The sequence below is a fragment of the Drosophila subobscura genome, chromosome U, assembly GCF_008121235.1.
Source record: "Drosophila subobscura isolate 14011-0131.10 chromosome U, UCBerk_Dsub_1.0, whole genome shotgun sequence".
Lineage (NCBI taxonomy): Eukaryota > Metazoa > Arthropoda > Insecta > Diptera > Drosophilidae > Drosophila > Drosophila subobscura.
Window position 1 is genome coordinate 22,858,146 of NC_048534.1, and position 245,511 is coordinate 23,103,656.

At 45.2% G+C, this 245,511-nt stretch overlaps 37 protein-coding genes and 1 non-coding gene across 49 annotated transcripts; 18 read left to right on the forward strand and 20 right to left on the reverse strand.

Annotated features, from left to right (window-relative positions):
• Positions 1-445: 445 nt before the first annotated feature.
• On the forward strand, positions 446-7,855 carry LOC117901209 (dedicator of cytokinesis protein 6). 4 transcript variants are annotated; one of them, XM_034811864.1, is made up of 14 exons: positions 446-592; positions 684-768; positions 847-1,016; positions 1,072-3,554; positions 3,613-4,199; positions 4,254-5,447; positions 5,508-6,239; positions 6,297-6,428; positions 6,487-6,667; positions 6,729-6,907; positions 6,962-7,332; positions 7,396-7,434; positions 7,507-7,524; positions 7,611-7,855. In XM_034811864.1, exons 1-14 carry the CDS (start codon positions 552-554, stop codon positions 7,624-7,626), a joined length of 6,228 nt encoding a protein of 2,075 aa, XP_034667755.1. In that variant the 5' UTR covers positions 446-551; the 3' UTR covers positions 7,627-7,855. The 4 variants fall into 4 exon arrangements, 3 of the variants coding, with proteins under 3 accessions (XP_034667755.1, XP_034667759.1, XP_034667760.1); XR_004649310.1 differs by having other exon boundaries at positions 7,396-7,524; XM_034811868.1 differs by having other exon boundaries at positions 7,507-7,855.
• A 615-nt stretch (positions 7,856-8,470) lies between these two features.
• LOC117901215 (cysteine-rich with EGF-like domain protein 2-A) lies at positions 8,471-10,190 on the forward strand. 2 transcript variants are annotated; one of them, XM_034811883.1, is made up of 3 exons: positions 8,471-8,968; positions 9,028-9,456; positions 9,968-10,190. In XM_034811883.1, the coding sequence occupies exons 1-3, from the start codon at positions 8,521-8,523 to the stop codon at positions 10,021-10,023; spliced, it is 933 nt and encodes a 310-aa protein (XP_034667774.1). In that variant the 5' UTR covers positions 8,471-8,520; the 3' UTR covers positions 10,024-10,190. The 2 variants fall into 2 exon arrangements, with proteins under 2 accessions (XP_034667774.1, XP_034667773.1); XM_034811882.1 differs by lacking the exon at positions 9,968-10,190 and adding an exon at positions 9,556-9,926 and having other exon boundaries at positions 8,472-8,968.
• Positions 10,191-10,198: 8 nt separating this feature from the next.
• On the reverse strand, positions 10,199-12,866 carry LOC117901212 (sodium/hydrogen exchanger 8). Its single transcript, XM_034811875.1, has 5 exons — positions 12,094-12,866; positions 11,634-12,037; positions 11,510-11,574; positions 11,116-11,447; positions 10,199-11,058 (listed from the first exon to the last, which is right to left on the reverse strand). Exons 1-5 carry the CDS (start codon positions 12,768-12,770, stop codon positions 10,566-10,568), a joined length of 1,971 nt encoding a protein of 656 aa, XP_034667766.1. The 5' UTR covers positions 12,771-12,866; the 3' UTR covers positions 10,199-10,565.
• A 1,008-nt stretch (positions 12,867-13,874) lies between these two features.
• Positions 13,875-20,944, forward strand: LOC117901213 (S-adenosylmethionine synthase). Of its 4 annotated transcripts, none has more exons than XM_034811879.1 (7): positions 13,875-13,890; positions 14,668-14,824; positions 16,850-16,927; positions 17,296-17,418; positions 18,581-18,693; positions 19,456-20,135; positions 20,200-20,944. In XM_034811879.1, the coding sequence occupies exons 2-7, from the start codon at positions 14,704-14,706 to the stop codon at positions 20,303-20,305; spliced, it is 1,221 nt and encodes a 406-aa protein (XP_034667770.1). In that variant the 5' UTR covers positions 13,875-13,890; positions 14,668-14,703; the 3' UTR covers positions 20,306-20,944. The 4 variants fall into 4 exon arrangements, with proteins under 4 accessions (XP_034667770.1, XP_034667769.1, XP_034667771.1 ...); XM_034811878.1 differs by lacking the exon at positions 13,875-13,890 and adding an exon at positions 13,974-14,122; XM_034811880.1 differs by lacking the exons at positions 13,875-13,890; positions 18,581-18,693 and adding exons at positions 13,983-14,242; positions 17,546-17,658.
• Positions 20,723-26,214, reverse strand: LOC117901210 (ATP-binding cassette sub-family G member 1). 4 transcript variants are annotated; one of them, XM_034811871.1, is made up of 10 exons: positions 26,047-26,214; positions 23,892-24,139; positions 23,503-23,626; positions 23,362-23,449; positions 23,205-23,306; positions 23,002-23,147; positions 22,431-22,944; positions 22,203-22,371; positions 21,888-22,144; positions 20,723-21,832 (listed from the first exon to the last, which is right to left on the reverse strand). In XM_034811871.1, the coding sequence occupies exons 2-10, from the start codon at positions 24,100-24,102 to the stop codon at positions 21,404-21,406; spliced, it is 2,040 nt and encodes a 679-aa protein (XP_034667762.1). In that variant the 5' UTR covers positions 24,103-24,139; positions 26,047-26,214; the 3' UTR covers positions 20,723-21,403. The 4 variants fall into 4 exon arrangements, with proteins under 4 accessions (XP_034667762.1, XP_034667761.1, XP_034667763.1 ...); XM_034811870.1 differs by lacking the exon at positions 26,047-26,214 and adding an exon at positions 24,446-24,887 and having other exon boundaries at positions 23,892-24,113; XM_034811872.1 differs by lacking the exon at positions 26,047-26,214 and adding an exon at positions 24,430-24,887.
• A 1,063-nt stretch (positions 26,215-27,277) lies between these two features.
• Positions 27,278-34,308, reverse strand: LOC117901211 (ATP-binding cassette sub-family G member 4). The gene is made up of 7 exons (XM_034811874.1): positions 34,125-34,308; positions 30,959-31,076; positions 29,726-29,915; positions 28,556-29,389; positions 28,327-28,495; positions 28,171-28,271; positions 27,278-28,107 (listed from the first exon to the last, which is right to left on the reverse strand). The coding sequence occupies exons 1-7, from the start codon at positions 34,306-34,308 to the stop codon at positions 27,607-27,609; spliced, it is 2,097 nt and encodes a 698-aa protein (XP_034667765.1). The 3' UTR covers positions 27,278-27,606.
• Positions 34,309-37,999: 3,691 nt separating this feature from the next.
• LOC117901214 (glutamine synthetase 1, mitochondrial) lies at positions 38,000-39,697 on the forward strand. The gene is made up of 2 exons (XM_034811881.1): positions 38,000-38,187; positions 38,406-39,697. Exon 2 carries the CDS (start codon positions 38,413-38,415, stop codon positions 39,613-39,615), a length of 1,203 nt encoding a protein of 400 aa, XP_034667772.1. The 5' UTR covers positions 38,000-38,187; positions 38,406-38,412; the 3' UTR covers positions 39,616-39,697.
• A 4,170-nt stretch (positions 39,698-43,867) lies between these two features.
• LOC117900694 lies at positions 43,868-44,567 on the reverse strand. The gene is made up of 2 exons (XM_034811146.1): positions 44,451-44,567; positions 43,868-44,390 (listed from the first exon to the last, which is right to left on the reverse strand). Exons 1-2 carry the CDS (start codon positions 44,529-44,531, stop codon positions 43,890-43,892), a joined length of 582 nt encoding a protein of 193 aa, XP_034667037.1. The 5' UTR covers positions 44,532-44,567; the 3' UTR covers positions 43,868-43,889.
• A 428-nt stretch (positions 44,568-44,995) lies between these two features.
• On the reverse strand, positions 44,996-46,392 carry LOC117901664. Its single transcript, XM_034812504.1, has 3 exons — positions 45,556-46,392; positions 45,288-45,501; positions 44,996-45,224 (listed from the first exon to the last, which is right to left on the reverse strand). Exons 1-3 carry the CDS (start codon positions 46,370-46,372, stop codon positions 45,017-45,019), a joined length of 1,239 nt encoding a protein of 412 aa, XP_034668395.1. The 5' UTR covers positions 46,373-46,392; the 3' UTR covers positions 44,996-45,016.
• A 79-nt stretch (positions 46,393-46,471) lies between these two features.
• On the reverse strand, positions 46,472-47,940 carry LOC117901663. The gene is made up of 3 exons (XM_034812502.1): positions 47,092-47,940; positions 46,823-47,036; positions 46,472-46,766 (listed from the first exon to the last, which is right to left on the reverse strand). The coding sequence occupies exons 1-3, from the start codon at positions 47,909-47,911 to the stop codon at positions 46,556-46,558; spliced, it is 1,245 nt and encodes a 414-aa protein (XP_034668393.1). The 5' UTR covers positions 47,912-47,940; the 3' UTR covers positions 46,472-46,555.
• A 986-nt stretch (positions 47,941-48,926) lies between these two features.
• Positions 48,927-51,506, forward strand: LOC117902371 (protein Spindly). The gene is made up of 6 exons (XM_034813687.1): positions 48,927-49,507; positions 49,569-49,734; positions 49,792-50,007; positions 50,064-50,205; positions 50,340-50,438; positions 50,493-51,506. The coding sequence occupies exons 1-6, from the start codon at positions 48,998-49,000 to the stop codon at positions 51,460-51,462; spliced, it is 2,103 nt and encodes a 700-aa protein (XP_034669578.1). The 5' UTR covers positions 48,927-48,997; the 3' UTR covers positions 51,463-51,506.
• Positions 51,494-53,557, reverse strand: LOC117902373. Its single transcript, XM_034813690.1, has one exon. It carries the CDS (start codon positions 53,472-53,474, stop codon positions 51,537-51,539), a length of 1,938 nt encoding a protein of 645 aa, XP_034669581.1. The 5' UTR covers positions 53,475-53,557; the 3' UTR covers positions 51,494-51,536.
• Positions 53,558-54,436: 879 nt separating this feature from the next.
• LOC117902374 (coiled-coil domain-containing protein 47) lies at positions 54,437-61,430 on the reverse strand. 2 transcript variants are annotated; one of them, XM_034813691.1, is made up of 3 exons: positions 60,437-61,422; positions 60,022-60,369; positions 59,591-59,968 (listed from the first exon to the last, which is right to left on the reverse strand). In XM_034813691.1, the coding sequence occupies exons 1-3, from the start codon at positions 61,283-61,285 to the stop codon at positions 59,729-59,731; spliced, it is 1,437 nt and encodes a 478-aa protein (XP_034669582.1). In that variant the 5' UTR covers positions 61,286-61,422; the 3' UTR covers positions 59,591-59,728. The 2 variants fall into 2 exon arrangements, with proteins under 2 accessions (XP_034669583.1, XP_034669582.1); XM_034813692.1 differs by lacking the exons at positions 59,591-59,968; positions 60,022-60,369 and adding an exon at positions 54,437-55,677 and having other exon boundaries at positions 61,025-61,430.
• On the forward strand, positions 57,400-59,503 carry LOC117902372. The gene is made up of 2 exons (XM_034813688.1): positions 57,400-58,499; positions 58,550-59,503. The coding sequence occupies exons 1-2, from the start codon at positions 57,400-57,402 to the stop codon at positions 59,412-59,414; spliced, it is 1,965 nt and encodes a 654-aa protein (XP_034669579.1). The 3' UTR covers positions 59,415-59,503.
• A 356-nt stretch (positions 61,431-61,786) lies between the features above and the next one.
• On the forward strand, positions 61,787-66,020 carry LOC117902370 (leucine--tRNA ligase, cytoplasmic). Its single transcript, XM_034813686.1, has 6 exons — positions 61,787-61,941; positions 62,113-62,945; positions 63,007-63,575; positions 63,636-64,094; positions 64,167-65,410; positions 65,477-66,020. Exons 1-6 carry the CDS (start codon positions 61,939-61,941, stop codon positions 65,912-65,914), a joined length of 3,546 nt encoding a protein of 1,181 aa, XP_034669577.1. The 5' UTR covers positions 61,787-61,938; the 3' UTR covers positions 65,915-66,020.
• Positions 66,021-66,130: 110 nt separating this feature from the next.
• Positions 66,131-67,318, forward strand: LOC117902375 (trypsin-1). The gene is made up of 2 exons (XM_034813693.1): positions 66,131-66,659; positions 66,720-67,318. Exons 1-2 carry the CDS (start codon positions 66,391-66,393, stop codon positions 67,279-67,281), a joined length of 831 nt encoding a protein of 276 aa, XP_034669584.1. The 5' UTR covers positions 66,131-66,390; the 3' UTR covers positions 67,282-67,318.
• A 2,620-nt stretch (positions 67,319-69,938) lies between these two features.
• On the forward strand, positions 69,939-82,389 carry LOC117902710 (protein timeless). The gene is made up of 15 exons (XM_034814273.1): positions 69,939-70,065; positions 70,364-70,590; positions 73,157-73,389; positions 73,452-75,021; positions 75,086-75,227; positions 75,293-75,798; positions 76,278-76,476; positions 76,547-76,674; positions 76,732-76,885; positions 76,950-77,102; positions 77,164-77,515; positions 77,778-78,060; positions 78,125-78,226; positions 80,868-81,293; positions 81,788-82,389. The coding sequence occupies exons 3-15, from the start codon at positions 73,293-73,295 to the stop codon at positions 81,876-81,878; spliced, it is 4,203 nt and encodes a 1,400-aa protein (XP_034670164.1). The 5' UTR covers positions 69,939-70,065; positions 70,364-70,590; positions 73,157-73,292; the 3' UTR covers positions 81,879-82,389.
• An 11,965-nt stretch (positions 82,390-94,354) lies between these two features.
• On the forward strand, positions 94,355-95,573 carry LOC117902711. The gene has a single exon (XM_034814274.1). It carries the CDS (start codon positions 94,355-94,357, stop codon positions 95,366-95,368), a length of 1,014 nt encoding a protein of 337 aa, XP_034670165.1. The 3' UTR covers positions 95,369-95,573.
• Positions 95,574-96,892: 1,319 nt separating this feature from the next.
• Positions 96,893-97,618, reverse strand: LOC117902713 (eukaryotic translation initiation factor 4E-binding protein 3). The gene is made up of 2 exons (XM_034814275.1): positions 97,465-97,618; positions 96,893-97,224 (listed from the first exon to the last, which is right to left on the reverse strand). The coding sequence occupies exons 1-2, from the start codon at positions 97,616-97,618 to the stop codon at positions 97,016-97,018; spliced, it is 363 nt and encodes a 120-aa protein (XP_034670166.1). The 3' UTR covers positions 96,893-97,015.
• A 4,026-nt stretch (positions 97,619-101,644) lies between these two features.
• On the reverse strand, positions 101,645-104,012 carry LOC117902524 (N-acetylgalactosaminyltransferase 4). The gene is made up of 4 exons (XM_034813951.1): positions 103,296-104,012; positions 102,894-103,236; positions 102,401-102,829; positions 101,645-102,345 (listed from the first exon to the last, which is right to left on the reverse strand). Exons 1-4 carry the CDS (start codon positions 103,793-103,795, stop codon positions 101,671-101,673), a joined length of 1,947 nt encoding a protein of 648 aa, XP_034669842.1. The 5' UTR covers positions 103,796-104,012; the 3' UTR covers positions 101,645-101,670.
• A 167-nt stretch (positions 104,013-104,179) lies between these two features.
• LOC117902533 (N-acetylgalactosaminyltransferase 4-like) lies at positions 104,180-106,285 on the reverse strand. The gene is made up of 4 exons (XM_034813960.1): positions 105,858-106,285; positions 105,455-105,797; positions 104,982-105,395; positions 104,180-104,924 (listed from the first exon to the last, which is right to left on the reverse strand). Exons 1-4 carry the CDS (start codon positions 106,268-106,270, stop codon positions 104,226-104,228), a joined length of 1,869 nt encoding a protein of 622 aa, XP_034669851.1. The 5' UTR covers positions 106,271-106,285; the 3' UTR covers positions 104,180-104,225.
• A 499-nt stretch (positions 106,286-106,784) lies between these two features.
• On the forward strand, positions 106,785-109,268 carry LOC117902523 (ATP-dependent DNA helicase PIF1). Its single transcript, XM_034813950.1, has 2 exons — positions 106,785-107,820; positions 107,885-109,268. Exons 1-2 carry the CDS (start codon positions 106,864-106,866, stop codon positions 108,914-108,916), a joined length of 1,989 nt encoding a protein of 662 aa, XP_034669841.1. The 5' UTR covers positions 106,785-106,863; the 3' UTR covers positions 108,917-109,268.
• Positions 109,269-109,276: 8 nt separating this feature from the next.
• On the reverse strand, positions 109,277-110,320 carry LOC117902525 (NADH dehydrogenase [ubiquinone] 1 beta subcomplex subunit 10). Its single transcript, XM_034813952.1, has 4 exons — positions 110,223-110,320; positions 110,042-110,142; positions 109,570-109,845; positions 109,277-109,508 (listed from the first exon to the last, which is right to left on the reverse strand). Exons 2-4 carry the CDS (start codon positions 110,121-110,123, stop codon positions 109,381-109,383), a joined length of 486 nt encoding a protein of 161 aa, XP_034669843.1. The 5' UTR covers positions 110,124-110,142; positions 110,223-110,320; the 3' UTR covers positions 109,277-109,380.
• A 1,017-nt stretch (positions 110,321-111,337) lies between these two features.
• Positions 111,338-201,574, forward strand: LOC117902522 (putative uncharacterized protein DDB_G0271606). The gene is given in 4 exon segments (XM_034813949.1): positions 111,338-113,192; positions 197,323-198,161; positions 198,163-198,611; positions 198,676-201,574. Coding segments are annotated over 4 exon segments (3,897 nt in total). The 5' UTR covers positions 111,338-112,121; the 3' UTR covers positions 200,214-201,574.
• On the reverse strand, positions 153,566-153,942 carry LOC117902532 (PI-actitoxin-Afv2a-like). Its single transcript, XM_034813959.1, has 2 exons — positions 153,826-153,942; positions 153,566-153,770 (listed from the first exon to the last, which is right to left on the reverse strand). The coding sequence occupies exons 1-2, from the start codon at positions 153,890-153,892 to the stop codon at positions 153,589-153,591; spliced, it is 249 nt and encodes an 82-aa protein (XP_034669850.1). The 5' UTR covers positions 153,893-153,942; the 3' UTR covers positions 153,566-153,588.
• LOC117902531 (chymotrypsin inhibitor SCI-I-like) lies at positions 154,163-154,571 on the reverse strand. Its single transcript, XM_034813958.1, has 2 exons — positions 154,455-154,571; positions 154,163-154,386 (listed from the first exon to the last, which is right to left on the reverse strand). Exons 1-2 carry the CDS (start codon positions 154,519-154,521, stop codon positions 154,199-154,201), a joined length of 255 nt encoding a protein of 84 aa, XP_034669849.1. The 5' UTR covers positions 154,522-154,571; the 3' UTR covers positions 154,163-154,198.
• Positions 154,857-155,297, reverse strand: LOC117902529 (PI-actitoxin-Aeq3a-like). The gene is made up of 2 exons (XM_034813955.1): positions 155,194-155,297; positions 154,857-155,125 (listed from the first exon to the last, which is right to left on the reverse strand). The coding sequence occupies exons 1-2, from the start codon at positions 155,258-155,260 to the stop codon at positions 154,929-154,931; spliced, it is 264 nt and encodes an 87-aa protein (XP_034669846.1). The 5' UTR covers positions 155,261-155,297; the 3' UTR covers positions 154,857-154,928.
• On the reverse strand, positions 155,431-155,863 carry LOC117902530 (male accessory gland serine protease inhibitor-like). The gene is made up of 2 exons (XM_034813956.1): positions 155,741-155,863; positions 155,431-155,674 (listed from the first exon to the last, which is right to left on the reverse strand). The coding sequence occupies exons 1-2, from the start codon at positions 155,805-155,807 to the stop codon at positions 155,484-155,486; spliced, it is 258 nt and encodes an 85-aa protein (XP_034669847.1). The 5' UTR covers positions 155,808-155,863; the 3' UTR covers positions 155,431-155,483.
• Positions 156,528-157,027, reverse strand: LOC117902526. The gene is made up of 2 exons (XM_034813953.1): positions 156,898-157,027; positions 156,528-156,840 (listed from the first exon to the last, which is right to left on the reverse strand). Exons 1-2 carry the CDS (start codon positions 157,019-157,021, stop codon positions 156,599-156,601), a joined length of 366 nt encoding a protein of 121 aa, XP_034669844.1. The 5' UTR covers positions 157,022-157,027; the 3' UTR covers positions 156,528-156,598.
• Positions 157,083-157,522, reverse strand: LOC117902528 (male accessory gland serine protease inhibitor-like). Its single transcript, XM_034813954.1, has 2 exons — positions 157,385-157,522; positions 157,083-157,328 (listed from the first exon to the last, which is right to left on the reverse strand). Exons 1-2 carry the CDS (start codon positions 157,449-157,451, stop codon positions 157,117-157,119), a joined length of 279 nt encoding a protein of 92 aa, XP_034669845.1. The 5' UTR covers positions 157,452-157,522; the 3' UTR covers positions 157,083-157,116.
• Positions 201,575-203,912: 2,338 nt separating the features above from the next.
• On the forward strand, positions 203,913-207,853 carry LOC117901479 (BTB/POZ domain-containing protein 9). Its single transcript, XM_034812248.1, has 6 exons — positions 203,913-204,455; positions 204,589-204,751; positions 204,810-204,972; positions 206,621-206,754; positions 206,812-207,482; positions 207,540-207,853. The coding sequence occupies exons 1-6, from the start codon at positions 204,328-204,330 to the stop codon at positions 207,814-207,816; spliced, it is 1,536 nt and encodes a 511-aa protein (XP_034668139.1). The 5' UTR covers positions 203,913-204,327; the 3' UTR covers positions 207,817-207,853.
• On the reverse strand, positions 205,126-205,635 carry LOC117901481 (mitochondrial import inner membrane translocase subunit Tim13). Its single transcript, XM_034812250.1, has 2 exons — positions 205,401-205,635; positions 205,126-205,330 (listed from the first exon to the last, which is right to left on the reverse strand). Exons 1-2 carry the CDS (start codon positions 205,554-205,556, stop codon positions 205,232-205,234), a joined length of 255 nt encoding a protein of 84 aa, XP_034668141.1. The 5' UTR covers positions 205,557-205,635; the 3' UTR covers positions 205,126-205,231.
• On the forward strand, positions 206,010-206,534 carry LOC117901480 (probable small nuclear ribonucleoprotein E). Its single transcript, XM_034812249.1, has one exon. The coding sequence runs from the start codon at positions 206,108-206,110 to the stop codon at positions 206,390-206,392; it is 285 nt and encodes a 94-aa protein (XP_034668140.1). The 5' UTR covers positions 206,010-206,107; the 3' UTR covers positions 206,393-206,534.
• Positions 207,854-211,243: 3,390 nt separating the features above from the next.
• LOC117901612 (protein spaetzle 3) lies at positions 211,244-216,240 on the forward strand. Its single transcript, XM_034812431.1, has 5 exons — positions 211,244-212,425; positions 214,090-214,223; positions 214,697-214,821; positions 215,246-215,746; positions 215,812-216,240. The coding sequence occupies exons 1-5, from the start codon at positions 211,492-211,494 to the stop codon at positions 215,966-215,968; spliced, it is 1,851 nt and encodes a 616-aa protein (XP_034668322.1). The 5' UTR covers positions 211,244-211,491; the 3' UTR covers positions 215,969-216,240.
• A 293-nt stretch (positions 216,241-216,533) lies between these two features.
• Trnag-gcc lies at positions 216,534-216,604 on the reverse strand. The gene has a single exon. It is a non-coding gene; the product is annotated as a tRNA-Gly (tRNA).
• A 1,365-nt stretch (positions 216,605-217,969) lies between these two features.
• LOC117901913 (topoisomerase I damage affected protein 11) lies at positions 217,970-223,820 on the forward strand. Its single transcript, XM_034812878.1, has 3 exons — positions 217,970-218,121; positions 218,975-219,249; positions 222,678-223,820. The coding sequence occupies exons 2-3, from the start codon at positions 219,034-219,036 to the stop codon at positions 222,933-222,935; spliced, it is 474 nt and encodes a 157-aa protein (XP_034668769.1). The 5' UTR covers positions 217,970-218,121; positions 218,975-219,033; the 3' UTR covers positions 222,936-223,820.
• A 3,812-nt stretch (positions 223,821-227,632) lies between these two features.
• Positions 227,633-230,274, forward strand: LOC117900525 (proline-rich extensin-like protein EPR1). The gene is made up of 3 exons (XM_034810923.1): positions 227,633-227,792; positions 228,012-228,232; positions 229,601-230,274. Exons 1-3 carry the CDS (start codon positions 227,775-227,777, stop codon positions 229,953-229,955), a joined length of 594 nt encoding a protein of 197 aa, XP_034666814.1. The 5' UTR covers positions 227,633-227,774; the 3' UTR covers positions 229,956-230,274.
• A 3,721-nt stretch (positions 230,275-233,995) lies between these two features.
• LOC117901491 (kinesin-like protein GA13060) lies at positions 233,996-242,402 on the forward strand. The gene is made up of 7 exons (XM_034812259.1): positions 233,996-234,216; positions 235,968-236,418; positions 237,357-237,663; positions 238,200-238,415; positions 239,510-240,109; positions 240,223-241,315; positions 241,424-242,402. Exons 2-7 carry the CDS (start codon positions 236,083-236,085, stop codon positions 242,283-242,285), a joined length of 3,414 nt encoding a protein of 1,137 aa, XP_034668150.1. The 5' UTR covers positions 233,996-234,216; positions 235,968-236,082; the 3' UTR covers positions 242,286-242,402.
• The last annotated feature ends 3,109 nt before the right edge of the window (positions 242,403-245,511 follow it).

The following is a 245,511-nucleotide window of genomic DNA, read 5'->3' on the forward strand; positions in this document are numbered from 1 at the left end:
AGCCAGGACCTTGTAAGTGTCGTCTATACTTTAGGCAAACACTTTCTTTTTCGGACCAACGTACAGAGGCATACATTGAACCAACTAATGTAATCATAGGTGCTTAAATCTAGAGTCTAGACAGTCCGATTAGATTGGTCTTGAACTGAGCCTGCAGTGCACAATTCCATCCCCTATTTTTTTGGTTGACTACTTTTGTTTAATCCTTTTTTTGCAATCAATCAAATAAAGATTAGACATAAAAATTAGACAATCTTGTGGAGAATGGAATGATGATTCGAGTAAAATTACAGTTTTAAAGCTGAGATTACTAACTAGCTTGTAATTTTAAACAGAAGATCAAAGTCGAGGAAAAAGATGTTGCACTTACGGTATATTTAAAGTATATTTTGAAAATGAAAGGTATATTTCGGTATATTTCCCAGGGTCTGTCGGTCCCACTAGTTCCGCGGTCACTCTGGTCTACGCTGAATTCATTGAAAAAATATAAATAATTGCATTAAGTGAAATAATTAGGCCGGTGTTTAACAATTAACACTTAACCAAACAAAATGTCAACCGCGCAGCGGTCGTTTGTGCAAAAAGTATCAAAGTAAGTGAGAAGTCCGTAGGCTCAAGCAACAAAACAAACAAAGGAACGCCCAATAATAGCAATTACACCCATTTTTCATGCTCTACTCCAGACAGCCTGCTGCAGATGTTCGTAAAAATGTATGCAACTACCACCTGCAATCCAAGTCAGCAGACACAGCGCTCTGCTCATCGGCAGTAAGTTGTATTTTATATATTACCGAAATACTGTTCTGCTTGTTTATTTACTTTATGATGTTGTGTTTTTGGCACCAGCTATCTCCCACAGATCCGCTTGACTATGAGGAATTCCTCGCACAACATATGAACATCATCAACCGGGATCCACTGAAGCACATCTTGGATTTTCCGCAAGGCGATGTAACTGTTAAAATCATTCCTCGAAAGATTCGAACGGTTGATCACATTACGCCAAACGAGAACTTGTACGTAGTGTGTGTAAATTATAACAAAAAGTACTTACACTTATTTTTATTACAGAATTGATTTGCCGCAGCATGTGCAGGAGTGTGTGAACTGCTATACCCGTCCCTGGAAGGTGGTGGAGTATGCCCAAAGGCACTACTCAAGCTCGTGTTACATTCGTCGCATTGATCGCGGCACCATAAGTCCCTCGGCATACCAGCAAGAGTTCGAGATAGACAAAGACTTTGCATCGTTCGATGAGACATTCGCATACAAAAGCGAAAGCTGCACACCCAGCTCCAGGCAATCGATAGCCAGTCTCGCTTCAGTTAGTTCATGCACGGACACTCTGACGCCGCGTGGCTCGTGGGCAAGTTTCGACTTGCGCCGTTCTGTTAACGATCCTCTAATACCGAACTTGCTGAATAATGTACCGCCTGAACAAATCGATCAAACCAATGATGTACGTCGCCAGCAAGATCGACAAGTTGCTCTCTTTTCACTGTACCCGGAATCCGATGCAGAGGAGAGCATTGAACGCAGACTGTTTGCTGAGATCCCAATGGAACATATGGGACACCGCATACAGGTCAAATGTCTGCAGCTTCGACTCGAGCTTGAGGTGGAACCAATTTTTGCTTCTATGGCCATATATGATGCCAAGGAACGTCAAAAACTATCAGAGAACTTTTACTTTGATATGAACTCAGACGGCCTCAAGCGAATGCTGTCGAGCCATGTCCAATGCGCGGACATAAGTACCCAAAGCCACTCGGCAATATTTGAAATTTCTTACCCGAGTAATGATTTGTTTTTGGTCATTCGTCTGGAGAAGGTGCTGCAGGGGGACATAAACAATTCCGTCGAACCTTACTTGAAGGAAGACAAGGATAAGTACCGTGAAAAGGTCAAATCAAATGCTGCAGACTATTGTGAGCGCTTGGGCAAGTACCGAATGCCATTTGCTTGGACCGGCATCTATTTGACAAACGTCTTCAATGGTGATAATTTTGAGCACAAGGATGTTAGCGGTGGAGATCGTGATTCGGCTGGAAGCGGCTCCGCAGGTGGCGGCTTAGGCACGGCCCCTAGCTCCAACAGCTTAGATCGAAAGTCATCCACGAGTAGCTTTGATCAGCTAAGACGCAAAGCAAATGACATGAGCGGAACACTGACCAGGCGTGGTTCTCTCGAGCGAAAGGAGAAGCGACGTTCATGGTCGCCAGATGATTTTGCCAATGTGGTTGAAAACTTTCGGCCCATTACGATAACTGTTCCGAGCTTCTTTAAGCAGGAGGCAGATAAAATGAAAGATGAAGATTTATATAAAATATTACCGGAGCTTAAACGACCGAGTTCAGGTATGAAAAAATACAAATGTATTCCAGGCTCGATTAAGCTGGAAATATCTCCATGCATTGAGGATCCCAAGAACGCACTAACTCCTGAATTGGCTAAAATTAATCCACAAGTTGGAGAAAATCTTCGACCGATCAAAGAAATTCTAGAGTTTCCGCAATCGGCCATATACAATCCGCACTATAGCTATCGAAACTTACTTTTCGTGTCGCCAAAGGAGCTCAATTTCTCATCGCGCGCTGGCTCGGCGCGTAATATTGCCGTTCGTGTTCAACTAATGGCCGGTGAGACCTCCAAGGATGCAGTTAATGCTATTTTCGGCAAATCATCTTGTCCAAAATTTTCATCAGAAGCATTTACGGCAGTCAACTATCATAATAAATGTCCGTCATTCTATGATGAGATTAAGATTGCTTTGCCAGCATCTATAAAGCAGAATCACCATCTACTATTTACCATTTACCACGTGTCGTGCCAAAAGAAGCCACAGGATCTACAGCCCTCTGTGGAAACGCCCATTGGATACACTTGGCTGCCCCTATTGGAGGATGGAAAACTGAAAGTTGGTGAATTTAATCTTCCCGTAATGGTGGAGACGCCACCAGAAAACTATTCTTTTATCCCACCAAATGTGCACCTGCCAGGAATCAAGTGGCTTGACAATCACCGAGCTGTCTTTGCCATCTACGTGGAGGCAGTGACTGCCATTCATACTTTGGATGCCTATCTGGACCGCTTCTTCTTGTTGTGTGAATATTTGGACACTCGCAATATACCTTCCCATATCGGCGAGGGGAATATGGAGGCTGAGTTGAAGAAGTGTTTGTTGGACATCGAGCATGCAAACCGTGAGCCATTAGTCAGGCACTTGCCCCTCGTGCTGGACAAGCTAATTGAATTGTTAGTCACCACGCACAAACTTGGTGGACAGATTATGTCCCTGGGCTCTACAGTATTCGAAGTTCTTTGCTTGGTGTCGTCACTTTTGTCAATATTAAGCGACGATTTAATAGTTGATCAATACGGACGTCAAAGTTTATTCTCAACTTATGTGCAATTTCAATGCAAAATACCGCATCCATTTCTGAGCAAGAAGCGGCTCACCTGCAGCCGCAGCAATACCGAAGACTTGCAATTGAGCGATTCATACAGTTTATATGACAATGTTTCAACTACTGGTCGGAGCTTGGATCGCAAAGGTTAGTATGAATAGTGAATTCATTTCCTTTCAATTCCATAAACTTAATTTTTTTACAGATCTTGCCATTGAAATGCTCAACTCCATTGTTGGTCGCGATGTTCAAGTACGTTTGCTGCACGAAGAACTGGCCCTTCACTGGGTTGTGGCCAGCGGCAAAGCAGCAGAACTAGCCATGGCAAATTCGTGGTTTTTATTCGAGCTTATTGTCAAGTCAATGATTGAGCATTTGCATAATTCAAACACTCTAAATGCGCCACGTAAAAACCGATTTCCACATCAATACAATGATGATCTGTCGACGCTGGTGCATTTAGTTACCACAAAAGTGGTTGGATATCACAGTAATGAACCGAAATTGGCGCAATCTTTGAATGCCAGCCTCAGCTTTTTCATATTTGATGTATTAAGCATCATGGACCGCGGCTTTGTTTTTGGACTGATTAAAACGTATACCAAAGTGCTCATTTCCAAGAACGCGTCTATACCAGACTTAATGAATTATAAAATAGATTTTCTGCGCATTGTGTGCAGCCATGAGCACTTTGTGGCACTGAATCTACCATTTGGCACTGCATATACGATCATTTCAGCACCGTGCAGCCCGACACCAAGTACGACTTCGAGCAACAGTCAAACATCATGTGTAAGTGGACATTCAAATGAGTAAATTGCAATTCTGAGACCTTTTACCTTTTAGGGTTCGCTTGAACGCGCACTGCAAGCTGATCTCAGCCAGGAGTTCCTGCAACAGCACTTTCTGGTCGGACTTGTTTTAAGTGATTTGGCCACAGTAATGGAGGTACCGAATCCCCAATTACATGGAAAGGCCATACGTTGCATTCGCAACCTAATGACTTCACATGATTTGGATACAAGATATTGCGAAACGGAAGCACGCGCCCGAGTTGCCTCTTTGTACATTCCCCTATTATCCATTGTGATGGACAGCATTCCACAATTCCATCAGCATGGCATTGACCATGACCGATTGCAGCAGATTGGACAGCTTGAAGATTATCAAGGACCACAGCAAACTATAGCAGCAGCGACTATCAGTCCAGAAGTGGCATTCGCAATATCGGGAAGTCGCCCCTACTACATGAGTGAACAAGTGAAAAACAAGTCGCCGTTAAGCTCTGAGAACACGCGCCACTTGTTGGTCTGCTTTCTATGGGTACTTAAGAACTTAGAGCGCAACATTTTGTACCGCTGGCTGCTGGGTTTGACCCCTCACAGGGTACATCAAATGCTTCAAGTTGTAAACGTTTGCCTTAAAACTTTCGAGTATACGGGACAGAAGCACATGCCGACTCTAAAGCGAACCAATACACAAAGTTTTAGAAAGACTGCATCCACGGACGTCAAGGATAAACTGGAGGAATGCATAAGAGGCACGAATTCGGCACGCTACGATCTAATCAATCGTCGTAAAGATCGCAATTCGACCGAGAAATTCCGCTGGCGTAAGGATCAGATGCCCTACCGTTCACCCTACACCGATGGTGTGGGCAAAAATGAGCACGATCTGGAGCTGAGCCACTTTATCGAAGGATCATTGGCGACTGAAATTGCGCTTGTTCTACTTGACACTCTAGAAATCATAGTGCACGTAGCTGCCAATCTCCACAATAATTTACTCGGTAGCCTGCTTAAAGTGCTGCTGCATGCACTCTCCCGGAATCAGTCAACGCTGGCGCTACAAAATTTGTTTGCCTCTCAGCGTGCGCTAATTTTTAAATTTCCCAACTTATTGTTCGATGAGGAAACCGACATCTGTGCTGATTTGTGTTTGATATTGCTGAAGCATTGTGGATCGCTCTTACCCGGCATACGCTCACAGGCCGCAGCCTCATTATATTTACTAATGAGACAAAACTTTGAAATTGGAAATGTACGTTTTATTTTTATTATTTTAAACACTTTTTTACAGCTTTAAATTGTATCATTTTAGAACTTTGCACGCGTGAAGATGCAGGTGACAATGTCGCTGAGCTCATTGGTTGGCACCAGCACAGTCTTTAGCGAGCAATCTCTTCGTCGTGCTCTGAAAACGGTATTGGTTTATGCCGAATCTGACTCCGATCTACAGGATACATCGTTCCCAGAGCAGGTGCAAGATTTGCTCTTCAATCTACACATGATACTCTCAGATACAGTGAAAATGAAGGAATATCAGGAAGATCCAGAGATGTTGCTGGATCTCATGAATCGCATTGCAAAAGGATACCAAAACAATCCAGACCTACGCTTAACCTGGCTAGAAAACATGGCCAAAAAGCATCGTGAACGTGCTAATCATACGGAGGCAGCCATGTGCTATGTCCACGCCGCTGCCTTGGTCTCCGAATATCTCAGCATGTTGGAGTCCCAAACTCATTTACCTGTAGGCGCAGTCAGCTTTCAGCGCATTTCCCCAAACACGCTTATGGAATCGGCCGTATCGGATGACGTGCTTAGCCCTGGCGAGGATGGGATCTGCCTTGGAAATCATTTTACTGAGACGGGACTAAAGGCACTACTCGAAGAGGCATCCAGCTCATTCCAAGTTGCTGGCATGTATGAGGCAATGAACGAAGTGTACAAGATTTTGATACCCATCTGTGAAGCCAACAGAGACTTTCTTAAGCTGGGTAAAGTTCATGGAAAATTACAGGAAGCATTTAATCGCATCGCCCAGCTACAAGTAAGCCAAAAGTTCATAAATCAATGCAAGAAATTTTAAATTATATCTTTTAAACAGGGAAAGCGAGTTTTTGGTACATATTTTCGTGTTGGTTTTTATGGAACTAAATTTGGAGATTTGGATCAACAAGAATTTATTTACAAGGAGCCAACATTGACCAAGTTGCCAGAGATATTCAGCCGACTTCAGGTATGCCAATTGCAATAATTTTAATGTACTTACCTCTATGTTCTGTTATGATTTTTAGAACTTTTATACGGAACGATTTGGCCCCGACTCTGTACATATCATAAAAGACTCAAATTCAGTGGACATCAACTCATTAGATTCGGAAAAGGCGTACATTCAGATCACATATGTGGAACCTTATTTTGAAACATATGAAATGCGTCATCGTGAAACCTACTTTGAGAGGAACTTTAATATAAGTACGTTGTTCCTTTCTATTATTTATATTTATCACAACTAACACCTTTTGCTACAATTTAGAACGTTTTATATATGCGACACCATTTACCAAAAACGGTAAGGCTCATGGAGAGCTTCATGAACAATGCAAGCGAAAGACAATTTTGACAACGGCCAACCACTTTCCTTATGTGAAGACACGCATTATGGTAATTAGTCGACAGCAAATAGTCTTGGACCCAATTGAAGTTGCAATTGAGGTAAGCAAACGTCTCACTGCGATCCGAGCACCTTTTAATCACGAAATGTTTTAGGATATTCAAAAAAAGACGGTGGAATTGGCGGCTGCTACAAATCAGGAGCCAGCTGATCCGAAAATATTGCAAATGGTCTTGCAAGGATGCATTGGAACGACCGTTAACCAGGGACCCATGGAAATGGCCAGCGTTTTTCTATCAAATTTATCAAATGGCACAACCATACCGACCAAACATCAAAACAAATTACGATTATGTTTTCGCGAGTTCTCAAAGCGTTGTGCTGACGCTTTGAAAAAGAATCGAAACCTAATACTTTCAGACCAAAAGGATTACCAACGTGAATTAGAACGTAACAATGAACGTTTTATAGAGCGCTTGACACCTCTAATAACTCTTACAGCAAGCCAAAATCTCGGCGTTATTAAGTATGTTTTTCTTTTCCTAACCTTTCAAATGAAATGTTTATTATATATTTTATTCCTTTTTAGGGCCAACGCATACCACAACAAAAGCACTCCATTGAAATGGTAATTGTTGCTATTCAATGGCGTCAAATATCCTCATACAAATCTCCTATAATTCTGCATTTTCATGTCTAGCGTTTCGGATTATTTTAAGTAAGTTGGTAATTATAATTTATTTCATATACCATATGCTATTTACCACCAAAAATGTATTTATTTATTATATAACTTATCACCAGTTCATTTACATCTTAAACCTACCCAAAACTAAGCTGACCAATTTAAGATATTGTATGCCCTGATCCTCATTGATGTAATACACAGTTTGAATGGAAACGCTAAGTACAATTTTCCACGTCATTTTCACCCATTCCCACACATTTATTTTTGTACAAGCGTACAATATACACATATTCCAAAGTAATTTTTAACAGGACAATTAAGTAAATCATAATAAAACTCCATTTGAGGGGACTTTTGCATACATAAATCAATCTTCCTGTGTTCGTTTTGATGGGTGATACCTGAAATAAAGTATTTGTGTCATATTTTAGCACACTTAAGGATTCAATAGGTAAGTCGACGTATTACAAGACTGAAAATTGCACTGCTGAAAATTGTTCGCTAGAAAAACTAGGGATGATTTTCGTATGACACCGATAAGATATTTTTTCAAGCACAAACGGTTTGCTAGCAGCTGAACGGCGGGCAGTATTCAGATCGAAAAAAAAGTCTGAAGAGCCAGATGACTCGCTCTGTCTATGAGGCTAAGCGATAAGCCCCGCCATGGAACAACTATTTTTGCGCTCATGAAACATATTGGTATTATATAGTATTTTTTTTTTTTGATATTTAATCGCTACAGCGAAATTGGTTGGTCGCAGAGATGAGTCCGCATTGACCAGATACTTCAGTTTTGTGTTGAATATTATAAAAAAGTTACTGAAAATTTTGAACTAAAAAAAAGAGTTGTTTGCCGAACGAACACTAGAAATGTAATTTTTGTATAGTATTTGTGCTAGTCTTAGTTCAATATGACCAGGTGGGATGTTGAACATCGATATTATTGTGGAATCGTATATCGATATATTAATTGATACACGTAAACGAATCACCGGCCTGGGAGATTAACGAAAGAACCACGAAGACATGCTGTTTAAGGCTAATTCTTTATCCGTAATTGCATTTGTGGCATTGGCGGTGGCCTCCACATCAGCCGATAAGGCCACACCTCCTCCCTGTAGGGCCTGTAGCCTGCTTGTAACATCTTTCAAAGTTGGCCTGGAACGCACCAAGCGCGGACATGGTGGTGGAGATACTGCTTGGGAGGAGGAAAAACTACGTTCCTATAAAAACAGCGAAGTTCGACTCGTGGAGATCCAGGAGCGGCTTTGCTCGGAGGCAGAAGTGGCAAATAAAGACCATTGCCACAACCTTGCCAACGAGCACGAGGCGTTGATTGAAGACTGGTTCACACACAAGCAAGCCGAGAGTCCGGACCTGCAATCCTGGCTGTGCGTTGAACAGTTGAGCGTGTGCTGTCCGCCCAACACCTATGGACCAAACTGTCTGCCCTGCAGCGATTGCAGTGGCAACGGTATGTACACAAAACTGCATTATCGATGAATATTTATTGTGAAAACATAACTGTTGCAGGCAAGTGCAAAGGAGCCGGAACGCGAAAGGGCAACGGTAAATGTTTATGCGACGCTGGCTATGCGGGATCGAATTGCAAAGAGTGTGCCCGTCAGTATTATGAATCATTCCGGGACGAAAACAAGCTCCTGTGCACACAGTGCCATACTGCGTGTGGCGATGGCGGTTGCACAGGGGCTGGTCCGAAGAGCTGCCGCAAATGCAAGGATGGCTGGAGCATGGATTCGGAAACAGGATGCGTGGATATCAATGAATGCCTGGAACAGCAGCGCCCGAACGCATGCCGTGCCCAGCAGTTCTGTGTGAACAACGAAGGATCTTTTACCTGCCTCGAATGTGATCGGTCCTGTAATGGTTGTGATGGCGATGGCCCAGACATGTGCAAGCAGTGTGCGGATGGCTTTGTGCTCAAAGATGGCAAATGTCACGGTAAGTGAATGTCTGGGAACACTGTTTCCATCTATTGAGCTCTATCCGTCTAAAACAACCACTTTGCACTACATTTCTTGCGCACCTGTATTTCCAAAGACCAATCCGCGGAGGAGCGCGACTCGTATGTGAACTTCACGCGATTACTCACCTACTTCGGCATGTGTGTGGCCACTTGTGTTATCTTTCAAAGCTCCACACATATAGGCTGGGGCTGTGTCGTTGGTGCGGCTGTTGCCGTATACATTGCCGCCTCCGAGTACTGGCTTAACTCCCCACAAGCCGGCATTAATCCCGAAATCGACACAAAGCAATTAGAGGAGCTGATTATGAAGTCATTATAAGCCGAACTGAGCCATCATTAAGCATTAAGCTACAAATTGGGCCATAGTGTGTTTATTCTATGAATAAGTCGCGGCAGGCCAATTCGCGTGAAAGATCAGCAGTATTCCTGATTAAACAAAATGTTCGTAAATGTCCTAAAAGATTTTTCATATTGTTTTGTTTGCAGTCATCAGCGACTCGGAAACGCTGCTCAGTGAGGAGCCAACGCACAATGAGCTGTAGATGCCACTGTAGTGCATGCACATGCACACAATTCTTAGTCAATTTTAGTTTTAATAGGCAGTAGTAATATTATAAGCAACACTGAAAGTTTAACTAAATTTACATGATTTTTGCCAAAGTGAATTGAGAAATATTTTCTGTTTGTTCCACTCAAAGAAAGTTTTTTCTTGTTCAATATTCGTATCACAATTACATATTTATTATATATTTGGTTTCAAACATTTACAAAATCACAAATACATCTATAATAATAAACTTTGAAGTATCAATGATTAGTTTTGGACTCAATGCACTTCAAAATGGCTGTTTTGAAATGTTTCCCCCAGAGAGAAATGTTGGCATGGAATAAATCTGTTTGGATTTATATCCAACAAACATAATACAAGGTTGCAAAATATTCTACAAGTTAATGTACACCGCCACCAGCCACAATAATACATTTAATCTAAATGAACTAAAAAAAACATAAATACGATCGATCCTTCACTTTTGGCCACAAAGTTGTTTTAACACAGCCCCAGAGTTCCGTTTATCATTTATTTCTACGACCGTGTGAGATGGCTCTGACTTGTGCTAGCTGCTAATCCAAGCTCCTCATCGGACTCGTCTGAGTCTAGGGGACTGACACGAATCGCCTGATACCACTTGTTGGTCAAGTCCGCCATCTGAGACTTGCACTCGTGCAGCTCTTGGCTGTTGAATCGACGCGTGAAGAACGGAATGAAGTACTTGCGATCGAGGCGGCCAAAGCGATTACGCGCCTGGGTGAAGGAGACATCCTCCTCTTCGGTAAGTTCGGACAAATGCTCTGAATCGATGGCCTGTCCCCACTCCCTTGTCTTCGACAGAGAGATCGACTTTGAGCGTTTGCGGCTGTTGCTGCTGCGGCGCGCTCCTGGTCCTGCTCCCTCTCCCTCCACGGATGAGTTGCGTACAGTTCCACGTGGTCTTCGTTTCTTTCCAGGCTTAAGATACTTCAGCAACGGCATGGTAGAACCACCCAAAACCAAGGTTGTAAACAGCACGATAATCAACCTACGGATGGAGTATTATAGAACGTTTTGTTTGTACTTCAAACGAGTCTGCGCTTACGTGGTTGTAATAATTACGTGGCGCTTCTCTTCACTGTCAAGGTTCAAGTGCAAAGATAGCGCATAGGAAATGGCTCCACGTAAGCCAGAAAACCACATAATAAACTGCATCTTGTTGTTGATTTTGTGCTCGCGGAATTTGTTAACCAGAAATGCCAGAGGAAATATGTTGCAGGCGCGTCCAATAAGACACAGCACGATCGCCCATATAACAAAAGACAACTCCACCTGGTGCTTGAATGAAAAGATCGCTAGTCCCAGATAGGCGAACACACAAGTTTCGGCTATAAAGGCCAGTGTTCTCATTGTCTGCTGCATTGTGATTTGAGTGACCTGAGATTGGAGTAAGTTTGTGTTTAGGAAGAAAGAGTAATTATAAATAAATGCACACTTGCCGTGGACAAGTTGAAATGTGTGTAGTGAGACATGACGATTCCACAAAACAAGATGGCCATGATTCCTGTAACGCAAGAACAATTAATTAGTTATTAGGAATTGCATTATATTATTATTATTTACCGCTCAAGTGAATTCCCTCGGCTAGAACGTAGGGTGCGTAGGTAAACATCAGCATCATGGCAAACTCAAGTGACGGATGCTTCCGCAAGTCAATGTGCTTCAGCAAGAGTGCAGAAATCAATGCAAAGATGACTCCGATGCCTGCCGAAGCAAAGAACATGGCACAGAACGTCTTAAGGGCACTGAAGATTGCCTCTCCCGTGCTGGCCTCTGCATTTGCATTGGCAGATTGGGTGATGGATGCGGTTAACACAATCGATATAGCGTCGTTTAGAATGCTCTCGCCGAACACCAACATGTTAAGTATTGGATCAACATCCAAGGCATGGAAAATGGCAACAGTTGCGACAGGATCAACAGCGGAGATGAGCGATCCAAAGGCGAACGACTCTGAAAAGCTAAGCCTGCGGGAGAGCGAATGAAGTTAGCTAAAGTTGAGAAAACAAAGAAATCTACTTACCGAAATGCCACCTCTGCAAGACCAAGCAAGTATATTCCGGCTCCGATGACCAATGCGGATATGGTGGTGCCAAAAATGGCAAAGACTAGAATTGAGCCAATGTTCTGAAAGAAGTTTCCCTTGTGCAAGTTGTAGCCAGACTCAAATATAATAGGCGGCAGGAGGACAAGGAAGAAGCCCATTGGGGAAAAGACCTCCTCGCGCTTCCAGCTGCCAGTTTGGCCAGACATAACGTTCAACGACAGTCCAATAAAGGCACCCAGGAATACCACCACGATACTCTCGGGTAAATATTGGAATCCAGTCTGCAGCATTAAGTGTATAAGTAGGATGCCCAGCATAATTACGCATATTACGAAGAACAACGACAGGGACGAGTTATGCTCCTGCTCAACGGCATGTAAATCAATAAGCGGAGGCTCCGTGACTAGAGTAGAGCTGTTTCCCTTCCTTGTGGTGCTCCCATTGATGGGCGAAACAGTCGAGACTGTGACGTTGATCAATGGATTGCTGGGTGAGGAATTTACATGACTGACGTTACTACTTTCGGGTGTAGCAGAATTGTTAAGAATTGTATTTGTCGGTGATTCCTGCCCGCTGTTGTCCAATGCTGCCGTTTGCAGTGCGAGACAAATGACAGCTGCATTCAAAAACAGCGACCAGCGGATATCCTTCATGTTGACCGATGCTGTAATAAGCGGATCGAACGCATTTAACTAATATTACACAATTTCAACAATTTGTTTCCCTTTCATTACAGAAAAAACACGACAGTAACAGTATCAGCTGTTTATCAGCCAAATATCGCAGCGTTGCCATATTATATCTGTAACAACCAGATACGCGCTAGCTCCCGCCGAGTAAATATTTGAACGGAAATTGTGCTTGTAATAGAGTTTAATTGATTAAAAACGAAACGAAACGAACTATACAAAAACAAGATTATTAATCATCAGTTCGCATGGCGTCGTTTCGACTTTTGTCAAGTCACGTTGGCGATGGGGTCGCACGGGTCAGCACTGATAACTTTTGTGCAGAGATCTAGCTCGAAATTGACAATTTCAATGTTAGAAGACTCTACGGTGGGACAACCGTGTAACTAGGTCCGATTTTCGAGCTTAACAATACAGTGCCCATTCGCATATTTTAACTATGTGCTGAAGTATATAACAGACATCTGTGTATATTGTTTTGAGCCACACGCGATCAGACCTGGGGGGTCAAAATCATTTGAAAGATAATGCAGCTTGTTTTTTTCGGCTATTCTCAGTCGGAATTTAAAATCTTTACTATATTTGTTATGCAGAAAGCTGATTACCGAGCGCCTTGATCTTGGCAGACCTTGTTTGTCGTTATCATGACGTGACCATATTGCAAAGAAATAATGTACAGATGGCTGGAAAACCCTAAAACCTTATATATTTAATTGATTAGGGTCGTGATCTGTCATCGACCGACGGATCTGTCATCAGGTTATATCATATCACTCAATTAAGGGATTGTGTTGCAATTTATAAAATTGTCGTTCACAAGAATGTGCCGATTCTAAGCTAAACTTAAAATTGTTGCTCAAGTAAGCAGCTTTTATTCGAATAGTACCGCATAGATTTGGTTTTGATAAGCTCTCATTTCGTGCCGACTCATCTTTCCGAGTTGGGGCGGCAAAAAATTTATAAATTAACATTCGGTTTCACTGACCGGCCACAGTCGAAATCTGTTCGAGCAGTAGACAAGTCGTGAGTTGAGTTCTTCGAACTTTGAAATTGTCGAGCCGCCCAATACAATATTCAAATTAAAGTAAGTACAGAGCACCCAGATCCGAGGAGTATATTTTCCAACAGTGTGGCAGCACCCACAAACAGCTGTTTTTATCAGCGCAAAGGAAAAAAACGTGGAGATGTTAAAATTAACTCCAGAACGCTAGGAAAGTTTCGCGAGACCCCAACAACCTACAAAGAGCGCCACCGTAAACCCCAAAATATATTCTCTGCCAGTCCGCTCCCGCTCTTGACAAATTCTCGCGAACGAGGTATAAGTTTTGAAACTCACAAAAAGCGTGCGCTCTTTTTCTACAGAACCGTCGCATAGATTGGACGTGTGTTGGCTGCGCTGCTGATTAGGTTGCTGTCGCTGAAACATTAGAGAATCAGTGTGTATAATTTTATTGAATTAATAGCAATAGGAACTAGTGTACAGTATACAGTATACAAAACACAAAGCCTCTCGAATAGTTAACCGTCTGAAACGTGCGTGCCGCCGGTGTGTGCTAGAATCCGTCGTTGCTGTGCTGTGCTGTTGTGAAATGCAGAAACACCAGGCGTTCGCCGCATGAAAGGAAAAAGTAAAATACGCTTTGTGATTATATAAAAATATACATACACTTTACGAAAAGCGTGCAAAACCGGAAAATGTCTAAAGCTAAAAAACAGCACAGCACAGCGACGGCGGCAGCGGCGGCAAACTACTCGTACATGTGCAAAATATTTGTGAAATTTTGTGAGAGTGTGGAAAATCAATTTGTTCATGAATATTCTCCCCACTAATGCCAACTGTTTGCATCGTTTTTTTACACAGCTTCATCCAGAACGAACCAAGAGAACTCCAACCAAAATGCCGCAAAAGACAAACGGACACAGCGCCAATGGTTGCAATGGCAATGGAAACTCCTATGACATGGAAGATGGACAAACATTCCTATTTACTTCCGAATCTGTTGGCGAGGGACACCCAGGTAAGTGCGGTGTTTCCGTCCCTTAAAATCTATGGCCCAGCCTTCTGCAATTGCATCCCAGGTATCTCCTATTGCATCATAGTGCGACCGTGCATCTGCGTACATATGTATGTATGCATGCACATGTACATTCATATATGTTCGTATGTATGCAAATCGAAATACATACATACGCACGCTCTCGCACTTGGCGTCTGCGTCAGTTTTGCGGTGTTTCTGTTGTCTGTGTTCTGCTCCTAACCTAACCGAAATTATTTCTCCTGGCTAGTCAGGCAGCTTCTTTGTTGACTGTGGCTGCTGCTGATATCTTTTGTATTGCAATGTTGCTTGGAATCTAACAAAATGGCGGCACACCCCAGGGGCACGCACCTTTGCTCGAGCGACTATCCCTCTCGTCGAACCTTATTGTTACTACAATTTACGCTTCTGTTGTAGTCAGCTGCGGAATGAGATTTTGACTGTGTGTCGAGAAACGTGCTTGTTTACTCAGCAGTGGTCAGCGAAGCGGTCTAAATACATACAGATCTACATATCCATGTGCATGTGCCGGTGCTGCGGTGTAGACTTCGTTAGATTTGCAATTTGGAGATGCAATTGATGCATCGAAATACATCACCAGCTGGCGCCCGTGGACCCTGACAGAACGGAATGTCTGCCCTCAAACAGCTGGTCACTCTCTAGCCCCCACACAGCTGCGACCCAACTTTCTGTTTGTGGGGCCGACGCAATTTATAGACTGGTTCTTTATCGTTCTCTACTCTCCCGCTCTCACACGTTCGTGGATTTTGCGTCATGCGCACCATGTGCTTCTGCGGCTACACGTACATGTATGTATGTATGTATGCATGTACTCTGCCTGCGTTGCGTATATGCGTATATATGTACATAAATATATACATTTGTACATAAGTACCTGTTCTGCAGAAGACGATCAAAACATTGACCAAAATGAAGGAAATCCACGTTGGTTTTCTTTGCGGCGGCTTCTATGGCAACGAGTTACTCAGCTTTTTAAGCGTTTCTTGCTTGCGAATGGCAACCACGTGTTTTGCTCTCGAATGTGTGTTCGCCCCATGTCCAACACCGCCTTGCTATTTGTTTATATCAGTAGGTCCAGTTGTGTGTGTGTGAGATACAGCTACATACGTACTAATATTATTTGCTGATAAGAGAGAGCGACCTTTTATACTACGCATTGATTGCTTCTACCATTTTATAATGCTAATTAAGGCGACTCCAGAAGACAGCCCTTGATGACAGGATTGATGTTTGATAAGAGAGGGGGGAGTGTACCCCGAAAGAGAGGACCTGGAAAGTTACAATTCATTTCACCTGTCTCCCCATGATGAATGAGTGACGTTAAAGGTTCTCCAAATATAATGAACTAGAACAGTCCCTATGTAAATAACATGAGTCGCAGTTAAATTCTTGGAATGTATTTACATATGCCCATAAGTTTAGCGTGTTCCCAAGTATTAGTTTTCTTGGAACGATCATTTTCCCAGCTGTAATCGAGACGATGCGCCATTCAAGTGACTCAACAGTTTTCGAGACGAAGTGTGGAAACTGTTGCTGACACAAGTTTGGAGTTCAATAACGCTGTTTCCAATGAAAGTTGCCGAAAAGTTCTCATTCCGCCAACGTGTTGCGTCTCATTTTGATGGCAACGCGACTGGTGTCACTTGTGGTGGCGTTATACGATCCCCAGGATCTCATGTGGGCATGCGTCTTTTTTATTATTTGTGCTTTAATCTTTTGTTTGTACAGCGGCATCGCAGCGTTGGGCTTATGTTCTGAGTTATGGACATAAAGTGGCATTGAATTTCACTGTCAATCGCAGACTGAAGAAATTCAAATAAACTGCATGGCCCAGCAATTTTAGCTGTCGCGCCTGGGCGGCGACACATGTAGACGAAAAGCACATAACTGGCAAATATTTGGCACACACTTATCCACCCAACCTCTCCCTCCCAGTATCCAAAAATGTTCATATAATTTTCATCGCTTTCTTACCTTTTTTTGCAGACAAAATGTGCGATCAAATCAGCGATGCCATCCTGGATGCACACCTCAAGCAGGACCCCAACGCCAAAGTAGCATGTGGTAAATTACAACTCAAAAAGCAAGCATCAAGCAACAACAGTGATGGTCACAAAAGCCGAAACTCTAAGCTCAATGGGGAGCTCTAAAGCGGGAACCTCTTAAGAGTGATAGCAGCCAGTCAAAATGCGCCGATAAGGCTTTTTATTTTGTCTGTAGCGTCTGTCCATCAGTAAATAAACTCCTCTATAAAGTAAACATTAGCTCAACAATCGACGCGTGTGTAATGATAGCCGGCCTATTGCGGCACCAAAGACAATAAACAAATGTGTCCCATCCAGAGTGAAGCTTTAGGGAACCTACTGGAGTTGCTTGACTTGTTGCCGCTGGTCTTGTTTTAAAACAAAAATTAATCTTTTTTTTATTTACAGAAACTGTTGCAAAAACTGGCATGATTCTGCTCTGCGGCGAGATCACATCGAAGGCGGTTGTTGACTACCAGAAGGTGGTACGTGAGACGGTCCAGCATATTGGCTACGATGACTCCTCCAAGGGTAAGTTTGACCAGGTCTATCGTAACATATAGACACTATTTGTGGGCGGGATTTCAGGAACTTACCATTACATCCATGTGAAAGCCAGTAGTTAACTTAAATCAAAAATCAAATCAAAATTAAAAAGGTTTCGATTGGAAGACTCTAAATCTGCTTGTCGCCATTGAACAACAGTCCCCAGACATTGCCAACGGTGTGCACATCAACCGCGAAGAAGACGACGTCGGTGCTGGTGATCAGGTACAGCAAAAGATTATCCGTTCTCCTACTACCGCCTAGCACCTAAGTGATGTGCGGAAAGTGTGTGCGTTTGTTCGTTACGTTTACATTTTGTTCAATGTTTCTCTTAAATCGTATTTTTCTCCCATTTACTTTTGCTCGCTCGCAGGCCAACCAGAGATTCATTTCATTCAAAAAAGAGACCAATCAGCCAGATAAAATCGTTTTGCCATATAACATCTATTTTAATGTCACCAAAGTACAACCCAAGGGCCAGGAAGTTAGCTCATTTCAGTTTGGATCAACGATCCTTAACACTCCCAATAAATATACCCATATAAAAATTAAAATTGAAGACAGAGAATGTTACACGTTGAAATTCACAATTGGAAGCCTCGAGCAAAACAAAACCATTTATTGGGCGCATAATCATTGCATAAACTCATCTTGAACGACACTTTTGGGTATTCTAACCACATAAATCGGGCATTCTACCAAACCCATTCATAAGAATACCTCATATAGACCTTCCACGAAGCGTACCCATATGCCAACACAAAGTATGCATTGCATGGGGCTTAATATTAAGGAACTTCCCTGCAGTTGTCTTCATCACAACTGACCTTAGGTTTGGCTTCCTTGACACAGGTGCAACGACTAGAAATTAAATTTCAGTCATGCTCATATCGAAGATTGAAGATCCAGCAACTAATTATAAACATTTTTTTACATATAAACTAGAATAAAAGGGTGAATTAAACTCATTTATTATACATTATTTACAGACATTTTCCCTCTGTGTGTGTGCAATATTGCTGCGCTATTTTCTTTTATTCTTTCTCTCTCGTTTCATGTGTACAAAAAACACGATACAAACAAACCAAAAATCATGTATCTTTTACGATATTATCCAATTTGCAAACTGATTATTCAAAACTCAAAGGTTTCGATTTTAAAACGTGCAACGTGCTTTTGGCATTGGACCAACAATCTCCCGAAATTGCTGCTGGCGTGCATGTCAATCGCCCCGAGGAAGAAATCGGTGCCGGAGATCAGGTGTGGATTAGAAAACATTAAACCGTAAAGTAATTGGCATACTCGGCAGGCCGAGGATCGTATGCCCTTTCCCAAGAGTTGCGCCTGAAGGATGTTTTCTTGTCATTTTTGGTTGCGGGTCCAGCATATCTGTTTACTCCTTGGTTTTGGCTGTTTTGGCGATTTGATAACTCTGTTGGAAAGGGTTTTACCGCCACTAATACAATTTGATGTTGCACATATTCCTTTATAATTGTTTCCTATACATTTTCGTAACTAATTGAGCTTGTCGAGACTCCTCTGTATTGCGATTACTTTTGAAATCATTTGTAGTATTTTTCAGTTGCAAATTCTGCTGCTAAATCGCAACGCAGCCGGCCCATCCCAGAACATGCACTTCATCGCCTCGCTTGTTATTTGAAGCCAACAAAATTTGATCAGAAATTGATCTTATGTATATTATTCGATATATTATTAGTCTTTCTTTTCTTTCAAATAACAAATGCGCAAAATCAAGGCACACACCACTGCATAATTTACACACAAACATACATGCTGCACATACGCTCTCTTAATTTTATTTTACTATTACTTTTGCTACTCCCACCATCTAATCCTTGTCGCTTGAATCATCCTCCCCTCCTACTAATCCTAAGCATAAATGTATTTTACTTATTCTACTCACAAACGGGTAAGGTTCTTTGTGTTTGGTTTGTGTTGCTTTCGTTTTGTTCGTCTTATCATAAAGTGCAATACTTAAGCGTTCTTTCCAACTATTTGCAGGGCATCATGTTTGGATATGCCACCGATGAGACCGAGGAATGCATGCCACTCACCGTCGTGCTGGCCCACAAGCTGAACGAAAAGATTGCAGAGCTGCGCCGCTCGGACGTGTTCTGGTGGGCTCGCCCCGACTCCAAGACTCAAGTAACCTGCGAGTATCTGTTCAACCAAGGCTCGGCAGTGCCCAAGCGTGTGCACACCATTGTTGTGTCCATGCAGCACTCGGAGAAGATTTCGCTGGAAACTCTGCGCTCGGAGGTCATGGAGAAAGTTGTGAAAGTTGTCATTCCCGCCAAATACTTTGATGCCAACACCATTGTCCACATCAATCCGTGCGGACTGTTCGTCATTGGTGGTCCCATGGGTGACGCTGGTTTGACGGGACGCAAAATCATTGTGGATACCTATGGCGGCTGGGGTGCACATGGCGGTGGTGCCTTCTCCGGCAAAGATTTCACGAAGGTCGACAGATCTGCGGCCTACGCAGCACGCTGGGTGGCAAAATCCTTGGTCAAGGCTGGCCTCTGCAAGCGTTGCCTGGTGCAGGTCTCGTACGCCATTGGTTTGGCCGAGCCGCTGTCCATCACCGTGTTTGACTACGGCACTTCCCATAAAACACAAAAGGAACTGCTGGAAATTATCAAGCGCAACTTCGACCTTAGGCCCGGCAAGATCGTGAAGTAAGTGAAACATTGGACAAGTCTTTATAGGATTGAATTTAACCTTCTTTTTGTTGTGTTGCAGGGACTTGAACCTGCGTCAGCCGATTTACCAGCGCACCAGCACATATGGACACTTTGGACGCGACGGCTTCTCGTGGGAGGAGGCAAAGCATTTGGAGATCAATTGACTAGATGCCGACGAATCGCTGCCGCCGTCACCGTGTGCTAAAAGGTTGAAGCCATCAACAGAGACAGCAACAGCAACGTAATTTTTAGTTTTTGTTTGGAAAATGAGTTCCGAAGCGAGCGACCTCTCGCTTGGGATTCAGTTTCCAACTGCATCTGCGCTCTACACTATTTAATTTAAACCATTTCGATGTGTGCAGTCCTCACACACAGCTAAGTTGTAGTTGTCATACTATCCGCATATAATTACTTAATAGAGAGCTCCCCTAAAATGATGATGAGCTTAGTATAGAACTTCACGCTCAGATCTGTTATCGCAAAAAAGAAAATAGCCACCCAGCCCGACCCTCCTGGCCTCTTTGAAATTGTATAAAATCTTGGATATGATTTGCCTAGAGATTACACAAACATTTCTCATGTTTCAATTGTAAATCTATTTTTGTATCTTTTATTATTGTGTCGTATGTGTTGTCGATTGTGCATGGTATAAGTTTTACCCCAACAAAAGTTTTTAAACAACAAATTGTAAACAAATTCCTACACACACACACCTTGTCCCTGTATTTCTGTAGCCAACTATAATATAATGTATTTTCCTTTACAAAAATATATTAAAGATCCAAACGAATGACCCAAATGCACACAAGTATGTATGGGTGTTTTAATTGTAACAGTACTTATAATAGGAATCACCGCAATAAATAAAAACAGATAAAACAATATTCGAAAAATGCGCCAAAAGACTCTCCCTACACAAAAGTTTATATTTTATGTCTGTGTGTGTATGTACAATACGTGGAAACTTTCACAAAATACAATGATAATTGCAATAAACTTATGCGACAATCTATTTCTCTTGCTTCCAGTTCCCAGTGGGCCTTTTGTTGGTAGAAGTTAAGGTAAGTTTCATTTAAAATATTTATTTTATTTTTACACTTATTGGGATTTATTCTGTATATCACTCAGCAGCTCGGCCGTACAATTATCTATAATTATATTAAAATTCGTCACAGCACGGCGCAACAACTAACGTATGGCATTTTCACATTAAACTTTGTTTTTGGGTTACCAGCACCAACCTTTTCCTTGGTCATTCAGACTTAGTAATTGTATGATGTAAAATTAAAGTATTTAGTCAACAGCTGCAGGACGTAGGCGAACATTTGATTGGACGTTGACTTCTTCAGTCGCTGCCGTATCATGACATACGCCGCGATGGTAAAGAGCAAATAAAAGCCAATCAAGCAGAAGACGGACCACAGATAGTGCATGTTCTCGAAGCCCAAAAAGATCAACAAGAACTCGGATTTTTTGAACATGCAAAACATTTCGGTGTCTTCGCAGATTGTGTCGCCCCGGCCGTAGTCGTAGAGCGCTGCCACCAGCCCCTCCATGCCGTGACGCAAATAGCTGAGAGACATCAGGAATCGCATGATGGGCGATATGTATGTATCTTTGCCATAGCCAATGCCATGTATAGATAGCAAGATCAGCGGCACTGCCAACACCGGGCCCATGAACATGCCATTCTAAAGAGGTTGAAAGTTGATTGAGGCTTTTGGAAGAGAAAATAATCAAACTTACCACCAGGCTTAGGCGACTGGAAATCAGCAAGCCAAAACTATCCGAAGTTAGGGCCGTCAGAAAGGCTATCGTGAAGAGCATAATGAAGCGGAACCACTCCAGCGGCTGGCTGGACATTAAGTACACAATCGATAAATAAATAACAGCCAGTACGAACATCGATGGCAGCTTGGCAGAAATCATAGCAGCATAGTAGGAGCTCAGGCGGTACCACTGGTTGAAGTATTCCCGCTTCAATAGATTGATTTCCGAGGGAACTGTTGACAAGAAAGTGTGTTTAAGGAGCTAAGAAAACAGAAAGAAAAGCTGACTTACAGTAGAGCAGCACCGGCATCATGGGCAGGTACAAGTAAGCTATGACAATGGTGAACATAAAGCCAAAGTTGAACAGCGCCTTGGATGCCAGGCGGCCCACTCCCACATAAAGGCCTCCCACGATAAGTGCCAGCACTATGTTCATGTAGAACTTGAGCTTGATGTATGACTGGGAAGATTTAAGGGAGATTTCGAGTTGTGTTGATTCATACTTAATCCATTACTCACTTTATCCCGCCACATTTGTAGCAACATGCGGCACAGCAGCAGCTTGTACTGCATCCACCAGCTAGATTTTGCCTGCAACAGCTTTGGATTAATTTCCTCATCGAAGTGCTCCATTTCGTAGAAGGACGATGCGCCGGATGTTGTGTCGGTTTTTGTGGGTGTCACTTTGCCATCGTCCCCTGGCGGAGTCCAACGCGTGACCTTGCCATTGGCAATGGCCTCCACCATTGGCTTTTGGTACGCATCGCCATACTCGTGACAGGCCACCTCAATGATGAAGTCCGCTGGGTTGTATGTGAGCGGACAGCTCAGCCCCAAGTGTTGCATGTAGGGCACAATGTTGCTGCCACTGCCCTGATAAACGCACTGACCTTCGGCCAGCACGTAGACCGTGTCAATCATCTCAAAGATCTTGGCGGATGGGGTGTGGATGGAGCAGATAACAGTGCGCCCGCCAGCCGCCAACATCTTCAAGAGCGACATGCACTGAGAGCTAGACAGATCGTCCAGACCGCTGTCGGGTATACATTTAGTTAGTAAATATTTACAGATTTATTCGCAATTCACTTACGTAGTGGGCTCATCCAGGAAGAGCACAGGTGGATTATTGACCAGCTCTAGGGCCACGCACAGACGCTTTCGTTCACCTCCCGACAGCCTTAGGGCCTTTGTGTTTTCTGATCTTTTCAGGCGCAGCATGCCCAAAATTTCATCGATCTATATAGAAGTTGAACAAATTAAACCTCAAATATAAATGCGTTTGTGGCTGCCTACCACTTCCAGCTTTTGTTTTAAGTTCAGATCCAATCCCAACTTTAAATGTGCAGCCAGGAGCATCATTTCGAGCACAGTAAATTGCGGATCAAGAACATCTGTCTGAAAATTATGCGAAATGCAATCAACCTGCGATGAGTAAAGTTATTATATGTACCTGCATTATATATCTGGACATTTTCCGAAAGACTCGCATATCCCTTGGATTATTGTTGACTAAAATCTCACCCACATTGCTGACAGAACTGCAGAAGATTTTATAGTTTGAGGTGCAGCTTCAGCTTGTACAACATCTTACCCAAATCCCGCTAGCAGATTCAACAGCGTCGTCTTGCCCGCTCCCGAGGGTCCCATAATCGCCGTCAGTTCATGGGAGCGAAATTCCCCATTCACTTCGCGCAAAATCTTTTTCGTATTTTGGGCTGCAAAAAGGGTTTGAAAGGGGAACTTTTATTAACTAAATAGTTAAATAATTGTGGTTAAATGGCACATGCGAGTATGGAATTTACGTCGATAATTGTTTGCTTAATATGTGCATTTAAAGCAGTACAAAAATTATCGGTTAGTAAGACGGGACATGCATTGCAATTACTGGGAAATGCTGCCCAATTATCATTCTTAATAAACCAATATTAAGCACGATACGTTGATTAGCATTTATTTAGCTGTAATGTGAGAGTCACTTACCATTGCACTTGTCCGGAACTTCACAATTTAGTCCCGCAAATTGTAAATTAACTGCTGGCCACGCGGGCAAATACTTGAATCCGGTAACCGACTGAAAGTCCTCCGAGTGTTCGGCTAGCTCAAGGCTGATGGCATTGATGTCGCTGCTGTACTGCAGCGAACTATTCTGGGAGTTTGTGCTGCCTTTGAGGCTGCTGCTGGTGGTTTGCATCTTGATTTTGCCTTAATTAAGGTTTAATTCATTGCCCCTGAAATTAACGATGGGAATTAACACTTTGCTGTAGGCTTTTCATGTGTTTTACAAGATCTAACACTGATGATAACCTCTCGTTACTCTACGGCGCTTTGCGTTTCGTTTCGTTTTGGAATTTCTTTGTACAATAGAATCAATTAAAGTTCAGCATTAAGTAAATATATATTTAAACCAGTTTGTCGAAAGTATTCACTGCCTCGCTCGTTGTCTTTTGTTCTCTTTCTTTTTATTCTAATTAGCGATGCGGGCACTTGAAACCCACAAATGAGTATTAGCATTTATTACAATTACGCTTCGATACGCTTTGAAACGACCACAAAACGCGCTGCTTTCGTTCTGGAAACTAATTTCGCACTGAGTAAAGAACTTTTTTCAACGCATTTCATTTCCCCGCCGGCCGGAGTGGGATCGCGCGAGTGCTGCTGCTGCTGCTGCTGTGCCAGAGCGCTGCTCGAAAAATAAACTCAGATTTTCAATTGATTGAAAGCAGTACGGGAACGACGCGACCGACTAGTGGCCGCAGCATGAATTCTGACCGATTGACTGACTGCCTGACTGGCTGACTGTATGCCGATCGCATCTGGGCAGTTGGGTGTGTGTTTGTGGGGGAGAGCGAGTGTCACGGGTTGCTGGTGAGTAATCTCAGTAGAGACAAGCAAACAAAACTTGTCCAGAATTTTGCAACTACCACGAATCGGTGTCTCAGCTGCAGCAGCAGCAGATAAGCGGAGCGGCAACTTCCAGTTCAAGTTGCTGTTGCAGTTGCAACTGCACAACAGTTGCTTTCGGGAGTACAAATGTGCACGAGTGTAGAGAGCGTTATCAGCTTATGTATACATATACATACATATTATGTACATATGTATGTATGGCAGGGCAATGGCGGAAGCTTACATTCAACTGATATTTAAGGGCTACAGCTGATAGCAATGTTGTGTACTACTTTTTCGTTGTTTATCTTTGCTTGGCTCTCTCATTGAATGCATATGCTCTATGTAATATCTGGAGAGTTCTCTGAACTGCTGAAACTGGGCTTTGTTCGTGGAAAGTCTTTAGCGGCTGTGTGTGGAATACAAAATAGGAGCAAGTGCGTGACCAATGGCCTCCACCTTCAAGCTTTTTGTATACATTTGAGGGATGCCAAGCACCTCCACACACTCTTTATAAATATATCCAACAGTTTGGTGCAAATTGCCACTGAAAGGGTATGCAGTGGGCGACTTTTCGTTGCTTGTTTTCTTTTTTTTGTGTGTGAGTAATGGTAATGGCGCATGCAAATGCATTGAAGCGGCGAATGTTGAACTTTGCTTTGGCTGTGCGATATATGATTAAAAATCCCACATTGTCCACATTGTCCACTCACGTACAATACATGTACATATCTCTATGAAGCATCGATCAATTTCACCATTCTAATATAATTATTATGTACACTCATTATCCCCACACATTTATTAGGGTATTCTGTCCAATATCTATCTCCCAGCGTTATCGCTGACTCCAACCGGATACGTTGTGCCTGAGCTAATCCCGACTGCAATCAGTTTGACTTCTCGGTGGGTTTCAGACGTTATCAGGATTATGTGATCTAACCAAAGCGATTCCCTGCGTTGACCCAGCAATCGATTAAACAGTGCCTGCTGATTGTATGTGCCCCAGCCAGAAGCGGAACACATTTTCGTTCCTACAAAAAAAGAAATCCGAAGACACATTCTCGCAGCCATTCGACTGTCAGGTTCAACGAACGCGCTTAGATATTGCTGCTGCTGCTGCGGGGTACCGCGTTTTATTATTATTTTGTCTTTACAGCTGCGTAAATGCAGCACTCACTGTCGCCACAATCGTAGAGGGAACGGGGAGGGAGAGTAGCGGGAGGGGGTCATAGAGCTGCATTGCACTTACTCCACTTTCCTTTTTGTAGTTGCTAGCTTTCCACTCTCTTTCGCCTGCCGAGGCAGCTGTGTCTGGGTGGCATGGATGGTGGGAGACTCAGCGACTGAGCGTCGGAAACAACGAAACCGGCAGCAGCAGCAGCAGCAGTCGACTTGTTGCACCAGCGACCGAAAATGTACTGAAAGCAAATGAAGGAAGAACAACAACAGCGTGGCAGCCCCCAAAGAAATTGCTCAGCCCCCCGCAGTCTACGGCAGACAAAGAAATGTGAAGAGAGAACACTTCTAGGCAAAGAACGAGAGCTTTTTGCTCATCCTCAGCGGCAGCAGCTGTATCTCTTGACAAAACTTGTTGAGCAGCCTCGCCGCTGGTTTTCGTTACAGCAGGATACACGTAGTTTATTTATAGTCCAGCGTACACAATGATCTCTGCAATAAACAGAGATAGGAACGGAAGGGAGAGTGGGAGCTACGCGCTGCTACGAAGTGCAGAACTTGGATGCGAAATATCTGCATGAAATTTGAAAATCATTCTCTGTAGCTTTTGCAAAATGCTGGTAATTATTATGAAAGCCTCACACTGAGGCCGCTGCCATTGCAAAACAATTTCTAACTTTGCCAATTCATTGCAATGACAGACTCATCAGGAGCAATTGGTTTTCTTCACCTTCTGTGCCCTTTTGTACATATTTTCATTTCAACTCTTTGGCCCCCGCAGTTAGGTTATAAAGAAATAACGGACTTTCCAATTGGTTTGTCGCAATATTGGCCAACTATAAAAATTGCGATATACTTTTGGGCTGGCTCCATGAAATATTCAGTCCACATGTAGAAGGTTTTCGTAACTGAGATTTTTATACCGATCGAAAGTGGGATCCTCACGCTCTAGGAAGAGTCTGATCTGATGTTTTTTCTATGATCGCAGAATCAGAGGAGAGTTGTGTCCCGTACCATAGCTTTCTGTAGTCATTTTCTGGGTTATTTTTTGTACAACATTTCTTTATTTCCTCCACGAATGAATTATAAATATATAAATGTGATTACAAAATATGTATGTGTGTGTTTTGCACTTAAATACCATCATGAATTGATCAGAAACCTGCATTACAAGTTGGTATAAATAAATCTTGCATATACATTTATTTATTTGTATTTTTTATATGTGTATATAAAATATGTTTATTCACAGACAACAATAATTTCCTCTTTGCTTGTACACATTTCAAAATTTCACATGAAAATATATTTAAATATTGTATTAAATTTGGCAAAAATAGATTGATTTAATGTTTTATTTACTTATTTTCGTATATTTTCTTAGTACTTAATTGTGGTTTGTTCAACGTTCTTTAGTTTGATCAAATGTTATCATCGTTTTCTATTTCTGGGCGTGGAATAAAGCGGCTATCACTTAGACACTGAATTTCTCAACTAAAAACTAGGCAAAAAATAAAATGTACAGCATTAAAAATTAAGAACCCAGAACGCTTTGTTGATAACTAAAAAGGTAGGTACATAGGTACATAGAAAGCTTTTAGAACCGAAAACAATAATTAACTTTATAACAAATTTAGCGCACGGTCTTCAGCTTCCAGCGCAAGAAGAGGTACGCTGATACACGCAGAACCACAAAGATCACAACAAGGGCCACAATATCCAGGGTAAAGTTGGCATTCACCATGTCCAGCTCCTCCAGCGTCGTTATGGGCGACTTGAAATGGCAATAGGTCTGGAAGCAGCGCAGCTTCTCGCGCTCATAGCCATAAGTGGCCAGCGCAGTGCCCTCGAAGCCATAGCGGATGTACGACAGATATGTGATCCAGCGTAGGTACACCGGTATAGCGTCGAATGAGACGAAGAAGCCGGAGAACAACAGGAATGGCACGGACATGACCGGGGCAAGGAAGACTCCATTCTGGACATTCATGGCAGCACCAACCACGAGACCAACAGACTGCGCGACAAACGAGATGAGCAGGCAGGCCGACAGGAACATCGAGAAACGGAACAGCTCCCAAGGCTGCGAGGTGAAGTAATAAACGATGGACACGTAGATGACACAGAAGATTGCCTGGCAAGAAAAGAGAAAATAAATATTAATTGAGGTTCATGGAAACTGCTTAGAAAAACTCACTTGAAATGGTAGATCAGCCACTGATATAGCCAGGTAGTAGGATTTCAACGAGTACCAGCGATTAAAGTTCTCCTTTAACAGCACGGGCATCTCCAGTGGGACTGAGAAAGTTTGATCCATAAATCAAATGTTTGTGCTTGTTGTTAGCTAACTTACATGATAGAATCGTAATGGTCATTGAGGTGTACATGAGGAACAGCATGTTGAAGAACAAGAAACCCAAATTGCTGAGCACCTTGGCTCCATCGTTGCCAATGTCGTAGTAGAGCGCACCAATGAGAAAGCCAACCAACAGATGAGCAAACAAACGCAGATACATAAGTGTCTAAAATATAATTATTCAATTAGTTATTGATTGCATTTAAAAATCCATTCCAAAACCTACCCAATCGCGATAGCTGAAGAGGAGTGTCCGCTTGAGCACCACCCAGAACTGATGGAACTGCGATGTGGGATAACGCTCTGGCGATGTTATCTCCTCGGAGAGCAAGGCCGTTGTGCAGTTGTCCGTCTTCTCCACATCGATCATGGCATCGCCCTTCTCATTGGTACTGACCACGGCGGTGCTGGAGTTCGTGTTCTTCACAATATCGTTTACCATGCCGTTGAGCAAGCCATTGTTCAGGGTCAGATTATCCTCGTACTTGCTGCCGCTGACATTCGAGGCATCGTTCTTGTCCAGAATGGCCTTCAGGTTCTGTACCTTCACCAGATCATTGCGGGCCTTCAGTCCGGCGTAGTCTGCTGAGGAGCGGATGTCCCTCTTGCCATTGTCGATTGCCTCCACCAGCTTGCGCGTGTGATCGCCGTGCTCTCCGCAAGAAACCTCAATGACATAGCTGGCCGGATTGTGGTAGCTGGGGCACTCCAGGTTCAGGGTGGAGAGGAAGGGCACCAGCTGCCTGGTGCTGCCCTGGTAGACGCACTGTCCATCGGCCAGAGTGTACAACTGATCGAACATCTCGAAGAGACGGGCGGAGGGCTGATGGATGGTGCATATAACTGTGCGTCCGCCTGCGGCCAGCATTTTCAGCAGATGAATGCACTGGAAACAGGTCGAGCTGTCCAGCCCGGAGGTGGGTTCATCGAAGAACATGATGGGCGGATTGCTGACCAGCTCCAAGGCAATGGACAGACGCTTCTTCTGACCGCCTGACAGATTGCGAGTCATCGTATTGCGGTGCTCACTCAAGCTCAGAGTCAGCAAAATGTCATCGATCTGTAGGAGAAGACATCAAACTGATTATTTCTTGTGTTCCCTTTTCAGTAAGTTTTTGTTTTCGTCTGGCCGCGCGATGACTTGCAAGAACTTTTGTCAATAGCCAAAATAGACTTCCATAATTTTAACTCCCCGCATTGTGATATAATATGCCAAAAAAAACTGGTTCTATTAAGCTATAAATATGAGCCGAGAATAAGTCTGGAGCTTTGATTTATCTTTAACATTCGCCTAATTGACTCTGACTGTCTTTTGTTCATACTTATTGTATGTACACATGTTTGTAAACATGTTTGTATGCATGTGTCTGGCTGTCTGGTACTTCGTTCCACTTACCATTGAGTTCTTCTCAGGCTTTGTGAATTTTTTGCTGAGCTTTAAATTCGTTGCCACCGTCATCGCTTCCTGTACAGTTAGATTTCCGTGCAGCTGATTATCCTGCATGATGTAGGCAGATAACTTGCGGAAAGCACTCAGATTGCGCTCAGCGCCATTCATGGTGACGCTTCCTTCGATGCTCGACGTTCTAGAAGGTAACAAATTAAAGCACTATTAGTGGATGCCATAGATTTTGGTTTTGCAAATGCAACAAGTAGTCGAGTCATCGTAATATATAAGCGTAAGTTTTCAGCTAATAAAATTTACATATTCTTTACATATTCATGCCATTTTTGGCAAACTTTGTGGCAACAGTTGCTCCCCAGTGGTTATCATTAAAATTAGAACACAGCTAATTGCAGATAATCAGGCACCCATTTTAACTTGTGCATGGCTTCGGCTGTGTACACATAAGAGTACAAGTATACACGTACATATGTATGTACACATGTATGTATGTATGTACATATAGTATGTACATATAGTATGTGCACGCGATTGGAGAACTGTTGCGCAAAGAGTTTTGGGTACAAAGTTCAGCAAACTAGTAGCGTATTCCCACACAAGCATTTCAACTAATAAAACACAAACAAAGCAAGGCGCTGATTACACTCTGATACTCGTGTTTGTATGTACACATGTATGTACACATGTACATATGTATGTACACATAGCATGACAAAAATCGGCTTCCTGCGCTTCAGTCAACTTCTCATTCTCATATCGATTCATGGCAAGCAGCCGCCTAGCTCCTAGTAACAAAAGTAACAACAACTAAGCAAGTTAATTTAAAATGTTTATGATTATTATGCCGCACAGCAAAACTTCAAAGTTTTCAATAAACGAATAAAGATAATAAACTTTGGTAAGGGAAGTCGGATGAGTGCATAAATTATATAATTTCAAAAGAGAACCCATTCATGTGCTCGTGCAGAGTGTCGCGAAAAAGGTCGGCGGTTCAAGTTCTCTGCGCTTATCAAGTCGCAGCTATTGCCTATATGTTGCTGATAATAGAGGGCTGGCTGGCTAATAAATAAATACACACGGCGCAACAGGCAGCGTATGCCGTGTACATATGTATTCTGGTATTATTCCACAGGGTCAGAAACGTGTGTCTATGCATCTGTGTGCATACGTAAATAATCCTCCAGAAGCTACTTGTTGTGCATGCAAATAATCATCAAAACTTACTTGTAGCCGGACAAAATATTGAGCAGCGTACTCTTGCCAGCGCCGGATGGTCCCATGATGGCTGTGAGCTCTCCCGACCGCAGGCGCCCACTGACGCCCTTCAGAATGGTTTTGGCATCTGTAATGAACAAGACATGAAATGAGTTTTGTTGACGTAATTGAAAACAAGTGGCAGCCACTTAAATACACCAAAACTATCAAATAAAGTCATTGCATTGGTCATCGAACGATCAAGTGTGAAGTGAAGTCAATAGGTAAAAACGAAATACGAAAAGTTTGACAATCAAATAGCATTACCCGGTCATTGGCCCCTGCGAGCGACGAGCTTTCCGTTGCGTTTCATCGCATCTCATCTCCACCTTCATCCTCATCTACTTCTGAGCGAATGCAGACGATAGAGGAGCTGCGTCGGAAGCTTTGCAAGCGTGGGGAGCCAACGGTTCTGTTGAGTCTTTTAGCAATTACAGACTTACATATCGCAACTCAAATTTCGGTTGCTTTCAATACCATTTTCTTGGGTTTTACTATGGAAGCGTTCGCCCACAGAAGCACGTAATTATTTACTCGTAAAATATATTTTCTTATTCGTTTAAAATAAAAACAGCTTAGATGCTCAGATACGGAAGTGCCTTATATACACCATAAACCACATAAATAATTCAAAACCCACAAATACCATCTGTGCTTGGTGGAAATTTATGCTAATAAACCAGTTTGCTCTGCACGTTTGCACGCGTTTTGTATTCGCAATTGCCGGCTGGCTGCGAATCTTCGCCAAAGATGGATATGTCCGAGCATTTGTTTGGCACTCGGCTGATGATCTGTTGTCATTGATGCGATCGTGGCAGAATGCTAACGCGTTGATTTTTCATTCATAGTAACAACACACTTTTATTAAAGCTCTTTTATTAAATGGCCATTACAAAAAGCATCCAGTTTAGGCGTGTCATAACGCATGCTACTTGGTTAGTAGCCATTTGCCGTGACCTATAGTTTCAGCAAAAACTTGTCTGTAGTTTGTAATGGTTTCGATTTAGTTACTCGTTGTTTCGACAGCTTACTTCATTGCAAAATACAGCGCAATGTTAGCTGGCACTGAACCTCAACTGACAGACGAAAGACTGCGACTAGCAAGCCACTAACTACGCAACCGCCCCAAAAACTGGGAATGGGTTGGAATGGGGCTGTGCCTCGACTGAAAAGCGCTACGCTTGACAAACGTTAAATCAGAGTTGTTGAATTTTATTCCACAGGTACTCGTAGTCTGGGCGTAGCCACTAAATTCGCCCCAAAATGTGTACGCAAAGGAAATCCTCAAGGGCTTTTCAGTCGGTTTTGAAAGGGAATCTTAGTTTTAGATGTTTATTTTAATTGGATTCCAGCAAGTGCACTTGAAACTCAAATCTGGAATCTGGCCTTTTGAGAACCATAGCAGATATCTTCATAATTGTTTACTTAAAAATGGCCAAAACCCAAATGCCAAGAGTGGTTAAGCGTTAATTGCTTCATCGCCAAATTACTTTGTATACGTTTTTAGACCAAAAATCTTAGCACGTCTCTGAATGAGTGGCGTGCCATCTGCATCTTTTGCCTTTGCATGTGCAAATATTTAGAGGTACAATTAGAGGTACATAGGAGTATGTACACACATATGTACTATGTGGGTATACATATATTCTGACTGACTCAATTGAGTCGTATTGGCGACCTTTGTATCTGCGCCACTGTTGGCTGTCATTCGCATCCGACTTAACAATTTGCGGCTGTGCAAAGTTCAGCTGCCTGGCGCTTTCAATTACCTTTGTACTTAGTTGAAGTGGATGCGCCACTGAGTCGGATCGACCTTAAGCTAAGCCTTAAACATGCAGTGGCAGTCACTTCAAATTGTATGGCATGGAAGGGATATGTACACTGGATCGTTGAAGTCGTTGTCCTTGCATCGTTTTAACTGCAAGCGGTACAGAAGTGAATGTCTGGGCATATCTGCCCCCATAGCCGGGAGCTGAGCATTGTATTGATTTACGAGTTGCTGAGAATAAAGCAGCTGGGCCCATATGCATACCCAATTATTGGATATATCGCTGGCCCATCATTACTAATTCAAAATGGCCATTTGGGAAGAAAACAAAAATGTATTCTGGACAGGTACACTCACTGGGGCTCACACCCACAGTTATGACAGCACAGGTGTGGTATATGTACATTAATGTATGTAAATATGTACAGATATCATTGATTGCACTTGCTTTGAAGACTTATTTATGTTCTCTGAAGGGAGTTTGGCCCCCAAGCCCTCATTCATATCTATTCGCCTATGAATAAACCTTAATCGCTGTGCTAACACACCAAGCACTTACTCGTGCTGACGTCTCTAAAACAAATAAACAGAGAACAGGTACTGGGTATAGAATTGTTTTTGCTCATTAACAGCCGACTATCAGCCCCAGCGCCAGATCCAAATCCCCCACTCTGCTCCACCCATGCTTAGCAACGGATACATACGAAAATACATACTCGTGGAGAGCAGTACATGGAGTACATGGTTCGCATTCTTGAAGCGGACATCGGGCATCGGAATCAACTTGTTGACTGTCCCAATAGGCAAAAGCGCTTGCGTGGGCAGTAACTGCTATCGTCTCTTTTGGATTTCATGTGTATCTACATACTATGCATGTGTGTCGGACAATGGCTGTGAACTTTGGCCACTAGTCACTAGCGAAACTAGTGTAATTAGGAAACCTACAAGATTGCAGCTTACTCAGCGCTCAGAGTTCTTTGGTCGGGGTGGCAACGCCACAGACAGCCGCTGATATGACGCTGCGAGAACAAAGAAACCAGAAACCAGCACGAAGCCGAAGCGCAGCTAAAGCAAACAAGTAAAACTAGCTAAAGTTGGCGTGTAGTGCGTAATAGCAACAAATACGCTACGAAGATGGAACTGACAGGCGAGAGAATATACATACATACATATGTATGTATATATGTATACATACAAAACGCACAAAGAAAGCGAAAACGATGAGGAAAGAGAATGAGCAGGCGCGTCCAGTTCATGCTCACGTTCTCTGCTCACCTCTGTGTTCGTGTGGGGTGAAGGTGTGTAAACCTATGCATATGTAAATATGTATGCATTTTCAAAAGGTTTAGGTGTTCATGCGGTACTTACTGCTGCGGTTTCCTTCCTTGACACGGTATGTCAGGTTGTGGAACGCCAAGTCCACTGCCGGTCGCTTGGGCAAATGCTGCAGGGTCTTCGGCTGGGCGGGCATTATCTGGGCTTTCAGCTGGGCTGCTCCTCCAGGTCCCAGCCTGTTGTCGTTCAATAAATTTGCATTATCGCTCTTAGTCATCTTGTCAATCAATCAATCAGATATGGGGTTGGAAAAACAAAGTGCAACCACTAAATACAGTATTCTGTATTCCGTGTATGTATTCGTATTTAGAAACTTTAACACTGCGAAACGATTCGTTCACTGCCCTGGCAGCAATAATATTGCACTGGGTACTTTTTTTGTTTTTGTTTGCCCCTTCTGCCCTTTGCGTTCCCGTTCCCGATTAAACCACCACCGTGTGGCCTGCTCTGAGAAAATATTTCCACCCGTCTGTCTGTATGGAACGGCACTCCCGTTACTCGGATTTGACTAAACTTTATTCGCTCGCGGGTTGATCGTGAATGAACGGGCCCCAGCTGTGGCAGTGGAACGAAGCCAGAAATTAATGCCACTGCCGCCAGAGCAGAGAGCATATACTTGATGCGCACACAAAGAGCAGCTGAGGTAGCTTTTGCTGTGCGTTTGAGCGTGATGGCACCAGTGCCTCCCCAGTTCTTGTTCATATTCTAGCGAGCGACACAATGAGTGTGTGTCTGTGTGTGTGTGAGTGGGGAGCGTGTTGTGGCTCAGAGCGGCGCTCCCCAGAAGAATTCCTGAGTATAATGTTCAGTTCTCTGGGAAATTCAGGGGTTATTCGTTTGGATTTCAGCGATACCTATTACGGAAATATGTACATATTTCCCTTTCATGAAAACATGCCATGAGCATTTTTATGCTTATCGGCCAGACCTTGTATTGATAGTTTCTTACAAACGTTTTTGCGCGTGGTAGAAGGCATTTATTATTATTAATCATATCAGTTCGATAATATATTGACCGTTTCCGAATGCAATGAATTTGTTCTTGTATGAAAATAAGTTTTTCTGATAATAAAAGTGGGTGTATCATATTTTCAATTACAAGATCATGGCTCTGGGAAATCTATGACTCATGAACTGATTCATTGACGTATGGACGGGCTTGAAAAGCTTGCCCAGTATCTTGCTGATAGCAGGTTTCATTTGGTAGATAATGCGCCTTGTACTTTGAAACCTTATATGATGTAGCGGAAAACACAATTATGGGTTTCCAGTTTTATAGCTAAATACCTGGTACATATCTATCGCCTGTCGATAAGGGAATACTTGTTTGAACAAACGGCTACACAATGTACATACAATATCAATACGTAAGTGGTCAGCTTTAACTCATTGGCTGCGATGAGATAGGGTAGGGTCTGCCGATCCTATAACTTGATGTGATTATTATAATGTACAGATGTACATATGTACATATTTACATACTAATAGGTATTTGATCTTTTTTCTTGCCATTTCTTCAAACGGTTTACAATTTTCTGTTTAAAGTATTATGTGCATATGGACATCGTTTCAGTTGTATGAGAATAGGCCTTGAATGGAGAATTATTTGGTTAAACTAGTAAGCTTACAAGCTTTAGCATAGGCTGCACTCAGAAATTGCAAAATTTAGCAACAGAGAAACCGGTTTGGTGGATTTAGTCGACTTCAAAGCCAAAACATGTAGTGGTTGTATAAATATGAGGAATTTTCCAAGCCAAAATATACTTGGAGTTTTCCTTCGGTAGTTGTTTTCGCGCAAAGAAAGTTTACTTGGAATGGGTGCAGGCGTTTCCAGTTATGCAAAGCTCAGGTATTTCCACAGACGTAAAAATCCAATGACTCTCCGTGGAAATAACTAAGACGCGTTGAGGTATTCGAATCACGGAGATGTCAACGATTTTGCAGGGATTAAAAACCGGCTTTGCTTCTGGCCCTTGTTATTGCTAGGCGGGGAAAAGTTCGGGGTACAAACAAGTGATTTAATTTCACAAAAATGTACTGAAGTCATTCGAACTAGTAGATTTAAAACTCCACTCTGCTGTGTACATATACTTACAGGTTATTGTTCTCCAAAAACTGTTTCCAACTGTTGATGTTCATAGTAAAGTTGTTTCAACCCTTGGAGAAGCCACAAAAAAACTGACACAGGTCAAGCAACAAGTGGCCTTCGCAAGCTTTGGCCAAGAGAGCCAAGTTGTAATTATAATCTTAATGGGGCAGTCGGAAAACACAACTAACTACTAAAATTTGCTTTGATGTTGATACAACCGCAATTCAATCAGCGTCCGAGACTTTCCTTGTGGCTTGCGAAAGAAAACTAAAGCCGGCCATCCATTGAAAACGATGCTTACAACTGGAAAAGCGTAGTAGGAGTGACGTGACTGAAAATGATGCAGGCAAACTGGCAGGCCAACATACAGAGCTACATAAAAGTACGAATTTATATACATACATTTGTACATATGTACATATTCACAGCGCATGGTTGGTGGAAATCCGTACTCGCGTACATTTCGATATTGAGCTTGTGGTTCAGTTAACAGAAATGTACATTCGTATGTACACAAGCCTATAAGTATGTATTGCATGTTTTTCTTTTAGTTTGCAGTGGCGGAAACTACTTGAAAGCTTGTTTTCCCGCCAGTTGCCTTATTTTGGAGCAGGACATGCCGATTGTTGCGTTGGAGCAGCTTATAGGCCGCTGAGTACTGTGTTCGAGTGTACTTAACAGAAAGTGGTATTCAATCCCTTATCTTTAACGCCTTGGGATGACTCTATACATTTGAGATTTTGAGCATTAAGCACCCAGTGCTAGGCCTAAAAGCATGCAACAGGCTCTGGTGGAACCGATATATGTACAGGTTTCATCGTACATAAAAACCACAACACAGAATCGCCTTAACAGTTGCTAGATTAAGTAATTTGAATCACTTTTTACTGTAGCTACATACCTATCAGAGAAACAAAAATTAAAACTCTTTTCATAGAAAAACGTTCCTCATGGCAACATGCATCAGCCACCCTGTATGTTAACAGCTGATCCAACAGCCAACAAATAATATACTGTTTATGTATGTGAAATATGTGCGTACGTGTGTACATACAGATGTGTGCTGAACTTTGTACCTGAAATGTCCAACAAGACAAAGAGAGAGAGAGAGCGCATGCACATATGCGTAGGCCATGGCGAGAGAGTCTAAAGTGAGAGCAAATATTGTTTACATCGCTTGTGTACAGTGGATTCAATAAAAATACACCCTGTAGAACACACAGAGAGTGCAGTTGCAATTTCTTATCTCCTTGATTATTGTGTTTGCCGTTAATAGAGTTTAGAATTTTTGTTATTTATTCAATATATTTATGCATGTATATTTACACAAAGTTACATATTCATATGGTAAAATGTGCCCAGAATTCGTAAAAATGTAAACGCATGGGTGTAAAGAAAACACATCAAACGTACAAAAATATTTACATACATATGTACAAATGTATACATATGTATGCACATGTAAATATGTGCATCAATGCACCAAAGTAACGGTAGATTTAGTCTAATCTCGTAGCCTTGAAATATTCTGGCACTCTCTCTGCGCTCTCAGAGAAGCGCTCCCAGTGGGAAATTGTTTGTGTATTCGGTGCTCTTCGAACGCCTATCTGCGCCGCTGCTCGATTTCGAGTGTGTGTATGCTGCTCGTTGTCTGTTTTGGACCCACTTTTGTTATGGCTTGCTTGGGGCTGTCTGTAGGAGACCTCGTCCGCCGCCGCTGTCGGTGTCGCTGTCGCTGTCGCTGCCGCAGTCAGCGCCAACTGCAAACGCGATAAAGAAAAACCGAGACAGACCGAGACCGAAAAGTGAATGTTGTCGCACAAAACACAAGCCTTCCAAACCTCGAATTGGTTGGGTGTCCTCAACAGCAGCAGTTCCCCGCAGCAACCTGAACAAACCACAGCGCAAGTCCCGCAATTCACAAAAGCCTGCCCTGCCCTGCACCACCAGACAGAACTTAGTAAAATAAAATATATAACCTTAAAGTGGACAAAAAACCAGTGAAAAGTAAGTCCCACTCCCTCACAGCCGTTAGTTATTGCAAGGAAAATAAAGTGCGCGAACGAAAAGTAATTACATAAAAATAAGCTGCAAAAAAAAAAGCAAGACCAGCCGCAAGACCATTGAGACCCTCAATCTCTGTCTCTCTCTCACTCTCTCTCTGCCATCTCGATATTAAGTGCGATACAGAAATTAACGTATAATTTTCTCCAAATTTCTTCAAGGCTCAACATGGCATTCCGCGTGGCCGGACTCTTCCTGAAAAAAGAGCTTGTTGCTCCTGCAACACAGCAGCTCCGACTATTCCGCACATCCAACACAGCGAGGGCCACGTTCCTGGTGAATTCCCCAAACACGGCCCTGGACAAGAGCATCCTGCAGAGATATCGCAATCTGGAGACGCCAGCCAATCGGGTGCAGGCCACGTACCTCTGGATTGACGGCACTGGCGAGAACATTCGCCTGAAGGATCGCGTTCTCGACAAAGTGCCAAGCTCCGTGGAGGACTTGCCCGACTGGCAGTACGATGGCAGCTCCACCTACCAGGCGCATGGCGAGAACTCGGACACCACTCTCAAGCCGCGTGCCATCTACCGAGATCCCTTCAAGCCGGGCAAGAACGACGTCATCGTGCTGTGCGACACCTACAATGCCGATGGCAAGCCGACACCGTCCAACAAGCGTGCAGCCTTCCAGGCTGCCGTTGACAAGATTGGGGACCAGGAGCCCTGGTTTGGCATTGAACAGGAGTACACGCTGCTCGATGTGGATGGTCGTCCCTTCGGCTGGCCCGACAACGGCTTCCCAGCACCGCAGGGACCCTACTACTGCGGCGTTGGTGCCGACCGCGTGTACGCCCGCGATCTCGTGGAAGCCCACACCGTGGCCTGCCTGTACGCAGGCATTGACTTTGCCGGCACCAACGCTGAGGTGATGCCCGCCCAGTGGGAGTATCAGGTAGGTCCCAGCAACGGCCTGAAGGCCAGCGATGATCTCTGGGTCTCGCGCTACATCCTGCAGCGCATTGCCGAGGAGTACGGCATCGTCGTCACCTTCGACCCCAAGCCCATGGAGGGCCAGTGGAATGGAGCCGGCGCCCACACGAACTTCTCCACCAAGGCGATGCGCGCTGATGGGGGAATCAAGGCAATCGAGGCGGCCATCGAGAAGCTGAGCAAGCAGCACGAGCGCCACATCAAGGCGTACGACCCCAAGGAGGGCAAGGACAACGAACGGCGCCTGGTCGGCCGTCTGGAGACCTCCAGCATCGACCAGTTCTCGTGGGGCGTGGCCAACCGGGCTGTCAGTGTGCGGGTGCCACGAGGCGTTGCGACAGCTGGCAAGGGTTACTTCGAGGATCGCCGCCCCAGCTCCAACTGCGACCCGTACGCCGTGTGTGGCGCCCTGGTGCGCACTTGCCTGCTCAACGAGTAGAGCGGCGGGGGAGAGAGTGTGTAGGCTGCTGCTGGTGGGCGTAACATTTTTATTGTACATAGCATACATATAATTGAACTTTGGAGCAGACCGGGCAACCGGCCCGGCCCGGCCCGGCCCAGCCCGTGGCTGATAATTTGGCTAATTTCCGATTTTTGAGTGGAGCAAATATAATTTTGCTTGTGTGAAAAAGACAAAATGCAGAGAGCGAGAGCGAGAGCGAAAGCGTGTGGTTAGCATTTAAGAAATGAAGAAACGAAAAGTGAACTACTGAAGAAAACCCCAAAATTTAGAAAATATTTTGCCATTAATACTTTTACAAATTATGTATACTTTTATTATTGCTTTAAAATAATTAATAAATTACTTTTACAATTACTTTTATGCAAACAACAATTGGGTTTGAGCAGCTCCATGATGTTCTGTTCAGTATTACTTTACTTTTCGTGAGTTTTGTGCAATCTTTTGAGTTCTTGTTTTGTTGATTTGCCTGCCAGAAAATGCCAAATTGAAGGATCGAAGTAATGAGTATCAAAAATTAGATTTGCATATCGTTACATACCTAATTATGTACATACATAAATATGCATAATTTATACATAAACTAATATTGTTTGTAGCATTTGTTGTTGAGTAGAACTTGTTGAACACAATTTTAGAGCAAATATTATTATCCTCACTCTATGCTAGAATTTACAACATTCTATATGTATTTTGAGTGTCTTTGGTAGACGCATTTTGAGAGTCGTGTATTCCAATGCATTTCGAATAAACATTTCAAGTAAAAAGCACAAAGTTGTAAACAAAAACAAAACCCATTACTGAATGTCTGATTTATTTTGCTTCTATTTTGGCGAGCTTTCAAAAAGCGACACGCTGTAATTGTTGTGAAAAGCTGAATTTGAATATACATATAAAACGGGCTGGCTTGGTATAAGTAGTACAAGGGGAACGAACCTAAAGCCTTGTACATTTGTTCGTACATATACATATGTACATATTTAAATGGAAAGTTTTCCACGAACAGGCTGACACTGAGAGTTCTGAAGATCGAGTGCCTGTGCCTTCGTTTCGATATGAAATTATTAATACGAACAAGTAGTGCTTATACATACATATGTACATATGTGTGTACATTTATGTATGTATTCAGTGTATGGGCGTTGCATTTACTTTGCTGATAATGTGAACATGGAGTGCATTCAGCTGATGACAGGCCACAATCAAATATAGAATGACCCTCCTCGAGGGGTGGCCTTAATCGCTGCTAAAGGGTGCTTGTGCCTAACAACAAATGCGCTGCCCCACCTTGGAGCTGCCTGCACTTGTGGCCGGCCCTTGCATCACCTGTATAGCAGCCGGCGCAGCGTTCTGTATTTGTTCACATGTTGCCTTGCGTGTGGGGCGTTTGGGAGATGTAATAGTAACGGGGCCGGGCCCCAAGCTTGCGGAAGATAATGCAGTTTGTTCATCATAATATTGAATACACAAAACACACACAATCGGTTTGCCAGAGCCAGAACTGCAGCTAAGTTGACAGAGCAGATAACCCGTGCAGCTTTTTCGCCGTATACTCTATGAGGCCGCACACATTCCTTTGGCCAAACACTCAACCTTTAATACCCGTTTGCTACTGCAGCATACATACATGTCTGTGTTTGTGTTTTTATTTTAAAATGCCATAAACAATCGTAATCAAGACTGCGGCTTGTTATGAGCGAAGAACTTGAGAGTTCCGCACCGAAATCCACAGCCAGATCATTAATGAAGTTCATCTATATTCATGGAACAAGTTTCATAGTTGTTCGCATCTTACAATGCAGGTCTGTGGATAATCCAGTTATGCTCCGCCGCCTAACAAAATTCCTTTTCCTATGCCCATTTGCATAATATGAAATGATAAGCTGAAAAGTGTTTTTGCTGCCCGAACAATATACAAAGGAACAGAAATGTTTTTCCAATGGGAACACAATCTTATCGTTGGATTTTCTGTGATAACAACTAGAGGCACATGTGTATGTACATCTCTTTATTTATACATTTTCAAAGGCAGATTGCATTTCGAACGATCTGCAGGCAAACTCTAGTGCAAATGTTTTAATTTTAAGCCCACTTATGAATGAGATTATTTGGGCAAAACTCATTGGCTGTGGGCGGTTCATTAAACATTTAAACATTAGTATCAGCATTAAGTTAATTTGTGTGGCGTTTAAAGTCCAAACCAGCTGATAAGATTCTCCTTCCGCCTGCAGAAGTCTGACCCCAGCGCTTGTTCTTACTATCTGTTTCTGGCGTGGCATTTAACTCGGTCAATTGATGGCACTGGCTATCAGCGGGCAACGCGTTATCAAATGCTCATAAATCATGCTGAACATAAAAACATCCAACATTGGCAAGAAAATTCTGAACTCTGAAATTTAATTGATGTAATCGCTGTTCTCTATGCAGCAAAGAAAACTTGTTATCTTATATGCATACATATATGTATGTATGTACACACACACGCACAAGCATATGCACATGTTTGAATAAATAAATATAAATATCAACAAATTTTTGGCGCACGGCCACGGTGCGTGATGTGTTACTGCTCCTGTACAGTGGAGGCCAGAAAAATGTGGGTTTTCAACCGATTCATTTCATTGTACATACATTTATGTACACATGTGTTTTTGCAAAAAAGCGTAGCCGAAACTGGGTCAAGAAACTTATACAGCGGCCCTTCCTTGTGGCGAGAGCAGAATGATGCGTAACAAAATACGAGCTTCTGATAACACCAGATTTACAGCTACAATGTGTAGAGGTGGAGGTAAACAAACACAATAATAAAAGCAGCAAAAAAGGCAAAGCAAAATCAAAAGCAAAACACCCAAAACCTGTTTATTGAGGTGTTCAGGTGTACGGCGATCGTTGCTGGGGGCGCTGGCTGTATTGGGTTTATTGTTTCAATTGCTTTTGTACCAACTGCTCGTTGAGATTACCGTTTATGGCACTACTAATAGCCCCTCATAATTGATTACTCGATCAAAAAAAAATATATATATATGGCAGGTCTACAGTTCGACAGTTTGATTATGAAATCGCAGTGGCACTTGTCACTCGAACATGTCATGGCGTATCCTGTGACTGATGTCCAAAAATACAATTATCGCACAGGAGGAGCTGTGTCATTTTTTGAGGGAATTGTTTGCTGCTCCGAGGCGAGTCTTTGTCCTTATCTTTGTGTCGATATTGCGGGTCTTGCGCCAGGCAGATAGCCAGCCGTCTGATTAGTTTCTTTGTACATATTCCTGTACATATATATTTTTGTATCTTTTTATATGGCCTATTTATCTAATTTCACACTGCTCACGCCATTCGTAATATTTTGGTCGTGATGTGGGTCTATATTTAATCTGTGGAACTCTACAGTAGAACCTGGAATGGCCAGCAAAACGGAAATTTTCAACGTTTTTCTTATACATATTTTCCACGGCACAATGCCCCATCTGTCGTAGGAAATATTAAAGCAAAAAAAAAACCGAGAAAAGCGTTCTTGCCTGATTTATTTATTGCATTCGTGCTCTCTGTCAGCGTAGCACACGCGAGTGGAAATCTTTGCGTCATCAGCACCACGCACGCGTCCACCAAGTGATCTTTTCCTTCAGCTGATTGGCGCATTGAACGAAACAAAGTTCAGCAAGGCAATCGCCAAAAAGCAGAGGCGATGACGGGCGCAGACATCACACGGGGCATTGCGCTTTAATTTAATTTCGAATTATGTATTTTGATTAGGCATTTAATTAATTATGAATTCATTTTTTGGGCTGTTGGACAACTCTTCTATGCTGCTTTTAATATTTTGTGTTGCTTGTTTTTTGTTTCACACCAGCTGATAATGAACTTGGGTTAAGTGCACAATCTTTTTACTGCAGAGATGCTGACAGAAAGTTGACTGAACTGAACCTTATTTCTTTGTTTCCCTTCGCCCACGTACAGTTCATTCACTCACCACTGCACCTCTCCCCACTCTAGCCCTCTGGCACAGATTTTTGTGGCATCGGTAGCCCATCCCTTTGTTGCTCTAGTTTGCTTATTGGGCATCCCAAATTTACTTGGAAGACTTACAAGAGCACTGGCAGTAGTTGTCTCTCCATACGCTTTCTGATAATTAGCTTGGAATCAGTAAAGGACTTGTGTGTGGAATTTCCCATCATTGATTAATTTCTGGCTGCACTTCACAAGTTCCTCAAGTGTTAATCGATAGAACTTAGCTGAGTTCTGATTTATTTCGTTCATTCGTTAGCACCGCAAGACCTTTTTATAACCTTGCCCGTCATAAAATAAGTAGACAACGGTCTCATGCGGCCACGAGGGAGTTCCTCGTATAATCCTCCCTTTACCATGAAGGAATGCTTTGGCTGATAGAGCAAGCTGAGGAGCGGATTCTTGGGATTGACGCGCATGTTGTTCATGGCGTAGGTGCCCTTGGTGAGCGGGCAGCTCATGGTGTAGTTACTCTGCTTGAGCACGCTGTCCTTGGCGGGCTTGAAGAGCGGCACCGAGTTGAAAACATTTTGCAAGTCGCACAACCTGGTGGATGCGTTGTAGATGGTGCGGGACTTCTCCTTGCCGGCGCGCTGAACGATTAGGATACGGGAGACAGGCGAGGCGATCTCTTCATTGATGGTGGTAATGGAGCTAATTCCAGTTTGGTTTGAAAATGTCATATTCACTACAAAGCGGGGACGATCGTCTGTCCAGTTGGAGTAGGTTAAAATCACATAATAACAGCTCTAGGGAACGCATTCTTTTGTGTTTAGGGTTCTGCAGTTAAAAGAAAGACATTTACTCACCTCCTTGCACTCAATTTCCAGGCGCATAGTCAGCATCATCCAAGCGACGATGGACACAAGAGTGCTCCAAGCAAAGCGCATGTTGAAACACACTGACTCCAGTATCCCAAATATGAGGAAAATCGAATGCTAAAATTAAACAATTAGCATTAGCTGATCCACCCATCAAATATACATTATAATCAGTATCAGTATAATCAATTTAGTCAATTAGAAATTGTAATTACAGTGCATCGTTGATGGAATTGAACCGAAAACTGTTTGCACTCAGTGTAAACTTCAGCAACGCAATCGGTTAACCGTTCTCTCTCAATTGCAAAAGAAACAGCAGAGAACCAACGGTGTGCATGCGTGGTAGGAAGAGGCGGAGATGCCGATAATATACATACATATGTAAACAGGCATACAAATGTACTTGCTTGCATGCATGTGCATGCATTCGTCGACCGGCTTGTGTCGTTTACCGTTAATCTCTTCTTCACTCGTTGTGAAATCTTTCTGGCAAGCCGTTGCAGCATAAAGTGAAAATAAATACATATGTAGAATTATTGTTTTCTAATAATTGATTAGTACAATATGTCAAACTGCTGTGCTATGCTTAGTATCTGCTTCAGTTTATGGCATATGCGCTCCGAGCCCGTGTTCTTCAGCACTTCGGCCAGCTGACGCTGTTCTGTTTGCTGTGCGGTCACATTGTCGGCCAGAATGAATCTCGTCATGAATATAGCATGCGGCACCTGAATGTAGGCAACATGCTTCACCTCAGCCCGAAACCTGGAGCAACCAAAACACAAATAAAAAACGCAATCTCTTGCTGGTTCTATTCGCTTATCTTACGCTGTGTAGCTGTATCCTGATATCTGTGCCCCCACTCGCGCCAGACAGCTTATGAATGTCTTGTAGTAGACCTCCAACATGTGTTCGAAGTGTAGCTCCAAGATAGGAATATCAACGCTTGATAACAGAAACGAGATTATGTCATGCACAACGGAATCATATTGTGCTGTTTGAAAGTCGATTATTTTCATGTGAGTGGGCTGGCCAGAGGGGTCTGCAACAAAAAACATTATTAGAAAGAGAGAATGAGAGGGAGCCCATAACTGACCGTAACGGAACATTAGATTGTTGATCCAGAAGTCCGAGTGAATTATGCTAGTAAATGGCCCATCTGGCATGCTTGCGGGAGCTGCCAGAAAGTCAAAGAACTCGTCGGACAATTGCTTAACGCGTGAAACCAACTCTTCGTTATTGTTAGTCGCTTTGCGTACGTCTTCTAGTGTCTCCGCTTTCATAACAGCCTTCGATTCTGGCGCAGCCGCATGCCAATCGAACTTCTCGAAGAAAGGTTTCACCTGCTCCTGGAATACATGAGGCTTCAGCAGTCGCAGTGCCAGAGGTAGCGCATGAAACTGGGCCATGTACGTGAGCGCCATCAATGTGTGTGGTAGATCGTAGGGCTGCAGCCGCTGGCCTGGAACGTACTGACTTCCCCTCAGATTTTCCAGCACCAATATGGCATCATGATCCACCAGCTGGCAGCTCGGATCAAGCGTTGTCCGTGAGCCGTAGTACTGCGCGAATCCATCAAAATGTTCAGCCTGTGGAATGCCCGCCTCTGCCTGCAGTGTGGCCAGGGCAGGCGCCAGGATTTTATACACAGCATTTTCAGTGAGACAAGTCCTTTCCGGCTGAATAAACTGCCAGTATTTGGGATCTGTTGGTGGTACTTTAGCCACCAAATTCACTTCATAAAGCTCTCCTCCATTTGGGCGTTGAACCTGTGCGCGAATTGATAGCAGAACGCTGCCATAATTGTCGCCCGGCTGCGTCAAGCTGTTTGTTTGATAGCTGCGCAGTCTTCCACCCCCAAGGTGTGGCTCGATAACCTGATGAAGATCACAAATATCTGGCAAACTGTCCATGCTGCCTCAGCACTTAATTGGTACTCTCCACAAGAGTGGAGCGAACTTATTTCTAAAGCAGCTTTGCTTTGCCTCTTACTGATTAGCTTTCTGATAAGAGAACGTTGGGCGTAGGGTGTCGTTTATTTGATATGACTGCTATTTCATTGTGACTGTCTTTAAAAGCAGTCTATTTGTTATGACTTAGTAGAATATATTAAACTTTTTGCCCAATCTCAAGATCTCGCCAAACTTGGCTAAAATATCCTTAGCTCCAGTGTTCTTGGTCAGCACCGTGAGGTCTAAGTCTTTGTAGTCTGTTGGCAGCGTGCTGCTGTCGGCCAAGATAACTTTTATCATAAATATGGCATGGGGCAGTTGTAAATGTGCTTGTTTTTGCACTTCATCGAGGAATCTGCGAGTGGGAGAATGACAATAAATATTTGTAGTTTCTCTAGGAAATTAACTTACGTCTCATAGCTATAGCTACTAACATCCACATCGACTTTACGCAAGGCTTTAATAAAAGCATTGTAGTAGACTCTCAGCAGTTGGTAGTAGTTCTCCTCCAAAACTTTGGTCTCCACACTGGAGAATAGCAAAAATATTATATCGTGCACCAAGGATCCATACTGAGCAATTTGAAAGTCGACAATTTTCAGCTTGATCGGAACGCCATCATCGTCTGAAAGGGATTTGGGGGTTAAAAAATCTTTTCACAACATTTATTCGCTTCTTACCGTATTTCACCATTAAATTGTTAATCCACAAATCTCCGTGCACGAGCGTGGTGTAAGGTCCATCCTCCACATCCTTGCCAGCCTGAAACTCATCGAATTTGTCCAGCAACTCCTTGACGCGCTGCACATCAGTTTCATCTCCATTCGTCGCAGTCTTGATGTCTGCTAGGAGCTCATTGTTCATCACTTCCTTTTCTTTGGGCGATATATTGAGGTTCATGTCGAACTTTTTGAAGTAGGGCCGCACAAACTCTTCGTATTTCTGCGGACTCTTTAGCCTCAAGGCAATTGGCAGCGCGTGATACTGCGCCAAGTAGTGGAGAATGAGCACAGTGTGCGCCAGATCGTAGGGCTTGTAGCGGTTCCCAGGCCTATAGCCGTTTACTGTTACATTTTCCTGCACAAGTACGGCATCCCTGTCCACCTTGGTGGCGCTGTCGTTCAGCGAGATGCGGGATCCATAGTAGCGGGGAAAGCCATCGAAGAGTTTGGCGGGCAAGATGCCAGCTGTAAGTTGGAGCTGATTCAATTCGGTTGCCAAATACTTATAGACAGCATTCTCTGTGATGCAGGTTCTCTCTGGCTGAAAGATTTGCCAATAAATATCATTGGTGAGTGGTGGCAGCTTCGCTATCAGCGACAACTCCCGAACTTTCGAATCTTTATCCTTGATTTGTGCCTCAATGGCCAGCATGACGCTGCCATAGTTGTCCCCTGGCTTTGTTAGGTAACGACTGGAATACGATTCCAAAGTAGTTCCCTCTGGCAGGTGTGGCTGGATCACTTTGTGTAGATCCGTAATTTTTGGAACTTCCTCCATGTTGGAACCGCTCTCAGTCAGTGACAATTGAAAAGTGGGCCTGCCCGAGCGAAGTCTCGACTCTTTACACAGTTGCCTATAGTATTATTTAGCTCTTGTTGCATGTGTGGTAGTCAAATTATTTGTTAACTAGCCGAGCGTCGGTCGGCGCTGTGCGAAAAAAAATTGGCTCAAGTGGCGCAGATAACATTGAGTGATACCTGGGGTGCGCGGGGTATGCGTGACAGAGCGAAAAAGATTGCATTAAATATCACTAAGTCTGTGGCAGTCCCTTGGGGAACTTTGTCGCATCTCTACTGGGTATTTCATAGTCAGTGAGCTATTTTTTCTGTTACTGTTCCCCCTGTCTGAATGGAACGACGCTTCGCTCATATTACCCTGCCACAGAGGTGCTGATGGTAGATGAATTGTGTAAGTTAGTACTACAAGAGCTACTCAATCAAAAGCGGCAAACGATGGCATCAACAGCAATCAGTAACATCAGCATGTGGATGACTAATTAAAATGTCTTTCTTATCACAGATGCTTATATGCATTGTGTTCAATATCTACATACGGATGATAATTCATTCAGCGAGGGATGCTCAGTTTCTATCGATAAATGAATCCACGCCACAGTTTTCTGCTATTATTTGTTTGCATTTTAAACAAATAAAACTGTGGGAATTATTTTTTGAATTAATGCTGCTACATGGCAACTACATAAGAGATGTAGATTGTCTACCGGCGAACATGAGCAAATCTTATGCTAGGGTCACACCGAAAATTCACTGTCACTGTTTTATAAAAATATTTACCAATGAAATAAACCAACAAATTTAAAGTTAACAAGGTAATATTTTGTATGTAAAGGATTGCTGTAGAGAATGTTTTCAAATAAATTATTATTTTCCTATTAAAATAGTAAGCATTTTCCAGTTATACTTGCGGTATATTTTTAACATGAAAGTGTATATTTCGGTATATTTTCGAGGGGTCTGTCGGTATATTTCATCGATAATGTCCGCGGTTACATTTTACTTTCGTCCCACCGCTAGCATCATTTTGAAATAAAATATTTTAAACGCAAAATTAAATGCCGAAACTATGAGCAATTTCTTGGATTTGCACGCTTTAAGCGTAGACGATATTGTCGAGGAGTACAAGATCCTGCACGAGCGTAATCAGAAGCTAAAGAACCAAACCGAAAGCGATGCCCAGCGCATATACGAACTGAAACGAAATCTGGACACGGCCCTAGCGGCGGAGGCCTACCTGACCCAAGAACTCGAACAATTGGGCACGCCGGCGGAAGTACGACCCGGTGTGGAGGTGCAGGAGCTGGAGGAGCTGCGCGGGCGCTTCAGGAGCCTGCAGGTGGAGCACGACACGCTCCAGCAGGACTATGACACCAAAGCGGAGGAGGCGCGGGGCTTGCAAAACCAATTGGCGGCTGCGGAGCGTGGGCTGGCAGCCAACTTGACATCCAAAGATGCACATGAAGAGTGCCACCAGCGCATACATGCCGTGGAGAGTGAGAACTCTGAGCTGCTGCATAAGCTGGCGGAGCATGAGGAGTTCAGCGTGAAACACATCCTGGAAGTGGCTGAAAAGGAGGTGGGTTTTAGATTTGTATCCCTCATTGGAGACTGTAATAATTGCTTTGTTTTCCGCTTAGAAAACCATCGAATGTCTGCAGGATCAGGTGAGCTGCCTGGAGCAGAATTTGCTGTGCAAACGCAACGAGCTGGAGGAGAAGGAGCAGCAGCTGTATGCCGCCCAGGAGGAGCTGGTGGATGCCAATGCCAAGATATTTCAGCTTACAAGTGCACCCCAAACGAATGGTAGCTATAAGGAGAAGCTTAGCTTGTGGTTTCAGCTTCGATTTGTGTGTTTTGCAGAGCCCAAGGGCAACTCGCTGTTTGCGGAGGTGGACGATCAGCGGCAGGTGATGAAGCAGCTGCTGGCTGCCCAGAAAAAGAGCTATCTGGACATGAAGAAGACCTACACGGAGAGCGAGTTCGAGATACGCCGCCTGAAGCGCGAGAATGTGGCCATGCACAGAGAGCTGCAGGCATGCAGCACCATTTTCTGCAGTGCGGACAAAACCTACCAGAGTGAGCGGCAGTACAGCCCTTGGGGAACCCTTTTGCCATGATTTACTCCTCCGCAGACAAACTCAACGAACGCATTGGCCAGCTGATGAGGCAGAACGAGAGCCTGGAGCAGCAGCTGAATGTCTCCCAGAAGCGACTGCGCGAGATTGCCAGCGAGAAGAACGTCACCTGGCTGGACTCCATGCTGGATTTCTGCAAGTATGAGTTGCCCAATCGCATCGACAGTGTGCTGGCATCGCTAAGCAAACACTTGCTAAGCCTCTTGCTCTGAGGCTGGCTCCCCTCTAGTTAGGTAATTATCCTCACCATCCCTCACCCATTCATCCATTTAGACGCGAAACGGACGAGCAGAAGGCGCAACTGCATCGAATGCGCATCCAAAAGGCCGCCCTGGACCAGCAGATGCGTTCCATGCAGCAGGAAATGGCGCGGTGAGTGAGATTTTGGCTCTTGTTTGCGATTTATGCTTGAATTTCTGCTTCCAGTTGGCGCTTTGAATCGCTGAAGTCTCGCTGCGTGCTGATTGATCGCGAGAATCTGCTGACGGAGCACAAGATTGCCTTCAAGCTGGTGCAGGCCATGGAGTTCAACATCGAGGAGGCTGAGCTGCAGGCCGCACGGCCACGCATTTTCAGTGTGGCAGCCACAGAGAGACTCACGGAGGTTGAAGCTGAGGAAACTGTGCCCCTGGCCACACCCATTGTAATCAAGCAAGAAGTGAAAGGGGAATCCCCTGCAGAAGAGGCACCCAAGCCCCTCAAGAAGGGCACGCCAGTGAAGACGCGCGCGGGTGGCATAAAAATCAAATGCGAAGAGAGCTCAGTGGCCGCAGCCAAGCCCCAGATGAAGGGCACACCCATCCAGACACGCATCAAAGTGGAATGCGAGGCCAGCGAGGAAGCGGATGAGGAGGAGGAGGAAGACCCAGACAATGACCAATCGATTGACAATGCAGTGAAACCAGTGATGAAGGGCACACCCGTTAAGCCACGCTTGGGCGTCATCAAAGTAAAGTCCAACGAAACGTTGATGGCCAAACAAGCGCCCGAAGCAGGAGCAGCCAAGTCCAAGGCTCGCCAGGGAACGCCACTGAAGCAAAAGGAACTCAAGGACGAGGACTATGACAGCGATGTGGAGGAGAGCAGCCCCGCCAAGCCACTGCGCAAGGGAACACCCGTGAGGGAGCCTGCCATGCAGGACACAACCAACCGGAATGTGCGCTCCATTCTGAGCAGGAAGCGTGAAATATTCGCCGAGGACAGCCACAAGACGGTGCAGTTCAGCGGCAGCTCACCTGTGGTACACAACCTGAGTCCCGTGGAGCAGCCACAGGCCGAGGAGGCCAAGGAGAATGAAACGCCAGCGACAGCAGCTGTTAAGGACATTAAGCCAACGATTAAGGGACCGAACATCATCAGACGCATTGTCATCGGCTCCAGGCAGCCAAGGAAGTGAAATTTGAATAAGAAAACTTTAATTAAAACTTAGAACAAGCAGCAGCAGGCAGCACGGGGAGCTAACAATTATTTCTAACTATTTTCTCCAGCTGTGGCCCCTTCCTCCCCGAACGACAGGTGGTCGTAGATGGGCGCTGTGGGCGCCGGCATCTCCTTTGTCTCTGCCTGCTCAGGCAGCTCCTTGATCTCGGAGTAAACCTGATACGGCAGCTCCGTGGGCAGTGACTCGTACGTCACGTGCTGCGTGCGCGAGCAGGAGGAATCCCTGTGGCCCGCGCAGTTGCAGCTCACCGGCGTCTCGTAGCCATCCTCCAGCGCAGGCTCCAAGTCCAGGTTGCCATTTGCTATGGGATAGCGCACAATGTCCACATGATCCACGAAGCGTGGCTGGCTGGAGGATTTACCATTCCCAAAGCACGACACGCCCGACACGTAGTAGGACAAGTGGAAGAGTCGCTCGCAGTGCAGATAGAGGTAGAGCAGCAGGAAGAGCAGCGCGATGCCCAGCGGCAGCATGAAGACAATGATGAGAGCGCCCGAACGCTGACTGCGATGCAGCTCCACGGGATTGCCGTAGAGCACCGTGAAGCTGGAGACATTCGTATTGGGATGCAGCACCGGCACGAAGGAGCTGTTGCCGGCCACATGCATAATCCTGCCCAGCGGGCGAGCCGGTTTGGTGGGTGCCGCCTGCGGACTGCAGCTCAAACCATTCACATTGATGTGGGAAATGTATTTGGAGTACTGCAGGAGCCGAAACGCTTGAGGTTGGGAGTGCGAGAAGTTGAGCAGCCACTGGCAGCTCCACGGATTGCCATCGATGGACATTCTCGGCTGCATGGACTGCTGCTGCTGCTGCTGCTCCACATCCTTCAGGCTCAGCAACTGATTCGAACGCAGATCGAGATGTTGCAGGGATTTCGGTGCAATTTGCAGCAGCTGCAGCAGGGACAGCGTTTGCAGACGATTCTGCTGCAAGCGTAGCTCCTGGAGTTGCGGCAATCCTGCGAACCAGCTGCTGTTTAGCTTCACCAATTGATTCCGACTGAGATCCAGCGTTAAGAGCGAACTTTCAGCTAGTTCCAGCGTGCTCAAGGCATTGCCACTGAGGTTTAAATGGAGCAAACTTTGATTTCCTTTGTGTGCAAGCGCAAATCCCTGCAGTTGGCAATCGACAAAGGAGACATTCAGCAGTTGGGTTGTGCCATTTGCCAGCAGCAGACTTCCCTTTTCTATTTTTGTACCCTCCACACTGAGTTCCGTGAGATTCTCAGGGATTGAATCAAAGAACTCCGCTGCAATCAGCTTCAGTTGCCTGAGGTCAAGTTTTCTTAGCATCCCCAGCTGCGCTAGGACTTCAGCATCCTTCAGCACCAATTGCTGCTCCTGCCTGATGCTCAGCTCTTGCAGTTCCTCACAGCCCAGCAGCGGTTCCATGTACCTCAGGGAGTTGCTCTCCACCCGCAGACACCTCAAATGCGGCAGCTGCTCAAAGCTATTCCCACTGAGCGTGCCCAGCTCATTGTTCGTAAGGGACACGGCTGTCATCTTGTTGAGAATGGGACCTCCGCAGCCCAACGTCAGGGTGGAGTCACCTACAAATCGCTCGATCTGCATGCTCTGCAGCTGGGGACAATTGTCCAGATACTCCAGGCCATAGCTGGCCACGCCGAGTGGCGGCGTGTGCCTGCCATCCAGCAGCACATGACTCTTGCCGGCCACACGCTGGGCACCAAGGTCGAAGGCTGTCAGTGCCTCCAGCGTGCTGTTTCTGGAGCAATCGATGTCCAGCGGCAGGCCAAAGTCTTGGGCGCTGCGATCCCATGCCGGCGTCATGTAGAGCGTGGCGCGTATGACGCAAGTGAATGTCGCTGCGTAGGCGGAAGACAACTCATCGTCAGCTGTTGCTGCTGTCGCCCTCACGTGTGACAAGAACAGCAGCAGACACTGGCAAAGGCAGAGCATGACGCAGTGCGTCATTGTGTGTGGGGAACGCCTGGGGCTGCCCATCCGGAGTTCGTACGCGACGCGTGCGAAAATTCAACTGAGAGCCGAGGAGCGACCCTCACATTGGAAAAGCCAACCAGCAGCACACCTTTGCGGCTGCCAGCCCCCCTCCAGCCGCTCTCTAAGAGTTTTCCTTACAAATTTATCTCTCAGAGATGTTTTCGTGTTATATTTTTAGCCAAGACTCCTCGCTCTCTGGCTCGGAACGCTGCTCTTTCGGCTGTCATCGCCTGGTCCATCCTCTGCCTAATCTCTCGCCAACACTTTTCGCACAGCAAGTGGCTGTGGAAATTTTGTTTATATGTAAAACGGCCAGCAGCTGCGAGAAATTTCCATGGAAATGGAATTATTGTTTTGTTTTTTTTAATTTTGGTTCAATTTGATTGGCACTTGTTGATCAAGGCATGAGATCACACAGCTCAGGTGCATCATTAGAGGCTACGGGATTCATTTTTGCGTTTCGATCTAAGAATTTATTTCCTCTCTTATATTGTAAAAGAAGATTTTCCTTTATAAACACACTATTTTGAGTTGAATGAGCTCTTATCTCGTTCATCTGTCTCGACAAGTTTGATAGTTTGACATTTTCGGGTGCCTAAAAAAGCTTAGCAAGCCTTCGAAATTCAAAATATAGCTAACTGCGCGCGCTGTTGCTGATCAGGGAAATTCTCTCCTGGGTGTAAACGTTCAGGGAAATACTCTCCAGTGTTTAAGCGGTCAGGGAAATTCGCTCCTGTGTGTAAACGGCCAGGGAAATTATCTCCTTTAAGACGCTCTCCCGTACTCGATATATTTAACGCTCTCCCTACTCACTGCTGCGTTTTACATATGAGCACAGAAATAAGCGCCTTTATTTAAAATAATTTCTTTCCTTTCTTCTTGGTCCTTAAAACATTACTTTCCTTTATAATCACACACTATTTCTTGTTTTTTTTTATAGGAAACTTATTATTTATAAATTTTAATCAAAGAATCCATTAACAGACACTAACCGGACACGTGTAAGACCCAAACAATTTGATTATATGCATCGCAGCCCTCTGTCTCCATCTCCATTTCTTCTACCTAGAGGGTGTGAGGCATATCTTCAAGTTGTTTAGGCCTTGGCCTTCATTAGCATCATGCGTGGATTACTGCGTCCGGCGCTGGATCCCTGGGAACTTGGATTGGCCCGGCCAATGCCCGATGACTCGTTGGGCCGGACCGAGCCAATGCCAGAACTGGCGGGACCACCTCCAATTCCTACCCCACCGCCACTGCCGCTTATGCCGCTGCCGCTGCCACCTGATGTCATGGAGTAGATGTGTCGCCGCAGCACGCGAATGTGCTTCTGGGAGACCTCAAAGTTGTGCACCAACGTGTGCAGCTGGGCCTGCAGCTCGGCAATGAGACTGTCGCGCTCTTGGATCAAGCTCGAGGTGGAATTCTGGCTGCGGCTGAGCTTCAGCTCGAGGTCGAAGATGCGCTTCTGCAGCTCGCGGCGCTGCTTTTCGCTCTGCTCTCGGTGGCGGCACATCTGCCGCTTGCTGGCCGACTGCAGCGACTCCAGCTGCTGCTTGACGCTGCTCAGCTCCTCGGACAGGCGTCGCTTCTCGGTCTTGAGGGCGGCATTGTAGTTCTTGAAGATCTTCAGGTCACGCTCGGCAGCCTTCAGGCGGTTGATGGTCACCAGCTTGCGGCGCCCCAGCTCGTCGATCTTCAGCTTCAGCTGATTGGCCTCCTGGTGCAGCAGTCGGAGCTTGTCCACCAGCTTGCAGTTCTCCCGCATGGCCTTCTCGTACTTGCTGTGCTCCTCCCGCATCAGCTGCGGCAGGTGCGAGATGTGCTTCAGCTTCACATCGATCTTCGAGCGGAGCGAGTCGATGTCGTGGTAGATGCTCGACTCCAGCTGCTTGTTGTTGACGTGCAGCTTGTCGATCTCGTGCTTCTGCGTCTTCATGATCTCCTGCGCCTTCACACACCTCGAATGGTAGTCGGACAGTCGATCCTTCTGCTGTCGAATGATGCTGCGATATTGTCCCTGCTCGGTCTTCAGGCTGTTGATGGTCGTGTAGAGCTCACGCGTGGAGCTGCCTTCACGCTCCCTGGGATGTGCCCGCTCCTGCTTGTACTGGTGATGATCCTGCGAGGTGTTCATCACGTCCTTGAGCACCTTGTAGACATCCTTGATCGAGGCCGGCTGGTTCTCTTGATCCTCCATGTCGTCCTCGTCCTCGTCCATTATTGAACGCTGTCGACGCCTGGCCTGCCGACTTGCCAGCGTCTCCACAATGTGGCTGCTGTAGTCGTCGCTCACCTGATCGGACAGGCTCATCTTCTTCGACGGGGAGTGCTTCTCCCTGGGGTACAGCTTCGGCTTCTTCTGGTGCAGATCCTCGTAGGAGTTGGGCGCCTCCAGGACAGTCATGAAGCTGCTGCTGCTGCGAAAGATCTTGCTGCTGCTCTGCTCCAGGGACGCATTGGAGGCGATGCTGGTCGAGGATTTGTAGCTGTAGACATCAGCAACGCCGTCCAGCTCCTCCTCCTCCTCCTCCTGGTCGGAGCTGCTGCCACGCGTGGCCACAAACTGGTCGTGCTGCTGCTGCAGTCCGCTCAGCTGGTAGTTGATCTTCATGTACTTCTCCTCCAGATCCTTGGTCGTCTCGTTGTACTCCTGCAGCTCCTGCTTGTACTTGCACAGCTCCTCCTTCAGCTTCGCCCCAATCTCGTCCGAGTTTTGTGGCTTCTGCAGACGTGCATCCCGTGCACGTTCTCCAGGGCGATAGGAGGCGGATCTCTTCTGCCCCAGCTTGGGTATGCGATGCCTGCCCTCACACTCGTACTCTTGCTCATCGTCGAGCTTCGCATCGGTCTCATCCACCTCGTTGAGGGCCAGTTCCACGTCTCCTTGCCCGTCGCCATGATGCTCGTTATCCTTCCGCGGCAGCTCCTCTCTCTTAGCCAGCTCCAAGTCGTTGCCAGTCGCCTCCATTGTTTGTTTATCTGCTCCAAGGCTGCCTCTTCAGACTCAGTCAAAGTGGTGGCTTTTGTGGGTTACTAAAATTTAGCGTTTGATCTGATCTAATCCAATTGAATTCGCACTTGTGAAATTTTAACGCTGTTTTGAGCCAACAGAAAATTTTTACAACAATATTATCACATTCGTTTACTAAAATTAATGAATTAATGAAGTTATTCTCCAGACGATTCGAAAACTACTGACTTTCAAGGAGATTTTTTCAGGCCAGGCCTACTGGGATTTGTTGCTACGAAAAAATTAAGTGAAATTTAAAGAAATTTCCATTTTAGTTTTTGCTGATTTTAATATTTTTGATGCAATTTTTCATCAAAATGCTAGTGTTCAGATGAGCAGCGCTGGCGGGCTGGCAGCACTGTTAACAGCCCAGGTAACAGTCTGTTTCCGCCGTTTACCAACAGCCTGTAGCTACCAGACTACTGTGCTGTTAATGCACCCGTTTACAGTGCTGTTAGTGCAGCCGTCTACAGTGCCGTTAGCGCTCTCTGACAGCCCCCTGAGTGGGCTTTAGTCCATTTGGGAATCATTTTTAAATTAATTAAACGAGCCGCTAGATATCCAGGCCCTAGGCTGATGCATCTGGGCTTTGATTTGAGAAGTCTGAAGTGCTGCCCAAGGGGTAACAAATTTTAGTTTTTCTCCACTCACTCCCTCGTTTCGGTTTATAAATTTTTTCCGAATCACAGCAGGCCATATTCTATATGCTATCATATTCCCATTCAGATTATACGGCTAGTGCCTCAGTTTATTTTATACGTTTAGGAATAGCACAACAGCTCAGCTGATCAAATTTTTTAGTTAATTTTTTCAAATTTTTAGTGGGCACAAAAAGGGGAAAAGAAAATAAAAGTTCAGAAAACGTATACAAAAATTGTTGAAAATTCTACGAATTTGGAATAGAGTAGCATAGGGATGGCGGATACAGAGAACACCGAAGATGGTGGGGAGTACGAGGAGGAGCAAAAGTTCATGGAGGAGCACATGATGGAGGAGGGCATCGAGGATGATCTGTTCTCGCGCCTGGGCGAGTCCTCCGACGATCCGGAGCAGAAGCGCATGTACATGGAGTATCTGGCACTGATCAAGGAGATCGACTGCCAGAACAAGATCATCCAGGACATCAAGGGCAATGTGATGGACATGTGCTCCAAGCCCTGCCAGACCCGCAACGACATGCGCGAGATCAAGCGCCTGCGCGTGTGCATGGAGCAGGAGAACATCAAACTCCACACCATGATGCGGCGTGCCATCGAGCTGCAGAACTTTGGCTCGCATCGGCACTACCAGGAGGTGAACCTGACCACCACCGTGGACGAGGATCAGCTCTCGCCCTACATGTGCAACATGGGCACATGCAACGGGCTGCGGGATAGCTCGGCGGAACCCTGCAGCGATGAGGCCAGCTCTTGTGCCAGTCATGGCGGTGGCGGTGGAGCGATGGATGAGCGACTGATCTGTGCCCTGCAGAAGGCCATGCAGAAGATGAAGGGCGCCTGTCCGGAGGATAGGCGCATGATGCAGGAGATTGCCGCTGCCATAATGGCCTGCAAGAGCAAGCCGCCCGTCTGCAGTCCCGGACCCTGTGGCGCGAAGTCTCCCTGCCCGGAGAGCAGCAGCAGCGTGTGCCCCGCTGCACCGCCCTGTCGTTCGGCCAAGCGCTCGCATGGCCATGCCCCATGTCCGCAGAACTCCTCCGCGCCCTCACACACAGAGTCCATGGACAGGCTGAAGCATCGCATTGTGAAAATGCAGTGTGCGGTGAAGAAGTTGCTGCACGAAGTGAGCCAGCGCGAGGGGCAGGAGCCGTGCGATGATCAGAGCGAGGATGAGGAGCCTTGCGCCCGCCCATGCCCGGCACGTCCGCCCTGCCCGGAGGAACCCGATCCACTGGTCATCTGCGGCGGCAAGCTCAACACCAAGGCGGACAAGTACGAAAAAATGAAGGAGAACTACACGCGGCTGCTGACCGAGTTCCAGCGCAAGGATTGCCAGATGAAGGAGATGCAGAAAAGGTAAGGGAAATGTTTGCTCTTCTCTTAATCCAACTCCAACTCCTACCCAGAATGAAGGGCATTTGTGGCAGCGGCCCATCGAAAGGCGGCGATGGAGAGGCCGATGCTGCCGAGTTGAATCTGCTGCGTGCACGCGTCAATGAGCTGAAGGAGGAGCAGCAGGAGTTCAAGTGCATCATGAAGGAGCAGTCGCAGCAGCTGGAGGACTACCGCAACAAGTACCTGCTGGCCCAGCAGAAGGTCGAGGAGCAGTGCGTGTCGCTGGAGAAGCTGAACATGAACAACAAGCGCATCGAGCAGCAGATCAACACGGAGGTGAAGGAGATCCGTGCCAAGTTCCAGGAGAAGCTCAACGAGCTGCTCCACTTCCCCAAGCTGCTGGAGAACGAGCAGCTGAAGCTGGCCCAGATCTGCAAGGAGAAGGACGAGCTGCAGGGCAAGCTGGTGGTCGTCTGCAAGGAGCTCAAGTCCTGCAAGGCCCAAATGAGCTCCCCCACCTCGGTGGACGTGCGCCCACAACTAGCCCAGTGCCAGCTGGAGCTCACGCAGGCCCGCAACGAACTGGAGGAGCTGCTGCGCCAGCGAGATCTCTTCTGCGAACAGCTGAAGGCCACCCAGGACGACCTCGACACACTGCGCACTGAGTCCGCCAAGATCATAGCCGGCACCAAAGAGCGCGCCGAACTGATTAAATCCCAGCAGCAGGAGCACATCAATCGCCTCGAGAAGGAGCTGGCCCAGTGCCGTGCCACCGCCTCACTGTCCGTCAACGATCGCGAGGCCGTCATACGCGAGATGCAGGGTCAGCTCAACACGCTCTCCTACAGCTTCGATGCCGCCCAGAAGCAAATCAAGACGCTGCGCAACCACATTGCCTATGTATCCAATGAGAATTGTTTCCCAGTCAAGTGCTAGGTGGGCCCAAGCAGAGAGCTGTGATTCATGATTCCAAATTGTTCTGTTAAAACATAAATTCTAGAGCAAGTCTTTCCATATAAAATGCAGATAAATGGGCTAAGACTTGCAGCTCTATGGGGAGACGGGCCTTAGATTTAGCTTATCTTATCTGCTGGATATCCAATTTAGATTCGTTTTTATGGCGCTCCCTCGGGAAACAAATATATTGCTTTATTCTCTGTAGCACTTTGAGGAACAACTACTAAATGGTCAATGTTTCTATGTACTTTAAGGAGGAGGCGCTACTGTAATGGCGAGTAGAAAAAAACAATCTACAATGACTTGACGGCCAGTCGCTTCATTTTGGGTGCATTCTTTTTGGCCTGACGCTTCTGCTCCTTGGCCTCCCAGCGGCGCTGCTTCTCCGGGTCTTCATCGGCCAGAATGCGCTCCTTCTCCTGCTTGCGCTTGTCCTCGCGACGCTGAGCAGCGGCCTCGGCACGTGCAGCGTGTGTGCTCTTCAAGAACTCCTCCTCAACGCGCTGACGGTTCTTGTCAGACTTGGACTTGCCCTGCAAACAGATTTATAGTACCAAACACTCAATCGTATTTGTGGATGGATTACCTCCTTGGACATGCGATAAGTCTTCAAACGTTCCATTAGGTAAAAGATCAACAATAACAAGGGCTTAATGGTTTCCATTTCGGCATGCTTGGGCAGATTGAAGCCGGCCAGGAGCACCGGCTTTGTCTCCAGCTGCTTCAGTGTGTTGCCCTCCTCCTGCTGGATGGGGCCACTGAACTGATCCGAAATGTGCAGGTAATCGATATAGCTTTGGTATTTCTTAAGTGCGGTAATAATGCGTGTCTCCAGTATGGCAGATGTTGCCTCTGGCACCTCCGAGAGCACTGCGAAGCCATTGGGCACATTGTAGCGATCCTCCGGCTTCCCGACTAGACTACAGAATTTGCTCTGCAAAATGGCCAGCAAAATGGTTTTAGAATCGAATTTAAATTGGGCATTAATAAAGGTTCCTTACCAAATCTGTATATTCCTTAAAGACCTTGGTGATGGTCTTCTTAGTGCCGACTGCAAATACAAATGAATCCATTAGGCCACGCGTCAGTTCGATTTTGATATGGACCTGATCCAGCTGGGGGCGCATCAGTCCCGCCACAAGGGACACCAAGTCCTGGCGCTTGATCATCTTTAGCTCGACGAGCATGCCTTCGCAGCATGTGCGTCCCGAGCACCAGAGCGTGTACAGGCTCTCGCTCTCCTTGATCAGACCGGGATTCTCATTCTCAGCCTTGCCATCGTCCCCCACCAAGGCAAAGTTCTCATCCAACAGAGCTTTGTGCGTGCTGAACCAGAGCTGGGCCAGTCGTGCGTTTTTCGCCTTTCCCGCAAAGAAGTTGGCAAAGTACGCCAGCAGACCGGCGACCATCAGCATCTCCATCCAATAGGAGTCCCAGTGGGTGCGGAAGTGCAGCGGGATGTTGGGTATATTCAGTTTGGGCTCGGCCTGCTCGTCGATTGGCGGGTCCTTGGCATCGCCGCCGTCATAGCCCTCGAACTCCTCCTCGTCCTGGAAGTGCTCGAACTCGTCGTCCTCCTCCACAAGGCCATCATCATCATCGTCGTCGACGACTTGCGGCTGCTTGCGTGGCGGCACTTGTTCCTCCCTGGAGCCACTGTCCCCGCCAGCACCTTCACCTGCCGAATTGGACTCTGCATTCTTGGCCGCTGGCTCCGTGTAATAGTTGGAACCAACGAACTCATCATCGAATTCGGCAAAATCATTGTCATTATCGCCTTCCTCAAAGTCCGACTGCGCCTGGCACGCACAGATGAGCGCCAGCAGCAAAAAGGCAAATACTGGTCGCATTCTTAACGAATACTCTTCACTAATGTTACGTTTTGTGTCCTTAACTAAGTTACAATTTCTCTAAATGTGCTATATTTTCACCCTAATTACGAAAAAAAGAATCTAGGTTAAATTTGGGTTAGGGCTGCACAACTATCGATGGTACTTTTTTCGATAATCGATGTATCGGTTGAGAGAAAGCAGTGTTCGAAGACTAGAATATTAATTAAGTGCACTTAAGAAGTAAATCGAAACTAATCTTGGAAGGAGAAACCGCCAACCACAAAATCACAGACAAAGTATATTTTTCATATAAAAATATATTCACACCACATATAATTTGTTTAACAAATTAATCCATACGATATATGTACCCATCTCTATGATTTGCACAAGGTGTGTGATAATCATTTCATAGTGAAGTGTAAATAAAGGTAGTGGAATACAATTAGTAATAAATTGCAGAAATATCATGTGTAAAACATACTTTATACATACATTATGTTGTGCCAGCCCTGCGCCACCTTTTCAGGCTTTTCCATAGCATGGCCATTCCGTCTATCGACCTATCGATTTTCTTTTTGTAAACACGTTGCACTGGCAATATTTGCGTAAAGTGCGTAAATCTGTATAAAACAATTGTTGTAAACAATTGCGACGTGCACTAATCTGAAATGGTGAGTAATACCTGCTGGCGGGGAATACGCACAGACCCTTGTTATCTTTATGTGCTGGACTCCAGCAAACTGCCACGAAAGCATGCCGGCTGATGCAATATTTCCCGGAATTCTTCTTCATTCCATATGCTCGTACATGTTCAAAAATGCAAATTTCCGTTAATGCACCAGGCGAATATCGAACGGAAAGGCACCTTCAAGGTGGAATACCTGCAGAAGATCGAGCGCGAAGTGCAGGAACGCTGGGAAAAGGAGCGCGTCCATGAGACTGATGCACCAGCGACGCCAAAGAAGCAACAGTCGGAGAAATTCTTCGTGACGTTTCCCTTTCCCTATATGAATGGAAGGCTGCACTTGGGGCATACATTCAGTCTGTCCAAGGCGGAGTTTGCCGTTCGCTATCATCGCCTGAAGGGACGTCGTGTCCTGTGGCCCTTTGGTTTCCATTGCACTGGAATGCCGATCAAGGCCTGTGCCGACAAATTGACGCGTGAAGTGGAACTATATGGCTATCCACCCCAATTTCCAGAGGCGGTGGAGGAGACGCCCGTTGAGGAGACCCAGTCGGAGATACCCAAGGACAAGTCGAAGGGCAAGAAGAGCAAGGCTGTGGCCAAGACGGGTGGTGCCAAGTTCCAGTGGCAGATCATGCAGAGTTTCGGTCTCAAGGATGAGGAAATCAAAGAGTTCTCCGACCCACAGCATTGGCTGAACTACTTCCCCCCGCTGGCGATTCAGGACCTGAAGAGCATTGGCGCCCACATCGATTGGCGGCGCAACTTCATCACAACGGATGCCAATCCCTTCTTTGATTCGTTCGTCCGATGGCAGTTCAATCATCTGAAGGAGCGCGGCAAGATTATGTACGGAAAGCGCTACACCATCTACTCGCCCAAGGATGGACAGCCGTGCATGGACCACGACCGTTCCTCTGGCGAAGGTGTGGGCCCGCAGGAGTACACTCTGATCAAAATGAAGGTGCTGCAGGCACCCAAAGTGTTGAGGTTTGAAATAGTTTTCAATCTTCCCGCTTCCATTGTGATTTAATTGGAGTTTCTTTTGTAGCGCCATCAAGCAACCCATTTACATGGTGGCCGCCACACTGCGACCGGAGACGATGTATGGCCAGACCAACTGCTGGCTGCATCCGGACATAAAGTACATTGCGTGGCAGACCTCGCGGAATGAAGTGTGGATCAGCACTCATCGCGCAGCGCGCAACATGACCTATCAGGGATTCACCGCCGAGGAGGGCAATATTGTGGTGCTGGCTGAGATCACGGGCCAAGAGCTGCTGGGTACTCCCCTTTCGGCACCCTTGACGACTCATAAGATCATCTACACGCTGCCCATGCTGAGCATCAAAGCGGACAAGGGCACGGGCGTGGTGACCTCTGTGCCCTCCGACTCGCCCGACGATTACGCTGCCCTGTTGGATCTGCAGAAGAAGGAGGCGTTCCGCCAGAAGTACGGACTCAAGGATGAAATGGTTCTGCCCTACGCACCCTTCCCCATCATTGAGGTGCCCACACTCGGAAATCTCAGTGCCGTTCATGCCTACGATACGCTCAAGATTCAGTCGCAGAACGACAAGGAGAAGCTGGCCGAAGCCAAGGAAATGTGTTACCTGAAGAGTGAGTGGAGGCGCTCTCCTCTTTAGAGATGCATTTTTGAAATTTGTGTCATCTTTTTAGGCTTCTATGATGGCATCATGTTGGTTGGGGAGTTTGCCGGGTGCAAAGTTCAGGATGTCAAGAAGAATCTACAAAAGAAAATGGTGGATGCCAACGAGGCAGAAGTGTATTATGAGCCCGAGAAGACCATCATGTCACGCTCGGCCGATGAGTGTGTTGTTGCGCTGTGCAATCAGTGGTACATCAACTACGGCGAACCCGTTTGGAAGGCGCAGACAGTCAAGATACTGCAGGATATGGAGACCTTCCACGAGGAGGCACGCAACAATTTCGAGGCGTGCCTAAACTGGCTGCACGAGTACGCCTGTTCGCGCACATACGGCCTGGGCACCAAGCTACCATGGGATGAGCAGTGGCTAATTGAGTCACTGTCGGACTCAACCATTCACATGGCATACTATACAGTGGTGCATCTGATACAGGGTGGCAGCCTGCGTGGCGAGAGGCCCGGTCCCTTTGGTATGTCCTGGCACTGGGTTGTCCAATTTTCATGGAATTCCCTTTGTAAAACTAATTTATTTTTGTTTTTAGGCATAAAACCTGCTGACATGACTTCTGAGATCTGGGACTACATCTTCTTCAAGGAGACACCGCCACCAAAGAAGTCAAACATTAAGCTGGAACATTTGGCTGTGCTGCGGCGCGAGTTCGAGTATTGGTATCCCATGGATCTGCGTGTTTCCGGCAAGGATCTCATCAATAACCATCTGACCTTCACTCTGTACAATCATGCGGCTATTTGGCCAAAAGATGACACCAAGTGGCCCAAGGGCATGCGTGTGAATGGCCATCTGCTGCTCAACTCGGCCAAGATGTCCAAGTCGGATGGCAATTTTCTGACCCTGACCGATGCCGTGGACAAGTTCTCGGCCGATGGCATGCGTCTGTGTCTGGCCGATGCTGGCGACAGCATTGAGGATGCTAACTTTGTGGAGAGCACAGCGGATGCGGGCATCCTGCGCTTGTACACGTTCATCGAGTGGGTCAAGGATATGTTGGAAACAAAGAGCACCCTGAGAACGGGCGCCGCCAGGACGTTCAATGATCAGGTATTCCTCAGTGAGCTGAACCTTAAGACGCAGCAGACGGACGACAACTACCGCAAGATGCTGTTCAAGGAGGCCCTGCGAAGCGGTTTCTATGAGTTGCAGCTGGCCCGCGACAAGTACCGCGAGCTGTGCGGCACTCAGGGCATGCACGTGGAGTTGGTGCTGGAGTTCATACGTCGTCAGGCTCTTCTGGTGGCTCCCATCTGCCCGCATATGGCGGAACACGTTTGGGGACTGTTGGGCAACAAGGAGTCGATTGTCCACGCTCTCTGGCCCGAGGTGGGGGCCATCAATGAGCTCGACATTATGTGCTCCGAGTACCTCATGGAGGCGGCTCACGCCTTCCGTCTTAACCTGAAGAATCTGCTGCAGCTGAAGGCCAAGGGCGGCAAGGAGAAGACGCTGGATCCGCAGACAGCGAAGCCCAATCGGGCGCTCATTTGGGTGGCCAAAACCTATCCGCCCTGGCAGTGCTGCGTCCTGGACACCATGCGGGAGCTGTTCAATAAGTTCAATGCCTCCTTGCCCGACAACAAGGTGATTGCTGCAACACTCCAGAAAAAGGCGGAACTCAAGAAGTTCATGAAGCGAGTGATGCCGTTCGCCCAAATGATACGCGAGAAGGTGGAATCGGGCAAGGGAGTGGCGGCCATGGCTGTCAACCTGGAGTTCGATGAGCGACAAGTGCTGATCAGCAATCTGGAGTACCTCAAGAACACCCTGGATGTAAGATTTTGTCCTACAATTTAATTGAATTCTCACAATAACTTTTATGCTTTGAAATTTTCTTAGCTGGATGCTCTGGAAGTCAAGTACACCGATGATCCCTCGGCACCAGAGAAAACGCGCGAGGAAGTGCGCCCTGGTTCGCCATTCATCAGCTTCAGTGTGGCCCCCAATGTCAGCGTTGAGCTGGTGAATCCCACTGAGCGTTCATCGCTCTTCCAAGTCAACACCATCATCAGTGAGGGCGACACAGTGCAGTCACTGCGTGAGAAGATCTCCAAGATTATTGGGCTGAAAACGGATCTGTCTAATCTGAAAATCTGGCACTTCAATGACACCCAGCTGGGTCCACGCAAGATACCCAACTTTGAGGATTACAAGACAGGCAAAACGTTGCTTAAAGAGGGAAACTTCATCCTTGATGTGGCAGCCAGGCGCGTGAGCGTGGAGCAAGCTGGCAAGCTAACCGAAGTGGGTCGCAATCTGATCTATGTGGTGGAGTAGATGGTTGAGGTTATATTGAACTAATTTATTCACAAAGGAAACTTTTTGAAGCTTGTAAAACAAGTTGATGGCTATTAAAGAACTAACTTAATACCTTAACGCCAAATGCATTTGACCCAATTAGACGGGCCGCTTGACTCTTACGATTACGAGCTGCCGCCAAGGCCAAGAAATTTTTATTTTTAGAGAGCACATCCCATAAGCCAACCCCCCAAAGAACGTTGCATTCTGTGACTTACGTTGGGGTATGATGGTTTTGTGGCAATGTGGAACATCTACGGTTATAAAAGGGCATTAAAACCTTCGAACCCTCCCTTTGCTGACCTTCTCTTGTGGCTGTTTTTGTGGGTCATTCGGCAGATAAGCGCCTCAGCGGTGTCTTAGCGGCACAGTAGGAGGCTATCGTTAAGGCAAGAGCATATATAAGGCCTCAAAAGCCAAACGAATCCAAAGCAAAGTTTGACTTTGGTGCCAACATGTTGAGTCTTCGTGTGTTTCTGTTGCTGCAGTGCAGCCTTTTGGTGTTTGCTGGCGTTTGCCTTATACCCCAACCGATTATGCGACAGCGTTCCCTAAAGGATACACTCCTGAAGACACAACCCCGCTTGGATGGACGCATTGTGGGTGGACATCGCATCAATATCACTGATGCGCCACATCAGGTATCGCTGCAGACTTCTAGTCACATTTGTGGTGGATCCCTGATATCCGAGGAGTGGATATTGACCGCTGCACATTGCACATAGTGAGTATGGATGGCACCTTCCTCTCTGCCAGGGTTTAACTCGGTTTATTTCTGATACAGTGGCAAGACTGCGGATCGTCTGAAGATTCGCTTGGGCACCTCGGAGTTCGCTCGCAGTGGAGAGCTACTCCGTGTCAAGCAAATCGTGCAGCATGCCAAATTCAACTTCTCGAATGTGGACTATGACTTCTCGCTGCTGCAGCTGCAGCATCCCATTAAATTCGATGAGACCAAGAAGGCCATCAAACTACCGGAGCCGGAGACGGAGCAGCAGCTTATGGACGGGGAGACCTGTTTTGTGAGTGGCTGGGGAAACACCCAGAACCTACTGGAGTCGCGCGAGTGGCTGCGACAGGTGGAGGTGCCGTTGGTCAACCAGGAGGTGTGCAGCGAGAAGTACAAGCAGTATGGTGGCGTCACCGAGCGTATGATTTGTGCCGGTTTCATGGCGGGTGGCAAGGATGCTTGCCAGGGCGACTCCGGCGGCCCGATGGTTAGTGAATCGGGTGTTCTAGTGGGCATTGTCAGCTGGGGCTATGGTTGTGCCAAGCCCGACTATCCAGGCGTTTACTCGCGCGTGGCAGTTGCCCGCGACTGGGTGAAGGAGCACAGCGGCGTCTAGCATACAAAAGTTCTTCAATAAAGCGCATTCGATTTAATAGGGGGGCGTTTCCATCGAGAGGTTTCCTTGCACACGTTGCCAGCACACAATGTACTTGCCAGACATGCGATTGTCTTTCTCCCCTCCTCATCTGCACATTTCGCGGGGGGCGGCAGTCTCTTCACCGGCACATGGGACGCCGTTTGCTACGGCGCATGTCAGCGCCTTCCCTGCTCCCTGTGCTTCGTCTTCCCAGTATTGCCGCACTCATGTGGTACATGAAATTCCATTGCGATCCATGCCGCTCGGGAGTTGCACAATTTTGAAATTTACCCCAAAACGGGGAGACAACAATAAAGGTATCTGGTATTCTCTGGCTTTAATTACTGGCAAAAAAGAACAATATTAAGAGAATACAGAAAAAAACAGCAAAGTTCTCTGCTCACCTTTTGGCGCACAATCTTCAGGTGACGATTCTGTGTTTGCGTCGGATGAGGAAACGCGAACGCAAGGACTACGCAGGCTCGCGACGATATCGAACGAACCTACGCAAACTGTTTGCATGACTCGGTGACTTTCCTAGCCCAAAAAGTGTATATGATGCAATTTGATTCTCTCGCGGAAACACACAAAAAAATCCCATTGTAGGGATGCTTAGTTTTTCGCTCATTCCAAGCTGTTCCTCTGTCCACTGCCATACTCTCCTTATGGTCTGCTATATTGTATATACATAGATATTTATATGAGTACGCCCTTGATGGAGACACACGGGGGCAAGGCACGTAACTTGCTTATGTACTTGAACCCAAGTGGAAAGTTTCTACTCTGTTCTGAGCTTCAAGAGGTTCTAATTTCTGTACATAAAAATTATATTTTACTCTTATTTTATTTTTAAACTGAAGATCATAATATCTAGATATATACATATTAGGGATTTTGAAAGAACTGTTTTGCTATTTAACACACTATTAATATCAATGATCTGCACTTGACATTTGACTCCCTTGCGATCTTGTTCAGCACAAGACTTGATATTCTCCAATGGAATGTTTTTCTGCTGCCAAGTCAGAACTGAATGCTCCAACTTCTTCATTCAAGCTTTCATTCTCGCTCAAGCATTTTCGGTTACCATAAAATGGATCTACCGGAGCTACTCACAACAGCACACTCACACACAGATATTCATTCACATGATTGAATAACATCATTCGGACCAAGTCGCTGTCAAGTGCCTGTTTGTTGTTTCCAACGTGTGCAGTATGTAAGTAGAAATTTGAGAGCCCCAAGGTGGGCTACATAGCGACAAGCAGAAGTGCGCCGCCCCATTCCCATTCCATTGATCCCCACAGTTCATTTGCAGCCGCGTTTTGGTGACGGCGCGTCGCATTCTGGGGGGCTCTCGCGCCGTACAGCGTAGTCCAAGGTATTGAACCCATTCTGTTGCGGTGCGTAGACCTCCTCCTCCCTCCCACCTCGTCTTTGTGTTCTAGAACCAACTGTTGATTTCCTGCCAGAGGATTAGGCAACAGAAGGCAGCCGTCGGCAATCAGCATTCAGCAACGTCATCTACATACATTCAGGCAAAACCGAAAGCCGAACACCCTTGTCACACATCAGTGCGACAAATGAAGAGGCAACGAAGCCTATGGGAAGAGTGAAGCGAATCGTGTCTAATCGCCTCCCGTTGCGTTCACAGCTAAGGGTAAAACGTTTAAAGCTATGAAAAAGCAATGACTTTACACTGAGAGAAACTTTGCAGGAATTCTGAGAGCTTTAAAGAACTTTCAATGCAAGTTTAGGTATGATTTGTTTTACATGGAATAAGTGTTTATGGCATCTTGAGTTAATATAAAATGTTTAAAATGTTATTTAAATTTGCATTTCTAGAGTATTTCTTAAATTCAGTGCACTCCAATAATATAAAATAGACACTATGATTAGAAATTACCTTAATATTTTGAAGAAATTTAATAGATGACGAAAGTTAATGATTAAAAACATGATGGACAGAATTTTATAATAAAGTAATTAATTTTATGCTGGAATCTTGAGATTATAACCAAGATAGTAACTAATATAATGGTATAAGTGAATTTGAGGATATTCTTGCTTCATTTTCATAACTTTTAAAATCTTTTACACCCCACTTTCGGATAGATTGCACTTTATTTGATCCAATTATATCATATTTTTGCCAGTGCATGCGAATTATCTTGCTGGCATAGCTGTTGCTGCCTTGTTATTCATGGTTATCGAACACTCTCATCCAGTAGGCAAACAAACGTGCCGCACGTTGCCGCTACACGTGAGTGGGGGCACTGTCTCCGTGAGTCAGAACGAGAGGGAGAAATCAGAACTTTGCGCCGCTCTCCCGCACACAGAGCAGCACTGGCACAGCGCCACACAATTGCGGCACACGGCACCCGAACGAGACACGACACACGACCCAGGAACGGGGGGGGCCGGCCCGGCGACAACTTGTGGCTCTGGATTGAGGCTTCGGCTTTGGCGTCTCATGCGGTTGCAATGTGAGTGAAGAATATTGCTTGTTTGTGTGGGTGTATCAGCCGTGTTCGGGGGTTATTGGGGCTGCTCAACGAGTGCTGCGACGCTGCGGCTGCGGCTGCGGCTGCAGTCTGACTACCATATGCGACACGCAGAATATAAGTAGCATTTCACTCTCAGAGTTCCATCAAAGCGGTTCGATTCGCGCAACAGCAAACATACTCCCTGAAATATAATACAAAATATTCATAATATTACACAAAGTATTTATCCATTATATTTGATCGGCTTACCCTGATAGTAAGTTTCATATTATTATAAATTAGGCAGCAAAAAGTAAAATCATTTCAAAGGCATTCGCTAAATGCAGAGCCAAAGTATTTACATTTTGTAAAAGTGTGTGAATATATTCGTGTTTTGACTATGTGAATGAACAGTAGCAACAATCGAGAAATGTGTAATTAAATTTGTGTTATACGTGATAGACTTTGACTCTTATTAGTGAGAACTGGCGTTAGACACAAGCCATGCAGTTGTGAAACAATAATCAACTCTATAAATCTAATCGATATATCCATTATTTACAAACTATTTTCAGAGCTACACAACACAGCAGAATTTTCACAATATTAATTGTGATTTTTGCTTCAATTTAAATATACAAAAAATATATATTTGAACAATTACAAACAGCGAAACCTTTAAAGTGCATGGAAACGCTCAACAAAATCTACCAGACATATTTCGAAGAATTTTAATCACACACAAACCACGGTAGAAAACTAGACATATTACCCAGACGGAACCAGAAGAGAATACAATCCGGTAAGAGACAAAAAACCTCCTAGAGAATACTAAAACCAGTGCCATGGGGGTATTCACGACCTATCACAGTCGGCACTCACGTATCCCACAAAAGCACAAAAAAGCTGAGACATAAAAGCTTTCATTTAGCGCTAGATTTAAAAGAGAATTAAATTTATGTTTTGCTGTAAAATATAATAATGTTAAGGGGAGTTTAAAAGCGTAGATATTTGTGACATTCTTTCCAAGAATTGGGAAAAATCGCCAAACTCTCAGCAAAACTCCCAGCTCGAGTACCCAATATCTTATGTAAGTCATTGAACTGACTGCAATTGACAGAATTGGAGGCTTGGCCTTCAGTTGATTGGCTGTCAAAAGCAGTTCCACAAACATTCAGCGAATTGGGGGGAAATTGCCTTGGCTGTCGCTCTCTTTTGCTTGCCCCACTGACCCACAGTAACTGGCTAGGAGCTCCTCCAACCATTGGTTTTTAAGCAGCTTCCCTGTCTCAGGCTCATTTGATTTGCCAAATAGTTATTTATTTATTTATCCATCCATCTGTGAATTCCGTTTAGAACGCCAGAGCGCCAGGTAGGTCTTGAGTGGAATAGCTTGAATGAAATTTGTATTCCTTTTGTAACTTTTTCTCAGTCAGAAGTTCCAGTCATGAAGCCAATGCGCATATCATTTGTAGTTTCTTTTTTTTCTGTCTTGTTCATGGCTTCGCTGCGAGTTTTATGTAAGTTTCATTCTATGATTTCATAACCAATCGACGGAAATGGTATTGGGGTTGCATGGAATTCTCTCTCTCTCGATGGAGATTGGTGGTTATGGATTGAGTTGTGTAAAATTATGCTAAATTTGAGAATATATTTGCAAAGAGATATGTATGTAAATCTATACGAAACTCCTATTAAAGTGTAGGAGAGTTGAGTACATTTTACTGAAACAAGATAACTTTTTCTGATTAAATCTAATTTATATCTTGGAAATATCTTTAATTGGAAACATTTCTTTTATCACTTAAATCATTCTCTTAATCTTCATTAAACCATACGTTTATCCTTTTAAATACTTGTTAATTTATATTCCATACCTTCTACACCTCATATTAAAAATCTGTTCCCTTTAAATTGACTTAATCAATTGGAAATTTTCCTCTCCATTCATCAATGCATTTTTAAGTGCGTGCCACTTAACGTGCCACCTACCGACTGCCATTCAGCAGCTTTCTACCTATTAGCCGGGGAAATCGACCGAACCATCAGAACAAAAGCGAAACAAAACCAATTCAAAGTCAGTTAAGAAGAATCCACAATAATGGGGGGGCAGCCACAGGCGCTGGTAACATTTTCCTGCTGCCAATTCAAGCGCTAAAAATATCTCAATGGGGGGTCTCGACAGCGCCTCAAATGTTTCCGTCTCCTGTTGCAGATTCTCCTACTGCCACACAGCCACTCGACCTGTCAATGTTGCCACGGTAGCGTCCGTCCCTACCTTCCCTCGAGCGGAAAATTGTTTACACAATCAATTTTAATGTCTGTGTGAGTCACATGCGGCTACATGCCTCTACTCTCGTAGCTTTTTCCTTGGTTATGTGTGCATCTGCCTCAGCCACCGACTTACACTTCGACTTTGACTGGGTGAAGGCTTCAGGCTTCGGGAATTCTACAACTTGGGGAAAGTGTTGTTTCTGGGAATTTCCTTTGTTCGATATGCCTCCAGATGTGGCTCTCGGCTACCCTGCCACGATGGGTGGTAAATGGGCAGCACGCACCTGGGCACGTGTATGGGATTCACAGTTCGATTCATTTGACAAACCTGCAACGAGTGGTTATTGCCACTGCTGCACATTGCATGTCGTGAGCATTCGATGGTCACATGCAGTCGACTCTTAAAGAACTTTTTGGCTTTTGCCTTTGGTTTTGGTTTCAGTCCCTTGACCTTTTCACGCAAGCTTTTTATTCGTGGGAATTTCTTGTATAAGGCTTTATGAATGGTTTATGTTTTGATATGTTTGGATTTTAATTAGTTTCATGATTTATATTAGAAAACAATTTCGTTTTAGATTTTAATAATTATATTTCCACTATCCTGCCTCGACTTGATTTCACAACGAGAAAAGAATAGAATAAGAATGACGGTAAACGGCACAAGCCGCAGCCGCGTCGACGTATGCACATGCATGTATGTAAGCATGTACATACCTATGTACATACATATGTACATATGTATGTATTTGTGTATTATCGGCATCTCCTCCTCTTCTCATGGTTCTCTACTGTGCTTTTTGCATGGAATTGCGAGAGAAAGGTAACCGATTGCAACGCTGATGTTTACACTGAGCACAAACAGTTTTCGGTTTAATGCCAACAATTTATGACTTCAATAACATTTCACAGATTAAATTCTAAAAAAATTGCAGAACGATTTTCACTTTAATTTCAACATTAAAAGATTGATCAAAAAAACCAACACACATAGAATTAATTAAATAAAATGAAACCATCGTTAAACATTCACAGTTTAAGACTTTAATCAAACATTTCATAGTTCTTATGATCAATTTTGTTCTCTTTATTTGCAGTTACACAAACTCCCTTGTGAGTTATTTGGACTAACTTTCATGCTCAAAGCTGACAATGAGCACAGGAATCATTCAAGATCAGCTCAAGATTAAACACGACTACAATTTTATATAAATAAAATAAAGAAGAAAGGTTATGGATTGGTTACTCGCAACACCGCAGTTGCACAGCGCCTTCGCTTCGCTGGGGTCCCTGGAGGGTGACACCTACGTGGTCAGCCCGAATGCATTGTGTAAGTAAGCGAAGGGAAAATGGCATCGAACGATTTCTTTAAGATGGATATCCCCTCTTTAGCCATTCTAGAGGAGATTAACTACAAGCTCACGTATGAGGATCAAACGCTGCGCACCTTTCGTCGTGCAATTTGCTTTGGCCAGAATGTGCGTTCCGATTTGATTCCACTGCTGGAAAATGCCAAGGACGATGCGGTGCTGGAGTCTGTCATTCGCATACTGGTGAATCTCACTGTGCCCGTGGAGTGCCTGTTCTCGGTTGATGTGATGTATCGCACGGATGTGGGTCGTCACACCATCTTTGAGCTGAACAAGCTGCTGTATACCAGCAAGGAGGCATTCACCGAAGCCAGGAGCACCAAGAGCGTCGTGGAGTACATGAAGCACATTCTCGAGTCCGATGCCAAGCTGTCGCCGCAGAAGTGCGATCAGATCAACAATTGCCTGCTGCTGCTGCGTAACATTCTCCACATACCGGAGACGCACGGCATCTGTGTGATGCCCATGATGCAGTCGAACAATCCGCATGGCATCACCATGCAAAATACCATTCTCTGGAATCTCTTCATCCAGAGCATCGACAAGCTGCTCATCTACCTGATGACCTGTCCGCAGCGCTCCTTCTGGGGCGTCACCATGGTGCAGCTGATCGCTTTGATCTACAAGGATCAGCATGTCAGCACACTCCAGAAGCTGCTCAATCTGTGGTTCGAGGCCTCGCTGTCAGAGAGCTCCGAGGACAATGAGAGCAACACCACACCCCCGAAACAGGGCAGCGGTGAGTCGAGTCCCATGCTGACTTCGGATCCCACTGGATCGGATTCATCGGACAATGGTAGCCAGGGCAATGGTATGAGCATCAGCATGAGCCTCAGCATGAGCATGAGCGTTAGCATGAGCAGCCTGTGTGGCAAGAAGGAGACGCCGGAGGAGCGGCAGCAGGCCTTAAGGGATGGCACCGAAGCGACGCTTCAGGCGGTTAGCCGCAAGGGTCAGGAGTATCAGGATGCCATCGAGGCCAAGGAGCGCATGGGTTCTGCCATGGATGATGCGGAGGACTATGAGGAATCAGACTTCATCCACAGGCAGGAGGAGCAGGATGAGGAGGAGGACGAGGAGTGTGACAACGAGGTAGCGGCCGTTGCCTCGGAACCCTTAAATCTTATAACACAACCAGCTGACAATGTCAACGACACTACCACAACAACAACGACCCTATCGACCAGTATCATGCCATTCCGGGCACCCCTGCCCGTCGGCAGTCGTCCCTCCTACTCACATGCCCCGCCCCAGCACCAGAGCTATGCCGCCTATGTGGCAGCCATCAAGCTAAGCCAAAAGTCCCCACATGCCGGCAAGCTGCAGCTGACGAAGGGCAAATGTTGTCCCCAGAAGCGAGAGTGCCCCTCCTCGCAGTCGGAGGTCTCCGACTGTGGCTATGCCACGCAGGTGGAGAACCAAGAATCAGTGTCCACCTCCAGCAATGATGATGACATGCCGCAGGGCAAGCCACTGCATCAGAAGCCGCCATGCAACACAAAGCCCAGGAATAAACAGCGTCACATTCTCACTCCCCTCGACAAGAAGGAGCTGCGACGCAAGAAGCTAGTGAAGCGCAGCAAGAGTAATCTGTGAGTATTCATCGATGATTCACTTTCAGAATTAATAATCTAATTTTCACTCTACCTTTTGCAGCATCAACATGAAGGGACTTGTGCAGCATATACCCACTGAAGATGATATTGCCAATCTACTCAAAGAGTTCACTGTGGACTTTCTCCTCAAGGGCTACAATTATTTGGTGGAGGAGCTGCACGCGCAATTGCTCTCCAATACGGTAAGAGCGAAACCCCAAAGCCATACTTAACCATACCAAATAATCATTTGATATTGTCCCATTAGCTACCCATTGATACGTCGCACTTTTTCTGGCTGGTCACGTACTTTCTGAAGATTGCTGCCCAACTGGAGCTGGACATGGAGCACATTGACACCATACTCACCTACGATGTGCTCAGCTACCTCACCTACGAGGGTGTCATGCAGTGCGAGCAATTGGAGCAGAGTGCCAGGCAACGGGACAGTGATCTGAAGCCCCATCTGCGGCGCATGCATCTGCTGGTGACAGCCATAAGAGAGTTCCTGCAGGCCATCGAGACGTACAATAAGGTTACGCATCTCTCGGACGATGATCGCGATCATCTGCGACAGCTGCAAATCCAAATATCGGACATGACCGATTTGCATTGTCTGTTTGTGCTACTGCTGCGCCGCTTCAATCCCACCATTCACTCGAAACAGTATCTGCAGGATCTGATTGTGACTAATCACATACTGCTACTCATTCTGGACGAGAGACCAATGCTGGATGGAAAGAAGACTGAAAATCTAACACAGCACATTGCACAGTAAGTTTCAGAGAGATTCACTTTATTTTTTCTCCCCCTGCAACGCTTAAAGAGGAATCGGAAAAAAATGAGCGCAGAGAGGAGAGAAGAACAGTTGCAGCGACAGCTAAACGGAGAGAGCGCGCTTCTGCACCGAAAGTTTTGTGAGCGAGAGCGAAAGAACAGTTATTTACGTTTAGGCGAAAGCGAAAGAGTGATGGGCAGCAAACGGGACTACAAGAGAGCGGCCAAATGTGAGGACGTACTTACGAAAAGAAACAAAACAAAACAAAACAAACAAACGACTGACCGACGCACAACTGAACTTGAATCTATTTTAATTGTAAACAAATAATAGGCATGCACTCGCGGATTAGGATAGGTGAAAGTATTAAAATAGTTAGGGAGTAATTGGGAGAAACGAAAATACGGAGCGCAAAACAACACCACAAAAGAGAACGAACGTATGAAATAAAAAGTTCTTCAATCTCTCTTTACAGATTTGCCACTCTGGAGGTAATGCATTACTATGGCATCCTTTTGGAGGATTTTAGCAACAATGGAGAGTTTGTCAACGATTGCATCTTCACCATGATGCATCATGTGGGTGGTGATCTGGGACAGATTGGTGTCTTATTTCAACCCATCATTTTGAAGACATATTCACGCATTTGGGAGACAGAATACAGTCTATGTGATGTAAGTTTTTAAATGAACATTTTAGCCCTTGGAAAGCCTTACTTACATATCAATTAATTCTACTCCATAGGACTGGTCTGATCTTATCGAGTATGTCATACACAAGTTCATGAATACACCACCCAAAACACCGATGACCATACCCACAACATCGCTGACAGAGATGACCAAGGAGCATAATCTGGAGCATACAATATGGTAAGAGTTTGAGTGACACTTTCTACTTGGATCTCTTTTTAAACATTGCTCTTTTAGCTCTTGGAATGCCGATGAGATGGATACGCTGTATTGGTATTATGTACAGAGCAAGAGCACCAATGATTTGGTTGGAAAAATCGTTCGACTCTTTAGCAACAATGGCAATAAAGTGAAATCTCGCATTTCAATCATTCAGCAGCTGCTGCAACAGGTAAGCAAGTCCACAACAACAATCAAAAGAGCTTTAACTATAAGTATATTTAATCTTCTTAAAGGATATCATTACCCTGCTGGAGTACGATGATCTTATGAGGTATGAGGATGCTGAATATCAGAGAACCTTACTGACAACACCCACATCGGTGACCACCGAATCGGGCATAGAGATGAAGGACGGCGGCTTTGGCAGGCCAGCAGATGATATACAGGTACTTTAACGATTTACCCCGCAAAGAGTCGTTTCTAATGCAAATCTTTCTCTTTCTTTAGATTCTTCTCGATCTAATCATTAAAGACAAAAAGAGCCAGCACTTGCAATGGGTGCAGAAGGTGCTCTTAGAGTGCTGCTACATCAAGTTGAACATCAAGTCGGGCAGAAAGATGCCACACATTATGGAGCCGGTGGCCTATCATTACATCATCAAGCAAAAGTCCATACCTGTGGTGCAGTGGAACAACGAGCAGTCGGCCACGATGCTGTATCAGCCATTTGTGCTGCTGCTGCACAAGCTTGGCATTCAGCTGCCAGTGGATGCGGGCTCGATCTTTGCCAGGATACCAGACTACTGGTCACCGGAGAAGATGTACGAGCTGGCCAAGAAGCTGGGAGCCGTGAATAAACGTGAGTTTCAGTCCCACAGAAACCCACATCCCCACCACCCCCCGCCAAGGGCTCCTACTTCTTACTCACAATGTTGTTGGGGTGATGTACATGTAAATATTTTGTTCATTTTTCAAAATTGTTGGTCATGAGACCGCCACCCCTCCTCCAGAGTCCGTACCCCCACCTACCTGCCTCACTCTCTCATTGTGTCTCTGTGGTTTGTGTGTGTATCTCGATATGCTCTGTGCCTCTCTCCTTTCTCTCCATCTCGATCTTATAGACGCCCTCAAGTTCGATGCCACCGAAATGGAAGCAGCCGCCGCGGCCAGTGCAGCGGCCAGTGCTGCCTCGATGCAACGCTGCCATCATAATACGGGCCCCCGCAATTCCCTCAGCTCGCAGAGCAGCCTGGAGGTGGATCTGGCCGATACTGACGGGGAACTATCCCTCATACCCGAAGTGGACACTGCCGTGGAGAAGGCCCATGCCATGGACTCAAGCTCCAGCTCGAACAATGACTTCTTTGCGGTGCCCAGGGTCAAGTCAGCAAACTCAATGCTTAGGTAAGAATATAGACCCTTAACTTGTACCTTCAATATATTTATTTATACTTTTTCTCCCTCCCAGATATACACCCGATCCCACGCCTCCCGTGCCCAATTGGCTGCAGTTGGTTATGCGCAGCAAGCGGAATCCACGCTCGGGTCCACTGCTGGAGATCAGTGATTGGTGAGTGAACCCCACCTAGACAATGCTGGAAAATCTTCAGATTTATGGTACACACGGCAGCTGCTCTGTGGCTCTCCGCAAACATATTGTTTCTTGTCTCTCTTTGGGCCAGAGCTTATGGCAAATTTATGAACTTTAAGCCACGTTTGGGGGTATGTCGTCTGGTCTCCTAAATCCGACTCGTACATTTACTTTCGTGTGTTGACAGTTGTTGTCGCCAGTTGCGCACTAAATGTCAGCTCCGTTTTGGCCATTGTCTGGCTCTTAGAACACCCCCCCCCTGTGCTGTCCTCTAACTAGATAAATGTATGTACATACATATACATATGTACATATGTATGTATGTATATACCTCATCCGCTTTGGTGGACCCCACACGATCACCCGCTGCTCCTGCCTTGGCTGCCGCTCATGTTGAACAGCATTTTGCATTTGGTTTTATGACTTTCCATGTATTGCATTTTGTTGTTACACAAAAACTTTTAGATTGCCGATATGTGTAGAGCCGGACATACCGATTACAGTTATAAAGATGAAAGGAATATTGGGGAACGGCAGGAAGTTGGAAGCATTTGAGCAGCACTTGAAGAGAGTTCGAAACATTTCTTTACTTAAAGCAAGAGAAATGCCAGCAAAAATGGGATATAGTTAGAATGTTTCAAAGCACCTTTAAGAACATTATTTCAAGCAGCAAATAAGAACTTTTCATCATAGACATTCCTCTCTCTATATTCTTAGCCATGGGTATTCCAAGACTCTCGACTTTCAACCCCACTCAAAGTAGTCCGTGCAAGAATCATTTACACCTTGGACAAGTTTTTGTGGTGTGTTTGGGGGAGCAGGCACCAAAGCATAGTCGACGAACAGCTATCCAAAAATCAATGATATCCATGAGATACATGGGCCTGACCCCTGTCAGCGCACCCAACAGCAGCCGCAACAGGCGCAACACGAAATGAAGTCATCGCGATTAGCACGCGCAACCTGCAGAGAGCCAGACTGGGCTGTAGCTGTTCGTATCTGATAGCTACCACATACAGAGAGTCGGTTGTAGCTCACACCCTACATGCATAAATTGTCTGCATGATAATCTAGAGAGCTGCTGGTGCCGCTGCTGCTGCAGCTGCTGCGCGAGTGTAAATCAATCAATTCATTAAGCTTGTAGGGCACATTAACTTTAATAATCTGAGCGAATAATCAAGCGCAAAATTGGCCATTGTTGGTGCACTAATTAGAAATCTGAGCTCCCCCATTAATCACCCCACACCGAGAACATCGAGCCGACAAAAAACAATCTGCTTAAATTGACATTTAGCTGAGGGTTACACACTCTCATTGGTGACGTTTGCATCCTTAGAAGAGCCAACAGCCGGTTTCGGTTCTACGACCCCATGAGAATTTCGAATTACGAACAATCTGAACCAGTTTAAGGCTAAAATGTACTTTTTTTTCGTCTCTGCGTTCTGCGTTCTGGGAAATATTTGTGGCTGTTATTTTATTTATTGTGTGATAGTGCAGCAGCAGCCTCAAACGTGTTTCTACTGCACTTTTGCAACTGCTTTTTATATGGAAAGTAAAAGTCAAATGTTATGCGATGCCCCAACTACGGTCAGAGGCCTCCACAGGGAGCCCCGCAATGGCAGGCAGGCAGTGCGTGAGTTCCTTAGTTGAAATGTGAAAATGGGGCAAAACAAGTTCTTTTTTATTAGCTTGGAGACATAGATATAAAAAGCCACTTAACTGGAAAGCTGACTCAATAGTTTGGTTAGATCATTGGGGCAGCAGTTCGATAGATTTCCTGGTTCTCTCTGCCTGTAATCCATAGACAAATTAACACTCAAGTGGGCACAAGGCAACTCCGCCACACTTTATCTGTTTCTCGCTGTTACCTTGGGGCCGTGGGCGTTGACAAAAGTCAATTTTCTAAAGTAATTTACTTGAACGCCAGGCGAAAATTGAATTTGACATTTTTCTCATTTTTTTGTTGCTATTTTTTGTTGCTATTTCGTTTGTTCAACCCACAAGGAAGCAAAGTCAAAGCTGCAGCGTCGGGCTTGCACTTTTGCAGTGGCCCGTGGGCTGTGTGTTGGCAAACACCAAACACCAGCAGTAGCATGGGGCAGAAGACTACTTTGTGAGGCATGTTTCGCTTTGGTTTTCCCAGCTGGAGTTCTCGACCTTCTTTTGGGTCTTTTGGCCACCGATTTTGGGTTTGGCTGCGAGACTGGCGAATATTGCTAACATTTTGCATTTGTTGCTGTTGCTCTTGGAGCTACAAAGTAATAAGTGCAACATGGACACCTATTGCTCCCCTGGCAGAGTGGAGTGGAGTGGAGTAAAGTGTTGTGTGCTGTATGCTGTGTGGAGTGGCACTGCAGCTCCATCAATCAGTCTCATAAATCAGTTTAATTATTAAATAAACAAGTTACCAAAACAAAACAAAAAACTTCAACACCAATAGAGCCGAGCGCTTAGTCACGGGCACTGCCACTTGAAGTTGAAAGTGTGAGAATTTATGGGCTAGAGCAGCAAAAGGGTTAATTGAGCAGCGAACTGTGATGACTGGCAAGGGGGAAAACATATTTCATATATTCTTAATTCCCCACTAACCCTCCTTTCGTTTTCCTCCATCCATTTGCAGCATTTCCAGTGCAGCAACCATAACCGGCGACGATGAGAGCATGGGCAGCAGATCCCTGTGTCCCACCATGTATCAGACGGGACAGATGATGGCCATGACACCCATGCCCACCATGAATATACCCATGAGTCCAATGAAGCCCATGAAGACCACGATGCCCCGCCTGCACAGCATCATGGGACCGCATAATGAGAACAGCAGCAGCTCCGGCTGCGGCGGCACTGTCTACTCCCAGGCGATGGGCGCACTGATGACCACCACCGCGGTGGGTGGCGCCATCATGCGGGGCGATGTGGAGGAGGATGCGGCCATAAAGTCATCGTTCGAGAAGCTGGAGGTCACGGGCACACACTTTGCACGGGCCAGCCACTTGGAGGAGGAGTATAGCGCCATGGTGGCGGCTGTCTACAAGAACGAGATCATCAAGTGAGTTCCACAGCGAAGGCGAACCGAAAACAGAATCCACCCAATCAGCAAGCGGTTGAAGTAGAGCCAGAAAGCCAGAGAGAGGCCGGGCCACGGGAGTTTATCGATCAGAGCTAATTGACAATTGGACAGATTGCGCAACAACAACAAAAAAAAAAGTGCCAGGCCCGGGCCATTGACAGAATGTCCGACTGTCGGACTGTCAAATGTCTGGGATGCCAGACACACATATCTGAACAGTGTCTCACATAAATTTATGGCAACCAATTATTCAATTTCAGCCATTTGCAACCAAAATTGGGAGGCAACTCCAAAAAAAGAATTATCTAAGCTCTTGATTTGATTTGATTTTGGTTTTGTTTTCTCAAGATTTTTCTTTTCTTATTTTTGGATGCAAATTCTGCTTAGATTTTGGGCTTGGGGTTTTTGTTGTTGCTTTTGTTTGGGGTCTTGTGTTTAGATTGTTACTCATGATGTTCTCATGATTATTGCAGCGACAATGTTTCGGTGGCTTCCGATCTGACGCGAATGTATGTGAGCGATGAGGATGAGAAACACGAGTTCCGAGTGCCACGCTGTCATTGAGAATCGGGAGAGCGCGCGGCGATAAACGAACGCAAAACGGAGAGAGAGAGTGAAGAGAGAGAGAGAGAGAAAGAGAATTGAGTGTGAGGCCAACAAAGCTGGACAAATAACTGTACCTTGAACAATCGAGTCAATCATAAAACGAAAAAACAAACACGTACTCACACACAGAAAGATATTTACAGACCAAAACACACAAAACATATGGGAACACAAACAATACCTGAACAATCAGATATGTAAAGAATAATGATAATACCTGAAGTCATGATGGTGGTGTGGCCCCCCAAGAAGATTATTTTCTTAGCATAAATTATATTTAATTTAGATTTTAAGCTTAGTACTTAGTTCCGTATTGTAGTTCGTAATCGTACACCTATCACATGGGCAGTTCCTGGTTGAATAGTGCAAATATACACACACACACACACACACACAGAGAGAATTATATTTACAACAAAAAGTGTAGAAAAGTGCACCACATACCTATACCTAGATACCTATAAATAAATAAATATTACCATAAGTTATGCTTAGAGATGTTGTTCTCCACTAATAAAGCTCTTTTATGTAGCAAAAGCAACAAATCTGTGTCTCGGGCGCTTATTTGGAATCGAAATCCAAGCAAATCCCAAGCCAAATGTGAATAATGTGCAGCAAATTGGCGGAGCCAAAAGATAAACGAGCTGTGGCCAGCGCGGCGAATTAAGGTCATTGGCTGACTTTGCGCTAAGGATTGTCTGATTGTGTGGAGGTTGGGCTCCGAGGAGACTCCACGCACGGTAGCTGCCAGCCAGAACAGACACAAAAATATTATAAATACAAAATCTACTGCACAGTGCCAGTCGCCAGTCACATATTCGGTACATAAATGGCGAAACATGGCTAAAACAATTACCAAAATGTGCCCGGCCACAACAATCGGCGTAGGCATAAGGCCCAAGCATAAGCATACTCGTAGTCATAGTCGCAGTCCAACAAGAAATAATAATAATAATTGTGGCCAATTGCTGCTTAGTTGGCCAGTTAATTGCAACATGGCTCAGACGACAGTCACAGCCTCAGCCTCAGCCCCAGCCCCAGCACCAGCTCCAGCCCCGTTCTCCTAGACTCCACACTCGATGGCCACCACGATCACTGACTGCAGTTCTTAACTCAATCGTTTGCTTTTAGAGCGGTTTTTTATAATTTTGGAAGGTACAAATATGTACAGAAGTGATTCACAGCCGAATCGGAATCAGTTCGCATATCAAAGTCATATTTGGGCTGCTTTTTGGGTTCCGTTTTACTTTGTTTATTTCCTCATTGGAGATTTCTAAGCAAGAGTTTCAAGCTCTTTATGAATTATAAACACATACAAAATCCATCAATATATGTTTTATAATCAACATAAAGTTCCATTTAAAGTTTTTGCTTCAAAGAAGTTTCCTAGAGCTCTAAAGCCTCTAGTTCCATATTCTTCGTTCCGCTTTTGTTCTGATTTCAAAGGTTCCTGCCATCGCCCAGCCCTGGTCTCTGTTGTGTCTTCCAAGACCGAGAACTGCCGTTGACTGCATTCTCCCCATTGTTTTTGGTATCTGGCCAAGCTCGATGCAGCTCGCCGCAGCCTCAGAGCAATTACCAAGACAAGCAGCTAATTTTATTTGCTGTAAACGTGCGCCTCCGTCTTCAGATCTATTATTGGTGTTGCTTTGCTTCTCGTTGCTGCTCTGTGTGGGAATTGTTCGATGACTTTTGGGAGTTTGCGTGTCTGTGGCGCATTATGCACCTTTGACAGGCCGCCGACGTCGCCACTCGTCAATTGACTTGTCACAGCCAGAAGTCCAAAGTGACAAAACACATTACTCTGAAGAAAAAAAAACCCCAGAGTGCTAATAGGTGCGGATCCGCATCCGAGCCCGAATCAAAAGCAGCCGAAAATGCAAATCGAACAGGAAATCAATGTGTCTGCGATTTGAAAGTAAAAGAAAAAGAGATAAATAAATACAAAGATGCCACAGCTTAAATGGCACAATGAGTACCGTCCGCGAATCGCGAAACTTGTTCATGTTGAAAGTTGAGTTCAAGTTCAGAAATGGCCACGACAACAGAAAACAAACTACGATGGCAACAACAGGCAACAGGTTGCTATAATTTATATACATACGTAATATACATAGACAATGCTGTTGTTCCACATGCACAAATCCCACAAATAGTTATTGTCAACAGCAAGAAGAGAAAGAGAGGCTGCAGATGCCAGGAAGGGGAACTTTAGGCATTCCAAATACTCTTTGGTTCTGTTGGAAGTAAAAGACTTTGAGGGAGATATTAATTATTGGAATATCAGTTTATTATTTATACGTTTGGCCATCTGTAAGTATTTGAAGAGGAAACTTTTCTGCAACTCATTTGGTCATCCCTTTGGCTTTTAGATTTTAAAAATATTTGCAAATTGTGAATGCACTTCTCTCAGAATTCATTCATAATGAAGCCACTAAAATTAACCAAAAATATAATAAATTTTCAATTAAATTCGCTCTGCATTTTCTCTATCAAATATTCACTATGCCCCCACCACATGCCCTACCCCTCGCTTTATGCCCAAACAATCATCGACCATCCTCCAAGCCCCGACAATAATAACTTTGATATTTAGGCAGCAAGACAACCCAACCTAAATATCGAAATTTAGGCATGCAAACATAAAAAGTAACACAAGAGCAGGGCCATAATTTATGTAAGAGGGAAATGTAAGGCATTTAGATAACATTTGGCAAGACGTGGAACAGATATGGGGAGCACTTGAGACAGAGACTTCAGACAGAGGGAGAGGAAGCGACAGGAGCAGAAGTCGGCAAAAGTCGTGTCAAGACAAAGTGCAATAATTCACACTCACTTTTTGGGGGTACATTGTCGAAGGCATTTGACGGTTTAGAGGTGGAAACAACAGCACCAAAAAAACAGGACAGACAATCCACTCTAGAGGTTCCAGATCAAGCAGCACCGAGGAGGAGACTGCGACTGCGACTGCGACTGAGCCTTAGGCAAAGGCAGTGCCGGAGGATTATGAAAGCGTACATGCACATGGCAGACACTTAATATAGTCTATGACATGATAGACCCTCGCACCGCCAAACCCATTGTCCAAATAAAGATATAAACAAAAAAGGCAGCGACACAAATTGAATTTACGATTTGTATGGATCGCGCTCGAGTTCGAGTTCGATTTGAAATATGAAATGTTGAACCAATTCCAAAGTGCCACTGGCAAACACACACACAGAGTTTTCGGATTTTTGCAGGTTTCGATTTAGTTTAGTGGCCAACAGATTTATAGTGCAATTTAAGCATGATTTATCCCAATGCCCATAAATAATAACCATGATTAGCTGGCCGGGGGGGGAGTGGACTTTAATTGATTGCGGGCCGAAATTTAATTAGCCCGAAACAAAGGCCATGGGCAAGTGCTTCGAGATGGCAATCTCATGGGTTATTTGCATAAGATTTTAAATTCTATTCGTATTTTCGAGTCGATTTGCACCCCATCAGCGGAATCGATATCCAAGCAAAGTCCGGCCTCAGCGGAGACTGGAACCAAAAGCCGAAGCGAGGCGCAGCGCAGCCTGCAATCGACTTACGCTTCGGCTGTGACTTCGTGCAATCGTCGGCGTCGCTGGCTACTTCTACTTGGCGTTGCATAAAAAGTGGTTCAGTGGAGCAAACCGCTTCAAACCGCAAGCGTCGCGAACGCGTTTCCCCCCAAGTAAAAAGAGGATTATCGCGCGGAAGTGGAAGTGCTAACAGAGAAAGGATCATCCGTATATACCCCAAAATATCCTTTATATGGTGCGTGAAATTTGTTTGTGTTTAAACAAAAAAACAAATATATAAATATGTATTTACAGCTGTAGCGTGTACAAAATATTTGGGAGTAGCAGACTTGATACGGATACGTCACAAAAAGTTAAATTAAATTAAATTCCATACAAAAGTGAAGGTAAGAAGCGGCAAACGTACGGCAACCCGTTTGTGGCATTCATTATATAAATTCTGTCAAACGAAAGTTCTTACAAAAGGAACACAACAAAAAAACGACAATAATTATGTTTTTGTTCTGTTTAAAAAATGTCACTGTCTATAAGTCAAATGTCGAAAATTGCATAAAATGGTACGAGCATTTTTTTATTGTTTATTAAAGCAGCGCTGAATCATTGCTTATTTATGAACATTGTGTACCAGTTTGCCAGGTTCTTTTTTAGCGGAAATATGCTAAATATCAGATCATAAATTGTGTGAGAGAATGTACAGAATCCAAAGGGGAATTCTGGCATCCCACAGCAAGGGGAAATCGAAAGCGACTTCGCTTGACAATTACAAATGTCCGCTGGATTGCTCTCATTCGATTTGAACTGAATGCGAAATTGAAACTGCACTTTAATCAGCCTGACAGACGTCAGACGGTGGCAGACAGACTAATTTGCATATTAATTTTAATTGAGTGAGCAGCGCTCTCGGTCTTGGGCCCCAGGCCCCAGGAGACATCCATCGATAAAAGTTCACCTGCAATTGAAATGGAAAATGTCAGGCTGCAAATCGAAATCGAATTCAAATTCGAAATAAAGCCATTGGCATTACAGCTGCTGCTCCGACTACGTGGTGGGTCCACACAAGCAACAAATAAATAAAAAGAAAAGGTCCGAGCAGAATAAATTTAAATACAGTTCGGCAACAGTTTTGTTCAAGCAAATTTGGTTACAGCCACAGCGGGGTTTATGTTTGTTGCCCAAGTCTTTTCGGCCATAAAAATGGGTTTCATCCATTTAGCCAATCTTTTCGCCAACTTTTTGGAGCCATCAACCATCCCATCACCTCCACCTATCAACAGCTTCCGCCTGGCAAGTGACAAGCTGGGCAAATTGTTACAAACACCCGAGTCAATGTCAAAACCAAAGCACAACCCACAATGAAACAAATTCGCCAAAATCTTTAACTGTCTTCCAACATCGCAGATTTGCATATATGCAAATTTCATTCCCACGATTTTTAATTGGAAACAAAAAACTGTGAGCAAGCAGCGGAAATAGATGTGCTCAAAAGAAGACTGTGAACTGAATTCATTCTGATTTGTGGCTCAAGTACAGGGTCGAGTGCGTGATGTTAGCAGCTGAAAATCTATCACCGATCAAGGCTCAGTTTTGGGTCTTTGGCTATGGGTACGAGCCCTCTCCATATGCTCTAATTGGTAATGGTTTTGCTGTTGCTAATATTAAGATGAATCTGCATTTGCTATGCCCATGAAGGTAGCCTCTAACTTTGTTTAAAATGCTGGAAACTATAAGCTGATTTTGCAAGCATTTATGCAGACCTTTTGAGGTGATTTCTACGAGAATTAAATGGAATGTTAGAATCTACTTTTGCAGAATGGAATAGAACACAATGGACAATCTTTGTCTTATATTTCGACACTCGATTGCTCATAGTTTCTGACATATGAATAAGAAATAGAGTCAGAGCATGGTGGAAGTGGACTTTACTAGAATAAACGATAGATTTTGATACCTCAATGTTCTGCCCCTAACTTTTAGGTTCATTAGAAAGCATTGCCCTTATATTTACCTTAAATTTTCTACAATTTTACCCTCTCTTTGAGAATATTCCCATAAATATTCTTGAGTTTCTTCAGCTTCCTTTTAAAGAGCATTCCCACTTCGTCTCATCTCAAATCGCTCTTTTATGGCTTCCACTTTTGGCACATGTTTGGGTCATTTTAATTAACACTATTAGCCAGACAAAGCCATGGGACAGTGACTAATTAATAAAGCGAATTAAATTGACATTCATCATGCGAATTCCAGACAAAAACCCTTGCAAATGCTGTCATAATTAAGCCAGAGCCCTGGCACTACCCTCGGGCTAAAGCAGGTGAACAAATGGCATGGAACCAGAACCCGACCAGGGTGAGGCACAAGCCAAAGCCTGTGGCTGCACCCAGAAATGCGTACAAATCCGTTGACATTTTGCCAGACACCAACATTACAAGACACCCCAGAAACGGAGACACGAGACATGGCACTGGGCCCCGGGACAGACAAGTACTAATTGAGTTTCTCCTGCACAGAGAGGTTCCATTAATTACTGCCGAGTGTGGCTGTGGCTGTGGTTGTGGCTCTGGATCTAGCCTTAAAGTTCATTAGGAAAAGAGATTTGCGGTAGGGCGGACCCACGAGACCCTGCTCTGGGGGGTTGTGTAAGCCCGAATCTTCGCTGGCTAAATGTTCAATTTACAAATTAACCAAAGCAAACATTCCAGTTCAAAGGTTCAACTACAACAGCGGCAGTCAGCGGGCTTTGAAATCGGAATCTAAAACCAAAAATAAACAATAACAAGGGCAACACAACGAATTAATTGAAAGTATCTACAGCTGGCTAGCATTTGAAATTAGCCAACAATCGAACAAGCACAAATTGCATTGAAGACCACTCGCCGAAAGGAAAAACTGAAGACGAAAGGCCTGCAGTTTGATCCCAAGATTTGTTTGGCCCCAGCGGGGCACTGCCCCTCGGAGACTGTGGAAATCTTCAGGCTGTTCATCCATTGACCTCTGGCTAATTGGGAATTTGATTGAATATTTTTCCTCAAATGATTTTGCATCAAGCTGAAAAACTTTTAATGAAAATTTTGATGTAAACATTTTCATGAATGGCTTGTAATTATAATGAGGTTTTTGGGCGGTCTTTCAAGCGCCATAAAAACCCTTTTTAGAACTGAAATGTGTGCCAGGTACTGCAGCAGCGTTTTCAGCAAGAAAGTTGTTAATATTTCCAGCAAAAAATCATTTAAAGATCCAAACATTTGGCCTTTCAATAAATTGTGTAAAGCTGCAAATATTTCTCAGGAGAGACCTCAATCCGATTCAATCTTTGGCCATTCTTCCACTTTCGCCCTGAGGCCCGTGACTGCCATTGTTGGTCACTGCCAAAAAGTTTCAAATTATGTTTTGTGGGGGGCGAGTTCAAGTGGGTTAGGCAGTGTGGCACAGTCACGCATTTGCCCCTTTCGAATCTGAATCTCTTTTGCCCAGTTCGATTACTCAATTCGCGTACTGCTGCTATGCAAATTGATCGCCGAACCGAAATTGAATTTGCATTTCTCAGGCAAAGTTCGTGATATGTCAACGGGCGTTAGAATTTGTCTTGTCTTGTCGCGGCAGCACCTTCCTTCCTCTGGAGGTCGTAGTGGACCTCTCTCTCGCCCTCCTGTGTTTGCTTTTGTTAGGTTTTTGTTGGGCCAGTTGACACTTTTTGTAGCAACTTGACAATTAGCCGCAAAACTGCCAAAAATAAATCATCAAACGACAAACGCTTGGCGCTGACATTTCTGATAGAATTTTACTTGGGTTTTTTGCTGAGCCAAAAGAGAGGTAAAAACGGGTATGTTCTGTTTGAGTTTAGGCATGTAACAGACGGAAGAATGTATGCTCAGAATTGCAGTTTAATTTAGCCAGTCAGAGGGGGCAATAATGAATAATAAAATCAAAGTTGAAAGAAGAATATTTTAAGGTAAAGCTGCCTTCATTTTTTCTTCCATTTTAACATAATCTTTTGACCATTTTCTTTGCTTTAAATTCCCATTCAGCTTAAGGTATTTCCTAGTCTCAACACCTGTCTTGCAAGTTCTTTTCATTCTGCTTTTGTTCCTCTGTTTAATTCCGTTTTAATTGCCTTTATCAAATGCCAAGCGCTGCTAATGCTCCGCTTCCAGAACACACAGCAAAAAAACGAATGACTGAGGAACGAACTTGATTCGAAAACAAGTTGAATCTCGTTGAATCTGCCTTTCAGCATTGATTCTTCAACTAACTACCAGATAGTTTCAGTTTTTGCTCGCTGTTTAAATGTTGTTTTTAGATTTTGTTGCATTTGCATAGCTGCTTGGGCCAGTGGATTTTTGGCGCCTGTCTGAGGCATGAAAACATTTTTCTGGCGTACACATGTTTCTTCTTGTTTGCGTATTTTGCCACGGACTTCTTTGGGTATCCAGGTCAAGTCGGCTGCTGTCGTTTAATGCAAATTGCGAGTATCTATTGGGCCCCAAGTGGTTCTCTTCCATGTCTCCGCGAAGCCCTCCTCCACGCTTGCAGCCACAAATTGCGTTTTGCTTTTCAGTTAACGCACATGTGGGCGTGGTCGAATTTTTCTATTCAACTAAATAAAGCTGCAAAATTGTGCGACTGCGTAATGGAGTTTGCCTTGACCTGGGCTCTCCTTTTGCGTTGAGACGGAGCAGGCATGGATCGTGGGTTTCCTATAAGAAAATACATTAAAAAAAAAAAGAAGGACAATTTGCAACGAATTTTAACATAACGAATTTTTTGGCAACTTAAAATGTTTAAAAATAAAAATAAATTAAATTAGAATGCCTGCAAAATTCGTTCTCAAATTATTGTTAATTTATTTTATTTAAATTGAATATTTAAACCCCTGTCGACAGCCTTTTTTGGGTATAAAGAATCGCGCTTTCAGCTCAAAAATGCTTTGATCTTGTTACAGATCAGTTCCATATATTTATCTAAGAAACTTTCTGACTTGCAAATAAACAGCGAAAAAGATTTGAAACCTCTTTAACTCTCTTCAAAGTTCATTCGTTATTGCCTCTACCCTACTCGAGCCTCACCATACTCCATGCCATTAGAAACTCAATTAAATTCTGTATAAATTTGCTCTCCCAGTTCCATCCATAAACAGCCACCTGTCTGTCGCTGGTGACACTTTTTCAGCTTGCAAAAATATTTTGTCTTAATAATTAAGAGCAGTCCAACACCCGCCTTAATTGCCAAATAAAATGTAAGCCGAACACAGCAGGTGATTAGGCAAATTATCATTCGACAGAGCCAGATAGAGGACCAAGACCCCCACACACCCAAGCTGAGATCTCAGCAGCTCTTGCCTCGAATGGATGTTGCAACGTGGCGTGGCGAGGCGGCTTACGAACGACATCAATTAGCAGCGTTTTAAGTGCGTTCCACATGTGGCGTGAAAAAAGCTGAAAAGAGCAAAGGAAAATGCGTCGCGAAACGCCTCGAGTCAATCAATTTTGTGCTCTGTGCTACGAGGCCTGGACTCGATCGCGAGACAGAGTCCACTCCAGATTGCGTGGCCCGATTGGAAGCCATTTGGAAAGGCCGCAGATCGCGGCTGCGCTGCGGCGGCAACTTACGCAAATTTTTTGTTAGCTGCAGATCCCGCAGCTCCCCTAAGGCTCGAATGTCCAAGCCACTAACAGCCGCCTCATCAGAGCCTCATCAGAGAGCGAGAGAGAGATACCCAGCGACACACCCTAAGCTGGCTCTGACTCGAACTCGGACTCCAACTCTGGGACTGCGAGTGCGACTACGACTGCGACTTCGATTCAATTCCAGTCCGATGTCTGGAGTTTTCAAGATTTTTTAATTGAAATCTGCAATGGTCTGAGGCTGCCAACTAGTTTACGCATTTGAAAGTGCTGCCGGGGCCAGCCTGCGTTGTCCGCGTGGGGCACTCCGCGCGGCCTTTTTGCTGGGTAATTAAAAACTTGTCTTGCGATTTGATAACTTTTATTTCCAACGAGTTCTGTGAACACAAGCGGCATAGAGGGTACTTATGATGACTTAAGTAAGAGTAAAGTAGGGTACAAATTGAGAGAAATGATTCCTGATCGCTGGCAGAGAGATTTTTTGTACTCATTTTTGATCAGGCTTCAAATTATCTTTCAATAAATTCTGGAAATGTTAGGTCATTCCCCTCGCTGCTAAATGCATTTAATTACATTTCTAGATTTAATTTCTCTTCGCTAATTCATCAATTTAAAGCTGCTAATTTATGTCAACTTTTGTTTGTACTTTTTTATACATTTTTAAATGAACTTTCCTCAAGTTTTGCCGTGGAATATCTTCAAGAAATAACTAAAAAGGCATAGAAAGTTTCCTCAATCAATCGAGCAGAATTCTTGAACATCGTCAACCTGCTAGAGTATTCCATCTTCCATCCAGACCCAACAGCATTCCTTTCACATTGCGTTGCTTAGTCGGTCAACGCGGCGCATGCGCAACATTTGTCATTATGCGTTCAATGGGGGGAGACTCGTTGGAGTGTCTGCTGCTTGGCTTGAGGAGGATGTGCAGCTGAGTGATTAATGTGTGTGGTTAATGCATTCAGCAGCCAGCAGCCCGGCAACTCGGCACTCGCGGAGCATTCCTGCAGCCCTCATCGATGGGGATTGGGGATCCGATGCCAAATGATTCCAGTTTATTAAACTGGTTTAAATGCAAAACGAGCCAAACGCCCCTCGGCTAATCCGCAAACCAAACACACACACGCAAAACGCTAAGAGTCTGGGCCCAAAAGCGAAACGCACTTTGAAGATTGGTAACAGATTGCACAACCTCTGGCTGCAGCGACTATTCCCGATTGAAACTCCAACTTCCAGTAAGGCGGCCATGACGTGACATCCTGGCACTGGCTGCTGGCTGCTGGCTCTGCGTGGAGTAACTTAATATTCAGCCAAGTGATTGGCCTGCAACTCCCTAGCCTTTGGCTTGCAGTTTATACAAAAAAAAGTGAGTTTACGCAAAGGATTTTAATTAAAACAAAATCTAATTTCCGTTTCTGCAAAACACAGAAATAATCTTGCCATTTCATACGATTCGCGGCGCAGTCTCTGATGCAATCATCAGCCCAAAAGCGAGTCAGACTTTGGAGTCTGCATTGACACAGTTTTCGCTGCAGCCGCCTGCGCCTTTCCAGGGGAAATATTTATAGAGCGCGTAGCCAGACCAAAGGCGCGGTGCGTGAGTCGTTCAATCAATGCAATTCATTCATTGAGCTCGAAGTGGCCAACAGCACGCAACGACAGCAACAGCAACAGCCTGCCGCTGGCCCAGTGCCTTTCCACTCAGTGGCCTAGTCATGGTCCGCGAGGGATTCCAGAGCAAACTTCAGCCCCTGCCCTGTGTCTTTGGCTGTGCCAACTGTCACCCTCTGGCTCTGCCACTCTCCACTCTTTGCTGTCTTTTGGGGCAACGGAAAAACCCCTTGGCTTGGCACACGCGCTGCCAAAATGCGTTTTTCCTGTATGCAAAAAAATGCACAAAAAAGTTGCGTTTGGGCTGGAGCTTTATTGATTTATTGTGGAGCATAGAGAGCATAATTTATTACAAATCTATTTGTGCGTTTGAGCAACCAGTTTCAGGAGGAAAGGTTTGTGCGTGACAAAAGATTTTTGTTGCAAAAGGAAGGAGCGAAGGGGAAGACTAAATACACACAAAAGACTTGGGCATCGAGCGGGGTTTGCTCGGAAACAAAAAGGACACATAAATCCATCAAAACTCTCTCTCCCTGTTAATACTTTCCCACACTTTGTGCTCACATTTGATCTCCCGCGCATTGTGGCACATGTTTTATTATTATCTGCCGCAGTTAATGACTTAATTAAACGCCTTTTATGTAAACAACAAAGGCAAGTGGCAGCAATAGTAAAACGGGGAAAAAAGCAGCAAAAAGGCAGCCAGAAACTGCCACCAAAGCAACGCCCACGCGGAGCAGCAGCAGCAGCAACAATGACCACACGCCACTTGGCCAACAACTGCAAGCCACACAACGTTTTAGGCAGGGACTCTGGGTTTATGTATACCCTACAAGAGGGTAACAGGCATGCCACAAGAACTGCAAGAGACAAATTATATATTGAGCACAAAAACTCAAGCAAGAATTGGTCAGAAAATACAAAAATGAATTCCATTTCCTGCTCCACTCAAAAGCTAAGCAAAAATCAAACAAAATGCGAAGTGTGCTTAAAACTTCCACACAACAGCAGCTGAAGCTGAAGCTGCAGCTATTTCCACGCTTTACGGCCGTTGTGGCACTGTGCTGGTGGCGACTCCAAAAGTTGATAAGTATCATTAGGCCGACGCCCGCCTGGGTCTGGCTTTTGTTTGTGCGCCCAGGAAGATTGATGCAGGAGGGCCGTGCCGAAGTGCTAATGGGAGGAACGAATATTAAATATCCAATTAAATGCAACGATATCATTTAATTGGTTCACAGATTGTGCGGGTAGAGATGTTTGCCTTTTTGGTGCGGCTAATTAGGTTGTGACCACCGCCTTGGGCAACGATCGATGCATGAAATATCACGGCAATTACAGTAGCCGCTGCAGCCCCAGCGATCCAACGATCCAACGAGCGGCAACCAGTTGTTGCACCGCAAATTAAATCAATTAAATAGGAAACGGCCAGCGAGTAGCTCCCATGATGTGTGGATACTCTTTTGTTACTCAGGCACCGCTGGAAATCTGCAGAGTATTTGTTGCCCAGCAGCAGACAGACAACCGCCTAGCGTTGAGTGATTTTTGTTCAATTATGTTTACGACTTTAACTTCGCATTAAACATTTATCGCATTGATTGAGCTGTTATATGATGTCACACGAGCAATTATTCGTTTCTTACTCCCTCCATTCCAGATGCCACATCATCGACAGGCTGTCCTGGGCCTGCTGCTGCTCTCCCTTGCGCTGCAGCTGCAGTCCATCCAAGCGGATGTCGGCTACCACTACGACAGACCCTCGCATCAGTCGGCACCGTCTGCTCCGTCGGCACCTGGCGCCATCTACTCGGGTCATCAGTTTGGCGCCTTGCCCACGATCCATCCGCTGCCACCGCTACCGGCGCTGCCGCCGCTACCCACCGCTAGAGTGCCGCTACCCAGGATTCGACCCACTGCGCCCGCTGGCAGCATTGTGAGCCACTACCTGCCGCCGAAACCTGCGGGACCCATTGTCTCCACCTACCTGCCGCCGCCTGTGGCGTCGCCCATCTCCTCCATCAGCTTTCATGGCCAGGCACCCACTCTGAGGCCCGTCTACGGTGCACCCGGCTTCGGTTACGCGCAGCCTCTGGCACCCACCGCTGCCACGCCCATCGTGGTGCCCAGTGGGCCGGGACAAGTGCCTGCGGGAGGACCTCTGCGCATTCCCTTCGGCAAGCAGGCATTGATCTCGCCCGGGGAGTCCTACGTGGCCAATGGCAGGCAGCTCAAGCAGTACGCCGTCATTGAGATCATCGACAACGACATCGACGAGTCCCCGGCTCCGTTTCTGTCCAGCTCCAGCTTCTTCGATCGCTATGGAGCACACTTGGGTGCAGCCTCCGCTTCCAGCAATGGCATTCAACTGGACTCGCGTGCCAACTCCTTGCTGCTCGAACAGCAATCCCTCTCCATCCAGCCGCGCTCCCAGGGTCAGGGCCAGGGCCAGGGCCAGGGAGATGCCATCGCACTGGGTTCCGGGGGACTGGGCTTCGTGCGCCTGGCCAATGGCAATGTGTACTTGGGCTCCGGCTCCTTGGGCTACATCAGCGGCCAGCAGCGCGTGGCCTCTGTGCTGGATGCCCGCACTCGATCCGAGACCACGCCCGACGCCCTGCACTTTGGCCACGGTCCGTTGGGGGGAGCAGGGAACTTCCTGAGGTTCAAGTAGAGGCTGTTGAGGGTTCCCTATTCCCTTATAACACACACACACGCACTCACATATATATAATTTTATGTGTATCTTATTGTAAATATGTAAAGTTCGCTCTCTTCGTTTAGATTGTAAGATTGCCGAAGTTATTTGAGATTCTTGTACATTTTCCTATGCAAAACATCGAAACTTGATCAAATAAACACACATCTATTTTTAATAATGATTTATGGGGTGTACCCATTATTATTTTCTTGGAAGAACGCCTTAAGTTTTATTTGTTTTAAATTTTAATATTTGCGCGGTGATTTGGTTTATAGCAGCCAGCTTTCTAGTGTATGCACACGTCGGTAGTTCAAAAAGTAGCCGCCTTGAGCTGTGTGGGCGCCACTAAATCCGCAGATTTTGCACGGCGAAAGGTACATGTAGGATGTAGATTGGGATGTCGAGTTAATATAGCGGCAAGCGTACTAAAAATTGTTCTACATCTGTCATCTACGTACATATGTAGTAGACATCACTTCTACATCTGAATTGGGTGGCGGCCATTTATTCTGGCCATAAAAATCATCCAATCTGATCCCAATTCGGTGATCTAATATAAATGGTCATTATCTAAAGGAATTTTGGGTTTCTCGTATCTTCAAAACGTAATGCTCTGAGCACTAGGCGACAAACAAGACGGAAAGGAATGGTCAGAAAAGTCTACCGGGTATAGTTATTTCTAGTAATACACTGAGTATTTTCTCGTTTGCTTTAAAATCAGATTGCATTTGTTTGCTAAATTGAAAAACAAACAAAACTGTGTTGGTGTGGCTCCATAATTATTCATACGCAATTTTATAATGCGATTGGAACGTGCCGGCTAGTTTGGGAAGCTTTGCGAGATCTCCGGATCGTGTTGGGTTCTGTGTGTGGTGGAGCGGGAAGGGGTCGAAACATGTGCGACCGGCAAAGGCAGCGCAGGGTAGGGCAGGGCTCTCCAACGAGTCTTTTTGCTAAATGCGCAGTTCTACAAGATCTATTTTTTGTGCGCCTTTTTGCTGGTTTGCTTTTATATGTACATACACACTCGAATACATTTATTATATTCACATTCAAGTTGATCTCGGGCTGTTTGAATAGTCTAGAACTGGGCCACGCGCTGCTACCCCACAGTTGGGGGCCAAAATGCCGGCCGGTTTTTCCATCTCTCTGTGCTGCTGCTCTATCTTTTTCTCTTACTCTAACATTCAGTTCAATAAACTGCCAAAATTTCAACGCAGACTCAAGGTGAATCAATCGGAACAGCCCTCCAAGGTGAAGTGGAAAGTGGCAAACAAACGCATAACCGCCAGCTCTCAAGGTTCATTTGCTGATAAAGAAAGTAATTGTTTGGCTTATATGATTTTTGATTTGATTTTTTATTGCATTGCATTTCACTTAGGAGCTAGAGATTAAACAGATACAAAGTCAATATGACTGAATCAACGAAACGAAACTGAACGATCGCAAAGTGCTGCTAGGCTTAAGGACTAAGATGGGCTAATGGATTCAGGTTTGAGTTTTGTTAACTGATGACGGACGCTCTCTAAGATTATAAGATCAGTGTCTGGGCAAACGTAAGAACTAAATGATTTTGGCAGTTGCTGCTTGATTGGAATTGAGGCCCCAGCGCTGATCGGGTTACAGCTCCAGCTGGAACTGCTCCTGATCCTCGATCTTCAGCGATTGGGTCTTCTTCACCAGCTCCGTGGGCACGGGCACACACTTTCTGAACGGGGTGCGTGGAGTGCCGCGCATCAGGCAGCTGGGAATATTGCTGGGCGGCGTCTGGCTCAGGGGGGAAGCACGCAGATTCTTCATGAAAGCACGCTCATAGATCAGTTTGGTGCCTGGAAACATGCACAGAATGGAAATTCATTGTTTAGTCAAAGGTTTAGTCCTCTGTGCCCATTGCATCAGCTTCAAAGTTCCGAGCGATAACAATGGCTGCGGCTGAGCAAACATTTCTGGCGTGCAATGTTGATAGTGAGTCAGTCGGAAGTCCAGGCGCACATGTGCGTGTCTTATCTGCCCGACTGATTCACTTCAGACGCAAAGTTTCATCAGCCAAAAACCCGAAATTAACTCACCTCCGGGCGTGGTGGAGTACAGGGTACCGCCGGGCGTCGAGGAGTACACCTCGGGCATCTGGATGGGATCGGTGATGACGATCTTCTTGGTCTTAACGGCCATCATGGGCAGGGCGTGGGAAACGGCTTGACGAGCGGTGGGTGATGCAGACATCTTTGATTGACTTTTGTTTTGTTGCTGGTTCTTGGTATTTGGAAAAACTTTCCGCTTGGCTTGTAAGCACTTTTGATTATTTTACTGCTTTTGTCGTCGTTTCTTCTACGACTCTTGTTTATTGTTTACACAAATTGCGTTGTATGGCGGTTTGTGTTGTGTTGGCTTATCAGCTGTCTCTCCCGCTCTGCTGCTGCTGCTGCTGCTTGTCCGTTAGGTTGGGGCCGAATGCTTGTCACACCGCTGCTGTCCGCTGCTATATATACTACGGCGCTCTGCTGGCGACCTCTGCCGGCTCTCTCCGGCGCCACTCTCTCTCTTCTCTTGTCATTGTTTTGGTGCGCTCTCTCGCTCGCGTGATGTTTTTGCTGCCCGCCGCATTTCTGCGTATTATGACAATATTCCAAGTCGCTTGTTGCTGTTGTTGTTGTTGCCTGCTTATTCTAATGAATCGGTTTGATACCCTTTGCAGAGAGGGGTGTGACGAATTGGTGTAGACTTTTGCTGTCTAGATGAGGAAGCATTCGATCACTTCACTTTATAGTAAATACTTTCATTGAAACCATCTGCCGGAAAACAACCATTTTTCAATAAACAATTTTTTGGTGGAAAAGTGAATCTCTTTATGACTATAATCCGAACAAAAGAGCTGGGGGAATATGTGCATTAAATAAATAAATAAATAAAGGGTATCGCAGGCTTCGCATCCGCCAATTGCTTGTATTCCTTTCTTGGGGTTGTTTTTGTTTTAGTCTGCTGCACACCTCAGACGGTTCTGGCAAAAGCAAGACAGAGACAGAGATATAAAGAGCGATCGAGAGAGACCGTTAGAGTGGACTGGGGTGGCCTGCTGCCTGCTGCCCGCTGCCCGCTGCCTTTTGCCTTGGGCTTTCTGTTTATCTTTAGCCATTTGTTATTGTTTAATGCACGGCAATATTATTGGTAAACAAGTTAGTAAGAAATACCTAAATGAACAAACAGCAGATTCGTATCGCATCGAATCGGTTTAACATCTCATGCATAAGGGGGGGTTCCGTTACCAAAAACTCTATTATCTATGCCCAAGAGAAGAGTATGACTCAGATTTCATCATCCATGCGAGTGGGTGATGCACCCCAGACAAATCAGTTGGTTTCTTGGCATGATAGCTGAGTGATTCCTTCGCATTTCGGGAAGTGCTCGGCCAATCTATAACTAATTAACATAATGGCACGTTTGCCGGCTACCGCTGACGTGTAGAGCATATCAATAAAATTAATTAGCAAGTGGCACGAGCTGTGGGGGCGTTTGTTGATGTTGACAAAATTCGAAATGTTGAACGGACGCATGTAAAATAGTGTCAAAGGAGCTCAACTCTGATGCTTACGTAGCTGGCGCCCACTATGCTACGTAATTCGAATTGTTGGCCAACGTCCATGGCAGTGGGCAATGTAAAGCTGCCACGTGTATTGGGATCTGATCTGCACAACAATGTGGGACAATCATTGGCGCCGACGTAGTGGATTGAAGGTCAGCAGCAAAGTGTGCGGAAATTTATGATGTCCCAAAGAATTCTGCTTAAATTGGAGAAAGACCTTGGCGTGGAAAAACACTGGGACGAAACGTGTGTGATCATTATTTTTGGCAGTTTTTATAGAAGCAGATATTGAAGGGGATTTGGGATGGTAGAATAGAATCATTGGGAGAGCTTCTTTAGAGGTCTAAAATCAACGTAAAGAGCCAAGGGTTGTGTTCCATGATTAGCCAGCCTCAATGGTAAATTCCAATCATAAAAATACCTTTTGATAAATGGGATATTTTATGGGATGTTTGCTCTGTAATTGGTGCACCAACAAGTGCCAAATGCAAACGACTTTATGTGGGACTTTTATCATGACCCAAATACACTAATTTCTGGCAACGGGTGCCTAGGTAGGGGGCGGCACTGAGAGACACGAAAATCTATGTAAGCTAAGTGCTGACTGACTGACCCCCACAGAACCTAACCGTAAACAACATTTTGGGCATATGGAAACCAGAACACACGGGATTCCGCTGGTATTATGATGTGTCATCCCGCACGTAGTCCACAGCATAGAAACCTGCCCTACGTGCGTGTGCCGAGTCTCCAAATGTTTCAAGAGAGAGAAAACACACCACTCACCTCACCCATTAGGGTCTCTTATCAACCCTCCTAATGTACTCATGACAACTGGTTCTTGGATTTCGATTTCGCTTTCGGTTTCAGTTGTACCTGCGCATCCAAAGGAGAGAGAGGGAGATTCCTAGACATTTTCTTATTGCGTTGCAGCCAAGTGAAAATGCGTCTTTGAGACATTTTCTGGGAGTGCTGCGGACCGGTCTAGCCGGCAAACACCGAAATTTGTGTATTGTTGTTTACGGCTCATGGGGATTATTCTCGGTGTAGAATTTGCTGATGAAATTGCAGCAAGCGGTTGCGTGGGCTCTCGGATCTATTTCTAAACGAGGCAAAGATAGTTGTGAATGAGAGACGAGACGAGGCCCGAAATTTAATTCAATGCGAATACAGCGAATGCGAAGAAAAGCGAAACCGAAATCGAATGAAAATATCAACAGCCTCTGAAAGTTTCAGCTGATTTTAGATCGAAGTTTGGTTACTCTGAGAAATAAAATAATGATTATGGGAGAGAAGGAAATTGTATCCGTAAATGCCATAAATGGTAAGGGAATTCTTTGCCATAAAACAGCTATAAAATGTTCTCAATACATTATCTAATTTATTCCCATTACTTACCCACCTTCAAATACTTCCTTTAGCCCATAAGCTTCGATAAGAAAGTGTACGAACAAAACAAGCAGCACATCCCCCAATTTTTGTTGACGTCGATGACCCACATTCAGTAGCCGCTGCCGAGCCGTTGGCCAAAAAAAAATCAAATCATTCATTTGACTTTGTTTATGCAAAATATGAAAAATATACGCAGGACGGCGCAGGGCAGAAGGAGGGAAAAGTACACCAAAACAGCAAAAAATATCTACATCCATTAAGTCCATAAATTAGCATGTGCCCCGAGCACATGGTCTGCCTACGAGATAAGCGCACAGCAGACCACAGACTGCAGCGATAAGGCTGCAGCCGCAGCAGATCGAATCGAGACTGCTTGACGGCTAAGTCATTGCCAGTTGCCATTAGGGGAGGTGGTTCATCCCTTGTGCTCTTGGCGTCGCGTAATTTGCGTCTTGCATTACATCAGCTAAACAGCACACGATGCCCTGCCCGATTACTTCTGGGATCTTCCATTGGTTACCCCCCACACCACCCTTCCCTAACCAACAACTTTCGGCAGTGCCAAAAAAACAGTTCAATAGCCTGTGATAAGGCTTTTGGGCAGAGCTCCAGGCGGAGAAATGTGGCATAGATGGTGGAGAGTCGCCATAAAAATACACCCTTTGGGGATTTTTTTGTTTAGATTTTTAGAACTTATACAAATAGCGGGGAGGCCGGCTAGAGATGTCTTTCAGGTCTACCCATGGTCCATGGCTGTTTGGGAAGCTTTGGTTCTGCTTCTGCCATGACTTTGGATGGATTGTTGCCTCGTGGCTTGCTCATTAGTGACTTCTACGATGAAGGGGACTCTCAGGTCTTCGTTCGGCATGTACCATTCAGCTCCAGAGTTCCTGCAACCAATCCTGATTGCAAGGGTATCAACAGGATGTATAAGAGCGTCTAAAAGTACAAAAACTGCGTGGCACTCCGCCCATTCGTTTCCGATGCGATTGCCACAACTCTCATCTGAGATCCCTCTCTCCATTCAGATCTTTCATTCACGCTCCCTTCGCGCCGTACATCAATAATGCAGGGGCCTAAAGCAGTTGGCAACAGAATAAAATAATGGAAAAAGTGGAATTTATTTTAGAGACTGGAGAAGGAAAGGAAAACCTTCGCAACGAGCATTGAACTAGGGCTGGGCTGGCGCGAGTTCCTCGAACTTGTTGAGGCAAGCGGTGTACATATATGTATACATAAATGTACATAAATATGTACATGGGTACATCTGCTTGAGGCTGTTGACAATGGCTGGAAAAAGCTGCTACACTCCCTCGAAGAACTTGTCCAGCAGCTCGTTGTTGACGTAGCCGATCTCCCACTTCTGGCGATCGTTCGCCGGATCACACTCGTTGGTGTACACCGCCGCCTGGCCCTCCTGGCCCTCCTCCGCCTGCTCCACCATGGCCTCCAGGCAGCGGCGCCCGTGGGGGGCATGCACCAGCCACTTGTGCGCGCGGTCGTAGTGCCAGAACTGGTTGCCGCCCTGGTTGTGGCAGCTCCACAGCCAGACCGTGGCATTCGCCTGCTGGTCCTGCACGTCCAGGCAGTTGGACGCCCCGTTGTGCCGCAGCTCGCGGTCGGGCGTGAGCAGCCAGAACTGATTGTTCTGCGGGTGGGTGCGGTTCTCCGCGCAGCTGTACAGCCCCACGGCGTTGTGGGCGCCCTGGTTCAGGGTGTCGATGCAGTGGGAGGCGAAGGCCACGCTCTGTATGGCGCCCGAGGCATAGTTGGGCGGCTCCACGGGCGGGAACTTCCGGAGGAAGTCCGGGGCCACCTCCTTCATGTACCAGTCGAAGGACCTGCACTGCAGGCGCTCGCGAATGGCGCGCTGCCGCGTGAGATCCCCGGCATCGATGTTGTCGTAGGTCTGCGGGTCCCGCGTGTAGACAAACTCCTTGTACTCGTCCATCCAGACCTCGGCCACGCGCTTGTGGTTCTTCAAGTAAAGGAAATGTGAGAGGAAGCTCAAGGTTCGAGGCTTAGTGGCTCACCCTGCCCACAAAGTTGTAGTCTCTGGGATTGGGTCTGGGGTCCATGGGTCCGCGGAATATGTGCGCCACGCGGGAGCAGGGCACGTCCAGCAGCATGCCGCCGCACATCCAGATCTTGAAGCTCAGCTCGTACTGCTCCCCGCCCCAGATGTCCAGCTGCTCGTCGTAGCCGCCCAGCTCCCAGAAGAAGTCGCTTCTGATGGCAAACAGGCCGCCCATCATCACAGGATCGCGGTAGGGCTGCGACTTGTCCACACTGTCCTCGGGCAGCACGGGCAGCTGCTTGTAGAAGAAGCGCCAGTCGAAGCCGCCGCGGGAGCCCTCCTGGTAGCCGCCGTTGTAGGCGAAGTTGCTGTGGTCGATGATGTCCACAATGGGGCACGTGGAGACCTTTGGGTTGATGGCGATGGGCTCGATGAGGGGTGGAAGCTGCAAGTTCCGAGTGGAAGTGGAAGTCAAAGAAGAGCCAACCAAAGCCATAGATAAAACCTACCCAATTGTAGTTCACTTCAATGTGCGAGTCGAAGAAGACCAACACCTCGCCGGTGGCCACTTTGGCGCCCTCGAGGCGTGCCCCAATGAGACCCTTGCGCTCCACATTCCTCACCACGGTCACCAGCTGGGGAAAGTGCAGGGAGACGTAGTCGTCCAGCTGCTGCTTGAGCGTCGCCCAGTCGCTGCCATCGTCCACGAGGACGATTTGCTTGAGCAGCTCCGCGGGCGTGCGGTTGATGACGCTGTAGACGGAGCGCAGCAGGGCGCTGAAGTGCTCGTTGTAGAAGATGAAGACCACGCTGATGTTCGGCAGCTTCGCCAGGTACTGGCGGGTCCTGCACCTGCAGGGAGGAGAGGGAAAAGTGAGCAGCTGGAGGGCCATCTTCTGTCTTCTACTCACTGCTCCAAGCGCACATCCGGCACGGAGCGATTGACGCTGATCCTGTCGGAGAGCAGACCATTGAAGCCGTTCCTCCGGTACATCTGCTGCTCCAGCTCCTTCTCGTCGGGATTCTCGATCTCCGCGGGCAGCCCATGCTCCCCCAGACCCGAGCGCCGCTTGTCCGCCTCCATGGCGGCATAGTCATGCCAATCCCTTCGCTCGCCCTCCACCTCGGGCAACCTGAAGCCTGTGTTCTGAGGCTGCTCCCTGGCCAGGCTGCGATCCTGGTACGGCGGACGAGCGGCACGACGCGTGGGTGGGATGTTGGCTGCGCGGAAAACGGGCGTTATGGGATCACCATTGGGATCGAGCTGCTCCTCCGAGTCGGTGCCAGTGCCGCCGGGTGCTATGCGCTTCTCCACAATCAGCGTGGTGAGCAGCGAGACGGCGGCAATGGACAGCAGCCAGAAAATCACTTTGCGAACGAGTCGCTTGACGTAGCGTTTCTTCAGGGCCATCGGGGATGCAGCGACGTCGTGCAGGTGGAAGTCTTCTTTGGAGACTGCTGGCACGAGCGCTGCGGAGTGATGCGGCGACTACATGGCAGTGCGTGGCAACGGCGGGCCCATTAGTGTAATTGCCACAGGGCAAGTGCAGATATCGTGCGATAAGGCGAGAGGCAAATTCGATTTTGGTCGAACATTTTGGGCAACATGCTTCTGCACTATCAATCAGCAGCTCGAACGCTGACTGGGTGACGTGTAAGACGTTTTTCACACACCGAAAACAAAGAAAAACAAAGAAAAAAAGAAAAGAAGAAAAAAATTGCATTCAAATTAGAGATAAGCGCGCGTCATGCTGCCGCCATCTGCTGGCAATAAGCATGAGTTACGCCCTATCGATATTCTACCTATCGATAAGCAGTTTATTTGTTGCAATTTGTAAATTTCATATAAGCAAATTGAGAAATTTGCGTTTTTTCAACGTGCTATTGGTACGAAAACGATTATCCATGTAACGATTGGTCCAGCCGATCTGCCAGCGCTGGCTCTTACTCTCGGGAAAGCAGTGATTGACGCGTATGAAGGCTTTTCCGCCGCCATCCATAAAGGCCTCCAGGCAGCGGTTCATTTGGTTGCTCTGCTGCAGCCACTTGCTGTGGCTGCTGTAGTACCACACCTGGCTGTCCCCCTTGTGGCAGTAGTCCAGCCACACGGTGGCATTGGGCGCCGCTCCACGCACCTGCAGGCACTGCAAGTTCCTCATGCAAACAATCTCCAGGTCACGCGTCAGCCGCCAGAACTGCGTGGCCCGTGGATGCGTCAGATTTGCGCTACACTTCCGCATGCCCACCGGCATTCGGCTGTGTTCGGTCCAAGCATCGATGCAGTGGCCGGCGAAGGCCACGCTCTGGATGGCGCCCGAGCCATAGGCCCCCAGCTGGCTCTCCTCCACGGGCGGGAACCGCTCGAGGAAGTCCGGGGCCACTTTGTGCAGAAACCAGTTGAAGCTCTTGCACTCGAGCTGCGCGCGGCGTTTCTTCTGTTGCGTGAGATTCCCGGCACTGAGCTGGTACTTGATGGGGTTCTGCGCGTACAAATAGTGTCTGTAGCCATCCATCCAGACCTCAGCCACGCGCTTGAAGTTCTAACAAACAAAAGGAGATGAAGAGAAGTTCAAAGAGAAATTTGGAACCTGCCTTACCCTGGCACTTTGATCTGTTTGCTCTTCATTGGCTGGCATGTCTATGTGCGCCACTCGGGAGCAGGGCACCTGCAGCAGCATGCCACCGCACATCCAAATCTTGAAGCTCAGCTCGAACTGCTCCCCGCCACCCGTGTCCAGCCCCTCATCGTGGCCGCCCAGCTCCAGGAAGTAGTTGTGGGAAATGGCAAACACCCTGCCATCCATCACAGGCGTGCGATAGGGCTGTGCGTCGCTCTTGTTGTCCTCCGGCAGCACCGGCAGCTGATTGTAGCTCAAGTGCCAATTGAAGCCACCGCGCCACAGCATGGGATCGCGCCTCTTGAAGGCAAAGTCCGTGGCATCGATTTTATCCAGAATGGGACTGGTGACGATTTTGTGGTGCAGGGCTATGGGCTCGAGCAAGGGAGGAAGCTGTGGAGAGGCTGGAACTGTTATACAGCCTGCCGGGGAATAGCTGCAGCAGCACCCACCCAATTGTAGACAACCTCAATGAGGGCGTCACAGAAGACGAGCACGCTGCCAGTGGCTGACTTGACACCCGCCACGCGGGCCACAGCCACGCCAGTCCTCACTGGTTGCCTTTTAATGATTACTTTTCTCCCCATATGCTGCTGTACATAACCCTCAAGCTTCTGTTTTAATTCCGTATCCGTACTCCCATCATCTACGAGTATAATCTCATGCAAAAGTTCGTGTGGCGTGCGATTGATGATGCTGTGAAGGGACCGCAGCAGCACACTCAGGTGCGTGTTGTGGAAGACCATGATGACGGTGACTGTGGGCAACTTTGCCAAGTACTTGCGGGAGTAGCACCTGTCGGGGATTGTTGGCAATAGACCTTCGAAAGGCGCCACTAATGCTGTTGCTACTCACCGAAAGGGTCGTGTGTCCGCGATGGAGCGATTCACTGATATTCTATCGGAGAGCAGCGCATTGTATCCATGTTCCTGCAGGGTGCCCGCATCCGTTTCGATAACTTTCGCGGACAACCCTTGCTCGCCCAGCCCAGACTTTGCATTATCCGCCTTCATGGCCCCACGATCGTGCCAGTCCCTGCGCGGACCGCCCTGCAGCGGTAAACCAAAATCAAATTTACGATCCACCTTGAGCACATCCAAATCCGCTTGGCTCATCACAAATATTTCGGAGTCCTCGCCGGCGATTGTTGTTTCAACAAACTCTTCTTGTGTGTGAATGCTCTTGCCCAACATTATGGTGGAGACCAGCGAGACCGTAATTATGGCCAGCAGCATGGCCACCAACTTTTTCAAATCCAGATTCCACATCTTGCTTGCAGCGGGCGAGCAACCGCGAATTTCGAATTGTGTCAATCAATATCCGGTATAAACGAATATCGAGGAAAAATTTGTGTGTTTGCTTGATGCACAAACGTTTTTTGTTGACTTACACAAGCTCTTTTGAGTATCTTCGTTAAAATGTTTGTTTTTCACAGCCTACTTGATTGTAATAAATACATAAATTAATTAATGGAAATAAGGGTATACAAAGGTCGGCTTGTTTACAGGCAATTAACGCAAACAGTCTTATGCTCATTTACTTTAAATTTGCCTTTTTAACTTTAAACCTTATTTTGCAATACAAGCAAGTCTTGAAAACTAGCCAATCTTCTGCACAATTGATTCATCAATCAGAAAAAATTAAAGTTTATGTGCTAAGCGCTCTAGCTAGCTGTTAATTATAAATGGAACATCAAAATCGAGTAAATGGTTTTTTCGCTGCAGTATATTTGCAGTATATTTTTAAAATGAGAAGGTATATTTCTGAGATTCAGGTCACACTGTTACGCACAATTTTTGCCGCCGGAACGCCGCGTGGAAAAAAAATATTATTTTTGTTTGAATTGTTTTAACCGAGCATCATGGACCTGAACGATGCTGTGCTCACCTGTGCGGTCAGCATACAGTGGGCCAACGCAGTGGGGATTACGGGCCGCAAGCTGGCCTATAAGACGGCCACCCTGCGCTTGGTTCGCAACGATGTCCGGGAGCTGTTCGTGGAGGTGACGCCGGAGAAGCTGAAGCCGCTGAAGTTCAAGCTGAAGGATCTGATGGTGCACAAGAAGTTCATGGCCGAGGGCAAGGCCACGTTCAACTTCAAAGCGGAGAACTGTGCCCTCTATCTCTCGAATGCCCCGCCAGGCACGCTGATGTTCTTCCTGCGCACAATTTTCATCAAGATGAATGGCGATGGTGGGGGGCAGCCGGACGAGGCCGCGATGCAGAAGAAGCTGAGGGAGCACCTGCTGTCGGGCAAGCCAAGTAGCTTTGAGGACGTGTCGCCAGTGACCACCGCGGAGATGTTGATGGCGCGCAAAAAGGCGGGACTTGTGCCCAAAGGAACGACCACCACGCCCTCGCCGCAGGGCGCCAAGAAGCGGCGCTTCGACGAGCTCAAGGATCAGGATCGAGAGAAGGGCACAGTGCCGGCAGCCAAGAAGCTGTACCAATCCTCACCACTGACCGGCACTGACGAATCGCTGCGCCTCAGCGAGGAGCAAATGGAAGTGCTGCGTGCCTGCACCACGGGCAAAAATGTCTTCTTCACGGGCTCTGCCGGCACCGGCAAGAGTTTCCTCTTGCGCCGCATCATCTCTGCACTGCCGCCGGATGGTACCATTGCGACTGCTTCGACGGGTGTGGCTGCCTGCCTCATTGGCGGCACTACGCTGCATGCGTTTGCGGGCATTGGCGGCGGAGATGCCACCATGCAGCGTTGCCTGGAGCTGGCCTCGCGCCCCGTCAGCGCCCAGACATGGCGCAAGTGCAAGCGGCTGATCATCGATGAGATCTCCATGGTGGATGGGCAGTTCTTTGAGGTAAGTGGAGCAGGTTAGGCCCCAAAATGAATTCCCCTTTAATCTTCTTGGTTTTTCTTTGCAGAAAATCGAGGCAGTGGCCCGGCACATTCGTCGCAATGATCGTCCCTTTGGTGGCATTCAGCTCATCCTTTGCGGTGACTTTCTGCAGCTGCCGCCCGTGATTCGAGGGGATTTTGGTGCGGCTCCGCCCCAGCAGCGTTTCTGCTTTCAGTCCAGCGCCTGGGAGACGTGCATCCAATGCGTTTACGAGCTGAAGCAGGTGCACCGACAGTCGGACCCGGAGTTTGTGCAGATTCTCAATCACTTGCGCATTGGTCATGTGAATGAAGCGATTACCACGCGGCTGGCGGCCACCTCCAGGCAGAAGATCGAGGGCAATGGCATCCTGGCCACGCAGCTCTGCTCCCACACGAATGACGCGAACTCCATCAATGAGTCGAAGCTGGAGAATCTCAAAGGGGACAAGGTGCTCTTCCGCGCAGACGACTCCGATGCGGGCATGACCAAGCAGCTGGATCAGCAGGTCCAGGCCCCATCCCAGCTCTATCTGAAGGTGAATGCGCAGGTGATGCTCCTGAAGAACATAAATATATCCAATGGCCTGGTGAATGGTGCACGCGGTGTGGTGGTGCGCATGGAAAAGGATCTGCCAGTGGTCAGGTTCAAGAACAATCAGGAGTACGTCTGCAAGCACGAGAAGTGGATCATCAAGACGGCCACCGGTGGCATGATCACGCGTCGCCAGGTGCCGCTGAAGCTCGCCTGGGCCTTCTCCATACACAAGAGCCAGGGCCTCACCCTCGACTGCGTGGAGATGTCGCTGTCGAAGGTCTTTGAAGCGGGTCAGGCCTATGTGGCGCTGTCCCGTGCCAAGTCGCTGCAGTCCGTACGCATTCTAGACTTCGATGCCAAGCAGGTGTGGGCCAATCCGCAGGTGCTGCAGTTCTACAAGGGCTTCCGGCGACGCCTCATGGACACCACAATGATACCGCTGGGACCCAAGAACAAGGACAAGCGGCCAGCCGATGCCAACAGCGCGCTGGCCAAGATCAAAAAGAGTTTGATGAGCAAACCCCTGGTTTCCATTAGCTGATTGCGGAATGGGAAGTCCATTTTTAGATGAATTTACTACTAAAGACTGCTTCACTTTTGGAGGCTTATTAACTAAACTTTAAGCATATTTTAGCGCAACTTTCTATGGCAATTTGAACACCCCTCCACACTGGGCTATTAAATGAACAAATTAGTATTAAGCCAAGCAACTGACATTAAAAATTAATCATATCTGCAATTAATAGACTAAAAAATACGCAGAAACCTCACACAAAGATTGTACCCTCAATTGAGGAGATGAAGAAATGATTTTGAAGCTCGAAACAGGAGCCACGTCAATGTCCATAAATTGAGAAATAATTCCACAATTAATAGACTCGCACATCAGCCTAGACGACGCCTTGTGTTTACCATTTCGGGGTTGTGTGTATTATATTTTGTAATCACGGATAATTGAACTAAACAAAAACCTCAGTTCCGTCTCGGAGAAGAATGAAAGGAAACCTAATGAGCGGCCTGCTCTTCGCCCTTCATGCCGCTGCCCACTGGGCCGTGACGTCGCTCCCAGATCAAACGATGCTTCTGCTTCATGTAGGCCGTCTTGGCATTGGCATAGCCACCCAAATCGCCATCTACAAAGGAAAACATTCAATCAGTTGGCTGTCCAGCAGCGAGTCCAGGACTTCCACTCACATTTAATGAACCAATTCTCGGTGGCCTTTTCGTACTGCTCGAGTATGGGCTTGCACTTGATCATGTGATCGGGCGCCTCGTACAGCGTGCAATCCTCGAATCGCTGGCGCAGAATGCTCACAATTTCGTTGTCCACCATGCGATCCCGACGGAACTGCTGGTCCGCCTCGAAGCGGCAGACGGCGTCGTCCGTGTAGCACTGATCGATGGTCGGCACGCGGTTGAAGCGCTGATGGTACCAGTTGTACTTCTCCTGGTTCGGTTCCACGATCGTCTCTGCAAGCAACAATTCAGAGGCAAACTTTAAGCCGTGTAAACAAAAACATTGGCCCACCGCCTTTGAGGTTATGTCATTATGTAATGGAAAAGTGTTTTGCCCAGTTTTTCCATTGCTCTTGCTATCTGGGTTAGTGTAGCTCCATCTGCAGTTGCTTTATATGTCAGTGAAGTGTCTGCCGAGTCGCGGACTTACCACGGAACCATGTAATGGGTCCATCGATGACATTCTGCACCGATTGGGCGAAGCTGGCCATGGGGCTTCGCGGCTCCGGCATTTTCTAGCTTCTGGTACTTCTGCAAAGACAAGGAACGCATATTACACTGTCAAATATCCTCTGTCATTGTGTTGTTTTCTTTAAATTTGCTTCAAAAACCTTATTTTTGCTTAAAAATATTCCAAATTTCGGTTCAAGTGTGACCGCAGGTGCTGCAAGCCAAAAATTCCAACTATCGGTTGATTTTGCAAAGTTATCCATTAACATACTAACTACATATTTTATGTACTTAACAATAGAGACACCTACCGGGATCTTTTAACCCGTTATTGGGTATTTGTGAGGGTATTTCTGTGCTCATATTTGGATTGTAATAATGAGCTCGCTCTTTCTTTCGCTCTCTCCTCTTTCAGTCGGGAGAGCATTTCCCTCACAACATATTGCCCCCATTCACAATAACAACACACAATTCACAATGGCAGAGTTACTCGCTACTTTAAATGATTTAAGATTTACGTATATTTTTTTGGTATATTTCTGTGGGATTTCCGTGCTCATATTGAGCCGCAAAAATGAGGAGAAAGAGGAGAGAGTATCTTGCTCTCTCCGCTGACCTAATCCTCTCTCCGCTGACCTAATCCTCTCTTTGGCATGTGACCGCAAGGTATGGCATGCAGGTAAAAAAGGGCGAACTTTTCAAAGCACCCACCTGTTTCGCACCTGTTGAAAGGATCCCTAATAGTGCATGCGAGAGCGTCTGGCAGGAGAGAATTTCCCTGACCGTTTAGACACAGGAGAGGATTTCCTTGGAGAATTTCCATCACGGGGGATGAAATCGACGTGTAATTCACCTGGCGCCACTGGAATTTTTGTGACGTATTTACCTGTAGTCGACACCTTAATTTTTAGTACAAATTTCTCACCATGAAAGCTCTTTTGCTTCGTTTAAGGAATTTGAAAGCTCTTTTCCTTTGCGAAGGGAATTTGAACAACTAATGAGACAACTATTAAAACTAAATATCAAGCAAATAAAATATATTAATATTGGAATATGGAAAATATATAGCATATATATATAGAGCCCTTTCACTCGCACTTTTTACTCGCAAGTTCTGCCTATTTTTGCCGACGAGACCTCCTTATATAGTTTCTTTATTCCCCATTCACAATAACAACACACAATTCACAATGGGGACCCAACCGCGCGCGCAGCCATATTTCGAATCGAAGCTTGCTTAGCTTTTTTGTTGTTGTCGTTTTTGTCGGTTTTTGTCGAGTTACCGTATAATTTTCGACGTGTTCGGACGTATCGCGCGCGCGTTCGCTTCTCGTTGTCAGTGTGTGTGTGAGTGTTTGTGCGTACTGTGTGAGCAAAGGCAAAAGCAAAGGTAAAAAAGCTCGCACGTGCGGACGCCTGCGAAAAAGAGGGGAGAGAAATTAAAGTTAAAGCAAAACAACAGAGCGCGGCGCCGCATGCAAAATAAAAATATTTAATAACGAGAAATGCAAAAATAAGTTGCAACAAGAAGCAGAGAGCGAGAGCAGCAAAAGGTTTATAAATAGTGCACAAAAACAAGGCGGCAAAACGGAAATTTCGGCGGCACAATAAGAATTTGTCGCGTCGCCGCCGTCTGGGGTCGCAAACCCCCCCACCACCCCGCAGCCAACGTTCGTGCTCGTGTGTGTCTGTGTGTCTGCCGACTGTGTCCGTGTGTGTGTCTGTGTCTGTGCTTGAGAAAAAATAAATATAAGAATTTAATAATTTAGAAATTGCGCCGAAGATTTAATTTACTGAAAAATATCTCGCAAATAAGTGGAAATACCCAGCGGAGGGGGTAGAAAAAAAGAGGCGGACATACGTTTTTTCCCGCCTTTCGAAATGCCGTCGGCAAAATGATGAATGCAAAAACAGTTTGCAACAGAAAAAGTGAAGTCAATCAACAAATGTGCCAAATTGTTAACAAATAAATATTAAAGTTTAAAGAGCGAGCGTGGTCGAACATGTGGTCCCAGTGAGGCCGCCCCACAACCCCCCCTGAAGCGATCACAGCCCCCTCAATGATCCAGAACATGACCGAATACGTGACGCCGAATATCAGCAGCGTGCTGAAGAAATACCAGACGAGTGCCACAAAGAGTCTCCAAGGACCCGGCCATGCCCTGGCCGTGGCAGCAGCCGCCGCAGTAGCCGCAGCAGGAATCGGCGGCGGCTGTCCATCGCTGGAGGCGGCATCCACCAATGGTGGAGGTGGAATCCGCAGCGAGAGTCCAACCTGCGGGGGCAAGGTGCAGCAGCCGCCTTCGCCCGGAATTCCACTCATCAAGAAGGAGATACTCAGCTCCCCGGAGCCGCACGAGCTGCAGCACCACCATCGGGACGCAGCATCGCCACAGATTTATGCCACGCCCGCCACACCACCGAGGGAGCTCTCACAGCCGATCCTCTCGGTGGCCGATGCCGGCTGTGGGGAGCTGTACGAGACGCGGCTGGAGGGCAAGACCATTGGCTGCTTCTCGGTGGGCGGCGAGATGCGGCTGTGCCTGCCGCAGTTTCTCAACAATGTGCTGAACGACTTCTCGCTGGAGCAGATCAATCGGATCTTCGATGAGCTGGGCATCTACTGCTCCCAGTGCACGCCCGACCAGCTCGTGGAGTTCAAGGCCGCCAAGATCCTGCCCTCCGATGTGAAAGCCAGCGGACTGATTACGCGCACCGATGCGGAGCGGCTCTGTGCCGCATTGCTGCATCGATCCGATCGCAACAGCTACATACCCATCGAGAGCCTGGCCAAGGGCGCCCTCAGCTTCCACGTGTACCACAAATGTTTTGGCAAGTGCGAGGGCATCTGCACACCGGAGATGTACTCCTACCAGAAGCCCACATGCATCAAGTGCCTCGAGTGCGACGGCTGGTTCTCGCCCCAGAAGTTCGTGGGGCATGTGCATCGCAAGTTCGAGAATCAGACCTGCCACTGGGGCTTCGACTCCCGCAACTGGCACGACTATCTTCACGTGGCGCTCGATGTGGAGAATCGCGAAAAGTATCAGATAATTCTCGATCAGCTCAAGGAAGTGGAACTCAAGGAAATGCACAAGGCGCAGCTCGAAATGGATCACAAGAAACGAAAGGTAAGGCTTGAGAAACATCTTTTTGGGTTGCAATTTTGCGATAGGAAATTGCCCAAGGACTTACGGACATTTTGGGGAAATTTTAGGCAATTTTTGCTGGACTCTAAGCTCTTTCTTTATGAAATTCTCAGAATTCTTTCTTATACGAGGGAGTCTCCCAAATGAACAATAAATCACGGTTGAAATTCCACCTGAAATATCCCTTATCATCGCTCTCCCGCTACCCCCAACAATTTCTGCCCGTCCCATATTTCATATGTGAAGCTCATTCTGAATCGCAATCGGAAACACAAAAGCAGCAACAACAACACTCGTTAGGCCAGCGACAGGCGCCGTCAAAAGTCGCTTCACACCTTTAGCTACCGATTGCAGCGACAGCAGCAGCAGCAGCGCCCACTGTGGCCCCATATTTGGTATCGTTGCGTCCGTCCCTCTGTCCGATGCTGACAAGCGACTGATGCTCGTACTTTTGCCTCTGCCTCTGCTATTCCAATTCCTCCATTCGCATTCGCAATTCTCATTCAATTCGATCATTTTTAACGACGTTTTGTTGCCGCCCGCCCGTTAAAAGATCATAAAATGTATAAAATAACAAGTAAAAACGCTTTAGGCGATATTTGTACTATGGGATGGGAAGTGCGAGAATTTTGTGTGTACTACGTACTTAATGCTTGAATTCCTATTCAAACAGCATTCTCCTCTTGTATTAAGTCTTAAATTTGGTGTTTCTGCTCTCGTTTTCGCCCTACCAAATTGCTTATCAAGTTCGTAGTACCCTCTGCCCGTAAGGGTATCAGAAATGCTCACTGAAACATTTTAGAATTTATTATAAATTTATATAAAATGTAAAATAATTATTATTTAACTGCAGCTGCACTTTATGGCGCATTCTTCTCCCCTCCCTTACCCCTTTCTTGTTAAACAATTTTTTGCTGCTTTTTTTGGTAGGCCAATGATGCGGTTTTTTTTTTACCAGTTTTTTCTCGTTTTTTTGTTGGTCGGATTATTTATTTAAACTACTTAATTTTCTGCTTAAACAGCGCTCGCAAAATATTTCCATACAAAAAACAATAAATAATACAATTTCTGAAATTCTTTTCTCTTTTTTTTTTTTGTTGCTGCCACTGCGTGCGCTGCCAAAGCGTCTGCCGGCAGTGGCAGTGGCGTTGGCGACCATGGCGGCCCGGACCGAACCGAACCGGACCGGCCAAAAACGCCGACGACAAGTTGTCTCTGTCGACGTCTGTTTGCTGCTGCAGCAGCGCAGTCGGTGGCCGGTGTGTGTGCGCAACGCAACGACAATTGGAGCTTATTTTTAGCTTTTCGCTCAATTTATTGCCTGCCCTGCAGTGCCTGCATACCCACCCCTCCTCCTTCATCTCTGCAGGCCACTGTTTTTGAAGCCTTTCGATTTTTTTCGTTTTTTCTGTACACGTTTGTGTGTGTGTGTGTTTGTTTGAAATCCGCTTCAAAAAGCTTCAATTTCAACAAGAATGAAGGGACACAGGAATTGTTTGGTATCGAAGCTTTAGATACCCTTGAAAGAGTCATTGCTCCCATAAGAGCTAATTGGAGAGATTCATTTATCGTCTACAAATTAATATGTGTGTATGCTAATGTTATATTAGGTTTTAGTTCCTCAACTTATATTTACAATTACTTTTCACCACATTAAGTTGTGCCTCCTTACTCAACTATTTATTAGAACCTTTGTACCCATATGCCCCTCTTCGCAAAGGGTACCAAAAATATTCAGCAAATAATAATAATGAGCCAAAGCGAGAGGGAGGGATACGACGTTGGAGGGTTGGGTACACAGCGGCGGCACACAGCAACAAAAATAAATCGCAAACCGGTTGCCAACATTGTCTGCCGTCTGCTGCTGCTGCTGTACTTTGGCGGGGACTCTGGCTGTGGTCTGGTCTGGGGGCCCTGCCTTGTCTTGTTATGGGATGTATTTCTGTCTGGCGCTGCGACGCTGGACGTGGCGTCCCAAAGTTCACTCCATTGCCATCCCATCCCCATCCACAAGATACCTAAAAGGTGGGGGGAATTCGTCTCAAAGTCGTTGCGCAGTCGCAGAAAATAATAACAAAACAAATGTCTTGAGGCATTTTTGTTGCGCAAAAGAAGAAAACAACAAGAAGATGAATTATACGGGAGGAGCAAGATGAGGTGTGGGGTAGAACAAAGCAAACAATATTATATAAAGCAGAAGACACAACAAAATAAAGAGAGGGAAAGGCAAATATAGAGGTGGGAGAGTCCGAGAATTAATGGAATCAATTAGTATCGGTATTGGTACTTAGTTCAACTTAAGAAATACCTAAGAAAAGGTTCCCTCTGCTGTTTTGAACAAAAACAAAAGCAGCAAAGAGAGCGCCAAAGAGAGCAAAAAAGACAAATGGCTCTCCGACGCTGCTGCTGCTGCTCCACTGGCTGCCCTTGGCAGAGCGCGTGACTAATCAGATCGCAAGCTGCGCTGTTCACTTTCGCTGCTTTCCCCTCTGCCACCGACTCGTGGCACTTTGGCACTGTCTGGTCCCCCCTCTGGGGATCTATCCCTTACATAATCACTTTTTAAGTCCCCTACCAAAAATGGACTTTGTCACTCCATTTCCAGAATTCGAATCGCAAAATTTTTGGAATTTCATGTTTTAAAATTTCATTTTTGTTTTGTTTTTTTATTTTGGGTGTAGCTTTGTTTTGGCATCAACAGGTTTTTGTATTTTGTGTTTTGATTGCATCTGTTATGGGCATACTCTTATAAAGAGGGTGCCATTTATTTTGTTAGGAGGTTTATGCCGGGCAGAAAGAAAGTTCTGTAAATGTTCTGAGTTCCGTGAAATATCACTTAGTATTTATAGGAAATATTTAATGCAGTTCCTCATTTATAAATAAATCGTAAAATGACTGAAAACTTTCGTCTAAAGAGCATCAAAACTTCGGAAAATATCTGTTCCCTTTTTTGTTTTTTTGGTCTTTCAACTCGCTTATCGCTCATAAAATTTCCAAATTTATGCTAATCTCTTTCAATATACTTTGGCCACTGGCTTTTGTGGCCGGCTGCTGCTGCTGTTGCTGCCATTCGTCGTGTTTTTCTGGTTCGACATCCATTGCAAAGCACGTTTCTGCCGCTCAGATCTCTCTCCGATATACTCCTCCTAGTAAAAAGTATTACCCTAAAGTCTCGGCTGTTTATCAAGCAATTTGTGGCTCTCGCTGATAAGCTTTCAGCTCTGTTGGCCACGTCTTGGGGTTTGCAAAAAAGGCAAAAATCAAACGAAAAATCTAACCAAAAATCGAGTCACTATTTTTCGGCTTTTTCTAATCTGTAAAGCGATTAAAGAAAAAGTTCCACATTGATAAGAAACCATTGTACACGTTTGGGAACTGTAATGTTTTATGATCTCTTATACTTCGTGTGGGGGGATCTATTATATAAAATGTGGGAAATAATTAACCAATTTAATGGTAGATTTCGACATAAGAATGGAATTTAGATTCCAGACAGATCTTTGGTCTTCTGCTAATTGATGTTTCATGATTAATTAGCTGACAAATAGAAAATGGAAATATCTGGAATCAATTAGACGGAGGACACCGCATCTAATATTGTTATACGCTTACGTATTCGTTTTGTTTTTCTTGTTAAATGGAAGGTTTCTGCACTGCTGCATTCTGCTGTTATTATATGGGTCTATTGCCCTACAATTTGCATATTCCTCATAGCATTCTTAGCCCCGGAGATCATCTTAAGTAATTGGATCTTAAATCAGCAGAAAAACACAAAGCTTTTAGCCCTGATGGATCTGTGTTATCTTTCCACATAGATAAACCTTTTTTTCTTGGCATTTTCCAGTCTACTTCTCCCCGTCTTCATCTAGTTCTGCTTATCCAGCTCCTTTTCTTCCCTCCCTCTCCTCCTTCATGGGTTTTTCTGTCAGTTGGCGATTTGATAAGCGCGATAAGCCAAAGAGCGATCTCAATCCACTGGGCCTCTCTCCCTCACTCTTTCGATTGGCCTGTGGGCAAGTCTCGAGACCGATCTCTTGCCCTCTTCCGCCTGCCTGCCCCGTCAGGGACCCACCCAACGTGTCATGTGATGTCCATCCCGTTCTTGCTTTCGTAGCTTAATCTTCTCTGCTCTTCTGCTTGTAGCTCCCTCTCTGTCTTTTTTCTATATATTTTTTTATTATTATTTGCAAACAAAAACTTAAGACACACGACAAGACAGAAGGCAAAAGGCGGTGGTGGGAGGACGCGGGGCTAACAAAATAATTTTTCTTTTGCGGAAGGTGCGGCCTCGACGAGAGATTCTCTGGTCAGGGAAATCTAGGTGGAAAGGTGTACGGATCGGAGGGGTGTGTGTTTGTTTTTGTGTGTAGTAGAGTGTACCCTGTGCTCTTGTCTCAATGTTTTTGCTCTTTTGCATACGCAGTACATTCGCGTAGATTCGCGCCGGCGCCTTTCCCTCTGGTTGTTCCTTCTCCTTTTAGTTGTTTTGCTGTAATTGTTGTAGATATTGTTTTAGTTGCTGTTGTTGCCGTGAGAGACAGGTGTGTGCCGTCGTCTGTTGCTCATCGTTGTCTGCCTTCCTTCCCCCCAAGTCTCTTTATCTCTTCTGTGTTTTGTATCCAACGTTCTGTTTTTTATGGCCTGTGTCCGTCCGCAGATCTTACATCTAAATAGGCTGATTCTCTGCTGCTTTGGGCTCTGCTGCAGTTCCGTTCGGCGCAAAAAGAAAAGCCAACTTGATCGTCTGTGCTTTAGATTGTCTGTAGAATCCACTCCCCTTTACATCTTTCATTTAAACATTTTTTTACAATCTTTCCTATGTTTTTTTTAATTAAAGAGTCGCAGATTTTATTTTGATATTTAGCTTCTCATTTTAATATTGATTTTTGTACTCATCGTATGATTTGTTGAGCTATCTTTATGCATATTGATTTTAGTTTTGAGTGCAAAGATCACATATCACTGAAAATACTCGTTTTTAAATAGCTACAGAACGTGTTTAAAGATTTTATATATATTGGAAGCCAATAAGAGAAAGATCTATACAGAAAAATAGAGAGAGAGAGAGAGAGAGAGAGGGGATACGGAGGAGAACGCCATGAATAGGTGAAAATTGTTATGTAAATATTTTTGTATGTGCAGCAATTATGATAGGCTTATGATAGGGATTTAAGCACCCTTTAGGGTACTAAAATAATTCTAAAAAATATGTTCAAAAATTCTACAATTGTTTCTTAATCTAACTTCCCAAGACAAGTTCTATTATAAATTTGTACAAATATTCAAAGTCTTAATATAATAGTAAATACAAATATTAAATGAAGATGAAATATCTCCGCTTCCTCTTTTTTTCTCTCCCTCTTTTTACGCATTTTGCGTGTTCAGACATTGACCTCGATTTCTGATCCCAGGCCTCAATTGTAAAGGCAAATGAAATGCCTAAACAACAAAATAACAAGTGCATATTTACGATTGGACATTTGAAAAGCCTACCAGGCACATAATACGTATACTCAATATTTTATATTTATGTACAGATGTATATTCCGTAACATTGGAAGCGAAATCGTGGAATCTGAGCTGATCATAAAAAATAAACGAGGTCGCCACCTTATCAGGGTGGTTCTCCCTCTGCCATTGCGGCGGCGCTCTTGGACTCCGAGACAGTTGTTGATATTTTCAATACGGATCTCTCTCTCTCTCTTTATTTTGCTCTCCATTATCCATTTATCTAGAACGAAGTCTCCCAGCATTAAGCCACGTCTAAGCATCGTCTTCCGTGGTGCCGCCGCCGCGACAGACGTGACAAAATTTGCATGGCGATTAAATCTCTAGTCAGGGGTCTCTATCTATACCTCTCTTTTTTATGGTGTCTCTCCCTCCTCCCCCTCCTATCTGCCTGAAATCTGTGCGAGCTTTGGGGCTCCAGCATTTTCTTCAGTGTTTTGCGCATTGTTTACCAGCGATTTCCTAGTGTCATTTCCCCAGATCATATCTCTCCCTCTCTCTCTTTGTCTACCTTTGTATCTCGGTCTCTATCTCGTGTCCAGCATTTCCGTTGCAGCAGAAAGAAGGGGGTCGTGGGTTGTGAGTTGTCGGGGGGGAGGGAGGGTGGCTTGGTTATGTAGTTTACACCTGGCGCACAGGTGACGGAGCAATGACGACTCGCCTCAATGGTTCCAAGCGGGGGGAGAGGTTCTAGGTGAGGGTTTTTACTACATGGTCTGGTTTCTGGTTCTTGTTTATTTCCTTCCTATTTGCTTAACGGCGCTTCCACTGTGATGTCTATCTCTGTCTTGTCTCTGGTAATGCATCTCTTTCGCTCTAATTCTCCTAACGAGCGTCTCTTTTTTTCTCTACTTATTCAAAACAGTGCCCCAAAGCCTTTTCTTCAACTAACAATCGTTGCTAATTGAATGTAATAACCATTCAAATTTGATTGATAATTGTTGAGGAGGACAAAAGAGAACTTTTTCATTGAAATTATCATAAAAAATGAAACTAGCGAAAAAGTTGTGGGTTTCAAGGGATAAAAGATGGTGAAGAGGCAAAAAAAAGAAGCCGAAAGAAATGAATTGAAATTGAAAATTGAGGGGTGTACTTGTAGCCTTACGAAAGAAAACTTTCCACTTTATAACTTGGGAATATTTTACATAGGAAATTCCGAAATTTTTAACTCTTTTCTTCAGTCTCAAAATAATGAATTCTTGCAATTTTTAGAAGGTCCCTTAAATATCCACAAATTCTTGGACATTCTATTTTTTTGGACTCGGTGAGCTTCCCACGCTTTTGGATTTCCCTTTCAAAAATTGATCTTAAATCCAATCAAATCAAGATCCAAAGCAAATAATTAATACGATATCATCAGAATGACAGACTGCCAGTGGTGGTCTGGGGTGGGGGGCTGTCTGGCCTCCATCGCGACTATGCCACATTTATTCGTAATCGTATATGCCGTAATGCTCGCGGCACTAAAATGATTGACAGTTTCTGTAATTCAAAACTTGACATTCGTTTTATGGGGCATTTTGATAGTGCCGTGCCCCACGGTCTCTTACCCCCAGTGATGTGTGTCTCTAACAACTCAATTCGTGCCTCTCCCGCTACCCTATCTCTCTCTCTCTCTCTTTCCTCTCTCCTCTCTCTAAACTTTCACACGCGATGACGACAGCATCTACAAACAAAATTCTATTACAATTCTATTGTGTTTGTGGTTGTTGTTGAGTTGTTTTTGATTTGTTGTTGTTGGGTTTTGGGGTTTTGAATTTCAAATGGCTACTTGTGTTGAGCACTGAACGAAATCGAAGACGTTTTAATGTCAGTGCTGAATGTTGTCCATGCGCATGAGTGAACATTGGAGTAGCAGGCTACTGGAAACAGCAATAGCAAAATTACAATGCAATAACAATAACATTCCAACAGCAGTAATACCAAAAAACTACAGCAATTTACACCAACAATCAATAACACCAACAATTTTAGGGGAAGAGATACCAAAATCTACAGGAATTTCAACAAGAGTCTCCCAAACAGCGAAATTTTCTGCAACCATCACCTATTCATCCCATTTTCCCACCTATCCACCCATTCTCCCCCTCGCATAACACATTTCAAGCTGGTGGTAACCCCAGCCTGTTGTTGTAAATGATATTGTCGTTACTCTATTACAGTAGAGTGAAAGAGAGAGAGAGAGAAGCTCAGAGAGGCACGCGAAGGCAAATACAAGACAGCAGCAACATTTGCATAGTGACTGCCACAATGTTATGCTGCGCCTCCATGTGTACCCACCACCACCACCACCATGCCCATCCCCCCTCTTGCCACGTGTTCGATGCGCGCAACAACAACAATAACAACGATGACGCTTGCTAATACACTTTTGAAGCATGAATCGCAAATTGGGGCATCATGATATTGACATTGAACAGGGTCTGAATGAGGACTACAACAAATGAGAATCAAAATGCATGAAGAAATTTCGTGTTCAGGGATCAATCGTGTAATTTGTAATGAAAGAATTATCCCTTTAAATAATAGAGAAAATTTAAGCTTTCGAAGCAATTATAGCAACTGCATTTCATCCTTCAAGAGCATTGCATATTCGTTAATTGTTGTAAATTGTGAAATCTGTCGCTGACCTGAGACACACCTTCACACAACGCTAACCCTATCCTTAATCTTGTTCTCTGTCACCCACTTCTTTCTTATCCGCGCTCTCTCTCTCGCTCCCTCTCTCTTAGCTGCATTTGCAAGCTCACATTGTTGCGCCTCAGGCCATGGCTGGATATCTCTTTTCCCTTCTATTCCCTTGGCTTTCTCTCTCTCTCTCTCTCTCTCTGTCTGTCTTTCTCTTTCCACCTGGTTTGGTGTGTATTGTGTTTTTGCTTATTTTTCTTGTTTTAATTGGCGCGCACGCAAATTGTGCGCATAACCTCAAAAGTGGCTACGAAGCTCGAAGAACACTAGAAACAACCCCACCTCCCACTGCAGTTCGTCTCCTCCTCCTCCACTGTTTCCCTTGCACAAAGTTGCACTGAATCATGATGATGATGATGGGAATGACGTAGACATTACCGCTGACTCGACCCCCTTTTTCACGGCTCCATCTCTCTCTCTCTTTCGGGGAGGTCTTCTCTCTTTCTTTTGGAACGGGCACGCGACTGGCGACGAGACGACACGCCGGCCGCAGCTTAATGAAATATTAGAAGCCACCCGAGACAGGGCGGCGAAGACGATACCCTGCTGCATTGGTGGGAGAGGGGGACGTGGGTCGAGCTGCATCACATAATTATAGCGTAAGGTGCAGGGCAATACACGTAAAAGTGCATACAAAGTATGGCTGCGTGTGTGTGTGGTCTAGCTGTAAATTAATGAAACGTCTGCTGTGGCGGTCTCTTCTTCCATTTCTCTCTCTCCCCCTATTTTGCACATATTCGCACTCTCTATGACACTCTATCACCATACGAAATGGCTTTGATGACGACTTAATGTATATCCTATAAAAATATGAACAGATTTAACTTCTTTTAAGTGTTTTATGCTGGCAAATATGTTTCTCTTGCATTGCAAAAATAGTTAATATTCGAATATTCTTAGATGTCACAAGTTTCTATACACGTTTCCAATTAAGAATTGAACTTTCATATGTTGTTAGACAGTAATTAAAATCTAGGGTATTTAAAGCTTCGTGTCCTTTGTGCTTTCGTTTTTCCATTTCTTGTGTGTTTGGCTGGAACTGTTGTTTACGGAAACGTTGAGACAGCAGGCGGCAACGCCGTCGTCGTCGAACGACCTCTTTATTGGGCCCCTGATACAACAGCACACCCCTCTATCCTCCTCCTCCTCTATGCACTTCCTCTAACCTCTCGTATCCTCTTTGCTGCAGTCTATCATCTCTCCACTCTTTCTCTATTTTTCGTACACCCTTCTCCTACTCCACCCATGTGTCTGCTTCTGTGCCGCACTTGACGCCGCATTGTGCAATATATTGACTTTTTACACGTGACAGGCAGGCAGGCAATTGACGCGCTGCCATTGCAGTTGTTGTTTTTGTTGAGTGTTCAGTTGTTGGTGTTATTACCGGCTTGTGTCTGGGGCCAACGGACATCTAATTGCCACTGCGTCTGCCTCTGACTTTGCCTTTGCCTTTGCCACTGCCTGGTCGTGTCGCCTCTGTCTCTCTACTGTCTGTATGTCTGGCATTTGAATGGCCCTTTGGCCTGCAAATGAATAATGAATAATTACCAAAATTGATTCAAAGTTGAAGACACCAAAAACGACAGATTCAATCGTTGGATTCCACAAAATGGCAGGTCTGAAATTAAGCAAAGGAAATGATTTTGGGCTTTAATTGATCTCTACTAAATAATGCGGATCTCAGTTGCATTATGAATTATGATATTATTTGTATTTTGACCGTATAGAAGCGGAAAAGGGAACTGTATTATTGTTTTCAGCCACTGACACTGCCCCAAAAATGAAATTATTGGCTGCAACAAGTTTGATTTTGTTGTGGCAGGCAGCCGCTTCTTGTTCAACTTCGGCAATTTCAACTTGGTTGGCATTGCCACAGCTAGCGCTATTTTGTGCTGCCACGCCCAGACAATCGCCTACCTTCTGTGCGCCTCAATTATACCAATTGCGGCAGCAGCAACGGCAGCAACGGCAGCAACAGCAGCGTGGCGGCGGCAACGTCGAGTCGCGTCTCTGTGTGCGCCATGACCTTAAAAAGGGGGAATGGCATGGAAATTGTCTGCCACGGATTTGAGTCAACGCCTTCGCAGTGCAAGACCCTCTTCCTGCCTCCCACTTGCCCCCCCTATTGCAGAATGTTGCAGCTGTTTGATGTGCGTTGCTGTCTGGTCAGATGTCTTTGGCTGTCGTCTGTTTTGGGCCATTTGTGTATGCAATGCGAGTTATGCAAGCGATTTGGCCAACAAAAGATAGATAGAGAGAGAGAGAGAGAGAGAGAGAGAAAAGAGAGAGCGAACAAGAGCGTAGGCCAATGCATTTTTGGTTAAATATTTTAAGTGGTTTTGGCCATGCGCGCCGCCAATTCTTGCTCTAAGGTTGACTCTCGAAACTTAACGCATTTGACCCACTAAGAATAAGAGGCACAACAGCGGTGTGGCAGGCAGCAGTGGCAATGTTGCAGACAGTGGGTTGTGGAGGGGGTGACAGGCAATGGCCAATAGAGGCAAAAATGTTGGCCAAGGGGAAACAAAACGTGCGAGAGGGACCCATGGCCAAGCAATTTTCCATTCCGTTTTTCGCATTTTCAAGTTAATTACGCCGCAAATTGTTGTCATTCATAAGAGTTTTCCACACACACACAGTGACAGTGATTGGAGGGCGAAGAGTCGGCGAGGGGGGGTGTTGAGAGAAGAGATGAGTCAGTCACCTTGCCACAGGAAAAACAATCACCTTACCCCCCTCACCCATACCCCGTGCTCTCATCAATTGAAATCTGTTTCACGACTCACGCAAAATTCTCTTGAAATTTATGACTGAAAAAATTCTTTAAATTTTTTTGGTGGTTCATTTTTAATTTTTGAAAATTGTCTGAACAAAAAAAAGTCTTTGCTGACGACAAGCGACAAACAAATTTCACTGCGGGGGCACGCCACACAGTTTTTTTTCTCGTAGTTTTTCCGAAAATAGTTTCCAAAAATGATAAAAAATAAAAATAATAAATGGAAGTGCAAACAAGTTGTTGGATGTGCGGCCAAAAGGAAATGTTTGAAGCATAAAATAATTGATAAATGATAAAAGTGATAAAAGAATTGAGAGGTGGATAGAATTGGGATTGGGATGTGGTTTCTACTCTAAAATATTCAGTATAAAAGGGGAAGGAAAATGAAGATTGCTTTTCATATTTTGCATTGATGATCCCCTCCAATTTCAGGGCATACTTCAAGTCTTTAATCCCTGCATTTCCCATATCAAAGCACCTCAGACAAGTGCAGTGTATTCGTTCGTTTCTCTTATTTTCTGTTCGGTTTTTCTGTCAGCGACAATTAGCCGACATCGTTGTCGTCGTCGTCTCTAGTCTTGTCGTTTAAAAATACACAAGAAAAATTATAAATCAAATTTATGCCAGAGAAAATATTCTTTATAGGTATAGGAAGATTAGTGTTTGTGTACGGCCTGAGAGATAGCGTATGTAAAGATCTAAAGCTAATTTTTAATGAGGCAACCTAACCAACCCTTACATATAATTTTGTACGCTCTGACCACAAAAGCCAACCCCAAAGGACGAACAAAGCGAAAGTAAATTGCGTATAAAAGTGCGTATGGGACGGTCCAAAGACAAAGCAACACCTTGGAACAGTCTCCCCTATAGAGGGGTAGCATGTACAGTTTTCTATGTGTACTTAAGGCTACCATTATATCATTTTTCTAATAGACAGAGAGCGTCTGCTGCTGCCACTTCTTTGAGGGGAAAATATGCGCAACCTTTGTGTTTAAAACCCTCTAAAGCTACCCCAAACAGGGGCGCAGCCCTTCCCCTTATTTTCTTTAAGAGTTCATCAACTTTTCTCTCCCATCTCACATCTCTCTTGTGTAATTTATTAGATTTTCCCTGTGGCTCTGGCTATCCTCATAAGATCTGTAAATAACTGCTGTGCTCTTCCTGCTCCTCGTTTTTGGGGGCAGGGGCTGCCCCCATAGTTTGGGAGCTTCTTCAGGCCAATCTGCTTCGTTATTAGAGGTGGGGAAAAAAGGATAGTGGCAGTAGATGGGGCCATGTGGCAATGCCTGAAATATCCTTGAAAGGTTAAAGACATTACCAATGCAGGACATCCTCGTCGTCGTCGTCGTCGTCACCATTGTTGTGGCTCTCCGTCTCCGTCTCCTGCCGCCACGCATTCCTTTACCCTTCGGCTCTTGTGTTTCTCGGTCGTCGTTGAACTCGTTTTCCAACAGGCCATGCGGCGGTCGCTGCCCCTGGCCGCCTTCAATATTCCGCTGATGTCCCTCTGGTGCCCTCTACTGCTTCCTTTTGTTGTGCTCCTTCGTGTTGTGTGTGACCCTCCAGCACCATCCTCCTTCCAGCCACCAGGGGTCGGGCATCTGGGGCCATTGTTGTAGTGCTGCTGCTGCTGCTGCTGCTGCGCCCTGCCTCAAGTTCCTTTCAATGACAATGCGTTTCGTAGTCGTCATCAGTGCGTTGTACTCTGGGGTACCGTTCCTCTTCCTCCTGGCATCCCTCTTCATTTAGGAGGAAAGTCCTTTTTACGTTTGAGGTTAGCATCAGGGTTGCCAGGCATTATATTACAGCAAGCTGGGTTGCCAGGACATTAAAATATAAAATTGGACAATGGAGGAATATTTACAATAGTATTCCGATTCCATTGACAAAGCTATTCAAATGTTTAGCATCCAAAAAGCAGAAAATCAACATGAAAATAAGTTACAATCGCTTGTCTTTTATAACTGGGAGACCAGGGTTGCACCTGAAACCACTAGATACCAGTGTGGCTCACTTTTTCATCATAAATTTTAATCCAGCGAATTTTTCTAATATTTCTTAGAGCATTTCATTATTTCGCACATCGATGGGAAGCCATTTTGCGGCGTAGATACATGTATTGAACATCTTCGGTGTATCTGTATCTATGCATCTGTGAGATACTTTGACTGTGGCAAAGCTGTGAATTAGTTGGAACAGCAACGCAGACAGCGACGACCACGACGCCTGCGAATTAATGCCGCCGACATAAATTATAATTTAAGACAATTTTAATTAAAGCATTTTACTTTCGGGATTTTCACTCGGTTGCGGCTCTCTCTGTTCCGTTAATGTTTGCTCTCTGCTTAGGCTTTGCCTCTTACGCTGTTCGGATATCTGCCGTTGTCTGCCTGCCTCCGTCTGCTGAGTGTCTGCTTCTGTTGTATTTTTTTCAGCAATGCGACAGGGTTCCACCTCTTCTATGTTGAACCAACTTAAGATCTATTAAACTTTTATTCATTATCTCTTTATTAATTCTTGTCACCTATGCATGTGATCTCTGATACAAACTGGTGACTTTCCCAACACCGCCTTAACTCGATTATTTTCTGTTCTTCTTAAATTTTTCGCTGTAAACTCTATGTATATATTTTCTCGCTTCAATCTCCGCTCTTCCCATTCATCTTTTGTTATCTCTAACAAGTTTTTTGCTCTTTTTATTACTCTTCTCTTTTGCGTTTCATTTTCTTTGGATTGAAATTGTTGTCGTTGTTCCTTCTGCTGGCATTAGCCTATACTTCGCGCGTTTTACCGTTCGTTCAATTCACGACGACTACTTCTCGTTGACGCCTCCCAGATTGTTATTGCTTTTATTGTTGTTCTTGCTGCTGCTGTTGTTGTGGCTGACAATTGGCGAAGCGCCAATAATTTTTATACATTTTTATACTGTCATTGCTTTGGCCTTTATTTGATTTGCACTTCTGTCGTATCTCTCTGCCTCTGATTCTGCCGCTCTCTGGGTATGCCTCTCTTCTTCCGTCCCTCTGCCTCTTTCTATCTCTATCCATCAACACAGCGCTCCCTCTTCATCTTCATCTCTGTGTGTGTCTATCTCTATTTGGCTTAGTTTGGGATGTGGTTATGGTGGAAGCTCTATTAAAATGTACGAAAATATGTACGTAAATATGTACATATGTATATTTAATTATGTATACAATTAATATGCATATGTGTAAGTATTCAGATACAGTGAAATCCCGCTTGAATGAATAGCCAGTAATTTTCACTAATAAATTCAGCAGTTGCTTGGCTACAAGTATTTGGCATGTTCTTATATAAATCAAATCAGTTATTAATGCATATTTTAGATACGAAATTTCGTTTGCAATTTTATTGAGCAGCAGCCAAAAGTCTCAAATAAGTCTGAAATGTTCCTTTAAACATTTTTGAACTATCATTTTGTTGCTCAGACCTTGAGCTTTGCATATCGTTCAAGGGGAGAGATTACTGTAGAGAATATACAAACACACAATCATCTGCTTAATTATTTGCCCCAGGTCTGATCTCGCACTCTTCCCGCTCCCTCTTTTAATTTATTGCATTATTTTTTATTATTTACTTTTTAGCTGCTGTTTTTTTGTCTCTGTTTTTTTCTTTTCATTGACTTTGCTGCTTATCGGTTGGGTTTTGTGTGTTTGTTTCTGTCTTTACTTTTGCTTTTGTTTTAGTTTATTTTTCGTATTTTAATATTTATTTATAATCGTAACAGTTTTGGTGTGTCTCGTCTGCAACGTCGTCTGTCGCCAGTTGTGAATTTTTCTAAATTGTATTCCGCTGCTGTTGTTTTTGTTTGATAAGAATATCAGCGCCATATCTACTGTGTGGCTCCCTTTCCCTCCCCTCCCCATTTGTTGTTGTTTTAGTTTGAGGGGGTCGCTGATAACACTTGTTTTTGCCGTCTCTCTCGTCTTTGGGGCACACATTTTGCGCTGACGACATCCGCATAGCAGTCGAAGTCGATGTCGTCGGCTTCTTCAAGAGCTAATTGTGTTTCCAGGGGGGTATTTGTGCTTTTAGAGAGGGAATTGGGGAATGGTTTGGAAAAGACTTTAATCCATATTTCATTGCCCCATTCATTGACAAATGTCGAGCGCCTGCCACGTTAAGGTCAACGCCAAATGTCAGCTCTCCCCTCTCTACATTCAAAGCACTTGCTGCGAGAGTTTGCCACCCTTCAACCAGCGGGGTTGTGCGGGGGGAGTATCGCCTCTCAAATGAGGCGCATTACGATGGTCGTTGTCGTCGTCTGGCATCGTTCTCTGGCTCTGCTCGTTCTCCATGCCCCGATGATGACAACTCTCGCAGCTCGAACGCATTAAAAACTAATTATGCGTGTCTACTTTTGGGCGCGTGTGTTGCGTGGCAGTGATAGGGAAGAGGGGTGGAGGGGATGTGGGGCATGTGCTTAGTGAAGTGTACCGCAAAGGCCAAAGATCAACTGTTGCAATGGGCTATGAAATGGGAGGGAAATCGAAAAGAGTTCAATGACAAACGTTCGAAGAAGTGGCAGCAACTGGGGGGAAGCTTAGCTTAGTTATGCGAATGCTTATGTACATACTACATACAAACTTCAGTCTGTTACGCCCCCAAAAAAATGAGTTCTATTAAGACTTCTCTTAGGAGGTTCTCCCCTCTTAATGCTAGCTATATGCTAATCCAAACACTCCGCAATAAGTACAAGTCTCGCGCGGAGCCTGAACACTATAATTTCTAGAGCTGGCTGCATCGAGACATCAGCCATCAGACATTATAATGTTAATTGTTATTCACTTGTTACGTTACAAACACAGACACGCAGCGGCAGCGGCAGCAGCAGCAGCAGCAGCACCAGCAGAACATTATACTAAATCACCTGTGTACTAATTCTCGTTTCTCTTCACTCGATTGCAGGTATGTACAATGGATAAACAATTGCTGGAAGAAACTAAAGTATGGTATGCAACGGACTGGACTCCAATGCTGAGGCAGAGGCAGAGCCAGAGGCAAAGGCAGAGGCAGGGGTCTTCTCAAGTCATTCATCTATGCCAGATCGTGTGTGGATTTATTTAGCTAACTCTGAGCAGAACTCACTCTCTGTCTTCCTCCACTACTCTGTGGGCCTTTTGCCTGTCGTCTTTTGTGTGTGATTTGCACAAAATGACACTCGGCTGCTACATTTCCGGTTCTAAATGCGTAAGTCTAGTCAAATTAAGGCAAAACCCCAGAGTCAGTGACAGTGCCAGAGCCAGAGACACGATAAAAGTCGTCGCTAAAGGAGACTTCAACTGGCAAAACACCTGCTCGCTGGCGGCAATGTTGCTGCAGCAAAATGTTGCAATTAAATAAGCAACAAGAAAGGAACAGGAAAGAAAGGCCATGATTGGTGTAAAGACTACAGGGATACCTGTTAGGGAAGAATGGATTAAATAGTGGAGAATGATTTTTAGAGATTTGAGCCAGGAAATGCTTTAAAAATATTTTATAATACTGCTCGCAATACTTATAGAAATCTACATAGATATCTAAAGAAAACTATGCCTAAGATCTTCTAAAGTTTGTGGTGTTCCTAACACCTAACCATCCTTCACTTAAAGGGGTACTAAAAATTGTAATGTTGACATTGCTTTGGGACAAGATAAATGCCTTGGATTAAGCCAAACATTGTTGTCTTGCTGCTCGGCTGCTTGTGGATTTGAATTATTTAATTCATTCTGGCAACATGTTGCGCAAAGATACGATGCAAAACCCCGCCGTCATGCCTCCCTGGAACACTGGATGAGTGGATGACCATGTGTCGTGTGCCATTATTTGCACTCAAGTGCATCTATCCACTCTGTGGGATGTCAGGGCCGGGGCTCTGGCTCTGGCTCTGTGTCGGCTTGAAGCGCGTTTGCAATTAGTTTTTGCAATTGGGCCGCATACATATACATATCTCATTAAGTGTCTCTCTCCTTCTCTCTTTTGGACAGCCGACCACTAACTAAAGTAGTAACAGCGTCTAAAGCAAACACCTTACGTGCAAAAAGCAACGCCGCTCCGCGCTAAACGTGAAATACACGAATCGAAATTACAAGTTCCGCTTTTTGGCCATTTCGCTTTTGCTGTGTGTTTTAGTAACCCAAATTGTTTGTCTCTTTATTCTGCTGTGTGTGTGTATCCGACTATTTGTATCTATGCATGTATCTGTAGTTTTTGGCCCCCGGCTAGCCACATGTGTCTCAAAGTGGTCCCAAAGTGTTGGGTGATGATGACGGTGTGAATGAATTGTGCGGCCACAGCCACAGTGGTTTGAACATTTGACAAAATCACACAAAAATATTTATATGTTGGTTTATTTCTATGATTAAATTTGAATAAAACTTTCGTTTAAACTCAGCTTCTAATTTGTTTCAAGCTCCTCCTAAATGTGTACTCAAATAGTTAGAGATAAAATGGAAATAATATGTAGATTTTTTCATTTTGCAGTCATATTCAGCACTTGCAGCCACTGTGCAGTGGTGGGGGCTACGGTGCTGTTGCTGAAGGTATTCGGTATTTGGTCAAGCGGGTGTTTGGCGGTCTGGGTCTCTCCGTCTCCGTCGCCGTCCCCGTCGCTGCCCTCATCGTTATCTCCTTTGCCATCGCTCCGCCTCTCCGTCGCGCTGTCTCTGTGTGTGGCTCTCATACGCCAAAAGCTGCGCTTAAATGTTAATAATTTTTATTGCCGCTTGTCGCCATCGTCTGCTGTCGTCGTTTGTCGCCGCGTTGCGTCGCGTCTGCTGTCCATTTGTCTGTTTGTCGTTTCGTCTGTAGTTCGGGCTTTGCTTTGCTTTGGGTCCGAGTGTGTCCCGCGTCCAAGCCCGAGCCGGAGCCCGAGCCCCGAGCCCCAGAGCTAGCGATGATAATGCTAATGGCGTTCGTTCGCTGCTGGGTCATTGTCTGGTCATTGGCCGCAGCGAAACGTTGAAGTTTTTTTTGCACACACACAACAGCAGCAGCAGCAGCAGAAGAAGAAGGTGATGAAGAATAGTGTACGAAATGAGTGTATAAAATGAGATTTACCTTAGCCCAAAGTCGCTGACTGTGTGGCCACTGGATAACTGATTAGTCGCTAGTTAAATATATTTTATTATGCCTGCCACATGTGGCCAGTGGAATGGGGGAGTAGTTAAAGGTGTGTCCCATCCTCAAACTAAATTCAAAGTTCTTTTTGGTTTGCCCTCTCCCTGACAATTGATTTGAATTTCCGCCGCAGGGAAAATCGCATACGCGGAGCCTAATTAAAATTATTTTTGCATTTACACAAATTGCGAATCACAATTGAAAGTGTCAATCACAAGGGGGGTGGGTGTGGAGTGGGGGTTCAAGAACAAATGCAATTAACAAATCAAAGGCGAAAGACACACGATGCACACATGCCGCCATAAAGATAGAGATACAGATAGATAGATAGATAGATACAGATAGAGATACAAATACCATTACGAAGTTTGAAATTAGCGTTACGATTTCAGACAGCCAGCCAGCTGCCATTAAGAAAAAACAAGTCCGCAAGTCATTCATTCATTCAGTCTGTCCGTCCGTCAGTCAGTCCATCAGTCAGGCAGTCATTCAGTACGTCAGTCATTCAATCAGCTCAGATGTGGAATGGCCTTCAAGTCTCTCTGCACAATCACACATTCATCTAATCTACAGTTCCATTCGCGATCTCCTTCGATTTCGAATCCCGCAATGCGATTCGACTTGACTGCGCCGTTTTCCGTTTGTCTCATTTTGATTTTTCTTCTTATTTTATTTTATTTTTGCAATAGCAACAACAACAGTTTCAAGTTCAGTTCTTCATCAATCAAGTTCTGACAAACTCAAGCAACAACTGCACGAATTATACGAGTAGTCAAGCGTATTCAAGAAAATTCACTTTGTGCTCTCTAGAATCAATATTCGATTGATTTTGGGCAGAGAAAAGTGGACTACAGAATGAGCAGCTATTCTGCTTTGGAAAGTGATCGTTAGTTGGTGCGATTTGCAGCTTTAATTACCCAGAAATGGAGGTTTGTCATTGCAACTTTCTTGCTTTAAGGCAGAAGAAATTAATTTTCAGTATTAAAATTTTATTATTTTCTGCCACAATAAAAATGCCACAAAAAATGTGGAAAATCTGTTAATTTCTAATTGATTTAGATGAATGTTTCACCAGTTATAAACCCGTAAAAAATGATATAGTTTTTCCAACTAAGAGTTCAAGGTCCATAGATCTATTGCATTCTCGTTGTTTATGTTAATTTTCCTCAAATAAGAATATAAAGCAATTGATCATGACTTCTCTTATTTATGGACACTACGCGTGGATTATCAATCAATTTCCAAATGCCCCCGTGGAACACAAATCACGTATTGGCCATAAATTGTTGTAGTTTTTTGATGAGAGCACAGCAGCGCCGCACCGCGTGCCAGACATGAGAAAATGCTCGAAATGTTTGCTGAACTTTCGCAAGGCCCCCGCAGACTCAACAAAGCGATGCGATACGCATAGTGTATATGCAGACAGATGGAGGGGCTTTGGATAAACATTTTTTTGGGAGATGGCAAAGCATCTGTCTGCCTGCCTGCCTCAATGTCTGATCAGAAATCACGCACAACATTTTTGATGGTTCGCTGAGCATCGGCCGCGGCATCCGCCTCACCCTTTACCTTTCGGGATTTTCGATTCTCCAATCAAAGTGCAAAAATAAACAACAGATTGTGGATCTTGCCAGTGATGTTAGTTTTTATCAGAGGAGATCGAGAGATCCGCACATACTCGCATGTAGATGGAAGACGACCGAAAGATACAACCGAGAATGGGAATTGCTGAATAAATAAAATGCGCACTGACTTTCGGCTTGTTTGCTTTGCTAATTTATTTTCGAATATGATGTAGAGCTTTTAAAATAAACAGCAGAAAAGAGACGGGGCTACAACGACGACGAAGACGACGACGAAGAAAAAAAAGTAAAGAAAAAGGCAGAAAATGCCCAGCGGATGGGCGGGCGATGGGCGAAGCGAAGCGGCAGACACACGATTAACAATGGAAGAGGAGGAACTCTAACTAGCGCCAACAAACACACTCTCAGAGAAGGGACAGTGCGTTTCGCAAGTGTAGGAAATATTGATTACTCCATTTAATAGTTGAACAAGTTAGCAATTAGTTCTGGAATTTAATTTTATCATCAGTTTTAAGTCTACTTATTAAAATCTCTGTAGATAATGTTTAAATTTTTGTTTGTTTGAAATCTCCACGGAACAATCCATCGCTTGATCTACAAATCGAATTATCAATTACTTAAAGCTTCGATTCATAAATCCTTACATCTGTATAACGCACTGTATGGTTAGTTCTCTTTTCATTTTGGTTTTTGCACTTTCTTTGCATTTGCCTTGGGCTGATTAGATGTCACCGAAAAAAAGAAAATAAAAGAAAAGAGCGTGGCATATAATAAATATCGTTCTTGCGACTCATTGACCGATAACTAAACGAGCGACAACGTCCAAGGTCAGTTCATAGTTGTTGCCATTCCCCTTCTGCGCTTTCCATCGTCTTCCTACCTGTCTTTCGTGGGTACTTTTCCGACATTAGCACCCACCGATCGGACATGGAAGAGGTGTCCCAGGCGCTAACCAAGTCGCTAATGAAAGCCACGTTTCCGTGGCTAAAGACAAAACACAAAAGCCGTCAAAGCCTTGCCCCAGACATGCAGTAGGCGGCGTGATCAGCTCGTGGGCAGAAGATTCGCTCGTTTGTGTCTGTCTGGCTGTGTGTGTGTGTGTGTGGAGCGCCATCACAAGCGATCTCTCTGATCAGCGATCGCCAATACCGCCGCCAGTGAAGGTGGAGCGAAAGGTGTGGCGACCAGTGGGTGGAGGGTAGCCAGGGAACAAGCCAACGGGCAGAAAGCCAGCGAGGTGCCGAGGATTGTCACACGCTGCGTTTTGGCCACAAGACAGGAGCAACTGAATGCTGCACAGTGACAGGAAAGTATGGGAAAATTAATTTAATAAAATAAATTTAATTTTAGTTCCCAAAAACTGTCTCTTAAATTTTCTGCAATTTATTCAATAATTTACTTATTGCCTCTTGAAATTTCTTGCCTATTTTCTTCAAGTTTTTCTTCAGAATTGAATTCAAAAATGTTTCCCCACATTCTGACACACTGTTCAGTGGGCGCCTCGGGCAGGTCTTAACGAAGTGCGACAATCAATCAGCAGCAGCAAAACGACAGCAACAACAAAAGCTATAGACGAACGGCCAGCAGGTCAAGCCCGCTAGGTGGCGCTATTTGCCATGTTGCTTGCTACTTGCGTTTGCTCATGGCGCTGTGGCTGTCGTTGCTGTTGTTTGTCTAGACTTTGTTTTGACTTAATGCCACGAGATGCTACTGCGACGAGTGTTTGTACTACGAGTGTAGCTACTCGCATGCTAATTGATGTCAGCAGCTTGTTTTTGCCTCCCACTCCACAGGCTGCTGCAACATGCCCATTGTGATTGTGCGGTTGAATGTCGTAGTGGATGTTGTTTTGGATGTATTTTTTGATGGCTTTTCTAATTTGAAAATTGCATTGGCCTCCAACAAGCAGTGGCACAGGAACAGGCAGAGTTTTCTTTATTGTTTTATACTCCGTTACGGCTGGGGTATATGCAGAAGAAACATAAATGATCGATATGTAAGAAATGTGAAACCCAGAATACCGAGAATTATAGCTTTCCAATCATTTTGAGCATTGAATATGCTGATGAAAAATCTTCCATACCGAACGATCGGTCTTGCAGGGTATCCCAAAGCTTTGATTAGAAAAATCTTGCCTTTATTTTTTCCCCCTTTTTTTTTTTGAACCCACGCACAAAACTGTTGTGCCCCCAACTGTAAACACGAGACGCGTCGCAATGTCTGCTGCGGTGGCAAACAGTGGGATCGGAGTGTGGCTGCCAGCAGGGGTGTTGCAACGCGGGGGCGTGCCAACGAACTCGCTCCGTGGCTGTCCTCGCGACATGAATATGAAAATACCAAAAGAAACAAAAAAACTAAAGGGGAACGCAATGCAATTTGCAAAGCGCAGCAGAAAGTAAATGGAAGGAGAGAGGGAAAGAGGGAAGGGATAAGAGATAGAGAGAGAGGGAGAAAAAGGGGTTGGAAACAGGGGATGCTCCCCTTTTTTCGGAGGGGCTTTTTTGTGAATCACTGTGTGTGTGTCTGCGAGGGTCTGCAAAAAAATGAGGGTTCTGTCATGGCATTTGCCTTGTCAAATATTGCGCATTGCTCTAAAGCACCCTATTAGTTGGGGCACCATGACTTTGGTGGGAGCTCTGGAAGGCACCATCGATTTTTTCAGACACAAATCTTTTGCTTTTCTTCCTTCAAACTTCCACTGCCGCACACTCCGCTCCTTGCGCCCAGCTTCCCCCATTTTGTAGCTCCAGAGGGGAAAATTAATTGGCAATGTTGCAAATGCAACATCAGCAGTGAAGCAGCAGCCGCATCAGCATCAGTGCAACATCTCATTGTCATTAGGGTGTTAAAGGGCGTCTCCGCATCTGTCATTAGTTTGTTGCAATAAATTTGCAACATTTTTTCCATTACTTAATGTTGCAGCAGCAAACTTTTGGTAAGGATAAATTCCTCCCTGGGACATCATTTCGTTTGGATTTGGATTCATTCGTTGCCTTCGTTATTGCCTTTGCTTCTCTCTCACTTTTCAGTCTTTAATTTTAGCTTTTTCTTTGTCTTTCCGTCTTTCCGCCTTTCCTTCTCTTTTTTTTTTGTATCTTTGCTCTCGCTCTCTTTCGCTCTGTCTCTATCTAACGTGCAAGAAAATTCCCTGGGGCTCTTTTCTTATTTATTTGCGTTATTTATTTCTTGGCGCTGCTTTCGCTTTTGGCAGCGCCAGACGATGTTGCACTCGTTGCTGCTGCTGCTGCTGCTGCTGTTGTTTGCATTTGTGACAAAAATAAATGCGCTTGCATTAATTTGCCGTCTGCAAATTGCTACTGGCCACACCACTGGCCCCGCCACCTGCCCCTCTGCTGCTCCCCATGGCTCCCCATCGTTTGCTGCAATTGCACAAATTTCAAGCGAAATGCAAATGTTTGACAACGAACTTTTTCCCCTTCTGCTGCTGCTGCTTGGGATACCCTGTTTGAAGAGGGGTGTGCCTGTTCTCTGGGGAGCTTGCAAAAATTATTAAAATATTTAGCGAACTGTCTAGAAATAGAAAATAGAAAACGTAATGGAATCCGTCATAATTTATGATTTTTGGGTCTGCTCATTCATATTCCTCAGGGTTAGGCTTTGAGCTAGTGCAATTTCTCTCTTTTAGGGTACAAATCCTGCTCGAAAGTAGCTCCTTTGCTCTTTTTAATATTGTTCTCTAGCTTTTGGAATATCAAATTGTGTAATAGCCGTGCTCAAAGCAGCTTTGCTGCCAAAGGTTGGAGTGTGCAGGCAAAACCACTTACTTTGTGCCGTGCCTTCTTTGGCATCGAAACTCCTTCTAGCAAAAAGGCTCAAAGGTGTCAGCGGAGCACAAGCGAAATCCCTCAAAGACGCCAAAGTCAGTGCAAACATGTGTGAAGTCAAAGCCAGCAACAGACAAAGAAATCAAACAAACATTTCCCAGCCATTTGCACAATAGATAAAGCGTCAAAGTGTTCGAGCAAAAAGAGCTCCGGAGCGGGTAAGTGAGAGATCATAGAGAGTCATTAGAGGCATCACCTTACCATAATTATTGACATAATTATGGGTAAAGAGCGTTGCTTGATGGCTGGTGGAAAATACACTCAAATACGCATCAGATAAAAGCTAAAAAAAAGAGTCTCTAATAACATTGTCGTTAGCTGCAGTGGCGGGTAATCAGTGTGTGCTTATCAGCCTCATAGACAGACAGACAGCAGAGCCACATCTGTGCGTAGAGCACTGCTCTGATCACCGTGACTAGACAGCAAATGGCTCCTAATGATTCTCATTTGGAGAGAGAAGAGAAGAGATGAGAGAGAGAGAGAGAGAGATCTTTGATGAAAAGTAAGCGGCTAAGCGGTAGATTAGAATAGGAATTACTGACGTTTGATGGTTAATACGTTTAGGCAGAGAAAGTGAGAATGATATGTGGGAAAATGTTTATAGAGAAAGGGGAACAAATTGTGTAACGATGAGCAGAGGAGAGAGAAGTAGCAGACATGCTAAGAGAGCGATATTTATGCAAGTTTAATATTAATATTAAATTAATGTATCAAAGGTATTAAAAAAAGGGTATGTAGAAATGTAGATGTAGATGTAGATGTAGAAATATATTTATTTTAGGAAGCTGACAAGTTCGCATTCTTTGAGTAATTGTGCGATTCCCCCTTCGATGCACGTGTCTAGAAATTTCCTGGATTTTTATGTAACTTTCATTTTAGGCATATAAATATGTACAACGTACATACATACATAAATGTATGTACACATGTATGTATACATGTACATACATACATACGTGAACTACATTTCGCCTAGTGCACGCTTTGTTTATTTTTGCCTGTGGTTGCCCCCAGACTTGTTGCAACATTTTTATTGCATATACGCCGTGAGTGTCAGTGAAAATTTATGACATTTTCAAGAACTTTATGTAAAAATCGGTGCGATTTTTGTGTGCAGCCTGGGCTTTTCCCCCATGGAAACAGACGTGCAACGAGATAGATAGAGACAGCACAAAAAAATGAGAGAGAAAAATATTTGCCTGTGCGGCGAAATTTGTTCGTTGATGTTGCCAGCAGCCAGAGGCAGCGCCGTCAACACCTGCAGCAGCAGCAGCGGCAGCGGCAGCAGCCTGAAACCATGACGACCACGCCCACAACCTTGCTGAGAGGCTCTACCTTCATGCCCCCCCCCTGGTTGCTGCCCCAATTTGTTGTGCGCTTGACAAAATGCTTGGGCAAACAGCAAGCGAGCAAGCTGGCAGCAGGAGCAACAAAAATAAAGGAACAAACTCCAGCAGTTGTGGTCGGAAGTGCAGATACCCTGCATAAAGGGGATACCCTGTAATCGAAGTACTAATGGTTGAGGGTTTGAGGAGCGAAAAGACGCCCCACCTGCACCCACAAGTAATATTTAAATATTTTCTTTAGTTGCCAAAGGACTTTGTCTTTGAGTAAGGGTGTTTGAGGGTACAGCCAGGTGGCGGTCCAATGCGTGCGTTTGAAATTAAAACTGAAGTTTTGCACGCTACATTTGAAGCGGCAAACGGCAAATGCAACACAGAGGCAGCAGCAGAAGTGCAACAACAGCAGCAGCAGCAACAACGGCAGCAGCAAAGCTGCAACAATGTGAAAATGCAAACTGCGATCATAAAAATTGTGGCCCAAGTTGCAACCGCAGCCAAAACGGGACGTGAACGTGGACTTGGACATGGTTGTTGCCATGCCTGTGGATTGGGATGGATGGATGGATGGATGGCTGGCTGGTTGGTGGAATGCAGCGGAGGGCGGGCCAGAGGAGGTACTTCAGCTTGCAACTCATGTGGAATTGATGTGTGGCATGACTCGTCTGTCTGCCTGGCTGGCTGTCAGTCAGAAAGTCAGCCATTCAGCGGAGGGAGCAGAAAGAGAGGAGCAGCAGCTTGCCGTTTTGTTTGAACTTTGTGTTTCAATGTTGCACGGCCGCGGTGCAACAATTTCTGCCACTACCCCCATTTGCCATTAGATAATTTGCAATTAAAAACTAAACACGTTTGCGGCGTCGGCATCGAAATGTCTTTGGGTGCTGCTGCTGCCCGCCCACCCACGTTGCCGCGAGGCGTTTTGATAATCGTCTTCGTCGTGTCTGTCTCTGTGTGTGTGTGTGTGTGTGTGTGTGTGTGTGTGTGTGTCTATTGGAATCCATCGACGAAGACACTGCCAATGTCCAAGGCCAACAACACGTGCCTGCCTGAGCCAAAAGAGCTAGAGATGGGAGTCGGAGTCGTTTTTCGTGTAAAGTTTAAGTGTTAATGGTGGAAATTATGTTAAAAATATTAAAACATATTCAGATTTAAGAATATTTTAATATGAATATTAATTTCAAAAATAATTTAATTTATTTAACTAAAAAAAATCGATTTTCCAATAAATAATTGGAAAATTCTACAAAAAATATTAGAAAACAAACCAAAAATTGCCAAATTTTATGCTCAGAAGTACTCCCATTCCGTAGCCTGCTGTACCATCTCTAGGCTCTGGCTCTTGCCTCCTTCCATCCATCTGTCTACCTGCCATGCCTCCCCACATGTGTGTGTGTCTGCCTCATTGGCATTTGCATTGCCAATGCCTCGCGTGGAGTTGCACCGTTTCGACGTCTGCAGTTTGAATATCGCTGATTATCCGGGTCTCAATGCCATTACCCATTGTTGCAACAACAACAGCCACAGCGATTTGTCTTGCATTCAGAAGAGCGGCTGGGAGGGGCGCAAATGTCATGCGACAGAATGGAAAATCAAACCAGAACCAGAGCCACAGACAGAGCCAAAGGCACAGACCAGGCCGAAACGTGAGCTGGCAATTAAGCAAGCGAACCAAATGCCAATCCAAGACAGGCAGAGCGGAGTACTCCACATCGGAGAACGAACCATTCGTCCATCCATCGAAGAACCATTTGACGGATGCGCTGAGTCCGCCGCATGTCAACTCGATTCTGCAAATTTTGCTGAAAAATTCAAATGTTCAGCCATAGAACCGAAGCCCATATAAGATCTCAAAATGGGCGAATAGATTTTGCTCCCAGCCCCGCTGGCTGATTAGTTTTTTCCGCCTTATATGCGGCTGCAACTGTGCGACGAATGGGAGGGAATGCTGCTGCTGCTGCTGCTGCTGCTTCCCATTGGTTTACCATTTCCTCAAAAGAAAATGCGCGCGAAAATTGTGTGAGAATGTTTCTTCTACGCTTTCCAAGTAACTCTCGAGAGGCATAAATGAATGACTGATTGAATGAATGGCCAAATGAATGAATGATGGTCTCTGGTCATCATCAGCATTCGCTGCTGGCTTCTGCCGTTGTCTGCAGTCTGCGGTTAGGTCTGCATTCTGTCTCGCTCTCTTTTCTCTCCTCTCTTGGATTTTAATCATTTAATTAAAAAGTCTGATTTTTAATTAGTTCAGCAGAAAAACCTCCCCTCGGTGTTGGCGGAGGTTTTCCCTCTTAGTTTTTTTTCCTCCTTTGCCTCACGCAATTTGTAAATTTTCTTTTATTAGTCGAGACGTAGGATAGATATCATTCGAGAATGAATGGAATGGCACTTCCCCTCCCCACCCAACTACTGAAAATATCATTCACACGCAATGAAAACGCTGCAGCAGCAGCAGATATATATCATCGTTATAAGGAATATAAAACAGATACAGATAGAGATCTCGATGCAATTACAACTCGTTTTATTGTGTGTGCGGTCAAATTACATCAATAAACCAGCTGCCAGTGCTGCGGTGCAACGATGCGCACTACGCCCCCTGGGCACACCCCCAAAATCAACAAACAACTTTAAACATTAAACAATTGGCCAGCCATTCAAAGGGAGAGAATAGTTAAAGCGGGCGCAAATTTATGTGGGACAAAGCTTTAGTTTGCTTAAGGAATATTTTATTCAAATTTAAGCCAGCATTTCGGGCAGTTAAATTTAATATTTAAATGTGTCTTAAAGGGTTTCCAGTTATATATGTAGCTTTAGCTGAAAAGACTTCTCTTTATGCGAAAGTTTTCCTTAAATTTCTTTTAGTTCCGTTTAAAATTCCTTAAGAATTCTGTTCCCCCCTCGGCCATAGCTAAATTCTCTAAAAAACAATCGATTTCCAGTGTGGTTTATCTGTGTGGAGTGGCAGCCAAAACAAGAAGCAATCAGGAGTCAAAATTCGGTAGTCACTGCACAACCGAAACAGAGATTTGACTTAATTCATGATGGATGCCCACGAAGTGGAGAAGTCTCACTTTTGGCATTCGCTATGCCGATTTCTGCTGCTCATTTTCCATCTCTGGGGATGTCTGCGCATAGCTCCTGCTTTTCTCGGGATACTCCTGCTGCTGTGCTCTGGGTTGTACCTCATTCTTTCCGGCTTTTCCCATTTTCATGTCCCTCTGCTCTCTCTCCAGTGCTTGGCTCCTTCTGTTTCTGGTGTATTTTTCATGTTCTCTAGCCGGAATAATTTGCATTCCTCTTCAGTCATCTCTCCCTTTTGTCGCTGTCTCTGTCTGTTTGTAGTCCTCCTCCACCCACTTCTGCTCTCCCTTGTGCCATTTGCATGATAACGTGTTTATAATTTTGACCCAGTTTTCGAGGCGACGCCGACGTCCTGGCTCTTACCTCCATTTTCCACCATACTGTGTGTTTGTGTGTGTGTGTGTGTGTGTGTGCTCCCCTTATGTGAACAGCAAGCAGTCTCTGTGTGTGTGTGTTTGTGGGACATGGTTTTTGGGGTTGCATTTATCTTCACTTTTTCGGGTGTCCTGCCACTGGCGCTGGCATCTCTGATGCTGCCTGCTGCTGTCCTTAATTGCTGCGGGCTTCAGTTTTCTGTTGCTTCTGCGGCTGACACACATTCAAGAGTGTGTACACCCCCGCTACAGTTCACCCCCTGTTTCCCCTCGAGCGCTTTCCATCTCTCCCTCCATCCATTGCATTTTTCATTTGATTTGACCGCTAATTAATATTTCATTTGCTGCACTTTGCTCTTGCCCGAAAAACAAATAAACTTGAGACGGAGAGCGAACATTTTCTTCCATCTTTCTGCTATGGCTTTTCGCTTTTCTTTTGCTTATATTTTCCCTCCTTTCCCCCCGTCGCTTGCCCTGCTGCCACATTAATTGAAAGCTGCCCCGAAAAGCATTTTTCTGCGCGTATTTTCCAACAAATTTTTTCATTAGACTTTTGTTTGTTGTTGTTGTTTTTGCTGCTGCTGCTGCAGCTATTTCGTTGCGGGTTTTTCACAATTTGCATTGCTGCCACTCGACTAGGGCAGGGGGTGGGGCAGATGTGGCATGTGGCATGAGGACAGACCTTGAGCGATGATTTGTCAGAAAGAAGGGACAACGCAGACGGGAAGCTGCATGTTGCATGTAGTCTTTCGTTTTTAATGCAAAAAAATCCATAAAAAAGGGAGATTATGGTGGAAAAGCAAAGAAACTAAAATCATAGTTGCTGATATTTTTGCGATATTAATACGATATTGAAAGAAACGACAAGAAACTTCACCAAATGATTCTGTGACACAAACGCTTTTCACTTGTTTTCCATTCCAATTTGCTGCTCCGGAAAAGCTCTCTCCGTAGCTCTGTTTGTGCCAGAGGCAACCGCAACATCTCCGTGGTCTCATTACAATAAATTATGCAAATAAGCAACAGACTGACTCTGTGACTCTTGCACCCAGCCTCCTTCTCCAGTTTCATGTCCATTTCTCCAGCGACAATGTCTATTCCCCCCACGACAGAGACACTGTCGACCTCCTGCACGACGACGACGCCAAGGAGAGCCGTAATTAAAAGCCATTCCGAGCAGAAGAAGTTGCCTTTGATGTGTAGCCTGAGTAAGCCCCGAGTAGCCTCCTGCCAACCGCAATCCTCGGGTCACCCAGTCACATCTCTCTCTCCCGTTTCCCTGCTCGGGCTGCAGCATTTTCTCTGCGTCTGTGCTGGCAAATGTTGTCCATAATTACCGCAGTTTTGCATTAGAGACAGAGGCGGAGAGATAACAGCAAACTAACACCTGTCCACGGGTCTGGTGTTACGGTTTCCGTGTGGCCTGCCTCGGTTATACACTTTCTTCAGCGGTTTATCCACACGCTGTAACCCCTCCACTCAAGAGTACATCTCTCGCTCTCTCTCTCTCTCTTTGCGGATGATTTATTGTTCGAGCTCCTTGTGGGGTGTAATGCGAGATGGAATACCCTTTAAGGGGGATATGAGCAATTATTTTTGTGTCAAGAAGCAGTTGGAATCTTTGAAGCATATCCCAGGGATCATTATTATAAGACTGATTTATAATGATCGTTCCAGAAGGTTCCCCGCCACGTCCGCGCTCTTTCTTACCCAGTGTGGCTTAGCAGTTGTTCTTTCTTTCTTTCTTTTTATTAATTTTTACTAAATCATTTTGGCGCTTTTCTCACTCCTTAAGCATTTTTTTTTGCTTTCTCCGTTGTTTAGCCTTTCGGGTTCTAAATCAAAACTGTATTTTGATGGCGATTAAGATGTCCTGGTTAGGATTTTGCACTGTGCTTGCTGCTGCTGCTGTGGCTGTTGCTGCTGTTGTTTCTGTGGCAATTAGCTGGCCACCAACCAAGAGAGTGACTAATGCCACAAGCGGCAGCAGCAGGAGAGGCGGAGGCAGGCAGGCAGGCAGCAACAAAAACACAGGCCACAGTTGCAGCCACAGCCACAGCCCCTCCTGTCATGCCTCCGCATCCACCTCCTGCTGCTCCTCGTGGCGGAGCGGCGGGCCTCAGGCGACACGCAATAAATTAGCGTAAATTTACAACATTTTCTAAATTAAAAATGGCAAACCAAAGGAGGGAGAGCTGCAAGAGCGGGAACGAGACAAATGATAATGATGATGCTCATATAAATTTAGCAGGGGTACTCCTTCCCCTTCCCCTTCCCCTTGCAAGAACTGCTGGGAGTCGCGCCCCTTCCCTTCCCTTCGTGTACGCGACTTTTTTGCAACTGTTTGCTCGTTTATCGTTTGCTGTCAGTCGCCTCAAAGGGGGGCAATTAACGCTGCCCCCAACTACTGCCACTACATCTATGGGGCAGGGGGCAGGGCTACGTGCAGCAGTACGGTGTGTGGGGTGCTGCTGAGGGGGGGATATCGCGAAAGATTGTGGCAGAGAGGGGTAAGGAGTGGACGCTTTCGCCCGGCGACATATTGGCGACGCCATTTTGACGCCATCGCACGCAAAAGGACAACAACGCCTGTCTGTCTCCCTGTCTGTCTCTCTGTCTGCCTCTCGCTTATGCACCCCTCCCTTTTGTGTGTGTTTTTCTGCCTCTGTCTACTCCACTCTCTGCTGTCTCTCTCTCTTTTTGCCCGCACTCCTCTCTGTACGACGCCGCTGCCAACGTGGGGCTCTTGCGCTCTTTTCTCCTTTTTTCTTTGCTTTCCCCCTGTTTCCTATTGTTTTCTTTATGTTGCTTTAATAATACCCTGAATGAAAGGGTATTACGTATGATAAGAATCTAAGCTTTATCTCTAGTCGACAGGGAATATTATCTTCGTTACCTTTTCGGCAATCTTCATAAGCTTTAGCCGAAAAGGCAACCGTTTCTCCCATCAATATTAATTATGATTTACTTTCTTTAGCTAGTAAACTTTAATCATCAGTAGAGCTATCAGCAAGGTATCTATAATTCGTTGTTTCTCTTTTGAAATTTGTTTTTTTGCTCCATCAAATTTATTGTGTTAATTTATTGGGTGCCACAGCCAAGGGTTTTTGATGGGCGCCATTTGCATATTATTGCAAGCATTTTCTGCAATTTATGGCAGACTCCGACCCCGACATAAACTGTATAAAAAGCAACCTTTAACTTATACAGGAAAAGCGTAAAGTTCAAAGAAAGAGGAGTGAAGAAAAACTGGAAAAAATATATAATTACTTAGATAAAATAAAACCTTTCTGCACATCCATGAAAAACTTGATTTTTTCTGCCATATTTAAGAGCATCTCATAGTGGAATACATTTTCCCCATCGCTGCCGCAGTCTTCATTTTCCTTTGGCAGCAAACACAATATTTTGTTAGAATTTATTTTTAATCTTTCGTTGCACTCGGTGGAGCCCCCTAGAGAGGTGTGGAGAGAGCGCTGAGATAGGGCATAAACCGTATTGGCCTGTTCATAAGTTCCTCTGACCAGAAAACACTTTTAGAAAATTCAACGCCGCGTCAAAGAGCAGGCAGAACAAAAAGTAAAGGGAAAAATTGCAATGAAATTGAAAATAATTGCCACACGAGTCTGCCAAAGAAGTGACAGAGGATTGGGGACTGCACTGTGCGGCATGCAGCGGTGCAACATAAATCTATGGCATAGAGGCAGCAGCCCCCGAGATCACAGAACAAATAGAACGATGATGCACCCACCGCCCAGCTCTTTCGCTAAGAGCCCAAATGTATTTTATTGACAAATTAATTGCCAAAATTGCAGCAATTAAAATCTCTTCGTTTGCCTGCTCAATGGAAAAAATAAAACTAAATATATTTTCTTTTCTTCTCGTCTCTCTTTGCAGGTGAGTTTCACATATTTTTTATGTATTTTTTGGAGCTGCTGTCACTAGTTTCGGTGGGCCGATGTCGGGTCTCAGAGCCGCTTAACTGTCACACGTAAGTAGATTGCGGTTACTAACAAACAATATCCCAATCAGACACGACAGCAGTGAAGATATCCAACCACACTCTGGGTGCTTGTACACCCTTTCTTTTTTTGGCAAGTAAATTATAGAAATTATTATAAAGTGAAAGAAATATATTTAGGCATCTTTCTATTAGTTTACCACCTGGAAACCCATCAAAACCTTTCAATAAGAGTTCCTATTTGGTCACAAACCTCACCAGCAAGTAGCCATACCTTAGTTTTGCAGTGTAAAAACAAGTTTCGAGGGATTACAAACAATTAGAGCGGCCTTATGCGTAGTTGGAAATTTATCAACCGTCAATTGGCGTCTCAAATGATTTACATTTATTTGATTTGATTTTGTTTGTGGTTGCTGCTTGCCTTTTGCGCCTTCATTCAGTAAGCAAACATCATGACCAACAAGTTGCCTGATCTGGTTTATGCCACAGACAGAGGCAGCAACGATGGTGTGTCTGTCTCTCATTTTTGGCACCTGTTCACGCACCTTGTTTTTGAGAGACATACACAAAAAGTAAGTCCATTTTGACAGCAACACGTGTCTGAGTGGTGTGAGCGAGGGGGGAATGTTTGCTAATGGTATGCGGGGTCTTGAGGTTTTCTTTTATTTAGCTTTGAGTTTGCATAAAGAAAGATTTAGTTATGGAGAGCAGAGAGTCGGGACTTATATGGGTCACTTTTGGTGCATAGTAAAAATTAATTCCACTTAACTTTAAAATCAATAAAAACCAGAAAAAACCAAAGAGAAAGATGTCAAAACCCACCCTTGAGACACATCCCAACTGCAAACAAGAGCAAAAAGTTTCTAAAAGAAACAAAAAGTGGAACAGAAAAGAACATAAAGTGGGAGAGGGGGAAGGGAGCAGCAGTAAAAGGGAAGGCAAAAGTAGAGCAAAAGCAGCATCCAGCATACAGATAAAGTGAAGACAACGTCGTTGCTGTTAAGATGCGCTGCCCGGAACTTGGGGACAGCCAAAGAACGGCAATGGCGCTGGCGAGTGGTCGATGTCGTAAGACAAAAGGGCGTCAACGTGGCACAAAACCCAGGGGATGCCAACAAAGAAGAAGAGAACGAAATGGTGGCTAAGGAAACAGGAAGAAGCAGCGGCAGCAGCAGAAGTGGAAGGAAAAACTTTTCAACGTCTGCTGGTTTTTGCTGCTGCTTTTGCTCCGTCTGTGGCTCGTAGAGAAGGAGCGAGAGAGAGCGAGTGAGAGAGAGAGAGCAGCCAATAGCCGAATGAAGCCGACGCCCTCAGACAAATTTTGTTGCTGTAGGTTGTGTGGCCCCAGCCAAAGCTCAGCTGCCTGCCTGCCAGTGGGTGGTGGTTTGGACTTATGGCTTAATTGGGTGGCTGGGCAGCGTCTGCCGAGACGACACCAGCAGCGGCAGCAGCAGCAGCAGCAGCAGCAACAACAACGCCAACAAGGTTGGCCATAAATGGGGAAATTGCTTTTTGGGACGACCCACAAAAAAGGAAAATCCACAAAGCAGAGCAGAACTCTGAAGTACTCTAAGAAATGTTACCAGAAAGTTAGATCATATAATTTTTGAAATAAATGATCATTTTAGGGCATTCTTGGAGGAGCTCTTTTTTAATTGTAGCTTATACACTGAATTAAAGCGTTTGAATGATAAATTTTACCCAGAAAGATCTTCATTTTAGCAAAATATTTAATAGTGAATACTCCCATGCTCCTAATCGTTGCCTTGTACCAGAGACCCTGCCTTTGTTAGGGCAAAACACTTTTGCTTCCAAGTCGTGCTCAGTCGGTTAGTCGGTCTTTCGGTTGTTCCGACGCGTCGGTGCTATGTGCCCTGTATATGGCGCCTTATCTCGCCCTGTCTTTCCCCCGCACTTTCTCTCTCCTTCGCCCCTCTCCGCTTCTCTCGTATATACCCAGCTCTGTGTGTGTTTGTGTGCGTGTGTCTGATGGCACTGTCTGCTGGCGTTACCAGACGGCAGCATTTGTTGCCTCGCCCATAGCTTCCGTTCCTTTTGGCATTTGGTGCCTCCATCTCCCCCTCTCTATCTCTCTCTCTCACTCATTCTTCCGCTTGCTTTTACGACTCTTCTGCTTCTTCTGCTACTCTCGCTTCTCCTCTGCCGCTTTATGGGCTGCTGTCCTTCGATGTCTGCGAGTGAGTGCGACACAGTTTTGTGTGTCGTTCTTCTACGTGTTGTGCGTGTGTGTGTGTGTGCCAAATGTATTGCTCGTTATGTCTGCTTGTGTTTGTGTGTGTTCATGCGTCTGTGTGCGTTTGTGTCTGTGAAAACTGTGGCGCGTGTTTGGCATTAGTGACAGTCATGTCAGCAAAAGTTTGAGCCACATTCAACATTCCAAGTTTATGTCGTCCTTTACCTCCCCGACACTCTCCCCGCCCCTTCCCTCTGCCCTCTGCCCTCCCCCTTTTACCCTTATTCCCTTACTTTTGGGTGTCTGGGGCGTGGCAGCAGCTGTGGGTGGCGGCGCATGTTCGGAAAATCACATTAAAGTCGATTCTGCCTTCTGCTGGTTTGCTCGCTCTTAAAGGCAAACATTTTTTGGGGCATTTTTCGTGTCTGGCTTTGCTTTGCGCTTGAAAAATGATAATTTGCATCACAAATAAAATTTCTGTGCCATGATTTTGGGTTCATTTCTATTGACTGTAGAATTTTCTCCAACTCTCCTACTGAGGGGCGTTCCTCGGACGCGTCCTGCAATTATCCAATCAAGCTTCATGCTGCCTCTCCCCCGATCAGTGCCCGTCTATCATTTCCGCAATTTTATTTTGCCTCGTGCCAAAATGGAAGGAACGTGGGCGGCTTGCCCCCAAAAACCCAAAAGAAAAAGAGATAAATTAGACGCGAATTTTCCCCCTTTTTAGCTGCGGCAGCTGCTGCTCCTGATACTCTGCGAATCGCATCCAAATCCATTCCATGGCCAGGTCAAGTTTGGCATTTTAACTGGGTTGAACATAGGCCAGCCACCAGGCGCTGCCAGCCAGGCCCAAGCCATGCAATTTTTTGTTGTCGCTGCTGTCTTGTGGCAATAACTTGTTTCGCTCAAAGGTTTTGCTGATGTTTTATGCTCTCTGAGGGGGTATGGGGATTGCAAGGAGAAACTCGAAATCGAACGAAAAATAGAACAAGATTTTAAACAACTTTTAATCTCAATTAGATTTGGGTTTTTGCCACATTTTATCCCGCATTAAACGTTCCATTTGGCTAGAGTACAACCCGCTTCGGTCTTTAATTGCGGCTGCTGCTTTCGGCCAAATGGTTTTTGCATTACAATGTCAGATTAATCAAAACGAGCCAGCGAACAGCAGCAGCAACAAAACGCTGAAACGTTGACTGCAGAGAAAATCCGACAATTGTTTGGGGCTCTGACATGGGGCGTACGAGGAGTAACTAGTATTGCTTACTGTTTGCCTCACAAGACATACGAATGCATAAAATTTTATGTTTTTCTGCTACCACATTTGATGGGACTGCAGACTGTGGCTGTGGCTGTGGCAGTGGCAGTGGCAAACGTCGTCTATGGGTGGTGGCAACAAGTGGGCCAAGCCACCACCGTCACCACCATGGCCACAACCGCAGTAGTGGCAGCGGCAGCGGCAAATGGCAGCGGCAGCGGCAGCGGCAGCAGATGATTATCGGCTGCAACAGCAACAACTGACGTTGCCTCTGCATTAGTTTTTATTGAGGCAACTGTTGGCTGTGGCTCTGGACTGCCAGACAAAGCGGCGGTGCAGCAGCAGCAACTGACAGAGCAACATTTTCATTACCATTCATCACCTGACGACCGACAACCGACAACCGACAACGACGACCGACGACGATGACTCCAATGGAAAACCTTGTGCCGCAGACCAAAAGACCTCGACTTCCTTTGGGTCGCTGCAACTGTTGCCACTGCCACCGCTCTTTGTGCCTCCCACCCTCTATCTTGTGGCACCTCAGGCCTCCGTGGCAGTTGCAACCATCCATTGTGTGTGTGGCCCATGGCCATGGAAGTTGCTTGTTCAAGTTATGACTTTCTATGGTGATCAATGATCTATGAGAAGGCCTCAACGAAGGCGCAACGAAGAGGTACGAAAAAATAGAGGAATGAGAATAGGAAATGGCTGATAGGGTTAGAGATAGGGAAGAGAATTCCCCGCTATATTTTGGTTCTTTTTATGGTTGATATTTTATATTTAAACAAAGAATTCTTCCTTCACTTCCTTTATCCTTTGTTTATTTATCACAGCTTTCAGCCTTACATTCATTCGTTAACACTGTTTGAAACTCTCGTTGGCTAATTACACAACAGCATTCAGCTGCCATTCGTCTGTCTCTCTGTTTGTTTGTGTTCCAGCAATTATCTGATCCAGACACATCCATCCATCCATTTACCTGTTCATCCATCCCACTAATTCAAATCGAACGCACGTGCCGCGGAGTGTTTTTCCACTTAGCACCAATCGAATCCGGATTTCATCAGTCGATTGAGCATTTGCATTTAGCGCGGCAATGTTAATTTCATAGCTAAATGTTTTCGAGCACCAAAAAACGCACGAAAAAGATATTTTTGTGCTTGGTATTCGCGGTGTCTGTGGTGTCTGTTTTTGTGTCACACATGATGAAGGCAAATGGCTGCTTTCTGGCAAATCGAAGCCCCCAAAAAGTAGGCAATGTAAAGCGGTACAGTGCGGTATGGTAATGGAGAGACCTCAGAGAGAGATCCTCAAACGAAAGCGTTCTTAAAGCTGTGATAGCACATAAAAGGACATAAATAAGACTGCCTCACACTCTTACATATAGAAAAAAGCAGAGATTGGGTTCCATCATCAGACCCATCACTGCCACTGCCCACTGGCAGCTCCATCGATATGAAACAGGACAATGGGCCTCAAAAGCAGCAGCCGCACGCACACGCACACGCACACGCACACGATTGTGTTGCCACATATCCGATTCGTTCTACTCGGCGACATGCTTTTGCCTGTCTGTGCCTTTCATTTCCTTTTATTTTGTGCTCCTTTTTGTGCCATCTGCTGTGTGCTGGTTTCTGCTGTCTCCGCCTGTCTCCTCCCTGTGCGCCTCCTGCCACCGCGTGTGTCTGCCTCCTGTCTCCTACTTGCGTCCTGCCTGTCTGTGTGAGCTCGTTTCACTTTTGACCCATGTATTGGTGCGCGTGTCTGCCGCCTGCCCTCCGACGCCTCTACGCCCCGCTTCGGCCTGTCGAAAATGTTTTCCATTTCAGTTAGCAAATTATGTCGGCCAAAAGAGAGAGACAGCCATAGACGACTGAGTGCGACAGAGAGGAGAGTACAAAAAGAAAAATATAAATGAAAATTTCAGACGCGACGCAGTTGGTAATGAATGGAATGTGGCACGGTGTGGTGTGGCGAGGCAGGAAGATGGGGTCTAGGGAGTGGCAGACATTGTTGGTTACACAATAGGACGAAGGACACATTGAAAAAAAATAGGTTCTATCCCCGGCCCCACTGCTGCTTCCTCTTGTTGTCTCGGACTCCTCGAACCATGTTCTGTTCCTGCTGCTGCTGCTGCTGCTCCCATTACCCCCGACCCCAAGTCCCTTGGGTTTTTATGGGGTCTCGACACTGGCGACGCTTTCCACTTGAATTACGCGACCAGCGAGGCATACTAGCAAAAGGCTGGAAAGGGAAGCGGAGAATGGACAACATAAAGTTGCGAAACTGAAAAGAAAACGACGAAAAACGAAACTGAACCAGAGCACGGGATGGGGTTGGGAGGCAGGCAAAGAAAATAGAGGAAGAGCAGAAAAGGGAGCAGCAAGAAATGCCAGACATTCGCCATTTTGAAAAGTTTATGCGGAAAAAAGAAAGGGAAGAAAATTCAGTGGAGGGATACGAGTACTTTGAACACTCTGCTCTTACATTTGAGCGATTTTTATGTATTTTGATCCTTCAACCAGTTTCGATCCAAAGATTTTTAAAACTCCTCTGCTGATATTTTGTGCTAGAAATTAAACTTTGTTCAAGCGTTGCTCCAAGTCGAAATATTCCCTTGTCGAGGAGTGTATAAACAGCAGCATGAATGGCCGAACAACTGTGGAAAATAATAACAAAAGAGCAAAACAACAAAAAGAATACGAGCACAAAATGGCAGCCGGCAATCGTTGTGTCATCGATAATAAAGATTAAAAGTGATATGGAAATGCGCGTGGATAAAACCGAGAGAGGGACTGTGGGGCAGGAATGGAGAAGGGACAGCAGAGGGGATGAGGCAGTGGCTGTGGCTGTGGCAGATTGTTGTTCGGTTCGCAAGTGGTTGACTAACAAAAGAAACTGCAATGCCATTGTAAATGGTCGGAGGAGGAGGAGGGACACTCACACAGCTTTTAGCTGCTGTTTGGTACAGTGGAGATCCTTCGAGAGAGCGACCCACTTTCTCAAATAATGCTCCCCCATCTTTCCTTTGCATGGAATGCTGACTGTATTAGCATTCCCCCCTCAGTCGGTTTCGCATTTGGTTGTGGATTTGGATGGTGGCTCCATTATGCCAGAGCCACGTCAAGAGTCTGCTTCTCCATTTGCAGGATTTTCCCACAGATGGATATGGTACGTCGTATGTGGGCGTGTGGTTCCCCAAAGTGGTGCACAAAGTGCTGCCGGCGACCAGCAGCAGAATGTGTGAGAAATGGAGGGCACTAACAGAGAAATAGAGAGAGGGAGGGAGAGAGTGGGTAGTAGGAGAAAGAGAAAAGGTCTCAGCTGCCACTGCAACTACGAATGCTGCTGGTTGTCGGTTGTCGGTTGCTGGTTGCTGGCTGCGGCTTTTCTCATTTTCAACAAAAACGACCTTCAACTCTGGCTGGCTGAAGCAAGCGAAACCCCAACAGCAGACCAGGAATCAGGTCATGTGGAAAGAGGGTCCACAAAAACCCAAATTGTAACTAACAAAACTTTGCAATGCTCTCTTGAGCAACCCAAACGTAGAACTCAACGTTTGATTTTTGCTCTACAATCCTTAGTGGAATTTTTGCAGCTACAAACGAGAAGAGAATTCCCACATTGATTAACATAATGTTCCTTGGATTTCTGTCTTAGAATCACAATCAGCAGATTCCAAGAGTTTTTATTGCAACTTGCATAACATCATGCAATACAATTCTCTTGGAAAATGATTCTCGTTCGCACCACATCCGAGATACTCAAAAGGTTTGCACTCATTCGTTTCCAAATAATAAGTAAATACTTGTGCAGGAGCTGCGGGAGTGCAGTCCGTCTCATTGCCATTCTTGGCTGGCTCTTGTGCACAGATGTCTGCAAGGATGTAAATAAATGACTCATGCATTGAGTTATAGTTCCATTTCCTAGTTATACTCACCATTCTTTAGGCACAGTGAACCCCCAAACAGGGAAAATATAAAGCCAAAGAGGAAACTTAACTTCATTTTTGCTGTGCATTTGTGATGCGCTGTGCTCTTGCTTCCGGGTGGAGTGGATCGACTTTTTTGATACATTAATCGAAGTACTTATAAGAGAAGTAAGGGGAATTAAACCGAATCTGTAACTAATGACCAAAATACATTGATTCAGGGTCAATACCTGAACCGGGAGCCAAATACTGAAGCATGGACGATACTCTGACACTGTCATGGCTTCTGTCATTTCGTTCAACTTAAAAAGAAAATATTTTCAACTGAATATAATTTTATTTATGCAAATTATGATTCATATTCCTTGCATTTATCCTCGCATTGCACTTGCGTTTGGACAATATTATCATTCTGACCACAGCCTCCGTGAATCCATCTTTTGCACTCGTTCTGATGGGATAATCTCTGATGATGTACCAGACATATACTATTACCAAAGCCTTGCTTGGGCGGTTCTTAACCACAAATAGCAGCAAGAATCATTTATGACAGAGATATCAAATCAATGCTCCATTGAGATCTTTCTATTCCCTCGTTTTACTCACGAGCCCCTAGGGAAATACGAAGACGAATCCCACGATGAAAATGTACTTCATTCTCGCTGCGTTTTCCCTGTATTTATTTGTATAAACTGTTTATTATTCAATGGACTACTCCTTGCATTTGGTCTCGCATTCAATTTGGGTTTGGAAGTTATTTTTGTTCGCGCCACAACCGCCGTATACGAACAGTTTGCACTCTTTCTGCTCAGGATGGTAGGAAAATCTCGGCAAATAGTCAAGGCACATTATTTTACCAACGGTGTTTGCGGCCGGTTGTTCACCACAGATCGCTGCAAGAAAAATGGATCAAAATCGATGGATCATCGCGATGCATTCATTACTCACGATCCTTTAGGCCCATTGAAGCTCTAGAGAGGGCTAAAGTGATGACAGCAATCGAAATAAACTGCATTTGCGTTGGGTATTGGTTGTCTGAGTTCTCCAGATGGTGTGAAGCGACTAACCGAAATTCTTTAAGCAAATAAGGAAGATATCTGCCTATTGGCACACCAAATAATCACATTAGTTCTGGGTTAGGAAAGTTAAAGCAGAACAGCTGAGCGATGAACCAACAGACCGTAGCACGACCGCAAAAGCCAGACGCATTTTAGTCTCAGAATATTGATAACCTTTTTGCTGCAAAACTTTGAGTTTTAGTTTAAAGTTTAAAGCTAGCTATTGACTTTATTTCAAGCTTGCTGAAAAGTGAATGCCTCTTTCATGTGTTTTCCTTGCATGTAGCCTCGCATTCCTCCATCGTCAGGAATTTATTATCGTTGCCACCACATCCGCCGTATATAAACAGTTGACACTTGTCCATGTGAGGATAGTAGGTATATTTGCGGAAATGGGCAAAGCATGTCTGTCCAACTTCGCCCTGCTTTCCCGGCTCTTGGCCACAGATCGCTGCCAAAAACATTTCGCACATAGATTAATATTCCATTAAGATCTTTTCATTTCCGAGTTATACTCACGGTCCTTTAGGGCCAGCGCTACTCCAGACAGCGCACAGATGATGCCAATGATGGAAAATAATTTCATTTTCGTTGCGGATTTGTCGACTGTTGCTGGCAGATGATGTGAAGCGACTAATGTCGTTATTTTATGGGAAGAACATACAATAGGAGCACGAGTAGTGGCACACAAAACAATTCCATTCGTTCTGTAAGGGAATTAAACCATTAACTAAAATTAACTGACTCAAGGTCAATGCCTTAACCGAGAACCGATATATGCAAAACGATAATATGGAACTGTCTGAGTTCTCCAGATGGATGAAACTTAAACAGGAACAGTTGACCGATGAAACAACAGACCCAGACCATTTTAGTCTCAGGATTTGCGGGTTTGAATTGAAATCCTTTCTGATGGAAAGATTTGAGTTTTGGTGTCCTTTATTTAAAGTTTGCTCAAACATTTTCCATGCCTCTCTTATTTGTTTTTGGCATCTATACTTGGGTGTGGTTTTCCTTGCATGTAGCCTCGCATTCCTCAATTGTTTTGAAATTATTATCGTTGCCACCACATCCGCCGTATATAAACAGTTGACACTTGTCCATGTGAGGATAGTAGGTATATTTGCGAATGTAGGCAAAGCATCTCTGTCCAGCTTCGCCCTGCCTTGCCGGCAGTTGACCACAGATCGCTGCCAAAAACATTTCGCACATAGATTAATATTACATTAAGATCTTTTCATTTCCGCGTTGTACTCACGGTCCTTTAGGGCCAGTGCAACCACAGACAGTGCCAGGAGAACTCCTAAGAGTAACATTAGCTTCATTCTTGCTGTGGCTTAGTGGACTGTTCCTTCCAGATGGAGTGGAGCTACTTATAAGTAGGAATTGTGGTACACGGAATGAATCCATTCGTTCTGCAAAGCGAATTAAACCGAATCTGTAACAAAAACTAAAGTAAACTGATTCATGGTAAATACCTGAACTGACACTGACATTTAATTGAATATCATTTTATTGTAAGACAATTTACTCGTATTTAACAATGGATTATACCTTGCATTTTTCCTCGCATTTCTCTTTCGTACCGAAAATATTTTCGTTCGCACCACATCCTCCATATATCCATCTTACGCACTCGTTCCTGTCGCGATAATAGCTAAACCTCACAATTTTGGCCAGGCATTTAGCAGTCGTACTATTCCCAACGCCCTGCTTTTCCGGTTGTTGACCACAGATAGCTGCAAGAAAGATTTAGTAGAGGTAAATACTCCATTGAGATCTATCCATTCTCTGGTTGCACTCACGATCCTTTAGGGCCAGCGATACCCCAGACAGCGCAAGGATAATGCCAATGATGCAAAATAGCTTCATTTTCGTTGTGGATTTGTCGACTGTTGCTCGCAGATGATGTGGAGCGACTTATGGGATTTTGCTTGGGAAGTAGATATATAAGGGGGAAGAATTATTTCATTAGTTCTCGAAAAGGATTTAAACCGGAACCGAAACTGAAAACCGATATTCTTTGGTCCATGACTAAAGCATATCCAAGGGCAGGACCGGAAAGGGCAAAGATAATACATTTTTACATATCTACGCTGCAAATGAACTTCGTTTTCTCTCAATACCTGATAAATGGAACCATAAAATACGCAACAATGACTTGATCCTGTATCAGAAATTATATTTATTCCGTTTAAACTTTTATTTTCACAGACAATTTAGTAAAAAATTATTCCTTGCACTTGGCCTCACAGGCTACTTTGGATGCGAAATGATTATCGTTCGCACCACACCCGCCATATACAAACTCTTGACATTTGTTCGAATTGGGATAATATGTAAAGGTTGGAATCTGCGCCAAGCAGACTACCTTACCAAAGCCGTCTTTTGCTGGCTGTTGACCACAGACCGCTTTACGAGACATTATAAATAAATTAATTGCGATCTTTGCAACATTTTAACTAACTCACGATGTTTTAGGCCAAGAGCAACGCCAGACAAGGGTAAGATAATTCCTGCAAAGCAAATAAACTTCATCCTCCAAAGTGTGTCCATCTACTGCAATTATTTTATTCGATTCTGGCTTAGGAATTGAACCGCAACGGGAACCATTAGCCGAAACAAAATGATTTAAAATCCATATCGAAACAGAGAGCTGATCCTCAGAGTTGGAGGTTGTTCGAATTCATTTGAAGTTTATGTTCAAGTTCAACAACGTTTTCCTCCTTGCATTTAGCTTCGCAGGAGGGTTTTCCACCGAAATTATTCTTCCCCGAATAACCGCATCCGTTGTGAACGATATATTTCTCACACTCTTCCGAAGTTTGATTGAAGGTGTAACCCTCAACAGTGTAGAACATATCCTTGCATGTCTCGATGTGCTTCAGCTCTTCACCACAGATCTCTGCAGAGACATTAGGGCATTCGATAAATTCAATATGTGTTCATTTTAATCACTCGCCATGCTTTAGTGCCAGTACAATTCCAGGCAGGACCAAGAACAAACTTGACTTCATTTTCGTTGTGCGAATAGTGGACTGTTTATTGCAGTTGATTTGGAGCGGGTTATTACCAAACTGATGCATGGTAAATACCTGAACTGAGACCGAGACCGAGACTGTGACACTGACATTTAGTAAGACGACATTTTCAATGGAATTTCATTTTATTGCCAAACAATTTACTCATATTTGGTTGGTTGGTACTTTGGTTGCTCCTTACATATTGCCTCGCATAGGTCTTTCGATCCGAAATTATTAAGGTTCCGACCACATCCTCCATATACCCATCTTACGCACTCGTTCCTGTCGCGATAATAGCTAAATCTCTCCATATATGCCAGGCAGATCTTATTACCATCGCCCTGCTTTTCCGGTACTTGACCACAAACAACTGCAGGAAAGATTTAGTACAGATTTGTATTCTTTTCATTCTTTCTGTATACTCACAGTCCCTTAGGGCCAGCGAGACCCCAGACAGCGCAAGGATAATGCCAATGATGGAAAGTAGCTTCATTTTCGTTGCGGATTTGTCGACTGTTTCTTGCAGCTGATGTGGAGCTATTTATGTGATTTCAAATGGGAGCTAGATATAGTATATAAGGAGTGAGAGTAAATTCGTTAGTTCTGGAAAAGGAATTAAACCGAAACTGAATTCCATGGTCCATGACTAAAGCTAATGCATAACAGTTTCGTCTAAGGGCAAAGATCATACATGTGTACATTGTACATATCTACCGCTGACCACAAATCGTTTAAAGTGAAATGTTCCACAAAATATATAAATATTTCATTGCGATGTTTCCATTCTTCATTCATCTTTAGAAGGAAAAAAGGAACATCAAAATCCAAGCTAAACCCAACCGAAACGTCGCTGAACGAACTTCGTAAAGATTTTCCGTATAATTTAAAACTAAGTCAAGAAAAAGTTTCTTTAAAACTTCATTTAAGGCAGCATCCGTTGAAAACGCACTGTCGCAAGAGGATAACACCCAGCAGCCCACCCAGCACCCCGCTATCCGTTCACCATTCTCAATTTCCATAGCGGAAAATCATATTTCCGTTGTCGCTGCTGATGCTGCTGTCAATTTGCGTTGCATTTACCCTTCACCATAGTAGGTGCATATATATGGGATATGGGATGGATGCAACCCCGCAACATCATCTTCTTCATCATCATCGGGTGGGGCTATAATCGTCAACTGTCAGACTGCGTTTTGCGGTCTCTCGCAAATTGAATGTAGGTCGACCAAAAGCGAGCCAACGAGAGCAGCGCTTGCCCGACCGTCGCGTGACCGCAGAGAGCCATCGATCAGAGACCCAGTAACGAGCGCCACTGCGGGCAGAGGTGGAGGTGCAATAAGGAGAGAGCGAGAGAGAGAGGGATGTGAAGCGTCGTAATGAATTGGCCGCCTCCATGTCTGACATGTCTGGCGTAGACAGAACAGCCCCGGCCTGTTCGGGCAGCGTGTGCTGCGGTCAGTCAGTGTCATGAGCTCTTGACATGCACCCGCGCTGCACCCGCGCCCCTTCCCCCTCTTAACCAATGGTGAGTGTCGTCACTGTCACTGTCTGGCCGCCTATTGCAGCCTGTTGTCGTAGGTTTTTTTTTCCACTTTTTAGCATATTGTGCATGGCTTTATTTTTTGTGTGCCACATTTGCCTGTGGACTTGATTTTATGGTAATGTATGTACCAAGGAAGAGATGTACATACATGTTTCCCATGGCTTTCGAATCATTTATTCTTTGAAACTACTTTTAAAGTCTTTTTATTAAATTTCTTAACTCATTTCATACACAATTTCTCAACATTCCATGAGCCGAAGTCACTTTCACCTTTGAAAGACTTTGCCTCAATTTTTGTCGCATGCCAAAGATGCAAAAAGAAGTTTGAAAGTTAAAGAAAATAAATATATTTCTGTTATAAATGAACTACAGAATACTTTCATTCAAAATGTTGCCTCCTTTATCTATTTCTTTTACATTTACATAGTACATACATTTTCCATACATATATGTATGCTCCAAAATGTATGCTACATTTTTTGTGTGCGGCGCAGCTGCCGCTGCTGCTGTCGCTGCCTCTGTCGTTACTTTCAGACACTCCTTTTTGCAGTTGTTCACACACACACAAGCACACATTTACATACACACAGAAGCACACACAGACAGCAGGCGACTAAAGGATTTTTAGGTCGATGGCGTAAACGACAGAACGCCAAACGAACGAACGAACAAACAAACAAACGAACGAACGAACGAACGTCAGGCGTGGTCTGGTCGGCACCAGAGTCCGGGTCGGATCGGTGTCGGGCTGGGTCTGGAGTCCGGGTTTTGGTGTGGGCGGAGTACGGGTCTGGGTCTCGTCTGGGGTTTGGGCGGGTCTGGCACTCATCGTTAGCACACAGACAGCAGCAAAAGCAAATATACGCACACAAACACACACACAAATAGCGCACACATAGCCATACATATACGCGTATAGATATCATCGTCATTTCTACTCTGCCGGCGTTTGTCCGCTTGTTTCCCTCGTTATGGTATCAGCGAGCTCTGTGGCACAAAACCATCCACCAGACCACCACAGCCACACACCACCATGGCCCACCATCCTCTCGAGAGCACCAGAGACCAGACTGGACCTAAACCAACATGAACAGAACATTGCTACCAACGAAACGCAAACGCAAACCAAAAACCCACTCAGAGACCAGTTCTTTTTTCTCTGAAGTCTCCCCATATTGGGTTGGACTTGAACGAGCTTTGTAATGCTCTTCTTAAGGGTTTCAAAAACGAATTTTTGGAGCTTTAAAGCAATTATTACTCAAGTTATTATTATTATGTAATTAAAAGTATTTATTGTAAGGTATAAATTTCTTTAAGGGCATCTGAATCTTCGGTCCTTCGCCATTTCTTTCCTTTTATTCTTATTTTTGCGCAATTTTAGCGAAATCTCCTTCACTCTCACACACATAGCGCTCCCTCTCTTTCCCCCCTCTCTTTCGATCTGCCTTCCTGCACTCTCTAGTATTTGCTTTGGCTGTCGCCAGATGGCGCCTGGCCCACTCTCTGGCTTGCCTTCATTTTTTTTTGCCATTTTTTGGCGCGCACTTTTCAGTCTTCTCTTCTGTATATAGCAGTGAGGTTTGCCCTGTGTGTGTGGTGTACATGTGTGTGTATTTCCATGTACATTCTATGTACAACTGAAGCCGTTTTTCATTCATTTCGTTACTGTCGAGCAGAGCAGCCGCCGCCGAGACAGCAGCAGCAGCCGCTGGCTGGCAGTCCCGTGTGGATTTTTGGTTCGTTGAATTTTTGTTTTGTGCTGCTTTGATGGGGAGACGGCAGACAGAAGCTGGGCGGATGGGTGCCAGGCTGGCTGCGGAGGAGTGAGGTGGCGGTGGCGGTGGCTTCTGGTCTGGGTGGGTTGTGGGGTGTTGCTGGTTTTTGGTGCTGCTGCCGCCGCTGTTGGTCGTCCTCAATGTGGCCCGCATTGTGCGCAGAGGTTTTTTCTTCCAGCTCTCACTCCCTCTCCCTCTCTCTTTGGGGTTTTTCTCCACGTCCCAGCTGTTGTTTTGGAGCTCGTGTTCGCTCAGCTTTTATTTTTGTTTTTGCATTTCTTTTTCCCTTTTCTTTATTTTATTTTTTGTTCCTTTTTGGTGGTTTTGTCTGCTGGACGTGTTCCCCTTGCGAATTCTTTTCTTTTCTTTCTTTTTAGTTTTGCTTTTTCTTTTATCTTCTTTGCTTAAGTTTTCTTGTTCTTCTTTGTACATTTATTTTTCCTTTTCCTTTTCGTTTTCCTTTTAGTTTTTGGCCTTTTTCCTCGATGTCTAAGCTTGGGGAATTTATATGCCATGTGCGTCTCATATTTTTTCCCAACGTTGCTATGCGGGTCACTCCTCCTCCTCCTCTCTCGCTCTCTGGGATCCTTGGTGTGATTCCCCCCGGGGCGTGGGCGTTGCAAGACACATTTCCCCCATACATTCTATGTACACATTTTCGTCTGTATTTGCTGCAGGCTTAAAGCAACATCAGCTGCTGCTTGTGGCAGCAATTGAATATGGAAAATATCTATAAATATGTATATGAAAATATTCCATGGAATCAATCACCCAAATCTCCTGAGCAGTCCTCTTTCTCTCTGTGCAAATCTCCTTTTGCTCTGCGTCTTTCAATTGCAGATCATAAATTAAAGCATACACATGGGGGGTGCTCCATCCACTTGAAAGAGGTTTGCTGCTGCGGTTGAGGCAGTTTTCTGGGACTTTGTCACGTTTTGCCCATGCCACTAGAAAGGATTTTCCTTCAGGGAAATGCCCAGCGACAGCCAAACGTGGGAGGCAGTCGTGACAACAAGAACAAAAAGTGTCAAAAGTTTGGCTTAGCTTCTCGCACGAACTTCTTCTCAAGTGGAAAATGCACACAGTCAGAGAAAAAGGAAGGAGAAAACACGCACAGAGAAGTGGAGGGAAAAGGAGTGCCGTGCCTGCCTTTTGCGATTGTATCCTTGATTATGCTGAACATTAACATTATCCCTTTTGGCTTTCACTCTGCCAACGCGTGTGTGTTTGTGTGTGTATGTGTGTATGTGTGTGTGTGTCTGTGGCATCCACCATCGTCATCCTGTGCCGCTGCCACTTTTGCGCTACTACTAATCAAGGATGTCGCCCCTGTCGCCTGTCGTTGTTGCCTGCCTGTCTGACATCTGTCTGTCTATCTCTAAGACCTTCGCTCTCTCTCTCTCTCTCTCTCTTCTTCCTTGCTTAACCCAAGTCCTGCTTTCAGTGCTGTCTGTCTGCCTGTCAGTCAGTCAGCCTCTTCTGGCTGCCTCTCCTTGAGTTCTTGGTACATTTTTGGCATAATTTGCATATTCAATGAGCTGCTCCATGTTGGCTGCTCTACGGCGCTTGTGCCCTAGCAGACAATGCCGCAAACACACACAGACACACCTACACGTGTTACATAACTTTTGGGTACGTGTCTGGAAAGCGACGCGACTTGTTCCTGCCACACCTTCAACCTGCTCCAACCCACTCGACGCTCCTGCAACTTCCTCTCGTCTCTGCCTCTCTTCGTGCTGCTGCTGCTGACTTTTACACGTGGCAGAATTGTTTTGCCGGCAGTAAATTAAATTTGTTTGTCTTTCCAAGAGGCAGGGAGAGAGGCAGGGTAGGTTATGTTTCAAGGTGTATGAGAGAATAAGGAAGAGGGTTGAGTAGACTGAGGAGAAGGTTAAATTTTTGTATAAAATGTAAAAATCAAAAGTCTGCAACAGAGTTGAAGGGTAGCCTTTGGGCATTATGTACCTTGTTTTGAATATACCTTGGTCTGGCAGCTTTGGTTATCCTTTTATGCTGTGCTCCCTGCTGTTTCCTTCTATTTTTGTGTGTGTTTTATGGAATTTTATTGATTAACTTGCTATATCTATCCATAACCTTCTCTCTCTCTCTCTCTCTCTCCTAAGCATATTTTTGGATAATTGTTTGCTGAAGCTTAAAGAATTTAAAGAGACTTTAAGTGGAAAAACAAACCAAAAATGTATGGGGAAAGTGAAGACCAAAAAGCTAAAGCAAAGTACCCAAAAGATGAAGTGAGAAGAGAGGGGACGAAGGTGTATTGCCTGTGCCGCGAGGCTTCAAGGACAGTTGTCCTTTGGTGCCTGTGGCGTGCTTACCTTTAATATTAATTCAATGAAACACACGCTGGCGCATGCTTAATATTATCAAGTATTCCCTTTTTCGAAGGCCATCAAGCGGTGGCCATGGACAAGGGCCGGGCAGTAGGCCTCCCTGCGCCTTAATACCCCGCTTGTGGCAGAGCACCCTTCGGTGCTGCCCCCGCCTGCCTCAGGCGTTGTCAAGTGCCTCGCAAATCCAGTTGCCTGAGTAGCGACATAGCAACTGAAGTTATGTGCGGGAGGCGCTAAGCGCCAGACTCCCGTCCTTAAGACCCTGACTGCAAGTTAGTATAAGTGTGTGTGTGGGTGTGTAGGTGTGTGTGTGTGTGTGAGAGTGGGTGTAAAGGAAGGTAGAAAAACTACCGGGTGGAAACTCCTTGTGCTGCGGCACGTTTTTCACATTACATTTCCATTTCCATTTCACTTCACTGAAACATTTTGCACGAAAGGAAAACCAAAACCTCAGAGCATCTCAGTGCATGAATGGAATGTGTCCACACCCCCTCCAGAGGAATAATCTCTTCTGTCATCATCTTTGACTACTTCGCTACAGAGCCTTTTCTTTATAATTCTAATGTGGCTACAGCCTCGACTCCCTCTGGCAACAAAGTCACATTGGAATCCTGGTTTTGAGTGGCAGTTCCTGCACCCCTCAGCCTCTTGCTGTTGTTTGCTGTGAGACAATGAACACGGGAACGCGCGACACAGAGGCCTGAGGACGACATGTGACTGCATTAATCATTGGGAGCAGAGAATGTGGCAGGCTGATGAAAGGGGAAGGACTCGAGGGAGCTAGATCTCTCCACTTCTCGGTGTAAAAAACAAAAAATTAGCATTAAATATCTAAAATAATTAAACTTTGTGTCAAATTTCGTCCTTAAAATATGTCGAAAACAAGTATTTACACAAAGAAAATAGCGATGTTCATTGAAAGAATTAACTAAGTTGCAGTTGGAGATCATATTTTTGCAAGGGTAAAATCTAGAAGGTCTTCCCCCTTCACTTCTCCAAGCGAGGCCTTCGCGTGGAACTTGTAAACATTTCTCACAAAATTTGTCTTTACTTTTGCTTCGTTTTTTGTGGACTTTTGTTAAGCTGAAAATGCATTTGCACAGTCAGTGCAGGGCAGGGGAAAAAAGGGAGTGGAGAGTGCGAGAGAGGAGGCAAAGCAGAGTGAAACAGGGCGAAAAAGTGTGCTGAAAGAGTGGGCGGCAAAGTGCAAGAGGGATACAGACTGCTGCGCCTGTCTGCTATTCTTCTGCCCTCAGTTCTTCGCACTACTTTTATCTTTTTTTCAGGTCTGTACACAGTGGTACAGTCCCAAGCTACCCCTTGCTGCTCAGCCCTCCATCTTCTCTACTCTCTCTGCAGTTTCTGCCACTCGGCAAAACAAATAGCGTCCACGTCTATACACAAAATCAGACGCTCAAGGACTCTTGAGTTACTGCGCGCCAGCCAAGCACCAAAACCCTTTCCACAGCCCACACACACATAGAGGGAGAGAGACACACACACACATACACACTCTGTGGAAAATGCCATGCAATGAAAGTCATTTTACGGGGTCCTCCCCACACTTCCAGCCATTAGGAAAAGGGCAGATCATGGTGCAGCTGCCACTGCTTTAGTGTGCGATAAAGTTTCCAACGAGTCTCTGATTCCCGAGTACGGTTCCAAATACGACTGCAAAATCATTAGTGGGACAAATGAGTGTAAAAACACAGGGGAGAGAGACAGCAGAGAGTAACGGACTCAAGGGACAAGCGTTTGATGAGAGAATGCTGTAGGGCGAACCCCAAAAAAAGGCTGAGATATAGGCAGGAAAATGCTATGATCTGTGATTCTGATTTCTGGATATTACTTAAAATTTGAAACCTACAAATATGTAGCTCTATGATTCCTGGTTTCTATGGCTTAAGGATGTGCTCTTCGAACCCGAGGTCTTCCTACTTTCAGCCATAAATTAGCAATTGCTGATGCAAACTCCCCATCGGAATATACCCTCAAAGGAAGAAGAACCTAAAGCTCAACGGAAAAACAATATTTGAATGAAAGACCCCTGACAATTTGGCTCCTCTCTAATTGCTCTTCATTTGCAATGTCACAACAAAAAGGGGAAGCAGCCGTAGTCAGGGAAAACCCTCAGGGAACTAGGCTACAAGATGCTCTGAAGAGTGGCATTGTATGGATGGATTTTCAGCATTTTGCTCTCTGTTAAAGTTTTCTTTTGCTGCAGCGTCAAAAGTTTCCCCAAAGCTCCTGCTGAAAGAGGAAAAAACTTTCTTTCTAACATGCGGTGGCTCTCCTTTTGTTGTTGTTCCGCTTCCTATTCTTCTTCGTCCTTTCTTTTACTTTGCTTTTTGTTCTGTTTTCTGGTTTTTGTTTTGGTTGCTTTGGAAATTCATTCGTTTGTGGTGCTGCCATCCAAATCATTGGAGAAAAGAAGGAAAGGTCCTGCAAGAATTGGGCATAAATCGCTTGCTTACAGTAAGAGCTGGAGATGGAAGGAACTGTCCCAGAGTTACTCCGGGTTTGTGCCATCTGGGATGGTCTTCACTGTACTACCCATAACTTCTGTTCCAGCTCTTTCTCTCCTTTTGCCTGCCACTTAAACTTCCTTCAACTTCAGCTGTGTTTCCGTTGTCAGTCAGCCTTTCTTTTGGGCGTTTTCGCTTGGCCAAAGTTTTGCATTATCCCTCCCCACCCCTCTCTCACTGTGCTCCACCTCGTTTTGGCCATGTATCCACGTCTGCCACAACGTCTGCCACAGCATCTGCTGCCGTTTCCACTGCTTCCATTTTGGTTGTTTCTTCCCTTCCTTCTGCGGGCTGCTTAGCTTTTCCCTCTCCACATTTTCAACTGCAGATGTCTGCCTGCCTGTCTATCTCCGCTCTCTTCGCTCTCTCACGCCTGTCTGCCTGTCTGCTTGTCTGTCTGTTGTTTCCATTCGGTTTGCTCTACTGCCGCCTCCTTTTATGCTGCTTTTCCACGCTGCTGTCGCTCCTCCTTATTTCTGCATATTTATTTATACACTATCAATGGGCACTTTGGGCAGCATTTGTTATAAGATTTCGATCTTTGCAACACACCAAATTTATATCCTCAGCTGTAGAATCGGTTTTCCTTTTTTTCTATTCTTTCGTACGACGTGCAGCAGCGCTCCTCGGTCATTTCTTTGCAAGAGTTGTAGCAAATTTTACTGCAACTTTTTCAAATATTTCGCTTGTCAAAACTCAATCAAAATAATTTCTGATATTTTAAAGAGAATATAAAATTTCGCTGCTAAAAGTTTTGACTTTAGCCACTCTCAACTTGACTTTACTTTGCATGCCACTCGTACTCGTACTCTGCGTACTGGAGCCTTCTGTTGCATGCCACTCGCTCCTTCTCCATGCCGTTGCCGCTGCCGCTGTTCGTGCTCTCATTTCCATTCCATTTGTGCAAACTCTTTTCGCACTTCCTTTGCTCTGACTCGACTCGTCTCGACTCTCACTCTGTGTCGCCGCCCCCTGTCCAACGCCCATTTCCGCTCCATTTTCATCAGCTCGAAGATGAATTTTCATTTTGTCTGTGCCGCTCGAGTCTCTCTCTCTCTCTGTCTTTCTCTGTTCTTCGCATTCATCATATTACCTTTGGGTAATCAGCATTTTTCGCTTGTCTTCTCTCTCTTTTTTCTGCTCTTTCTCTCTCATTCTTTTGTTGTGCCTTTCTGCTCTTGGGGGATCTTTGTCTTTGGTTGGAGCTTTCCTTTTTTTGTGTTTCCTGCATTACTTCTACCCTTTCTCCCCCTTTCTTCTTCTCGTCATCTTTTGGCAAATTTTAATTTGTTTCTCCAGGGTGTAAAGGGTGGCTGACAGGCAGCAGGGGGGGTGGCGTTGGCGCATGCTGTTGACAGCAGGTCCCCGAGCGTCGGTTTTCTCCATCTCCATCTTCCTTTTCATGAGAAGAGAGAGAGAGCGGAAGCTTTTCTTTGTCTCTTGCTCGGAGTTTAAACTCTTTTTCTTAGCTTTAAAACTGCACGAAGAAAGTTCTTGCGGAGGTTCTCCTATATCAGGACTTTCTTTAGTCGAAAAGGAGTAGAATTCTCTCCTTGTTAGTCTGACATTTGACATCCCCCTCTTCCCCTGTCCATTTCCTACTCCTTCTAATCTCTTTTTTGCTCCGTGCCCATCCTCTGTCTCTTCGCGATTTCGCCTGTGCCCGATGTCAGCGGCTACTTCAGTAGCATCAGCCACTGGTCATGCCTGTGCCCCTTTTCCCCCTGCTCCTCTTCCACTCCCTCCCCCTCCGCTATTCCTCTCCCCCACCCACCAATCTCTGGCGATTTATCTTAAGTGGCCTCTCAGTGAATTACAACAAATTTCTATAATAAAGCAGACAAAAATCTCCCAATGGCCGCGGGGCAACCGAAGATAGGGGCGCAGAGAAGAAACCGCTACTTGAAACGTTCAATCAGAGATAACAGTGAGCGAAAGAGAGAGAGGGAGAGAGGGAGAGAGAGGTGGGGGAGCCTAAGAAGCGAGAGGGAAGAGTCAGCGGCAAAAGGAATCAATAAATTTTGAGGTACCAGAATGGAGCGAGAATAGAGAAGGGAATGATAGAAGGAGGGGAGAGGCGCAGTGGGTACGAGTGTATCGCCGCCTTATCAGTCGTCAGCTAACCAATTCGCGTGGCTCTCGTTGGGGCTGTAAACAAAAACAATCAATCGAATGGAGCAGCTCTCTCTGCTGATAAGCGCGCAAAACACATTTCGACCTTTGGATGGCAGAAAGAGTACAGTAGAGTTCCACCCATACCAGAACCAGACGCAGAGACCAGACACAAGTGGCTGTGGCAGTGGCTGCAGCGGCATGCTGCCAATGCGTGGCGACCGTATGGGTGTACAACAGCAATAAATGTATCGATTGCACAGGCAGCAGCAGCAGCAGCAGCAGACCCCACCAGACCCCAGACCGAGGCACGGGCACAGGCACAGGCACCTGTTCACTTCGTGGTGCCTCATCGATGGACAGCGAAATAAAACCAGCAACGACACAACAACAACAAAAAATAGTCGCAAAAATAGAAAAACAAGAAATTAAGGAAGAGTTTCAGGTGGAGACGACGTTTTGGATACCCTACAATAAAATGGCTGCAGCAAAATCTCGAGAATTAGAACCAAAAATGAAACTAATTTAAAATATAAATTAATAAAATTCCCTACAATTCTTAGATACAAATTTTCAATTGTTTAAATTTGATTTTCTTCCCAATCTTAATACCTTCCAGTAGAGTAAAAAAATAGCAAAAAAAAGAAATACTCAAGTAAAATGAAAAGACTTTTAGAACCGGCCGAACTTATCAGCATCTCTCGCTCTCTCGGCTATGGCTGTGGCCTGCCCCAATACAAAGTGAACGAATGCCTCAATGGACTGCCCGGCCCCCCACTTACAGTGCCCCATGCCTGGTAGCAACGATGTGTCGTTCACTTGCAAACGAGCATCCAGCGGCAGCAGCCGAGAAGGGGCCAGAGCAGCCGCCACCCAATCGCCCCCCGCACACACACACACACAGAGAGAGAGAGAGATGTGCTGCTGGCACAGCATCAGTGTTGCCTTCTGCCTCCTGCAACATCTTTGGCCTCCGCCTATTTGGTTTTTATGAACTCATTTCGATGGCAAAGCGGTCTCGGCTATGAAACCAGTGACAGTGGGTTGAATCCTCAAGAAAAGTGCAGAAAATTGTAGAGATTTCAATGGGAAAATGAACAAATGATTCTTCTTTATTGAAGCTATCATTTTGGCTTTAAAAATGTAAAAGAAACTTGTAATATTTATCTGCAATCTTCACTTACTTCTCTTGTCTTTGCCCCACTGTTTGTTCTATCAGCGTTTTTTTCAAGAGCTCGTGCGTGGCACAACCACCCCATGCTCCTCTCTCGCTCTGGGGCCAACCCCTTGCCATGCTGTGGCAGGGGCCACGCTTGTTCATAATCAAAATTAATGATTGAAATTATCTGGCAAGCTAAAGTAGGCAGCAGGAGTTGCCAGTCGCCTGTTGCCTGGCTGCCTGCCTGCCTGCCTGCCTCTTGCCATTCGGTAGTTACAGTTGCAGTTGCACTAACAGTTGCACTTGCAGTGGCAACAACATCATCGACAGCAGCAGGCAGCAGAAGGCGAACCTCCACTGATGGCAGCACTTAGACAAGGCTATCAGCACCCTGAAAGAAGCAACAAAAAGAGGAGAGAATTCTCTTGGTCTTGGGCATAAAGGCGGCCCAAAGTTGGCCGACAATTTCATATTAAATTGCCAAGTATTAAATGGGGAGAGGAAAGAACCAACTCCACGCCGGAGTGGAGCGTGTTTTACTTCCTTGTTGAACGGAGGAAGACGACGCCGGTTCATCGCACGGGCAAGGTGCGGATTAGCGGCCGCCTATCGAATGGACTCCTGCCTCCAAGGGCTAATTTGTAGAACGATCCGAAAGCGCTGCACTTGCTTATGTTTGCCATGAAAACTAATTACAGAGAAAGAGCCAGAGTCAGAGTCCAGAACTTGATAATCAGCGGGCATTGATGGCAATGTCCTGCACAAATGGAAATGGAACCATCTACTGCCACAAATAATGAATTATTTTAATTAGAAAATCTCCACAGATCTTGCCTCAAATATGTTACATTGTTCTCGTGTTTCTGTTTAATTTTTAATTAATAAAAACAGGAAGTTCTCGCTGCAAAATGTTCACACGAGTTGGCAACAAAAAGTGTCAGGCTTGGAGGAATCCTCAATCGGATCAACAGATCAACAGCAAACCCAATTCGCGTTTCCTGCCACGCTGCCAGTGCCACGCTGCCAGTGCCACTTGCCACAAGAGTCCAGCCAGCAGCCAGCAGCCACTAACCTGATCTCAGAGCCACGACAATTCCTTGGCTGAAAACCAAATTGACAGGCGATTTCCGTTCGCAAGAGAAAAGTGTAGAGAGAGGGAAACCACAGTGTATGGGGAGTGTATCTCCGTTAAGGCCAATACAAAATTGTCTGTCTACTTAGTAGATTGGCGCCAGGTTTTTCAGCTTTGGCTTTCGTCCCTTTGCATTTTGCTGAGCGCCATGCCAGGCCAGGCCACGCCACGCGCCGCCGCCAGCTTTTCTGGGCGCCAAGGCGGCATTCAAATTTGAGCCCCAGCCCAGTCTCAGTCTAGTTCTTCAAGCCCACTCCAGCCAAGTGTAGAACACGCCTTTAGCTTTAATGGCTGTACCACAGGTTACACTGGAAGAAAATAAATGTTTAAAAATATAAAAAATATTTTAAACTGAACTTCAAACATTTTTTAGCAATGCCAAAAGCCTAATTATCATCTATAACTTTGATGTTTTATTAGTTGCTTTTATGCTTGTTGTCAGTGCATTTTTCTGGCAGTGTAACCTGCTCTTGTGTTGCATCTTTTAGAGTTCAACACACGACAATGGCAGCAGTTCATTACAGCAGTGGGGATGCAGGTAAAGAGAAGCGCTACAGATGTTGCCGCAGGCTCAAGGACACGCCCCATCTAATGATGAGAGAGCAGGTGAATGGTCCAGCAGCTTCCAGCTTGAGGTCTCAGTCTCTGTCGTCGTCGCCAGGCTAAATTACTGTTCTCTGGCTAATCACAGACGCCGCCACCGCCTGTCGCCCTGCTTGGGGTGGGGAGAGATTCTTCTTCGATTTGGATTAGCTGGGGGGGGTGTGCACTTGCAACTGCAATTCGCTGGCCTAGGAGCTGCCTTTTATTATTTACTTTAATTAGCATTTCCGCATGGTCAAATGATTTACTGTTTGAGGCCACTTTTGGGGTGGGGCAAGTCGGTGCTGCAGGAGTGCAGAGTGCAGATATTCCGCATCGATAAATAACATTAATTAAGTTGTTCACTTGGGGGGCACTTGATGGCTTGATGGCTGCCACTGCCACTCCCAACAGCTACTAAGTACTCCCCAGCTGCCCAGAGCTGGCAATTTTAATTAGCCATTCATTCATGTTCGCTTCCAAGTTCTAAGCCGCTCCACCGCCATTGGCCGCCCTCCGGCCATAAGCCGCTTAAGAGTCTTTTGTGGGTAGTCGTCCAGCAATCAAGTGCTGCCGGACACCGGCAGGAACAATGCAATATATCGACGATATCTACAATCAATTGACAGAAATCTTGCAGAGAAATCTTTAAAGCAGAACTCGTGAAAGACAGAGTTTGTGGGTAGGAATGGTTTAATGTGGAGTTAGATTCATAATTACAGAAATGTAATAGTAATTTTCGTAATATTTTGTTTGTTTGTAGCTCAGCAATGTTAGGCTTAATCTTACCTACAAGTTCCCTTTAGTTTACGTTCCGCTTGAGTTCAGTTTCTTTCTGAAGCCCTTTCCTATATCTTTCTTAACGCAATCATAAAGCAATTTCGCCCTCACGCACCTTCACTTGCAACTCTCCTGAGTAGGAGCAGCAGAGCGGTAGGATTTTGACAGCTGCTCCTCATACGTGCAACACGGCAAAGGGAAAGGGAAAAGGAAAACCCTTTCATGAAGGGTCAGGCATGGCTTCACTGAGCTTAAGCGGCGGCGTCTTGCCTGAGCGCATCTACCGCCTGGCATTAGAGATAGAGATGCAGAGATAAAGATAAAAAGGCAGGAGTGAGGAGTTCAGGGGAGAGATCTTCAATCGATAAGTGACTGAGTGCGGGGGCGGCTGTGGCTGTGTCTGTGTCTCTGGCAGAGGCGCGACGATCAGATCGTAAATAAACGTTGAAAACTTTATAAATGCATTGTCGCATAAACTTGGCCACATGTCGGTGTGTCGGAGTGTCGGGGGTGGCGGGTTCAGCTCTCTTGGCGTGTTTACGAGGCGGCAACCACAATGGTGGTCACGATCAAAAGCGGTCAACGTGCCACTGCAACGGCGACAGACTGCGGCAAATGCTTATTGTGCTCCGACTCCGAGTCTTGAAGTCTCATTCGCTCTCTGTGGTAGCTCGTGGTCGTGTGTGACAATCGCCAAAGACCAGTGCGGGTTACACTCGGGGAAAAGTCATAGAAATTTATTTGCATTTTAAGAAGCTGAAAATGGGAAGTGTTTGAGCTTTAAATGTGGAAATATTCGTGGATTTTTATATGCCAAAATTTCGTTTAACTTCCCTCATTTGAGCCCTAAGTGAGGCTTCCATAATTCCCTCTAAATTTCTCTCTGTGTCTCGGAGTCAAAGTGATTTTATCGTGGGCAGTCGTCGCCATTGTGGCTGTTTCTGTGGCTGCTGCCGCTGCCGCTGTGGTTAGCTGTGACATTCCTGAGAAAAGCCTGCACTCGCAGGCATTGTCATAATTATTAATAAGCCTGCAATTCGATTTGAATGTGGTCAAGTGTGTGGGGCACTATGTCTCTCGCATTTTGTGGTTCTACTTCGTACTCCATGATTGAGACTGCGGCTTGGGCATTGGCAAGTGTCGGACGCGGTTGGCGGCAAAAAGTGTTTTGATGTTTTGCGCGCAAAATCTGTGAGATTTGTCATTTTCTTGCGGCTGCCAAGGTTACTCGTTGGGGGCGTGGCTGCCCCTAATGACGCTGTGGCTGTCCAATTGAAATGAACGTCACGTCACGCACCTGCACAGAACACACACAGAAACAGCAAAAGAAAAGCGGGAAAAGCCAGCTGCCAGCAGTGTAGGAGCAGAGAGAAAAGACTCTTTTTTGTGAGTGTTTTGCGCCTGGGGAAGGCTTCTGCTCTGAAGCAAAACTGATTGCAGCGTTTGCAGCTAATTGCAACACTCGGAGGCATGCTACTGACTTGATTTCTCTCTTGCAGCTCTTGCAACTCTCTTTTCTCCTTTCTTTTCTTTTCTTTTCTTTCATTCGCTATGACACATGGCAGCCTCGAGGCTTCGTTCGAGGCAAGGCTCCTCCTGCAACTCCAAATGCTCCTGTTCCTCATTTAAATCGCACATTTGTACGCGTCATCTTCCAGCGTCTCGTCTCGTCTCTGTCGCTGTCTCCAGACCCCACCCATAACTCCATGCCACCGCAACCCCCGCACCCCCCTCTGCTTTCATGGCTGCCAGCTTATTTTCCTAGCGGAAAATGAAAAGAAAAACCAGAGAGAAGCATTTTCTTTGCAGTCGAAGCGTTGAATACACTTCGAATATTTTTATATTTTCTGTAATATTATTAAGCCACGAAATCTGTTTATAATTTTCAGATTTTGTTAATAGTTTTTGGTGTAATTCTGCTCCCAAATTCTTCGCATTGTATCTCACATCAAACCCGGAAAGAGCATCCAAAAAGAGCGAAATAGAAATAGTAAAAATCCAGAGCAAAAAAATTAACTCTTTGGTATAATTTTTCATTTCTTGGAATGAGTTTTAGGAGTAGCCGCCAGTAACACGTCCCCAATCCATCCCTCCCCCCAACCCCTTTCCCGTCACTCTTGCTAGGGAATTGCCAGCGCAAATATAAGACAATTTTGTGCCGTTGTTTCCATAAGATCCATCTCTCGCTCTCTCTCAGTCGCAGTTCTTTAGCCTCAACAACTCTCAGTTCGAGCGTTCGTTTTGTGTGTGTAAATATTGGCTCAAGTTCTATCATTTGCAACAAATCTGTGGCAGGCAGAGCAAACATGTGACGACGCAAGGGGGGGGCAGAGAGTAGGCCGCTAACGATGGGCCTTCTTGAATGAGAGCGCTACCCAAAATGCGGAAGTTTGTACAAAAACCAGAACAAAATACAAATTTCCATATTCAACAAGGGGAGCAGAAGTTGCCTGCCGCCTGACAGAAGCAGAAGGAGAACGTGCCACATTTGCAACTGTCAACGGGGAGTTTATTACCGGGTTGGACATGGGCCAATAATGATGTCTCCTACTCCTGCTCCTCCTCCGACTGCTAATGCTGCGAGTGAGCAGCAAAATGAAAGATGCAAAATATTTACTCAGAGATTTCGGCAGGGAGTGGAGAGCTGCAGAAGTGTCAACTAATGCCAAATGGTTGGGCGATTTATTGGAAGGAATTATCAAACGTTGCGTTTATGTTTAAGTGCTGGAAGTCTCCTCGCTTTCCATGAATTAATGTTAGTCTATCAGAAGCTTCTTTTGCGCAGCCTTTCCTGACATTTTCTGCAACTTTTTCCATATTAAATGTCACAATGCGAATCCATTTTCCCTTCCAATATACGATGCAGCTCTTCTCTTCTTATTTGCCATTGCATTACTTCATCTCTCAAATATGTTTCACCAACGTCTGTGAGTCTCCCACTAAGTGGAACCTTGAAAAATGCATAATTCCTTGGCCCGTTCCGTGTGTCTGTGTGTCGAAGTTGCACGAGAAACAAACAAATAGTTAAGCACTCACTCGTAGCGGTTCAGAGAGCTGTCAATGACATGGATATGCAGCGGCCACAAACACAAATCGAACGGGCCAGAAAACAAAGCCGAAAGCCAAAAGCCCCCCCGAAAACCCCAAAGCTGCCACCACATGTGCCAGTGCCAGTGCCAAATCAAAACGTCAAATTATAATTGTCTACGAGTTCTCGTTTTCTTTTTCTCGTTGATTTTTCTGTGTGTTTGCTGCAGCTTTTTTGTTGGCATTGTTGGCACGAGCAGCGCAAAAACAGTTAGAGCGCACGAAGACCAAACCCAACAAACGACACCCACGCCTCAAAGCTTAGAGGCAGGGGCAGAGACCGAACTCATGTGGCAGCCACACAGCAGGAAACCCTAAGCAAAAACCGAAAGCCAAGCAAAGCGCTCAGGCGCAACGGAGGTGCAGATCCCCCGCTCCGCATTTGGCATTGACTGCAGTCCAGCACCTCGAAGTTTTGCAGGCGGAATCGGACTCGGAGTTGCACTCTAAGTGGGCATTGCGACGAGGTCAGGCATTGGGAGTACAACTGTACAACTGCCTGCCACAAGTCGCTGCCCAAGACTCCAATCCGCACATAAATTAGTCAGAGTTGCATGCAAAATGAGCAACTGCCCCATGCCCCATGCTGTGACTGTGACTCTGGACTGTGGCTGTGGCTGCCTCGTCGTCACACTGTCTGGGTTAACATTCTGTCGATGGGCAATTAGTTTAGATCTCAGCCTCAAGTAAGCCCATGCCCCATGCCCCATTGCTCGATTGTTCAATTTTCGGTTAATTGGTTCTGATTGTTTTTGGGGCGTGTAGCTGATTTGTAGCCGCTTTTTTTGTCTGTGGCCAATTTTGACTCAATGTTGAACAGAATTATGTGCTTTAGCTTTTAAGAGGCTGCCATAATGCCCGCGTTGAAGTGCTTCGTTAGGGAATAAATGGAGTTGGAGAGGGAGTATAAAGAGAGAGATCTCGAGTGCAACTTTCCAACTAGGAACTCTATTTATTGTATCTACAAATTCCTTCAGCTCCTTTAGAGTATTCCGCAGTTCACTTTACACCGCAGCTCTGCTAATTACGAATGATTGGCAACTGGCAAGCGATTGCTTTGATAAGTAGCTTCTAGATCTCAACAGTATTAAGTGTACAAATGCCAATGCCAATTCTTGTGACTAATGTGCAAAATGTATCTCTATCTTTTCCATTGCAGGTATGCAAAATGTGTCTCTCCGAAGGTCACTGCGAATGGGCATCACCTGCAGTAAGTTGCATGTAAAATGTTGTCTAATTATCACCCAACACGGGAGGAGGAGCCACAGGGGGGGGTACGTTGCTGGCTGTGGGCGGGGGTGCTGTCATAACGAGGCTCCTCCATCAGCGAGTCTGGCTCTCCGTTTGTTGTCTCCGACTGAAATTGAAATGGAAACTGAAATTGAAACTGATGCCCGAAGTCGAGTCTCGCGTCTCTGCTAACGACTTGAGGCATTTACATCAAAATGCGGCATCGTGCCTCAAGCAATTATATTTTCATGTGGTTCATGTGGATGTTTATGTTGTTGTTGTTGTTGTTGTTGCTGCTGCTTTTGTTCTGGCAAAAGTTTTGCTATAAATTAATTAAATGGAAAATAATCGTGTGCAGCCGCCGCCGCCAGAGCAGAGCCCAACGTGTGTTCTGTTCTTCACAGAGACACCGCCGCCAAGTCTTAAATGCTTTTGTAATTTTAATTGCTCCGCGCCAAATGCTCTGTGTTGCCAAATATGGAAACTTCAACTTGCAACTGCAACTGAGACATGGAGGGGGGGCACTGTAGAAAAAAAAAAGAATTGGAATTCTGGGTACCAATAAGTTGCGGAAATTCGTTTGAAGGTTTCTGCATTAAATTTGCCAAAAAAATAAAAATTGTATTTGTGCAAATTCTTCTTCTATTGGTAAGCGCTTTTTCTCTCAGTGTAGCGTCTTCCCAGCAAGTGCAGCCACAAGCTAAGGACGGCCACACTGGTGCTTGCCTCTTTTGTTGCTACTACTTGCCACGATAATGTCTCTGTTTGCTTACGTCGGTGGCAACTACCTTTCCTTGCCGCCCCGTCACAAGCGATTTCTGTCAAATTAAATGCTGCCAAAAGCGAGTGCATCACGAAAGGTTTTTCGCTTCCACGAAATCCATTGCCACCCGCAATGTATACACATGCATACATACATACATATGTATACATACATGTACTCGTGCTCGTACGCGTATATACATGTATCTGGTTATCCGTCAACTTTTGTTGCAGAGATTGAGGAATAACTTTTCATCTCTGGCGTTGAATAATGTATGTGAAATGGGATGGCTGATGGCTTCTGGCTGCTGGCTGGCTTGAGGTGCGATGGTTGGATGAACTTGGGATCTGAATGTCAATCGAATCGGTAATGTCCTTGATTGACAAGTCATGAAAAATAAGCACAAGTCGCGATGAAATCGAATATCTTTAGAATTGGAAAAAAATAAGATTTTGCGCAAAAAGATTGAATAAGCTTTTTTATGGAGTTCTTGAAATATTACTATGGATAGTTCTCTTTAACATCTAACATCTACAGCTCGGTGAATTAAATTGAAATTAATCATTAAATTGGTTATTCCGCATTCCGCAGTGACTCCTTCGCGTACGCCAGAGTCCTTTGAACACAAAACAGATTTTTAAATGCATTCATTAACCCAAGCCCCCCGCCTGCCTGCAGATGAGAGGCGATTCTCAAAAAGGGACTCAAAGTGGAGTTCGACCCCTGGGCCCGTTGGTCTTTTGTTTTGGGCCACAGCGCGCGGTATCGGCAAATGGGGGGGCGAGAGCCCATTCCATATTGAATTACCGAAGTACAGTGAGCACTACTCAAACAAACACACACACACACACACATTGAAAAGCTCAAAGCTCTTTTGTTTGCCTTTTTGCGCTTTGTGCATGCCAAAATAAAAGGTAGAGAGGTGGGGAGTGGGGGTGGGTTTGCTCTGGCGTTGACGGAGTTGTGGGCGTAGGGCAGCGGGGGGCAGGACATGGTCCCTGGGCAGTGTCCGCTCCACAACCCAACCAAACGAACATTGAGTGACGGACTGGAGCTCTGATGGACAAACAGACGAACGGACGGGGGTTGTGGCTCTGGCGCTGGGTCTCCGAGTGACTGACGGACTTCATGACTGACATGCCCATTTCGCATGCCTTTTTGTTTTGTTTTTTTACTCTTGCCTGCTTACCACCTCCCGCACAAGCGCCTTACCAGCTCCCCCTCCCGTATCAACTATGTACCATAGGCCTTTTCGTATTCCTTTCTTTTTGGCGCTCGTTTTTTTTTGCATTTTGTTTATATTACGTGTCGCTCGCGCTTCAAGGCGGCGCGGCACTGCCACAGTGCCTCACGGACTGACAACTTCAATCAGCATCAAAGACATGGAGCCGACTCTGGACAATGCCACGCCCTAGCCTGGTCGCTTGACGTTCGGCTGTGTAATTGGAGCGAAGTTTGGGGGGACTTATTCCGTTTCAAAGTTGAGTTTTTTCTCATTGTGGGTGTTGACACACCCCCCCGCCGCATATGGGGGGGTTAATTGTGGAATATATGCCTCTAGGGGGGTTAAGTGTTTGCGATAGAGAAATGAAAACAGTGGGTACTCCTCCGCAAAGAACCAAATTCCAAATATAGGAAATGGAAAAATGAAAGATCTTACAGTTTAAGGCTTCGCTGTAACACCGCCGCCGCCCTGCTCTGGCATGCACGGGCATGCCTCAAGCGTGACTTTATCTTGACCTCGCGCATACGCCACATATGCAGCATATCCAGCAGTCCATTCCCTCCTCCATGCCCATTCCCATGCACATTTCCCATTCCAATCCATTTCCAGCCCACACAAATATGCCGCCAGCTTCCATACGAGACAGTTTGTCTGCCTCGCTCACTACGCTCTCTTCTCATGTGATCCCCTCTCCAACGGTTCCAGTGCTTCTTTGCTTTGATCCACTCTCCTCCTCTGCTCGCTGCCTGGGCAGCGCTGTCGCTTTCAAAGTTATTTTTATTGATGAAGCGTAAAAATTGAGAAAGAGAAGAGAGAGAGGAAGAGGGAGAGTGCACAAATGTAGCAACAATGTTGCATAGTGGCCCCAGGGGCTAAATGTGCATATAAACATACATACATATGTTGATATATGTATGTAGCACTGCGTGCATTTGTTTGTGGATATTGAATTTGTGTTGCGGCAACAATGTTGCAGCTGATTCATCTGCAGCTTTTGCTTCCTCTAGCCCTTTTCTGAGCTCTCCAGGGGTTCCCTCTCCAGCCTGATGACAGTGACAAACGGCCCCAAGATTGATTCGTCGTCGACGCAGCAGACATTATTGCAACGTGTGTGGTCCGGAATCTGCCGGACTTCCCTCTCTTCTTTGCTTTTCTCTTTTTTTTTGTTCACTATCAGCAGCGGTCCATTTAAGCTTTGAGAGTGCCTTTTCTAATTCACACTTTTTTTCCCACTGCCTTCTGCTGACTCTTCGCTCTGTCTACTGCTCTGCCGATTCGTCTGCTCTTCCTCTGTTCCCAGCATGTGACAACGTTTGCGTTTTTACGCGTCGTGTCCAAAAGGCAAGCGAAAAGGCAGAGAGTACAGACGAAGCTTACAAGTACCCTACAGAATTTGAGCAACATGCACTACAAAGCACTCTTCAAAATCAATATGCTCTCTCTCGCTCTCTGTCTCTACAGGGTATCCACAGGAAGAGCAGTGACAGAAATACTAAAGTGAGAACGTATCGAAGACCACACACGGCGTACGGTGAACCGAGCGGGCGAGCGAGGCAGAGGGGCGGCATGGCATTCGTCTAGGTCTAAGCCTCAGTTTTGCGACGTGATGAATGAGCAGCGACGACAACATCAGAGACGACGCACATGCAACAGGCATCAGCACTATAGAGGGGGGATGGAAGTGTGGGGATGGTCAATCTGCCCCGCTGTCAGCTTTGTGTGACTCTCTGTCAACGTCGACGCTTTTAGCCAACGGCTCGCCTTACCCCACCTCCGCCCCCTCCCGATGGCGGCGCTTTTAATTTGCAAATGAGAAAAGTCTTGAGATCTGATGCGATCACACCCTGCCCCTCTCTGTGCTGTAGCTAACAGACGACACCTGGAATGCCACGTGATGTGAAACGGAATCCATTCCTTAGTTTGTTTATGGTTTTTGGGCACACGTGCGTTCCGGGAAACGCACACAAACATCTGAGAATTTGAGAGCTTTTTTCCAACATTGTATGTGGAATTAGGAACTTGAGGAAATTATATTACCCATCATACAATGTTTATAAGTGATGATACAATGTTCCTGAACTCATTTAATAATACAGTCTAACCCATAGCTATAGGTTTATCCCTGGTGCTCGGAACTCCTCCACAAACCAATTATTTCGGTACCTATCGGGGAGACAACGTCAACAAAAGAAGTGGATATAAAAGCATTTGTAATGCCTTTTGCCTAGGAATTTGTTGTTTTCGCTGGCTCAGCATTCGGCATTCCGCCAACTGCCGATAGACAGACAGACACAAGAAAACATTGCAAAAGGGTTGCTGAATGAGAGTGGGAGGGGGGATATGTAGTAGAAGTCTATGTCTGGCTTTAGTTTTTTGGGATTTGGCTCAATGCCATTCCCGGAATTGTTTGTCTTTTGTTATGCACAGTCCCCGTCTGCGGATGGATCGTCGCGGGTTCGGGAATCGAGTTTGGTTCATTTTTTGTTTTTGGCTTGGGTCTGGGTCTGATGCTGGCACAGCATATAACGACAACAACAGGCCACGCACCGTTGTCCAGCTTCCAGGAACTGAAAAACGGAGAGTGGAGTCTGGAGTTGGAGTCTGGAGTCTCCATTCATGGGCCATTTGCTGGATTGTCGATTGAATTACAGCCAAGGCAACGAACGCCGCCGCTCCGTTCGCTTTTTGAACTTGTTTTGAATGCTATTTGATTTCGTTGGTTTCGCTGGAAACCCAAGGATCGTTAGGCAATCATCATCATCATCATCATCATCATGAACTATCCCCCATTCACTGGAAGTAGGGCAGCATTCGTTTGTTGATGGGTTCGCAAAGGCGAATGAGTGACCCATTTCGGGGGAAGCCGCATGAGGGCCTCTCTGTATACACTTCACTCCAGAGTCCACCACCGCCTACCCGGAACGAAAAAGTCCCATAAATTATAAACAGAAGAAATATTCGAAAAAAGCAAATGTCAACTCCATCGTGTGGGTCAGAGGCCTATCACAAATATAGAAAATTTAAGGCAGTGTTGGACATGTGGACTTTGTTGCACCGAAGTTTACGATACTCTTGCCTTTATCATCTATCTTTGCACTACAAACACCAAAGCAAAGTGCCGGTAGCCCCCATTTAAAGGGCATCAAATAATAGAAATCAGAGACAAAATCCAAACTAGTCTGCAAGGCCCTTCAAAATACATGTGTCTGGCAGATAAAATCTATCTTTTGGGTATCGTAAAAATCAAAATTGTGCCAGAAATGCAACCCACCAGCATCAGCCAACCCAACAGCCGCCACCCACATTTCTGTGATTTGTGTCTCTTGCTTTCGTTTCCAATATAGAAGCTGAAAAAAAACAGCATCAACCTATAGCAATCTATGCTAATCAGTCTCCCACATGGCTGATGATGGCCCCAGACCTCCGTCTGGCATAAAAAACTTGTCTGGCCAAAAATACATTTGGTGCGGTTCCATTTTTTGTTGGATCTTTCTGGTTCCCTGTATTTGGAGGTGTCTTCATTTGCAGCAAATGAATTTATTATTTATTAATAGACACGCGTAATTTAATGTGACACTTTGGCATCTCATTAACAGCGTATTAGCCATGGTTCTCTGTCTGCGTTGCCATTGTGGGCGATGTTAGAGTGGACAGTGGGCTCGTTGCTCGTAAAGGGTTAACGGCAGGCAGTAAACACCAAACACAAATCTGAAATTCGTTGAGCCATAAAACTATTTGCGGTACGTTTTTGAATGGGAGTGGGATAATTGTGAGAATGTGGCCGAGGTGATAGATGTGTGGCAAGAGATTTATTTAAACGGCCCAACAAGATCAGTGAAAAATCATTCTGTATGTTTATAATAATCAGTAGAAATGGAAATGTGAAATTTATTAGTTGAACTGGAAGTACTTTTATCCAAAACGCTTCATCGGAGTCTCAACATCAAGATGCCTTTATTTATATTTATTGAATGGAAACATTAGGGTGCAAAAATCCCGTTGAAACTACTGTTTTTGTTGGTACACAAGCACGAGTGCCGTTCTTTAATTACAATCCTCAAAATCTAGGAAAAGCCTTTCACCCATTCCATCGTATCTGTAATCTGCAAAAGCATCGCCCTGAAAGAACGCTACCGCTACCCTGCTTGATAATCATCTCTGTCAATGGAAAGCATTCTGTAAACCGCAAACTATCCTTAATTAACGCCTACAAAACTGTGGACGACTGCTGGTCTCCGCCCACTTGATGACAGTTAACCACACTTTTGTCCATAATCGTAATTGCGTCCGTGTTTACCTCGCAGCTGCTGCTCTTGGTGCTGCTCCCTAGAACAGAGATCAGGTGCTAGATGCCCGATTAACCGTAAAACGGATGGTGGATAACGGGAAACGTGAAACATTAACAGTAGGCAGCGACAGCAGCGGGGCCAGCGTCAAAGCTAAAGGGCAGCGACGAGACGCCAACGCAGACAGCCACGCAGACAGAGCAGGAGAGCGAGAGAGGGAGAGACAAGGTATATTAAATTTAAGGGTGGGGTGCTTTTTATACCACACGAGAACGCTCTGTTAAGCCCTTACCTCACATAAACATACCTTGCTTTGGAGCATTGCAATCAGCAGAGGAAGAGAGGATGAGAGACGCATGATAGATAGACCAAATGCAAGGCAAACATAAATAAGCAGAGAGGCAAAAATTGTCTTTTATGATAGCTGTTAGAAAGGGATAGCTGCAGCCAGAAAGGGAGCAGTAGAGTGGGATAGCTAGGAAGCAGGAAGACTGCAAAAGAGTTGTGAACGGAGCGGCAGGAGGAGGCGGTTACAGTGATGTGGCTGCATTTGAGTTCTGTTATGTTCGGTTTTTTTTTGTATTCCTTTTGCTTTGCTCTTCCTTCCTCTACCGTTGCTGCTGCTGCTGCTGCCTCTGGGGCACTTAAAGGTGCAGCGCGTGTGCCAACGCATAAGCGAGTAAAGGAGAGAGTGCCAGGGGATGGGGTTAAGGGGATAAGCAAAGGGGAAGAGCAAGGGAATGTGGCGCAAAATAAGCGGAAAGCACAAAACACAATGTTGCGCAAAGAACGTTGAACTCTTGCCTCTGCCGCCGCAGCAGCAGCAGCAGCTGCCTCAACCTCCGCCTCCTTTGCCACTTTGGTGCAGGTTGGAGCTGCGCCAATGCGATGCTTACATCTGTGTGTGTCTCTGTACAAATTGTATGTGTGTGTGCGTGTGCATGATTTTTTCATAATTTTTCATTTTCACGCACTGTTGGGACATTTGAAAAAAAATATGGCTGCAGCGATGTAGAGAGAGATTTGTACGTAACCCCAGTTACCCTTCAACTCACTGCCACGCCCCCCGCCTAAGAATGGCAGCAGTCTGCACTCTACGTAATTGGGGGGAGACTGCAGCAGTGGGTGTAGGTGGATGGATTTCTCCAGAGAGAAATTTAAAATGCATTTAAAAGCAGCAAAACTGGGAAACCCCTGAAAGGAGAGGAAAAGGAACAGGAAAAACCTGGCAGCACATGGAAATCCCAGAAGAAAAAGTGGATGAAGAAAGCAGCAGCATAGTTTGAGGGTACTTGGAAACTGTTGATTTGGTAGAACAGTTTTAGAGTTACTGATGCAAAGGAGGAGAGACAGAAGATGCTCAGAGCTAGAGCAGGAGCCCAGAGACAAAGCCACATGGGACTACAATTCATAAAGTTCTGCTTAAACAAACCAAAAACTGCCAAAATAATGTTCGTGGGATATACGGAAATGTTTTGGCGTTATGCTTGACACTTGGGGATTCACCTGAACATGAAAAGTAACGAAAATGTAACCCAAGCGAGTGCCATAGAACATTTGCACTGTTTGCTCGTCATTGTAGGTTCAGTGTTAATCCAACTTTTCAATAGAAAATGTGTAGGTGCCATTCATTTTTGTGCTGCATGGAAAAACTGACAGCACTAACAAGGGGAATATGTTCAGCATCCAATCTTGGGTGCCTGCTGTGGTGCTGTTGCAACTGTCTTTAAAGACAGTTTTCCCGGCTGTCTTAGTTTAGGATTCGATCGTTTTCCTAGTTTTTCTTTTTGCCACATCCATCCTCTGTGGCCTGTCATAATGTTTGAGGATAATTCGGCCTGAAACCATTTTGTATGTAATTGACATAAGAGTCTTTAATTCCACATGCATTTATTATTTCGACATGGCCAAAAGACAAGTTCTTGGCACGCAATTTCCAGCGGAGGCTTAAGCCAACTTTAAGCTGAAAGCCAGATACCAGACCAAAGACCAAAAGAGACTTCTGCTGACTGCAAACCGAGAAACAGATCAGCAGCGAGCGAAAGAGAAGAGAACTCGTTTCGCTGTTACGCCTGATATTATTTTTTTAAGTTTTTTTCTTCTGCTTTTTGAGATTTTTACATTTGCCTGAGGAGAGTGGGGACGGAGGACGGGGTTGACGGACTGCGGCAGAGGACCTTGCCGTACAAAAGGCAAACCTGATTTCGGTTTATAGGATGGAGACTGGAGACGGCGGCCCCAGCACCATAAAAAGCCGAGGAAGCAGATATAAAGCGAACCCAATCTGGTTTGCCTTGCAACATGTCTGCGTGGAGCGACGCGGTAGGGGCACGGGTCTATAGGCCTTACCTTTCAGACATCTGCGGCATTTCAAGGTCTGACTCAGCAAATCGAGGAAATGAACACGAGGTTGCCAAAAGGAAATAAACGCATGGAGCAGAAGACAGAGGAGACAGCAGCAGGCTGCGCCCTTTTGTGCCAGCCACGCCCCCAACCATCCATCGAGCCACATTCCAGTTATGGCCAGAACACAGAACTCTCCAGACACACCTAGTTTTGTGCTTTATTTGTTGTTGTTTTTGGGCATCTTCCTGGCAGCTTCTCCCGTGTTTGTCTTTGGATGCATGTCTGCGGTTGCGGTTCCACTGCCCTGTCTGTCCTGTCCTGTCTGCTGGCCAAGTTATTGAACTCTTTCTGGTCAATTGTTTACCTTTAGTTTAATCACACATGACTGAGAGAGGGAAGAGAGAGAGAGAGGGGATGGCGCCCTGGCAGCGAGACGTATCAAATATCATTTGAGGCGGCTTCAAACGATGCCGACAAATGTGACAACAGCAGAGAACAATCATTTAGTTAAGGTTCTCTCTCTCTCTCTCTCTCTCTCTCTCTCTCTCGCTCTCTGCACAGTATTTAAAATTATAAACTGACCAAAAGGTGGGCCCCACAAGGAACGAAGTCACATCAAAGCGTTTCTTGACGCTCGCTCTTCCTGTCAATGACCCCGTGACGGGGCAAAAGGTTCTTGAATTACCTTCTCAGCGGCTTCTCTAGCCAAACAAAGGGTTAATAGGGGGGCAGCAAGGGGTTAACGGTAGAGGGTCCTTTGTAGTTCCACCGAAAACTTTTGCCAGCCACAGAGGAAAAAACAAGGCACAAACAAGTAGGGTTTCAATTACATAAACAAAGTGCCGCCGACAAAATGGGTGGGCGAAAGAGGGGTGCTGGAAGCGCCTCTTGCTTTGCCTGTGGTTGTGCTTCAGATAAGACCCTTAACCCATCTTAACATGTGGTGCAGATACACACCGAGAAAAGGAAAGAAATTTCGGATTTAAGAGGATTCCCCTGGGAAGAGCTTCCCTCCATTTCTGCCAGTGTAAACGGAAGCCTAATGCGTGGAGAGACACAATGAAAGCAGCAATTACAAATAGTTAAGACTCACTTGGCCATGTCCAGGCGGCTGGCTGCTGCTTCTTTGGGCTGTTGGCGCCACTTCGGCCATTACAATTTTGATTTTAATTATGAGCATGCAGTCGCCTCCCCCGTCCTCACTCTGCTGCCAGTCGTCGCCCGCAAAGGTGCCACTTCAATTCACCCACTTTGCATGCCAGCAGCAGCCACCCCTCTCTCCCCACCCCTCCACCACTCCGTCGTGTTTTATGGGGGCCAAAGTCCAGAGGCGAATAATGCTGAAATTGCCATTCAATGCAAATGCATTGCAGAAATGGCAAATAGAAAATGCGAATGCGAACGCGGACTGCGGACTGCCGACTGCCAGAAGCAATCCAAATCCAAATGCGAATAATATTTTCTCTGCCATGCGCCATTTGACACATGGAATGTTTCAGGGGGGGTGTGCCAAAGGGGGTCAAGTGCTGTGGCAAGCCAAGAGGAGAGCAGGAAGGGAAGGGCATAACTCATACGCAGTGTGTGACGACCAAAAAGAAATGTGCCTCGAATCGAATGAAGCGAGAGAAAAGACAATGAAAATGGTACTTGAGTGCGGATGGAGAAAAGGGGGGAGAAGGAGCTGCAGTGCGGGGCAGTTAGAGAGAGTTTGACACTTTGCATTTATTGTTTATAAAGTTTAAACATTTTTTAAATATTAAATAAGAATTTCCCCCCCCCCTCAAAAATCTTCATCTAAATCCACAAATTAAGTTGCCATCTTCCACTGCGATTTCCTATCTTTTGGCATCAAGTCAGAGACCACCAGCAGGTTGCAAGGTTTCTGCCTCATTCTCTCATCTCAATCAACGTTCTGCGGATCCTCAAAGATCCTCCAACTACATCTCCATCTCCATCTCTACCATGGAGAACACAAAACGCTTTTATGCTGAACGTCTCATTTTTCAGCTGTCTGCCGCAGGGGGTGGTGCTCGGGTTCGGCTTTGGGTTTCGGTTAACTACCGTTTCTGGTCCCGCCAAATGCAAAGAGTTTCGTGTGCCTGTTGGCCATTTGGCTACTGCAACTGCAAGCTGCCATGGCCATTGCCACTGCCACTGCAACTGCAACTGCGAGCCCGAACCGTAGGGGCAGCAGAAACAATCGTCAGTTGGCGGCAATGTGGCAATTAACTCTTTGATGGATTAACTGCCCGCTGCTGTTGTTGACGTCGCTGGCGGCAGCGCCCTCTCTTCTTCTAGCTGTTACTTTGTCTCTCTCTTTGCTCTTTTTATACCCAGCAATGAAGAGATCAAGGGTACGATTTTGTGCTCAATGGAAGTATTCAAAGGGTATGCCATTGTCTTTATGATTTAAACAGAAACTGCATCATCAATCGGTGCTCCTTCTATTCCTCTCTCTTTGTTTGACTATTAAAAATGGCCACGAAATGCGTTTTTCGACTGCAGCGGATGCAGTGGCCACAGAGTAGAAAAGAACTGACAAAGAATAGAAGAAAACTGAACAGAACAGAACCTAAGCGAACCGAACACTCCACAATTATAAAATAACCATCATTTATAGTGGTCGTCGTATACGTAGCCTCCGCCTCGTTCCCCCTGTCTATGGCCGCCGTCTGGCGAAAATATAGCCGCGGGTGCAAGTCTTGATGCGAGCGGAAATGCAGCGAAACTGCAACTGCAGCGCCGAGTTCGAACGGAGGGGGGGTGGAGGGTTCGGGGGGGTAAAAACTGCGTGTGGATTTGAAATATTCTTCAGACATTTAGCGGCGCTTTTGGCTAGCAAAGCTGAAATTAAAGCCAACAGCCGAGTGGCAGGAGGCAGGAGGCAAGAGGCAAGAGCCAAGCCAAGCCATGATTTGCGGCAGCAGTTTTTCCGAGTCAGAGAAGCGTTTCAAATTACAGACACCAAATAAGCCGCCACCGCCGTTGCAGGCCACAGCCGACAATGACTCCCTAAACTTCAGCCAACCCGCCTGCACCTCGTCTCGGTTGCCGCCTCCGAAAACGGCAAACGGCAACTGCAACTCCAACTGCAACTGCAACTCCGCCGCCACCGCCGACAATAAAATGCGTGGCAAAATGCAATTGAGAAATTAATTTCTTTCATTCATTAGGGCTCTCCCCTCACTCGCATTTAGCTCTATAATTATAACTAATTTGTGTATGCGAGGAGATGCACTAGCAGCGGCAATAACAGTGCAACATCAGCAGCAGCCCCAACAAAGTACATAAATACATACATATTTATGTATACATATGTACATTGTACATACATACATCCACACGGGATGGCAAACGCCCCAAACAAACACTTGGCTTGCGGGCAAGAGTGGGAGAATGAGTGGGACAGAAGAAAGAGATCTGCTGAGAAATATTACAGCAGAAACTGTACTCAATTTGTGATCAAGAGTGGCTGAATTTAAATTGAGAAATATCTAATACACAGTATAGAATTAGAGACTCATTTGACAACACAATTTGCCACCCAAAGGCAGCGGGCAAGCGTCTATAACTCCGTGTCCAACACCCGCCCATAAACGCAGCCCATCAGCAAACACAACTTTGGCTGCAACTTCAGTATAATCAAACCTCAGCCGCTCACTTAACCTGCCACTGCCACGGCAGAGATCCCGTGGTAGAGTAATTCTTTTGTGCATAAATAATTAGAAACTATCCGCACAAACTCTGCCCTCAAATTAAAATAACAGCAACCGAAGTGAAGTTTTCTAGTGGCGAAGCAGCGAAGAAGGAGCTGGTGGGGCTTCATCCGGGTCGATCTACTTCATCCGTCCGTGCTAATGAGCTGCAGAACGGGCTGGGCCCAGGCCTCGATGGATGGATGGATGCCACCCAGTGGAAGAGAGTCCATTCATATCTGATAGGGCAGAGGTGGGAGGCTGTGCTGTAGGCACACTGGAGGCATGCAACCAAATGAAGTGCCAGAAAATGCGAAGCGAAATTGCATAAACCTCTCGACCAAAACCCAATGTTCAAGTGGTAGACAGGGGCAGGAGGCGGGAGGCAGGAGTGCAAAAATATATTTTTTTTACACAGTCCACCCCCCCGCACTCCGGTGACTGAGTTCATTAACATCCAAACTTAACGGCAAAAAAATGAGAGCAAAAACAAGGCAGAAGGAGACGCCCACAGCAGGTACACTGCCCAGTGCTTGTAAAACTGTATGGCCAGGGTGGACCTGCAGCTGTGGCATATCTACCCCAAGCGTTGGCAAATCTAAATGACTTTATTACTTTTTTTGCACCATTTTTCTGCTGCTGTTGCTGCTGCTGCCATTTTTTCATGCTCTCCACATTTTGCTCCCTGGCAGCAGTCCTGCCTGCCACGTCCCTCCTGCTGCTGCTGCTGCCACTGCCTCTTCCACTCCACTGCTACTTTCATTTGAAATTCCCGCAAGGATGCAACAAAATGCGGCAGAAAATCAGCAGAGGGCCGGAGCGAGAGCTGTGGCAGGAGCCATGCAAATACATGCAACAACGATGAAGGGGCTTTGGTTTTGCCTGCTGCTTTTTTTCTCCTCAAGTGCTCAACGGATTGTTGTTCCCCAAGGATGTGGGTGGGGCGGAGGTGGCCCCGAGCCAGAGGCCTGCTGACGCTTGAGTTGCTGCTTAAATGCTGTATGCAACTGCTGCTGCTGCATGCCCCAGCAGGAGCTGAAATTTAATTAGACAACAAAAAATTCTAAATGGGGGAAACCCCCCAATCCAAAAGGAAAAGTTTCCAATTGTTGGCTGGCCCCCAAGGGTCTGCAGCCAGGCAGAGAGAGAGAGAGAGAGATCCTGGATGGGTGTGTGTGCAAGGATATTTGTGCAACGCTCGAACATGAACCGGTTCAAGGGTAAGCCTAAGACCGAACGACCAGTGGGTGGGGGGTGGAAGCCTAAGCCTACGGGGATTGTTCTTGGGGAAAAATGAATGAAAGAAATGCGATTTCCTAAGAGCTCTCCCTCTCTCCCTCTCCATTCATCTCCATTGTTGTGTTTGTTCTCTGATGTGTCCCCTGTTCCCGCTTGTGGGCCTCATATTAATTGCATTGCATACTTTCGGGCGTTGGCACAATGCTTTGCTCTGGAATTTCCTATGCTTTTATGTAAAGATCTTTAAGTACATTTATGTATGCATATTAATAATGGATTAAACACCAAATAAGTCAGTTTTTGCAGCTAGAACCACAGCGGAAGGTAAATGTTCTAAAAAGAAGGACTTGGGATAAGGAAAGAGCAGGAAAGCTTAGAAAAATATTGAAAATAGTGGGAGAATTCAAGGAACTTAGTTCCTAGAGATTGGTTCTACGAATTCTTTCAAGTCTCTGTAGAGAAACCTTTTAATACACAAATATTTGAGTATTTTTAGTGAAAACTTCTACATTTTTACGCTACAAGATTTATTCTTTAATGTTGCCCAGTTCTTTATTACTACAAAATATTCATCAATCCTTTAGGAAGAAAGTTCTTCAAAAAATTCTCCCCTGGACCGCCACAAAATGTTCGCTCTTTTTTTTTTGCGTGTTCTTTAATGTTTTTTGGCATTTGCCTTTTGTAGAGACGACAGTCCCCACCCACCCACTCTCTCTCCACTGCGGTGTGGCAGCTCCTCCCATGCTGCCATGCTGCTGCTTCTGATGTTGCTGCTGGAGGGTTTTTTATTCCGCAACAAAACTCCATTCGGTTCAATGACATTTCTCTGACTCTTTCTCCAACGCTCGCATCTCAAGGTCCATAAAACGAAATTCTAGCTGAAGCTGGCGACAGGCGCAAAAAACGAACAAGCAAACACAAAAAATTACACCCAACGCCATGCCACGCCTGACAAAGCGAAGAGGCAACAAACCCCATTTGCCCGCAGCTTTCAGCAAAGAGAATTTGTTGAGAGATGTGGCTCCTCCTGTGCCTCCTAATTAAAGCCGCCTTATAAACGGACAGAGTAGCCGGAGTAGCCCCCATGATTTGGCCAGCGAATCATTCAATTGCTGTCATCATGATGCGAGGATCTGAGAGAGGAGCCAGCCAGCAGTTGCGATTCTTAGAGCGGAGAGATCAGCTGGCGGTCATAAAGTTTTAGTGGCAACTCCTTCTCTCATTCTCTCATTCTCATTCTCTCTGCATTCTCTCTCTGCACAGATCCATGGGTTGACCATCTTTGGTAGATGGAAATGTTGGCAATAAATAAATCGAATCGAAGCAAAGCGAAGCGGATCGAATCGAATCGAAAAGAAAACAGACATTTTCATAAATCTCTTCCGCTCTCTCTCCCCTGCAGTCTGTGTCTTTTCTTTATGGCATTTTTGTGCAAAGTTTCCTTCGATGCTAACAGTAAACTTTGTCAGAAAAAATGTGTAGCGAGCGGGGGGAGGCATAGCGGAGGTCAAGTAGAAGCCCCCAAAACAATGGACCACTAAATGCCACAAAAAACACCTTCAAGCATTGCAGAAATTTTGTTGTCCGCACAGTTTTACAAGCATTGCGAAGAGGTTTGAGAAGCTTCTGACTCCGCTATTTGTTCCTTTCTAACTGTCAGTCAAAGTTGTATTTAGAGTGTCTGTTAAATATTTCGAGTCAAGTTTTTGACTTTGTCAAAAGTCAAGTCAGGATTTTCCCACCTCTCTCTCTCCCTCTCCCTCTCCCTCTCTCTCTATGGCATATGCATATAAGGCATGCCCCCTGCTCTGTTGCAACACCTCCTCCTGATACGTTGACTGACGTTGCGACCTGTCTTAAAGGGGGGGCGTGGAGCTGCATATACGCCTTCGAGGTGCAGGCAGGCGCTCTTTGGATTCTCTGCACAAGTTCTTGCTTCTGGCAGAACTTTTTTCTCTAATTTTCTACGGTTAAACTTTTTAATTTAAATGACATGCACCAGAAAAAGACAGCAACAGGGGGGAGGAGCAGCGACAGGGGGCGTGGCAGGGACATCATGCTCATGTTGATTTTGGTGCCAGGCCCCAAAAGAAGAGATTTTCATTAGCCCAAGAACAACACATGAAAGCAGTCTGGGGGGAGGGGGGTAGAGTTATCATAGAGGAGTTCCCTCTTAGATGGTGGCTGGTGGGCGGTTATGGGAGGTATGGATTTACCGTTTTCTCACAGTTTTCTCACAAAAAAACAAATCATACATTTTGTGGGCCAATTGCTCGAGCCAATTATGCAGCAAACAAATGACCCATAATGAAGCAGAAAAGCAGCAGCTCCATCTCCATCTGCTGCTGCTGCTGCTGTTGCAGTTTGGGCAACCTGACAAAGTCAACATTTATCTTGCCATATACGAAAGCTGAGGGAAGTCCGAAATGGAGAAAGATACGCTGGCGGCTACAGAGAAGTGGAATTTGTAATGCTCTTTCTTCCCTAGGAATTAGAGATATAAATTTTAGTTTTAAGCAACTTTATTGGCAGAAAGAAACGAATATCTAACTCTAACACGAATATTATTACCCGACAAACCCCATATCATAGTCATGCAACCCCATCATCATCATCATCATCATGGGTCTGCCTCTTCTCTACGGTGGCACAGACAATAAAGCCTTGGCTGGAAACAAATAAATTTCAGTGCCTGGATGGCCCAAGCAGGCGGTGGCGGCTCCTGCCAACTGACTTTTCGTATTGCCCCCACAACCGGACAGAGCAGTGTGCCCAGCCTTAATTGCCATGTTGCGGCAACATGTTGCTGATCAATAAGAGGAGAGTCGAGTCGACTGGGCTGGGAGTGGGGCACTGCGATGATAATGGCAATGTGCAGCACAGAGCAAATTGTCCATGTCCCAAGACCATGGTCCAAGTCAAAGTCAAAGCCAAAAACCCGACTGCAAAGAGGTCCCCATGATTAATGACAATAAATTTGATTCTCTGGAAGAGAGAAATGGAATGGAATGGGGATGCTATGGTACGGGAATGACTATGGGGAGCACCACAATGGAGTGCTTGATTAGAGGAGCAGAAGCTTCAAAGCAGAAGCAGAAGCAGAAGCTGGGCCAAAGGCTGTACGGCGGCCACACTCGTAAATTTCAAAAATATTGCACGGCAGCTGTCATAAAAATGCAATGCAATGTTGCAATTTGCTGTGCCCCCTCTCCATCTATCCATCTCTCTCTGCATAACATTAGCATGCATCTGGGGAGGGCGGGGGAATACGTTCTAGAGGCTGCTGCTGCTGCTGTGGCTGTTGCGCCTGCGCATTGTCTGACTTTGTGCCATCACTCAAAACGTCGCACGCTAATTGGACAGAGAAATTGCAGAGTAGTGCCTGCCCCAGAGCTTAAAGCATGGAAATATTTAGTCTTAGAGCCGCTCCCAGCCTCGTGCAACGCGCAACACTAATTCCCCTGTTAAAGAAGCGACCCCCAACATGATTTAGTAGTCAAGACATTTGGTTTTTTTATATTTATTTATTTTACGCGCAGTTTCAGTTTCATTTATGTGTTTGTTTCGAATCGGAATTCCGTTCCTTTTCCTCATTAGTTATGGAAAAAAAAGAAAAGCAAAAGAAAAGCGTATGAAAATTCACCAGAGCGGGCACTAGCGTTGGAATTTGTTTTCGACTTCATTAAAGTTAATTTAAATATTTTTCTTGCCCATTTTTTGTTCAATTTATTTTTATATTTCTTTTTATTTCTTTTTGCATTTTCTTCTCTTTTTTACTGTTTTTGAGTTCTGCGCTGATGATGATTGCTAGTATTATGCTATTTAATTAAATTAGTCATTAGCTTAAAGGCTTTACAAGGAGATAGCAGAGGCACGAAAGAGTCTGCAAAAGTGTGCAAGCAGGAGGGTGTGTCAAATGCTAAATCAGGTGCATTACTTTAAGAGAGCAATAAAAAGAAATATGAATCTGTGAGAGAGGGAGAGCCAGCAGCTTCTACATTTCCGATTCAACATGCATATGTTTGTATGTTTGTACACATTAAAACGAGCGCGATAAGAGATGCAATGGAAACGATGCGATTGAGCGATAAGACATTGTATTTATTGAGTCGCAATTTATGGTTCTCTACTTCTTTCTCACTTCTTCTTTATATTCTTCCTCGCACGCACATTGCACACAATATACATATGAACATACATACATATGTACATATCTCCATCAGCATGCTCGCGTCCATGGTGAAATTAGTAACAAGGTGACGGATTCACCACAGTGCTTCTCATTCGAGGCCGGTAAATCTTGTCAGTCGTTTGCCAAACGTCGACGAAAGAGGTTGTGTAGCGCACGAATTTTTTCATTGTCTTCTTCTTCTTTTTCTTCATTGCTTACGAATGAAGGCGTAAGCGGAAGACAATGAAATTAAGTACTGTACATGCAAGTACTTTTTTATTTTGGATGTATTTTTTATTTTTAGAAATGAAAATGTCTGCAAAATATTGTTTGCTGTGCCGATCCAACACTTTGCATGGAAGTATTTTAGCTCCATTATTTAGCTCATTTATTATCGAACATCTTTTCTTTGCTGTCAGCAGAAACAATAAAAACGAAGAGTGCAGAACGTAAAACGTTTGCTATCTGCTAGAGAGAGATAGCTTGCCTCTCTGAGAGCTGAGAGAGCGTGGTGAATAAGCTTATGGGCCTGCACTCAGCTGACGACGTTACCTAGTAGTAATTCTACCATGCTCGCGTCTCTCTGCGCACTTATTTCGATCGCTCTCTCCGCAACAATAACAACTCACACTCTCGCTCTCCGGCCCCAAGCACTCTCTAAGCACATTCCCACCCTCGCGTAAAGCATAACAAATAATTAACGGGACCTTACGTTGCTGCGTAGATGATTTGTTTTTGCTTTTATTTGCTTATTGCCATTCATTTTGACGGTTGACTCCGACAGCTTTTAGTGCCCTACATTTACATACATAATCTCCGACAGCTAAAGTATTAAGCTCTTGGTGTTGCCACAAATTGGTTGCCATGTTTCTCAGACCAAATACCTTCTTACCCGACAAAACTAACAGAGAAACTTTGAATCTATGGTCCTCCCTGACAACCCTTCAAGTACAAGGTATTACTGCTGTCGAGAGGCTCCCAACCTCCTCGAGATGCACTTTAATTCAAAGAAAAGCAAAACAAAAAGAAGATCAAAACAAAAAAAGTTGAGCAACTCTTTCAAATAATCCGCCGTCTCCGACTGTCTGACTGCATTGCTGCTAAAATGCTGGAGCTGCAGTACTGGCACTGCTGTAGGAGTAGAGTCCCAAAGACTTGGCCAAGAGATGCCTGGGTATGTCATGGTCATGCTTCGAGGCTCTTGACAATAGTTGGCTCTGTTTTTTTTGTTGTTTCTTTCGCCAAGACTTGGGTACTACTTTGTTGCTGTTTTTGGCGCTGTCTTTGCCGCTCCTCTCTCGGTCTCTCCCTTGTGCAGACAACAACACGAATTGAAAATTGTAAATGTCGCCGTCTGAAGAGGGAGGGGGAACGGGAGTGCAATGTCGATACCGATTCGGTGAGGGCAAACAAGTTTACGGCCCGCGCCAGACACAGACAGCGACTACAACGAAAAGTAAAACAAAAAAAAGAAGAGGAACTGCAGGCTGCAGGGGGTAGCATCTTTACATGCCCAATAAGATGCAAAGGAATAATATTTCAGGTGTAAATTTGTTGAAAATTTGGGAACTATTTTCTATAAATGAACAGTAACGAAAAGTAACAGAAAGCAGTGTTGCCAAACTTCTACTCATAATCATCATACCCCTTCTTAAAGGGTACCACAAGATGACGCCGAGAAATGCAGATGAAGCTGAAGCTACGACCGACGACCGACGACGACGATGTCGGTGTCGGTGTTCATTCGCCGCTAAAGTTGCATATGGGTCGCTGCTCCATTTCCACATGGACGCCACTGCCAGTGCCAGTGCCACATCCTCAGCCTCAGCCTCAGCCTCATCAATTGCCGAACATGCAGCAGCAGCAGCAGGACAACTCCGACGATCTTTGGCTGCATAATTGCCAGTCTAAATCAATGGGGCGCAAGTAGTTGCCGCTGTGTTGCATGTTGCATGTTGTTGTTGCACCCATACATGACTCTGTCGGACTTCATTGTCAACGCCGTTGCCATTGCCGTTTGCCGTCTGCCGTTTGCCTTCTCCATCGTCATCGGCATCGCCATCTCCATGTCCATGTCCGTCTCGGTCGTCGTCAATATTTGCCATGATCTTATCGTCAAGCAAAGTCATGTCGCTGCCATGGCTGTGGCGGCGACTCTTCCTCTCTCTCACCCTTCCCTCTCCACACTGGGATTGAGCTGCAGCAGCAGCGACAGCAACCGGCTGCACTTGGGTGCAATTATTTTTAGAGATTTTTATATTTTTACTCTAACATTTACTTGGGCATTGTAGATATGAAAAGGTTGAGCTGCATCAAAGTTTTCTGTTTTCTGTGTAGATTTGAACACCCGAAAGAGTATTCACACTTCGCTTTTGATCGGTGATCTTCCACTGCTGCAGCGCCTCTCCCTTCGCAGACTGCACATCATCTTTGGCGCTGAGTTATGGCAAAAGACCTTGGACTTAAGCACTAGCCTCGTCGATATGTATACTCCAGCGAGCTGCAGCCGCGCTTCTTGCACCCTCACTTGTCCCAGAGGCAGGCTACTCTAGATCCTCCACTCGCGCCACTGATTCCCAGCCGCCTCCTCCGCGTCCAATAGTGCAATTTGTCATTGCACCGTCAGCGACGACGCGTGCGCCAGCATGGGGAGACTCGAGACTCGAGGCAGCTCTGTCTCCTCCTCTCCTGCACTGCTGCACTGCCTCGTCATCTATCGCTGGCTGCCATCTGCTTACAGTTAACGCAACTCTTGGAAGCAAACTCTCAAATGTTGCAGCAGGCAGCTAACTGGCAACTTGCAACTGGCAACTGGCAACTGGCGACGACTCGGGGCATCTCCTGCTGCGTTTTGTGGCGAGGCTGGCCTGGCGCTCCTTCGACGACTTCTTTATGGCTCTTGATTTTTATGATTTTGCTGTTTAATGGTTCATTTGTGTGCCTCGACCATGTAGAGGAGACTACGAGGCCACGCGGGGTGTACTATGTGTGTCTGGCTTCCAGTTTTCTTATCGCTCCGTCTAGATCTACTTAGTTTGTTTTTTTAGTTTTTTTTGCTAGTCTTAGTTTTAGTAGTAGTATTTTTTGTTGTTGTTATACTTTGCTTGTCGCCAGTTGGCTTGCGGCTTGTCTGCGCTGCTTAATCTCTCCCTCTCTCCTCGGGGCACTATTCCTTTTTTTCCTCCTTTTTTTCTCTCCTCGGTTTTAGCGTTTTTTGCCCGCAGCGTTTTGGGGCCAACTTGTTTACCCAAATGTGCGCACTGACCAAGTCCGGAGTTATGGCCCGCAAGAATTTCTTGCTGCTGTTTTAGAGTAGCACTAAAAAAAAGCAAACAAAAGAGAGAGCGCCATTTGTGTGTTGTTCTGTGGCTCTTTTCGATGGTTTAATTTATGTTGCATACTTTGTGGCGTGCAAGCAGAACGGAGCAAAGGAAGAGTCAACAGATAGCTGGGATCTCTCACATTAAATTGTGGCTCACTGTGAACACATAAAGGATCGGGCAGCCTCTTCTATCTTCCATGAATTTTAGCCGCCAAAAGTCCATCTGCTCACTGTGCACATTCCACAGTACTTGCCGAACCCATGATTATTGTAATGAGCGTCAGCTTTGAGAGCTGCTGCTGTTGACACGATTTGGAGCTGAGCTCGGGCTACCCATCATCATCATCAGTCAGTCCCCACTCCTTTTGAGACAGAAGTCTCCAACGCATTCCTTCCAACTGTCGGGGGCCAAATCCCGCAGACATGTTTGCGATCATCGCCAGTCGTTTGCCTTTGGCCATTTGCTTAACTGCCGCAGTGACACCTTCTGGTAGCTGCGCGTCCATGTTCAAGCGGAGTACGCGGACGATGGGGTAATGGATAATGGCGCCGCCTCCATTCAAAAATCACTTTATGGCTATGGCGCGTCTGAGGTACGCTGTCTCGTGGCTTTGGTTCGGGTTCGGGTTCGGGTTCTCCTTGTCCATAATTGGACGCGGTGCCAATCATTTTAACAGCTACACAAACACGCAGCGAAATAACCGGCTTTACCCTACTCCACGATGATAATGCAAAATGAGCAGCAGGAGCAGCAGTCGAAGTCCCCCCCAGTCTCAATGACAATTGGCGCCACAGCCCCGGGGTGCGTTGTCGTCGTTCCTCCTGTCCTCCCTCTGGCAGTCTGGCGAGGATCGGTCTGCGCTTCGGTTTGCTTATAATTAGCCAGCGCGGATGGTCTCCAGTCTGTGGCGGGGTTTGGGGTTTGGGCTCTGGCCCGCAATTCAAATTAATGATCGCTACTGGTTTTCCCAGCCAGCTTCTTTCTTTCTTTCTTTCTATTTTTATGGCCGATCAATTTTCTAACAATTTTTTGCCTCTTTTCAGGCGGAAATGCTCATGGACGATGCGTCGCTGCTGGTGCCGCTTGGCCTGGGGGCGCCGCATGGCTTGGTGGGTGCACCCGTGGTTGTGCCGCTTGTGGCTGCCCACGCCCATCATCCGGTGTCCCTCAAGTCGCATCCACAGTTGGACATTCCAGGCAAGAAGATGCTAAAGGGTGCCGCCGCTGCAGCGGGTGGAGCGCCCGCCTTGGACGCGTATCACTACCAAATAATGTACGCCCATTGTGTGCAACAGCAGCAGCAGCGGGAACGAGAGCAACATCAGCAGCAGCAGCAGCAGCAGCATCACCAGCAGCAGCAGCTTCCACGTGGGGCAGTGCTGGTGGGGCAGCCGCAGCCACCGCCGCCGCATCCGCATCCCCACCAGCCGCCACATCCCCACCAGCCGATGAACTCCTCGTCCGCGTTCCGCCCGTGGGGACCCACCACCACGAAGGCCTTCCTGCACGCCTACAATGCGACGCTCTCCTCGCTGCCCTACGCCTGCCAGGAGCCGCCGGAGCTGCAGAATCCCGAGCGCGTGGTCCGCAGCACGGAAAAGCGGTACGCGGAGCGCACGTACCAGCCCAATGTGGCGCTGGCGCCGCGCAAGAGCATACTCTCCAAGGAGCGCGACAAGGACAGGGACAGGGAGCGGGAGCGCGAGCGACTGGAGCGTGAAATGGAGCGGCAGAGGGTGCGGCAGAAGGAGCTGCATCTGCACATCAAGCAGGAGCGAGACGACAACACGCCCACGCCCACACCCACGCCCACAACACCGCCGGCGGGCGAAACTTTGGATGTGGTGGAGCCACCGCGCAGCTCCTCCAGCGGCAGCAGCAGCAGCAGCAGCAGCACCCGCAACACATCCACAGCCAGCAGCAGCCAGCAGACACGTGCCCTTGCCACGCAGTCCGGAGGAGTTCTCCGCGGGCAGCAATGAGATTACCTCTTCGACATCACCCGTGCCACTGAAGCAGCAGCCACAGCAGCAGCAGCAGCCACACACCCAGCAGCAGCAGCAGCATCCACATGCCCAGCAGCAGCACATAATTGCCACCGTCAATCAGCATGCGAAGCTGTTGCCCAGCTCCAGCTCCATTTCCATCACGAACGGAAACTCCAGCGCCAACGAACCAAGTCGCATTCGGATCAACAAGAATCTGATGAGTCAGCCAGCGGAGCCGCCACCACCACTACCCGCGTTGCCACATCACAATCTGCAGCACAATCATCACTATGCGGCGCTGGGACATCACATGGGTGGAGTCTACTACAAGGCGGGAGTAATGGGTAGGACCACAGAAATCTAATTAAATATTTACCCTTTGTTTATTAACATTTACTTCGCTTGCAGGTGGCAGCTCACCCACGCAGTCTTCCAGTGCGGGCCTCAATCTGAGCACACACTCCTCGAATGTGGTTAGCTCTCCACACCAGCAGCAGCAGCAGCAGGCCACAAAGCAGCAGCAGCAGCACCATCAGACGTTGCACCATTCGATGCAGCAGCAGCAACTGGCAGCAGGAGCAGCAGGTGTCCACTTGCAGAATGGCAAACCCCATTTGGGCAGCGAATTCGAGCTGTCCACGGACACGGACGACGACAGCTTGAACGGCGAGCCCGACAGCAGCGCCATGCTGCCGCCCTGGGAGCAGGCCGTCGAGTGTCTGCGCGAGACGCGGCCCAGGGATCGGGAGCGGGTGCTGCAGCTGCTGCAGCGACTGCTGCAGGAGAACCAGCAGTTCCGCTACAACAGCATGCAGCAGAGCGACTTGCTGCACAAGCAGGATGCCCACATAGCAGATCTGACGGAGCAATTGCAGCGCTATCGCCGGCAGTTCGAGGAGCTGGACTGCAAGGTGGAGCTGCGGCGGGTGGTGCCATTCAAGCAGCAGACGCAGCTGCGCGAGGAGCAGGTCGATGCCGGGGAGGATGAGGATCTGGAGGAGGAGCAGGAGGAGGAGGATCGGGCCAACAACAATAACCAGCAGGAGCAGCAGCAGCAGCTGATGAAGCCGCTCGCGAATGGCCTGCGCCGGAGTCCCACGCCCCTCAATTGCTGCGGAGCAGAGCCCGAAGAGGAGGCGGAGGCGGAGGCCGAGTCGGAGGAACCTGCCACCAAGAGAGCAAAGTTGCAGCCAGAGGAAGAAAAGGCAAATGGAGAGATCAAGATGAACGGCAGTGCCAAGAGTCCTGCTCCCAGTCAAGAGTCCGCCTCCAGTGACGAGGAGGAGGACATGGAGGAGGAGGAGGAAGAAGAGGAGGAGGAGGAAGATGCCGAAGTGGAGGAGGAGCAGGTGCAGGCGCCGCATAGCAGTGCGCTGGCCACGCCACCCACAGCCACGACGCCCATTAGCCCCGATTCGGCGGCAACTGCGGGACAGTTGTTCGACAGCAGCAACAGCAGCGACGAGTCATCGATGAAGAAGGCACAAATGTCCGCCTGCCACGCCCTGGCCAAGATGAACAACAACCACAACGAGGAGGAGCAGGAGCAGGAGCAGGAGCCGGAGCAAGCAGAGAGCCAGGAGGAGGAAGAGGCGGAGGATGAGCGGCCACAGGATGAAGAGGATTCCTCGGACGATGAGATGCCATTGCAACAGCGCCAGCAGCAGCAGCAGCAGCAGCAAAGACAACGCCAACGATGCTTCAGCAAAGGATCGGGGTCTGCCTCTGCCTCTGCATCAGATGAAGACGAGGCAGCGGCGCCTCAAGCCAACATCCTCCCCACAGCACCCGCACCAGCCACAGCACCTGCTCCAGTTCATCCTCATCCACCGCCGATGGCCACCAAGGCGAGCAAGAAGCAGACGCCACCATCCCTGGGAGCATTGCCCATCATAACAGCCACCACAACCAGCTGCGAGATACAAATCAAAACGGAAATAGCCTAGGGAACACATCCTTCCACACTCAGTCCCTGCCCCAGCAAAGGATAAAGCGACACACACACCCACACACAGTAAAATCTACCTTTAAGATTCCCCACATAAGTTCTGCTATCGGGAACCAGAGTCCACAAACAAATTCAAGCTCAAAGCCTAGACACGCACATTACCCCACACCCTTCTGGGGGTATCCAACAGATGACATTTAGGAATATCAGTGAAAACATTTTGGAAGCTCCATAACTCCATTTGGAATGGAGTCTCTTCTCAGAATTGTTTCCATTTCGGTTTTTTTTTGACCATAGAGTCTTCCTTGGACTCTATAGTTTAAAGAGAACCTCAAGCTGCTGTCGCACGATATGTTTTTCACCGACGCTTTGCGCTGTACAAATTTTCACAAGCAACAAAAATATTTATAAAAGTCAAAGTGAATTTTTGATAAGAAATATCAAGAATTTTGATCATTTATCATTTATTATTTAATATTCTCTCTGACTTGTGCCCTTAAAAAATTGCTTAAGTAGAAAACGTATCGTCCAACAGTAGTACAAAAAACCCAATTAATTTTTGATTCTAAATTTCTAAATGTTTCATAACTTTTTACGCTTTTACCCAGCTTGATTTGATCTCAACAAAAACAAAACAAAAAACAAAAACAAAACAAAATTCGTTTGACTTCCCCTCTAAAGATATTTCGAAATTCTCTTGACTTTGCTTGCAGAAATTATGATTGAAACCAAAGCTTTAAATAAAAAAAACAAAACAAAACAAAAATAATTTTTGTGTATGTTGTTCAACAAAAAACCTTAAAAATTGAGACCAATTTATCCGTGTGTTTATACCGACTATATATGTATATTTATACTTTTACTGCTTAAACTTAATTTAGATTTTTTAATTTGTTTAATTTTGTAAGCTCTGCAAGACAACACCAACAACAACAACCACAAAATATGATATTCAAAGCGAAGCTTCGAAGACAAAATTTAGGAAAAAGAAAACTACTTTTCAGACAAACAGAAGGCAGCTGGTTCTTATGGGTGGAAGGATACCATCTGGACACCATTGTAATTATATTTAGTTTAATTCTAACCTTAAGTTTGACAGACAGCGACAAAGAGATGGAGAGGTAGAGCAGAATTACACACAAAATGAACCCACCACAAAAGAAAAAGTAAAAGAAATGCTAAACAATTCTAATATAAATCTTAACAAATATTTTATAAATACGAAACAGATAAAGTTGCCGCGTTAAACTTTATACCATACAAAATATAAATAATTATCTACTTATGATATATGATAGCGATAGAGATCGGCGCAGAATTATTCGATTCTATGGAATAGTAAGCATAAACATATACAAAACCCACATACGCATACACATAAAGATAAAGATAAATATTTATTGTAGCTTCTAGTTCTAAATCGAGTACGAGTAGATCTTTAACTACATACGAGTATAGTCTCTTGTTCTGTTCATCTTCGATTGTATACCTTGTAAGCTGTAGCTTTGCTCTGTAGGCATTTAGTTTCCTAGATCGTAATACCATTTGCTAACTAGATGTTAAGGCCCGACCCTCTTCTCTACTTCTACTTCTACTCCTTCTTTTTTTGTATATATTATTTTCTTTCGATGATACGATGATGGATTTTAGTTGCCAACACAAAACACTTTGTGAGAAACACATAGATATGATGAACTATGAAGATATTCTTCTGGATGATGATAACCAACTGGAAATAAACGAAACAAAACAAAACCCAAGCCCGAACCCAAGCCAAGAGCCAAGCGAAAAAAGCGCAGAGATTTCAAAAATCTATAAACTTTTGTTATATAAAAAAAACATAAACATATTTCATAAATTATTTATGCCTGTGTGTGTTTGAACTTTCTAAAAGAAAACATTTCGTTCTATTTCTAAATTTTAAAATATTAAAAACATTACAAAGAAAGCAACAAATATTAAACAAAACAAATTCAAACCAAAATTTGTCTAGACTTTAAGCTAAAAATTGTGTAAAATTGTATAACATTAAAAACCATAAAAAAACGAAACATTTAAAGCGTAAATCTTACATTTATAAATAACGATTTAAATTGTGAGGAATTAAGCGACAAAAACGAAAAGCAAAAACTGTTATGCATATTTTAAAAAACTAAAGAAAAAAGTTATATAAATTATATGCAACAAAAAAACAAATAAAAACAATTACAATTGCTATGCAAGAAATAAAAAACGACAAAAATATATACAAATTATTGTAAATTAATTCTTTTTCAATTCTGAGTTTAATTTTTTCCCCAAAAAAAACAAAAAACAGAACAGAACCATAATAATTTTCATAAATTATAGAACAGAATAGAATGGAATGGAATGGAGGATAAAATGGTTAATCAAAAGCGTCAAAACGGTTTTCAGCAAATTTCGTATTTATGGCCAAATTTTACAAGCGATGAAAAATAGTTGAGAACAAAACACAAGCGATGAAACAAGTGAGCAAAACCCAACAAACAGATTTTTTGTATCATTTTTGCTAACAACCCAAAGACAAAAACAAAACAAAAACAAACAATCATTTTTATAATTAAACGAGTAAAATATACTGACAAATTTTACATAACCCGAGTGTTTATATACGACGACATATTATATATTAAAAAAACAAAAAAAAAGAAAGCGCGATGCCCAAAAAAAAATAAAATCTTTGCCCTGCTTTAAGAAACGACTTGATATTGTTAAAAGAAAAATTACAAAATAATGGTATAAGTTTATATTAAAAGATAAAAGAAAATGCAGCAGCAGCAACAAATCCGCGTCTTGTCAACACACATACAAATATATATTGGATATATGTATAATGATTATTATATATGTATACTTGTGTATGTCCCGAAGACGATTCAGAGGCAAAGAAATGCAGAAACGCAGAAATAAAATGTACAAATTGTGGAGCAAATAAACGATAGAAAATGTAGTGAGAATATTGGGGTGGGAGGGGGCGGTTAGTAGGTACAGAAGGGAGCCGCAACACGAAACAACAATTGCACACACTACAACAAAGGCAAATAAAGTTTAATCAAATTAAACAGTTAATGAAAATAATGAACAACATTTGACTTCAACGTTTCATATTAAGTAGTGCAGAAACAAATAAACAACCACACACACACACACACAAACAAACAAACAGATTATTACATATGTAAAGAAAACAAATAAAAAATGATAAATTATGCAAAATATTACAATTTCGCTGCGCATTTTATTTACTGGCAGAAGTTCAGCACTTTACAGTGGAATACTGACGAAATTCTATGTATCAATCCTGTGATCCTGTCACTCGGAATTTATCCTTCAAAGTATGCCATCACTTTTAAGCCAAAACCAAATTGAATTGAGTAAGTGGCGCCTGTTCAACGCCCGCGTCCGTTTCTGGTACTACGCTTTTGCCGCTTCCACTGGCCAGCAGTATTTTATGTGTGACCCTACCCAACCAAATATACCATGGCAATAATACAATTTCAAATATGCCAATAAATAAATCAGAAATTGTAGGTTTGACTTGTATGTTGGCTAATAATAATTCCTAAAGGAAGGGTTGGGGTTAACGAAGCATTCCAAAAAAGAGCACAGCGGATCGTAGGGTGCGAGAGAGAAGCAAAACAAAAGAGATTCAATCCGTTTACCTGCTCAGGTGAAGCAGGGATCGTCAGGTTGATCTTTCGCTGGATTCTCTTTTTCAACGCCAGCGCGAGAACGACGCGACGCGCACCAACCAAGCGGAGTTTCTATATTTAATTGTGTTAAAAGTGACTTAAACAAATAATAACTAAAGTTCTTAACTTCATAAATGGTTCCATAATAAACCCAACAAAATTAGAGACTTGCAATTCTCGACTCTATTTTTCGTAGAGCAATTTAGGCTTTTGTTTGGAAAGAATTTTCAGGCAGTAACCGGTTCTGTGGCTCTCTTGTGTTGGTCAACAAAGAGAACCTCAACGCAAGTGAAAACATAAACAAAACATTGGCAAAAAGCAAAGATCCGAGGGGAGAAATGTGAACACGTGATTAACAAATTGTTGAAATTCACTTAGAAAATATTTACAAAGACAATTATGAGCCTGCCACAGCTAATCGATGACTTGCAGCGCCTGTCCGAGGACCAGGATAGCGCCGATCTGGTTTTTATTTGCGGTCGAGATGAGCGCATCATCTATGCCCACAGGCTGATGCTGATGGCCCGGTGAGTGCTTGATTATTGCCATTCGGAGGCACCTTACAAGGTGCGTGCTGGCACGCCAGGCATGCAACAATGGGGGAAGGGGATCATCATCAGACAATTAATTGACTTGGCGATTTTCATTCATTGATTGCAGCTGCAAGAGCTTCAAGACGGCCAAGCGTGGCGAGGTGTGCCGCATTCCCGGCTGCACCGTGTCGCCGGCTGCTCCCGGAGCCTCCGCGCCCACAACTATACGACTGCCACACGTTAATCCAGATCTATTTCGGCAATTTATATTGTATGTCTACACAGCAAAGGTAAACGATGGAAATAGATTACCATAATCTCAAATATAGACATATTTCCCTGCTACAGTTGGTGCTGCAGGATTCACAGGTCTTTCAAATGATGATGATGGCCCAAGACATGGGCGTCGTGGAGTTGCGCACCGCTTGCGAGGATCATGTCATCTCCACACTCTCCGTGGACAATGCATGCACCTTTCTGACCGCAGTAATGGATATCCATGAGAAAGCAGGTAGGCAACACAAATCATTCAATACAATTTCAAATATCGCGGGGAAACAGCCACAAGCTGGGATAACAGCAGAAAAAGTGTCTGTTACGCGCAATCGTTATGCCTATCGGTGTGGTGCTGGTGCACGTTGTGCTATCGAAATCACGTAACACATGTAATGCATGTTTTTCTTTGTTTATTGCATTTAAAATGTGAATGTAACAACTAGTCAATAGGTAGCTGATGTATCTGCTACAAATGCAGGGTTTATTGTGTGTGTCTATTGGTTCTGTTGCTCGCGCTGTATTCTCTGGCCGTACGCACGCGAGATGAGGTCCCACGAGTCCATAAACCGGTCCATGCACATGGATATGCATTTCTGTTTAAACAAAGTTTGGTGATAATCACAATTATGGCTTTCACGCATTCCTATGTTATTCCATTCTTGCCTGTTCTGAGGAATCCAGCGAGTAGCCGGGCTTGTTGACACACTTCTTGAAGCACCTTTGCGTCATTTTCGAGAGCAGCTCTTGGGCATTGGCTACGGCAATTTGTTGCTTCGCGAGTTCCATGATCTCGCCCCTCTTCGCACTATCCATGGCCATTTTATGAGTTTTTTATATAGAAACTTAACAAAAAATCGTGAAAACAACTTGTGCTCGTGTTACAGCTAAAGTGGACTATCGGTGCCCCTGTTAAGTGTCGATCGCACATACGTATCGATATAGTCATGCACTCGATGATAATTACGTGCTGTTAGGCCTGAAATATTCACTTAACAGCGCAATAACATAGTGTCGTTCTGTGGCAAATGCAAAACGATATGCAAAACGACGGCAACAAAAGGAAGTCGTGAAAACTAGCCACTCATGTAGAGAATTGATTGATAAATCGGATAAAATTTTAGTTAAAGTGCTGAGAAACCTAAATATCTGTTAATATTAAGCAGAACATCAAAATCGAGGAAAATGATTTAAGATTTGCGGTACGTTCACAGTATATTTTACAACTGCGAGGGTATATTTCGGTATATTTCCGAGGGTCTGTCGGTGTTATCGGAACTCCGCGGTCACACTCCCTTACAGACGCCGGCAAAAAAAAGCGAAAAAGCGAAATTACATTCAATATTAATTAAAAGCGCCTTAAAGTAGCCAAAATGTCCTTCAAAAGCAATCCCAAGGTGCAAAAGGTGATGGTGCAGCCCATCAACCTGATCTTCCGTTATCTGCAAAATCGCTCGCGCGTGCAGGTCTGGCTGTACGAAAACATTTCGCTGCGCATCGAGGGCCACATTGTGGGCTTCGATGAGTACATGAATCTGGTTCTGGACGATGCCGAAGAAGTGTACGTGAAGACGCGCCAACGCAAGAGTCTGGGCCGCATCATGCTCAAGGGGGACAACATCACGCTGATACAGAACGTGAGCCCGTCCAAGGATTAGTGGCGTAGATTGGAGACCGACGGCCACGCGTCTACCTCCCCTCCCGATAGATGCACGTCGTAACCCTAAGTTGTAATCATAACTGTAAAGCCGAAGCCTCAAAACGAATGAAAACTAAATAAATGGATAACTTTTCTGTAAACCCGAAACTTTTCAATTGGGAGCCGCCTTCAGGTAAAAGGGTTGAATCCTGATTTTTGAGTAATCTTTTGTTTGTTTTTGTTGCAGGGGCCAAGTGCGCGGCAAACTTCATGGAGCGATGCATCATCTTTATAGGGGAGAATGCCGGGGAGTGCGTCAAAACAAATGCATTCCTAACGCTCGCCAAGGAGGCCATCATCAAGATCATCTCCTCCGACTATGTATGGCAGCAGAATAGCAAAAATGTCCATCAAAAATTAACTTAATCTCCTTTGCAGTTCTGCCTGGAGGAGGAGGAAGTTTGGCGCTGCGTTTTAGCCTGGGCCAAGTACCAGGCGGGCGTCACCCAACCCACTGCACACTGGACTGAGGAGGAGCGTGCCCGTGTCTGCCAGCACTTGAGTGGCGTCATGGGCCACGTGCGACTGCTGCTGATCGATAGCCAAGTCTTTGCCGAGGAAGTGGAGCCCACTGGGGCCGTGCCCATGGAGCTGTCGCTCGAACGCTATCGCTATGCCGCCCTGCATGCCAACAAAATGATGGAGAACGACAAGCGGCTGCAGCCACGCCTCACCGTAGCCGTCAACTTGTTTCCCGGCTCGCAGATCCTTCTCAACGATAAGCTGCCGCTGCAGAGCGTCCTCAATGGCTGGTATGGCGTGGCCAAGCAATCGTGGCGTCTGGTCTATCGTGCCTCCACCCACGGCTATGACTCGAGTGCCTTTCATCGCTACTGCGATGGGGTCGCCCACTGCATGGTCATTGGCCTCGGGTCACATGGAGAGATTAGCGGCGGATACACGGACGTCGCCTGGGCCAAGACAAGTCGCAAAGGTGGCTACGTGCAGTCGGAGCGGGCCTTTCTCTATGCGCTGAATCCCTCAAATGGAGAGCAACCTTCGAAATTTGATATTGTCAAGAAACCCTATGCCATCTGCTATCATCCAGAGTGAGTGGAGGTTGGATCATGCCCCAAAATGTTTACTCAACTTTTAGTTCCTTGCAGTTGTGGTCCCATTTTTGGTGCTGGCGCCGATCTGCTCATCTCCAGCAATTGCAATGTAAACATGGACTCGTACTCGAATCTTCCGCATTCTTATGACGGCCCCAATGCCGCTCAGCTCACGCTCTTCGGGGACTACAACTTCAGCATCAGCGACTATGAGGTGTACACGCTGGCCGCGACAGGAAGTGCTGCTGGCAGCGGACCCAGTCACAGTCAGAGCCAGATTCAGAGCCAGGCACCAGGTGTGCCCTCAAAGGCAAAGTACGATAGATACTGAAACTTGTAGCTGCAATAAAACTATTTCCTCGATCGAACATTGTAATCCCAGATCCGCCACAGCTAATGGCATTAGGTGTGAGCTGTGAGCTGTTGTCGGTGTCGGGTTCATGACACTGCCTCAAGGTAAAAACCAGAAATCGAAAGGTAATTAATGAGTTGTTATATAAAGAAAACTGTTTTGGCAAAGAACCAAATTAATTAACTCGTTTGCTGCTTGTATGTGTAATGCCAGAGGGCGGATCGAAAGAGGCATTGAGTGCTCCATATTGTTACAGATCTACAATGTGTATTTGTGTGTGTATCTGAATGCCATGTGCACTTGAACCTGAGCCCGGGGTTGGGGTCCATTCCACACCTTTCGAGCAGTGCCAGCAGCCACCCGCCAACTGCCACACAATTGACAAAGGAAAACGAATGCGTAAAAGGCGATTTGTCTTGGCTATTTCTGTGTGTTTCAGTTCAGTTCGGTTCAGTTCACTTTTCTAGCCATAACAATAAGAATATTTTAATGAAATCCAGCGCTGAAGTTGCTCTCGTCTCGACTGGTTCTCCAACTACTTTTCAAAATGCTTCTGATAAATTGGTCCACGCTCTAAATTGGTTCTAATTAAAGCTCTTTTTTGCTGCTGTTGTTGTATGCTGATCGAATCGATCAATTGGCTCGCGGATTGTCATTCGTCTTGGGGCAGAGATTTGAGAGATTTCCGAGAGAACCCCTCCACAGTGACAGCGGGCAGGCAGGCAGCAACAAACACTTGAATTTGATTTCATTTGTGGCTGCACAACAGATTGGCAGTTAAAATTTGGTTAACGACTTAAGGCCAACGCTTGAGAGCCCACCTTTCGATAAGGTCTACAAATGGTTTTACTTTTGACAGACGACGACGAAGGCCCGAGGCGATACAGTCCAGTCCCTGGCTCGAGTCCAATCCAATCCCTGGCCAGGCGCTAGCAGGATTGTCATTTCGGTTTCAATTCGATTTCTTGTCAAATTATTTGATTGTCGAGTGGATTTTTTCGGTTCGCTATGCTTCGTGGCCAACAAATTCAAGCAAGAAGTTTTCAATTTCAATGTCTCTGTGTCGCATGAAAAGGGAAAGGCAAAAAACTGGCGTTTGCTGGCGCTTGCTGACTTCAACTATGAGCAGAGTGTAAACTTGTTCTGGTCTTATGAAATAGGTTCATAATGCATATGCAACATGCGAGTGGAATGACTAGGGACTGAATGAATGAATCACTCACTGAACTCCTCTAAGTACTCGAGGCTATGAGGTAGCGGAATAGTTTCAAACATTCCTTAAAGATTGATTTTTGGAGAATTATTTAGAATATTTAGAGCCACTGCCAAAGCAGATTTAACATTGAGAACTGTTCCAGTTAGAGCATTATTCCTCCCATCAAGTCGGAAAGTTTAATTCATTTTACAACATTTTCCAATCCACTCTTAATTTCCATCCCTGGTGGCAAATATTTGTTTTGGGCTTGGTCAGCCAGCAGCTCCACATAGAACAAAGGCCAGCCAGCCAGCCAGCCTGCCATTAGCCATGGCCATGGTTATGTCTACAAGTCTCTTGGCCAACACTCAAGCGGCGGCGGGCAGCAGCTGGCCAAACCCCCAAGTGCTGCCACTTGAAGTGTAACTTATTTGCATGAAAGAATGCGAGAAAAGAAAGGAAAGGGTGCCACGATTGGCCCTGAAATGGGAGCAATTACTAAAGATCCAAGTCTCTTCCCATCACTCCCACAAAGTTTTCAAATAATTCCCATTACGAATGCTGATTCATTAGCCAACAGGAGACTCAACCACTTAAGGGCGTATTTCCCTGACACATTCATGAGCAAGATAAGATCCGAGACTCGACCACCTGTCAGCGGTTCTTGCATCCGTTTCCGCCTGCGGACAGTCCACAGGCGGAGAGCTCCAGTTAAGAGGTGCTAATATGCAAAGTGAACCCCAACGAGACCCCAGATATGACTACGTCATAGCCGCGCGTCTATCCATCAGCCATCAGCTTATTGTATTCATTCATAGCCGCGCATCATCGCCCGTCAATTTGTGCCTGGCTCATCGCCACCATTGCACTCGGCATTACAAGCGACATACTTGAGAGCTCCCCCTCCCATTCCACCCACCCTGTAACAACTAAGAGAGGCGGCGAGCAGAGAGCGAACGCTAGAGAGAGAGAGAGGGAGAGCGAGACTTAAGACTCTCTTAAGCTCATGTGTAAGCTCTCGTTGCTCTCCTCACACACACCACACAACCAGTTTTGAAAGCCTCCACTTTTGCTTTTCATTGCCTTCGACAGAAAAAATATAAAACGGCGCAGCCAACGATTTTGGTTACTGTGATTAATATGCGTTTTTTGGGTAACGGCTACGGAATGTATAACAAACAGCAGCCAGGCATTGACCTAGGTCACAAATTTCAGATCTTACAAGCATTCTAATTAGTGGGAAGTGCCAGCACCCAAACGAAGTCTCTACACAAAAATTAGGCATGGTTGAAGCTTGATGTTTAGCAGCCACAAGCAGAAAGAAAACGCCAGGAAAATATGCAAAACTTCTCTTGAAACTCAAAATTTAGCACAGACTTTTTGAAGAATTTAAAAACTGAATTGAGATTTTTTTGTTCCGCTTGCAAGGGGCTTCTCTTGAGTCTATAAATGATTGAAAAATGCAGCTAAGCATTTCGATATTTATTGATTAATATTCCCAGTTAGTCCACGTGGAAATTATACATGGAAATCCATCCACAAAATATGCCCAAAGCTTAGCCCCTCAGCTCTAACTTTTTCTACATTTTTAGCACACACAAAACATTCACACAAAGAGCATTCCCGCTTCGTTCATGTCTGCCTTCCATTATTTTTCCGGTTTTGTTTTATTTTTCGATTTGCCATTCAGCAGCAGCAGCAGCAACAAAAACACATGAGAGACTTTTGCTGAGCAAAGTGTGTGCACGGGGCTCTGGGCTCTGCTCTGGGCTCTGGGCAAAGCCTCTCACTGCTGTCAAGAGTCTCGAGCGCCGTAACAGAGGAGGCAACTGTTTTGAAGTCGCGACGGAGGCAGAGATTTGTATATTTGAGATTTCGATTTTGAATTGAGTCTGGGCTGGTGCTGAAACATTTTTCCTCCCATTAAGTTTCTTAAAGGCGCACGGCGAGAACGGCTCAGTCTCGATTGTCAGCTTGTCGTGAATGGTTTTTTTAGCACAAGATCCGCGGCATACGAGTGCGATTACGAGAGTACGAGAGATCGAACGTTCGACCACGTAGTCCGAGCCAAAGTCGAACCCAAAGCTAAAGCCAAAGCCAAAGCTAAACTCTACGGCTGGAAGCGTCGCTTAACTTATTAAAACAACAACTTTGGCACAACTACAACTACATATACATATATGTACATTTATACTACATAACTCGCTACTTTGTGTTCGTGTGTGTGCGTGTGCGTGTGTGTGTGTGTGTAGCAGCAGTGTGGAGCTCTGACGGATTTGTTATTTGTGCATAAATCAATTTCGAGAGCGGGCGCGCGCGTTGCTTCCAGCTCGGATTTCGCTGTTCTGTTCTGCACTTAAAATCTAGATGTTGCCGCATTGTCCGCCGGCGGCAGGCGTGTGGCAGCTTCAGTTCGTTGCCTAAGTCTTTTGTGTCGCGTTTATAGCTAAAGCCTAGCGATGGCTCTGACCAACTTCTCACTGCCTTTCGGTGCCCTTGGCCAGCCCTGGGGCGTCACGCTGGCTCCCCTGCACCCCATACATCAGCTGGCCAGCAACACCAACAATTTGCTGTACTCTCCGGCGGATCACCAGCAGCAGCAACACCCCCAGCAGCAGGGCCCCACAGATCCTGAATTCTTCAAGAATAATCCCTATGCGCCACCACAGCAGGCGCCACAAGCACAAGGGGGAGGCGGTGGCTATCCATACCAGAGCAGACGCAAGCAGAATAATGCCTATCTGCCACCCACGGGCCCCGCTGCGGCACGTAACTCTGTGTACCACATCCAGCAGCAGCAGCAGCAACAGCAGCAGCAGGAGGCCAACAACGAGAACAGCGTCTCCTATCAGAGTGCAACCAGTTCCAGGTCGAGCAGCGCCGGCCAGAGCTCCATACAGCTGACGCAGAGCCATCACTCGACTGGCCGAGGCCCGGGCGAGGGCTCCTACAGCCACTTTCCGGGGCAGCAGCAGCAGCAGCAGCAGAAGCAATTCTTCAATGCCCACGGCAGTGCCAGTGCCACATTTAGCAAGAACAGCGGCAGCTTCAGTATTACCAGCTTCGGTAGCAGGCAGCAGCCGCAACCCCAGCCGCAGGCACAGCCCCAGGCAGCACCGCCAGCACCTCAGCTGCAGCAGCAGCCACCCCCGCCCGCACCCCAGCAGCCACGCACCAGACAGTCGAAGCCTGAGGCTCAGCCAGCGTCCACCTATGGCGTGGCAGCGCCCGAAAATTATCCGGAAAGAGCGCCGGGCTTTACACGGGTGCAGGCGGGACAGGGCTCCCGCACGCAGGTGCATGCCGTTCTCGACTATGATGTGGAGGAGGGCGATGAGGAGGAGGAGGATGAAGACGAGGATGGGCAGTACTACGAGGGGCTGGAGAAGGCAGGTGAGTGTGGCAAGATAAAGCCTCAAATTGGTTGCACAGAATCCACAGCTCAAAGGAGCATTCCTTGAGGGTTTCTTTCAATATCTAGATGATCCCATTATAGCCCCAAAACAGTCGCAAGTAGAAAGGAAGCCTTAGGGTAGGTCTACAGAAGCATTTTCTAAGAAAATTGTACAACATTTAAGCGGAACTTTCAGTCTTAGAAGTGCTTTGGGAAGAGTTTCCTCAGAAAGTATTCTTTACCAAAGGGTTTCCAGAGCTATCTCCTTTTGTTCTTCAAAAACTCCCCAAGATCTACTTCCTCATTCGCGCGAAAAGGAAACCCCCAAAGTGTTTGCGCAGACATTCCATATCGAGCATTTCCTGATTGGAACCAAACAATTAACAAGTAAAAAAAACAAATGTTGCTCGCATTTGTTGTATAATTTTGAATGGGGGCAAGTAGATCCGATAAGCGGAGAGGAGTCAAGTCGAGGCCCACGTCTGCACACGATTCGGAGACGAAGTCATGTCACTCGCACTCGCACTCGCAGTTGTTGTTTGCCTGCTACTTGTTGTGTGTTATTTGTTGTGTGTATCTTTCCAATTGGGAGCAACTTCTGCACATTTGTGGGAGCAGCAGCAGCAGCAGCAGCCGCAGCCATAAACGAGGGGGTAAACAAGCGACAAGGTCAAAGGTCTACAAACCGATAGGCAAGGTCACAATTCTCAAGACAGTAATGGCCAGTGTTTGACTTTTATAAGCGCATTTCGGACTAACACGCAGCACGATTAATGCCACAAATTCCCAGAGGTTTTGGTATCTAAGTTTTTGGGTGTATCCATAGGTCCATCCATCCAGCTGTCTAGCTGTCTGTCTGTTCGTATTTGAAGTACGATTTTGCTCTTGTTGTCCACACACAAAAAGAAACTGTCAGCGCTTTACATTTTAAAGATGTTTCACTTTTGTGGCGCCTCTTTGTTGTAGCCAGAAATCCAACTTCAACTCTGCCTCGTTGAGGCATTAGCCAGCCAGCGAGCAACCTGCCTGCCAGAGACCTCAAGTACTCAACTCGGTTACGGGGCTGCTATTATGCAAGAAGAAGTCGCTCATGAACCAGCTCTCCATATGAAAAGACGTGTGCACACGCAAGCCATTCATCCACAAGATACAAGTTTTCGGTTTGCTTTTTTCTCGTGGGGTTTTTGTCTTTGGAGTACTCGCAGCAGATTTGTGTGTTTCACCACCGGAGATGGCAGCTCTCAGATATGCTGGTTCTATTTCATCACAAGCTGCCCCAGAATCTAGGGCAAATGATTCAAATAGTTAACGCTTTTGGGACCCAGTGCAATCTCTTTCCCTCTTTCAACTCGTTTTGCATCCTGTGCGCAGCAAAAGGGAAAGTTTTTTGGTATGGCCCAGATCCGGATCTGGGAGGGCATTACAAATGCCAGACAGACATGAAATTTATACTCGCATGTGTCAACTGCAACTCCCATTTATATGCAGACTGCAGACTGCAGCCACTGGCAATGCACTTGCAACTGCAGCAACTTTTGGGGTTTAACCAAGAGCGATCACTGATTAATGCAGTGACAACGACAACGACAACGACAACGACACTGTCCCTGTCCTTGCCATGAATCACCCGAATAACCAATTGCCATTTACATTCCATTCACAGCTAAAGCGAATAACAATCAGATGCCCACTGTGACACCCATCCAGGGACCGATCTACTTGAAGAACGGCACGGTGCCGGTGGTGCCGCTCTTCTCCTATCCGAAGCTCAACAATGGATCGTTCCTACAGATTCCGGTAAGTACCCCAGCACTTGGGCTCTTATGGGGCAGGCAGGCACGCGCTCACTTTAATTCCATCTCAGGTTCTGATTCGTTTCGATGTCGATCGAGTTTGCTCATTTGCGGAAATAACTTTGACGATTTTTCTGTTTTAACTTTTATTTATTTTTTGTTTTTTGTTTTTTGCGTGCACGAAGGTCGTGAGAGTTCGTTTCATTAAGAGGTGTGACGACGAATGAAGAGCGAATGGAGACAGAGAGAGAGAGAGAGAGAGAGAAGCCAACTCCTCCGTTCTGCCAAGATCTCGGATCTCAGATCTCCCCCCCGGTCAAGCTGAAATTATATTTTATATGTTTATGACTTACTTGAGTCATTTTCACACACCGGCCATAATTTTTGTTATGGTCTTCTCCTTCAATCTTTAATCTCCAGTGCCCCCAATGCTAAAATACTTAAACTTCAAATTCTCTTTTGAACATTCCCATTCAGATCTGGTGGACGGCCCTGTCGGTGGCTCTGGGCCTGGATGTCAGAGGTGATGTGATAAAGGGTGTGCCATGCATCAAGCGCTATCATCAGCTCTTCTGCCCCACAGCCGGCAACAGCTATCCCATGTGAGTATCTCATTCCATTGTTTCATTTAGGATCTAGGAAATTCCAACTACAAAACGGATAACGAAGTGTGCATCATGCGGGTTTTCCAGCGAAATACAATTCGTACATTCCGCCTGATTGGCAACAAGGAAGTTTGCTTTTTTGTGGTTTTCTTTTTGGTTTAAGAACTGACCTGATTCACATTTTTGTTAGCTAGTAACTGACTACGTGACTTAACGGCTCTCATTAGCATAGTCATGACAAAGTGACGAACTAAAGCGGATTTCATAGACTCACAAATGGAAATCTTGCAATCAAAGAGAATTTCATCACTCTACAAGATCGATACATCTAAGCGATGGAACACATCCTTTTGCACTCATTCCAGTCTCTTCCTGATACATTCTCTAATCCAATTCCTTCTCCCTCCAATTCCCCTTACAGCGACAAGATTGAACGTTTTATAGATGACAACAAGGCACTGATGCGTCGCATGTACGGAGACTTTGAGATGAATATGGAGGGACCTGCAGGTGGCGGCAACCAGCAGCCAAAAGCGCGTAAAAGAAGATTCATAGACGAGCCGGATATATTTATACCACCCGGAGCCCATGCAGCCCATGCAGGAGAGGCCGTGGAGGCGGGCGACAGTTATTTTGGACAACTCAGAAAGAAGCGTCAGGCGGCAGTTGGTGGCAGTCGCAACAGAGGAGCAGGAGCAGGAGGCGGCGGTTCCAGTGGTGGAAGTTCTGCCGGAAGCAGTGCCAACAGAACACCTGGGAGCAGTGGTGCTGGGCAGGCGAACTCCGGCACAGGCAGACTCGATGCCTGTGAGTCGAAAATCGAAATTGTGACACCCTATTGGGCATCGAACTCAGCGGGCAAGATCAGGGCCATTGTCAACACGCAGCACTTTGAGCAGGCCATACACCAGGAGGTGTGCAGGTGAGTTTTAGACTTCCCCCTACAAGAAAAGCGTCCAACTATCTTTTTCCTATAATCCGCAATAGCAATACACAAACATCACGCTGCGAGGGGGAATGCGGATGCGAGCAAAAGTACAAATGGCATCGACTGTTGGCCTATGATCCCGACAACGATTGCAAGGGCATCTTTATGGACTGGTTCCTGTTTCCTTCCTGCTGTGTCTGCAGATGTAATCCCTAGACGAGTGCCGTGTCTGAGCATATTATATAATGAGCATCGAGTGTAATTGTAGGTAGAATGCCACTGAATGTATTTTAGTTGTTGTTAAGTAGATCATATATCCACTTCTAGGTAGCTTCTACATATGTAGTTAAGGTTTTAGTACGAGCCATATCCGCCCCCTCCATCTACTCGTAAACAAAAAGCTCATCCGAGATAACTCAAAACTCCATTTGTTGTTGTACTCTAATCGTAATTGTAATCGTAAAATGAATCCAGTGAATAAAGTCTATGCAAATATCAATAAGAATTTCGGGGTTTACGAACTGTACGACTGTATGTACGTGTATGACAGTTTAATTAGCATACAGGTGAGGGTTTCAAGCTAATCTTTTGAAGGTTTCTTGTGAGATTTCTCAGAGTGCAAACTATTTTTGCTTAGCTTTTATGTTAAAGAATGGATATCAGATTGATCTAACTGCATGCACACAACAATCTATCGACAATTTATTAAATCCAAACCACTAAATTGCATGAAAGAACCATTTTCATAATATACAAAACAAAAAATAAAAAAAATAATTGCTGCATCGGCCGGGAATCGAACCCGGGCCGCCCGCGTGGCAGGCGAGCATTCTACCACTGAACCACCGATGCTTCATGGCTGAACAGCTCAGAATCGGCTCTGCAAGCTCCCGTCGCAAGTTCAAGCCATAGAAAAGCTTTTAATGTGGTGAAAAATAAGACGCGAGTTCGAATCCCGCTCTGAGTAGCTTTTACTTGTATTTATTTTTCACTTTTAGTTTATTGGAGTAATTGTTTTTTATTTCCTTTTTTTTGGGAGTTTTTCATATTTTTCTGACGAAACGCATTGGGCATGAACAATTCCGGGTTGTTCCATAAAGCGTTTATGCCTTGGCCCATAAATTAACCAAGGAGCAATATGTGCAGGGGTGGGAGTGAGTGTGTGATATTCCTATTCCTCATAGCCAGGGCCATAAAAACCCTTGCCACGCTGCTTCACGATGCACGTCACGTATTCAATCACAGCCAATGGCTACACAAAACTGCGCTATATCAAAAATTTTGGTCTATCGCTCCGTGCGTGGTGTACAAATGGTTCCATTTTACAGAGACCACAGCACTGATACTACCCGTTGGGCCACAGACCCAGAGCCAGTGCCAGTAAAGATGTGGAGAGGGATGGGGCCCACAGTTAAACGGGGACCAGCATCGGGCTACGGGCACTATTGACGCGACCGCAATGTAAACAATTGCAGCCATGGTGACGACTGGGCCGAGGACGAGCACGAGGACGAAGTAACAACAGATTTAAGCACTCCGAGAGTTAACCATGAAAGTTGGCCAAGCGAAAACATTTTGCCATATTCCATACCAAGAGTGTTGGTTGTGTAGGATAATGGTTGGGGCTAGATGGGAGGCTGGGGCTGTATTATGATGATGAAGTCGCCGCCCACCAGGCAGCAGGACAATAGAAATGCGAGGACACTGAGGAGGAGCTCATGCACACAGACAACCAGGGAAATATATACCACCGAGTGTAGGGTGACAATGATATGGATGTTCCACAATACTCTCAACAGTGGGTACTATAAATTTCTGAACAGCAACACCTTTTGGTCTTAGATTGCTAGGGAATCTTTGAGTAATGCCTTCTGTTAGGGTACTCTCAGCTTCGCTTTGCCTAACCCTTAACCTCTCCTACATCTTGTTGCTTTTGTCGTTGGTATGCCTGACCCTGCGCGCGCACTAAAAGTGAAAAGAATTCGGCTTGGGAGACAGCGGACACCCGCAGAGGGAAATCCCAACTACGATGCGGTTGGGGCCTCCGCTTCGCGTTGCCTTTGCTCCTCTGTCAATGTTATTGGAGCTCTTTCTAAGGGGAGTAGCGCATGTGTAGGTCGTGTAGGAAGTGCTGGCGGCCAGGCAGGCAGGCAGGCGTCCTGGCGGCGTCATCTACTCCAAATCTCAGCCGAGTGCCGCAATTTTTGGCTATAAATACCAATGTCGGCACGCAGCTTCGCTTAAACTTACATTGTTATCCTAGTGTTCAGCACATCGTGTCCTACGGCGAGCGACAAAACTTATTCAACTTATTCAGGACGTGACGTAGTTAACATCCTGCACGGGATTCATTTCTGCTCCTACAAATTGTGAGTCAGCGGGTTGCAGGTGCAGCCGTACCAGTTGCTGCCACAGCCACTGCCACAGCCACCTTGTTTTTGGCGTCTGGCTTTGGGGCTGCGTCTGCTTCAGCTTCTGCTTTTGGTTTCAGTGTCAGTGTCATAATAATAAATTTCAAGCATTGTGTAATCCTACAAAATCCCTGCTTCAATTGAGCAAAAGCATTCGCTGCATCGCAATTATTGCGCAAAGTAAAAACCGGGATTAACATTTAATTAAACTTTTTAACAACGAAGAAATACATAATTTATATACAAATGAAGCACTAAGTTTGGTGAATCATTGGCGAATATTTCGCGAAGAAATTATTATTTAAGTGAGCATTTTGTTCGGCTACAAAATGTTTTTGGAGTATTTAAAATCTTTTGGTTAAATTTCAGACTTGTTGTTGCCAAATTGGAATGCAATTTCAGAGGAAATAAAGCGAAGACTTTCTTCAATTAGGTTTCAATATTCTCCTGCAACTCCTCCTTTCTTTGAGTGTAACTCTCGCGGCAAATTTAAGAAATTTATCAAACTTTAAGTAATGCACTTTAAATGTGGAGAGTTTTTTAAACTGTTAATTGAATACAGTGCGTTTCGTGTCAGTATATTTATGAATATATTCTTAAAGAGAAGACCAAACGCAGTATGAAATATTCCTCTCCTTTCTGGGTTCCCGTTGAACCTCTTACATCTTACATCTATTTCTGAAGCTCAGCAAACATTACTCAATACCAATTGCATGCCATCTGTAAGATAGTTTTTCTGGTTTGACCCCACCTTAAAAGTCAACTCCATTGCAATCCCAATTACGGGTCCTTTCCCCCACTCGTATTGCAGCCACACCCAGACGAGCGCAGCCACCAGAACCGCCCACCCCTACAACAGCAACAACAACAATGAGGGCAGCAAGGAGCTCCCAAACGGGCACGCAGAGCAGCCTCATCATGGGAATGCGCATGGGATTGGGCCTCAATATGAGGCAGGGACACAGGTGGCTTGTATGGCTGCTGCTGCTGCTTTTGGCCATACCCCCGCAGATGGTGGACGGCCGTTACCTGCCCACAAGGTCGCACGGCGACGATTTGGACAAGTTGCGCGAACTGATGCTGCAGGTGAGCCAAACCATACGAAGCGGTAGCTGCAGTTACTGCACTGCAGCTAAGCCTAAAGCTGCTGGGAATGCACTGCGAGAAAAACTATTTACGATTTTTTTACATTTTTAAATCGAGAAAATTTTAGGCAAAGAAAAAACCCGTTTCTAAGCACTCATTAACAAATTTAAAAGCAATTTCCCTAAACTATACTTCAATTTCTCTCAGTGTCTGTCTGTGTGATTGTGCATTGGGGCATTTTGTGTGTGCGTGCCCCCTGAAGTTCAGTTTTGTGCATTGGCATTTTTGGCTCTGCTGTGGCTGTTGTCAATATAATTAACTAAATGAAAATGAAAATGAAAAGAGTGCCCAACGACACAGACGCAGACAGAGAGCCGGAGTCCCAACAACAAAGCGGGTTAAAGCGTGGTATTAAGTTGCAATTATGTCGCCAATTATTGAGGTTTTATTTTCGACTTGTTTTTGTTTTCGTTTTCGTCTTTTGAGAGCTCTTCTTTTCTTTTGGCTTTACTTTGGCTTTTTTGTTGCTTCCGAGTGGAATTGAATGGAATGGATGGGTTGCGTCATCGAATAAGTATAAGGTTACCGGGGTGTCCCCTCCCTGATGATTCCTGCTTATCGGTGGACCCACTCTGGCCCCTCCTGCTGTGGTTTCTGTGTTTCTGTGCGTCTGCAAAACCATTTCAGAAATATTTTTACATATTTCGCAAGCCTTAAAGAGGGGTCTGGCTGGCTGGTCGGGTCGGGTCTGGTCTGGTCTTCCCATGGAGAGGAAGCCTGCTCGGCTACAATCCCCAACAATCTTTTGGCTTGGCCAACACTTTGGCCTCTTCTCATATTTTGCACAATATTTTTGGAGACGCAGCGTCGCTGTCCCTGCCGCTGCTGCTGCTCTGCCGCTGCCACTGCTGTTATTTAATTTTTTCAGTTTTTTTTTGTGCGCAGTTTCCTGTTCTTTTTCGCAACCAAAACACAAAAATGCGGCTTAAATGCGAGTCGGGGAGAGGGCAGTGTGCAGAGGAGTTCCACTTAAATAAATGTGGATGTGCAGCTGCAGCCTGCAAACTGCAACCTGCCACAAAACGCTGCAACTGCAACTGTTGGCAGACAATCTGTAGCACTCGTACCCCCCCAGCAGACTCTTTTTCTGAGTCATGGCCCTGCGAATCGATAAATCGCTGACGTGCGACGCAGACAAAGACCAAGAGCAGAGCACAGACCATGGACCAAAACAAGCAGCATAAAATCTACTAAAAAGGCAACAAAACTGTAGCAAAAAAAAACAAAAAAAAACATCTTAAAAAAGAAAAGGGAAATCAAATGTCAAATAGCAAATAATGACGATGACGTGGTCTGGTCTGCTGGCTGGCGTCTGCCAATGATGAAGGTTGACTCGACTTCGCTACGTCACATCGGAGACAAGACAGACAAATGGGAGGGGGGAAAAACCAAGCAAGGAAAATGGAAAAACACTTGACACACAATAATGCATTGAACCTGAGAGACAACAGAGCCGAACATCGTGAGACAACACACAAAGTTTAGCCTTTGGCTTATTGCCTGTGATAGCCAGGATGCCAACATGACGGAGCATGAGATGGTAAAGAATACTGGGGGATGGCATATCATGTGGCATGGCAGGGGTGGACAATGAAGTCGAAAGGGAATTCCCCAAAGCAATTTGTGTGACAGTTTCATAATGCTCTTGAGTTATTAGATGGATATTTTGTTAGCTAATAAAGGGCGGAGGCAGGGTTCACTTTATAATTTTATAATTGCTGTTTAAAGCTTAACCTTTCAGCTCACATTTCTGGCATTTATTAGATTACATTCGAGAGACTCGAGAGGGTGCAAAAGTTCCTCAAAAGTTCAGGAATTTGTGCCCAAAATCGTAAATTCCTGGCAAAAGTATTTGCCAACATTTAATTGCAAAATTGATTCCACACTTGTCACACAAAAATGCCTCTCGTCTATAGTTCCCCCTGCTGCAAAACCCATCTAAAGTTATTACCCACAGATAGCCCCCCCTAAGCACTAAGCAGCCATTCCCCCAAGCCAAACGCAGCTGTTTATTTGCTAACCATCTACCATCTTCAGTTCCAATACCGTCCTGGGGAAACAGCTGGAATGTGCAGACAGTTATAGAGGCTGTGAAGGGAGAGGCACAACAACAGACAACTCGAAAGGAAATCACATAACTTTTCACTTAACGACAACTCTCAAATTAAACTGTCCAAAAAGTGCCAGACAAAGAGGAGAGTCTTTAATAAAGATAGAGAGAGAGAGAGGGAGACAGAGGCAGTGAAGGAAACACCCAGCTGCCAACACCCACCCAAACATCAACCCTAAGCATCGCTGAACTCCTCACTCAACCCTCCATTATTGCTTCCTTATGGAACGCCGCTCAGCCATTAACATCAGCGTTTAAAAGGAGTTAAAAGGGAGGGAAAACCTTCGAAAAATAGCAAAAATAAAACCATCTACTGGTATTTGGGCTTTCGGTTTTTTTTGGCGATTTTTTTCTTCAAATTAGCAATAAAATAATTACTTGGCGCGAAATTGTTTTGGGTTTTTTTTCACACATCATCAACGAGCATCTCTCATCATTCGGCATTCGCAAAAGATACAAAAAGATACGCCAAAGAGATGATCTTCTCCAGAGCGATGTGTTGTGATGCGACGAGCGGTAGCCCGAAAAATAAAAGAGGTTGTCGCGGCTGGCGGTTGGCGGATTGCTGATAATTACACGACAATACCCCCCATTAACACATATTTTTCAGAGCTCATCATCAGAGAAGAGACCGACCCCGCTAACCCGTTCGTTACAGATAAAGTTCATTCGATTTAATGATGCGCCAAAAAACTTAAAAATTAAAAACAAAAAGAGTGAAAATAAGCGAAACAATTAATTTAAGACGAAGTTGAAATGCTCTTAAAGTGCGAGAACAAAATATATGATTTAAGGGTGCCTCTCAGAGCAAGACTTAAAAAATAAACTTAAAAAAAAAAATATATTCTGTTTTTAAGCAGTAAAATAATGTTTAAAATTTGAATTGGCAGTTTCAATCGTAGATGTTTTTTAAAACTTAAAACAATTTTTTTTAATTTTTAATTTAATTTTTTTTATTTTTAAGAAAATATTTAATTTTTTTTTTGCCTTCAAGTGCATACACAAAAAAGCGTAAACATGAGCTCAAAAATAATAAGCGAACACACAAAAATTGTGTGACGAACTTCCCACGTTGAGATAAATAAGATTTCAACAGATTTTTTTTTGAAATAACTGCCATAAGACACCATCAAAGACCCCCTGTCTCGAGGGGCGATCCGTGTTAACAACAGCAACTATACGATAATTATAACAACCATAACAGCACTCCAAGTTTAACTCTTTTCCATCTCTTTGTATCTCGCCAAACTCTTTGCAGATCTTGGAGTTGAGCAATGAGGACCCACAGCAGCAGCAGCAACAGCAGCAGCAGCAGCCCCAACAACACCCACTTTTGCGTCTGCACAATGAGGCCAACAGCGGCAGCAGCGGCACCAACACCAACAACAATCCACGCTCATCCAACTCGAACTCGAACTCGAATGCCGCCTGGCTACAAAAGCTCAGCGCCATGGGTGCCCTGGACGAGCTGGGCGGCGATGCGCCCCGTATGGGACCCAACTATGGACGCTATTAGAGGGAATCCAACCAGCACCTGACGACCACACGACACCAAGACGACGACACTGGAATGGGTCTACAGGGGGGGGGCAAATGGTTTTGTGAATGAAACAGTTTTTGAATGGCATAAGAGGAGTACTTAGGGGAGCGCACACCAAACAGAGCAGTGGATGAGGAGGAGCAAATGGTCAAGGGATTACAATCCCATGGCAACCCAAAAGGGAATTGTGTGAAAATCTCAGACAAATGTATGAAAAGGGGCAACTAAATGGAGCACCCTTTGGCCCCACTTGCTAATACTTTCAAGTACTTTTAAGCCCTTATGAACCATTTGAATGCTGCTCAGACATTTTCCAACCATTTTATGCTAGTTTGCAGCTTTTTTCAAGGACTCTTTTAGTCCCAATCTTTGCCCAATTTTTGACAACAACTTTGAAGGAGTGTGAAGTACCCTAAAGTGATTCTGATTTTACATTAAATTCCCATTCGTGTGCCCCCGCTGCAGCGCAACGCCCTAAAGGTACAACCCCCAAAACGAATCAACACTCAAAGGTTTTAAATGCAAAAGGCAACAGCTGATAAACACTGGTTAATACCCAACAAACACACGGTTAAAAACAACAAAAACAATGACAAAAAAATATATATAAAAGGACACAACTGCAGTTCCTATGCTAGAACAATAATTTTAAACTTTCTGGGTAATCCCAAGGCGACAAGAAATGTACCTACAATGCAGCATGTGGCATGTGGCATGTACCTATATGTATGTAGAACAAACCAATCCCCTAATCCCTACAACACAAATATATACACGAGTATTGTATTGCCCTTTATGGTCTAGCGTTAAGAGCGGATTTTCAAGTTGTTTTTTTTTGCAAGCGCAGCCCCAAAAAAAACCTAAAAAAAAGCAGCAAAAGTCAATTGTAAATATTTTACTGGAGTTTTAATGGGCCCCCAAGGCTAAGGCTGCTGGTGGGGCATATATGAAGATATAAATTTATAAATTATAGTACTCCCAACTAACCTCTGGGCCGTGGTGACCTCCACACGAAGATGGGCCCCCAAAAACTTTAATGGGTTTTCATATGAAAAAGAGATAATAAATATACAAAATATACAAAAAGAGCGCAGGCCCCGTTTATGTGCGTTACTTATATTATTATTACATATTATTATGTCTATATAAATGTACATTTAATTGTTGTTTAACTCACGTTCGTGGCTATTACTTACAACAATAAAGAAATCATTTTCAATGCAGTCTCAGCTAGATCTCTGCCTAAAGATTTATGTGTGACTGTGGAGTCTTATGCAAGGCATCTTTTCACATCTTTTGTGGGAAAAAGATTCCCATCTATCTCAATTTACTTTCACGTACTTTAAGTGCAACTCTTCACAAATTAAAGATTGAAAAGTGGCACCCACCATTCCGTTCCCCAATTCCATTCCAATAACCGAACCAAGCCGCACCAAGCCCCCATTCCCTGTCAATGCGAACCCATTAAGTACCTACTCGGGCGCCAAGTGCCGTTCCGTTCCGAAATCGTAATTGTTTTGCCTCTTTATGTAAATATAATATCATTTAAATGCTGCTCTCTGCTGGATTTTTTGGTTTTGTTTTTGTTTTTCCAACTCTGCGTTACATAAAGTCCGCACAGAAGAAAAGATACAGTATAATAATTAGTATTTGCAGAAGTTGTGGAGTGTGTCGTGGACCATGGAGAAAGCAGAAAGATGAATTTATGCCGCGACGCGTCGCTCGCTGATTATATGCCTCAGAATCGTTGTGGCATGGCAATGGCAAGCGGCAGCAGCAGATTCATTAAAAATTGTGGCAAATTGTGCACAGGCATACGGGGATGTGCCATTTCTGGGCTAACAATCGTTGGGGAAGTGCAACAATTGAGCCAAGAATGAAGCTTTGAGGTATAGATTCTCCCGGAAGTTGACTTTTAATCCTTTAATTCACTTCCGTTTTGCTTTGATTTGTTCAAAGGTTTGCCCCATGCCTGCCCATATCCATTAGATATTTGCATATGCCCCCAGCAGCCACAAATTTAAAACACAAATATTAGACTTCGCCTGAGGATTCGTGGTACTGCAACTGCAACTGCAACTGCAACTGAAACTGCACCTGTTCCAGCTTGCTGCATTCAGCATAATTTACCCACAGCCACACCGCATGATGATTATGAAGATAATGAAGTTGATTTTGAATGTGAAAGATGAGCGTTGAAATTAAGGAAATGCAATCTGTTGCAGGAGTCACCGGCACCGGCACCAGCACCCACCGAAGATGCACAACAAAATCAACAAAAGTTGCCATTTAGCCAACGGCATTATAAATGATGCCATCGAGGAAAAGTGACAGTACAGTCACTTGGGGGCTGACTGTTGCACTATCATGGGTGACTGTGTGGCTCCTCCGTTTGGCGCCGCTGGCCACACACTGATTATGCCATTTCATCAAATTCCGGCAGCAGCTTCGCTCCAGGAGTGGCGCCTCTCCCCCGAAACGAACTCAACTCAGAGGATCGGAATCAGAGACGAATGCAAAATGCGGACCATGATTGCCATTTATAGATTATGCGCATAAATCTTTGCAAAATCCAGAGGAAGCTGCGAACCTAGGGACAAATTTTGCAACCTTTTCTTGCTAATCATAATTTGTAGTCTTTGCACAGAAATTGTCATGCCTGGACGCAGAAAGGGGTGTAAATTATTTGCTACAAGCCAAAAAACATGGGAAAAAAACAAATTAAAGAAAATTCAAATTCAAAATATTGCAAAGAAAAAAAACATTAAATGAAATGTTCGGGAGTTCGGGAGCCAGGGAGCTGGAAGGTTGCAAACCCAACAAGAGCGTGAAGCTCATTATGATGGTTCGTGGCCAAGATGCGGACACCAATTACAAAAGCAACACAAGAGAATGATAGAGGTTGATAGTACAGGCAAATGTGATACCCTGGAAGCTATCAGGGAGGCCATCATAAGGATTAAATTTAAGATTCTTGTCACCTGTTCTATTGGTAAATAGGAGATAAAGTTAGCACAAAGATAAATGCTCTACAAATTCCAGACACGCTCAAGGAGCTATTGTCGCTTCTTTCCGTATTTTTTAACAGCACAAATCTACCCCCTAAGCTGCACAAATCCAGGGTACAACATCCAAAACAGTACAGCGTACTAACAGTAACAGTACAATAATAATAATAACAAACAGCACCCCATAACACAGAAAGAAGTTGAGTGAATAAAAAAAACAACAACAAAAAACAAAAGACTAAAAGAGCATGAAGAAATGAAATAAAACCAACACCAGACTCGAGTACCAAACCCCCAGACCCCAGCAATTCCCAATCTCCAGACTTCCATCTCTGTCGCAGTCGCATTCCCAGTCCCAGTCCAGAGCACAGGCCACCCCCCGTTTGCCCCCTCCTAATCGACAAACTTCAGATGAGAGTGAATCCACATCCACATTCATTGAAATTGAAAGTGAATCGTGCTACACGATCCGACACGATACGATACGATCCGATTCAACGCAAAAGCGTTCGTCCAGCGTCCAGCGTCCAGCGTTTGTTACGAAGCAGCAAGAAAAACATTACGATTGAGCCCCTAAATGACCAAAAATAACTATGGATGTCTGCAATCTCCCATATATAATAATGTAACAAGCAAAACAAAAGAGCTGCACAGACTGACGTTTATTTTTTTGGCAGTAATTCGATGGGGAAATACTCTAAGCGGTAAATGTGTGCTGAGAGATGCATGACGCTGATGGAAAATATTCTACATTTCCGTCTAGAAAATATTTATTTCTGTGTAGGCAAGCATTTTCCACATAGGAAGCCAAAGCCAACTTTTCCTCAAACAAAGTTTACGAGGCTATGGTTGGAGAGGCTTGTGAATTAATTCCACATTTTTTGTGGTTTTTTCATAAAAGGAAAGGATTACCGAAACAAACGTAAAACAAATACAATTTTAACTACAAATTATACGAAATTAATTATTTTAATGTTTCTAAATGCATTACCTTCATTGTGGTATTATTAAATATTATTTTTCTTTTGCTACTTTCCAACTTACATATTTTTACAAAGGTTTTTTTGCATTTTTTAACTTTGTAGACCCTTAATGTAAAGTTAAAATGAAACCTTCTTTGAGCAGCTCTACTGAATAAATGCACCCCTTCCCTTTGCCAACTTGGTTGATCATGACCTCGTCTAAAAAGAATCTAGGATTCGCCTTGAACTGCATTTGGAATAAACAAAGCACCCTCTGTCGTGCCAAAAAAAACAGAAAGAAGGAGAAGAAGGAGACGGAAAAAACCAAAAGCCAAAGAAACGGTCAGCAGGCGTCGCTGCTTCCACTGCTGCAGTCGCAGTCGCGGTCGTGGTCGCGGTCGCGGTCGCAGCTAGGAGCGACAGAGGCAGCGCAACCAGAGATGACTCTCCAACTGTGTTGCTGCTGGAATTTCTTCATGGTTAAGCGCTGGCTGTGCTCTTTGCCAACTGCCTCAGCCCGCAGAGGAAGAGACAGCAGCCAAAGCAGCAACCGAGGCAGCGACATTAACAGCGGCAAAAGCTGCGTCGCCGTCGTCGTGGTCTCTGCCGCTGCCGTCGACTTTATTTTTACTTAATTTTTATTTCACGCGCTGCGCTGCTATAAAAGAAACTGCAACAATCGTTGTGGCATGCAGTAAGAGGTTCCGCGTCAAACAAACTCCAACACCGTCTAAGAGCTCCACCATCCAAAGATCCATCCTAAACGATCCAGTGACAAAATCCGCAACGCAACGCAACGAAACGAACCGAGAAACGGATATAAACGAAAACAAACTCCCTGTAAAATGCAGTCCAGTTGTGTGGTACGTTAGAGTCCAGCATCGATCCTCAGTCGATCCGCGTGTCTGTGCATTTTCCTGATCCCCAACAGAATCCCACTTAGATCTGTGTGTGAGAATCATGTAATCAGAAGTGATTTCTGATGTTAAGCCTCCTCCGAGGGCTATCTGCCTCCATCACATAACTTCTAGCTGAACCCAACGCATTCATTCAGTGTTCTAATTTCTGTTTCTATTCTGCAGCTAGTGATAGTCTTGGGCTTAGCCGCCTTGGTGGCGGCTCGTCCGGAGCCACCACGTGACTCGTACAGTGCCCCACCGTCGAGCAGCTACCAGCCGAGTGGACCCAGCGGCGGCTATGGAGCACCTGCGCCACAATACGGACCACCGCAGCAGCCGCCAGTGGTGCATAAGCATGTGTACGTCCATGTGCCACCACCAGAGCCAGAGTACCAGGCACCCAGGTAAGAGAATAAATAATAGTTTATCAAGGTTCAGCTTGAAGGCGAAAGAACCTCAACTTAAAGCCCTTATATTTCAAGGAAATTTACACCAATTTACACAAAGTTCACTCCTCCAAGTAGGTCCCAAGTTTAGAGACTTTAAATATGAAATTAATAGTCAGAAAAACAAAAACAAAAGATACATGGAAAGGGAAGATCTAAGCTTTTCTTTCTTACACCAATCTTGACCTATTTTTGACACAACAATTCTAAGTCTGGGTTAAAAAATCTCAGGAACTTTCTTCTGCTGTCTACCAAGTAAAGAACTTCCTTAATTTCCATAGAAACTCTCCAAGCAAAGCTTAAGTAAAAACAGAATATGATCCAAAAGAAAGCATTCTTTCTCAAGATAAAAAATCAAACCTTTAAGTAGGTTTAAGTACACAAAATGTGTTAACAAATCATAGCAACAATCGCACACACTCTTTCTCCCACCCTTTCCATTTTTCGTTTGCCTGAATGCAAAAACCCTTCATTACATCTTGCGTGATGTGAAGGGACTGGGACACTCCAAACGATCTCGCTTTATTTGCGTTGTTCCACTTATCCACTGCCTGGAGGAGATTCACATTGTTACGGGCATATAATCCACGCCACTTATGGCGCATTCTCTCACAATTCATCGCCCACAATGTACAGGCAAATCCCAACGATTATAAATGTGTTACAACAAGACAAATGTTGCAAAGACGGGCAGCATCTAATCATCTTAAGCAGCGAGACTGCTTTGTGAATATGTTGACACATATGCAACACGTTAAGGAAGGAGTAGCTAAATTATAGGAAATATTTCGCACATTTGCAACCCATTCGAAGGGTATTTAGACAGTCGTTTTGGGTAGGAGGAGTTGCCACTGTCAAGAAGGAAACTTTTTAATAGAGAGACCAAAAGGAAAGCTGCAAAGTAAATCTCTCTGCAATTTTCTCTAGTCCTCTCTCTCTCTCTCTCTCTGGTTTTCTCCAATTCAATTTTTGTGTCGTCTTTGGAGTTGGAAGCAATGTTAATTACCCCAAAAGGGGGAATGATATCACGGCGCAGACCGCCAAACCGTGACTAAGATTGTTACCTAAGCGGATCGTCTCTCTCTCCCTCTCTGTGTGGATTTTCCAAGTTAATTATCAGACAAGTCCCTCAATTACCATAGTACCATAGGGAGTACCAGAGCAGCAGAAGACAGGCCTTATGTAAGCCCTAATTGTGACAGTCGCTGTCGTTATTATCATCTGATTACAGAAACAGCAGCTGCACCGTTTTTGGGGGTCACCGTTTATGGGCAATACACATTTGCATACTCGTCTCTCATGCTCCTTTCTCTTTGTTTACTGCAGGAAACCTCTGTACGTGCCACCACCACAGAAGCACTACAAGATTGTGTTCATCAAGGCGCCATCCGCGCCCGCACCCACTGCGCCCATCATTCCGCAATACCCACAGAACGAGGAGAAGACACTCGTCTACGTTCTGGTGAAGAAGCCCGAGGAGCAGCCCGAGATCATCATCCCAACGCCGGCGCCCACACAGCCCAGCAAGCCGGAGGTGTACTTCATCCGCTACAAGACCCAGAAGGAGGAGACCGGACCCTATCCCAACAGTGTGGCGCCTCCAGCACCCGAGTACGGTGCCCCGGCTGGACCACCAGCACCATCCGCTCCCAGCAGCTCCTATGGCGCACCATCGCACTAAGGGGAACACTCAACATACCGCACAAGCCGAATCTCAACCCCAGCTCATGGCAATCCCATTACACCATATCTATAATATTTTTGCTCTGGAAATCTCGAGGAACTCTCGAGACTATAACGTGTGACAAAGTTTACTTGCAAACAACGAAGGGACTCCCCCCATTCCATCCTCTGTTCTCAGCCCTTTTCTTGTTTGTTTCTTGTGTAATTTTTTACCTCTGAAGTTGTTTCTTAACACCTAGATATGTACGAGAACATTTCCCATCTAGGCTGTTTGTTTCAAATTGTTTGTTTAGTCTTAAGTGTTTTAGGTCTTTAAGCAAAAAGAAAGATGCGTTATACACTCAAACAACACTCACACTCGATCACCACTGCGAACTAGCCTTAGTTATCGATAGCAATATCGATCAGTTACCGATACCGATACTTGACTTATCACAAATGCATTTTCCACTAGGCAAATTCCAACAACAAACGAGACAAGATTCCACACATTGCTGCTGCTGTTGTTTTGCGCGAGAGACACAAATCGACAAAAAATTACAACAAAAAAAGAATGAAACGATTAATAATGATACTCAAGTATGATATGTAAATCTTAGAAAACGATAACATCAATGGCTAAATAAAAGTTTAACGAATTATCAGTATAAACCATCATTTTTGTAACTAATTTTTAGTCCCCGAAAGCTTTATTTTTATTTTCCTAATGTTTCCTGCAGCTGCTATTTGCATTACTTTCCTTACTTACTTAAATTTCAAATTGCAACGTGCCTGGCGTTGCCACCTCATGCATAGTCCAAAGCCAGACCAACAGATGGAGCTTTTAGGCAAGCTTTAAAACTGTTAGAGCAGGCGTGCAGTGCTTCAAAAACTGCTTATCTCCATTCACTTGGACTTTGTTTGCTTTGCTTTCTGATGCTGTTGTTATTTTGTTGCTTTTTGGCTTTTGGGCTTACATCGAATGTGATTTGTTTTATGCGGAAAAGCGCATTTCGTTTAGCTTCCGGAATTTGTATGTTAATTAGTGTATAATTGCCCGTACATGACTCATTTCTTCTCTTACGTTTTTGTTCAGTTACTTCTTAAATCTATTACATTTCCTTTTATTTCCCTTTTCAATGGGTTTTAGGTAGGCTTTACTGTTGCCAAGAGGTTTCAGGGAAAAGTCCTCTTTGGGTAATGTTATCTCTCATCGTTTTTAATGTCTGTCCATTATAATTGAGACGTTCGAAAGGACAGCTCCAACGGAACAGAAATAAAGGTAAGCCCTGGACGCACTCCACTCCACTCCAGACCATCCATCCACGTGTATGCTGGCATCCACATCCTTTTAAATACAATCAAACAAACACTAACATTCAGAAAACACACACACTCGAAGAGCCTCCTTCACGGGCCTCCCAAAATGTAAGCGGACTTAAAAACACATCGTTTGCATTTGTGCCCACCTCTCCACCTATACTCCTCGTACAACACTCATCCATGCCAGGGCCCACACTCCGTACTCCCCACTCCATCCCCCATCCCCCATCCTACATGCTGGCTGCCATGCAACATCACCAAGCGGCACTTAAGTGACGCTCCAGCAGCCATCATTCCAACAGCAACAACTATCATTGTGAGAGAGTGCACGTGTGAGTGTGCTTTCTTATTCTTTTTTCCTTCATTTGTTGTTGTTGCTGTTCTGTGACGCTTCTTGTGAATGTCTACAATATAAACATCATTTGCGATGTTCCTTTTGTTTAAGTCCCGCTGATTTTGTTTACCTGAGCCTTAATGCTTCAAGCATTAAAAGAAGCAAGAGAAAAGCAGGCCACGAAAGAGCGGCTCCCAAAGAGAAGGCTGGATTTACAGGTTGAGAGCGCCAAGCGGGAGAGCGGAAAAGAAAGGGCAAAGAGAGCTCGAAAGAAGCAATAAGCAGAAGAGCTTTCAAAATCAAAGAACAAACCTGAAGAAATCAAAGAACAAACTTGAAAGAGCGTGAGAAATTCAGCTTAAAGCAAGGCATATTTATAAAAGGTATTCCTAGATATTCAAGGGGAACATGATTTGTCTACTCTTTTGTTTATACATAGAATGTTATGTATGTACAGTGGCGGAAAAAATAATAGAAACGACAGGCGATTCACACTTGAATCCAAATATTTTGTTTTTGGTGAAAGTTGTTTACATCAAAGCAAGTGTGATTTGTTGCAGGATATTAGGGCTTTATATAGGACCCTCTCTAGGGCTCCTTTCGTAAGTCTTTTAAGCAGTGTAGCCTGATTTGTATGAAGACCACGCTTTTGTCTTGGAAAAAATAATAGAAACGCAGTCTAATTTTTTTCATAACTTTTTTTAAAACGGCTTTAAGCGAATTATATTGGTAACAATTCATAAACTAACGGCCAAAGAAGATATAAAAGACCTTTTCCCGTTGATCCGGTTGTGTTTGTTGTTGTTAGAGTCTCAGAATGGGGTGTGGAGGACATTGTACGGATTTTGAAAGAACAAATATCCTTACACCAGGATATGAAGGTCACACAACGTCAGATAGTGTTACTATTCTAAAATGGGTTAAATAGAAGCTTTTTCGACGATTAAGGACAAAAAATAACGAAACACACGCGGAAGAATGCACGCAACATCGGCTTGGTGCGACACACCACCTCGTTCAAAAATCAAAAAAAAATTCTTTCTCTCTTCGGAAAATTTGAAAAACGATCTCAATGCATCGGTTAGTAGTCGTACTATATGAAATAAGTTGATTTAGGTCGATAAAAAATTACACAAAGCTAAAGTAGATGTACAATACATACGAAAATGAGATTCAGATAGGTACCCAATGCCTCAAGGTGCATTTATTTCGTCCTGGGTACATTTGGACGTGGGAAGTTTTATTAAGGTGCCTAATATGAGATTTCCTAACAAATCTGAGCAAATTGACTTCAGTTTCATTTGCCTACAACACTTTTTTTTTTACTATACGAAATAAATGCACCTTGAGGCATTGGGTACCTATCTGAATCTCATTTTCGTATGTATTGTACATCTACTTTAGCTTTGTGTAATTTTTTATCGACCTAAATCAACTTATTTCATATAGTACGACTACTAACCGATGCATTGAGATCGTTTTTCAAATTTTCCGAAGAGAGAAAGAATTTTTTTTTGATTTTTGAACGAGGTGGTGTGTCGCACCAAGCCGATGTTGCGTGCATTCTTCCGCGTGTGTTTCGTTATTTTTTGTCCTTAATCGTCGAAAAAGCTTCTATTTAACCCATTTTAGAATAGTAACACTATCTGACGTTGTGTGACCTTCATATCCTGGTGTAAGGATATTTGTTCTTTCAAAATCCGTACAATGTCCTCCACACCCCATTCTGAGACTCTAACAACAACAAACACAACCGGATCAACGGGAAAAGGTCTTTTATATCTTCTTTGGCCGTTAGTTTATGAATTGTTACCAATATAATTCGCTTAAAGCCGTTTTAAAAAAAGTTATGAAAAAAATTAGACTGCGTTTCTATTATTTTTTCCAAGACAAAAGCGTGGTCTTCATACAAATCAGGCTACACTGCTTAAAAGACTTACGAAAGGAGCCCTAGAGAGGGTCCTATATAAAGCCCTAATATCCTGCAACAAATCACACTTGCTTTGATGTAAACAACTTTCACCAAAAACAAAATATTTGGATTCAAGTGTGAATCGCCTGTCGTTTCTATTATTTTTTCCGCCACTGTATATTCGATCCAATCAAATTTTGTTTGCTACAAAATATTGGATGTATGATTTAGGAACATGTAAAAGTCATTCCAGAGAGTGCACTCCGGTAATGCACCTCGCCTTGCCCTACCTGCTATTGAAAGTACTTTCCAAAGTCCACCCCTTGGCTGAGGCATTGCCAGCAAACACAACACTCTGCTACCGCTTGCTCTACTCCATTCTCGCACGCGTGCGCAGCCGAAAACAGAGAGAGCGCGCGCCCTAAAACGTGGGGCTCTTTGCATCAAAACTTCAGCCAACGCGTCTAACGGCAGTTGCCATTGTAATGCCAACGGAAACGGCACGCGACTGGCGTCGTTCGCGTCGCGTGAATGAGTGGATGAACCAACAACAACAACAACAGCAACAAATCGAAGCTAAAGTCGGAGCAGAGCTTGGATGTGTTGGATGCGTGTGTAGTACAGTGTAAATCATGTTTAAGCGAAACCGAATATCGCAAAAGCCAAAGATGAAATCAACAGCAACAAGAAATTGCCAGTCATAAAAAAAGGGTTTGTGTTTGTTATACCGTTAGCGTGAGTGGGCTGCCCGTTGTTTCTGTTTGTGTGTGTGTGTGTGTTGTGCCAAAGAGAGACCTCACCTCCCCTTCCACCCGCTGACTGACAGCCAACCCCCCCGCGCCATTGTGCGTCGTCGGTCGCGCCGTACAATTAGAAGGCATTGCCAATCGATTTGTGTGAAAAGCCCAAAGCTAAAACTCAAAAGGTGGACAGCTCCAAAACAAAACGAAGTTAAGCCAAAAAAGCGGCTACTGAAGGAAGGGGCAAAAAGGTAGAAGGAGCAAGAAGCAGCAGAAAGAGAGCAAACACAAAAAAGTCCTCGCAGAGGTTGTGGCAGGTGTAGTCTGAAAAATGAAGTTGAACCCAAACCCAAGTTGTTGCCTGTCATTCATGAAGGAAGGCAATACTACTCGTAGCCCAGCCAGAGAATGGGAAATGGAAAAGGAGGAAGGAGGGCCAAAGGAATGGGGGCATAGGCCAGAGCAGGGAGTGGGGAAGTCGGAGGACTAGCTACAATGTCTATGGGGTAGGGACAATATTAATGAAAGACGTTGCAAAAATGTCACGTTCCCCACTCAAATTGAAATAATAATGAAGGCATTGAAGAAATGTCACGGCCCCCACAGCAGCAGAACTGACAGGGCAGAGAGCAGGAGAAGATGACAGAAAGTCCAAAGGAATTTACATGGGAAAAACATATTTAAGTTGGATTACATGATAATGATGGCAAAAAAGTATTCTTTGAAGATGGGAAAAAGTTTCATTCTAAAGAAATTTAAATGAATATTTATAAAAAATTAATTTACAAAACTTTATAATAATAATGATAAAATATTGAACAGGTTCGATGAGGCCATGAAATACTTTGAAAATTGAAGAAATAAATAGAATTGCTAGGGAATAAACTTTTACGTATTTTTAAAACGGATCTTTAGCTGGAAGATTCTTGCGTAAAATTCATAGAGCTCTCAAAAGTGCTTCCTTCTGCCTTTTATAGAATGAAATTTCTCTCTTAAGTACCGGCTATAAAAATACAATTTGAAAAGAAAGACGACCCCAAAACCCCACACAAAAACAGTCCCCAAATAAATTAATTTACCAGAAAGTTTGTACAAATAAAGCTGAAACGCAACATTATAATGACATAAAATATGACAAAAGATAAGAGTCCTCAGGAGGACCCTTGAAGATGTCCAGGCGTATAATTTGCCTAATAAAAGCACATAAAAACCCTAAACAAATTCAACATAAATCTGGAGTTTATGCACAAGATGCCACAAGTGAATAAAACACAAGCTTAGAGCCACAACTAAGTGACAGTGACAGTGTGGCCTGTGGGCTGTGCCTGTGCCAATGATAGTGGAAAGTGATGATAGTACAGTGAAGCATATGCCCAATAAACAGATGGCCCATAACCATAAAGAGAAAGTGTTATGACCATTACCAAGGCGTGAGGCAGACCCTTCTTTTTCGGGGGTTATTTGGTTCAAATAACTTATGCCCATTGGCCCGTAGCCGAAATCGCAATTTATGACGGGACACAAAACTCTCGATGCTGGCTAAACTATTTAAAGAGCCATAAAATCTTTTGCCAAAGATATAAAGCAAACAAAATGTGTGTGTAGAAATTCGGGATTGGCTGGCGAGATCCCTGTCGTAAAAACGCAAACTCGGGGGATGTGGCGTCCAATCATTTGGGATTCTTATTAACTCCCAATTTTATTCCGCTCCAAATCCAAAAGGAAACCAAAGTGCTTCCAGCCATAAACTTCCACAACTGTGGCATCCACAAACCAAGGACGAACAGGAGGAGTAGCAGCAGTAGCTGTAGCAGCAGCAGCAGCAGCAGCACCAGCCATGGCCTCTAGCATCTCCCGAAACGGCGGCTTCTGCGGTGCACTGCAGCGTGCCCCACCGCCCATGCCGCCGGGTCTGGCGCGACGACTTAGCAGCCGCGAATGCTACGGTGTGGGAAAAGTGAAGGTGATGCTGCGCGTCTCCGACAGAGCGCCGGACAAGGACTCCAACGGAGAGCCCGAATTTATGGCGCTGGACAAGAAGAAGCGCCAGGTGACGCTCACCGATCCCCGCAATGTGTGTCCGCCCCCGCAGGCTGCACAGGAGCGTGGACCCATGGTGGCCGCACCCAAAATGTTTGCATTCGATAATCTCTTCACCGCAGAGGATAAACAGGTGCGTGTTGGAAGGGAAGGGAGGGTAGCTACAACTTTTAGAAATATATTGAGAAACTTTTCTGGGTGTGATGGAATAGTTTATGTTGTGGTTTAAGTTCTTACAAATCGCATAAATTGTTTTATTTGAGAATAGTTGCACCAGGAGGGAAGCAAAACGGAGAAACTTTAGGGCTACCCACAAAATATAATAAAATGTGCAATAGATTTTCCATATTCAAAAGGAATCTATCGCACACATAAGGATTTTGAGATTAGTTAAGGTTGAGTTAGCTCTGAGAATCTTGGCAAAGGACAGACCGAACTCCTACGGAAAGATCTGTTCAGATTCTACCTTAGAGAAAGTAAAATTCCCGTTACTGTCCAGCAATGAAAACATTTCAAGTAGACCCATATGTTGGCATAATAGAATTATTCAAATAACACTTTAACAAATAAAAGCAAAAAAGATTTTACTCACATTAAAACTCCACATTAGGTACTTTCCCCATATCTGTGAAAGAAAATAGAAAATAGTTTAAAATAATAGAACAACAAATTTCCAAAGTTTAAGGGGAAAAGTTTCCAGAGAGGTTCATGAATAAATGGCAAATATTTAATAATAAGTTAATATAAATGCAAATCTCACGCAATTCCCACCCAAAAGCAGTCAGAAATATTGCCAGAAACACAAAACTAGTCATAGCATCCATTATTTCCACAAACCCAACATCCATTCACGAGGTTTATGACCCGTGAAGTGTCATCACTCATCAGACGATCCCTCAAACTACAACTAATATCCCAATCAAATCGAATTAAAAGATATAATCTATACTCGAATAATCGAGTTAACCCTCAATCGGACCCCACATTAGGGGTAGAACGAGCCCCTTCCCCCAATCTACTCCATTCTTTATGCTCTAAACCCCACTTTCCCTTACTCTACAACCATTTCAGTCGGATGTGTGTGCATCGGCCCTCAGCGAAGTAATTCCCGCGGTACTGGAGGGCTCCGATGGCTGCCTGCTGGCCATGGGCTACCCCTCCACTGGACAGCAGCACACGGTGCTGGGTGGCGATGTGGCAAGTGGGGCGGCATTTTCTCTGGGCGCCGCCCCCTGTGCCATAGCCTGGCTCTACAAGGGCATACAGGAGCGGCGGCAGAAGAGCGGCGCTCGATTCTCAGTGCGCGTTAGCGCTGTGGGCGTCAGTGCCACCAAACCGGATGCACTCTCCACGGATTTGCTCATCTCGCATGCGGCTGGTAAGCAGATGGATGGGGCACAAGGGGGCAACACCACAGATAGTGGCTGTTGGGGTGGGGATACTCAGTTCTCATGCCACCTGTTTGCTGCCAGGGCTCGTGGGTTGGGGCACAATGAATGGACATTGAGGGGGCGTGTTGTAATGTTGCCCCTGGGCCATGGCGAATGGCGAATGGCGATGATGATGATGATGATGACTGGGGTCGGGTCGTACCCGTCGTAACTGGCACAATTTGAATAAACTTAACCTGCGCACGAACCAGTGTTCCTCATGCCCCAAGCCTCACCCACTTACCTCCCATTACCTCCAACTCCAACTCCATCTCCTACTTCTCCTCCTCCTCCTGCTGTTGCTCGGTTCTCAGTCGTCCCCTGGCAGTGCTCATAGAATGTGGCGTTTATTCCAACATAAAAACCTAATGTCCTTTTCATTCACTCCCCTCCACATCTACGTCTGCGTCTCCGTCTTTGTCTTACTCTGGACTCCATCGCAAAACTCCTGCTACTCCTCCTGCTCCTCCTGGCTACTACACAGAATCTGACGACTCCCCGGGGATTTATTTGCGTGACGACTTCCTTGGCGGTCCAACGGAACTACGTGCACCCACCGCGGAGCGTGCGGCGCTTTTCCTCGACTCTGCTCTGGCCGGACGCTTAAAAAGTTCCGGTTCTACTTCCACGGCCCCCTTGGAGTCCGCCCTCATCTTTACGCTGCATGTCTACCAGTACAGCTTGTCCCGCAAGGGGGGTGGTAAGTGTCTACCTTATTGTTTCACAGAACAAAATATACCCTTACCCTTGCCGAGAGTATTTATGATTTTTAAGTAATGAATTAAGAATTTTTGAACTATAGAGAATATTTGATACGAAGAAACAAATCGTAAAACAAATCAGAGACCACAAATAAGAGTTATGAATAATAATTTTAAGTAAATAAATACATTTGAGGGAAATATGTGAGAGCAACACTTAAAATTATATTTAAAATACTAAATTTTATGACTCATTATTAATTCTTATTGTTCATTTTTTCAACACAAATTAGAAATATTTGGTGAAATAGAATTGAAAAGATATATAAATATTTTTAATTTATATTTTTTTTAAATACAAAATAATATTTTTTTAGGATTTTTTTAATAAACAAAAAAAAGTTATTTGGAAAGTTGAAAATAAGACTTATTCCGTAACTTTTAATTGAAAAAAAAAAAAAAAAAAAAAATTTAAAAATAATGTTAAAAATAACCCTTTTTTGTTTAATTAAAACAAATTATAAAAGACTCTAGTTTGTAATTTTAAAACTAACAATTAAAAATAGCTCTCACCTCTATTACTTCTGTTTAAAAAATTAAAAATAAGTATTGCTCGTCACTTTTATATGAAAAAAGTTTAAAATAATTTAATAACTTTTAATTAATTAATTCATTTTAACTTAAAACTTATAAAAGTAACGGTCCCTGGAAAATTTGACTAACTAAATAAATCAAAAATTTCAAATCAGCGATCTGCAAGGGTATTAAAAGTTTCGGTCACCGAATCTCTTCAATTTTTATTGTTGCCTTTTGTGGGTTGTGGGTTGGATGTTGCTGGGTTGCAGGACTGTGGTGGAGTGGTGAAGTGGTGGCTGCCACACTCAATTGTTGTTGCTGTTGTTGCTGCTGTTGCCACTCAAGTGGCCCGCTAAATGCTTGACTGGCACTAGACGGGGAGGCAGCAGCACCATTAAAGTGTCGCATTTCCTACTCCAACACGAACTCCTTGGCACTCCAAACCCAAACCCACACACACACCCACACCCCACCCACTGAGTCCCAATTCCCTTCTTTACTTTTTTGTGATTTACAGTGGCTGGCGGTCGGAGCCGTTTACATATCATCGACTTGGGCGGCTGTGCCAATCGCAGCGGGGGCTTGCCGCTGTCGGGCATCGGCAACATACTGCTGGCCATATTATCGGGTCAGAGGCATCCGCCGCACAAGGACCACCCGCTGACGCCACTGCTCAAGGACTGCCTGGCGCCCATCACCTGCCACGTGGCGATTGTGGCCCACGTCCTGCACGACCAGAGCTACCAGGATGCCCTCTCCACCATCCAGATTGCCTCGCGCATCCATCGCCTGCGACGCCGCAAGCACCGCGTGCCCATGCCCCTGGCCGTGGGCCTCGCCCAAGGCCTCAGCGGCGGCTCCTCAGCTGGCTCTGGTGCGGATCCTTCCAGCTCCGAAATCTCCGCCGACACGGTCATCTATATGGGACCCAACGACGATGCCACCGACGGCGAACATCCGCCCGTGTATCTGCCATCGCTCAGTGCCGGCGACAATCGCGGAATAATGAGCAAGGCCCTCAAGGGCAGTGGTCTGGAGAAGCCGCCAACGCAGATGAAGGCGGGTCTGTCCAGTCCCATGATGATGAAGAAGGCAATGGCAGCAGCCGGCGACAAGGGTAAGAATAGAAAATAGAAACTCCCTCTTAAAATTATCATTTCCAGCAGCCCTTTAAGCTAATTCTAGTCTTCGATTTCTAATATTTTTGCACATTTTCTTCCCTCTTTGTAGTCAAAAAGCTGCCCGGAAATAGTCCCATGGGCAGCCTGAAACGTCAAGCAGGAGCAGGAGCTTGCGCCTCTCCTTTGGTGCCACACGAGCAGCCGCAACAGCAGCAGCAAATGGCCCATGGATCGCCCATACCCATACCCAGACATATGGTCTCCAAGGGCTCCAATGTGCCATCGCCCAAGGGCTCTCCTCTACGCAGAGCGCATGCTGGTGCACATCCAGGAGCAGCCTTGGAACAACTTGAAGCTGGCATGAGAAAGATCACGGAGGAGCAATGGATCGATGGACCACGTGTGTCCAGAGCCAAAGTGGCGGAGGCGCGGCACCTGATGCGCGAAGTGAATCACGTAAAGCAGTGCGAGACGTGGGTGGATGGACCCAAATCTCTGTCCTGCCGCTCCCTCACGGCTGGAAATCTCCCGGCGACTGGGGCTCAAACGCAGGGCTATGGCTTCATGGACTCACACAAGAAGACCATGATCCGGCAGTGGGTGGAGACGCAAACGTCGCAGGTCTTCCAGTGTCCAGCCACGGCATCGGCAAGCAATTCCCCAACGACGCTGCATAGGAAGTTGTCGCAGCTGAAGCAGAAATCGCTGGACCTACCCGATAGACCCGCATTCCTGCCTGAGCAATCGTTGGATCTGCCACAGCAGTGCTTCGAGAACCAGCCCCTCCTCAGCCAGGATGTGTCGCTGCCGCCGGATGGCGATGAGGATCAGGATAGCGGTCCCTCGGAGGTGCCACCCGCTCTGCCGCTGTTCGACGATCCCTTGGGCTCCAGGGACATCTCGCACGACAGCCTGCATCGCATGCTCTCGCGGCACGTCTCAAGGGAGCAGCTACACGAGGCTGATAGTCGCGCTTCCTCCTCGCAGCATCATCAGCAGCATCATCATCGTCCCTCCTCGCAGCGCAGCATCGATTGTGGTCTGCAGGTGACGGAGGAGGAGATCGCACGCACCATGGCCATGAGGGAACATGAGCATTCAATGCACCCACTTTCGGCTCTGAGCCACTGCGATAATCTCTCCTTTGTGTCCAGCTTCAATATGGCTTGTGAATCCTTCAGCGAGTGCGGCGAGAGAGCAAGGTGAGTCCGATTCTCAGTCACTTTTCCCTCAAGCATCCCTTTCTGCCTCCACAAAACTGTTTCCCCCAATGCTCCCCTTCTTTATGCTGCCACTTCTACTCCCTCCAGACATCAGTTCGATCAACTGGCACGCCTGCACGAGATCTTCACCTCCCAACTGGCCATGGCCGAGGTCACGCCCTCCGCCGCGCTCTTCCGCACGGACGTGAGCAGCGTGTTCAGCGAGCCCGTGTTCCGCTTCAATGTGGGTCAGAGCAGCGTCTGCAGCGAGCCCGCCTACCGCCTGACACCGAGTCCGCCCAAGCAGCCGTCGCACAGCCCCAGCCAGGGATCGCTGCCGAGTCTGAACGGCATCATGGAGATTGCGGGCATGGACGACTACGCCTTGCTGCGCCAGCCGGACGGCGCCTCCGATCCGAGTCTGCCCAAAAGCGAGAAACGTTTCGCCCCGCAGCACGATGACATCTGCGAGCTGGACGAAAAGGCCATGGCAGCGGCGGTGGGTAAACGAAACTCCTTGGAGGATGCCCAGCATAAGCTCAATGAGATTACGAATATCCTGCCGCTGGCGGCACAGTCCAGGCTGCCGCTGCTGCCGCTGAACACCAGCTCCGAGGCGTACGACAGCGGCCACGATTCCAACTCCACGCCGCGCACATCGAAGCATTCGGGCATCTCGCGGCGGGCGGAGAGCGGCTACCACAGTGTGGCCACAGTGCGGGACTCGGACGAGAGCAGCTTCGCCTCGGGCATGTCCAAGGGTCAGCGGCATCGCATCACCATATCAGGCGGCGGAGTAACAGCGGCTGGAGGAGGCGCCTCCACGGGTAACTATCAGCGGCATGTCCATGCTGGCGGCCACAAGAAGCATCGGCATCGCCATGAGGGCAACAAGGGCCTCTGCAACTGGCTGCTCACGCCCTTCTCCTGCACATATCCAGAGACTGAGGGTGAGATCAGTGATTTCTAGGAAGCAGAGCAGCAGCAGCAGCAGCGGCAGCGGCAGCAGGAGAATGAGGACCAGTCCAATCACCCACCAAAAGGAAACCAGAGCTAAGTCCAGCATTCAAATGGCCAAAACAAAACACACAACAAAAATAAGCAAACAGAAAATATCATAAACATTTAGGGCAAGTGAGGAAGTAGGAGGAAGAGACACAGACCTTTGGTGGATCTTTTGATAGCGACTGATTAACTTTTACTAGGCGACGGCTGCCACACAAGACAAAGAAAAATGCAAAATACAAATAAACACACACAATTTTTAAGTAATCTAATAACTAACCCAAACAACTACCTTAACATTAATAATAATACGATAAATAACATAACTACAGTGCGTGGCGCAGCTATAAGTCGGATAAAAGCGTAACAGCAGCGAATCTTCGGTTGATTTTCCATGCTGGCTTGGAGTCGCTTAAAATAATATGTAGCCATAGTCACCAGTTTGCTAAGAGCCTCAAGTAGGTCCAATCATATCATAGGTTGAAGAACCTTAAATTAGGCCTAAAACTTGAGAAACTTCAAGGGAAACTTGCTCATATTTATGGACATTTATTATGGAAAACTCATCCTCAGTTCCAGTTTATCAAAATCAGTGCTAAATATCAATATAAAATCCTTATTTTCTTAAAAATTTATAACTTTTCTAGGCAGATATTGAAATAGGAAGTTTTCATATCAGAAAATATTTTCATATCACAGAAAAATATTCTTTAAAAAAACTTCTTTAATTTCGTATATTTATTTTTCATGGATAAAATGAGAGTAAATATTTTTCCCAATGTTTTTTTCAAGAGATTTAAATCCCACAGCCATAAAAGTCTTCCATTTCATCACTTCTATCATGTTCAGCAGGCTTATAGTTTCGCAACGCGCTGTATATGCTTTATAAACCAATCGAATCAATCACTCACACTCAAATCACTCGACTCATTCACTCACTAAATACACGCATAAGTTCAAACGGGGCTTTAAAAAGTATCTTTTAAGTTGCCAGCTAGCATAATTGGGGTACGACGCATATACTTGGGAGTATGAAACAGAATACAAAAGTTGTATAGAAATCCCGAGAGTAACCCAAAATTGTATCTATAACAAAGTAACGTCAAATATATATAAATACATATACATAATCAGGCTACAATCACTATGACTTTACAATGCAGAGATACATCTATATACATACAACATCTACAATATATATATATTATATATACATACACGATATATCATATATATAGCTACATATTTATTGTTTTAGTTTTGGGTTATCAGATATCGCATAAGTATTGCTAAATGTTGAATGTTTGCTTATTCAAACGATTTATTGCCAATTATAAGTTACACAAAATGTTTAAATTAATTGTTAGTTAGCTAAAGTTATACACAAACAACTACTTAAACCAAAACCAAACCAAAAACCAAAACAAAGACAAGAACACACTGACTATAAGGTAGTAAGGAGAGGAAAGGTTTTTGCGAAAAGTAGACAAATGTTAAACATACAATTTTGTTGCCATTTTTGCCTAAATAAACTATGTTACAAAACGAACGAAAAGAAGAAAAGAACAATGAGAAAATTCAACAAAAAGAAAACAATATATATATATATTATATAGTATATATTTATCAGAGATATAGATATTCTATAAGCGATTTGGATGGATGGATTTTAAGGCATATTCTATAAATTACACAACATTATGCATATTATTATAATATTTATGAATGTATGCGTCAAAGCGCCTCAAGGTATGCAGCACCTGCGGGAATATATATAGCTAAATTCTTCATTTTTGTGTGGATCATCCAAGGAAGCATTTAAGTCATCATTCACAGCCATGCAACATCGCACATCCAACGAGAAATGTCTAACACTAATTATATTGCATTATCCATTATCCATACAACTATTATTCCACTTATCGAGCGTACATAATTAATCACTGACAAGTTCCCTTCCACCCAAAAAAAAAACATAACTCTACCCACTCGCTATGCTTTCAAATTTCATACGACATAATCACCTAAACACACACATGAAACCTATCTACCTTCTTTCCAAAACCCAAATTGCAATTTGCATCCTGCACACACACACACACACACACACACACACACACACACACACACACATTCAAGCAACATGCAACATGCAACATGCAACATATATAGAAATATGATGGAGTCGTCGACTTCGGCGCTGAATACAGACTAATTATTTTTTATAATATAAACAAATTGACAGCTGGTTTTATTGCTAACACTGGGAGGGTGGCTGCCACATGAATGGGTATGGGGGATGCTACATGTGGCACGGCATGGCTTGGCTATTTTTGTGCCTCAGTTGGGCAAATAAAGTTGACGTTTTATAGATAGAGACATGTGCGATACACCCAGAGAGAGAGAGAACTGCCAAACGGCGGAGTCGTAGAACTGAAGCATGGAGCGTGCTGTGGCACAAACATCACCCCCCACCCCCCACCACTCTCTGCAACAACAGATGATGGGAACGTGCGCTGAAGGGGGAAATGTCGAACAATAAAACACGAAAAGGAGAACATTGCTCGACAAAGTCGTAAATTGTATACCCTAAATAGGTACAGGGAATGCGAATGGAATGCAATTTTGGAGTAAGTATTGGGAGTATTTATATTGGCCACAAAACAGAATAGTGTGAAGCTATAAAGTCTGCCTATTATTCGAAATAAAAGTGCGATATTTCCGTTGATAAAAGTGTAGAAAATATAATTGAAAAACTGTGCAATGTGATAAGAAGTGGGTTGAGCGCTCTCTCTGAGCGTATGCTGGACATGAAACCAAGCACGCTGCTGCTAAGCCACACTGGAAGAGATATGCAGAGACCCGAAATAAATGTGATGGATATGGACATTGCTGCTAAGCCACACTGGGAGAGATGTGCAGAGACCCGAAATAAATGGAAATGGAAATAAATACAGTGAAATTCCTATGAAAATAGGAAATTCAAAGTCCATTGTTAAGCTTCCAGCAATATCCAAATGTAACCCGAAATTCCACAGACCCTTCCTCGCCGTAGTGTACAAGCAATAAAATGTGTTGGCACCTTCTGGCAAATGCCGCGCGCTCTACAATGCGAAAAAGTCGTATAAGTAAAGTTCTATCGTCGACCTCCCCCCGACAGCCCCCAGCACATCCTTCACTTTTTCCCATCA

Coding starts and splice junctions, on each gene's coding strand:
- LOC117901209 (XM_034811864.1), top strand. CDS start 552: ATGTCAACCGCGCAGCGGTCGTTTGTGCAAAAAGTATCAAA. Junction 6,429..6,486: donor AGATATTCAGCCGACTTCAG/GTATGCCAATTG, acceptor TATGATTTTTAG/AACTTTTATACGGAACGATT. Junction 6,668..6,728: donor TGAGAGGAACTTTAATATAA/GTACGTTGTTCC, acceptor GCTACAATTTAG/AACGTTTTATATATGCGACA.
- LOC117901215 (XM_034811882.1), top strand. CDS start 8,521: ATGCTGTTTAAGGCTAATTCTTTATCCGTAATTGCATTTGTGGCATTG. Junction 8,969..9,027: donor CAGCGATTGCAGTGGCAACG/GTATGTACACAA, acceptor TAACTGTTGCAG/GCAAGTGCAAAGGAGCCGGA. Junction 9,457..9,555: donor CAAAGATGGCAAATGTCACG/GTAAGTGAATGT, acceptor GTATTTCCAAAG/ACCAATCCGCGGAGGAGCGC.
- LOC117901212 (XM_034811875.1), bottom strand. CDS start 12,770: ATGAAGGATATCCGCTGGTCGCTGTTTTTGAATGCAGCTGTCATTTGT. Junction 11,575..11,633: donor CGAGGGAATTCACTTGAGCG/GTAAATAATAAT, acceptor CTTGCGTTACAG/GAATCATGGCCATCTTGTTT. Junction 11,059..11,115: donor CACGTAATTATTACAACCAC/GTAAGCGCAGAC, acceptor CTCCATCCGTAG/GTTGATTATCGTGCTGTTTA.
- LOC117901213 (XM_034811879.1), top strand. CDS start 14,704: ATGCCGCAAAAGACAAACGGACACAGCGCCAATGGTTGCAATGGCAAT. Junction 14,825..16,849: donor TGTTGGCGAGGGACACCCAG/GTAAGTGCGGTG, acceptor CTTTTTTTGCAG/ACAAAATGTGCGATCAAATC. Junction 17,419..18,580: donor CTACGATGACTCCTCCAAGG/GTAAGTTTGACC, acceptor CAAAACTCAAAG/GTTTCGATTTTAAAACGTGC.
- LOC117901210 (XM_034811870.1), bottom strand. CDS start 24,530: ATGAAATGCGTTGAAAAAAGTTCTTTACTCAGTGCGAAATTAGTTTCC. Junction 23,627..23,891: donor AGTTCCGGACAAGTGCAATG/GTAAGTGACTCT, acceptor CCCTTTTTGCAG/CCCAAAATACGAAAAAGATT. Junction 23,307..23,361: donor TGTCCAGATATATAATGCAG/GTACATATAATA, acceptor CATAATTTTCAG/ACAGATGTTCTTGATCCGCA.
- LOC117901211 (XM_034811874.1), bottom strand. CDS start 34,308: ATGACTAAGAGCGATAATGCAAATTTATTGAACGACAACAGGCTGGGA. Junction 31,077..34,124: donor CAAGGAAGGAAACCGCAGCA/GTAAGTACCGCA, acceptor TGTTCATTACAG/ATGCCAAAACCATTCTGAAG. Junction 28,496..28,555: donor TCTTCAGCTATCGCGATTGG/GTAGGTTTTGGA, acceptor ATTATATTTTAG/ACACTTATGTATCTGCGTTT.
- LOC117901214 (XM_034811881.1), top strand. CDS start 38,413: ATGGCATTCCGCGTGGCCGGACTCTTCCTGAAAAAAGAGCTTGTTGCT.
- LOC117900694 (XM_034811146.1), bottom strand. CDS start 44,531: ATGCGCTTTGCTTGGAGCACTCTTGTGTCCATCGTCGCTTGGATGATG. Junction 44,391..44,450: donor TGGAAATTGAGTGCAAGGAG/GTGAGTAAATGT, acceptor TGCGTTCCCTAG/AGCTGTTATTATGTGATTTT.
- LOC117901664 (XM_034812504.1), bottom strand. CDS start 46,372: ATGGACAGTTTGCCAGATATTTGTGATCTTCATCAGGTTATCGAGCCA. Junction 45,502..45,555: donor CAATCTAATGTTCCGTTACG/GTCAGTTATGGG, acceptor TTTTTGTTGCAG/ACCCCTCTGGCCAGCCCACT. Junction 45,225..45,287: donor TCAGGATACAGCTACACAGC/GTAAGATAAGCG, acceptor TGGTTGCTCCAG/GTTTCGGGCTGAGGTGAAGC.
- LOC117901663 (XM_034812502.1), bottom strand. CDS start 47,911: ATGGAGGAAGTTCCAAAAATTACGGATCTACACAAAGTGATCCAGCCA. Junction 47,037..47,091: donor CAATTTAATGGTGAAATACG/GTAAGAAGCGAA, acceptor AATCCCTTTCAG/ACGATGATGGCGTTCCGATC. Junction 46,767..46,822: donor AGTAGCTATAGCTATGAGAC/GTAAGTTAATTT, acceptor TCCCACTCGCAG/ATTCCTCGATGAAGTGCAAA.
- LOC117902371 (XM_034813687.1), top strand. CDS start 48,998: ATGAGCAATTTCTTGGATTTGCACGCTTTAAGCGTAGACGATATTGTC. Junction 49,735..49,791: donor AAGTGCACCCCAAACGAATG/GTAGCTATAAGG, acceptor TGTGTTTTGCAG/AGCCCAAGGGCAACTCGCTG. Junction 50,439..50,492: donor ATGCAGCAGGAAATGGCGCG/GTGAGTGAGATT, acceptor TTCTGCTTCCAG/TTGGCGCTTTGAATCGCTGA.
- LOC117902373 (XM_034813690.1), bottom strand. CDS start 53,474: ATGGGCAGCCCCAGGCGTTCCCCACACACAATGACGCACTGCGTCATG.
- LOC117902372 (XM_034813688.1), top strand. CDS start 57,400: ATGGCGGATACAGAGAACACCGAAGATGGTGGGGAGTACGAGGAGGAG. Junction 58,500..58,549: donor ATGAAGGAGATGCAGAAAAG/GTAAGGGAAATG, acceptor ACTCCTACCCAG/AATGAAGGGCATTTGTGGCA.
- LOC117902374 (XM_034813691.1), bottom strand. CDS start 61,285: ATGCGACCAGTATTTGCCTTTTTGCTGCTGGCGCTCATCTGTGCGTGC. Junction 60,370..60,436: donor TTAAGGAATATACAGATTTG/GTAAGGAACCTT, acceptor GCCATTTTGCAG/AGCAAATTCTGTAGTCTAGT. Junction 59,969..60,021: donor CTTATCGCATGTCCAAGGAG/GTAATCCATCCA, acceptor ATCTGTTTGCAG/GGCAAGTCCAAGTCTGACAA.
- LOC117902370 (XM_034813686.1), top strand. Junction 63,576..63,635: donor GGAAATGTGTTACCTGAAGA/GTGAGTGGAGGC, acceptor TCATCTTTTTAG/GCTTCTATGATGGCATCATG. Junction 65,411..65,476: donor ACCTCAAGAACACCCTGGAT/GTAAGATTTTGT, acceptor AAATTTTCTTAG/CTGGATGCTCTGGAAGTCAA.
- LOC117902375 (XM_034813693.1), top strand. CDS start 66,391: ATGTTGAGTCTTCGTGTGTTTCTGTTGCTGCAGTGCAGCCTTTTGGTG. Junction 66,660..66,719: donor ACCGCTGCACATTGCACATA/GTGAGTATGGAT, acceptor TTTCTGATACAG/TGGCAAGACTGCGGATCGTC.
- LOC117902710 (XM_034814273.1), top strand. CDS start 73,293: ATGGATTGGTTACTCGCAACACCGCAGTTGCACAGCGCCTTCGCTTCG. Junction 75,228..75,292: donor CGCAATTGCTCTCCAATACG/GTAAGAGCGAAA, acceptor TTGTCCCATTAG/CTACCCATTGATACGTCGCA. Junction 76,477..76,546: donor CAGAATACAGTCTATGTGAT/GTAAGTTTTTAA, acceptor TCTACTCCATAG/GACTGGTCTGATCTTATCGA.
- LOC117902711 (XM_034814274.1), top strand. CDS start 94,355: ATGCCACATCATCGACAGGCTGTCCTGGGCCTGCTGCTGCTCTCCCTT.
- LOC117902713 (XM_034814275.1), bottom strand. CDS start 97,618: ATGTCTGCATCACCCACCGCTCGTCAAGCCGTTTCCCACGCCCTGCCC. Junction 97,225..97,464: donor GTACTCCACCACGCCCGGAG/GTGAGTTAATTT, acceptor GCATGTTTCCAG/GCACCAAACTGATCTATGAG.
- LOC117902524 (XM_034813951.1), bottom strand. CDS start 103,795: ATGGCCCTGAAGAAACGCTACGTCAAGCGACTCGTTCGCAAAGTGATT. Junction 103,237..103,295: donor CCGGATGTGCGCTTGGAGCA/GTGAGTAGAAGA, acceptor TCCTCCCTGCAG/GTGCAGGACCCGCCAGTACC. Junction 102,346..102,400: donor ACTACAACTTTGTGGGCAGG/GTGAGCCACTAA, acceptor CTTTACTTGAAG/AACCACAAGCGCGTGGCCGA.
- LOC117902533 (XM_034813960.1), bottom strand. CDS start 106,270: ATGTGGAATCTGGATTTGAAAAAGTTGGTGGCCATGCTGCTGGCCATA. Junction 105,798..105,857: donor GCGGACACACGACCCTTTCG/GTGAGTAGCAAC, acceptor AATCCCCGACAG/GTGCTACTCCCGCAAGTACT. Junction 104,925..104,981: donor AAACAGATCAAAGTGCCAGG/GTAAGGCAGGTT, acceptor TTTGTTTGTTAG/AACTTCAAGCGCGTGGCTGA.
- LOC117902523 (XM_034813950.1), top strand. CDS start 106,864: ATGGACCTGAACGATGCTGTGCTCACCTGTGCGGTCAGCATACAGTGG. Junction 107,821..107,884: donor TGGATGGGCAGTTCTTTGAG/GTAAGTGGAGCA, acceptor TTTTCTTTGCAG/AAAATCGAGGCAGTGGCCCG.
- LOC117902525 (XM_034813952.1), bottom strand. CDS start 110,123: ATGCCGGAGCCGCGAAGCCCCATGGCCAGCTTCGCCCAATCGGTGCAG. Junction 109,846..110,041: donor ACCCATTACATGGTTCCGTG/GTAAGTCCGCGA, acceptor TGTTGCTTGCAG/AGACGATCGTGGAACCGAAC. Junction 109,509..109,569: donor CGAGAATTGGTTCATTAAAT/GTGAGTGGAAGT, acceptor TTTCCTTTGTAG/ATGGCGATTTGGGTGGCTAT.
- LOC117902532 (XM_034813959.1), bottom strand. CDS start 153,892: ATGCAGTTTATTTCGATTGCTGTCATCACTTTAGCCCTCTCTAGAGCT. Junction 153,771..153,825: donor TTCAATGGGCCTAAAGGATC/GTGAGTAATGAA, acceptor TTTTTCTTGCAG/CGATCTGTGGTGAACAACCG.
- LOC117902531 (XM_034813958.1), bottom strand. CDS start 154,521: ATGAAATTATTTTCCATCATTGGCATCATCTGTGCGCTGTCTGGAGTA. Junction 154,387..154,454: donor AGCGCTGGCCCTAAAGGACC/GTGAGTATAACT, acceptor TGTTTTTGGCAG/CGATCTGTGGCCAAGAGCCG.
- LOC117902529 (XM_034813955.1), bottom strand. CDS start 155,260: ATGAAGCTAATGTTACTCTTAGGAGTTCTCCTGGCACTGTCTGTGGTT. Junction 155,126..155,193: donor TGCACTGGCCCTAAAGGACC/GTGAGTACAACG, acceptor TGTTTTTGGCAG/CGATCTGTGGTCAACTGCCG.
- LOC117902530 (XM_034813956.1), bottom strand. CDS start 155,807: ATGAAGCTATTTTGCATCATTGGCATTATCCTTGCGCTGTCTGGGGTA. Junction 155,675..155,740: donor ATCGCTGGCCCTAAAGGATC/GTGAGTGCAACC, acceptor TCTTTCTTGCAG/CTATCTGTGGTCAACAACCG.
- LOC117902526 (XM_034813953.1), bottom strand. CDS start 157,021: ATGCATCAGTTTGGTAATAACCCGCTCCAAATCAACTGCAATAAACAG. Junction 156,841..156,897: donor TGTACTGGCACTAAAGCATG/GCGAGTGATTAA, acceptor ATGTCTCTGCAG/AGATCTGTGGTGAAGAGCTG.
- LOC117902528 (XM_034813954.1), bottom strand. CDS start 157,451: ATGAAGCTACTTTCCATCATTGGCATTATCCTTGCGCTGTCTGGGGTC. Junction 157,329..157,384: donor CTCGCTGGCCCTAAGGGACT/GTGAGTATACAG, acceptor TCTTTCCTGCAG/TTGTTTGTGGTCAAGTACCG.
- LOC117901479 (XM_034812248.1), top strand. CDS start 204,328: ATGAGCCTGCCACAGCTAATCGATGACTTGCAGCGCCTGTCCGAGGAC. Junction 204,456..204,588: donor AGGCTGATGCTGATGGCCCG/GTGAGTGCTTGA, acceptor CATTGATTGCAG/CTGCAAGAGCTTCAAGACGG. Junction 204,973..206,620: donor GGATATCCATGAGAAAGCAG/GTAGGCAACACA, acceptor TTTTTGTTGCAG/GGGCCAAGTGCGCGGCAAAC.
- LOC117901481 (XM_034812250.1), bottom strand. CDS start 205,556: ATGGCCATGGATAGTGCGAAGAGGGGCGAGATCATGGAACTCGCGAAG. Junction 205,331..205,400: donor CGCTGGATTCCTCAGAACAG/GCAAGAATGGAA, acceptor TTGTTTAAACAG/AAATGCATATCCATGTGCAT.
- LOC117901480 (XM_034812249.1), top strand. CDS start 206,108: ATGTCCTTCAAAAGCAATCCCAAGGTGCAAAAGGTGATGGTGCAGCCC.
- LOC117901612 (XM_034812431.1), top strand. CDS start 211,492: ATGGCTCTGACCAACTTCTCACTGCCTTTCGGTGCCCTTGGCCAGCCC. Junction 214,822..215,245: donor GCCGGCAACAGCTATCCCAT/GTGAGTATCTCA, acceptor TTCCCCTTACAG/CGACAAGATTGAACGTTTTA. Junction 215,747..215,811: donor ATACACCAGGAGGTGTGCAG/GTGAGTTTTAGA, acceptor AATCCGCAATAG/CAATACACAAACATCACGCT.
- LOC117901913 (XM_034812878.1), top strand. CDS start 219,034: ATGAGGGCAGCAAGGAGCTCCCAAACGGGCACGCAGAGCAGCCTCATC. Junction 219,250..222,677: donor TGCGCGAACTGATGCTGCAG/GTGAGCCAAACC, acceptor AACTCTTTGCAG/ATCTTGGAGTTGAGCAATGA.
- LOC117900525 (XM_034810923.1), top strand. Junction 228,233..229,600: donor CCAGAGTACCAGGCACCCAG/GTAAGAGAATAA, acceptor TGTTTACTGCAG/GAAACCTCTGTACGTGCCAC.
- LOC117901491 (XM_034812259.1), top strand. CDS start 236,083: ATGGCCTCTAGCATCTCCCGAAACGGCGGCTTCTGCGGTGCACTGCAG. Junction 236,419..237,356: donor TCACCGCAGAGGATAAACAG/GTGCGTGTTGGA, acceptor CAACCATTTCAG/TCGGATGTGTGTGCATCGGC. Junction 238,416..239,509: donor CTTGTCCCGCAAGGGGGGTG/GTAAGTGTCTAC, acceptor TGTGATTTACAG/TGGCTGGCGGTCGGAGCCGT.